The sequence below is a fragment of the Silurus aristotelis genome (assembly GCF_946808225.1).
Source record: "Silurus aristotelis genome assembly, chromosome: 26".
Lineage (NCBI taxonomy): Eukaryota > Metazoa > Chordata > Actinopteri > Siluriformes > Siluridae > Silurus > Silurus aristotelis.
In genome coordinates, this window is record NC_139599.1 from 12,423,860 (window position 1) to 12,712,217 (window position 288,358).

The 288,358-nt window shown below is 38.6% G+C and overlaps 1 protein-coding gene across 2 annotated transcripts; it reads left to right on the top strand.

Moving 5' to 3' along the window:
* The first annotated feature begins 45,864 nt into the window (after nucleotides 1-45,864).
* On the top strand, nucleotides 45,865-210,619 carry fibcd1b (fibrinogen C domain containing 1b). Of its 2 annotated transcripts, XM_083531929.1 has the most exons (8): nucleotides 45,865-46,799; nucleotides 106,457-106,540; nucleotides 118,057-118,536; nucleotides 125,450-125,609; nucleotides 130,410-130,546; nucleotides 149,998-150,094; nucleotides 200,085-200,264; nucleotides 207,087-210,619. In XM_083531929.1, exons 1-8 carry the CDS (start codon nucleotides 46,719-46,721, stop codon nucleotides 207,353-207,355), a joined length of 1,488 nt encoding a protein of 495 aa, XP_083388055.1. In that variant the 5' UTR covers nucleotides 45,865-46,718; the 3' UTR covers nucleotides 207,356-210,619. The 2 variants fall into 2 exon arrangements, with proteins under 2 accessions (XP_083388055.1, XP_083388056.1); XM_083531930.1 differs by lacking the exon at nucleotides 106,457-106,540.
* Nucleotides 210,620-288,358: the final 77,739 nt, after the last annotated feature.

Sequence of the window (288,358 nt, forward strand, 5' to 3'; positions counted from 1 at the left end):
TTTGACGTTACTTTTAATGATTGCACAAATGATCAGAAATGTAAAAAATGGAGTTCTGCTTAATTTCAACAGAAATTTTTAAAGACAGTTGCAATTTAAAAGACATTGTAAAGAATAGATGTGGTCCAGTTGCTTCTAAAGACCTGTTTCTTTGCAGTTTTATATAAAGGATCTTGAAAATAAAATAAAATGTTGTTCACCTTACATATTTAATGTTTGTAAATGTAATGTAACATTGTTAAGTAAGATGTTCATATAACTAATTTTAATAGTGACAAATCCTAATGTTTTGTATTTACTCAAAGAATTTGTATTTGTTAGTTTACACAACTAAATCATAAGAAATTACTTAACATACTTGCATGGAACCAATTGACACTTCTTTTTTATGTAAGTCTAACAAATAATTTGAGAGTGTTTTGAAAATGTAAGAAGTAGAAAGTACAGATATTTGTGTAAAAAATGTAATGGGTGAAAGTAAAAAGTTAAGTGAAAGAAATAGTGAAGTAAAGTTCTGATACTCGAAAATCTATGTTAAAAAGTACTGTAACATAGTATTTGTACTTTATTACTTCTCACCTCTGCTTAATTGTCAAATTGAATGTTAAACACATGGTCCACTGCAGGCAAAAATTATTCACTTATAATATCCATTGTTCAAAGCAAAACTAGATTGATCCATCATTCTGGCAAGATTAAATTGATCTGAATTAAAATTAACAGTTAACACCCATTACCATACTGTATAACTGTCAGGGATCCACCTGCCACGCCCCCCTCGGTAGCTGTCACGCTGCCTCGTTCTGCCACTCCCGGCATTAACGAGATACAGATGACTGCTAGTGATCTCCTGGATTCCCGACTGCCAGCATTCATGGTTCATGCTGTTCCGCTCCTGTGGAATATATTCACGTTATGGATCACCTGCCTTGAGAAACATACTCGCCTACTGGATTATACCCGCTCCAGGACTTGTGTTTAAATGCCTAATGCCTATTAAACATGATAGAGTTACTTCTGCTTCCATTGCGTGGTCACTACCCTGACAGAAGGTCCGACCGAAACCAAAACGGAAGGAGTCATCCTATTCCCGGCTTGCTGTTGCTGTCACGCCTCAAGGTTCCCCACAGGGCGTCGTCATGCTTCAAGGTCCCACCAAGGGTGCGCTTCCAAGTTTTCCTGAGAGCGACGTCGTGGTTCCAAGCTCCTCCGAAAATGTTGTCCCACCTCAATATTCCTCCAAAGGCACCGAAGCACTCCAAGGTTCCTTCTGTGGGCGTCGCACTGCCTTTGAATCCTGCCATGGGCATCGCTTGGCCTCTAGACGTCGCCGTGGGCTGTCGCTTGGCCCCGATTTCTGCCGAGAACGTCACCCCACCCCTGTTCTTCGCCGAGGGCGTCGCTCGGCCTCTGATCTCCGCCCTTGGTGGTGCTTTCCAGGCCTCCTCCTTTGACCCTGGACGGTTGGCGGGGCCTTCCTTGGAGTGCCCTGGCCCGCCTGGTGTGGGTGGTTTTGGGGCGTCAGGTGCCGCCCCTGGAGGCGGTCGCTGTCACGCTCTCTTACGGCTTTACCTATGTAAGCCTCCGTTCCAACATCACTGGTGTCGGATCTACTTGATGATTGCTAGTGATCTCCTGGATTCCCGACTGCCAGCATTCCCCACTGGTTTATGCTGTTCCAGCCTCGAGATGTCGTTTTTGCCCACATAACGGAATTGGGGTAAATACTAAACGCAAAGAAGAGCTTTCTCCCGTACAGAGAACCACCTTCTTGGGCGTAGTGTGGGACTGGACAATTTTGCAGGCACAATTGTCTCCTGCCCAAATCGAAGATCCTCACTGCAGTCAAGAGAGTAAAAGTAGGCCAGTCCAGGCAGTTCCAAAAGTAGGCCATTTGAGGCAGTTCCAGAGGCTGCTCGGTCTCATGGCAGCAGCGGTTATTGTAATCCAACTTGGCCTCCTCCATTTGAGATCCAGTGGTGGCTTACAAGCAGAGGGTTCTCCCTAAAGGGCAATCCGTTCCGTACTATTAAGGTCTAGTGGCGAGCCCTGCGGGCTTTAGAAGTATATAGAAAACCTACCTTGCTGTCACCCGTCCTGGGAGCTCCTTGACATTGAGTGATGCTAACGACCGATGCATCCCTCACGGGGTGGGGAGTGGTCATGAGTGGCCACTTCACCCAAGGTCAGTGGGACAAGTCACATCTTTCATGGCACATAAACTGACTGGAGATGATGGCCATGTTCTTGGCACTGGAACACATCCACCGAGACCTGAGAGGTCGCCACATTTTGGTCCGTATAGCCAGCATGTCGTGGTCTCATACATCGACCACCAGGGTGGTCTCCGTTCTCGCCCATTGTACAGGCTGGCATGGCAGATCCTCCTATAGTCCCAGGGTAAACTCCTTTCATTAAGAGCAGTTTACATCCCGGGCCGGTTGAACTGGAGAGCAGACTCCCTTTTAGAGGCAAGGGCCAAGGCCCGGGGAATGGAGGTTTCACCCCGAGGTGGTAGAGCAGATATGGCAGAGCTATTACAGAGCCCAGGTGGATCTGTTTGTGACTCGGGAGTGTTAGGACAGTTTGCACACTGTCCCCTCTGGTTCTCGCTCTCTCACCCAGCCCCATTGGGGCTGGACGCCATGGTGCAGATGTGGCCGAGGCTACGTCTGTACGCCTTTCCCCCATCACGCTTGCTTGATCCTAAGTCCTATTTAGCACAAGAAAATATTTAAGAATTTCTATATAATAATAATTTAATAGTTACACTTCATTAAAAAAACAACATTTTATTAAGAGACTGTAAACTAAAAATTAAGATTATCATAATCTGTGTACTTCCTTAACTTACTGGCGATTTCTATTTATTTCTTGTAGAGCTTTTAGTTGCATCTCTCAAAAATGTCATCAATAAACACCCAAAATAATCATGCAATTTGATTTATTAATATGGTCTATGCAAGATTTATTTAAATTTTTTCAGGCTTGATGCCTTTAATCTACCCTGGATTTATATGCTCAAAGTAAAACCCCTGTTGGCAGCCTCCATCTGTGGCTTTTCTAGAATTAATTATTTACTGCATTATTTACTAATCACATCAGCTGAACCTTTTACCATCACAAGAGTAAAAAGTATTGACTATTGCAAGTACCATAGTGCTCAATGACCAAACAGTTTTGATGGAATCACTGAATTGAAGACACCAACAGATTATCCTGACATATAATGTCCATGTAAAAGTCCATCACCTGCTTCAGTGTGCTGTAGTCAGGTTGTATTAGTCTGGCATGTCTGTGGTCTAGATGTCTTATTAATAACAGAGGTCAAAGGAGAAATGCCAGACTGGTTTGAGCTGACAGGAAGGATTTTACAGTAACTATAATGACCAGCTTTTACAACAATAGGGAGAAGAAAAGCATCTCATAACACAGAAAATGTCAAACTTTTAGGCAAGTGAAACATAAATAAGTCAAAAAACAGGAAGGTGGGGATACAACAGGCAAGGATTCACCAACATTTAACAGCTGTATGAAAAATGTTGCCTTATTTAAAATGTTTGCTGTCACATGCAGATGTGTGTTTCAACAATAAAGGCTGGTGATGGTCATGTAATTCTTGGGCCCCATAACTAACCATATTTTTAATTACCTACTGCATTTCTGAGTATTATAGCTCAAGACAGGCCTCCCATTATGATAAAAAATGTATCCATGGTATAAATATCTACCTCCAGAAGGATCAAGCTCCATATCACAAAATTGATCACAATCTGGTTTTACAAACCTGACAGTGAGCTCAGTGTGAATCTGTGGCCTCCACCTGTTGCCAAATCAGAATTCAACAAAGAACCTTTGAGAGGTGGTAGACTGGAAGATCCAGAAAATAAGTGCACAACTGACAAATTTGCAGTAGCTATGCTGTGGTCCATAATATCAATTTAACTTTTTTTTGTGGAATCTATAACATAGTGTGAATTAGTGTGGTGTTCCTAATATAGTGTCTAAATGTAAATAAAAAAAAAAAAGGCTGATTTTTCCAGGACTTCATATGAAAATGTATAACTAAGAACTTTGCCTCTAATAGCCATTATTTGTAAATCATGTTGGTATTTTAGTCCCCGATACAGGTCTGATTGGCAGAGAGTCAAACCTCAAAGAAACTAATATTGTCAAAGATATAACATAAAAAACATTCCACCCCCAGATTTTACCCAGAATAATAGTGTTCTTAGTGTTTGTAGTAAGTGTCTATCTTTTGATACAAGCTTCTATTAATTCTCAGCATATGACTGTGAAATTTAATGTGAGGGTTCTCAATGTGTGACACCTGCCAATTTGTTGTTCTTGTATATAATTTCATGCGTCTCATTGCTTTCATTTATATCTAACTGCTTACCATAAACAACTTCCTGGTTGTGAGTTATTTCCACAGCATCTAAGGCTTTAAAGTTTTTATTCTATCAAGTACATTGACATTGAGCTCATTATTATAAGCTTAACATTAAAATCAAAAGAAATGCATTAAAAGACATCAAAATAATTAATCTTGTGACATTCTAATACAGGGGTCTACATGTCATGTGACCCTGCCTGCACCTGTGTTGGTTTCTCATATCCATAAATACTGCAAGTAAACTCCCATTGAACTGCTGTCCAAACATTTCACCTCACAGTGGATTTGAATGCTCTACTTAAAAATGAAGAATCAGGAGCAAAATACTGTGTCACAGCTACTTACAATGGCAAATTTATATGCATGGATGGGTGAGCATGTCCTCTGGGTCTTGTGAAGAATAAGAATTTGTGCACCAATAAAGAGATAATTTTCACTCGCAGTGCCTATTGTGTTGATATTGTGTGATTTCTATGATTTATTTGTGTGTGTGTGTATATATATATATATATATATATATATATATATATATATATATATATATATAAATAAATCATAAAAATCATAAATGCCTTTGTATTTTCTTGGGCACATGTTCTTGAATAAATGTGCACAAAAAGCTTTATTTAGAGCAAGACTTGTGTGTGTGTGTGTATATATATATATATATACACATATTTTGGTGCATTCACTGTGTGTGTGTGTGTGTGTGTGTGTGTGTGTGTGTGTGTGTGTGTGTGTGTGTGTGTGTGTGTGTGTGTGTGTGTGTGTGTGTGTGTGTGTGTTCTGTGTGTGTGTGTGTGTGTGTGTGTGCTCACACAACAATGCAACACATGCCAACTGAACGTCATCCAGTGTGATCAAGGAGGAAGTCCCTAGTGATGTGGGATTTTTGCCGGCTTAACCACTAGATTAACACTCTCTGATCTTCTCCCCAGTGCATTCTGGGCATTGGAAATGTGATATGTGGTTCAGGCTGATAGTATGGACTGCACAGAGAAGAACTTGAAGATGCTTTGTGTGAGCATGTGCATGGGAGAAATTTCTTTCACTTTTGTTGTTCTTTTTAAACTGCGGGAAGAGAAAAGCATTTCCTATTTTTCAGTTGGTACAAACAGCATATACATATATATATATTGCAGCAATTTGTCTCTCAAAATGTCTCTCAAAAATGTTTTTATTTATTTTGTCTTTTTTTTTTTTTTGTTAGAAATTATATTGCTAATTGCAAATTTAGGGTGAAGTAAAAGTCAAGCTCAATGTGCAAGAAAACAATGCATTTATACGCCCAAAACATAGCTCACATTAATTTTTTAATTAATCTATTTGTTTAAATATTAATTAATTAATCTACATATTGTGTTTTAAGTTGTGTTTTAAAAATGCATTTATACTAACAAATGAACATATGCAACTAATTATACTTAATATATATTAAATATGCATAAAAAACATAATCTGTATTCATTTGAAAATCCACCTTTTATCTTGTTTTCCTTTCGAATTCGTTTTAAATCCATTTATTTTTTATTCCTAAACCCTTGCATTCTTTTGGCCTACTTCAACCTAGCATATCCCTCTCTTCTCTCTTCCATCTTTGATCTTGCTCATGCCCTCTCTCTATCTCTCTTCAGCATGTAGTCTTGGCTGGTAATACCATTAGCAGCATCTGTTATTTTCTGTAATCCTTCCAGATTTGGAGCCTAGTTAAGCATCTGTTGCAGAGAATAAGGGAATTGTAGACAAGGGAGAAAAATGCGGAAAGAGGGAAACCAAATTAGAGATTGATAGAAAGAATGACACGACATGAATTAGTAGAGAAACGGCCAAATGTTGCTTATAGAAGCAGAGTTCTCCCTTTTGGCTCAAAATAGAAGCTAAGATGCCATCAGTGAGATATTTTAACATGTTCATATGATCTTTAGGTTGTATGGTCATTTGGATAAAGAGTGTCCCTGAAGTAAAATCAGATGTTTTCTTTTTTGTGAGGTAATCAATCACAGAGACATAACTAATTACTAATCACTAATTAACAAACATCAACATTGTATCACCTACTCCTCTCTTCTGAGGTCTAAAAACTTTCTGGCCCCTACAAAGCACTTTGTATTTGAATAAGATGATTATATTTGGGTATTTGCATGGTCAGCATAAGGGCTTAAACAAGGGTTTACTGCCTGAGAGGTGGGAGCTCTAGCAGTTTGCCAAAGAATGTGTGTATGAACCCAACTGCAGTTTAGAAAATCCCCAGTCTTTATTTCAAAGTCCAAAAAATTCTAAATTGAAAATAAAAAAAATCAGAGCAAAATTAACTCACAGGTACTGTAAATAGCCAAATTCTAAATCCTGACACTGTTATTGTTATTCAATGTACAACACACAAATTTAACACAGGATATACAATGCTTCATGTATTATTAAATGGTGACCATGTTATTTTCCCAGCTTATAGCTAGATTTAATGTCATAACCATTAGGGAAATTTAGTTCCTGTTAACACATTTTTTAGCAGTACTGAACCATTATTAATTTATCTTCTTCTGTTTTCTCTTTCTTTCCCTCTGTCTGATGTAAACTTCTTTGTCTTGAATATTTTTATACTTAAGATATTAGTAGCAATAAATCTCTAACTAAAAAGCTACACCAAATAAATGAATCCCTGATTAATCAAACCATTCATTTGTGCTTTTTTATTAAAACTAAGATATAACATGATTTGAAGCTGTTTATTAGACTTTTATTATTGTTATGTAAGTATCCTTGTGTAGGTAATGTGTAGCAACTAGCTATGTGGGGCTGAACACAGATACACAAATTCAGTGGTTTTGGTCTCACATTTGCTTTATTCAGTATTTTTCCATGTTTGTTGAAGGGAAAAAGGGGTGAGGGTAAGGGAAAAAGAACGGTGAGAAGACGTAAGTAAGTGCAGGTGATTTAAGCTAGTGTGTTGAGGAAAAGAGCTGGATCTCTCTGTGCTCTCAGACAGTGTTGGCTGTTTTCGGTCCTGTGAGGTCAGAGAGGTCTGCTGAGGGACAGATCATGCTGTTGAGCCAGTTCATAATGAGGTAAGGGTTGAGTCTGGGATTGGCTTCATCGCTGCTGCTGCTGCTGCTGCTGCTGCTACTACTACTACTACTACTACTACTTCTACTATTGCTACTGGCTGATGAGAGAAACAACCACATCATGAAAATATCCTGATGCTTTCTGAGCTGTCTCAACAGTCCTCCTTTTATACTCTGCAATCTTTTCAGAGATGTTGAGAAGCTGCTTTGCTCATTATTAGCTGCCAGCCATGTCTTGTTTCTCTGGCTAGTTTCCAGAAAAAAAATATCATGCATATTCCCTAGGATGGTGCAGTCATGAGGGTAAAGGATTTTTCTAAATGTGTGAGGGGATAATACAAAGCTTTCACTTTTTTAAGTAGTTGATAGTGGATATTGATATGGAGGAAGTATTCGGTCAATATCTTGTTGCAGAAGTTAAGAAACTAATCTTTGGTTTCTTGACTGACTACATTTGCTTCCATTATTGCTGATATCTATTAGAATTGATTTTCTCAACTACTTGTGCAATGTTTTCACTAGCTGCCTCAAAACCAATGACATTCAGAAGCTGTTCCTTATCTCTCTAAACATGGCTTATGTTTAGAGGGATCTTTGTTAGATTTGTTAGAATTGATGGATAAGGTTTTTGTTCTGCTGATTCTTCCATACAGATCATATTACATTACATAGTAACCCATATCTAGGGTGACACTGTTTTACTGTTGCATTAATGTGCAAGTTTATCCAAAGTATACCCAAAGCATGATAAACTAGGGCTGATAAATTGCATTTACATGTGAACATATACAAATTTTGAACGCATAATAAAACAACAAATCTGGTTAGTGTGCTAGCATATTTGAGCAATTTGCTAAAGATTTCAACATTAATCCCATTATCCTTGTGAGGTCCTCCTATTATAAGAATAATTTATCAATGCAGTTAATTAGATAAATGTAATAAAATTAAAGAGGTTTGTGGTATTTGGACACACACACACACACAAGGCAATTTCATACTGATTTAAGGCTATGCCTTAACTTTAATGAGCAGTACAAATGGTCCAATTCACAAACCTGACAGGGCCTCTCCCTTTTCTTTATCAGAATATTTATCCATCCCACCAGTACATGAATTGCACTTTATTCTTCTTATCTTGTCTCTGGATGTAAACCCTGCTAGATGTTATTGTGTTAGGGATGGCTGCATGCTGAGTCATACCATCTTGCTCTGTGTTGCACTCGAGCTTTGATAAATATGTAAATTGGGCATTTCAGTGAGTAATGTAGAAGCAAGTTAAAATCCCATTCGAAACGGCCACCACAGACTACCAATTTAATTCTTTATGTATCTCCTCTACACTTAATCCTTGGGAGTAAACTTTAAAAAACATTGATTATAGCTTTTTTTTACTCCCTAAAGTGTTCCTAGTTGGACACTGCGGTAAAAGTTAGTTACTATTTCAAGAAGTGATATTATATATTATAGCACAGTCTAGCTACATGATATAGACAAAGGTTTGTGGATTTCAATAATCTAATTTAAAAAGCAACCAAACAATTGCTAAATAAATAAATATGAATGTATTTTTAAAAAGAGGACATCTTTGGGGCTACCACCTCTGCACAGTGGTACAGATGCCGTAGTAGCCCTCTTCATAGCTCCCCATTTAATTCTGGCTAGGGTTACTGTAGGCATCGCCGCGTGACCTTGATCGTATGGAGGGGGTTGCCCTTCCGTGAGAACCCATGGGTACTGAGCCACCACTCAAGGGGTCTCATGTACAGAAGGCCAAGTGAAATAACACTGAACGCAACTGCCATGAGCCCTAGCAGTTTCTGGAACTGCTTGACAGTAAGAGGCTTTCCTTCTCTGACCTTCCTGATGGCCGTAAGGATCGACACAATGCGGGCAGAGGAAAGCTGTGCGCACATAGTGGTTGAATCCCATATGATGCAGAGATCGGTGATTCTCTGTAATGGAGAAAGCACACTCTTCCCGGCATTTAAAGCCTTCAGGTGAGCGAGAACGACATCTCGATGCCGGACCACTAACATCCTTTGATCGAGCTAATATCAATCAGCTGTCAATATCGTTGAGGATGCAGATGCCCTTAAGTTTCAGGGAAACCAGAGCCGCATTGACACACTTTGTGAAAGTGCGGGTTAAGAGGGCAAGGCCAAAAGTAAGAACCGGATACTGGTAAGCTTCAGCCCCAAAAGTGGACCTCAGGAACTTCCTGCGAAAAGGACCCACCGAGACACGTCTGGCAGATGTTCCCAGGCCACCCCCAGAATGTCCTGTCAGGACCTTTTGGTCGAAGTACTCTTATTGAAGAAAAGAGGCAGTGCTAAATGCTCTCGTCGCAAGGGGAAGAAACCTCTGATAGACGTACTTCCGCGCCTGTGAGCAAGTGCTGGACCGAGCAGGTGAGGTTGGAGAAAGGGACAAGCCCGTTTTAAAACCCACTGCAATGTCCATTTGTGAGCCCCAGGAACTCAGCTAAAAGTGCTGCTTTTTCAGAGAATACTTTTAAATTGCAATCTATTGTTTTAGTCAACAGAAATAGTAAAAAGGATTTGGTTGTTATTTAATTTATTGAGATCTTTTTTTATTATTATTCTAACACCCTTAAATTGTCATTTGTTATATCATGTTTCTTTTCATTTCAATTTTCATATAGATCTTCACAAAAAAAGGTTCAAGGAAGAAATGCTTGAAACTTATTGTTACATAGTCTAGATAGATGAATCTCAATTTTTGAGTATTTTCTGTGTCAGCAGTCCAGGCTGATGGAGGTGAAATAATGATGTAGGGAGTTTTTTGGCACACTTGGACCTATTAATACTAATCATTGTTTAAATGCCACTGCCTATTTTTATTTTGTTGCTGAACTTGTGATCCCTTATTGGCCACATTTTACCATCTTCTAATGACTTCATCAAACAAGTGCACAAAGCAAAAGTCATCTCAAACTGGTTTCAATATTACTAAGCAGTTGTGTTTAATGAAAGAGCATTTCATTAGCAGGATGATGGATAAGACAGGAGGTATCATGTGAAGCATATCCAGCCAAATGCCAGGAACCAACACATGGGATGTGCCAGTCCACAAACTGGCTTATTCTAAACTCCTTTTTTTAGATTTTAGTTGATACTGGCTGTACTATTAGTTAAAGCCTATAGCTATCTTACAGTGAAAAATGTCTGAAAGAACATATGAAGAACACATCTATTTTTTTTTATTGCTGCATGGAAAAATCTTCTCAATTTTTATTTTCTTCTAAAATGTTTGTTCTTTATCCTAAGATAGTGTGGGACCAGCTGTTGAAAATGCAATGTAGTTGATGAGGCATGAAGTTTCTTGGATCTATTTGGTCACATGATCAATGTTGTAGTGAAAAGAAAAGCATGAACACATTTTCTCCATTCCATCAAATGTTATTTTATAAGCTGCTAAAGACTGATGGTAAAAGCTTTTTTTATGTTTTTTTTAATGTTTTTTTTTATCTGTTACACCATAATGCAGGTGACAACACAATCTGATTCATGAGTCTACGTTAACCTCTTTTCAGGCTTTAAGGCATGTGCTCATAATTATAATGATCTGAATGGGACTCCACAGACATTAATATATCTTTTAAACTTAATTGGCCAACATTTAATCCAGCCCAATGCAACTATCCCTGTCATTCATTTGGTTAGGTTTAGTTGGTGTTTGCAATCAAACCTATATATATATTCAAAATATATATATATCATTAAATATATATATGTCATCAATAGAGTCACAAGACTCACAAAAGATAAGAACAAAACCAGGAAATGATGTCTAAGACAAAAATCTACCACATTTGCTCTTTATTGTGACTGAACTCTGAGACATCATCAAGCACAAGTAGTTTGTTTTAAAACACTTTACTTGTAGATACGTTATTGTGTAATGTGGTTGGAATAAAAAGTATGTCACATTATTATATATATATATATATATATATATATATATATATATATATATATATATATATATATATATATATATATATATATATATTTCAAATTTAAATCCCTTTCTCAGTAACAACAACTTTCAAAATAATATTGTTTATTGTATTCTAGCACAAAATATTAGCAAAAACCTTTCTGTGGCACGAAAGATAATGGAAAAAAGGCACAGCTGGGGGAATTTGTGGGTCTGACAAAAGGGACAATAGGGTGTGCAAATTGTAAGCAGTATAAATGAAAAGTGGTTACTCCTGCCACTCTTCTCCACCCACTCCACCCTGCTTGCACTCTTCTCTTCACTTCTCTAACACAATCTCTGTTACTTTGCACTGTTGACCCCAGGTACCTAATCTTCTCTACCTTCACCACCTCTTCTTCTTGCAACCGCACCACTCCACTGCCCTCCCTTTCATTCACACACGTTCTCTGTCTTACTCCTACTGACTTTCATTCCTTTTCTCTCCAGCACGTTCTCTCTAGCACCTTCACCTCTTCAGGCTCTTCTCAACCTGCTCCTTACTCTTACCACAAATCACAATATCATCCGCAAACATATTAGTCCACGGAGACTCCTGTCTGACCTCATCGGTCAACCTGTCCATCACCACTGCAAACAGGAAAGGGCTTAGAGCCGATTCTTGGTTTAATAATTCATAGGTTAACAAGGATAAATATATAAAACGTGTTACGCTATATTAACATTTTATTATCATTTTGCTTATTTTAGACTGATCTGAGGACAGTGATGAATTTTACCTTGTCATTCAATTCAATTTTTTTTTTTTAAGTTTTACATATACAGTAGCACCAATAGACATTGTCACAAGGCAACTTTATAATAAGAAATTGATCCAAAATATAATTTTGAGATTAATAAATGTATAGTTTTGAGCAAACCAAGGTGACCAAATGCATAAAAAAGAAACCTTGTGCCATAACAGACTCAAAGTAAAAACTATTCTCATATTTGTAACACTGGCTCAAGCAATTATAAATAATTCACTTTGTTGCTGTTATCAACTGTTCATGATTGAGATTAATACAAGTAGCTTGCTAAAACTTGGGTAGGATAAATCAGGATCAGAGATGGCAAAAGTACACACATCCTTCACTCAAGTAAAAGTACAGATACTCATGTTTTCAAAGACTCTGTTAAAAAAAAGTTAAATACTGACTACACTTTTTCACTCAAGTTAAAGTAAAGACGTTTGGGCTCTGACTTCTACTTAAGTAAAGAGCAGCCATTACTAGTACCTGTTTTAGTGTCACACTGGTAACTAAAACTTATTTAATATTTTGTTACCTAATGAATGTATCCCGGCTGAACAACCACTATATAGAACACAATCATAGAAAAGATGATGATGATGATCAGGTGATCAGGAATGTCTCTGTTCTCAGTCATTGTTTAGATTAGCGGCTCCCTCTGTCTCATCCACATTAGCCATACTTCTTGTTCTGCCATGCTTGTCATTAGCTTCATAGGCTAGCCTTCATCTGTTCGTGATAGCCAGGAAATGATTCACACATATACATTTACATTTGCGGCATTTAGTAGACGCCCTAGTCCAGAGCAACATACAAAGTGCTTTTAGTCTCTATTAATGAATAAATCTACACTGGCATGCTAGATTACAAAAAATTATATCAGCCTACAGCTCTGTTGAGAGAGTTTTTTTTTTTAACAAAGCAAACTTGGAAAGTGTTACTTTAAGTGTTTCACCCGTCACTTGAAGATAGCCAGGGATCTAGGGGAATTTCATTCCTCCACCTTGGTGACAGAGCAGAGAAATGCATTGAAGTATACTTACCTCTTACGCTGAGTTAAGGTGGTACCACTCAAGTAGTGCTGCAGGATCTCAGGTGCATGTTGCAGTGCGAAGAGTGATGAAGTCTCTGAGGTAAGTTTGTAGGCAAGCATCATTTTTTTAAATCTGATACGTGCAGCTATCGGAAGCCGGTGGAGGCAGCGCAGCAGTGGGGAGAGTGGGAGAACTTGGACAGGTTGAACACAAGTCAACCAGGTGCATTTTGGATCATTTGCAGTGGACGAATAGTCTTCAGAGGTAGACCTGCCAGCAGAGAGTTGGAGTAGTTCGGTCTCGAAATGACAAGAGACTGAACAAGCACCTGTGCAGCCTGTGTGGACAAAAATGGTGTGAATCCTTCAGATGGTGTATAGAAAGAATCGACAAGAATTAGCCACATAAGCAACATGTGAGTAGAAGGACAGTTGATTGTCCATAGTTACCCCAAACTTGCAAGCAGTGTCTGTAGGGGATAGCAAAAAGTTATGAAGAGTTAATCTGAGATCCTGAACGGGAGATAAATCACCTGGAATGACCAGCAGTTCGGTTCTGCTGGGGTTGAGTTTCAGTTGATGTGCACTCATCTATGAAGATACGTCCGGCAAGTGTGCCGAGGTTCGATTGGAAGCTGTGGTATCTGAGGAAGGAAAAAAGAAGATGAGTTGACTGTCAACAGCAGAGTAGTGGTAAGAAAACCCATGCGAGGATATGACTTTTCCAAGAGAGTGGGTATAGAGGAAGAAAGGGGGGGACCAAGTATTGAGCCTTGTGGGACACCAGTGGAGAGTCTGCGTGGGGCAGATGTGGACCCCCTTCATGTTATCTGGTATAAGCAAACTTCCAGGTAGAAAGCAAGCCATGCCCAAGCTGCTCTGTGGATAACAAGGCTCCTAAAAGTAGCAAAAAAAAACTATATAACTTGTGGCTGACTGTGTTGAATGCTGCTAAAGGTCTAGGAGGATAGGTACAAATGACAGTTTCGCTGATCGAGCTGCATGTAGTTTCTGAAATGTACTGCTTTTAAGTCAGACTGGTTTGGCTCATGGAGGTTGTTCTGTGAGAGATAGACAGACAGTTTTCCAAAGCAGGTTTCTTCAAGATGGGAACAACCCTCACTTGCTTGAAGGTAGTCAAATGGTCAGATGCTAAGGACCCATTGATGATCATAAGGATGAATGGCAGGAGGTCTTATGAGATGGTCTGAAGCATAGTTGAAGGGATTGGATCCCAAGGGCAGATGGTGGGATTGCAAGATTGGATGACTTGCAGTATCTCTTCTTCTGCTATGGTTGAGAAGTTTGAAAATGAAGGAGTAGGGGATTCCTGGCTGTGTAGTGTAGGCATTGTTAGGGGGAGTGAAGGTCTGTACACCTTGAAAAAGCCATGCAATGACAAGCAATAAGTTGATGGGTTGATAACAGTGCCAACGAGAAGAAAACATATTGATTATGTCACCAAATATATTAAAACTAAAGTAACAAACCTGATTTGAAAATGTAAGAAGAAAAAAGTACAGATATTTGTGTGAAAGATTTCATGAGTGAAAGTAAAGACAAGTTTTCATGCATGACTGTCATTTTCACTACCATACTACTTGTCTAATGTTGTACCTCATGCTCAATAATCAAAGAACTTGAAATGGATTCACAATTGCAGATTCTAAAACCATCAAATACTATGATGAAGCAGGCTCTTATAAGGAAAAGTCCAAGAGCTACTTCTGCTGCAGAGGATAAGTTTATTAAAATTACCAGCCTCAGAAAACATTTATATACAACACCACAGATAAAATCAATGCTTCGAATGGCAGTTTAAATGACAGATATATTTTCAACATTCACTGTACAGGGGTGACTGCATGAGTCAGGCCTTCATGTTCGAATTGCAGCAAAGAATACATTTACTTCAGAAGAACAACACACAGAAAAGACTTGACTAGGCCAAGAAACAGAAGGAATGGTTATTAGGGTACATAGGCCATTGTTTAGTGTGGTAATCATAGTCTGGTGTGGTGGGAAGCAGAATGTGACACAAATGGAGAGACAATTTTTGGGAGGAAAATTTTATCACTTCAACTTTTAAGCTTATAAAAAGTTTTTTGGTTAAACATTGGATGCAGTGCAATCATTATTAAAGTGACCATCACAGCCATTGTAAACAGAAGAAAGGTAAACGACAATCAAATTCCAGTGTGTATGCTTGTAAACAGTGGATGGTATCAAAGTTCAAATATTGCCCAATATGTTAAAACTTGATAAATGATTGTTATCTGTCTGTTGTTGTTTTTTCTGGTTTTTGTTCTGGTTAGGTCCTGGAGCCTTTATTACTATGGTAATTGGTAAGTGGTAATCACAAATCTTCCTTACAGAAAGGGACTTGCTGTTTCAATAGAAAATGTATGTCCACTTTACCAGCTGTCAGGGATTCCCCTGCCAGGCCTCCCTCGGCCGCTGTCAGAGATTTCCCTGCCACGCCTCCCTCGGCCGCTGTCAGAGATTCACCCTGCCACGCCCCCCCTCAGTAGCTGTCATGGTTCCTCGTTATACTTTGCCTGCCAGGATCACCGACAGCTGTGGCTCGTTAAGGACTAGACTATATAAACTCACGTTCTCGAGTCACAGGCTGTCGGTTCTTGAATTGTCATGCTGGTCATCTCCTGTTCCTGCGACCGCCAGCCTGCCCGCTGGTTCTGTTTCCAGACTCTGTGCCCATGTGCGGATTACTCTTTGCCGTTGCAGTTTACTTTCGTTTTGGATTATTCGTCTCGAGCGGATATTCTTTGTTTGTTTTCTCGCCACGGCGACTGTGAGTGTTTCTTTGTTGAACTGACTGAATAAACCATGATTGAGTTATTTCCGCTTCCGCGTCCTGTCCATCAGCCTGACACCAGCATAAAGCCTGATTTTTTATGTTATATTTAGCTGAATTTTTACTTACTTTTATTGACATACAAATAAAGTTTGGTTGTAGCAAACTTCCTTATAGTCCTCCAACATTTTCATCAAGACATGTCTTTTAATGGGTTTTTGTTTGATCCTGCAAATGACACTCAGAATACATAAAAACTCATAACTGGTTTTGTATAAGGTGAATAAAGGTAATTGTTGTGTAAAAGCAAAAATGGTACCAGGCCGTGCCAAACAATTTGCCTGGGTCCTTGTAATTCTTATTCTATTACAGTATTTTGTCAGGATCTTCCGGGCAAGCGGTGCACACTTCCGGTTTTGCAACACACACGTCTGGGTCGGAGGCCATCTTGCCCTTTTTCCCGTGCCTCCCAGTATTTCAGGACACCCAAGATTTTAACTTGGGGCCCAATTATTTTACTAGCTCCCTAGCCCCTGAGATTATTCTAGCCACCCTGCCTGCTCTGGATTCTGTTCCTGACCCCTGCTCTGCCTCCCTAGTACCCGGGTTGGACTTTGGTTTTGTTTTCCGTTTTTTGATTCGGCTCTGCCCTTCATTGTTCTGTTTGCCGGCACTTAGATTTTTGGACTGTTTGTTTGGATTTTGATTTTAGTTTCCCTGCATTGCTCTGTCTCCTGGCCCTTGGACTCTGTACTGTTTATTGGACTGTGTTTTTGCTTTGCCCCATTGTTCTGCTTGCTACTTTTTATATTAAAGCCTGTTTTTTCCATACCCCTGTGGCATCCTGCATTTGGGTCCTCCTATCTAGTCTCCAGTCACACCCCTGTGATCTCTGACGTATTAAAAAAATTCAATCAGAAAAGAAATGCACGTTTTAAAGTAAAAAAAAAAAAAAAAAAAAAAAAAGTTTTATATAACCTGCAGGCATTTTTGTGTTATTTCAATATTTATTAAGAACATCCCAATCCCAAGAAACTGTTGCAGAGCCTCCCACTCACATCCTGTTTTTACTAAAACCTTGACTGGGCGTTAATATTAATTAACCAGACCTCTGGTGTTTATTAATATTCATTATCTTGCAAATAACGTTTTTAACACTATCGTAACAGTTACATAATGATACACACAGGTGTCTTCTTTGAAAAGAGTCTCAAACCTAAACAGAAATGTCTTTATTTAATGATTAATATTATATGACCATGAGGCAAATCAGCTGTGAGCAGGTAACTTTGAATATGGACATTTCGCAAATACTTTTATTTTATCTTGTTTGTACAATGGTGCAATTGAGAGTTAAGTTTAGCTCATTGGACCAGCAGTAGTAGGTTGGTTGGTGCAGGAATTTGAACAACCTTGCAATGAGACAACACAGTCTCATGGCATTTCATGATTATATTTACAAACTTTAATCTATTGATTCGTGTACATGGACACGAATTTCCTTTTTTTTTTTCGTCACTCAGCATTACCGTCTCCGTCTCGCTCCGTCTCCATAGCAACGGAGGCAAAGGATTAAAAGTAATGCTGACAGAAATGCCAAAGGTAACCTTTTTTGGCCATTTTTATCAGAGAATAAGGCAAAGAAAAAAATAGGATTAGAGTAAGGGTTAGGGCTATACTGTAATAAATGTGTATCTCTCTAATTAACTCAGTCTCCTTAAATAACCAGAAGAATATATTTACTGTATTTTGACTGAAAGAAACCACTGACGATGGTTTTTAAATAGCGAGTAGCTTACAGAATATAAAGCAACAAAAACAAAGATAAAACCTCCTGCTTAAATGTTGATTAATAGTGCTTGAAGATAAACAAAATCAATAACAAAGAAGAAATAAGAATACTGTGTCTGTGTTATATGGCAGAAAGAAAACTTTGGCTGAGGCATCAAACATACTTCCTACTAAAATACATTAAATAGAAAGTCCTCCTCAGTGACACAAGGAAAGAGGGAAATTCGTGTCTATGAACACAAATCAATAGATTACATTTCATGAGCTACAAAATCTTACAAAAAAAGAAATCCTTCAGAATGCCCCCAGTAATACATATTAGGCAAAAATCAATGAGTTTATATCTTATAATGTAGATAGTTAACTTAGCTGTATGTGACTAAATGTGTTCCTGCATTTGTAACCACTTTATCATCATCATACTGAGCATGAGGTGAGAATACACCCAGAATGGGAAGCATCTTCACATCTACAATATTATTAGACTTACCTATCCAGTTGCTGAAATGTTTTGGGAAATTGAAGGAAACCAGAAAACCCAAAGCAAACCCACGTGCATTTTTTTCTGAGTCTTATCTAAAACATAGTGATAAAATAAAAAATAAAATAAATTTAAGTTACATTCTACATTAGAATATAAACAAACAATGATCGCTAATGACAAAGAAAAAAACTCTTCTGCATTCTGTCACTTTGTCTGTAAAGCTCTAAAGCCTTTGCCCTTTTTGTAGTTTAAGGTAGAAATGATTGTATGCATTGTATGCAGTTTTTTATGGAATTATTTTATCTGTTTTAATTATTTGAATATTTGCCAGTGCAAACCTCTGGTTTGTCAGAGAAATGCAGCCGAGGTACTATGGAAAATCAGATTTCTGACATAAGCTGTTCACTGGGAAAAGTTAGTTTGCATGACAGTTTCCACTCCCACTCATTCATCATGTCACATTTATTATATAATGTACAGTGAATGAAATATTCAGTCCCCATCATGCTTTTCACATTAGGTTAGGTTGCAAAAAAATACATACATCTACAGTCTATACCTTGCAATGAAAAAAACATTCCTAAGTTTTTATATCTCATTCACTTTCAGTTAATGGGATATGATTTAGAAAGGCACATACCCCTCTAGATAAGGTCTATTGACTAAAAATGCATGTTTATCATGTATTTTACTAAGACATTATAAAATATATAACCCTTTAATCTGAATATGATCAATTGCATGATCTGTTAGCAATAGTTGAAACATGTTTTGTCCCTTGGTGCGATCTTCTTTCTTCCTCCACATACTCTCTGTTTTAATCACCCTCATTTGTCTAGCTCACAAAATTAGATGTGCGCTCCTCCCTGGAGTGCACTGTTATTCACATGAATGCTCCTGTCAGAACTCTGAGGAAAAAAAAGCTGAACAGGTGTAGTCAATGCATAATTAGCTTTGCCATTTGTACAGAAATTAAAATATATGTTAGGTATTAGTCACTGCTATCTACTTCTATCTTCTTGCTTTCAGTGCGCATTATTTAAAGATGTGAGAATAATTTGATTCTATCAATGCAATGTCATTCATAGATAATTATTTTGATCTGTATTACTACAAACACTACGGTCTGGATACATGGTAGCTTGGAATGCGTCAAGTTTTGATCAGAAGGCAGGAGATTTAAGCATACATTTTTTTCTTTGTGTGATTCAGTAGGTGTAAATTGCTGTGAAATCACTTAAGCAGAGATGACACAGGAAAGTAAGTGCTAAGGTGTGAGGTCACGAATCTTCCTGTGGGTCACAGTTGATCCTACAATTCACTGTTTGGCTTTTATGGAGCAGATGTAGGCCTACCTATTTTACAAATTATATGTAGAATTATTAAAATAATTCACAAGTTATAACTATCGAATTATTTCTTTTGGTTATTTAGAGTGAACTCATTATAGGCATTCACATGTAATAAATTATGAATTATCTCTACCTTTGTCCTTAATGACTAGTACTGGACAGGAGAAACGTTTGAGGACATCTGACCTTAAGATGCATATTTTCCTTTGTTATATTAAGTCCCCATTTGCTCTTCCACTACATTTTGGAGTGTGGTTGTGATAATATGTGCTTATTCAGCCACATGAGCGTTGATAAATTCTGGTGCTAATGTAGGTTGAGGAGGCCTGGGATTCAGTCAGTGTTCCAATTCATAATGGTGGTGTTGAACAGAGTTAAATAAATCTTTCACTCCAACCATTGTAAGCTATTTCTTCATGGAGCTCACTTTGTGTACAGAGTATTGTCATGCAGAAGCAAGTTTTAGACTCCTGGTTCAAAATTTAATGCTACGACATCCAAAGACATCCTACACTTGTGTGCCTCAAACATTGTGGTAACAGTTTTTGTAAGAATCACATATGGCTGGATTTTTGTGTGTTCTTTTCATTTATATTTTTATTTATACAGTGTACTTTAACTGTAAGTAGTTTCCCTGGTGGTCTAGTGGTAGTCTAGCTCTCACCGCTGCGGCCCGGGTTCGATCCCCGGTCAGGGAACCGACACCAGCTATTAGGGTTGCACAAGCCAGTGCACTCTTAGTGCCGGTCCCAAGCCTGGATAAATCAGGAGGGTTACGTTAGGAAGGGCATCCAGCGTAAAAAGATGTGCCAAATTGAACATGCGGATGATCCGCTGTGGCGACCCCTAGGAGAAGCCGAAAGAAAGTTTTACTTTAACTATAAGTGAAAAATTCAATGTTCAGGCATAGCATTATGAAGTGAATCACACTGATTATCTCTTCATCAAGGCACCTGTTTGTGGCTGCGATATATTAGGCAGCAAGTAAACATTTTGTTAGAAGCAGGAAAAATGGGCGAGGATTTAAGTTAATTTGACAAGGACCAAATTGTGAAAGGCTAGATGACCAGGTCAAAACATCTTCAAAAATTTCAGCTTTGTGGAGTGTTCTCTGTCTGCAGTGGTCAGTATCTTTCAAAAGTGCTCTAACAGTGGTGAACTAGCGACAGGATCCTGGGGGTCCACGACTCACTGATGTATGTGGGGAGTAAAGGCCTTTGTGGTCCGATCCAACAAAGTTATTGCTCACTGGGTCAGGAGTGTTTTGGCAGTAAAGGGGGACCAACACAATATCAGACAGGTGGTCAAAATATTATGTCTGATTAGTGGCCATGAAGTTATGCCTAATTAGTTGTATTCTGAGAAAGAAACTGAATTTAGTCAAAGAAAAATCAGAATCCTGACTTATGGATTCTACAGGTGCATGTACTATAATTTAATAATCTCCTGGATCATAATGGTTCAGTTTTAACAAGTTTGACAGGTAACATTTTATTTGAAGGCCATTTCTTTGGTAAAAGTAGGAAATTACAACCTACTTCAACAAAAAGGGGACATTTGATTGACAAGGACAATGAGCACCAACCACCAACTTTTAGACACAATCTTAAGAAGATGTTAGTCTTTGATTATATGTTGTCAATAAAGTTTGAAAAATACATTTATTGAAGAAGAATAAAAAGTGTGTATTGATGGGTATGTTTTCACAGCTATGTTCTCAACTCTATACTACACATCACTAAATGTCCAAACAGTACTCTATACCATTTACTATTCAGTGTATAATTATTGATGGGGTATCTATAGTTACATATGATTAAAGCAAACTATTCAGTGAAGTTTTGGTAGCCCATATTGTAAAAAGCATATTGAGCGGAAAATGGAAAACAAAATGCAAGAATAATATTTATTACACCATTTTGTCTTGTAAAAAATACCTGGATGCACCATGCCTTATGACCCAGCAGATTTGGAAGAGTACATTCCTTTTGCTTGTTGTCAGTTTAAAAAAATATATAAAAAACTTGCAAATGAATCTTGCTTACCTCCACTGTTGCTCTGGATTTGTTTTTTAATGTATATTTTAAATGTGTATACTCAGAGAAAATACATAGAAAAGCTAACTCATATAACATATAAAAAGCATTTAACATATAAAAAGCTTTTTCATATAAAAAGCTAACTTATACAACAACTCTTACAACAGTGTAAATTGAACCAAAACAAATCTCAACTCCTCAGAGTTATCAGCAACACTGATTTAATTGCATCTTTGTTCCCAAACACTAAAGTGTCATCTGAAGAATCTATGTGCCAATATTATCTTTTGCTGCTGGCAGTATATCTCTAAGGCTCAGGAGTAATGTGCCACTATATTGGAAATGTACAGTCTCTTCTGCATTTGGTGTTTTGCATACCAGGAAACTGTATGCAGTGAGACTTTATTTTACTGGCCAATTAATGAGGTACTTGGTCCCTCTCTACCAGAGACATTCATCCCAAGCTTAGGGTCTCTGTCACAGCTCCATTGTACTCTTGAATGCACATAAGAGCTCATTAATGGAATCAGGACATTGTGAACAAACCGAGGCACTCACTTGTGTAAAAGGTAGTGCAAAATGTATTAAGATAATTATTAATGATAGATAGATAGATAGATAGATAGATAGATAGATAGATAGATAGATAGATAGATAGATAGATAGATAGATAGATAGATAGATAGATAGATAGATAGATAGATAGATGTACAGTATGTAAGGTATATATAGATACAGTATACAGTATGTAAATTATGTAAGGTATATATAGATACATACAGTACATATAAATAAATAAGTCAAAATGAATGTAAGGAAACAATATGCATAGAGAATGAAGATGTATGTACAACTGTACAGAAGTTTTACACAGGGTTATACAGTGTTCTAATGGTGTAGTGTAGAGTTCAGTAGTGTGAAGGTAGATGGAAAAAGCTGGCCCTGAACCTGCTGGTTCTGGTGCGTATGTTCCTGTAACTCCTTTTTGATAAAGGAAGGTTAAAGAGTTTGTGACTGGGATGTAAAGAGTCCTTGATGATGTTGTGAGCTCTGCACAGACATTTACTGTGGTGAAGGTGCTCAATGGCAGGTAGTTGGGTTCCAGTGATGCGTGAGGCTGTTTTGACTACCCTTTGCAGGGCTTTACCTTTACAAACAGTGAAGCCTACATACCATAAAGTGGTCAGGATGTTCTCGATGATGCAGTAGTAAAAATGTCTCTAGGGTACTTATGCAACCCTAGTTCCCTGAGGGAACGAGACGCTGCATCAAACACTTTGGAAATGCGCCCGATTGTTCACGCTCTGAATAAATGTGTGTAATCAGTCAAAAATTGGACACCGGCTGTCACCGGCGGGGTAATGTCACAACCAGGAAATATAAAACGCAGATGGAGTGAGGTAAGAGCCATCCTCTGTAAGGGAGAAGAAAGCGCTGCAGTGTGGCTTACGTGACTGCGGCCCAAATCTGGAGCCGCCATTGCCCGGGTCTTAACCCCTGCCTAGACAGCTTCCCCTAGGCCCATAAGAGAGTCTGGTGCGCCAGCCTGTACAGGGTGAGCGAGGGCAGACCTCATTGATGGTTGATGTAAGAAACCACAAAGGTGTTGTCTATATGGCTCAGCACATGGTGATCTCTGAGGTCCGGGAGAAAATGCTTTAACACTAGAAGCACATCCAGCATCTCTAGGCAATTTATGTGCCAAAGTAGATGGGGCCCTTCCGATAGACCTTGCACAGAGTGACCACTCATGGCCACTCCCCACCCAGTGAGGGACGCATTCGTTGTTAGCATTATGCGACGGATCTCTTCAAACATCTAAGGCACGTAGGTGTTGCCGTGTGACCTTGATCTTACGGAGGGCATTTCCCTTCCATGAGAACCCATTGGTCCTGAGCTACCCCTGAAAGGGACTGAAGGTACAGAAGGCCAAGCGGGATAACACTGTGTGCAGCTGCTATGAGTGCTAGCAGTTTCTGGAACTGCTTGACAGTGAGAGGCTGTCCCTCTCTAACCTTTTTGATGGCCGTAAGGATGCCCAAAATGCATGCGCACGCAGAGTATTAGAATCCAATATGACACTGAGATAGGTGGTTCTCTGTAATGGAGAAAGCACACTCTTCAGCTGAAACCCCAAAACCTTCACCAGCAAAAACGACATCTGGATGCCGGACCGCTAACTGTTCTGATCGAGCTAATATCAACCAATGGCAGATATAGTTAAGGATGCAATGCCCTGAAGTCTCAGGGAGACCAGAGCCGCATCGACACATTTTGTGAAGGTGCGGGGTGAGAGGGCAAGGTCAAATGGAAGAACCTGATACTGGTAAGCCCCGAAAGCGAACCTCAGGAACTTCCTGTGAGAAGAAAGTATGGATACATGAAAGTACATATCCTTTAGCTCTATCGTGAAAAACCAGTCCTTGGATCTGATTTGAGACACGACCTGCTTGAGAGTTGCATCCTGAACCAAAGTTTCACGAGGTTCAGCTGACGTAAAATTAAATTTAATTTGAAGCAGATATACAATGTTGCGGGGTACAGTGATGATGATCAGAACCGAAGTGTATTCCTGAGTCAGTGTAGCAGACTGTTGACATTAACTACAGTCAAATCAATCCTTAAAGCACCCGTTCTTACTCCGGAATTTCATGGAACCACCCAAGGCGTTCATGAGGTAAAATCAAAAACAGGACGCAACCCAACCTTCCTTACTGGGAACTATGAAGTACTGGCTGTAGAACCCGGACTTTTGTTCTGATGGAGGGCCAACCTCAATGGCTAATGGGGGGTGGTGGGTTGGGGTTGCGCCCGCCGAGCAGTCCCATGAGAGAGGAATTGGAACCTGGTGGACCGCCGCCATCTGTTTCTTATTTCTGAAGGAGTGAGTGGGGCATCCAGCAGCATGGTCCTATCCCTGTCGGACATTTACGATAGAGTAAACTAGAAGTGCCATGGACCAGCCAATGGCCCTAGCGATCTCTTTTGTGGCTCTGAGGGCCAAGTTTACCGCCTGGCGGAGCTGGTAAACTGGCTGCCTGGGGCATTTCTCACATCCAGTTAATGCAGCAGTTCAACCTGATACGGCTGTAGGACTGCCATGGTGTGCAGGGACACAGCAATTTGAGCCTAAGCTTTACCCACAAGTGCTGTCGTATCACACAGGCTTTTTGTGGGTAATGTCAGGGTCTTGAGGGAGGAGGCGATCCCGGGAGAAAAATAGCTCGCAAGCGTCTCCTCAACATGCTGTGCTTTCTGCCCCATGACGTGTGAATACAGCGTTTAAAAGGGGCTGAAGGGGCTTCGCCCATGACCACGACAACTCAGTGTGCAGGTCTGGAAAGAATGGGAGACCCCCATAAAAGAGAAGCGGAGCTAAGGCTCTCGTCGTAGGGAGAAGAAACCGCGGAAAGGTGTGCTTCGAGCCTGTGAGCGAGTGTTGGACCAAGCAGGTGAGGTTGGAGAAAGGGACAAGCCCGTCTCGATACCCTCTGCAAGATCCATTTGCAAGCCACAGGAATTGCAGCGCCTCTCCGCCTCAGTGAGCTCTCTCCTCAGAGAGTGCCGCTCTGGAGCAGAGCGATGGCATTTACATGCAGCCGGCTCTTTCAAGAATTTTTAATTTTTTTGTTTTCTTTTTTTTGACAAACAATTGACATACAATCCAACACATACACACAGAGCGGTTTCTGCCAGCGTCCAATTTTTGACTGATTACACACATTATTTCAGAGCATGAACATTCGGGCGTGTTCCCAAAGCGTTTCGATGCAGCTCGAGTTCCAGAAAGGGAACTGGAGGATCCAGCTTTGTTTTGAAAAGGCATACAACCAGTCTATAGCATATTCAGTTTCACAGTTCAATATTCAATTTTTCAGATTATTCTGTTGATGTGTGAATGAGAGCTCTTGAATTTGACCTTTGCCCACCCCTAGCTTCTACTTGTTCTTGCTCTTACATAACTGATGCCTTCTTCCTGTTTTTTTTTTCTGTCACTACATAGAGCAAAGGTGCTGTGATGTGCAAAAGTTGCTAATGGAATCATGCTACAGTCTGGCCAGGGCTTTGAAAATAGAAATACAAGCATAGGATTGGGGGACTATATCTCAATCTACTTTGCCTACTTTTTAACAAGATGAGAATGGGTAGGGTCCTTTTTTTTACAGCCTGTTTAGTTGTAGAAATGATGTGTTGCTTTGCTAATGGTAGTGGGCAAGGAGACATGTAGTGAGACATGTAGGAGAATGATGTAGAACAGTTTTATTTGTGTTAGTATTTCTTTATATAGTTCACTCTGCACAATGTATTGATATGTAGTGAACTATGTGAACAAACAAATAATATACTGACTCACTGATGTTGGTTTGGTAAAAAAAATGCATGTGATTTATACAGGTTACTATTTTTTTCAACAAAATAAAAAGGTGAAAGCACAGTTGTTAAAATGTTGGACTTCTAATAGAATGACAATAAGTTCAGATCGCAATGTACAACACCAAGCTGCCACTGTTGGACAAAGCCCTTAACTCTTAATAGCTCTGGATAAGGGAGTATGGCAAATACTGTAAATGAAAATCTTCACAGAATAAAGAAAAGGGCATTCTAAAAGTTTGTAGCACTATGACAAGCTTTGTGTGTTGTTGGCTACTGAACGAATTTGACCTAATTATTTTGAATCAAAATTATCCAGACCCTGAGATGAATTAAAATTACCACAGCTAGTTACAAAAATCCACAGTATAAATACGTGTTACTAAGCATACAAAAAACATTCTGGTAAGAATTACAGTCTGTCTCAACCCAGATTCCACCCCAAGCTATAGCAAACTAAGCTCATCCGCAAAAGGCTTACATTTAATAAAAGTTGTTATGTAGTTGACATAGAAATTCAGTTGTATCAATCTTAATCATAGTCTTAATTCAATCAGTCTGGGAGAGGCAGCAAGCCATCAAGGACCATCTCTAACCAATAGGTGTCTAAGACCACGGTTATCATTTAAACAATACCCTAACCCGACCCGCCGGGTGGGGGGGGCAAAGGTTAAATTACCAGTGGGGTTTCAGACTCTGATGAACCCAAAGTGCTTCATGTATTTTGTCACTGCAACGCTGTTATAAACATCTTCATTACGATTATCGTTTTCCTCATAATTTTTTCTTACATTCTTTACAATAACATATTTTCACCACATCTTCAGACTATATCCTAAAGGACACTCAACTCAAAGGATAGTGATTAAGCAATTTATAATAAGCAGAGACAAAGACACTGCATGAATGGACATGGTGCCGCTGTTTGGTAGCTTTGTTCCGAAATATTTTGTTTATCTGTCAGCATATTTTACAGCTCGATTTATTGCGATTAGAATCTCACAGTCCTATTTTATCACGACAAATGGTGGGATTTATCGCAAAAGATTTAAATTTATAGTGAATTTTTTTTTTTCTATATTTTTGTTTTCTGTGTGGGTTTAAAGAGTGTGGGAGGATGATTGATGGCTTAAACAATAAAAAAAGCATTTATCGTGGAAACAGGGGATGACTGTACTCTATTTTATATATTATAATTGTGTAATTAAATTTGAGAATCTATCTTACCTTTACATTCAATGACCATTACTTTTCATGAATTAATTTGTTTTTTGCTTTCCACAAATTCTCCTGCTCATTTACATTTCTGGCATGTTTTCATCTTGTTGTGGTTTTACTGTTATACATTTGCCTTCATTAATACTGTCTGCCTGCATCTTGACCCACACTGGTTTTGATTCCTGGAAAAGCTCTGAGAAGATGTTGTGCTCAGCACTTAGATCTGGCCACTTCCAGCTTAACTTACACCTCCACATAAATGCATGAGTCATTCAAGTCTGCTGCATTTGGTGCAAAGCCTGAACACAGGCAATAACATTTCATGAAAATAAAGCTGTCCTGGGGTGGGTCTCACAAACGCTAAGTACCTCTTTGTCTGAAACAACAACAACAAAAAAAAAAAAACCATTAATTAACAACCATTTTTTTAAACCCCTTTGAGTTAACATAAGACATAAATTAACAATCAATTCGTCCCATTTCTTAGTCACCAAATATTTCATAATTTGTAACAGGCATGCAGTTTACCTAAAAAAAAAAAAAAAAAAAAAAAAAAACAACAGACAAAAAAACCCCATAGAAAAACAGTGAGATCCATTACCAATGTGTTATTTTAAATAATTAAATGGCAGTGGCCAGCATGGCTGCTTTATAATGCTAATGTCAAATTAGGTTTACAATCTTTAATTTAGTGAGGCAGTTGTCAATGTGTTTGATTACACACCATTTATATTAATCAGATTAGTTGTACAAAAACAAAAGTAGCAAACTGCATTTAAACTCGAAATCAATTTAAAAGGAAATGGAGTAACAGAGTACTACTTGACAGAGATTTTTTAAATTATAAATTTGGTGACAAATGATGATTTGTCACCATGTTTGGAGGCTGTGGTGACTGCTGGGAATTTAAGTCAATGTAGACTTAATATCTGACCCAAGAATACTTAACAAGTTATATGTAAGAGATACATTTATATGAAAATAACAATTTCATTGTGTGTAACCAATGTACACATTCAGAATGGGTCTATCATTCACTATTTATATTCTTAGCCATTGATTTGTCTATTACATTTACCATCTGGACTTAAAATCAATTGCTCCAAAATGGACTTGTGTGGCTTTCAGGAAACACTAATGTGTAATGTATGTCCACATATCATTTTAAAATCCTTGTCTTTTCATGTGTATAATTGTCAGTAGCATACTGTGGAGGTTGATGAATAGCAAATCAAGGTCTTTTTTCCTGGCCTTTTTTTCCAGCATTAATAATAATAATAATAATAATAATAATAATAATAATAATAATAATAATAATAATAATAATAATAATGGAATACTAATTGTATCACATTATATTTTTATTCACTTTATTATATATTACATTTTTAATATAACAATAATAAAATATAAATAATAATAACAATAATAATAATAATAATAATAATAATAATAATAATAATAATAATAATAATAATAATAATATACAGAATGCATGGAAAGAGCTTTCTTTCTTTTTGCTGGATTGCCTTTGAAAATCAAACCTGCTTTACAATATTGCCCACTCTTTCAAGCAATATACTCTATCTGGTGAGATGATGATAGACCTGGATAAAATCATTATTTTATCTTGATTATTTACCATCATGCTGCATTTGCAGCCACAGCTTAGAGTATAGTATATAATTTGTATATGCCGTATCAAAATCTTAAGCATTGTGCGTGTCAATTTGAACATGACCTCTTTACACACCTCATTACACGCTCTGACTGTCATTGCTTATTTACTGCCTTTATTACATTCTTTGGTGAATTGAAGAAATGTCTCTACATCCTTTCTAAAAAAGATCTGGCTGAAAAGAAGCTATTTCACTTGTGCTAAGGACACTGATTTGGTTCTAGTCAAATAGTGTGGCTGTGTGATTGCATCAGGTGTCTTTTATGTCACTTGAGTTCGAATTATACTCAATTGGATGTCTTTTATTGTACCTGACATGAAAATTGCTTGTTGCTCTCTTTTTTTTTTTTTTTTTATGTATGTTTATCACGAATGGGAATGCTTTGCTCTTATCTGAGCACACCGACTCAGACGCACACCGACTCAGTTTATTAGTAATAATCATACAAATGTGAATCTTATTACAAAAAAGTATTTTTTTTTACCAAATATCTGTTCACTGATTAAAGATATGTGTTGGATATTGGTTAACAGGTTTGTTAGGACTCCAAGAACTCCTATTCTAGAGACCAACAGTTTCCTGTGTATTGTTAGTGTCGTTGTGTTATTATAAATGATATGCTTTCTGAAATGTAAATGCTACTTCATATGTGAGTTACATTTTTTATAATTCTATTTTAATTGTAATGAAACCATACGAAATTGCAAATCCTACAAAACCTTCAAATTCCACAGAATTAGTTACATGTTTATGTCCTCTATAATAAAGTGAACCAGAACAGAAACCTAGGAGTATCAATATGCCTGAAAACCATGGACTATTCCTGCTGCAGGGGAAACACAATGAAATGTATAAAAATTTTAATTGCTAATAATTAAAAGGGTTTTGTTTTTAAATGAAGCTGTAATGATTCCTGAGGGTCTCACTTGGGAACCTATTGCCTTTCATTAAGGGTATTTTTATATCTAGAGGAAACCATTAAGGAACATTAGAACACCTTTTTACAATGTGTAGATGACATGTTGGTGTCTATTTGACTCTGATGGCATCTGGCATATAGCAGATGAACTTCATACAACTGAGCAGTTGATGGTTAAGTGGCAGTTTGGTGATGCTGGGAATTTGAACTTACAACTATCTGAGTGGAAGGTCAACATCTTATCCACTAATCTACTATTTCCCAATAAGGACTTTAGGACAATAATAAACATCCAGACCCCAGGAAGGTTCTGCAATGATTTTGTTGGTTTGATAATAATGATTTTATGATGCAAACAAACACACTATGCAATATAGTTTGGAAATCACTTGGTAATGAATTTAATGGTGAACAACTGATTATGCTATTTATATTTAATTGAATTACCGTGATTTTCTTTCAGCAGAGAGATCAAGAAAAATAATAATATAAAATAATAGCTTTATCTATTATTAGCACTTAGATTCATGATAATGGAAGATTAGTTTAGTTGAATAAATGTAACCGGTAAAAGTAACTCTTACAAGTAGTACCTCCCACATACTTTATAACTTCTGTAAAAACTACCACTGTAAATTTGCAGCAATAGTTTGTGCTTTAAAACAGTTTGACATGTAACATGGCATTAGATTTATATTTCTTCTTACAATTGTGTGCTGCATATACTGCTAATATAACTATATTTTCTATTATTTGAAATTCTAAACAAAATTGCTAGATTTCTCAATAAAATAAAATAACTCCATGAAGATATGGTTTACATGGTTTAATTCTAATTAATAACATTGGGACTGCACCTCAGGCCTTCTTACCGAAAATCCGTACCTGACTTTACTAACACCCTTGTAGCTAAATAAACACCAATCTCCACAATCACATTCGAAATCTAGTGGAACATCATCCCAGAAGAGTGGAGGTTATTAATAAAGCAAATGAGTACTAAATGTGGAATGGGATGTTATATATGTTGTATGTATTATGTGGATGTATTATACAGAACATTATGGGGTTTTTTTTATATATTACATTTTAATTAAATGCAATATGCAATAAATACCATTATCTTAGACTATTATTGAAATTCATTAAATTTACAGTATGATGTAGATATGGAGTTCTTAATCACTCTGTTGTCATTCCTGCTGTTTGCTGTTTTAAATAAACTTGAGGGACTTGATTTAGCATTATCCCGAGATGACAAGCCACCTTTACATTTGAAATCTAATATATTTGTGGACCATCAACAATGGTCACACATTAAATCATAGATTACAAGTTTTTGCTGTGAAATGTAAGCTAATCACTTTTGCATTCGCAGGAACAGCATTTTGCAGCACAAGCATCATCTTCGTTGAGCTTACACTTTAAAATGTCAGTCACAGAAATTTGACATACAGGAGCCTTATCTCTTTATTCCACCCTTCTTATATAATATTAGCATTCAAGTCATATATGCTGTTTTTTTAAGCCATATCTCCTGAATTAAAAAAAAAATCATCTAAAATTAGCACGTGAGGAAAAACATATCGTTTTAAAAAGCTGACAAAGTGACATCTGATGCACTTGGTTAGGAACTATGACTAAAGTGTCATATTTGCAAACATTACAGCAAAGCCAAAAGTGATAATAATTAAAAGCAACACACTTCATTTGTTGCAGTGTGAATATGCAATATGAATTCAGAGTCGAGTGTGGAAAGTTTTTGCCTTTGTAGTTTGAAAAACCTTTACACATTTATGAAACTGAAAGAGTTTATTTTAATTACATTTTTTAGCTATTTTTATTCTATGCTTTCATGTGACATGCAAAGAGTATTATGCTGAGTACTTTGTGTGGAGGTGCATGTCTAGAAAATGTAAATGTCTTCAGGTTGCACATTCCTGTATGTGATCAAGTAATGAGCCAATAATTGGAATTCCTGTTTCTGAATATTTTTTCTATTGTCAGCTTTGTGGACACCGGAGCATAATATCCTTAAATACTATTTGAACATCTTATCCCCCTTGAGGAACTTGAGCTATGTCAACAACATTTTGGGAACGCCTCTGCATGACCACGCTCTGAACCACGCATGTAATCAGTCCAACAGAAAATCGCTATAAAAAAAAGCTATTAAAAGCACATGTCGCTAGCTTCTGTTTGTTCAGGAAGTGCTCTGTGTGTGTCTGTTTTTGCCGCAGGTAGGTATCGGTAAGTCGGTCAAAAAGGGAAAAAAATCAAGAAAATGAAAAAAGCTAATTAAAGGCAAGCGATATTTCAGGCTAGCTTGTGAAGCTTGTCACGCAGAGCGCTCTTCGAGGGGGGCACTCTTGGTGGAGGGAATGGAGATGGGATTGTCCCGTTCTCCTTCCTCAAATACCTGTGATACAGAAAGAGTGCATGTATGGAATGATTCCCTGGGTTGACAAGACACTTGCTGGCTGACACCTGTTAACCCTGCCACCTCCGGTGTTTTAGGGCACAGCGATCTCCAGCGAGTGCCTCTCTCAACTTCCACCTGGAAACTTAGCAGATTTGGGGGGCTTGCTGCCTGGAGGCAGGGCACTGCTCAAGCTGCTAATCACACCAGAGGTCAGTCTTGAAACATTGTTTCTCTTAAGAGACTATCTGGCAGCCTGGAAACTCCTGCCAAACGTGTCTCCTAGGGTCCTGCGCACTGTAGAATGAGACTACACGATTCAGTTCGAGTCTCATCCACCGCAATTCAATGGGGTGTGCCCCAACCTGGTGAGGCCCAAGCAGGCTCTGGTTATGGAACAAGAAGTAGAAACTCTCTTGAGGAAGCAGGCCATTCAGGTGCTCCCTCCCCCCGACATAGAGTCTGGGTTCTATAGCTGGTATTTCTTAGTTCCCAATAAGGATTGAGGCTGTGTTCTATTTTGGATATGCATTAGCTGAACCACTCACTAATAAGGCTCAGCTTCAAGATGCTCATGTTAAACAAGTCGTGTCTCAAATCAGTTTCTGAGGACTGGTATGTCACAATAGATCTGAAGGACGCGCATTTCCATGTAAGATCCTGAGGTTTGCTTTCGGGGCCAAAGCTTACCAAAATTGGGTCCTTCCGTTTGGCCTTGCACTCTCACCCCGCACCTTCATGAAGTGTGTGGATGCAGCTCTGGCTCCTCTGAGACTCTGGGGCGTCTGCATACTGAACTATACTGACAATTAGTTAATATTGGTTTAATCAGAGCACTTGGCGACCCGGCATTGAGCTAGCATTCTCACCCACATAAAGGAATTGGGGTGAAAACTAAACACCAAGAAAAGTGTACTTTCTCCTGTACAGATTACCACCTATCTAGGCGTGGTATAGGATTCTACCAAAATGCGGGTGCAGTTGTCTCCTCTTTAAGTCGAATCTATCCTCATGGCCACCATGAGAGTGAGAGTAGGCCAGTCATTCACTTTAAAGCAGTTCCAAAGACTGCTGGGTCTAATGGCAGCTGCATCCAATGTGGGGCCACTTGGCCTCCTACACATGAAGTGGTGGCTCAGGACCAAAGGATTCTACCGGAAGGACAAACCACTCCACACAATCAAGGTAACACGGCAAGCCTTACAGGCCTTAGAAATGTGGAGGGAACCCGGGTTCCTGTTACAGGGCCCCGTGTTGAGGGCTCGTTGTCATCACCAAACATTAACGATAGTTACCTTCCTCACAGTTTGGGGGCATTCATGAGTGGCTGCGCCACACCAAAGGTCTATCAACTGCCTGGAGATGCTTCTTGCATGAAAGCTTTTCACTCTGATCTAAGGGAACATCATGTGCTGATTTGTACGGACAACACATCTGTGGTCTCTTACATTAACAAAGTGCAAAGATTAAGCCCACTAAGTCTCTTGCTCAAAATAGGTTTTAGGAATGCAGTACGGTTTTTGTAGTGAGAAAATTACGCTGTTCAATGAACAGTCCATCATAACCCCTTGGTAGACTATACACTGCTGAGCTCTCTGACAAGCACTTTTGGAAGAGTGTGCTTAAATAGTCTGATTGACTGGCAAGGATTGAGCAAAAAACGGCTTCCAGGTAAGTGCTGTACAAGTTGTGTTAACACACCACACTGTATCAGAGGATAATGTGGTTGTTGAAATTGTGTGAAATCCCCTTATCCACAATAAGCAAGGTATATAGAAAAGCCAACTCTATCATCTGAATTTGGCTCTATGTCAAATATGTAGCTGCCACTACAACTCAGTATGGGTGGCAAGCAAGAGAAGACTAAGGAGCTTGTCCAAGACTCCAATTAGTTGGTGCTAATGGAATTCACGGACACGGCAGAGGGGTGTGTGTGTGTGTATGTGTATATATATATATATATATATATATATATATATATATATATATATATATATATATATATATATATATATATATATATATATATATATATATATATATATATATATATATATATATATAATCAAACAAAGCTTATTCATTGAGTTATTTGTTATGAACATCATATATAAAATATGTGTGTGTATATATTCATGTGTATAAATCATTAGCGGAGTAAAGAAAAAAAGAAAAAGAAAAAAAGCTCTTGAGTACAGAAAGGGTCTGTACTACAGTATGTCCAGCAGAAAAAAGGATCTGGTAGTGTCTGAGGTTATGATAATTGAGGACGAATGCAATAAGATTAAAGCTGCCACACAATGTTGACAAGGAGACTGGACAGTGCGGGAAGGTTTTTTTGGTGAAAACATCAGCATGGATTATTTCTTAAAGATTACATAGGCACGGTCTATTTATTTTTTTAATTATGGCAACATACAACACAAAATGCTGCTCCCTGTGCAGCTCTCTCTGAACATTCTTTTGGGTTGTAAGATATTTGTGTCAACAAAATCAAGTCCAGCGCTGATTGTCCTAGGTGCAGTAGGGGTGAAGAGTACAGGCTATCCTCCCCTACAGTGTCACTTCCAATTCGTCAGAGAAGGTGAGGTAGCACAAGCGCAATGCAAAGACTTCCTTCAGGGAGTGGTCCTTTCACCCATGACTGGTGTAAGTAAAAGTAAATCTTGGCAGAAAATGTCAGTTCCCTAATGAATACACCAACACAATCCTCCACCCTGATATAATAACATGATCCAGAGATTCCAAGACCATGCTACTCATTAAAATATCTATGTCATAGTAGGAAGGAGTAGAAGATGCCTTTAAGAAAAAGAGATTGCAGGAGCTTGGATGGACATGCATCAGCTAGCGGGTAGTAGCAGGATATCGTGGTTTTGTTGGAACATCATTTGTTTTGCCTCCTGAGAGATGAGGGAGTAACCGGAGCAAACCACAAGAATGCCCTGAAAGCCCTGGCTGAAGAGGCAGAGTTTAGCTTCTTTTGGTATTTAATGAGAAGAAGTGTTAGGATAATACATGTTACTAGTTGTAGAGGCTGCCAGGGCCTGCCACTGCTCCACTATCAGGAGATGTTTTACAGTCAAATAACTGAAACGTTTTAAAATTTTGGTAACCACCTGAGCAAGTGTGATAGGTGGTAATGACTTAGCATGCCAACATCTATTGTGGCAAGCCCATGTAGAACCAGTGGCATTGGACCCTTCATTAATGTGCCAGTAAGTTTTGTCCAGTAAGTAACTACATCTGAGTAGTGTGGAAGTACATGAGCAAACCTTATGGAACCTGCAACAATGAGCATGCATTAATGGTGTTAGTGACTAAATGCTTAGTCACTGTGGAGGACTAAATGATTTAACTGTGTTATGCATGTTGGCAAGGCTTAAGGATACATTCATAATTACAAAATATTTTAATGACTTTCCACTGCCTGACTTTTACTTTTGTATTTTTATTATTATTATTATTATTATTATTATTATTATTATTATTATTACAATTATGTAATATCCGATGCTGATCAGACATTATTAGCTATCTTGGATCACCACTGAATAAAGTTGATTTATCTGCTTCCTAATGATTATGATCTGCTCATTTTAGAGATAATAGTCTTCATTCCTTTGTCGCTCTATCTTTCATTGTTGTATTTTTTTAATAACAATTCTCAGGGTCATTATCACTTACCCAGCCATCATTATCAGTATCAGTATCCTGATGTGAGCTGCCAAACACTAATTATTTCATCAGTGAATGTCACCTTTCTGCTCAGCAAGCAGTCGCACATGTGGGTGTGTGTAATGGTTTTTATGTCATAATATGTGGAAAATGAAGGGAAAAGGATGCTAAATTGTGCAGCCAGGGAAAAATAGAAAACATGTACATTGGGATCCAAAGTCTGATGTCACATTGATATCACTATTTAATATAAAAGATTTCACAATGTCTAGGTCAATATTTAAACTTTTGCCAATGTGTAATATTGATCATGTTAAGAGTTTAGTGTAAAATGTCAAAGTTTAGTTACTTTCACTGAAACATTTAGGGCAATCAGGTCCAGGTGAATTCTGTTTTCATTGAATTCTTTTTTTTTTTTTCATTGTATCTGTTATTCAAAGATTTACATTTGTCTTAATAACTGAGCAAATAAATGTTCTGTCAGTGGAAGAGTATTTAAATCAGATTCTAATCAGAAAGCCAATGTCTTAACCATTAAGCAACCAATTTGTTTTCTAATAAACCACTAAACCAAAATGAACCATCAGTTTACAGTGAACCAGCCATATTTTGGCTTGAGGACATTGAATAGTGTGTTTCGGTTTTCCTCTCTGTCTTGGTTTCTAGTTTTGTCACATTTTGTCAAATGTTTCATTCCAAAGTGTCCAAACCATCAAATTTGACATATTAGCTGTCATTTACTACCTTTTATCAAGAAACAGTAGTAAGAATAAATGCCTTCACTCTTTGGGGTGAGTCACAGCATCTTAGCAACATCATATTACAGAGTATTAATATGTAAACTGACTCACTAATTATGTTCTTGTTATTCATTTTTTAGCAATAATGAAATAAATTAGCTAATTCAAATAATAGAAGCTACATTTTAGTTAAATGATACATCAGTTTATATATTTGATCTGTCTAAATACGTTTGACTTCTTATCTGCTGCAATGAGAGATTGTTGTTGAAACTGAAATGAATTTTCAGAATTGGATAATGAATGGATAATATGGACCAAATGGAAACAAATATGAATGTAAATAGACTTACTACCCTCACATTTGTCAGATTTATATATTTTTTGGTTTATTTAGAAAGCTTGATGTTTGAATGTTTTACATGGCAAGTAGAGGTGTACTGTACATCAGCACTGGCATCCTGCAAGACACAACAGAAAAAAAGCACATGATACATGTTTCTATTTTGATACATTGCATTAGATCAGCCAAGACCATTACATCATCGTGCATTTTCAGCATCCTCATTAAATGCCTGGTCAGACTTGAGGTTAAAAATTAGATTATTTAGATTTTGGTAAACTAACAAAACTTCTGAGAAAACCTTGCACTTGATTTTTTTTAGCCATACTTGGGTCTTTCCCAAACTGTTACCACAAAGTAAAAAAGTTGTATAGGATGTCTTCAAATACAGTAGCATTAAATTTTACCTTTACTTGAAGGAGGAGACACAAACCCGTTACAGCATGATAATGTCCCTGTGCACAAAGTGAGCTCAATGAAGATATGGGTTACATGGTTTGGAGTGGAAGATCTATTAAATACTTAAATACTTAATTGGAACACTGACTGCATCCCAGGCCTCCTTAGCCTACATCAGTACTTGACTTTACTAATGCCCTTGTGGTTGAATGAGCACAAATCTCCACAAGCACAATCTAAAATCTAGTGGAACATCTTCTCAGAAAAGTGGAGGTTATTACAATAGCAAATGGAGACTAATTGTGGAATGGGATATTCAAAAGTACATACAAATCTTGTGGTCGTGTGTGCAAAAACCTTTGTCCAGATAGTGTAGAGAGCCCTTGAGCTGACTATACTCTATACTCTGGATATTACATAATTGGTTGTTCTAAAATAGAGGAAAACACTTACTTGTTTTTATGGGATTTTTTCCTTAGTTGGCATCAGTGACTAAAGTAAAAAGGTAAAATCTTAATACGAATTCAGGTTTGCAGATTGAACTTGCTCTGTACAAATCATTCAAGCAACACCTGCAAATGTTCAGCCAATTCTCACATTAAGGCCAGAGCAATATCTTTTCTCACAAAAGCAGTTTATTGTTCTTTTTACACTCGTAGCCTTGTTGCATTATTATGATGAATACTTAATTGGGTCAAAAGCAGTGAACATAATTTTAATTATAACTATAACAAAAAGGTTATAAAATTGACACGTGCTTTAAAGTATTTTTTTCTTTGGTTTGCTGATGATGAACTGCCTTCGCTTTATTACATTTGCCTTTAAATTTAAAAGCTTTTATGCCTTCACATGTTTATGCTGCTGCAATTTTCAGATTTGATTTCTTCTCACTTTATCATGTCTCCCTTCTCGGGGATGTTTGCTTTTCCTATATTGAAATAGCTCAGCCAAAAACTCAAAGGGAGCGAGTAAAGCGGCAATTAAACTATGAAAACCATCATCCTTTGCAAAATGCTAAATCGTTTGCTTACACTTAAATGTAGTCTGCATCAATATTCCTGGTAATTTGATTCTGATTCATATGTATCTTATAACATTCATTCATTCATTCATTTTCTCCCGCTTATCCGTAATTCGGGTCGCGGGGGCAGCAGTCTAAGCAGGCCCCCGCCTTCGACTGCTGCCCAATCCTCACAGCACCGTCCCTTACGGTCCCTCCTGCAGGTGGTGAGCCCACGGGAAGGCGGCCCCACGTCACTCCGACGTCACGGACCTTGATATTTCCCTCGTAAGGGAATCTTATAATATATTCAATAAATTGTTTTTAAGAGGTTCTAAATGTAAACTGGTATTCAGCATTACATTGTAGTCATTTCATCAATCAACATAAAATGTGAATACAGTGGAAAAATCATAAAAAAATTGTCACTGCCCAATTATTTACAGATTCCACCGGCATGTGAAAACCTAGACTTTCTCACTTGTGACTCAGATTTGAAGAGCAGTGAGTCAAGTGCCAAGCATTTTCAGCAAGGTGATGACTACAGCGCTGGCGCTGAATAACGATGCAATGAATTTGGTTCTGGTTGCCAAAAATAGATGAAATGTATTAAAAATACTGCCATTCCACTTACACAAACTCTAAGCCCGACATCACAGGTATTGCTTGCTGTCTGTAGAAAGCTGTGATGTTTCTTAAGTGACTTTTTTTTCATTATGCAGCTGTTTCCTGGCAGCTCTGACAAACTGATGTCTCGGCATCAACAATTCTGTCTTCAGTTGCTTATAACCTGTACTATTAATCCAACTATTTATTCCCAACCATGTGTCTGTGTTTAATTATCATGATCTCTCTCTTTTTATCTCCTAGTTGTTTTCCAAATACCATTTGAGAAGGTTCATCAAACTTCTGTAAGAGTGCTTAAGCATGTGTGAAACTCACAACATGGCTGTTTCACAGACACATACTCTTATAACACAGAAGGTAGCACACAAATTTTTCAAAAGTAGCATACGCTGAAAGGTGTGCTGGAGGCATATTATATATTGTATATTATATCGTATTTTCCTGAAGGTTAGTCTCTCTCTATCTCACTCTTTCTCTCTCTCTCTCTCTCTCTCTCTCTCTCTCTCTCTCTCTCTCTCTCTCTTGCTCTCTCTTCATCTCTTTTTCAAAAACATACACAATAGATTCCCCTCTTTTTGCCCCTAGTGCCAGTAGTAACAAGGGTGGCTATGTAACGACTATGTAATCATTCAAACCACTTCCATAGATCCTGCTATTTCACTGTTTCTCTACAACTTTAAAGAACTGATAAGCACGAAGAAATCTTGACAACGCACTGTTTAAGTAGTATTCAATTTGGGCAAGTAACATTTCTAACTCCCACCTCCGATAATGATAAAAAGAATTAAAAAAAAAAAGAAATAAAAAAGATTTATTGTTAATCCTTCAACTACCAAAAAATATAAGTGCATTCTAAAATGAACCCAAGTGTTTTTTTACGTCCTCGACTTTAATGAGCTGCATGAACACCAGTAATTATAGCATTTGATCGTTTTATACTAATTATGATGGCGGGCTGCATCTGTAAGTGGAAGCTAAACTGTTTTGTTCTTAAGGGTTTTTGAATAGTGGAGCTGACAGTCAATGGACTTTGCTCCTCAAACAAACAAAGTGATATTATCTGCGTAAATCAGGAGAGTTGAATTGGTTTTGTTGATGCACCCACAATTTGTTGTTATATAACCATTAACAACATTAGAAGCTAGATGTTACTGACTATTAAGAGAGTTAACATTAAAAGCTTATTTTGCCATTGAACAGTAGCAATGGGAGGTTTGATTCCATTTACTAAACGGGTAAAGCCAATCCATATGGATGCATGTTTTTTGGTAGATAAGAGGGAAAACCGTTGACAGAAGTATTAATAGTTTAGAATTCATCCCGGATATTCTTTTAAACTATATTAAAAAATGTATTCAATGTCAGTTGAGAGCACATTATTGCTGGGTTTCACACCTGTATGACAATTCTATTGAAATATATATTATATATTTGTTTTCCTCTTTTTTCTCTGGACATTTGATTGACTAATGAAAGTGGATGTCTTACAAATAATCTAACACCTGAATAAGGATTCTCAATCCATAAGTAATATTGTGGTCATTTCTAGCTTATTGTATATCATTGAAGCAGATTATAGTTATATTTGTATTGGATTAGTTTATCAGCGTGACATCTGCAATACATTTTGTGCATTTTACCTCAGTGATTAAACGCTGGAACTTGACAGCAATAGGAGTTTAAGAGTTTTTAATGAGTAATAGGCATTTCTAGTGGGTTGAATGCTGTGGTGATGTGATCATTCATTACAGGGTATCCAAGCAGTCCAAAATGTTCTAAAGTCCAACAGAGCTGGCTCTTATATACTCAGTTTGGTGAGAACCAAGGTTTTGCAATTCAGGATTTTATATTTAAGGGAGAGTCACTGATATGTCTTTGCTGTTCTCTCTCTCTCTCTCTCTCTCTCTCTCTCTCTCTCTCTCTCTCTCTCTCTCTCTCTCTCTCTCTCTCTCTCTCTCTCTCTCTCGCACTGTCGAGTTACTGTAAACATGCTCCTGAGGCACCTGTGACCAGATACCAGTCCTGCCCCTTTTGTTATTTTCGGTTCCGCCTGATTCATCTCAACACCCTATCTCTGGGTAGAGTTCTCTTCAATTAGGGATCACTCTGTGCAGCTAATGGTTATTCCACATGAACAGCCAAAAGATACATGGAGTTACTGAGCAGCTCAAAAACTGTGAGAATTGATTTGGACAGTAATTCATATAAACAGTCTACTACAATGGCTTAGGACAGCAGTTTGCATTTAAGCACCCATCACTGAACAGTACACCTCAACCAGAGGTGACAAAAGTATACATATCCTTTAATTAAGTAGTAGTACAGATACTCATGTTTTAAATGACTCCAGTAAAAGTTGAAGTACTGACTACACTTTTTTACTCAAGTAAGGAAGTTTGGGCTCTGACAGGTACTTAAGTCAAATGTAGCTGTTACTACAACCTGTTTTAGTGTCAAGCTGGTAACTAGACCTCACATTATATCAATTGTAGCGTCTAGGTAGGATCATTTATACTTCATGTCCCAGGCATTCCTTTTAACCTTTAACATTTACAGTTTAATCACAGGATGAGCACCACGGTTTTCACTTATATTAAGGGGGGTTTTAATACCACAGTTCATACTTCCACCCCAGAAGACATAAAGCAAGATAGTCCCTTGGCCTCTCTAGCTGATTTCAAAGGGACCTTCAAGCCATTTAACAATCAGCTCTCGAAATTTGGCTCCAGTACGTCTGCGTGGAACACACACACACACACACACACACACACACACACACACACACACACACACACACACACACACACACACACACACACACACAAAATGGGGCATTTTCGTTAGTTAAATAACTTAAATGCTAAATCTTCTCTTTTAAGGCTTGATATTTATTTTCCAAACAAGGGTGCATTTTATATGCAAAAATATAACTCTGTATTAACACAAGTTATACCTTAAAGGCTTATGTCCCTGTATTTTAATGTATCTCTGCTTATATGCTGTATTTTTTTTCATGCTTAATATCAAAATGATCTGCTCTCTATTTCTCAAATAATGGTGCATGTTAGATGATCATGAAAAGTACTGTACTAAAACACTTTGGATAAAACTTTATAAGTTCTCCAAACAAACCATAAACATTTAGTCTCCACAAAAACAAAAAGGTGGACCTTTAAATGTCCTGAACCCCCACCAATCTTCACTCAATTTAGTTACTTACTAGTTACTTACAAATTACTTATAAATATGTCCCTTTTTGTGAGCTAAATTTACTAGACAATGTATTAATAAATAAACTAAATGTATCCAGGCTGCACAACCACCATATAGAATACAAGCAGAGAAAAGACTTAGATGACATAAAAAAAAAATATATATATATATATATATATATATATACAGTGAGGAAAATAAGTATTTGAACACCCTGCTATTTTGCAAGTTCTCCCACTTAGAAATCATGGAGGGGTCTGAAATTGTTATCGTAGGTGCATGTCCACTGTGAGAGACATAATCTAAAAAAAAAAAATCCAGAAATCACAATATATGATTTTTAAACTATTTATTTGTATGATACAGCTGCAAATAAGTATTTGAACACCTGTCTATCAGCTAAAATTCTGACCCTCAAAGACCTGTTAGTCTGCCTTTAAAATGTCCACCTCCACTACATTTATTATCCTAAATTAGATGCACCTGTTTGAGGTCGTTAGCTGCATAAAGACACCTGTCCACCCCATACAATCAGTAAGAATCCAACTACTAACATGGCCAAGACCAAAGAGCTGTCCAAAGACACTAGAGACAAAATTGTACACCTCCACAAGGCTGGAAAGGGCTACGGGGAAATTGCCAAGCAGCTTGGTGAAAAAAGGTCCACTGTTGTAGCAATCATTAGAAAATATAAGAAGCTAAACATGACTGTCAATCTCCCTCGGACTGGGGCTCCATGCAAGATCTCACCTCGTGGGGTCTCAATGATCCTAAGGAAGGTGAGAAATCAGCCCAGAACTACACGGGAGGAGCTGGTCAATGACCTGAAAAGAACTGGGACCACCATTTCCAAGGTTACTGTTGGTAATACACTAAGACGTCATGGTTTGAAATGAAGGCACGTCTTAAGTTTGCCAATGACCATTTGGATGATCCAGAGAAGTCATGGAAGAAAGTCATGTGGTCAGATGAGACCAAAATAGAACTTTTGGGTCATAATTCCACTAAACGTGTTTGGAGGAAGAAGAATGATGAGTACCATCCCAAGAACACCATCCCTACTGTGAAGCATGGGGGTGGTAGCATCATGCTTTGGGGGTGTTTTTCTGCACATGGGACAGGGCGACTGCACTGTATTAAGGAGAGGATGACCGGGGCCATGTATTGCGAGATTTTGGGGAACAACCTCCTTCCCTCAGTTAGAGCATTGAAGATGGGTCGAGGCTGGGTCTTCCAACATGACAATGACCCGAAGCACACAGCCAGGATAACCAAGGAGTGGCTCTGTAAGAAGCATATCAAGGTTATGGCGTGGCCTAGCCAGTCTCCAGACCTAAACCCAATAGAGAATCTTTGAAGGGAGCTCAAACTCCGTGTTTCTCAGCGACAGGCCAGAAACCTGACTGATCGAGAGAAGATCTGTGTGGAGGAGTGGGCCAAAATCCCTCCTGCAGTGTGTGCAAACCTGGTGAAAAACTACAGGAAATGTTTGACCTCTGTAAATGCAAACAAAGGCTCCTGTACCAAATATTAACATTGACTTTCTCAGGTGTTCAAATACTTATTTGCAGCTGTATCATACAAATAAATAGTTTAAAAATCATACATTGTGATTTTTTTTTTTTTTTAGATTATGTCTCTCACAGTGGACATGCACCTACGATGACAATTTCAGACCCCTTCATGATTTCTAAGTGGGAGAACTTGCAAAATAGCAGGATGTTCAAATACTTATTTTCCTCACTGTATATATTTGTGTATATGTATATATCATTTATTTATTTATTTATTTTTGCCATCACCAGGCCATATCTCAGATTATAGGGTTATTCCAGCTGTCCTTGAAAACAACTCAAATTTATTATCATGTTTTACGAATGACACATTTAAGGTGAGTTATTCTGTGCTATAAGTCCTATAAATTTAAACAGGAAGTTTATCATTTATACTTCACCTGTATAGCAGTTCTACATAATATAGAAACTATCTTACTAAACCTCAACTTCAAATGACAGCTACATACTACAGAAATTAAGAACATTAAGCACATCCTTATTTAAAAAATAGCAACATGTGGCAGCATCCCTTATTAAAAAGACAAACAAAGATTAGATTACCTGTATGTGCTTTCTCAAATTTAAAGGTGAATTTTTGAAAGCCAGCACTTTTTGACAATGATAATTTCGAACATCTCCCTTATATATGGCAATGGGTGTTGAGGAATGTCTTTGTTTTTCTTTGTTGCCTAGCCAGGAAATAATACACCAGTGATATGGTGAAAAAGCCATGGAATTATAGGTTAATAGGCTGGAAACAGCGCTCAATGAGAAGAAATAATACTAAAGGTAACGAGTAACGAATGTTTTGAAAATGTAAGAAGTAGAAAGTATAGATATTTGTGTAAAAAATAAATAGTGGAGTAAAGTACTGATACCAGAAAAATCTACTTAAGTACAGTAACAAAGTATTTGTACTTTGTTACTTCCTACCTCTGACCTCAACAATGATGGAACTATAATGAATGGAAATTCTGTGCCACCCAGATGAGGATGGGTTGTTTCCATTGTCCCACTGTCTCCCTTATTAGAAATTAGACTTATTAGATAAAGTTATAGACAGTAAATTTATAGTTTCTAACACATACATTCCTGTTTTATAAGCTATTTATCTATGTAAAACTGTTTTGGGGCAATATTAAAATCACTAAATTAAATTAGATCGTTTCGTATCTAGATGATACTAAAATTATCAAACGAGAACTGGGTTTATCGATAAACAGTGGGTAATTCAGTATAATTTTCTGATTTGATAAAAGTCATAAAAATAAACAAAGAACAAACAAGTGGGAGGATTTGCTTGCTCTAAAATTAAAGGTGGGTCGAAACAGTAATTCCCAGAGGAAAGCCTTACAGACCCCGATTCAGGGTTGAACCAGTGACATTTTCTCCCTTTTTAATTTTCCTTTATGGTGCTCCTTATTGCCTGATAGCACATAGAGGAGGGGGAGAGAGAGAAGAGCAGGAAAAAAAGGAGAGAAAGAATGAACAAACAAGCATGGATGAAAGACCCAAAAGGGGCAGTATCAGGGAAACCAGGCAAAATCAAAAGTTGATATTATTATATAATATTATATATATATATATATATATATATATATATATATATATATATATATATATATATATATATATATATATATATATATATATAGCATATGAAGGATCGGTTAGTAAAGATGATCCAGATGTGCAACCAATGATACAGCTGTGTTTTCTCATTGGTTACACATCATGTATACTGAGCACCCTAGGACGGCCCATGGAGTGAAGCTTATTCAACTAAACCACGGGTGCGAAGGAGTCATAAATATACATATGTACACAAAAAACAGACAGACAGACAGACAGACAGACAGACAGATAGATAGATAGATAGATAGATAGATAGATAGATAGATAGATAGATAGATAGATAGATAGATAGATAGATAGATAGATAGATAGACAGACAGACAGACAGACAGACAGACAGACAGACAGACGGTGCGCTGGGAGCGGCGGTGGGGCGGAGCTGTTGCGCGCGCTCACTCCGCGAGCTGCGTTTCCAAAACGAAGCGCGATTTATTTTTTCCTGACAGTCTGCCTGTCTCGCGCCGCTAACAGAAGAGGACGCGCGCTGCAATACGAGAGCGCTGGCCAGCACCGGTCCCACACGAGATGCCGTGAGCGCTGCGTTTCACTCCGGACAGATGCAATCAGTGGAAAGAAAGAACAAAAAAAGGATTATGGTGTTAATTTTTTTTTATCGTAAATAGACTAACTTCTAACAAACTAACGTTTCCAGGTGAATTCTGAGCGTCAAAACGCAATGCGCGCGGTTGCTCGCTCGAGCGCAGTGGATCTGGTGGATTACTCACTTGCGCGCGACCGTTGTGTGTGCGCGTGTGTTTTTTATTATTTATTTTTTATTTGCTAATTAACAAAATCTCATCTCAAGAGGACGCTATTGCATTTTGAGAATAAGGGAAAAACCCTACAAAAGGGAAAAAATCCTGGAGTTTCTCTCTCTCTCTCTCTCTCTCTCTCTCTCTCTCTCTCTCTCTCTCTCTCTCTCTCTCTCTCTTCTCTTTTTTGTTTTCTAACTACAGGATGCTATTGTGGTGTGTATTGGTGTATGTATGCAGCTGATATCTCCGCACTAGCATTATAGCGGTCCAGGCACATTTCAGCGGATTCTTGTCTTTTTTTTTCTCTCTCTCCCTACATCTATCTGTCTTTTTTTGTGTGTGGAATAACTGAGTTGGAAAATCTCCGATCACTGCTGAGAAAAGACAGACTACAGACTGTCCACTGTCTCCACTGGGTCTTTTTTCTGTCCCGGAGAATGGTGAGTGATCAATGGGGAGTCAACATGAATAGCTCATCGGAAGTCGAAGATGCACACGGACAGCAGGCGAAATCGCAGGTGCGTACGTGTGTGTGTGTGTGTGTGTGTGTGTGGCTTGGCCCATGCTCTTACACTCCAGGATAAGTTTTATTCTGTATAACTCCATAAGTCCATAGATACATACACGCATATATACAGTACATATATACACATACGCACTTATATAAGATATACATACACAAATAGAAACATACATACAAACCTGCACTTGTATAAACATACATACACACATGTAATTATACATATACGTACACACATGCATGCATGTATATACTGTACATACACATGTGCATATCCATATACACTCACATCAGTCACCAAAAGAATGGCAACATTATAACAAACACACACACACACACACACACACACACACACACACACACACACACACACACACACACACACACAGCATATCACTTTAAAAACCCCTTTGACTTCACATGCTCCTGTACTGTGTGTCTTTTAGTGGATATGTACTATCAATTTTAAAGCACGTGTAAGTATGCATTTGTAACTGTATGTGTTGGTTGGGTATAATGATTGAAAGAGAGTGTGTGTGTGTGTGTGTGTGTGTGTGTGTGTGTGTGTGTGTGTGTGTGTGTGAGAGAGAGAGAGAGAGAGAGAGAGAGAGAGAGAGAGAGAGAGAGTAATTTGCGCATTTATTAATAAAAAAATAACAGATCACCTAGCTCAGCTTTTAAGCACTTGTATTGCAGGTTTTACATTTGTGTGTGTGTGTGTGTGTGTGTGTGTGTGTTATCTCACTCTTTGTAGGGGAATCACACTTTAGGGTCGAGTGCACCCTGTTTCTGTCACTCTGTGTAAGCTTTGTCGTAGATCAGTAGGAGCCTAAATTGGCCCCTTTGTTCGGTGTTGATGCTGAAGTTCCAGAAGATGCAGCGTGGTTTATATAAAACATGACCGCCGGGTTTATATGAAGCACACTCTATAGGCCTGCGAAGTGGTTGGCTGTGGTGTCGGTTTTGTTCTTCAATGCACTTGGATGCAAGCATGTAGACGTGAATGTTGACGAAACATCAGTAAAAGCACATATTAACAATGAGCCATCTCGGATTTGTAAGCTAAATTGCATTACTTTTTTGTTAATGAACAAAGGAAGTGTTATTTGCAATCTCTTTTTCTCTCCTGCAATTTTTTTCTTTACCGATACACCACTTGAAATGCACTTTGTTTTGTCACTTGAATAATGTAATGTTTATTCGATACTGGCCCAGTAATAATTAAAACTGCCACACATCTTAAGTACTTTGTAGCCACTCCAGCCAAGAGTGCACACCCACATCTTAACACAACCAAACACTTTTTATGATGTCCAGGCAGCCATTCCTTTACTTTTTCCCACCTTCATTTCTCTTTCAGGTATTGGCTATTGCCCCCTACCTTATTATCATCCATGTGTGAAGATCCCACAGCGGTGTGTATTGTTGCACATTCAGTAGACTTGGGTGATATTGATTTTTTTTTTTTACTGCCCTGTGATTTACCATAAAAAATCACAATAAATGGTTTAATCACCTGGAACTGATAGCCTAATAAAAGACAGAAAAACAAGCATTTCCACCATTTCAGAGGACAATCAGGAACTACAATCGAAACTCGTGTTCATGTCTTGTTCTTGTCTAATGTCTACACGGCCAACATTTCTTCCTGGTAATTTATATTTGAATACATTTGAGTTTAGATTGGAAAAAGGGAATCTATTTCTAATTATCATCATCATAACATTATGTCTAAACTGTAGGCATGTTTAATTTTGGTGCCATCCCTATACATGAATATATTGATATACATAAATAAATATATATATATATATATATATATATATATATATATATATATATATATATATATATATATATATATATATATATATATATATATATAAATATATATATCCCTATACATAAATATATATTGCCTGCTTGCTAATTTAAACATAGATCAATAGATTTTTATTTTTACATGAACAAACTCAAAATATTGATCATTTCCTGCATCCGAAAGAGAGGGGACTTCCAGGCATGTGCTAGTTCAAAAAACATCTGTGCTAATCATTAATACAACATTATATCGCTTTCAGTAATTGTGATTTTGTTGCTCGGATGAGAGGGCCAAATTCCCAAGGTCTGCAATACAGAATGGAGATAAGATGCTGTATACCTGAGGACAGAATCAGTAACACTTCTGTAACAACATCAGCATGTATAGATACACGCTCAGGCTTAGATCAATCTTGAAGTGCCTTGATTAATGTGGTCCAATGCAAATCAAGAATTGAGAAATTAAATGTGAAAGGATTTAGTCAAGGGGGTCAGAAGTTCAGGGTATTGATATTCAGAACCTACATTTTACATTCAGAAATGTAAAATATACATATTTATTTGCATAGTACATTGGACATTGTTTCAAAGCATCTTCACAGAGAAAAAGCGGTTGTTCAAGAACGTAAAAGTTTGTTCCCTATAATTGTAAGTTTGTTCCTAATGAGCAATCCAGTGGCGAAGGTGGCAAAGACAAGCTTACTGAGATGGCATGAAGAAGAAACCTTGAGAGGAACCAGACACAAAATAGAACCCATCCTCATTTGGGTGGCACTGAATGTCAATTTATTACAGTTTAATTAAATGCAACCTGTGGTCCTGAGCCAATCAGTGTCACTGCAGCTGCTGGTTATGTCAAAAGTGACTACTGCTTGTCCAGACTCATCCCTCTGCACATCTTCTATAAACAGTACTTCTATATACTTCTATATACTGTACTTCTTTCTACTTCTCCAGGTAGTTCCCATAGTTATTTTTGCTTAACAAAAATGAGTTTGCAGGGGTTGTTAGTACAGCATGCAGCTTTCATTAGAAGAGACAGAATATCACGTTATCGATGGCTATCAAATGTAGAGAGGCATTTATTAAAAATACTAATGGTTAAGATGCAGCGCTCTCACCGCTGCGGCCCGGGTTTGATCCCCGGTCAGGGAACCATCCCCAGCCACTCTTAGTGCTGGTCCCAAGCCCGGGTAAATGGGGAGGGTTGCGTTAGGAAGGGCATCCAGCGTAAAACATGTGCCAAATCAAACGTGCGGAGGATCCTCTGTGGCGACCCCTAACGGGAGAAGCCGAAAGAAAGTTTTACAAATACATGTCACTTTTGAAATCAGCAGAAGTGTATCTTGGATTTAAGAGCAAGTCTGCTGTTACCAGTGTATATATTCTATGAACCATCAGCATACTCAAATTATGGACCAGTTTATTATACAGAATATTTGTAGACACCTGACCATATTTATTTACCTGAAAAACCTTGGTGTAAATATAAAACTGGTCCCAGCATTAGTTCTATAACAGCCTCCACTGTTCTGGAAAAAAAAAGGCTTTCCACTAGATTTTGGAGCGTGGCTGTGGGGATTTGTGCTCATTCAGTCACAATAGTATTAGTAAGGTCAGGCACTAATGTCGAGCGAGAAAGCTTGGTGTGCAGGCTGTGTTTCACTTCATCCCAAAGTTGTTGAATGGGATTGAGGTCAAGGCTCTGCGCACTCTTTCATTCCACCGTTGGTAAACCATGTCTGTATGGACCTTGACTTATGCCCAGGGGAACTGTCACGCTGAAGCAGGTTGGGGCCTGTTAGTTGCAGTGAAGAGAAATCGTATTCCTGCAGCATACAAAGTGCATCCAACTTGTGCTTTTAACTTTGTGACAACAGTCTGGAGAAGAACCACAGTACGTGTGATAGTGGGGTGTCTACATATTTTTGGCCACATAGCGTACAGGAAGCAGAGATGTCAAATCTACAGTAAATAAACTAAAGTGTCAGTATAGAAACCTGAATAAATAACAAGAGACCAATGAAAACCAAACCATTAAGCTTAATAATAGTAACAGTCCTCGCAATGCGCAATACGCAATCACAACTGAAAGTCTGTTTTTTTTGTGTGTGTGTGTGTGTGTGTGTGTGTGTGTGTGTGTGTGTGTGTGTGTGTGTGTGTGAGACATATATTACTATTTTTTATTTATTCAATATTTAAAATTGGAAATATTTAAAACTTTCAGGATAGCTAGCATGATTTATTTTCAATATGGCACAAATTTATCCTAACTGTACTTTATAATTTGCATCAGATGTGATAATAAATATTTAAAAACATTTATTATAAGTTTGGTAAACAGCTTTAAACATTGAGTGAATGCATCGACATGCACCCAAGTGCACTGAAATTTGCTTCATTTCTTCAAATCTGAGAGAACAGTTGCACAATCACGCCCCTCAGTCATTAATTTAATGGATTTTGTATGGTATTTGGTTTTTCCCTTTAAACTTTTAGTTGTATATATACAGTGTGAAACATTGGAAAATATGATATTCTCTTCCATGCCGATGGATGGAATTTTTCATTACAGAGGACAAGATGTAAAAATCCAAATGCTTTAAAAAAAAAACATTATCGTTTTTTACACTTGCCATGTGCATCATAATGTGGGGTCAGCCAATTTATAGTGTCCAAATACTTTCACTGATGATTTTTTTGGATAGTACCCAGAGTAAATTGGGCACACTAGACTACCACAATGAGATAGCAAATCATGATGATGCATTTCTGGAAAACTTGCATGTAAATGTTTTCTTAATTTGGTCCAAGGTTTACACTTACTGTTGCTGTACACAAATTTGAACTGAGAAATAAGTTCATTTTCATCCTTATGATTAATTTTAAGCATTACAACATATATATAATTTTTTTTTGTATATTTAACTCTATTTCATTTTAAATAGTTTAATTATTTATTTCTGGTGAAGTTGTTTGCACTATAGATAAAATGAAAATACTTGTTTGAGTAGTAAAATGAGGTACTGTCACTGTGTGTGTGTGTGTGTGTGTGTGTGTGTGTGTGTGTGTGTGTGTGTGTGTGTGTGTGTGTGTGTGTGTGTGTAACTGCATCAAATATTAAAATATAGTGCTTGGATCAGTACAATATAGATTTTAATTTTACCATTTTTTTAAGCATGAGCATTGTTACAGTTAATCCATAAATAAATTGTTTGGAAGTTCCTGAATGTATGACATAATACTTTGGACAATTTCAAATATCACTTGCCAAGTTGCACCACTGATGCTACCATTATGTAATATTTTCCCCCTACTTTTAAGATATGGCTGCAAGGAAATCCACATACATTGGTGCAAAAATAACTGGACTCATCAATGGCATTTGCAGTATGCACACACATATGCACACACGTGCGCACAGCCAAACCCCTTAGTTGTAGGTGGAGGTTGGTTCTCGGTTCCTTGGTTCAATGATTTCCTAAAGCAATGCTTGCCTGCTGTGATTTTCAAATTTCCAATTTTTATTTTTATTTTTTGCCTACACTCATGCACGCCTGCACCGACACACATACACACACATGACATACCATTGTTTATGATTTGACTTCAACTGACTTCAAATACACACATAGACATAAATATCAGACCCATGAGCCAAACATGTGACATATGGAGCACAGTTATGAAGCTAACAAAACAATAATTCATTTCATCAGTATTTTTTTCAGTATCAGTATAAACATCACTTTACTTGATAATTTTTTTTTACAAATTTTTATCAACCACAGTGAACAACAGAATAAATCTAAAATAAAAATGTTACTTCTCACACACAAACCGCACTTTTTCAAATTGTCTGTGACATAAAATAGAATTTACACAACCCAACTACTTGTATACAAGTAAAAAAAAAAAATAAAACAGATTAAAAGATTAAGTAATGCATATATTGTAAAGGACAGGTAGCACCAACAGAATGATATATTTGGAATAAAGTGCAGATATGTGCTGGTTTTGCAAGATCAGGCTGATTCAGATTTTATGAAATTATCAACATATATAATAGGTATCATTATGAGGTAACATGGGTACAATCACAGGAACCTAGAGGGTGTTGGTGTTGTGCAAACTAGTCCAAGCTACTGGTTGAGGGCCTGAATGGCCTTTTGGAAGAAGGTCCTCCGCATTCTGGCTTTCCTGGAGCAAAAGTATGTCCCTGATTCCAACAGAGAGAAATGTCTATAGTTCAGATGGCTGTGGTCCAGTTCAGTTAATTTTCCAGGCACTGTTTATTGTCGATATACTGCAGGTCAAGGCACTTGGTGCAAATGGTATGCTCAGCTGACTGTAGAGTCCATTTGTCCTGTTTGTTCCCCATTCATGGTCTAATGGACCTTCTTAACCAGCTGCATGATGTGAACAGTAAGGTACCAGAAATTGTCCACCATCTCCACTAGGGCTTTGTTGATAGCTCCAATATCAGCTTGGCTTAGACAAGGGTTGCTCTCCTAGCTCTTAATCTCCTCCAAGTTGGTCTCCTCATCATTATCATTATCAGAGATCAGGCACACCACAACAGTGTCATCAGCAAACTTGACAACTGTGATAGTTGGAGTTGGCTACACACACAAAAGTGGGTAATGAGTGCAGCAGGGGCCTCAGGGCACGACCCATGTCTACCCACACATACCGCTTATTGTCTGGCTCTCTGGAAACTAAAGATCCACTGACACCAAACCAGGTTCTTTAGCTTAGAATGGGTTTAGAGAGAATTAAACTGTTAAATGCTAATCTGTAGGCAACAAACTGCATTTTAACATAATTTCCTTGCCTGATGACCAGCTGGCTTAGGGCTGTGTGTAGGAGGTGTGTGATGTGTCATCTGTAGAACGATTAGGGCGGTATGCAAATTGCAATAGTGTCCAGGGTGACAGGTAATGCAAAGGTTTTGAAGCCTCTGACCAGCCTTTCAAAGCTTTTAGAAAATCTGAGGTCAGGGCTTCTGTGCGATTGAGTCATTGTAGGTAGGCAGGCTTGGGTTTCTTTGAGACAGGAACAATAATAGACTGTTTAAAGTATAATAATAAAAGAATATTAGTCTTTTAACATTACAATCACTACAGAAATTCATGTTTTGTATACAATATAACAGAGATGGCAAAAGTACACACATCCTTCACTCAAGTAGAAGTACAAATACTCATGTTTTAAATGACTCTTGTGAAAGTTGACTTCACTCAAGTTAAAGTAAAGAAGTTTGTGCTCTGACATGTACTTAAGTAAAAGGTAGCCATTACTACTAGCTGTTTTAGTGTCACGCCAGTAACTGTATGTGTCATCATATTCATATTTTAATACAAAATAATTTTACATTTTGTTGTATGCAGGCTGAACATCCACCATATAAAACACAAGCATTGCAAAGACGATGATCAAGTGATCAGTAATGTCTCTGTTCTCAGTCGTGTTTACATCGCTGACATTAAATAAATGACAAAAAATAGGATGATAGGCTAAAAATTCTATTCAATTTATTTTTATTTGTATAGAGCTTTTAACTATGAACATTGTCTCAAAGAAGCTTTACACAGATAATGCGGTGATAAGATGTTTTTTTATGTGTATGTTTTGTCCCTGAAAATAGCAACAACGAGAAGAAAAATACCAAATTGTTACCAAATAGATTCAACCTAAAGCCTGGTTTGAAAATGTAAAAAGTAGAAAATACAGATATTTGTGTACGAAATAAAATAAGTAAAAGTAAAAACTTGTAACAAAAATAAATAGTAAAGTAAAATAATGACACCAGAAAAATTTACTTAAGTACAGTAACAGTATTTGTGCTTCATTACTTCCCATCTCTGCAATATACGCCATGCTAATTTGCAATCAATTGCAGACATCAAATCTGTTGAAATTAGACAAAAGGGAGTAGTATTTAACTAGATTTTTTTCTGGTCTAATTAGTCCAGTATATAACTTAAAATATCAAAGAAATTTGAGGCCAATGAAATTTGAGATTTATTAATTGTGAAAAGACCCTCTTTTTTAGGTGAACTCCCTCTTATGCACTATTTAACATGCTTTCACCTTATCATCTAGCATTCTGACATTCTGAATAAATTATACATTTGCATGCTGGAAATAAATGATATTTTGACAAACCTGATGACACATGTCATCAATAGAGTCACAAGACTCACTAAAGATAAGAACAAAACCAGGAAATTATGTCTAAGACAAAAATCTACCACATTTGCTCTTTATTGTGACTGAACTCTGAGACATCATCAAGCACAAGTAGTTTGTTTTGAAACACTTTACTTGTTGATACGTTATTGTGTAATGTGGTTGGAATAAAAAGTATGTCAGATTATATATATATATATATATATATATATATATATATATATATATATATATATATATATATGAATTTTTATTTATATATCTGAGTTTGGTTACTAAGTTATAAAACTGTAAAGTACGTGCAAAAAGATGTACCTGTACCTTCAGGTTTTCAAGGATAAAACTATTGAATACTTTGTAGGTTATTTGTGGCAGTGATATAAACAATACAACATTTTACTGTGGCAATGAGGTGTGGATAAAATAGAGGGTTAATATGGCCAAACAGCATTTTATTTCTTAGGGTAGTAATGTGGAGATAAAAAGGAAAGGCTTTCCTAGTAATATTACCTACACTTACTCTGAACAAAGGAGTCAAGAACAACAATAAGATGTTGCAATTCTGTGTATGATGCAAATAAAATACCAGAATATCATAATTAGATCACAAGCTTATGTCTAGCTGCCTGGGGCCATTGTAGATATATCTCTGTGTTTTAATGGAAATAAAGTTTCTCAGCATTCCAGGTCAAATGTCCTTTGAGACATTCCTCAAGTTTCTTTTAATGGTATCTGTAATCTGGCTTTGCTGAAACAGAGGGTTATTAGCACGGCTACCTTGATTATAAATGAAATGTGAAATGTTTGCTCTCTGTTTGTTTCCTTGTCAATTACACTGATAACTTTGACTTATCTCAGGTATCAGGTATCAAAAAGTTTTGAAGCTAGCACACCACAGATCCGTCTGCTTTCACCAAATGTCCTCCCTCAGATGCCTTAAAACCTTGCAGTAGAACTTGCTATTGACGGCCTGTCCCCTGGCGATGAATTCTCGTTGCACAATGCTGCGAATGTCGAAAAATATGATGAGCAAGCACTTGGTTGAGTTGCCGACCTGCCTCTGACCCTTTTTTTTTTTTTACCTGACCATTTTTCGGTCGTAGAGAGTTTTCACTGTAAAGACTGTTGTTTGGCTCAGGGTCATATCTGTACACCCAAGTTTAATTATCAGTAATGATCCTTGGCATGATGTATGGGTTTTTAGCAGACTTTGCAGTGTTGTTCCTTCTCCTGGGTCAGTAGCCTGGGTAAGAACTTGGCACAATGGCAGTGTTGTGGATTGTTATCCCACAATCACAAGTTGCCAAATGATTTCGAAAAATTTCAAACTGTGTCATTTGCAATGAGCTGGTCTCTACCCACTACCTCATATCTCCACTTTTTATAAACATCTTTGTATGCATTGCATATATAGGAAGATATATACTGTAGCTATTTGCACATTTTGTTTAGACACTAACTGCATTAGCTCTGTACTTGTATTTTTTGCAAGGATTTTTTTAAATCAGTGGTTTGATAATGGCTGTTTGAAAGATTTAAGTACAAAGCCAATGCTAATGGAGGAGATTACTACATTTCACATTGATTGATTGCCTCTGTTAGTATTTGTTTAAGAAAATTTGTAGGTATCGGATTTGATAAGCACCTAGTTGATGACTTTGAGGTAAAAAATTGGTTTAAATGTATTCTGTTCGACAGGAATAACGATTTCGATCACAGTGATGATGGTTATACTTGTCTCCACCAGTGGTTTATATAGTGCACTATTTCTGTACTTGCATAAAAAAATGTGCACCCTGTGTACATATCTTTTCAGTAAAAATACACCCTTAACATTTCTAATAAAGTAAAAATCCCCAATTACTTGCATTTGGGTGTATCAAAAGCAAAAGTACTGCTTTATGAGAAGTATATTTGAATTATTTGTCAGTTTTCCATTCTCATGCATTTTTAAAAAAGAGGTGTATACTGGTGCCCTTTGTCTATGCAAAACTTTGCATTACTATGGGGATGCATATGTGGTTTCACGACAGGTTAACATGATTTGTGTTTACACTTCAACGTGGTGAGAAATCTTGAAATGTAGTGGAGTATCAGGTAAGAAATTGCATTAGAATGTAGTAAAGTATATGTTTATCAGAATGATAAAGTATAGCTACTAGATAAAGTATAGCTACTAGAAAGAAAATATTACTTAGGGGAAGGGGGGCCTAATGCTATTTCCTCCATTTTAAATTATTTACACTGTGAAAGAGTTTTATTCTCATGATAAACCTGGGCAAGTTAAAAAAAGACGTATTTTAGTTTTTTCATTCTTACCAGGGTTCGTATAAATTTCAGAAAGTTTTTTTAGAGTATGGCCCGTCAAGAGCTTGTGCAGACAGAAACCAGAGTGGGAGCAAGAGCACGCTAATCAACATGCTTTATTTGGTTACGGAAGTCTTCTGCAGCTCTGCACAGGACTTTCCCAAAAAGAATGTCTCTAAAGTGTGTTTTTGGATTTGAGGGAAGGAGAACCTTGTTAAGTTTCCCCAAAAAAAACAGGAATCCACACAACAGTGGATGCAGTTTGTTTTTCCAGGGCAGCAACAAGGTTTCTCATGTGTTTGATTGTTCCATTCATTTCTTTAACTCCAACTTCAGCTACAGGAGCTTGGCATTTTTTAAAGCTGTATGTCTTTTATAAATCTAATAAAACTAAAGACTCTATGGAGATATGAAGCATGCCATACTACTCTATAGGTTCTCAAGATTAACACGGGATTGGCCGAAACTGTGTGTTATGTCCCCTATAATGTTGAAAAAATATACAGTTTCAGGATTTTTTTCAATGAGGACAAATCCATAAAACTACTACTTGCTACTTGCTACTACCTGTACAATGTATATTGTTGATGGTTGCACTCCAATGGCTGTTGTATTTCTTTTCTGCTAAACAGAATATGAATCAATTATTTGTCATTGGTATACATTACGCTGAAGAGATTTGAAGATCTGGCAGCAATATAAGACATTTATTTAGCTAAGACGGTTTTCCTGCAATTTAGAAGACTACTATTTGAATTTTATCACATTTATGCATAAATCTTGAGCAGCCTGTGTATTTTTAAGTGTGTGTGTGTGTGTGTGTGTGTGTGTGTGTGTGTGTGTGTGTGTGTGTGTGTGTGTGTGTGTGTGTGTGTGTGTGTGATCATTAAACCAAGGTGCTAGCTTTTTCAGCAGCCAGCCAGATGCCAGATTTTAATACTTTTAATACAGTTCACATATGTCTGTCATATTTTAAGTAGCGGCCTAAATTTGCTGTGATGTTTACTATATCCTACGATATTAAAGCAAGGGTTTGTTTGCCTTAATTTAACCTTGTTCAACCCCTCTTAATCTCAACATTTACTGCTTTTTCAACTAGATTTGAGATTACATATTTAAACCAAAATGACATGTGAACCTAAATATTATTAAGAATGAATAGAAATGGTCAAGATCTTTCTTGTACTCATAAAATGCAAAAAAAAAAAAAAAAGTATTAACTTATCCAGATTTGGGCCTAATGTATCATTATGATAGAAGATGAGCAAGTAGATGGAACAAGAAGATGAGCAAGCTTTATGAAACTCTTTGTTTATTGCTACTTACCCGTTTGGTTTCCCTTTAATCAAAGTTTCAAACTTAACATTAATACTTCTATCAAAGTTTCATCTACAATGCTGTAAGCGATTTAGATGTAAAATATCCAGATTTAGCAGTCCTGGTTTTCTAAGATCTAAAATGCAGGCTGTGCATTCTGATCTAATTTCATGTTAATTAGATTACTAGAACAAACTTTGAGATATGATGCATTTTTTATGTTTAGCTGAGGGAACAGACAATGTTTAAATATAGAGAACTCTAAAGGCAGTTGGAATACAGCCAGTTTAGCCTTTTTGTCTGCTGCCTGGCCATGGCCCTGGATTGTCACCAATTAACTAGGCCTGTCATAACACTATGAGCTATTTTACAAGAAATGAGAGCAACACCTTCTGATGTGGGATGGGTACCACTTCATCCTGCAAAAGCCTGCTAATTTTACCAGAAACTCTATTTGACCCACATTATTAGCAAATATAAATTCTGAGGTTCTCAATACCAAAATATTACTTGCATCCTGGATCTTGGTATAGATCAAACTCCAACTGATGGCACCTCAAAAAGATCTAGCTTATTTTATGTTGTGAAACACAGGCAGGCTTCTCAGCGGGTGAGTTTCTAAGTGGGGCAAATGTGTCAGACAGGCGAGCTGGAGAGGAGTGGTGCTCCTGTGGGCAAGCCTTAGTATTAGTCTTGGCTTTGTGACTATACTGTAGTACCAACATGTCACAAATTCTCTGTGCTGACAACATCTAGATGCACATCTCTATTAAAATTACACACAGATTAGGGCAGTTTTAATACAATCAAAAACAAATTACCAGAAATGATTAACCGTGTGCTAAAAACAATATAGTGTGTTTTTTTATATTGTGTAATAATATTTGAAGGTATTTAGAAAATAAGCAATTATGTGAAATGCCTCTATAATGGAAGCCTGGTCAGGTTTTGAGTATTGCTGAAGCAATATCCTTTCTAAAAGGCAAGCCAGCACATTAAGCATGCAGTGACAGGTTTATCCCCCAGTGTTTATCCTATTTTTAAAAATTGACAATTTACAATTTCAATAACACAATACACTTTTAACTGTGTATAACTACAGTTTAGCATGTAGTGTTTTCAAATTCAACATTTTTAAAGATTCTGTCACCTCTAATATTGGCATTTGGTAAATATGAGCAAAGGAGGCTTTTGATTTGCTCTCTGATTGATTTGTAAGATGATTTGTAAGATATTAATACTCTGCTATAATTCATCTGATGAATATCAAGCAATTACAAACAAAATTGAAAAAGTATGTGTGTGTGTGTGTGTGTGTGTGTGTGTGTGTGTGTGTGTGTGTGTGTGTGTATATATATATATATATATATAACAAATAACTCAATTAATAAGCTTTATTTGATTATTATATTATTATATAATATTTTATATTTATTACATATATGGTTCCATCTATTTAAATGCAACAAATCATTTGCTTTATGCATAGCCTACAGGCATGTGTGATTGTGCCTAAGAATGTGTCTCAGCATGGTTGCTGCATGATGCTTATCCCTAATACATTTGAAGAATGTGACCTTAAAAGCCCACATATATTATGCAAGTATAACAGAAGTGGCACCATTATGTTACACACACTATAGTTTCTGCATTTGGTGTCAAATTGGCTTTAAAGTAAGCGTAACAGCATGTGCTCTTATGGCCGCAGGTCTAGAATTGGATTTATCTTATGAATACTGGGAAACGTACAAACTGTTATCCGTAGTAGCTATGAAAAACACAAAGAAAATCTTTGCTGTGCATGATAGGCATGTGTGATTTTTGTGTGTGTGATTCTGCTTTGTAATGGGTTGGCACCCTGTCCACAGTGCCCCCACCTATTCCTTAAGTTCCCAGGTATAGCTTACAGGCTCTCTTGTAACCTTCTGTATGATAAACAGTATAAAAAAATTATTGTAGTGATGTAAGTACATTGTTTACATCTGTATAGTTTGTTAATAAAATTAAATAAAATATATTTGACTTGGTAACAGATTAGACAACAACTCCTGCTTTGAAATTATAGTGTGATGACATAATTATTCAACCCCATAGAGAGCCATGAGACTATCAATACCCCCAACTCTGACTCAGTGCCCCAAAATGAAAGAACAATTACAGAACCAACTCCTGTTGTGATTCAGTGCTCCCAAAGCTGATATCAGCGATTTGTTCAGTTTAGGTAAAAATGCGTGCTGGAGAAGCTTTGGTGCTGGATATGTATTTGTTTATTTATATATTGACTTACATTTAAATAAATTTTATTGTATTTTATTTATTTAGATTTTTTGGCATGTGTTTACCCGATATACTAATAAAGAACTGTCATGCTGTCATACTGTCATCTGTCGAAATAAAACAATTTACACGTTACACAATTACGAAACTAACAGAGACTGAATCTCAAATAGCTCCCCGTTGAGCATATATGCCCTCGATTTCTAATGAGTTGTGTGTATAAAAACACATGGAAACTTGATAACCTGATGGCACTCACGAAAACCACACGAGCTGAAACATTAACAGGGTCTAGGGAATATTTCTTCTTTTAGATTGGCAATAACATGCGTTGTATGTCTGTGCATTTTACTTAATGAGTATGTGGTTTCAGCCTTCACAAACTGCAATTGTGTCTGAATTAACATTGCTATTTTATTTACCAAGGTTTTACTAATGTGAATCACTTCTTAGTGTCTTGAAAAGGTTTTTTAAAAACTTAACGGTACCACATGTGGTTAAATTTAGCATCAATTTAATCAAAATCGTAAGCAGGTTATAAAAATTGGAAGATTTTGTACAAAAATCCATGTAAAATCCTGTAGTTTTTATTTGAACGATTAGATCATGTTTGTAAACATCTAGCTGGCTCCAAAACGAAATGAATAAAAGGTACTGTATACAATTTTGGAAGCGTTTTCTGAAATGTTTTCTTCTTTTTTTTTCCCCTCCTTATTTTTTCACTCTCTCTTCATTTTTATCTGCATCCCTGTTTTCTCTTCCAAGTGTTCAAGCGCTGACAGTTGTCAATACTGGCCTAGAGATGTTTTTATTTAATTTTTTCTACATTTCCGTTCCATCTGTTTCTTCTGTGATGCCCAGTTTTCTTGATTACGTCTTCACGTTAGTTCTTTGGGAGGTTTATCACACACATTCACGCGTGCACACAGGCACACACAGACAATTACACTGTTTTAAAAATTGCATTTTTTTCTTCTTTTTTTTTTTGTGACGATAAAATAATTGTGCATTGTCTGTTACTTTTTTAAATGAATAAATTTTGGCTGAAGTGTAGCCTACAGTCTTACCTGTTTATAGCAGCAATGCATTGTAGGATTGGTGGATTAGAACCACTGTAAACACAAAGAAGACGCACTGTGGGCGTGTTTCCATTTATTCAAGTATGTGCGGCAGTAATGGCAAATCGACGCGAGAGCAAGACGAGTTTCTCATAGTTAAAATATGCTCATTATTTCACTTTAGTTGCGCATAAAGACGAAAACATTTTAGTCAAATGTAAGCTGTGTCTTTCTGGTTTGAAGGTCGTATCTACTGTGATAGCAGCAACTCCAATCTGTCGAAGCTCCTCCAGGAACTCCATGCTAGAAGCTAGAAGCTAACCTGGTGTTCTGTTGTACATTTTTGATAGTTTTCATACTTAAGCTGTGACAGGAACATTTTTAAGAGCTCAACACAACAGCTTTTATGATGCAGAAGCCACTTTAGTTTTTAATTCTGAATATATTATTCAGCTTGTTTTGTTATTTTATTTCAGAAATCCTTGTGATATATTCAGTTACTTTTTGAATGAAGTAACTAGTAACTGTAACTAGTTACTATTTCTCAGTAACTAGCACAACACTGTATATATATATATATATATATATATATATATATATATATATATATATATATATATATATATATATATATATATATATATGTGTCAGGGATCCCCCTGCCACGCCCCCTTGGTAGCTGTCAGGGATCCCCCTGCCACGCCCCCCTCGGTAGCTGTCAGGGATCCCCCTGCCATGCCCCCCTCGGTAGCTGTCAGGGATTCACCCTGCCACGCCCCCCTCAAGAGCAGTCACGCTGCTCACCTTGAATACCGACAGCTGTGGCTCATTATGGATTAGACTACTTAAACTCACGTTCTTGAGTCACAGGCAGTCGGTCGTTGCATTGTCATGCTGGAGAATCGCGTGGCTGCTCGAACGCCGGCATTCACAGCTGGCGTTATCTCCGAACTCCGTTTCCGTTTTGGATTTTGCTTTGGACATTCGCGCTCATAGTGGGTAACTCGTTAAGAGCGGATGTCTTGGTTTGTTTTTGTTCACCTTTTGTCTGGACTGTGTGAACAGTTGAATCAAATATTATCATGTTTACTCATGTTTGGGAGGCAGCAGGTGGACTTATGTCTCTACGTTTTAACTACTGTGTTATTAAACAGTATCCCACAGTGAGAATGGTATAGTGTTTTGTTCCTCTAATAGCACTGAAAAAATCTTTTGACATTAGTTGTAGTGCTTGTTTGGATTTGCTGAAGGCTACAGGTTGTCCGTTGAGAACAATCTCAATTTCACACATGTTATTAATCTGAATCAGTTCCTTCAGTGATTGTGCATTGATTTGTGGTTAATGTGATGCATGCACAAGTACTAAAACTCTTTTTAAACATTGTCTATCTTCATTTGGTCTACAAATAGTAGGTTTTAATTATTCATTGTCATTAATTAATCAGTCAATCAGGTTGGAGAACACAGCATTGTGGTTCATAGCAGAAAATGGCACCTTTGCAAGTGGAAATGTCTTGAATATAAAACCAAATGTATGGAGCATTTTTTATTATATGATTACAATAAACTAAATATAGGATAATTAATCTGATTTCAGCTCAAAATAGTATTTTTCTACTGGCAGACAATTTTGCTAATTTTAAGATGAATATTTTCTATAAAGAATAATATGTAATAGAAACTATATGCTTGAAATAAATAACAATGTCCAGAAATAGGTTTATAATCTTGTGTTTGGGTTTAATGTAATCTTCAGTAAGAGATATTTTCTTTCTATTTTTTAGATAGTCACTTGACAAGATCTTTTTTTTTTTGCAGTGTATTGTCACAGATTCCTCCCCTAGGCATGCTGTGTCTCCCAGCTCTGCTTCTGTGTTTTACATTTTGTTTACGCTTAGACAATTGTGTCTGAGCATGTGATTTGTTTTGATTTTGCATCGTGTCTCTGCCCCTGTCCTGTGACTGTTATGCTACTTGATTGTTTGCACCTGTTTTTATGTTCAGGTTCAGTGTTTGTTGTGTATTTCAGTCTCGGTGTGACGTCTAATCTGGCCTCTTGTACTGTCCAGGCCGGGGTCCAAGCCACAGTTTTAGTGCTCCTGCATGCTTCAAATGCTTCGTTTATTTCTGCCAGTCTTTGTTATGACCCACCTGCTACGGATTTTGACTATGATTTTTGGCTTGACCACAATAAAGAGTTTACACCTTTGCGTTTTGCCTCATTTCACCGCCTGTTCCAGGTATAATTTAATATTTTAATTTACTTAATATCTTAACTACAACTATGGTTTAAAATGCAACATTTAGTGCAAAATACTGGAAAGTTGAGTCCATAACATGCATTTTTAATGAAGCTACTCAGCACGTCATATGGTAAGAAAGAAGAATCAATAATAAAGTACTCACACGCACATTTTACCCTGAATTCAATTCTATTTTTAATGGCAGTGGGCTTACTCATAGTCGCCACTTTGTTTTATGTTTATTATCTTGACATTTTGTTTCCATGTAATCGACCAGTATAAATGCAAAAGCTCATGCTGATTCTTAAATGTCTTTTTGATGAGCTGAACAAAGTAATGGAACATCCTCCCTAACAATCTTTGCTGATCATGGCTGTTGATTAACAGAATAAGCTTTTAATCATTGTAACAATATTCATGGACATTTTTAAGAGTCGTTTGAAGAGAAATGGCAGATAAAAGCTCAGTGTACGTAGCTCATTAATGAAATAAATCTGCCAATCTGCCAGAAAGAAGAAAAGAGCAGGGCAAATCGCTGTCATGGAGATTAAAGTGACAGTAAAAAAAAATTACTATGAAGGAGGATAAAGAGAATTGAAATGGGTGATAGTGAGAAAGGCTGGTGGCATGATACAAATCAACTGACAAAGTACACACAGTCAGCTTCTTGGCAAGTTGGCACAGCATAATGTTTCATAACGTGTTGTAAAAGACATTAGGGGTTACGGATTGGAGTCCTGCTCACATTTTTATCAGGTAGACACAAAAAAAACAGCCTCAAGTAGCTGGAGAGTTCTTACATATTATAAAGTATTATACAGTCAGTATTATACATTTGCAAGCAGAAAAGAAACAAAAATGCAAGGGCAAAGATCTGCTATGATTCTCTGAATCAGAAGAAAAATTCTGGAAACTTGGTCAGACACTTGGCCAAGTTATTTGTGTTGGTTGTTTTATCAAAACATATTTTAATTTTCATGTGCTATATCTATCTTTATTAACAAGGTAAGCAACTATTCCTATAGATAAGTTCTGTGGCTTTACTTCCATTTATTTTTGGTTTTACATAGTTTACTATGTTTATGTTTGCACTGTCATGGTAAATCAAGTTTATCAGCATTGTTTTTAGAACCCCAGTGTACTAAATAAAAATGATGCAATTACACTGTATCCATTTATTTCTTATATATTATATATGTTTGTGGCTCTTGTTTTGTTTATTTTTTAATATTAAATTACTTATAGTATCTATCTATCTATCTATCTATCTATCTATCTATCTATCTATCTATCTATCTATCTATCTATCTATCTATCTATCTATCTATCTATCTATCTATCTATCTATCTATTTAAAAAGTTATTTATTTCCAAAATCAGTAGTTATCATGACATGCAATTTTTTCAAAACTGGGTACATTTTGTAAAACATCAGAAATTTGTAGATTCCATTTTTGTAAATGAATTTAGCAAATAAGATGAGTAATTATGGATCTGCTGCACCTAATGTGAACTTGTGAAAAGAGTCATTGAAGGAATTAGTGAGTGGCTTAAAAAAAAAGAATTGTTGAACTGAATAAAAATAATTGAATCACTGGGATGAATCGAAATTACGACTGCCACTTCCAAAACCTTGTGATACTCTGCTTGCTGGGGAGACATTGCTTAATCGTAACCACTCACAATTGGGACTTAAGAAGCCTTAAATGTTGTAGAAGCAACTAGGAAATCAGGGTTAAAGTTTGTTTGTGAACCAATCGAGTACAGACACTTGACAAAATAAAGATAAAAAACATGGACTGAGTAACGTGTCTTTTAAAGAATGAAGCTGATGCACATTTAGCTGAGTTGGATCATTTACTTTAACCAAAACAGTTGCACAGTAGTTCAGCTTTAAGTGTCCATAAAACTAAAAAAACCATGAAGGGCACCATTTAATACAAGTTTGACTGCTTAACCTTGTGACATTATACAGTAGCATTTTTATGCATATTTATCATCATTCCAATTTTTATTTAACACCACAGATGCAAGAATTAAGAATTTTATCCTGATACTGATTCACTAGGTCATGGATTAAGTATACCATCAGTCTAAAAACCCTGTTGGGAAGGAAATATAGCTAGAGGAACACACACAATCTATACATAAACGTATATGTGTATATAAGTGCTAATTAAGTACTTCTTGATGAGGTACATCATGTCATCTGAGGCTGGCTAGTGAGTTCATTCCACCCGCTAAGAACTGTGGAAGGATCTTGATGAATGCATTTTTTGTGCCTTGAGAGATGGTGGAACCAGTCAAGTGCAGTTTGGGGTGTGATATGCACATCTGATTTTGGCTTTTGTAGGAAAGCATCAGTGTTTTAAATTGAATGGGGGCAGATACTGGAAGCCAGTGGAGGGAACAAAGCAATGAGATGGTGTGGTAGAATTCAGAAAAGATGGAAGCAAGTCATGCAGCTGCATTTTGGATCAGTTGTACAGGTCAAAGGCAGAGCTGGCAGAATTGAGTTGCAATAGTCCAGTCTTGAAATGAAAAAGGACTGAACAAGCACCCGGGTGGCCTGTTGGACCAAAATGCACTTAATACTTTTGATGCTGTAAAGGACAAATCAACATGAGCATGTCAGATCAGCAGTGTGAAAGGGAAAGGACAGTTGATTGTCTATAGTTACACCAGTGTTGCAGGCAGTGAGCGAAGGTCATTGTCTTCTAGACACTCACAAATGATAGTTATCTGCTTGCACTCAATTCCGAGGCTATTTTGGAAATAAATGTTGTAAATTTGATCTTATTTAATTAGATTTTTATAGCATCTTAGATACAATTTACTACAATTATGTATAATCAACACTAGATTTGTCATATGAACATCTTCAGTCTAACAGTACTTTCAAACAACTTTTGAATACTCCAAAAGGTTTGCACCTATTGGTCCAATGAATCAGAAAACATAGCTGGGAAACAGGAACTGAGGCTGTAACTCAGCAAAGAGTAATATCTTTCTTTCTCTGTGATTGCTTAGGCAACAGTTTGTAGCTCATCTAAGTATGTGTGGCTCATCGAATCTGGTGCTTGGCTGCCACAATTGCTGCTTGCAGATTTAATTATTACTTTTTTTTATTAAACTTTGGTAGAATTAGATGTAAAGTTTTCTAGCAAAAAAAACCCTAATCTATGTTAGTTGATTATACAGTAGATAGAGGGAAAACACAAAGTAATACTACATCCTCTTTTGTAGCTGTATAGCGAATGAATGGATTAACAGTTTTAGAAAATAAATAAATAAATCTAAATTTTCACTCTAGCACTCTTGGAGCCAATGCAGCTACTACATTTCTTCCTAATCTATTGCACTGCTCCCACTCAACATCCCACTGACTAACACCTGTTCCTGATTATGTCCATTAAGTCTCTGCCGCAGTGCTCAGACTTTGCATGATTTTCCCAATGCAGCATTTTACAGTTTTGGTTGGTTTCCATATAGCCCTGTTTTCCTGCCTGTTGACTATCACCTGTCTGTCTTTTGCCTGCCAATCCTCATCATAATGCTTTTTATCTATCTGCATATATCGTTAATATTTATTTATAATTTCTCATTAATATTCAAATGTTTATGCTCATATAAATAAAAAATAAATAAAGAATCTATCTCTTGGCAGCTGTTCAGCACAAGCTAATTGTAAGACATCTTCCTAGCAAATGCTTTTGCAACTTCATCTGGCATGGAATATCAATTCGTTTTGACAGCCTGATTGGGACCATGCTAAAATCTATTAATAATTCATCAAACACTTGCACATTGAAGTGCAAGTCAAACATTTACACCGACAGCAAAGGAGGCATATTGCAATATTGCCTTGTTTTTTACACCATGCAACTGCAGCTTGTTTTTCCAATGACTACTGCCATCATTACTTGTGCAGGGTTGTGTTATTAGGTTCAGTGGAGAGATTCTGACTTCTTTAAATCATGATACACTTGTCAGAGTTAAGAGGTGCAGCCAGAACAAAAACAATAGAACAAGACACAGTTGATACATTAATCATTAACGTTGAGAATTTAAGGCATTAATAGTTTCCCATTGAGCTTGCTCTTGGATGCTTAACAGGGTTAAGAAAAAAATAAAGAAACACATGCGTATAAACTTAATTGTAGTCTATAAGCAAATGAGTAGCTTTAATGTTTTGATACAAGCTGAGGAATTGGCAAATCAGTGACATTAATTTGTGCCAAGGCTTAGTCCAGGAAGTTATCAACTATGATTTCAATCACAGTGTTTGTTTATATCGGCATAGTTCATGTTGGATAGGGATTTTTCAGGGAAAACTATCACAATACAAAATGTTTAGAGCAGATTATTAAATAAACTGAATGTTTGGGTACAAAGTTCCAATAAACTGAAAACAATTATAAGGCAAGTGGTAGCTCAATGGTCAAGGTTTCAGTTTACAGATTGAAAGGTCGGGGCGAAGTAATATAGCTTATAGAGGTAAATGGTAGCATAGGGAAGTGGTAGATTGTTGCTTAATGCTTTGAGTTACTGATCAGAAGGTGGGGAGTGTTGGACCCTTTTGCAAGGCCCTTAGCCCTCTCTGCTCCAACCGTGCTGTATCATGACTGACCCTGCTCTCTGACCCCAGCTTCTTAACAAGCTGGGATATGCAAAGAATTATTTACATTGTTTACTATGTGAAATGTATTGCTGAGTAAAAGCTTCTTCTTACATAAATCAAAGTCAAAATATCTGTTTAGTCATATAGTGTACTGTACAAAATGTATTATGTAAGGGCTAATATGATTAAGGCTGTTATGACTACTAGCTAAATATTATATGTTTTGTTAAACACAGAGACTGAGTTAAAACAATAAGAAAATAAGTACTATATTAGGATAACAGGAAATCTGTTAGCATGTTAAGCTTTCAATAGGTCTAACTAAATCATTGGTTAGGAAATTGGCAAACTGTATATCTATCTTCTCTATTGATCCTTATTTAATTTCTGAACTTATATTAAGTTTAATAGGCTGTATCAGTTGTAGCACATAACCAAATAATAGCTAATCCTAAAAAAAAAAAAAAAAAAAAAAAAAAAAAAGTTTTTTTGGGAAAAATGTGTACACCCGGACAAAGGGTTTTGGGTTTCTTTTGTGTGTTAATTTTACATTTAATGTTTTATTTCCGATTATGATTTTACCTTTGTATACAAGAACATTATGAAAGTGAATTCTGCTGTTTTGAGTTTTTCCAGCAAACAGTTCACTGAAGCAAAAGTAAATGAGAAGATTCTGGCAATAGGTTTCAGGAATGCATTTGTTAATTCTGTAAGACAATTAAAAACCATTTTGGGTTTGGCACATTTTTTTTTGGCCAGGTGTATAGTATAAGTGTATCCCAGACCTTTCCCTTCCAGATACCAGAGGGTTGCCTCTCATTAATATTAAGTCAGTTTGCCAGACAACTTTTGTACCTTTGTAACTTTTGAGCTGTGTTTTCGTGGATAGAGTACTTATGTTTGACTTTTCCTTGCATTGCCTTGCTTTTGTCTTTAGAATTAAATTTCTGTTTTAATGCTATTTTGAAATGTTCGTGTTTTTACACTGCCTGGCATAACAACTTAGATATTTAATGCTTGTTTTTCAGGGATTTAAACATGTCCCTGGTAATTTTTGCTGGTAACTTCCATGCCTGCTTTAAATTATCTTTAAGCTTAATTGATCCCCACCAATATCACAGACTCTGATAAACTGATGAAGGCTGATAACAAATTTAACAGTAGAATCAGCATTACCCTTGTCCAGTTAGTTGTACATTTAACATGATCTTTTTGTGTAAAGATTTCAAATTATTCATGTGCAACAGTGAGGTATAGCTGCTTTTAAAGCCAGCATAAAGTCATCCGTCTCCATACTACTCAGTCCTCTACATCTGCCTCCAAACCAACTACCTGCATGTCTTCCATCACCACATTCATAAACCTCCTCTTTGGTCTTCCTCTTTTCCTTCTACCTGGTGGCTCCATCCTCAGCATTCTTCTACCGATATTCCCCATGTCCAAACCATCTCAATCGGGCCTCTCTCACTTTGTTCCCACAACGTCCTACATGCGCTGTCCCTCTAATAAACTTGTTTCTAATCTTGTGTATCCTTGCCACTCTTATAAATCTTCATCTTTAACTCGGCTCCTCCAGCTCCACCTCCTGCCTTTCAGCCAATGCCACTGTTTTTAAACCATTCAACATCGCACTAAATAGCATAAAAATAGCATAAACTTTCCCTTTCCCTCTTTCAGATACCCTTTTATCACAAATAACTCCTGCCACTCTTCTCCACCCACTCCAACCTGCCTGCACTCTTTTCTTAACTTCTCTAACACACTTCTCATTATTTGAACTGTTGACCCCTGGTACTTAAACTCATCCACCTTCTCCACCTCCTCTCCCTGCAGCCACACCACTCCACTGACCTCCCTCTTATTCACACACATGTACTCTGTCTTACTCCTACTTTCATTCCCCTTCTCTCCAGCGCATACCTCCACCTATCCAGGCTCTTCTTAACCTGCCCCCCACTCTCACCACAAATCACAATATCATCCACAAACATCATAGTCCATAGAGACTCCTGTCTGACCTTGTCCGTCAATTTGTCCATCACCACTGCAAACAGGAAAGGGCTCAGAACCGATTCTTGATGCAATTAAACCTTCACCTTAAACCAGTCTGTCGTTCCTACTGCACACTTCACTGCTGTCACACTGTCCTCATACATGCCCTGCACCACCCTCACATACTTCTTTGCCACTCCTGACTTCCTCATACAATACCACAACTCCTCTATTGGCACTTTATCGTACACTTTCTCTAAATACACAATGCAACTTCTTCTGACCTTCTCTATACTTCTCTATCAACATTCTCAAGGCAAATAATGTGTCTGTAGTGCTCTTTCTTGGCATGAAACCATACTTTTGCTCACAGTTGGCCACCTCTTTCCTCAGCCTGGCTTCCACTACTCTTTTCCATAAATTCATGGTGTGACTGATCAACTTTATTCCCCTGTAGTTACTGCAGGTCTGCACATCTCCATTATTCTTACAAAATGGTTCCAGCACACTCCTTCTCCATTCCTCAGGCATTCCCTCACCTTCCAAAATTTTGTTGGATCTGGATAAAAACTCCACTGCCATCTCTCCTAAACATCTCCATGCTTCTACTGGTATGTCATCTGGTTCAACCGACTTTCCACTTTTCTTCCTCTTAAAAGCTGCTGTCACTTCCTTCTTACTAATCCTATCCACTTCCTGTTATCTTTTTCTCTCTCGTTTTCCTCATTTATCAGCTGCTCAAAATTCTCCACCTTCTCAACACACTCTCCTCACTAGTCAACACATTTTAATCTACATCCTTTATTGCTCTAACTTGCAACACATCCTTCCCAGCTCGGTCAATCTGCCTAGCCAATCAGTACAAATCCTATTCTCCTCATACAGCTCCTCATATGCCCTTTCCTTAGCTTTTGCCACATTCCTTTTCATCTGTTCCCTGGTTTAAGCGGCCAAATATATATGCTGCCTTCAAGCAGTTCAGCTTCCCCTGGGCCCACAAAAGGAACTTGCATGTCAGCTTGTACAGAAGGCGAGAGCGCAGACTCTCCTGGTGCTTGTTTATAGGAAACCACTGAGGTGTTGTCCGTACAGACCAAAACATGGTGACGTCTGAGGAAATGGCTCAGAGCTTGAAGCACTGCCAGCATCTCAAGGCAATTTATGTGCCACGTTAGATGGGACCTCACCCAGAGTCCTACAGCAGAATGGCCACTCATGACCGCTCCCCTTTTTGTGAGGAATGCATCTGTCGTAAGCATTTTGCCTTGCCCAGCACAGGGCCCTAAGTCAAAACCTGTGGTCCCTCCACATACCTAAGGCACGTAGGGCTCGCCGGCATGACCGTGATGGTACCCCCAGGTCTTGAGCCACCATTGAAGATGTGCAAAGGGCCAAGTGGAACCACATTGGACATGGCTGGCATAAGACACAGCACTCTCTGAAACTGCTTTACAATACGTGACTGGCCTTCCCTCACTCTCTTGACGGCTGCAAGAATGGACTCAACACAAGGTTAAGGGTTGAATCCGATGTTACACTAAAGTAAGTGGTTCTCTGTGATGGAGAGAGCACACTCTTTTTGATGTTCAGCCTTAACCCTAGTTCCATTAAGTGGGCAAGAATGACATCTTCATGCCGGACTGAGAGTTGAACTGATTGAGCCAATATCAATCAATTGTCGATATAAATTTGAATGTGGATGCCCCCAAACCTTAGTGGGACCAGCGCCGCATCCACACACTTTGTGAAGGTGGAAGGTTTGAGGGCAAGACCAAACGGAAAGACCCTAAACTAGTAAGCTTCGGCCCTAAAAGCAAACCTCAGGAACTTTTTGGGAGCTGGAAGGATGGATACATGAAAGTTTGCATCCTTCAAGTCTATGGTCACAAACTAGTACTTGGACCTGATTTCGGACATGACCTGCTTTAGGGTCAGTATCTTGAACTTGAGTCTCAAAGGTCTAGCTGATGCAGCTCTAGGGGCCTCCTGAAAGGCCCTGAAGCACTGAGAGTGGCAGGGTTAAAAATTCAGCTTCACTATGGGGCCGGGGCGGGCACGAGGCGTCACTCAGAGAGACATAGTCAGCAAGCTCTCCTCGATCCAGGGCATCGCCCCACTCCTTCAGTCCTACTGTATTGGAATAGAGTGACACTTTGGAACCGAAAAAGCGGGACAGCACAGGTCCCTACTTCTGGGAACTCCCCAAACAGGACCGCCTGAGCGGTCATCTCAGGGGATTCGGAGACCTACCCCTCTCCTCAGAGGAAGAGAGGAGGAGCTGAGCACTCTCTTTGCAAAGGGAAGAAACCGCTGAAAGGCGTGCTGGTTTCACTTCATGTGCTTTTAAGCTTCCTGGTCAATATATGTATATTGTGTGTGTGTGTGTGTGTGTGTGTGTGTGTGTGTGTGTGTGTGTGTGTGTATATATATATATATATATATATATATATATATATATATATATATATATATATATATATATATATATATATATATATATATACACTATACTAGGGTTAGTACCCATATATGCACATATATGTATTTGTATATACAGTGAGGAAAATAAGTATTTGAACACCCTGCTCTTTTGCAAGTTCTCCCACTTAGAAATCATGGAGGGGTCTGAAATTTTCATCGTAGGTGCATTTCCACTGTGAGAGACATAATCTAAAAAAAAAAATCCAGAAATCACAATGTATGATTTTTAAACTATTTATTTGTATGATACAGCTGCAAATAAGTATTTGAACACCTGAGAAAGTCAATGTTAATATTTGGTACAGTAGCCTTTGTTTGCAATTACAGAGGTCAAACGTTTCCTGTAGTTTTTCACCAGGTTTGCACACACTGCAGAAGGGATTTTGGCCCACTACTCCACACAGATCTTCTCTAGATTAGTCAGGTTTCTGGCCTGTCGCTGAGAAACACGGAGTTTGAGCTCCCTCCAAAGATTCTCTATTGGGTTTAGGTCTGGAGACTGGCTAGGCCACGCCAGAACCTTGATATGCTTCTTACAGAGCCACTCCTTGGTTATCCTAGCTGTGTGCTTTGGGTCATTGTCATGTTGGAAGACCCAGCCTCGACCCATCTTCACTGCTCTAACTGAGGAAAGAAGGTTGTTCCCCAAAATCTCTGAATACATGGCCCCGGTCATCCTCTCCTTAATACAGTGCAGTCGCCCTGTCCCATGTGCAGAAAAACACACCCAACGCATGATGCTACCACCCCCATGCTTCACAGTAGGGATGGTGTTCTTGGGATGGTACTCATCATTCTTCTTCCTCCAAACACGTTTAGTGGAATTATGACCCAAAAGTTCTATTTTGGTCTCATCTGACCACATGACTTTCTCCCATGACTCCTCTGGATCATCCAAATGGTCATTGGCAAACTTAAGACATGCCTGGACATGTGCTGGGAACCTTCCATGCCATGCATGATTTCAAACCATAACGTCTTAGTGTATTACCAACATTAACCTTAGAAACGGTGGTCCCAGCTCTTTTCAGGTCATTGACCAGCTCCTCCCGTGTAGTTCTGGGCTGAATCTCGCCTTCCTTAGGATCATTGAGACCCCACGAGGTGAGATCTTGCATGGAGCCCCAGTCCGAGGGAGATTGACAGTCATGTTTAGCTTCTTCCATTTTCTAATGATTGCTCCAACAGTGGACCTTTTTTCACCAAGCTGCTTGGCAATTTCCCCGTAGCCCTTTCCAGCCTTGTGGAGGTGTACAATTTTGTCTAGTGTCTTTGGACAGCTCTTTGGTCTTGGCCATGTTAGTAGTTGGATTCTTACTGATTGTATGGGTTGGACAGGTGTCTTTATGCAGCTAACAACCTCAAACAGGTGCATCTAATTTAGGATAATAAATGTAGTGGAGGTGGACATTTTAAAGGCAGACTAACAGGTCTTTAAGGGTCAGAATTCTAACTGATAGACAGGTGTTCATATACTTATTTGCAGTTGTATCATACAAATAAATAGTTTAAAAATCATACATTGTGATTTCTGGATTTTTTTTTTTTAGATTATGTCTCTCACAGTGGACATGCACCTACAATGACAATTTCAGACCCCTCCATCAATTCTAAGTGGGAGAACTTGCAAAATAGCAGGGTGTTCAAATACTTATTTTTCTCACTGTATATATATATATATATATATCTTTTCACTGTGTTTGGCACAGTGTCCAAGGCAAAAAGAAAAGTCTGAGGGTGAACAGTGAGCATCATCAACATTTATGACTATCAGAATAGATGAAAACAAAACCGAAGACTGTTCACAGATATTACAACTAAACAAAGCACCTGTTCCATGTTCCGCAGATGTTTCCTTTGTCGATTCCAAAATTTGTACATATTGAGGATGATGTCTATTATCAATCATTTTTATGAGAAATACTTGAAGGATTGACTGGTAACAGTGATGAATTATACAAGGGATCACTTGAAAAAAAAAAAAAACATCTACCATGATATTACAGGAGCAACACTTACCAGTGATCTCTGGCCAACAGGAGGTTCCTTCTTGCTGGAAGTAGTTTAGACTTTTAGATGATTACCAAGCAGCTTTTCATTTTTTTTTTAACAATTAACAAACCGAAAAAGCATGTGAAACAATAATCAAGTAAACAGCAATAAACATTCCACAGAAGCAAAGTTGAGAACAAGATGACAAAACAATATAAACAGTCAGAAATACAGCAAGGGATGTGAGTGTGACAGGAATTTGAAATATATTGATGAATAAGAATGAAGAATGTGTCGGGTTACTTAAGTGTCACAATGTTCCCTAAAAAAGCAGGAACGAGATGCTGCGTTTTATAACACAACTGGTTATAAAGCATGTGTGTCTAACCCCCCAAGCATTTGGCTTAAATAACCTCGGCAGGTAAATCGTCATCTAAATGCATGCACCTGCAAGGCTATAAATAGACGTGACACTGACACACCTTCAGGGTATGTCTTTGTCTGAAGAGACGTCCGGACAGGGTATGTCTTTGTCTAAAGAGGTGTCTGAAGTGGACAACCAGGAGGTGCTTGCCTACAGAGACCCCATTAATCAGAGCATGCCAAAAGGCGGCTACATAAACCCTGAAAGTAGCAAGTACTGTACCTGCAAATAATTATTTTTTGGCAGTGAACTGGGCCTTCATGGTGTGTCATACACCAACCTTCAAAGCACGCGATCTAAGGGCATAGCTTCTTCTAGTGTAGGGAGCGCTAGCACTTAGAAAAGTATTTCAAGGTTTTAACCTGTGACAACACGTGCCTGGAGTGGGACCCAAAGTCAGAAACTGGCGTCTGAACCACATAGGAAGTGCATGAAGGTTCTGCCTCTGGGGATTGGCCCTCGAATAAAATCTCTGAGCCACAACTAAAATGATCTCATGTATAGGAGGCCCAATGGTATTACCATGGATGCAGACTTGAATGTAAAGGACAAGATCTTCCTGGCCTAGATTGATATTCTTTGGGGCATTTCGACTGGGTTCGACCCATGTAGGTAGCAGTTTCCCAGCATCATGAACAAATCCCCTAAAGCCTTGAAATACATCATGATCTGGGTAGGAGAGATGACACCTTTCTTGGTGTTGAGTCTCAACCCAAGAGATTTGAGGTGAGCTAGGATGACATTTTCTTCTCATCTCAGCTCTTGTGACTAGACCGATGTGGGTGCCCTGGGATCGCAGAGGAGCCAGTACTACATCCATACATTCTGTGCATTTGTGCGGAGTGACAAGGCTGGGTCAAAAGGAAGAACCTGATACTGTTAAGTTTTGCCCCCGAAAGTAAACCTTAGGGACTTCCTGAGTTGTGGCAAAGTTTTTTATATGGCAGTATACATCCTCAAGGCCAATGATCACAACCCAATCCCTGGATTGGAACTGAAATGCAGTACTTTTGACTATCAGGTAATGGCTTAAACCACAAAGATCTAAAATTGGATGCAACCCCCACATCTTTATTGGGAACTAGAAAATACTGGCAGTAGTAGCAAACACACTTGTTCTGGTTTCACGGTAGTGGGTACCATGTCTTTGAAGTGTGGAGGATGATGCGTAAACTATCATGCAGCCCTTTTCTATGGTCTTTTCAACACATGAAGATATGTTTGGCAGTAGTTTTCATGCTGCCACTTTCTCTGAAAGGGCCACTAGTTTTGACACTATGCTTTACTGGGGGAGGTTAGGTGTTTGGTGTCCTGAAACATGGCAGGAGGCAACCAAAAATTTAACATTTTGCTAGAAACAGCTGCCCCTCTGGAACACCAGTGTTGGCAAGGATAGTACAGCTGTCCCCTGAGGGTGCCAGGAAGGAGCCCTGATTTTCTGTGAGAATTTTTCATGCTCCTCCCCATGGTCCTGGGTACACCACCCTCAGGATTTGTTCTTGGACGAACGTCTTTAGGCCTGAAATCTTAGTGGGGTTCTGAAAGCGTTAAGCTGCCTCCCCACCAGCTCGACACATGAGCCTCATGATCTTTACAAGGACACAGAAACTCACACTTTGGGAAAATGGTGAGCAGAGAGCGGGGCACTCTAATAGGTAATAACTCACGTGCACAAGGGCATGAACTGCGTGCTCTTACCCAAACACTCTAAGCAGAAATCATGTGGGTCATCACCCGAAATTAGCTGCACACATCATGACACACAGCTCTTGGGAGACTCGCTAGACATTATATATATATATATATATATATATATATATATATATATATATATATATATATATATATATATATATATATATATATATATATATATATTTTTTTTTTTTATATATGTATATTCTTTTTTTTATTAACAGTGCACACTGAACACACAGCACACACACAAGGCTATTAAAGTCAAATTCTTGGCGTGTTTAACACAGATGCTTCACAACCGGTCAAACAAAAAAGGTAATAGCATTATGAAACACAGCAAGTGTAGCTTTTGATAGAGAACATTCATGTGAACCAGAATGCATACAGTTGCTTTGTTGAGCCAGCTCTGACATCCCATTCGGTAAACCTCTTTTTTGTTACACCAACTGGTGGGCTCTGTGATGTAATCACTGGTGAGGCAACAATGGAAAAATTATAGTTTACTCTTCGATAGTTTCTTCTTAAATGTCTGTTTCCCAACACATGACAGACAGAAAAAGCATCCCTCTTTCTTTCCTCCACAAGTATTCAACCACTTTAACCCTAGTGGGCTGAAGCTGTTTGGGTGCTTGACAAACAATAACAGCAAATCTTCAGCTATTTCAATGATGGTTATGTGTCACAAGACATGGTGCATCACACCCTGTTGTGTTTGTAGCTGCATGGCCACACACCAGTCAGAGTGCCCATGTTAATGACAAAGAGTTCAAGAGTGTGGCCCTGGCTTACAAATTTCCCCAGCTCTCAATCTTTTAGAGAATGTGTCTCATGCATGTTTTAACTTATAGGACTTACATATTTACATTGTAAACAAAGTTTTGCCTCATTTGATCTTAACTAAGGACCTATTTTTTCTACATGTTTTTACATGTCACTGGAAATTATATTGAAGGCATAATATGGTGTATTCCATAAAATATAATTAACATTATGAATATGACATGATGAGTAAGACTAAGTCCACAAATACCTTTCAGTGTAAGATAGTCCAGTCCAAATGTGGCTAGCCATTGTCTTTATTGACTCATTAGCATCTTTTAATTTACTTTAACTATTTGAATGCAGAGGCACTGCTGAATATTAAAGTCTGTGCCTATTTTTTTTTTTAAATTGAAGAAATAAGAAAATGGAATAAAATAAGAATAAATAAGAAATTCACTAGTGAAGGAACTTGTTTAAAGTTTAAGATTATGATTTTTGTAAAAAAACTTTTATCAAACAGGTGAATAGGACTATAAAAGGAAACAAATCAATTAAAGGTTTATATCAAGTTAATGATTAAAAATGTATTTAAAATATAAATATAGCTGACTTACAGGTAACACTTCAGGTCAAGAGAAATAGAAGCAAGGTGAAGAAATTGTTTTTAGGGAGCATCAGTTGAAGATTGTTGGCACAGATATTGCTGATTATTAGGCATCATGAGAGTGAGTAATAAACTTTTATTATAAAAGCCGAGAAGTTCAAAAGTGAAAATATCTTTGTAGAGAACCACAAACCTGTGAACAGAGTAATACAAATTGCAATGCTTAGTAAAAACTCTTAGCTAATAAAGCTAAATAGGGCAACAAAGTGGTTCAACTTAAGTGAGACTGGACTTAAATTTTTTAATTTAAATTTTAATACTAGAAATCATAGAATAATTAATATTTTCAAACTTCTTTTTATTTAGCATTCTTCATTAATGTATTGAATGCATGAATGAATATATTCTTTAGGGCCTGTGCTCACATTTTAGCTAATAATTGCTTCTGAGTTTGTTAACATTTATAATAACACACCATAACTGTAATTAATTATATTGTAGATGTAATTTTTTTGTATAAGGAAAGCATAAAAGCTCAAAGCATACAAGCAATCATACAAAAAAAACAAAAACATTCAGAATATTTTTATAGCATTTTCTTTTTCATAGCATTGTGATAGATGACTTTGATAGAAACATGTTTGCCTTCAGCATTTATATTTTCACTTGCACATTTGTTACCACTGTTTCAATCACATCCAACACATACAAGTGCAGACAGCAATTACAGTGATATGTGTCCTGTCTATATAATTAGCTGCTATTGCTTCTGGTCTCTTGGTGACTATTTTACAGCTCAGTGCTTCAAATAAATTCTGCCTCACCTGTATGTCATGTTGGCTACAAGAAATGCAAATAAATTCATGAGAAACATTAGTTGTAACCGGTAGTGCTAGGAAAGTCAAGGCACCTCATGATTTTAGTGTTTTTTTTAATTTTTTATTATTCGTTGTGAAAGTATTATATGAATAATTATTAGTTACTTTTTCATGCATATCAGACTTTTTATCCTATCTACAGCTAACAAGCATTTTTCACTTGATGCTGTTGATGTACAATATTATAATTTTTATTTCTTGTGAATACTAATTTATTTGTCTTTAAGCAGTCAGAAATATAGCAAATAATGTTTATATTTTGTATTATTTTAAATAAAATGTGAAATCATAAATAAGCTAAAATATGTACTGTAGTTCATTATGTTTGTACTCTATGTTGTGAACTTGGTGAACTGTGGTGAACATGCATTTTTTTTTGTGAGACAGACAATATTTGTCCTGCATCATTAATAAACAAGCTTCAGTTAGTTCAGAATGCCGCAGCAAGAGTTCTTACTAGGTCAAGAAAATACGATCATATAACCCCAATCTTATCGTCCCTACATTGGCTTCCTATTAAGTTTCGAATAGACTACAAACTACTGCTACTCACTTATAAAGCACTAAATGGTTTGGCTCCCATGTATCTATCCAGTCTCTTAACACGCTACAATCCGTCACGCTCCCTGAGATCTCAAAACTCTGGGCTTCTAGTAGTTCCTAGAATAGCAAAGTCCACTAAAGGCGGTAGAGCATTTTCACATTTAGCTCCTAAACTCTGGAATAGTCTTCCTGACAGTGTTCGGGGTTCAGATACACTCTCCCAGTTTAAGTGTAGATTAAAAACATATCTTTTTAGCAAAGCCTACACATAACACACATCACGCACATCACATCACAACCTTGTGCTCCAGAACATCTGATCACATGCACATTATCAACTTGTGCTGTTAATATCATGAACAGCAGCTACGCTAATTCCTCTCCACTGCTTCTCTTTCTCTCCCCATCCCGAGGCTTCCTGAGGTTTGGCCAGCTCCAGTCACGTCCCACCTCGTGAAGATTATGGACCTATGGATGATCATGGAGAAGTAGATGCCGAGTGTTTAAAGGCCCTGGCATGGAGAAGCTGATGCTGGATCTATGATGATCACAAATTGTTCTGTATTGTTGAAAGATTTATGACCAAACTTTTGATGTCACCCATATGAGGATGGGTTCCCCTTTGAGTCTGGTTCCTCTCAAGGTTTCTTCCTCATATCATCTAAGGGAGTTTTTCCTTGCCACTGTCGCCACGGCTGCTCATCAGGGACAAACGCACACCATTCACCTTCACTGTTGTTTTCTGTAAAGCTGCTTTGAGACAATGTCTGTTGTGAAAAGCGCTATACAAATAAACTTGACTTGACTTGACTTGACTTGTATACTGATAAATGTATGTCTTTACTATTACTCCAAATACAGGAGGTGAACTCCTGACTATCACACTGAGTGTTGTGTTCCTACAGGATGCAAGGGCCTTCCATCTCACCTAGTGTGTTTAGACATTCAGCAACACTACCATAATTAAATGTAGGTGTGCACACAATCTTACCTGTTCTCAAACCAAAGTAGATAGTTTAAGCAAAAGGTTCTTGCCTTCTGATTGGCCAGTTGCTGATGGACAGGCAGGTAAAGTAGATTTAAAAAGCAATGCAAAAAATGCAGAACACATTACAGAGCAAGCACACTAATATGTAACACCGTCACTAGGTTACGTATGTAACTCCAGGAACGAGAGGCTGAGTCGAAACGATTTGAGAACGCCTTGCGTTGTCCATGCTCCGAATCACGTGTGAAATCCGGCCAATAGGCATGTCGTGACATTATTGGCGGGCGACATCGTGTAAATCAGAAAGCTACAAAATGGGTGAGCGATGGTAGCGACATTAGCTTCTGTAAAAGAAGAAGATAAGTGCCACAGGGATGCAGGGAGTATGGCCTGTTTAGGCAGCGTCTTGTTCCCTCAGGAAACTAGTTACATACATAACTTAGTGATGTTCCCTTTCGGGAACTCGAGCTGCGTCTAAATGCTTTAGGATTTAATATCCAATCACACCATACTGACCAGTCCCTGCTTAGTGTGTCTGAGCACAACCAGCATGCAGGACAGAGGAGCTGGGAGTGGCTCTGATGTCGAGGTCATAGAACCTGACAAAGGTCAAAGGGGTGGACCAGCCTGCAGTGTTGCAAATGTACTGGAGAGAAACTACAGCGAACCAGGCCATAGAGGCCGCCATACCCCAGGTGGAATAAGCCTTGACTCCGAAGGTAATGGGAAGACCAGAGGACTCTTGACACAAAGAAATCCATCTGCTGAGTGTCTGCTTAATGGCTGGAAAACCTATCCTATGAGGGCCATAGCAGACAAACATCTGCTCCGACTTTCTTTATGTACTTGTCCTGTGGATATATGTGTCCAGTGCTTCCTGAGCAGGGACGGGTACCCTCTATCCCCAGTGGGGATGTAAGGAGTGTGGAGAAAGACTGCGCTCTGAGGCACATCTTGTGGGAGAGCTAACTGTCTGGCCTCCTGGTGGTGTCGAGGAGGTACGGGTATCGTGTAATGGGGTGCACCACTGCCCGTTTGTTCGAGGAGAGGACCACCCTTTGTTGGCCAACCACTTAAAGCGTTGTTTTTGGGCTTTTGCGATGCCCAGCCATGCAGGGCTAGGGCTGCACCCGCCCTGCAGCCCCATGAGAGCGGCAGGAAAGTACCACTGCTTTAAGACAATGTCTGTTGTGAAACAAGCTATAAAAATAAACTTGATCACTGATTACCGTGGTCTCCTGATCTTGTCGGCGACCGCCCTTACCTACAGTGTCGCCTGAACAGGCCAGAAGAAGCCACCGGGGCTTTCAGAAGGAAAGCTCTGTCCCTGTCGAGGATTGCCTTTCTGTGGCTACTAGACCCGTACTCTGGTGGCCCTGATTGTTAGGTCGCAGCGCTATATCATCAGCCCCAGAGCTAAATCCCTTGTCCATCTCTCGTAGCAGGTCAGCCTGGTATGCCTGCAACACACTCATTGCCTGACTTGTCGCCGTGTAAACTCTACCTACTAGAGCCGAAGTGGCTTTCAGCGGCTTAGTAGGCAATACCGGAGCCTTCAGCAATGCAGCACCTGGGGTGAGATAGCCAGCTAGCGTTTCTTCAGCCCTGGGCATCTCCCCATAGCCGCACTCCTTAAACCCTACTATATTTGCATATAGCGAGAGCGGGAAAAAGCACATATGGGGTCTTCCAGGACCTGGACATCTCGGTGTGCAGGTCAGGGAAAAAACGGTAGGCCCCAGGGCGGAGGCTGTGCTGCTTACTTGGAATGCGTTGCTTCCATTCTCCTCCAGCCAAGCCATCTCTAGCTTGGACACGGCCCGCGTCACTACCTCCAGGAGCTCCTCCAACAGTGCAGGCTGTAAGGAGTCCGTGGGCTCGCTGGCATCCGAAAATTCTTCCGCTTTGTACGCATCATAAGAAGAAACCGCCAAAGCGTGTGCTTCCCCTGGGGAACAGGAGCTCGGCCCGGCAGGGGAGGCTGAAGGGGACTCATCCTTCTCCATGCCTTCTGCTAGGTTGGCCTGCGAGCCCCATGACCTTTGGCGCCGCTTCGCCTCGGCGAGAGTTAGATGTGAGCCGCATCGCTCACCCATTTTGTAGCTTTTTGGTTTACGCGACATTGCCCACAGATGACGTCATGACTTGCCTATTGGCCAGATTTCACACGTGATTCAGAGCGTGGACAACGCGCGGCGTTCCCAATGCGTTTCGATGCAGCTCGAGTTCCCGAAAGGGAACTGTATATTGCCATCTCCAAACTTTTGCCACAATTTTAAAAGACATTTTCTATATTATTATTATTATTATTATTATTATTATTATTATTATTATTATTATTATTATCTTTCTTTCTTTCTTTCTTTCTTTCTTTCTTTCTTTCTTTCTTTCATTTGTATTGCATTTAAGAAAAATCTTCTGTTCGCTAGAATTGAGTGGGCCAGTGAAACTCATTCTACCTAACAAGGCCTGTGCACAAAGCAGGATCCATGCAGCCATGGTTTGCCAAAGGTTGGTTTGGAATAACTTATATAATAATAAAGAGCCACTTAACTGGCCCAGCGAACACCTTAGGAATAAATTGGAGTGCACACCGCAAACCAAGCCTTCTCACTTGCCATCAATGTGCAACCTCACTAACACTATTTTGTCTGAATGAGCACAACTCCCCACAGTCAGTGAAAAGCCTTTCCAAAATTGTATACAATTTACCTTGTATATTGAGAACATTTGAAACTTGGTGGACTCCATCCAACATATAACGTGCCTTTTGATATAAGCTGGTTGCATTAAAACAAATTTCTCCCTGCACTTTAATATTAGAGGTTATTGTGTGGTCAAGAAGTGGGGGTTGAGGGAAGACTTCCGGTATGCCTCGTGGTGATTAGACGTAGGTGGAAGTCGCTCCGTGAACATTAGTCTTTTTTTTTTATATTTTTAAATATTTTTCTTAATTATTTTCTGCAACATACTCATAATCAAGTCTATCTGTAACATATCTTCAAGAAAAATGCCAAAAGTGGGAAAGCAAGTGCGGAATACAGCAGAAAAGTCGACCGAATCGGGAAACGAGCAAGCAGCTAATGCTACGGCTATGGCTGAACCGGAGGCTGAGCTCACACCTGCTTCTTTGAGGCAGTTAATATCATTCACCATTTGTTCGGAAATTTCAACACTGCGATCTGAATTTCTGTCTGAGATTCGTTCTGCCATGTCCACACTACAAGCAACCCTTTCATCGCAAGCTCAGAAGATTGGGGACATTGAAACGGCACTTAATAACTCAGACGGCCGATTGACAGTGGTGGAGACCATGTGCGACGCGTTGAAAGCAGAGAACGACAGCTTAAAACTCAAGCTGGACGACTTGGAGAATCGCTCACGGAGGCAAAACCTAAGGATAATTGGAATATCCGAAGGATTGGAAGGCCACAGCCCGGTCGCTTTCATGACTTCGTTTTTTTCTGACTTGTTCGGGAGTAGCACCTTCACGAGGCCTTTAGAAATTGATCGCGTGCACCGCGTTGGTCAGAAACCACAACCAAACGCGTATCCTAGGCATATGCTTGTCCGACTCCACCATTATCAAACTAAAGAACTTATATTGAAGCTTAGTCGTGAACGGGGCTCTCTAGAATTCAAGGGGACGGTGATTCGTATTTTCCCGGACATGTCGGCTGAGGTGGTGAGGCGCCGTGCTGAGTTTAAGGACGTGAAAGCTTCTCTTCGCAGCATGGGCGTCACCTACGGAATGCTACATCCCGCTAAACTCCGTGTCGACTTTCAGGGACAGCGACATGTTTTCCACACTCCGCGAGCAGCGATGGATTTTTTCACTGCTTCCATCAAGACTACAGCGAACAGGGCCTGACGAGCAGAATTTACCCGAAGCTTATAAAGTAAAGTAAAAGTAGAAGAAAAAATAAGGAGAGTAAAATTTACTATTCTATCTGTATTTGTTACATAAGGCCACGTTAATTTAGTCATATGTAACACACTGCTGATAATAACTTGTTGCACTGCTGAAAGGGCAGCCAATAGTTGTAGGAACCTGTTAGTTGTTTTCTTTTGTATCTGACTGTTTCCAGTTAGGTTTGTAGTAGCTATGGGTGTTGGACCCTATGTCCACTCTGGATGTTTGGAGGGGATAGGGCTTGTTTATGCTTTTATTTTTGTTTGTTTGTTTTGTGCACCTTCGATCATCTTGTTTTTGATTGTTCTTCTCTTTAATGCTCTCTCTTTAAAACCCCCTGACCAATTTATTAAACCCTTGTTGACTAGAAATGCCTGATATGCACCAAGCTACTGGGGGCAGGGTTAAAATGATTAGTTGGAATGTCAAAGGCTTAAATAATAAGGTAAAGAGTGTAAAAGTATTTTCTCATTTAAACAACCTAAAAGCCAACATATGTTTTTTTTACAGGAAACTCATTTAAAGATCTCTCGCCACAAAAGCTTGCTCAGGTCCTGGGTGGGACAGGTCTTCCATTCGGGATATAATTGTAAAGCTAGAGGTACCGCCATCCTAATCAATAAGAATACCCCGTTTAGCCCCTCAAATGTTATTTCACATCCCAATGGTAGGTATGTGATTGTTTCAGGCTCCCTTTAAAATTGCCAAGTTACTTTGGCAAGCATTTATGCGCCTAACTGGGATAATCCAGACTTTTTTTATTAAGCTTTTCTCTAAACTTCCAGACTTAAATCTTTATCAACTAATTATGGGAGGTGACTTTAACTCTGTTCTTAACACTGTTTTGAACAGGTCATCTCCAAAATCAGCTCTCCCATCCCTTCTTCTTCTTCTTCTTTCGGCTGCTCCCATTAGGGGTCGCCACAGCGGATCATCTGTCTCCATACCACCCTGTCCTCTATATCTGCCTCTTTTACACCAACTACCTGCATGTCTTCCCTCACCACATCCATGAACCTCCTCCTTGGCCTTCCTCTTTTCCTCCTACCTGGTGGCTCCATCTTCAGCATTTTTCTACCAATATAATTCATGTCCCTTCTCTGCACATGTCCAAACCATCTCAATCTCGCCTCCCTCACCTTGTCACCAAAACATCCTACATGTGCTGTCCCTCTAATAAACTCATTTCTAATCTTGTCCATCTTCGTCACTCCCAACGAAAACCTCAACATCTTCAGCTCTGCTACCTCCAGCTCCACCTCCTGTCTTTTACTCAATGCCACTGTCTCTAATCCATACAACATCGCAGGTCTCACCACAGTCCTATAAACTTTCCCTTTCATTCTTGCAGATACTCTTCTATCACAAATCACTCCTGTCACTCTTCTCCACCCACTCCACCCTGCCTGCACTCTTTTCTTTACTTCCCTAACACACTCTCCATTACTTTGCACTGTTGAACCCAGGTACCTGAACTCCTCCACCTTCTCCACCTCTTCTCCCTGCAACCGCATCACTCCACTGCCCTCCCTCTCATTCACACACATGTACTCTGTCTTACTCCTACTGACTTTCATTCCCCTTCTCTCCAGCGCATATCTCCACCTCTCCAGGCTCTTCTCAACCTGCTCTCTACTCTCACCACAAATCACAATATCATCTGCAAACATCATAGTCCAGGGAGACTCCTGTCTGACCTCGTCCGTCAACCTGTCCATCACCACTGCAAACAGGAAAGGGCTCAGGGCCGATCCTTGATGCAGTCCAACCTTCACCCTGAACCAGTCTGTCGTACCTACTGCACACTTTACTGCCGTCACACTGTCCTCATACATGTCCTGCACCACCCTCACATACTTCTCTGACACACCTGACTTACTCATACAATACCACAACTCCTCTCTCGGCACCCTGTCGTACGCTTTCTCTAAATCCACAAATACACAATGCAGCTCCTTCTGTCCTTCTCTATACTTCTCCATCAACATCCTCAAAGCAAATAAGGCATCTGTGGTGCTCTTCCTCGGCATGAAACCATACTGTTGCTCACAGATGGTCACCTCTTCTCTCAGCCTGGCTTCCACTACTCTTTCCCATAACTTCATGGTGTGACTGATCAACTTAATTCCCCTGTAGTTACTGCAGGTCTGCACATCTCCCTTATGCTTAAAGATCGGTACCAGCACACTCCTTCTCCATTCCTCAGGCATCCTCTCCCCTTCCAGAATCCTGTTAAACAATCTGGTTAAAAACTCCACTGCCATCTCTCCTAAACATCTCCACGCTTCTACCGGTATGTCATCTGGTCCAACCGACTTTCCATTCTTCATCCTCTTAATCGCTGCTCTCACTTCCTCCTTACTAATCCTATCTACATCCTGCTTCACCAACTCCACATCCTCCAACCTTCTCTCTCTCTGATTTTCCTCATTCATCAGCTGCTCAAAATACTCCCTCCATCTTCTCAACACACTCTCCTCACTAGTCAACACATTTTCCTCTCCATCCTTTATTGCTCTAACTTGCAGTACATCCTTCCCAGCTCGGTCCCTCTGCTTGGCCAATCGGTATAAATCCTTTTCTCCTTCCTTAGTGTCCAACCTCTTATACAGTTCCTCATATGCCTTTTCCTTGGCTTTCGCCACATCCCTTTTAACCTGCTGCTGCATCTCCTTGTACTCCTGCCTACTTTTCTCATCACTCTGTCGATCCCACTTCTGTTTTGCCAATCTCTTTCCCCTAATGCTTTCCTGCACTTCCTCATTCCACCACCACGTCTCCTTGTCTTGCTTTCTATTTCCAGATGTCACACCAAGTACTTTTCTAGCTGCCTCCCTCATCACTCCTGCAGTAGTTGCCCAAACATCCGGCACCTCTTCACCACCACCAAGCCCCTGTCTGACCTCTTCCCTGAACCTCACACTACACTCTTCCTCCTTCAGTTTCCACCATCTTATTCTTCTTTCAAACCTTACTTTCCTCCTCTTCTTCTTCGCCTCCAAAACCATCCTACAGACCACCATCCGATGCTGTCTAGCTACACTGTCCCCCGCCAACACCTTACAGTCTCCAATCTCCTTCAGGTTGCATCTCCTACACAGAAGATAATCCACCTGTGTGCACCTTCCTCCACTCTTATACGTCACCCTATGATCCTCCTTCTTCTTAAAATACGTGTTCACCACTGCCATTTCCATCCTTTTAGCAAAATCTACCACCATCTGCCCTTCCACATTCCTCTCCTTAAAACCATACCTACCCATCACCTCCTCATCACCTCTGTTCCCTTCACCTACATGCCCATTAAAGTCTGCCCCAATCACCAATCGTTCTTTCCTAGGTACACCATCTACCACTTCATCTAATTCACTCCAGAATCTTTCTTTCTCCTCCATCTCACAGCCAACTTGTGGAGCATAGGCACTGATGACATTTATCATCATCCCTTCAACTTCCACTTTCACGATCATCACCCTATCAGAAACTCTCTTCACCTCCACTACACTCTTACTGTACGCTTCCTTCAGAATCACCCCTACACCATTTCTCTTCCCATCCACACCATGATAAAACAGTTTAAACCCACCTCCAATGTTCCTGGCCTTACTCCCTTTCCACTTGGTCTCCTGAACACACAACACATCTACCTTTCTCCTCTCCATCATATCAGCTATCTCTCTCCCTTTACCCGTCATAGTACCAACATTTAAAGTACCAACCCGAACCTCTACTCTCCTACACTGCTCCTTTTCCTGCCGTCTCTGTAGACGCCTTCCTCCTCTCCTTCTCCTCCTTCGGCCAACAGTAGCCCAATTTCCACCGGTACCCTGTCGGCTAACGATACCTGTGGCGGTCGTTGTTAACCCGGGCCTCGACCGATCCGGTATGAAATTCTCATTTGTGATCCGCATATTTGATTTGGCACATGTTTTACGCTGGATGCCCTTCCTAACGCAACCCTCCCCATTTACCCGGGCTTGGGACCGGCACTAAGAGTACACTGGCTTGTGCCCCCCTAATGGCTGGGTTATCAGCTCTCCCATCCCGATCTTCGAAAATAATTAACTCCCTCTTACAGTTGTACGGAGTAACGGAAGTGTGGCGTCTTCTGAACCCCCTTTCTAGAGTCTTTTCCTTTTTCTCTCCAGCTCACCACACGTATACACGTATTGATTATTTTTTTATTGACAGTAAATTCATCCCTTCAGTAAAGTCTTCCTCTTATGAAAGTATAATTATCTCCGATCACGCTCCAGTAACTCTCGAATTGGTTCTCCCTGGCTGCTATAGGTCCTTGTATGCTTGGAAAATGAATGTATTACTTTTGTCGGATAACCACTTTGTTCAGTTTCTCTCAGAAAAGATCTCTACATTTCTTGAAATTAATTCAACGGAGGAAATCTCTACATCTTTACTTTGGGAAACACTTAAAGCTTATTTACGTGGAGAAATTATCTCTCACTCTGCTCATATTAAGAAACTCCGTAATAAGAGGCTTCTCGAACTCTCTGAGCAAATTGGCATGTTAGATCAGGATTATGCGAGCCACCCAACTCCTTCGTTATATATTAAAAGGGTCTTTTTGCAATCTGAATTTAACCTTCTTTTCACCGCTCAAGCTGAACAGCTTTTGCTTAAATCGCGACATCATTTCTACTAGTTTGGCGATAAACCAGGTAAAGCACTGGCATTAAAACTTAGATTTAAAACTGCAAAAAAAATGATTACCCAAATCCAAGAAGGTAGTATTTTAACAGATCCTCAAGAAATTAATAACAAATTCAAATCTTTTTATTCCTCATTATATCAGTCAGAATCTTTTAAGGATCCTAACGCTATCAGTAGTTTTTTTGATAATCTTGACATCCCCCAAATTAATAGCGAATCAAAAGCCAAATTGGACGAACCTATTAGCTTAACAGAAATGATGCAATCTATATCACAAATATCACAAAAATACATCATTCACCCAGACCAGACCGGCTTTATTAAAAATAGGCAGGGTTTTTTTAATGTCAGACGGTTGATGAATATAATGTACACATCTGACTCTTCTATGCCGGAGGCCTTGGTTTCTCTCGATGCAGAGAAGGCATTCGATTGAGTTGAGTGGGACTATTTATTTTTTAAATTAGAAATATTTGGATTTGTGAGAACGAACGGTGTTAGCTCAGGTTATTTTACTCTTTACCGTGGCACCAGACAGGGTTGCCCACTATCCCCTCTTCTGTTTGCTCTAGCTATAGAACCTCTCACGATCTCTCTTCGTAATAACCACAATATCACTGGTATTATTAGAACAGGAAATAAACAAAAGATTTCTCTTTATGCGGATGACGTAGTGGTGTATGTTTCAGATCCAGAATCGTCTCTTCCCTACGTCTTAGATATTTTGAATCAGTTTAGTGGTGTCTCTGGCTATAAATTAAACTTACACAAGAGTGAGCTTTTCCCAATTAATTTTTCTGCAAGATCAATTCCAGTATCAACATTACCATTTAAATTGGCCTCGGACAACTTCAGATACTTGGGAGTAACAATAACATGGATGTATGGTGACCTATTTAAGCATAATTTTATTGCATTGTTGGAGAAAACCAAGCAAGATCTTGCCAAATGGATGACTCTTCCGCTTTCTCTGGCAGAATCAATAGTATAAAAATGAATATTCTTCCCAAATTTCTTTTCCTGTTTCAAAGTATTCCACTTTTTCTACCAAAAATTTTTTTTTAAGATCTTAGATCAAGCAGTATCTAATTATGTTTGGAACGGAGGCCCAATAAGGATCCAAAAATCGTTTCTTCAACAGCCCAAAAACTAGGTGGGTTTGCGCTCCCTTATTTTTTTATATATTACTGGGCAGCAAATATCCATAGTATTCTCTACTGGAGCCAGTCACATTATGGCCTGTGCCAATGGGTTCCGGCATGGGTTGGGATAGAATGCAGTTCCTGTACTCATGTGCCTCTGCATGCTTTATTATGCTCTTCATTATCGTTGAAGACATCCATTTACTCCTCTAATCCTTTAGTTCTACAAAGCCTTAAAATCTGGAAACAATTTCGGTTTCCAGGCAGCATCAGGTCTGTCTCCTATATACAAAAACCCCTCCTTTCTACCCTCTATTTCGGACGGATCTTTTGCGCTGTGGTTTAAAAGGGGCATTGTAAACATTAATGATCTTTTTCAGGAGAATACATTTGTCACATTTTCCTACCTGTCAGAAAAATTCAACCTCCCTAAAACTCATTTTTTCCGATATCTCCAAATTCGTGATTTTGTAAGGAACACATCCTCTTATTTCCCGCACCCACCTCCTAAACAAGAGATTGATCAAGTTTTAGAAACGAAACTTTGTAAGGGTACTGTCTCTAATATTTATAAAACAATTTTTTCATTCGTTGTTCAATCGGGCTCTTCATCGCTTTCTAAAATAAAGAGTAACTGGGAATCGGACCTCAATTATAATTTCACGGATGAGGAATGGTCCAAGGCCCTTGGTCATGTACATACCTCCTCTATATGCGCCCGTCATTCCTTAATACAGTTTAAATTGTTGCATAGAGTGTATTGGACAAAGACCAAACTATCTAAGATTAACCCTGGTTTGGATCCAACTTGTGACCGGTGTCGGCAGGCTCCGGCTACTCTTTATCATACTTTTTGCCTTTGCCCAGCCTTGACTTCTTTCTGGACATCAATATTTAAATCAATTTCTGAATACTTCATTTTAGATATTAAACCGTGTCCCCTGATAGCATTATTTGGACTCAAGCCCACAAATCCCTCCTTGTCATCCTTACAATCAAACATGCTTGCCTTTTGTTTTATAGTAGCAAAGAGACTTATATTACTGAATTGGAAGAATCCTCACCCACCCAGTTATTCTCATTGGGTACATGACCTGTCGCAATTTATTCAGATAGAAAAGATTAGATTTACATTATTTGGTACTACAGAAAACTTTTACACCAGCTGGCAACCATTCTTATTGTATTTAAGAGAAAGAGAAACGGGAAACAAAATAAAATCCTGTTCTCTTTGTTTAGCCTTTTTGAGCTTTTCTCCTTGCCCCTGACTTCTTGGCAGATGTAGAAAGGACAAAGGAGAAGGAATTTCGTTGAGAGTGTTAAAGTACTTAGGTGCAAATCTTTTATTTTTATTATTTTTTTTTTATTATTTTTTTTTTATTATTTTATTTTGCTTAATTTTTTCTTTCTTTCTCCTGTTCATGATGCTCACATTCACGATTGTAATTGTATGTATAACTTAGAAGGTGAGAGACCAATTTTTTATTGTTGGACTAGATTAACCACTGTTCCATTGTCTCTCTCGCCTAAGTGTCTTTCTGTTTGAAATGCATCAATAAAAAATATTTGGACTAAGAAGTGGGGGTTGAATAATAATGATCATGTTGTGCAATGTTATTAGCTACAGTCTTTCTTTGGATCTGGCAATTTCAGTGCAAGTTTACAATTAAATCACACAGAGCTACTTCTTTTTAATAAGATCATCTGTGTAAATCTGTATCTGGGCACCAGAGATGAGCCAATATTGTGTACAGGATAAACGGTTGTAGATGAGTAAACAGTGAGTGGTAATAGCATCATTAAGGCAAGCTGATGTGATCAGGAGTGGCAAGGTTAATCACCGAACTAATTACAGGCAGGGGCGAGGGATTAAATACAGCCTGCTGTGTTCTTGACACACACATACTTAAGCGAAGTCTAGACAGAAAACAGAGGAAAATATTAAGGAGAATGTATTTTGACTGTTACAGCTTCTGACTAATCAAAGGATTATAAGTACACACACACAAACACAAATACACACACAAAAATAGGCAGTCTTACAAATTTTTATTATAGCCATATCGTGTTTTGATTAAAAGTCTGCCTTTAGTCTGTTTGTCATTCTGTTATTTAATATTTGAGCTCTTTTTTTAATTTAATCTAATCTTCATTATAGACTAGTTTTGTCTCTTTACCACATCATTTAGATGTCTTTATAGTTATTGTACCTTTTTGTCAGTCATTATTTTTCAAAGTGCCAAACCATGATATACACCTTCAACCCCTTCTTAGACCACACAACTAATTGGAAAAACACAATCATGAATTAAATCTTTATATTCTGCCTTCTCTTTGGGTGTTTCACTTTCAACTTTGCCTACAGCAACTGAAATGCCATACTTCGGAAGCATCTTAATACTTTATTAAGATTTGCCCTGCTTCCAAAGTATGCTTCAAGTCATGATCCATCTATTCTGTTAATGATTTTTAAAGTACTTGGGCAATCTGAGCATTAAATAATGACCTTAACACTTCTAAAATCATTCCATTAGTTAATCTATAAAATCACTTTTATTGGCAGCGACAGGTAAATATACCTATGCCATTAGATAAAGGATAAGGATGTTCAGAATTGTACAGGTCTTTGTGTATTTCCTTAACAGGTCTTTCTGCCTTTAAAGCTTGAAAGTGGTTTGCATGTAGTGTACCCTCTGCATTTTCTCACATGCTCTGGAGACCTATTCTCTTGATTGTTGACTTTGTCACATACAGTTCAATTCTATTTTAATTTTATAGTGCCTGGGGTGACAAGGAAAAAGTCCCTTAGAATGTCAGGAATTTGGGTGACACTAAGAGTGTGGAGTGTGTAATTATGAGTAATGTACTTTATACAGTCAGTTGGAGTTGTGTAACCAGGAGCTCCAGACCAACTCATAAATTAGCTTAACATCTAAACTCATTATAGATTAAACACTAACTCCTCCTTGCCATAGCCTTTTAATGTTCAATGATAAAGAAACATCATATGTAGAATGTTATTTTAAGTAATGATTAAGAGGTGGTTTATCCTCAAATTCCAATGTCTAAAATCTTCATAAAGTGGGATCTAAATGGCGCTGGTACATCTCTAGAGGCCTCGGTATTCTCGTAGAGTTGGCATCTTATTTTTGAATGTCTGAAATCCTCATGAGGTATCACACAACTGGAGCTGGCCCTAGCTCTGGATTCCTTGGGTGGGAAAAAAAAGAAAAGCAGTGGAGTGGAATTAGCATGCACACTTACCCCTCTCAACAAAGTGCTTTGTGACAAATGTGGTGAAGGTGTTTTTCCTTTTAGGGATAAAGAGTATTGTGATCCCCCACATCTGTTTTCTGTGGTCATTAAAATATTTTGGTGTTCACGAATCACTAGTTCATATATTTCTTTGATGCATTTGTTTTCTCTTTGGACTTCATATTAAGATTTAACAGCAGCAGATTGCAAATGTGCATTGTGCACTCATATCCACTATCAAGACCTTTCACCATGGCAATGAAACAGTTGAGCAGTAAATTGTCTTCTGGTGAACTTGCTTACTTACAGTATTTACCGACTGAATGACTTTTGTGTCTCAAGAACATACAAAAAGTTTAGCAGTTTCTATACCAGTGATTTGATTTGGTGTGTTTTTGATGTGTTGTGGTGGGCAGCTAAAATACTGTGCCACTAGCTTTGCAATATCCAAAAAATTGCAGATTTGATTATATATCCTGCCATAGTCATGAGTGACTTCTGTAATTTGGATTATTCTGATGTTGAATTTATTATTTAAATGTATGTATTTTTAATTTTTGCTTTTAAATTACAAATAGCTCATGCATTCTGCTTCCTCTCTCAAAACTGAAACCAGCAAGTCTCCCATGTTTTAATCCTTCATCTATTGTGTGTGTCCACAGAGTGAGAAGAGTAAGTCATTGCTGCTCTCTGACCCAAAGAGCCATAACACAGACAAAACATATTAAATAATTTACATTAAATCTAAAGCCCATTTAACTAACATAGAGCAATTTCTTTGTGCACAGAAGATGGAGTCTGGAAAAGCAGAGAACCTAAAAAAAGGTTACAGATTAAAAATATTAAACAGTTAAATAATTCCTTATTCAAGTGATAAATGATTCAAAATGTCACATCAGTCAAAGGGGTCTGAAGAGACATCAGGTTTGGCAAGTTTTAAGGTGGCTTTGTGAAAAGGAAAGCAGAAGTGCAAGAACTGAGGACTTCAGGATAAAATAAATAAAATACTCTTTTAAAATGAGCTAACAAATGTTAATACATATGTTGTTGGTGTACATAAAGATACATACATATACTAAAAATACTGTCTGATTGTGTGCACAATATACTAAAGATCACAAAAGACTCCAAAGTGTAGCATTTGTCTAAAGTTAAATTTAAAATGACCTATTTAATAAGATTTAGGAATTGTCTTGAGTATACTATGCACATTATTTGGTTTTCATGCTCAACTAGTGTAAGAAATGTTACTGCCATTCTCCTTGAAATGCAATTACATACACAAATACATGGCAGTTTTTCATTTTATTATGGACTTTAAAATAGGTTATTGCTGGTTAGTCCTTATACTGTGAGTTTTACATGCATGAGTGATTTACATTATGTTATAATAAATAGGTGGTTAATTATCACTGTCATCAGACTGCAAGATTTGCTGTCTAAACGAAAACCATCCCAATGCTTGTTCTCTATAAAACATCACACCATGGGATGTTTACTTGGCTGTAAATTGCATGGATAAATCACACAAGTATTTCCTGCAGAGTGTGTACTCGAACAATACAAAAAATGTGTCACAGTTCATTTTAATTAATAGCCGTAATCGCTGGGTCCTAATAAACACATTTATCATAAATGCACAGTCCAACTTTTTCTGGAATAAAGCAACAGTAAAGAAATCAGCAATAGCTCACAGGTGGACGGTGTTTCTGTTTTGATACGACTTCACATGAGTTAGGAAAACACACATGCTCAAAAGCAGATAAAACATGTCTACTCTGTAGTACACAAAATATTTGCAGAGAGCACCCCATCTTAATGAGAGGTAAAGTTTTTTTGTCACAACAAAAATTTATCACAAGCTAATCTCGCATCTTGTGAATGGTACTGAATGGCGTCTTGTGAATAGTGAAAAACTGGTTTTGTATGTACTATGCTTAGTGGTAGCTCAGTGGTTAAAGAATTTAACACAGGTCATAGGTTACCAAGCTGCCATTGCTGGGCCCTAAGCAAGGCCCTTAACCAGCAAGTGCTCAGTTGTAAGTTGCTCTGGATAAGAGTGTCTGGCAAAATGCCATAAATGCATTAATAATGCATGCAGGGATTTTTAAACTTATAACTAGCATTTTTCTTCTTTTTCTTCTTTCAGCTCCTCCCATTAGGGGTTGCCACAGCAGATCATCCTTCTCCATATCCCCTTTCCTCTACATCAGCCTTTTTTAAACCAACTACCTTTATGTCTTTTCTTCCCACATCCATTAACCTCCTCTTTGGTCTTCCTCTTTTGGATGTTTTTGTCCAATCAGATTTCAGCTTCTATCTGCTGCCATGTCAATGTAATCTGGTCAGGTCCTGCAAAGTCTCTACTGCTGGCCTTTTTTTTTACCATAGTCTCCTTAAGAAATAGCTCTGTTTCTTTAACCCATTACATTTTATATTCACCTCACATGGCCAGCTAGCTGTCCCAGAATAGCATCAGCATTTTTCCATCCTCTGATTGGTTGGTCAGAGGGAAACAGCCAAATTCAACTGGCAAAACACATCTTTAGCACGCTGCACAGTTTGATACAGTTTGATACAGACTTTTTATGCCTACAGAGGAAGAGAAATTTAGGACAAATTTAAAAATCCATTTTCAAGAAAAGCTAGACATTGTGAGGAGGTCGGCCAACCCCGAAGCTAGCTAGGTTGTCTCAGCATGGAAAAGGGTATTTTCGCTGCTTCCAGACCAGTGAATACGAGTGGTACCACTGGCTTACAGCCTTTGAGGAGTGGTGCAAATTATGACTATTCATCTCTGGTGAGTAGGTTGTATTTTATTTAAATTTTAAAGTTTTTGTCATGTTATTAGACAAATATTGATTATGAACTGCTCCAGATGATGTAGGTGCACAGTTGCGGTTGTAGTGTAGAGGTTTGGAGTTGTCTTAACTGGGTTTCTTGCGTTAGTAAAATAGTATTCACCCTCCATATGCAAAATGCCTCTCTCTCTTTAACGCTACGCATTGTTATAATGCGTTTTCATATTGTATTGATGGTTTCTATAATTGCGACATTATAGTGGTGGTATTAAGAGGTGGATTAAGTCGGGTAAGTCCCCACTGAAGGCCCAGGTACCAATGGATGGCCCGCCACTGCAAAAACCTACTACTATGATTTTACAAATGAAACCAGGAAGTGTATGCTCAACATATGTTTAAGTCTATAAGTTCAGATCATGTATTTAAGCTGGTATATGTGAACTAAGAATTGCAATGTTCTGTTGTGTGTATGTGACAATTAAAAGCCCTTTTATTTAACATTGAATAAATATCTACAAATAAATAAATATATTTTTTAAACTGAACATTATCACAATCTCAACCAGATAAAATTGACAGTACAAGCATACAAATTGGGTGCCCTATTTAAATGTGCTTTCTTATCATTAGATTTCCCTTAAAAACTAAAATTGACATTTGATTCCAGTCAACATTATTTATATGCGTATAAGAATGGTTGATTGTTTAAGACTAATATAAAAGTTAATTACCAACAAAAGACAGAACTTTTCAGCTTGAGTGAGTCGCTCAAGTTGTTCATCCATAATCCCATGATGCTGCAGTAGTGCTCTAAGCTGTAGTTTAAACATGTTATGTCTAGTGCATATGACAATTAAGCTATGATTACAAAAAATAAGGAAAAAATATTAATAATAACAATATATGGCCTTGTATGGCTTCTCAAACATCTTCATATTACGTTCCCTGAATATAAAAACTTTAATTACAGTTTCTGTGCTTGTGGTTTCAAATCCCAGGAGTGTCAGGGACATGCTGTGAGGCCCTTAAGCAAAGTCATCTCAAGTGTTGTTCAGGACTCAGGGTGCTATTTTTCTTGCAGAGGACAGGCAGAGAAAATGTGGTTTATTATCTGCAAAAAATATATAAAAATAATAAAAAAATAGCCCACACTGGAAAAAAAATGGATATATGACCACGGAATGAATGCTTATGACTGCAGAATCCAGAAGCCTGATAAATCTAAAGAGATTCTGTATTGAGGACTGGTCTTAGATTCCTTCGGCTCTTTTTTCTCCAGTTTACAGGAGCACTGTTATTTTATGAGGGTTGTAGAATGTACTGAATTATGTACAAATGATTGCAAAGTAAAATAATAATTTTATCTATCTATCTATCTATCTATCTATCTATCTATCTATCTATCTATCTATCTATCTATCTATCTATCTATCTATCTATCTATCTATCTATCTATCTATCTATCTATCTATCTATCTATCTATCTATATATATATATATATATATATATATATCTCCCCAGAAGAGTGGAGCTTGACAGAACCCAGATTGACAGAAAAATGAAAACAGAAGCACAACTAGTACTTTATTTATCATTAGTGACCTGTTCCTAAAAAATTTATAAATAAACCCTTAGTTACAGAATGTATTACTTAGTTAGAGTTGTATTTCTTGCTATAATTACAGTATAGCTATTGGATAGTCAAAATGGACCTTGTGCTCAGACTTTTAAGCATGTGGAGAAAAACAGGGACTAAAAAAAATAACAATATATGGTTTTGTTTGCACTAAGCAAATTATAAAGTGAAAGGGTTGTTTACTTTTGCCTACATGCTCCTAAAGAGGCCAACTAGATCAGATGGATTAATTATAAAAATAAAAATAGATTAATTCTATTCTATTCTATTCTGTTGCGTACTGTAAATAGGCAACAGATGAACATTTCTCAGAAAACTGAATATTGTAGAGAAGGCGTGTTTAATGACAAGCTGTCAGAATGCAATAATAAGGGGAATAAATAAAGTCGAGCGGTAATGTGATCATTAACTACGCCAACTAATTTGTAAGTTTTTAGTTTTTTTTGCCAGGATCTCATTATAGGGAAAATTGCCCCATCAATATTTCTGTCAAGTCACCCTTTTTACCATCATGAGAACAGTTGAGATTAATAGTAGCTAACCTCTGGAGAACTGAGCTGGGTGAATTTATTTGTGTGGATGAGCAAAATATTCGCTTTCATTGAACATGTCTGTCATCATTTCAAACTTACAGAAAACTTTTAAATAAAATTAGAACAATTGTCTAAAATGGCATATAAAAATCTATAAAATTATTGCTCAAAAATGAATATAATTGTAACCCTGAAGTATGTGCTTTTTAAACATTATAATAAGCATGAGATTCAACATTTAGTCCTTATTTGTTGTGTAACTTCCATGTCTATTATAATGACCTTCATTTTTCTGGAAAGATGTTCCACTACATTATTGTGACGGTACAGACCACGAGGCGGAAGTGGGAGTAGCTCTAACATGATTCTAGAGAGAGTCACGAATCGTCGTGCGGGTTAGGTCCGTAATGCGGGTATGATCTGTCACGGACGGATGATCCCTGGAGGGAGTAGAGCGGAGATAATCCAAGCATAGACCAGCGGGGAATGCTGGCAGTCAAGGATCACCGAGATCAGGAGCATGACGTTCAAGAACGGACAGCCTGTGATTCTGGAACAGGAGTTTATATAGTTGCATAGTTAACGAGTGCCAGGTGTTTGTGATCAAAGTCGTGAGCGGCAGAGATAGCGAAAGCATGACCGCCGCCGAGGGGGGGCGTGGCAGGTGGATCCCTGACAATTATAAAGTGTGAAAAGATTTGTGCTCATTTAGCCACATTAGCATTAGTAAAGTCAGGTACTGGTGTAGGTGAGGTGAGGAGGACTGGGGTGCAGTCAGTATTTTAGTTCATCTCAAAGGTGTTCAGTAAGGTTGAGGTTAAATCTCTATAAGAGGCTATACTCGAGATCCTCCATTTTAACCCATGTATAGTAAAGCATATTTTTATAAAGCTTACTTTGTGCACTTGGCCTTGCCATGCTAGATTGCATATCGTCCAAACCGTTCCATAGACAATGCCATCGCCACGACCATCTATCTGGCCCTCACCCACATGAACGATAAGGACACATACATACAAATGCTGTTGATAGACCTCAGTTTAGCATTCGACACTATCATCCATTAGCACCTGATTAGGAGGCTGAGCCTACTGGGCCTGAACATCTCCATCTGCAACTAGATCCTGGGCTTTCTATTAGGAGACCTCAGTCAGTCCGGATCAGGAACAGCATCTCCAGCACCATCACACCGAGCACTGGGGCCTCTTAGGGCTGTGTGCTCAGCTCACTGCTGTTCACTCAAACCGACGCTCGGCAACGCCCCTGCTGTCACAGCTATACTTACTGTACTTACTTTATCTATTTGTTTTATTCTAGGAAATTTCCTGTCATTAGTCTTGTTTTAACCAGTAAAAGCTTAATATTTTGCCATTTTGAATTTAGCCTTTTTTTTTGCACAGGAAACTTTATGTATTTCTTGGCCTAGTAGTGTTTATAAGTATGAAAAAAGGCTGCCCTAGTGATGTTACTTACAGTAATGTATTCTTTCGATGAGAGACTAACATTAATAATCACACCAAGGCCTTTGGCTGCTGATGGAACAGAAAGGCCTTCAAAACTATATTATCAGAAAGCTTGCATATAGTTGCCTGCAGTGCTAGTAGAAGCGCTTATGTCTCATCAAAATGAAAAAGAGGAAATTTACCCAGCATCCACTGTCTAATCTTCTCATCTTTATTAATTTGATATCTCTCATACCATCTGCATAGCAGTGAAAGCTAAGAACATCCTATGAATAATGGTACCAAAGTATGTAACTATATGGTCCATTTCATTTAGGCTTGTAAGGATTAATTATAAGTCCACACAGAATAATTTTATTAGGCTGTTTATTTTAAACAGGTAATAGGGCATACATATATTGTATGGCTGCACTACAAGTATACAGGACATGTGTAAGCTAAAAACTTTGCTTGTAAGCACAAGTATGACCAAGCAAGTGTTCAGTTTCATTTACAGTGCATTATACTGGTGAGAGGTTTCCTTCTGGCCACTCTCCTATTAGGCCAGATCAGTGGAGTGTTACAATGACCTTCTGCAAATTTCTCCTCTTTTCACTTATGATCTATAGAACTCAATCAGACTCATCATGTGGTTTTTGCTTACCACTAATGCTTTTAATTTTACCCTTATTGCTCAGTTTGGACAGGCAGAGTCCAAGTTGTTCCAAACTTAATCTGTTCAGGAATTATGGAGGCCATTGTGCTTTAAGGAACCTTCAGTACAGAATAATGTTTTTTTTGTAGCCTTCTCCAAATCTGTGCTTCGACACAATCCTGTCTCTGAGCTCTGCAGCAAATCCTTAGACCTAATGTCTTGCTTTTTTTTTTATCCACATGTTCAGGTGCTAGACATGCAGATAGATGTGTGCCTTTTCAAATCACAGCTCATCAATTGAATTTGCTTCAATGAAAGTGTAGAAACATATTGAAGATGATTCAGAAAAATTGATTGCATCTGAGTGTCATAGCAGTGGGAGTCACAAAAAATAATTTTTTTTGCTTTGTCATTTTTGGGTATGGAGTGTTGGTTGATGTGAATTTAATAAACTGGATACTTCTGAATACTTTCTAATTGAGCTTTCAATCTCTGGGTATAAAATATGGCAGAGCTTCTATTTAACCTCATGGCACATAACACGTGCCTTTTTTCAGTTGCCAATTTCAATCAACCATATTATGTCTATCATACAGCTTCTAACTAGGAGAGCCAAATCAAGCCTAATGTCTTGTTTTCTTAAAAACATAACTAAAGCTAGCCAGCTATGATCACAGAGTAGTTTAACATGCTATTTTACTCTTTTGCACAAGTGTCCTTGTAAATCATACTAGCTGTGATTGGCAGAGGAGAGAGTATTTCACCCCTCCCACCCAGTTATAATGGTCAATTTTGCATAGTCAGGATAAAAACTTGAGATTCTTCTTTGTAAGATGTTTTAAAATAATTGTTTAGATACAAAAATACTTTGACAATGTTACATGATCCTCTGGTATTTTTTGTTTCTTTGACCAATTTCTACAAAAAAAAATTTTCTTTTGGTCTGAATTACAATGCAATAATCATAATATGTGCCTAATGTTCTCGAAAAGAAGCCTCTTGTATTTTAATGTGCTTCCTCTGTGAGGATTATTGTAGGCAGCTGAATGCAAGGACACTAATGCTAATTGTAAATCAGAGGTTTTTTTTCTCCTAGTGCTGAGTTGTTACCTGCTGAAAGTTATGTGTATTATTTAACAATAGTGTAAATTAGTTACATTTATTCATATAGAGTTTAATTTATAATTTGACTGTCTGTTTATTGGCTAAATGTTTATAATCCTGGTGGTGAGACCCACTATATTGTATGGTTTAGAGACAGTGGCACTGACAAAAAGACATGCGGCAGAGCTGAAGGTTGGGAGGTTTACTAGGGGTCGCACAGGAAGGATGTTTTGGAGACAAGGTAAGAAAGGCGATATTGAGATGGTTTGGTAATGTGCAAAGGAGCAACATGGGATGCAGGGAATGCAGAGAATGGAGCCACCAGGCAGAAGGACAAGAGGAAGGCCATGAAGAAGGTTTATAAATGTGGTGAGGGACGACATGCAGGTTGTTGGTTTGGAAAGGGCAGATGTAGAGGACAGAGTGGTATAAAGACGAATAATCCACTTTGGTGACCCCTAACAGGAGCAGCCTAGAGAAAAATAAGTTCCCTTTTAGGAACTCGAGCTGCGTCGCAAGGCTTTGGGAACGCTTCCGCGTTGTTCACGCATTGATTCACGTGTGTAATCCAGCCAACTGCAAGACGTGACGTCACCAGCGGGGTGACGTCACGACCAGGAAACTACAAAATGAGCATTCAGTGGAGCCGATGCTAGCTTCTGTTTGTTCAGGTAAGCGGTTTGTGTGTAAATCGGTGCAGGCATGAGCTTTAAAAGCAAACAAAACTTCCGCCTGTGTGTTGTTTGCTTGGAAGAGGAGCATGCTCAGCTCTACTGCATGAGCATTTTGTAGCTTCTTGGTCATGACGCCACCCTGCTGGTGAAGTCACGTCTTGGCGTTTGGCTGGATTACACAAGTGATTTAGAGCGGCAACAATGCGGAAGCGTTCCCGAAGCGTTGCGACGCAGCGTCTTGTTGCATCATGGAACTAAGGTTATATACGTAACCTAGATACGTTTATTGGTTATTATCCTTTTTTTAATTCTGAATATATTGTGGCTTTTAATTTTTACTAATAACATCAAAATACCAACAGGCAGGATGAATTGTTGGTCCTGTGGAAAGGATATGATTAGTAAATAATAATGTGCCAATTTGACCAAACTAAAAACTGTATATTTGTAAAAGCAAACTATCCTTATGCATATATTAAATATTTCAGACATAAATTGAAGTATAATAGCACTCTATTTTGCAACTCAAAATACTGTGACTATGCACACATACTGCTCATTTATATTTAAATGATCTGCAATTTTTTTCTCCCATTTATGGAAATTATATTTCACTTATAACTTATTTCCACAGCTAAATGTGATCTGCAGTGTGCAGTGCAGCTTTAATATTATTGCATAATTGTAAAGTCTGTCTCAAAAAAATAACAAATAAATGTGAGCCCAAGGCACAAAGTGTCACCTTTATTTTCAAGGTTATTGTTTCGTGTAATAATAAAGATACATTATATATGCGCTTACATCAAGGCCCTGTAATTGCACCGATCGAAGAACAAAAAGAGATTCCTTATTGCTGCGCTACACTAGTGTAAATTGTTTTTGACACTAATATTGTGTGGTGTGTCACATCACTTATGATCTTATTTGTCCTTAACCATTGAGGTTTATCCCAGTAATTCTTACATAAATGTGTAGATTGTTGGGTTTCCACTACTGGGATTAAGGGATAGTGCTTTGTATTGTCAGAGCTAGTTAATGATTGTGAAGCTGAAGCTGCTTAAGTCTTATGCATGCAATTTTGCAGACATTTTCAATGTTTCAAAGAACAACAACACCATTTATTACTTTTAAATGTGAATTAAATTGCAGGACATACAAGGAGAGTGTTTAGACTAGGGTTAGTTATAGATATATCAAAAGCCAAAATCTCAGTTTTTTTAAGGATTTTTGTTTGTTTGTCATGCTTGCAGTTCAGAAGAGACCCAGCATGAAAGATAACAACCACAAATTATGTGGTTGCCTATTTATTTTATCTCTTTGTGTGTGAATAAGTGTTCATCTTCCTGTGTGCCAGTTTAATAGATTTTTGCGTATAATAATACCCCATACTAAAAGCCTCAACCATTATGGTTTTATAATCATATGTGAGTTATTGATAGTGGGGTTTTTTGTGGGGGGTTTTTTGTGCTCCCATTTAATATCGAGACCAGCCATCAGTGTAAACATTGCAAGTTTGCTTCCAAAATAAATCCTCACACATACACTCAAAAACCACTTTATATAGAACAATTATTTATGCATTTATCTAATCTGCCAATAATGCATACAACAAACATCACAATGGGGTGGGGTAGGGATTGCACTGTGATCTGATTCTGGATTTTTGGTTATTAAGAGTGTGACCTGATTAGGTCTTCTGCTTCTATAGTCTATCAATCTCAAGTATATTTTTGACCAGCTGGATTGTTATTTATTTAGGGCTGAGTCCATATTCTATGTACAGTGATTTTGTGTGTATATTATTCTTGCATGAATCTGATACGTGCAGCTACTGGAAGCCAGTGAAAGGAGCGCAGCAGTGGGGTGGTGTGGGAGAACTTGGGCAAATTGAACACAATTTGTGCAGCTGCGTTTTAGATCATTTGCAGTGGACGAATAGCGTTTAGAGGAAGACCTGCCAGCAGAGAGTAGCAGTAGTCCAGTCTCAAAATGACAAGAGACTGAACAAGCACCTGGGCAGCCTGTGTGGACAGAAATGGTCAGATCAACATGGTCAATCAAGATCAATGGTCAACATGTAAGGAGAAGTCCATCGTTACCCCAAGGTTACGAGCAGTGGCTAAAGGGGAGAACAGAGAGTCATGAAGAGTTATTCTGATTCTTGACCTGTAGATGAATAACCTGGGATGAGCAGCAGTTCTGTCTGATTGGTCTTACCTCTATTCACCAAATTACAAATGTTCATTTGTGTATTGACAATCTGCTCAAAGAAATAAAAATCTTCCATGCTCCAGTCCAAAATGCGCACCCTGGTCTACCCTAGATTTTGATGTATTATCCAATTTTGAGATACATTTCTGCAGTTGCAACGACTGGTTGAGTGGTTTAAGTTACCACAGTATTCTTGTCAGCTTGATCCAGTCGGGAAGTTCTCTTACCAAACAAGCAATAAACTGTCACTCGCAGGATGTTTTATTTTTGTTTAATTTCATTTAGCAAAAACTCATGACACTGTTGTGGGTGAAAATCCCAGGAGATCAGCAGTTTCTAAAACACTTAAGCCAGCCCATCTGGTACCAGCAACCATGCTATGGTCAAAGTCTTAAATCTTGATAGATTGTCCTCATTCTGATGTGAATGAAGTGGTCAGTGTTTGTAGCTAGGTCATATAGAGCAGCATGAATAAGTTGCTTTAAAAATATCCTATTGGCAAAGACATGGAAGTAAGGAATACTACTTGCTGTGCAAACTATGGGTGATATTAACCTGTCATGAACTAAAAACCCGTTACAGAACCAGTTATGTCATGCATGAGTTCATGTGCGTAAAATTGGATCATTGCAAGTGCACAGGGCCGTGTCCACGGTGTGGGCGTTTGGGATAAAATGCTGTTTATCCTGGATCTTTCTATTTTGCACCTCTCAGGGGAGGGTATGTGTCAAAAGCCTCTTTTCTCTGATTAACCAGCTTACACACACACACACACACACACACACACACACACACACACACACACACACACACACACACACACACATGCACATTTAGCAAAGACACACATGGTGGTGTTTCTCTATGTCATCTTTTTCTACACACAGGGCTTTCTACACACAAGCAACACACAAGGACAAATTCTCTACCATGAAATACCCAGTGTCTGTCTTTCTCTCTGTCTCTCTCTCTCTCGCTCTCTCTTTCTCTTCACACTGTGCCTCTTCCTCGAAGACACAAACACATTCGCACACTTCCTCAGACATGCGGCTTAATGTTTCTTTGATCCGATTCTCGTGCCATTAAGCTTTAATGCTAATGGAATAGTTTCAGTCTTTATTGGCTGGAACACGAAAAGGCAAATCTGATCGGATGTGCTTAGGGAAGCAGTGTAAGCTGACCGCCTGTGTGGGGGTGTGTGTAGGATAAAGGGCATGCACATCGCTTAAAGAGAGGCGTTTGAAGCTACGGGAAAGGTCACAGGGCAAAAGTCTAGGCGTACCACATACACACTTCTTTCACTGTTGATCGAAAACGTGCTTCTCAACATTTAGATTTTTTTAGAGAATCATATTTGTAACTTCAAAATTATCTATAATTTGCTATAAATTTGTACACGGTTTTATTTGTTCGGTTTTATAGGCCTTCTGCGAGTGTGTACCCAGCTCGTCACAGCTCAAACACCGCTGGTCTGATTCAGATACAGTCAGGCAAACAGCTCCAAAGGTAAGAGCAAACACACACACATACATATACATATATATATATATATTATGTATAATATCGTCTGCTTACAATTTCTGTTATGATCATGACAGACAACCATGATATTTTGTATCCCAGTTTATTATTATATATATATATATATATATATATATATATATATATATATATATATATATATATATCTGTCTGTCATGATCATAACAGAAATGGTAAGCAGACGATATTCTATAATCACATGATACTGTAACTACAATATGTACCTTATTTTTCGGACTATAAGCCGCTACTTTTTTCCCACGTTTTGAACCCCACGGCTTAAACAACGAAGCAGCTGATTTATGGATTTTTCCTGGGTTTTTCCCGGGTTTCACAAACTTCAAGCCAAAAAACTGAGCAACATAACATTAGACCAATGAAATTTCAGAACGGAAACAAATAAACGCACCTCACCTGTGTTCTGAGCTGCATGACATCGGAAGAAAAACTTTCACCGGTGTTAATTTTTAAACCCACGACCAGTGTTGGGCAGTAATGCGTTACCGGTACTTTTTACAGTAACTAATACTGTAACGCGTTACTTTTAAAAAGAAAGTAACTTCGTTACCGTTACCGTATGGTGCGTTACCCGTTACTTTTATAAATGAATGAATTTGGGCTGAAGTGTAGACTACAGCTCATTAATTCACTTTATTTGAGTATAAAGACAAAAACTTTTAAGTCAAATGTAAGCTGTGTCTTTCTGGTTCGAAGCTCGTATCTACTGCGATAAACAGCAACTCCCATCTGTTGAAGCTCCTTCAGAAACTCCATGCCTGAGGAGCTAGAAGCTAGAAGCTAACCCGGTGTTCTGTTCTACATTGTTGATAGTTTTCATACTTTAGCTGTAAAAGGAGAATTTTTAAGAGCTCAACACAACAGCAGAAGCCACTTTAGTTTTTGATTCTGAATATATTATTTAGCTTGTTTTGTTATTTATTTCAGTAATTCTTGTGATATATTCAGTTTGTGCTGCTCTGACTTAAATAAAATAGTGTTTAAAAATTACTTTGTGTTTAAGTCAGTTTTGTATTTTTATAGAACATAACGCATAAAAGGGCATTAATGGGAACATTGAAAAAGGTTCTTTAAAAAAGTAACTAAAAAGTTACTTTTAACAGTAACGCATTACTTTTTGGTGTAAGTAATCAACAAAGTAACGGAGTTACTTTTTAAATGAAGTAACGAGTAACTGTAACTAGCTACTATTTTTTAGTAACGAGCACAACACTGCCCACAACGATGCCAAAAGATAAACTCCCCAGAGAAATACAGTGGTACCTTGACCTACGAGTTTAATTTGTTCTGTGGACGTGGAGTTTTCCATATTGAAAATACTTAAAATGGCAATAATCCGTTCGAAATCTCAAAATGACACCCCGTTTTTATGTTTCATGTTATTAAATTGGAAAATAAATTTCTAAATAACAAATCTTGTATAAAAACATAATAGAAAGAGAATGTAAAGATATAATAAGGTTTTATTCAGTGAATGTTCCTTGGAGATGAGACGACTTGAGCTAACGAAAAAGCTGGTGGTGTGTGTGTGTGTGTGTGTGTGTGTGTGTAGAGGAGGGGTAGAGGCGATAAGCGGAGGCGGAGGGAAAATTAGTTTTTTACTATCACTCCTGTACACTACGTATCCCTAAATTTTTTAATTTTTACTTTTTCTTCTTTGCTTATCTTAATTTTCGTCACAATCTTGCTTTCTGGCTTCGCTTCGCCATCTAGCAGCGGCGTCTCGAGCTCGTACCTCAATTTTTTGCTCGCGTAACAAAGCAAAAAAATAGACAGAGTGACCGCTCGTACCTCGGAAAACTCATACACTAATGCACTCGTAGGTCAATGTACGACTGTAGTTGTGAAAGGAAGGAGGAAAACAGTGAACAATGACTTACTTGGTCGGCTACTGTTTAGATACAAGCCATTGTAACGCGTTGAGTCTGGGTCATGGGAGAGCTCGCTAACTCCAGTTACAACAGAAATCATAGAAGCACAGACAGGTTTCCAAAACTCATGCTTTTTTATTTTTCTTGGCATCAGCGTTATGGGTTAGTCAAAAAAACTTAGAAATGAGGATCAGAAAATAATAAGGACATAATCCTCAGTCTTGCACACGCAGTAATAGCGGAAGAATGCAGTGACATGCTATTCCCAAAATGCCGCTCTGCTCTTAAAGGAGCCACAACATATTTCACCCATTACACCATGTAACAGACACTCTCTTTCGGTAAAGCCTGTGTAAAGTTTATTAGTTTTAGTGTAGACAGCTTATACAGCTTATACACAGGTGCGGCTTATTTATGTTAAAAATAAAAATATTTGTAAAATTCAGTGGGTGCGGCTTATATAAGGGTGCACTTTATAGTCTGGAAATTACGGTACACTTTGAATCTGTCACCTGTAATATGTACTATACATTTAATGTACATTATTTAAGTTTAAAATGTACACCTAAAATCGAAGCCTTGACCTTCTATCTATCTATCTATCTATCTATCTATCTATCTATCTATCTATCTATCTATCTATCTATCTATCTATCTATCTATCTATCTATCTATCTATCTATCTATCTATCTATCTATCTATCTAGCTGGCTGGCTGGCTGGCTGGCTGGCTGGCTATTTCACACTTATATAGACACTGTGCTGAATTAAATTACACTTTTTTTTCACACTAAAATATAAAGCAGCGGTATTGCATTCATAATTTCGTTAAGAGATAGCTCTCTCTGTCTTCCTCTGTCTTTTACACACACACAATCCAGAGTCAAAGGGTTTGTTTGGTTTACTTTTGATTTTCTCTTTTTTCTGATTTCTCTCTCTCTCTCTTGCAAGTCCAATGCTATCACATGACCTTTAGAGTTACACATTGAATTTTGTCAAATCATAATAACAAAAGCTACATTAATGCCATGTGCCAGTCAAAAAGTAGTATTATTTTAAAGTAGACAATGGCACTCTCTTTACAACATTTTCTAACAAAAAGATCACAAGACTATAGACTATTTAGCCGTTCAAATTAATTAAATTTAGTTTCTGACAGACGTGTCCAACAGTGCATCAGAGTGTATATAGGAGTTCATATTCATATCCTCAGTGTAGAATGAAACAACGTAATTGGTGCATCTTGCTAACAATACTTGTTATTACAGGAGCTCTGGTTGCCTAATGGACTAGGTGTGTTAGATTAGTACACCTTAATGTAAAATTTGTTCAAAAAATTAGCTATGATTTGACCCTGTTGATAATTGCTTATTGCTCCAAAAACATTAGTTATAATAACAGGATTTATAATCACAGTGTACACAGCAACCACTTGTTTAGATTCTAGATATAGTAAATAGGTACTAAATATGGAATGGGAAAATCACAAATAAATCAGGTGTCCACAAACATTTGTTAATTTAGTGTACTGTATATAAGCAATAAAAATAAGCCTTTTTTTGGCATTATTTCTAGAATTTCTGATATGAAGGATGGCAGCTAAGACAGTGTTTTTCAAAAGTCTGACAGTTTCTTTTTTGTTGAACTGTTTTCTAATATACTTCAGAGAAACACCAAGCTTTTTATCAACCAAGAACAAAATAAAAGTCCATCTAGGTATACTGCAGATGAGTCACTAATGGGTTTGAGAAGTTGCAGGGTCTGCCCAACCCGTTTTATTCAGCCCTGTGATTTTTAAAATGTGTATTGAAGATGAATGAATGCAACCTGTATGTTTCCAACACTGCCTTTTACTGTCCTGTAAACATTTATGGGATTAAAGATTTTGCCAACTTTCAAGACTTTCTGTCCCAATGCACGCTGAGTAAGGCTGGGTGATATGATGCTTGGCTGCTGTGAACATTTTGCTATCAAAGTTGCTGTTTTAAAAGCAGAAAAAATGGCCAAGCCTGAGGATTTGAGTGAGAAAAAAAAAAAAAATTTACATTGGTGAACTGGTGACAGGGTCATGGGTGGCCAAGGCTCATTGATGCACATAATTCCTTAATCCATGGATGTTCTATCATAGTTTGGATGTTTTCACTATTATTGTACAATATTGGAAAAAAAAAAATGTTTAAGTCTAGGAAGAGCATGGACTTTCTGTTCTTTCTTGTACAAGATTAGCAAATTATTTTGCCGCTGTTGTTGTGCACTGATATAAATGAAGCAGCTGCTTAAAAACAAGGTGCCCTAAGGGCAGAAAAGATCATTCATGTTTCAGAATGATAACAATAAGCTTTTCTAACATAATACATTCTTGTTAATTATATCAAATGTTTAGTGGAGTGCTTGTGCTGTGCTTTTTCCCGCTGACATGATGGATTCATGTTGATTTATGAAGCAAAATGCAAGCAATAGCTCTTTCTCCTTTCTTTGTCCTTTGCGTATAACATTTAGACCTGAGATAACTGAACAGAGTAGGGAGTTCATACAGACATTGTGCTCACCGGAATACAGATATAAGACGTATCTACAGACGTATGTGCCACGTGAACATTTTTACATGTCTCGGTTATGCAATCATCTGACATTGAACATAAGTAGGTCCAGCTGCAATATAGGAGCAGTAAGAGCATTATGTCCAGTGGCATTGTCTGGCAGTGTAATGTAACAATACGCAATAAATTAGCCTGTCATTTTCAGAGACAGTAAAGTTACTGAAATATTGAAATCATAGAAGGGAAAGCAAATATATACGGTAGCTATGACATTAATAATAAAGCATTCCTATTAAAGGATAATTTATTTAACATGTGACTGCCTGGTCAGCTTATTCTTAAAACTGACAGAACATACATCTCACATATATATTTTTAGGCAAAAGTACATATTATCTCTTCCTTTCTCAATCACAAAATAAAATAAGGAATGGCTTTCCAGAATTTTCTGTATCTTCTGTTCATACAATTGACCAAATAAAAAGGTCATTTCTGACATGAAAATGTAATCTCTCCTGTATCTAGGTCACATCCTGGTAACATGACCAAATTAATGTTATCACTGGCTCTGAAAAATCAGAAAAAAAGAACTGCAGAGGCATGAACAGGTTATTTTATTATTCTTATAAAATAAAGTTCAGAACCCTCATCCTGTGTTTCTTAAATCCAAGAAACTTTCCTTTTTAAATCTGGCATTTAGGTGTATGTTAAACAGGTAAAAAAAAATTCTAGTAGAGGAATTATAAAATATAAATAATCATGCAGGTTCTTAATTATCCATTTACTTTTCAAAATTCTGTTCATGTGAACTAAGGAACGATCACTGACAGTATAACGTCTCCAAGTTACGATGTAACCATGGTTCCCAGAGGGAACAAGACGCTGCATCAACAACACTTTGGGAACGCTTCCGCATTGTCAATTCTCTGAATCACGTGTGTAATCCACCCAGTGGAAAGCAGCGGGGTCACCAGTGGGGTAACATCACCAGCGGGGTGATCCACAATCCATCTGCTAAACGTCTGCTTGTTCACTGGGAGACCTCTCCTCGGAGGGCCATAACAGATAAACAGCTGCTCCGATTTCCTCCACAGACTTGTTCTGTGGAGGTATGTGTCCAGTGCTTCAGACAATCGATTAAGCTTTTCCTGGTCTGGGGCCTGGAAAGAAGGGGGGAAGAATGCTGGGAGCATAACAGGTCATGGGACGACAGAGGGTACCTTGGGAACATACCAGGATCTAGAGCAAAGAAAGGCACTGGACATGCCTGGAGTAAACTCCAGGAATGAGAGGGCCACAATGGGCCTCTCAACCATGGTTTGCCCAGCCACAATGGGGCCACCAGAAGTAGATGGACTCCATACCATGGCATTTAGCCCTAGAGAACCAGACATCTTGAGCTCTGTAAAATTATATATATAATTGCATGGGAAGAACAGCTGGAACTGCAACTACTGATACTTGGCCCCATGAAACCTGTTGACGACCGTAATCATAGAGTCGCCGAACAGGCCAGTTAGCTCTAGAGGGGCATCCAGCAGAACGGCCCTATCTCTGTTGATAAGATCCGACAGGGTCAGCCATAAATGCCTTTCGGCAGAAACAAGGGCGGCCATTTAGTGGTCCTTAGAGCCAGGTAGACCTTCTGACCGCCTAAAAGGCCCCTCACTTTCAGCTCTTGCAGCACTGGGAGCGGAGTGTTCGCATGGACATGTGAGCGCAATCTGCGCAGTCGGCTCCCTCGAGAACCGATTTAGCATGCTCCGCTCCCATGCAAACAATACACAGGCTGTGGGTATCCCCCCAAAATATAGTGGGGGCAAGGAGGGACACATGGCCTGAAAGAGTGTTTTCTCTTGCTGCTTGCTTTAATTTTTCGTTTTTTCCCGGACATTTACCACTTACCATATAGACAAACACATATAGAGTGCTTCCTGAACAAACAGAAAAGCTTGCGCCGGCTTCACTTCATGTGCTTTTTTTGGCTTCCTGGTCGTGATGCCTCGCTTTCCATTGAAGTGATTACACACATGATTCAGAGTGTGGACAATGCGGAAGCTTTTTCAAAGCGTTGAGTTCCTAGAGGGGAACTATATATTTTTAATGGCTTTACATGAAGTGTTCTTTTTTTTTTTTCAGTGACAGACATTAAAGGCCAATCAAATTGCAGGCAGTAATGCATTGTCCATTAGCATAGACCAACTGGTCTCATAGATATTTGTTGGTAAGAACTTTTCTTTTATTAAGCTTTTATTGAGTGAATTGTGCTTCATGTACAGCCAAATACGTAAAAACTTTTACTCAGTGCTGTGAAATTAGGATCATGTTTGAAGACAAGGAAAAAAATACAGTGGCATTTAAAGACACACATATACACTGATATGAAAAGTGATGACAGAGTTGTTTTAGGTTGCTGCTAATTAACTGAAACATGTAACAGAAGAGTAGGTTAAGTGTGTGTGTAGCATTTAGTGGTAGGAGCAGATTTTCTAATGATATCCCCCCCCATGTCATAATGCCTCGGTCACATGTCCACTACCTTCTTAAAAGGGCTGCTCCGGCCGCTAACACATAATACATTACCGCTAAATTTGAACCCCCAAGCTAGAAAAATGAACAAAAAACCCACAGTGGATTCACGTTTATTATTATATTTAGAATAATAATATTTTATGCCGGTTGTATCATTTTATTTTGTTGTATTTATCCGCCACACTTTAAAGGCCGGTCCGTGAAAATATTGTCCAACATCAATCTGGTCAATGGCGCAAAAAAGGTTGGGGACCGCTGATTTAATGAATGAATGTATCCAGGCTGAACAAACAACATATAGAACAAAAGCAGAGCAGGAAGTAAAAAGTACAGATATATGTGTTAAAATATAATAAGTAAAAGTAAAAAGTTAAAAATAAATAGTAAAGTACTGATACCAAAAAAATCTACTTAAGTATTTGCACTTTACTACTTCCCATCTCTGATGTAAGCATACAACAGATTACAAAGCCCAGATCTGTGCTTAGATACAGATTCTGTCTTGGTGGTCTACAGATATTTCCCTGGACTTCATGGTTTGGTTTGTGCCCTGACATGCACTGGGACCATATATATATATATATATATACATGTGTGTGCCTTCTCAAATCATGTCCAATCAACTGAATTTACCATAAGTCGGCTCCAATTAAGTTGTAGAAACATCGCAAGGATGATCAGCTGAAACAAGGTGCACCTGAGCTCAATTTTAAGTGTCATGGCAAAGGCTGTGAATATTTAGGTACATTTGATTTATTTATTCATTTATTTATAAATTTGCAAAGATTTCAAGCGGACTTCTTTCACATTGTCATTATGGGGTATTGTTTATAGAATTTTGAGTAAAACTATTAATTTAATCCATTTTGGAATAAGGTTATAACATAATATCTGGAAAAAATAAAGCTCTGTGAATACCTTCCAAATACACTGTATATACATTGTGTGTGTGTGTGTGTGTGTGTGTGTGTGTGTGTGTGTGTGTGTGTGTGTGTGTGTGTGTGTGTGTAAGTGCAATATATCAGGTGGAATTGATTGATTTACATCATTTACATATTGCTTTTTGTCACCTTTTACTACTCACAGTTGACTCTTTCTTTCTTACTTTCCTTGTTTTATATCCATTGCATTGCATTGTTTCAAGGCAGCTACAGTATTCATTGATACCCTCTCTAAATTATGACTCACCTCAAGCAGAAATGTCATGACATACTGACATACACTGCCAGTCACTGAACTCTAAAGGCTAATTAGACTAGGGATTTAGAGACCGATATATTAATTATGATGTATATTCACTGTACTATTGTCAGAGGATTAGGTACATTTGGGAAAAATCGAGAACTGTCTCCACAGCTATTTCTTGGACAAAATAAAATAGTTACAGTTAACCTATTTTTCCACAACCTGTTCCCTTTTCCAGAAGTGTCCCATCACCATTTTGTCTTAGTTAAAATGGTGCACACAGTCTGACACATGGGATTGTGGCATGTAGGACAAAGAACAGTGCATGTATGCTGCTTTTAAACAATTAGCCAAATGTAGGTATCTCAGCTTTTGTGTCCAAGAGGAGTCTGCACTTACTTGGCAAGTTAGTTGCTTATTCAGTGTTCCAAAAAGACGAGTCTATAAATACATGACAAGACATTCATTAAATGGTTACATCAAATTTAATGAATAGTATTTCAGTTGTAGTTTAACTTTTAAAAAGATTTAGCACAGCTACAGTATTTGCAGTTCAAAGAATAGTATAGATAAGTAATATTTTGTCCGAAATTCAAATGACATTTTGACGTAAGACTTGAATTATTTAATTGCTTGTCAGCAGAAAATGTTGCTTGCAAAAGTATTTAAACCCTTTCTTGGAATCAATTTTTGCTGCACTTGCAGATTTAAGTGTGTTTGGGTAAGTTCCTAGCAGCTCGGCAGTCAGTTGCGGAATGATTTTCATCAAATTGTTTCTAACAGGTATCCTCCAGGTTCTCCAAGTTGGTTGGATAATATTTAGTGAATGCAATGTCCAAGAGCTTTAACATATTTACACTGGGAATTTGATCGGGACGTTGACTTTTTTTTTTTTTAAACTACTCCTGTATTGATTTAGCTTTATTTTTTTAGAGCAGACTAAAGTGAGTTATATTATAACCTCCACCTGTAATTTGCTCCATTATTACCCCTTTATTTTTGACAAGATGTCACGCTCAAGTGGCTTGTTTCTTTTTTGACCATCCAGTTCTCAATTGCTCTTGAAATTGTTATATTTTCTGTAACTATACTCTTTAACCTTTTCACACATACTGTTGCCTTCACAACCACTTCCTTCACCTCCACCAGTCTTATTTTTGACAAAGGGCCTGGCTTAAATCAAGTTTTAGTGGAGTGATGCTTTCCTCATAACTTATACTGCAGTATTTACTGGCATGTCCAAACTGTAAGAATAAAAATGTCTTAGAATGCTCCTAATAATAAGTTGGAGCTGTTTAATATTTATATTTAGTGAAAAAAAATCTATAATATCTTTCATCCAGAACCTGTTGGGTTGAATTCAAGCAGCATTTTTTGTTGTAATTCTTGTTTTTTTTTTTTTTTTTTTAAATACTTGCTGACAAATCACTTATGTAATTGGAACACCTGCACAACTGCTTGTTCATGCAGTTATTCCATTAAAAATTGACAGTTTAAATTTTTTAATATTTTGCAGGTGATGTTTGTTTTTCCAGACTTTAACAATCCCATTTTTTGAGGTCCTGTACCCACTGTAGTCTCTGATTCCTTTTCTCAGATGATAGAACTGTAACCTGATGAATTTTCTGCTGTGGTGTTCTGTGCTTTGTGCCCTCTGCATTCTGAGACAATTTCACACTCACAAAAAAAAAAAAAAGCTATATGAGCTACCATAGCCTTGTTGTCTTTGTACCAATGTGGTCATTCTCCTCTGAGATCTCTCATAAAAATATATTTGTGCCTATTTGTTTTTTTTGTTGTTTTTTTTTACTTTTCTTTTTTTCTGTGCCTAATAATTTCATAAAAAATAGCAGTTTAACAGTTTTGGAAATACTGAACATTCTGAGGTTTGATGTGAACTTTAACTGCCCTGTATCTGAAACATGAATCACGATTACATGCACTGTGCTGCTGCCATGTGATTGGCCAATTTGATAATTGCATGAATGTACAGGTGTTCTTATTAAACTGGCCAGTCATTTTATAATATAAAAAGAATAATTAATAATGTTTACCATTATTGTATGTGTTATATAAAGACACAGCAGCTGGCCATATAGAAGAAGAAGTGGAAAAGATTATGGATTGCTGCTTGATGCATCTATATATCTCTATTTCTCTTTCTTCTTTGTTTTCTCATTCTAATTCTCTCATTTCTCATATTCTACACATAATGACTAGCAACTTAAACTCCGTCCTGAGTTTTCTTAACTCTTTTACTTTTCTTTATCATTGTTTCTATCACTATCTCTATATCTGCCTCACTTAGTTTACAAAAACATTAGCACACGTGCGGAAAGTACCCGTGCGTCGCTACGGAAGGCAGAACGCTAAGCAATATGGCAATAAGCAGTAAGCGCTGAGCAGGACTGGATGATCAGAGATCAGAACGTAACGTCAACAACTAACGTACTGCCCCTTTGTAGTACCGATACAGGGCAAACTACTTTGATAGTAATTGTTATCGTGCATCTAACATCTAATAAGAAACAATGTAGTAAGTTTCATTAGGATCCGTAATGTTATTTCGAAGAATTTACAATGCGTGAGAAATCGCGTTTTTCACGAGTTAGCCGCGATCCAGGGCGAATTTTTTAAAACCCTTTCTTAGTGAGCACCTAAGACCCAAGAGGAAGGTATGTTCCAAATTTCATTGCAATCCGTTCAGTGGTTTTTGAGATTTCGTGATGAGAGAGTGAGTCAGTCAGTGGTATTTGAACTTTATATATATAGATTACAACCGGTTGACTTACTTACAATAAACACCATGTTGTCTTTTCTAGACACCCTGGGAGATTAGATCATTTATTTGGCATATAACAATATTGAACTAATATGGCATAAAGTTCAAGGCAAGGCTTGTAATTGAAGTCATTCACTAGATTACATAATAAAATTATTTATTTATAATCTATTTATTATAAGATAAGAACATTGAGAGTGGATAAAAAAAAAAAAATGTTCCTAAAAAAATATAGAAATTGCGATAAAAAAACATGAATGATTCTTTAAGCTTCTTGTGTATAAAAGCATTTTAATATAGCTTTTGTTTTGTTATATGACGCCTGAGTCTGAATTAATCAGATCAGATTAATCCAATTATTAACATGAAATGATTTTGTTGTATGTATCCTAATTAGACACCATCTTATGGTGTTTAATCCAATTTTATAGTGTGAGTATTGATACTTAAGTATTTATGTGTGGGCTGCACTCTGTACTGTGCTACTGTTTGCATGTAGGTTGGCCAGGTATTTCTAATACACTTTTTTCCACCCTCTCTTCCTTTCTGCAGAGGATGAGCTGCAGTTATTTACTCTGCACTATCCTTCTTTTCGTGGCCGTCCTGTTAGCCATTACAGTAACAGGCACCATTCTGTTCCTGAACCACTCCCAGTCTCCGCCTATTTTGGATGGCCCGCCACATATCACTACCAATCAGGATGAGGCCAATGCTTTGGTCACAGTTGAGCGAGGTGATGGCTCACGCATCAACATTTTTATTGACCCAAACTGCCCTGACTACAACAGCAATTTCCTGCGACTGGAAGGAGTGCAGACCTCCCTACTTCACTCGCTTACGGATCACGACTCAGACCTCAAGTCAGTCAAAGGCCAGGACCGGGCACTGCTGGTCAATCTTGCTGAAGAGGTTGCAAAGCTCTCTGCACATGCCGGCCAGTTAAAGATGGACTATGAGTCTCTACGGAGGGGCCAAAGCAACTTAGGACAGGACCTTAACACTCTGCAAACTGAACAAGGAAAGCTTATACAGGTACATTTCTCTAACTGTGTTCAGATACCGTCAGTGTTACTCAGTATTACTGGCTGCAAAAATGACACAAAATGTTGTTGTGGTTAATTAACAAATCTGATTATACTGAATATACACATCTAATTTCATATTTGAGACAAAATAATTAATTTAGCTTGTCAAGGGGCCAAGTTTTTTGTCTTTGAGACACATTTTGTGTGGAATTAGAGGTATACTATATGGACCAAAATTTGAAAACACCTAAGTATAAGATTTGTATATGCTTTTAAACATGTAATCCCCATTTTCTCTCATAATAACCTTAACTATTCTTAAAAGGTGTCCAACTCTCCAACTTTGTACTTTGTGGTAACATTTTTGTAGAACCACATATGGCTGTAACATATGAGATTTTAATATAAAAACTTCTGGTAATTTATAAAGCTCATGTATCCCAACGGAGCTCTCATGACCCATGTATTTCCTAGGATAGAGCTACTTGACATAAAGGCTGATACAAGCCATCTGTCAAAATACAAAAGTCTCAGCAGAAATGTTACAATTAGTCAATATGGCAATATCTAAAATACAACCTTTCTAAACTTGTAACCATAGAGAATGCTAGATCTGGGGTGACTACATGTCAATGAAATATCAGAACCTACTTGTTACATCTTTCTCTATGAATATATGCCATGCTACATCCTGTAGTAGTTTTATACTTTTTTTGGCTAAACATAAATCGGAATTGCATGTGTGGTGCTACCAAATGTTAAGTGAATTATCAACACTCAAAAGTATCATTTTGGATTAACACCCCCTGCATCTTATGCCAGTTTCTGGCAAACTGGGATTGATTTACCCTGCTGCACTCACATAACCCGGTGCCAAAAAGAGATTAGAGAGCTGTTAATCACTATACAGCATCTGTGCAACAGAGGGCGATATACAATATTACAACCTAAATTACTTTTTTAGATTTGTAAACAAAGTTAATGGCCTGTGTGTTAATGTTCAGGTTTATCTCTCTGGAATGCACTTTTTCTAAACAGTTTGTATAGGCCTTTGTTGCAAGGATGGGGGATCCTTCATACCACAAATATGAGAACAAGAATTTATGCTGCTTGAAATCTTTTTTTTTTTTTATCTTATACATATTAATTAAATCTTATACATATTAAAAGTATAAAGTTCTTGTATGTGACCTCTTACATTCCAGGTTGCATTGATTTAGCTATACTATAATTCAGCTATATTTGGCTATACAAGGCATACCGTTTTATTAAATTGCCTTATTTGGCAAAAAAACTAAACAAACAAAAAAAAAAAAGATTTTTATGTTCACATTTATCATTGCAATTTGAAGTGCATAGCAATAATACTAAGTATGTTCTATACAAGATTTATAAAATGTTTAAACTTACTGAAAGGCATTTTAGATCAACAAATAAATAGTTTAGACATAAATTTTTACCCTCAGAAAGTTTTTAATGGCTGTGTCTAATGCCATAATACAATAATTTGAGCCAAGTCTCATTCTGGTTCTCGGTGACAGATTTTGCTCTAGAATAAGATCAAAGAGTCTGTCACTCTTCACTATTTAATCAATTTGTTTATCCACCTTGTGAAACTACTGATTGAAATGATAAAAAAAAATAAAAATGCCTTTGCTCTAATCTCATTGCAATCTGGTGGAAAGTAAAGCTTCAGACTCAAACAGGCAACACTAAATGCACAACTTTAGATTGACACAAATTTCTACACTGGAGACAATTCATCCAGGCACTTTGAGCACCACTGTGGGAGACTCCTTACTGCTAAAAATGCCCAATTTTTCCCCTGGTTTTATGATCACATTTATTTAAACAAATACCTTTTAAGTCCTATGAACACAATACTAGCTTAGAAATGTATCTGCCTAATGTACCAACATATTGGCACAGATTTTGTACGAGAGGTTTGAGGGTGTATTCAATGCTCCAAATGATTTCAAAGTCTTCTTAGTGGAGTTGAGATCAGGAATCTGGCCTGAAAACATGAGTTCTTTCTCTCTTAGTTTGTCAGATAATGTTTTTAAAGACTTTGTTTTGTGTAGGAGGCATTCTCATGCTGGAACTTGTTTGTGACTATGTGACTGTGAACGCAAACCTACAAAAATATCCTTCACAATTGTTTGCTTCTCATTTATGCTAAATTCTTCTGAGTAAGAGCTAACAAAGAAAGAAAAATGTCAATGCAGAACAAGTTGTCCTCTTTTTTGGTCTATTTTTCTGTCCTATTTCTAGGCTTAGGCCTTGTTAGCCGTGATATTCAGTATGCTTTTTATGATCATATTGTTCCCGACCCCTTTAGCTACTGGGCTACTGTAAAGGTCAAGGTGACATGATTCAGTGAGGCACATTATAAGAGGCATGACAGTGACAATGATCCTACAGTACCTACCTCTAGGTTATAAGATTGCTATGACACACAGGAATACTGCAAAAGATGTTCTATAAAACAAATGCACCTGGCAAACTGTGTGTATTTATAATAGAAAATACAGAATACAGACTGTGTTGAAGTTATGAATATGTACATACTATATATATATATATATATATATATATATATATATATATATATATATAAAAATATGGTTTTCCTAGGGAATTTAAATTAAGGCAGATTTAGTGTTTTGTTTGCAAATTATATGGGCAAAAAATCTTAAAATTATAAATGGTTCATGAAAAAGCTTAACAACTTTTTTTGAACTGTTTTAAGCTTTCCTCACAATGTCCAGCTTTTCTTGAAGTCTGTCTTGTAAATGTTCTTGTAAGTGTATCTGCGACCAAATCAATTTCTCCACCTCTGTCAGCCATTCTGGAATGAAGAAACAGCTATTAAATCCACAAAAATCTATTTGAGCTTTGCAGCAGATGCAGTTTGCGAGTCTGACAATCAGATGCTCTGACTATCCAATCAAAAGATGTGAAAATTCCGGTGTGTTCTGGCACCTGTGAGAGAGCCTTGGAGTGGCCAAATTGCAGTCCGATTGGTTAAAGTAACAGCTTCACTCAACATGCAGTTTATACTAAAATACCCTGCAGTGCTCACAATGCTGGCCTTATGGCAATACATGATGTGATAGCTGAAATTTGATTGGATAGAAACTCCAATGTAATTGGAGTTTCACTCTGTAGTGCAGCAGCAGCAGCATACCTGACAGAAATGCTATAAAATGTAGAGAAATAACTTTTGGGAGAAATTATATACATATATAAATATGTATATTACAAGAACATTTACAAGACAGACTTCAAAAAAAATCTGGATATTGTGAGGAAAGTTTAAAACAGTTCCAAAAAAGTTGTTAAGATTTTTCATGAACCATTTATAATTTTAAGATTTCTTTCCCATATAATTTGAAAACAAAACCTTAATTTAATATATAATATGTACATATTTGTGTCCTTATAACACAATAAGGTGTATGTCTGTATTCTGTATTTTCTATTATAAATACACACAGTTTGCCAGGTGCATTTGTTTTATAGAACATCTTTTGCAGTATTCTTGTGTGTCATATCAATCTTATAACTTAGAGGTAGGTACTGTAGAATATATATATATATATATATAAAAATTTTTTTTACATTTATTTATTTTTTTTTATTGACAATGAATTAACGACATTGTTACATGAGGTGCACTTAATTAGCTCTAGTTTTGTCTATGCAATTATTAGACACGGTTTCAATACATATACAGTATATATATTATGAGGATAGGTGTGCATTCTATTTTCCCAGTTACATTTAGAAACTCTCAGATGGCACGACAATTCATCACTTTTTCTGGCTTTTTGGAAATGTAATGCATTACAATGTGACTGATATGAATGAAGGTAAAGCATGTCATTATTCAACTCTTCGTTGGTTGAGATATGCCGAAACTTCTCCAGTTTTTTAAACGAATCTGTAGCTAAAAAATGCCCTAAAACAGTGAATAAATAATACTGCACAGGGGATATTGGGTAACTGATAATCCATTCCTTTCTCTTAGCATAGAGTTTCCAGTGGTTTCCCTCCCCAAAAATGTAGGCAAGCAATATTTGAATCTGCCTTATTTTGATTTTACTTTACATTCCATCTGTATCATATTGTACGCACAATATACATACAAATATTTTCTCAATTATGCTATGATTGACAATACATGAGACAGAAGCTCTGCAAAATACATGGTTATTTTGCATAGTCAGGAGTGTGCAGAAATATATTCATGCCTTTACCTTTATTAAAAAAGTTATGTATGCATTTGAATGGATATAAACTGCATACAAAGTTCATAAATAGGGCCACTGTGTTAAAGCTTGTTAAAGGCAAGGTATGTTTTCCAAACTTTATATATCCAGTTTTATAAGACCAATAGTCTCACTTAGATTCCTTTTAGATTTATATACATGCTTGTTTTTGGCTGATATAACTTAAACCAGTGTGTTCTTGTGCTGTTGTAGCCCATGCGCCTCAAGGTTTTAACATGTACATTATGAAATGCTTTTATTCTTACTATGAATTGAGGAGGTACCATAGACTTCCTGTCAGCTTGATTGTGTCTGGCCACATACCTGCTCGTTAACAATGCTAACACATTGGTTGTGTTTTTCTATGGCATTCTGTATTACAGTCTATAGATTGTAAGGTGTAGAAATCTCAGATCAGCATTGGAGCCACATGGTTAGGGCCATTTATAGTGACTGATTGACTGTGCGTTAATTTGTTCATTCATTCTCATTTCTAGAATTAGCACTGTATTTTGTGTGTGTGTGTGTGTGTGTGTGTGTGTGTGTGTGTGTGTGTGTGCAGAGAGACCCTGCATCATCATCTCCTCTCCGTTGTAAAAAGATACTGCAGTTTTAGTCAAGTAGAGGCAGATTATTTATCATATAAAATAAGACACACCCAGCATAACTGGACACACGCCCACACAAGTATATTTTCCATTTAAAATGGGTCAAAATCTATTTTTACGTGTGTGTGTGTGTGTGTGTGTGTGTGTGTGTGTAGTAATTGCGTACCTACAGCAGAAGACTGCTCTGTATAAATATGCAGCTTTTGCCTGTGTTTTTTTTATAATCTCGTGCACCTTTTGTGCTCAGCTTATAACTTAGTCACTCTCTTACTCTTTTCCGCACGTTTAGCAGGTTGAAGTCTCTGCAGGATCTGATAAATGCACATACCGTATAAAACATACAGTTTAGGGATCCAGGGTAGATTTATTGCTGCTGACATTTCCATGCAACAACAGCTGGGCTTTTTTTTTTCATAGATTTTGGAAACATTTACACAGATGACATGCTACTTCTCCAAAGAGTTGGATGCTTTGCCTTTGCTGGAAATATGTATGTGTTTTCCTCAATATACTTATTCACAATGGGTTTATTGTACCTACAGTATAGTATTTTAAACCTTTATTATTTTCGGAGATAAAACTTAACTAGAAATATTTTATTCTATTAGAAAAAACTTAATTTAAACAATCTAGTGACACATGAAATGGTCAAGTGCAACTGTGAACACATTGAACAAAAAAATTTACATTTATATATTATATGCATTTAAATATACCATTATATTATTATTATTATTATTATTATTATTATTATAATTATTATTATTATTATTATTATTATGTGTTTTTTATTAGTAGTAATTCCTTTTTAATAGAAAAATTCTCACTTATTTTTATTAGTTGAATGTATGATGTCTAGCTTAATGGACATTCCCACAGGTCAACTGTAAAGTCTTCATGTTTGCATGCTTCTTATTTTATGCTAGATTGCTCATAAATGATACTTACAGTAAACTTGTGATATCTGTGACTTCAGAGTGACCAGTCACTGCTTTTCCTGCCATTATAAGGATAGAACAACAACAAGTAACAAGATGATTGTGTTGGAGCTCCAAACATTTGTACTAAAGGGGTTAGATTGATAAAAAAGGAAAAGAAAAGGACAGTGAGTGTTAAGCCGCTCTATTGGGTGGTTGAGCCATCATATTTTTAAGAGCTAAAAAGAGCTTAAAGCTAGTGCACTGGCAAGCCTGGGTGAAAGAATGACACTCTCACTGGGGTTTGAGATTCACAGCAGTAGGGCTGCTGTAGTCAGCAAAATAGGTTTTTCATGATAAATCATAGACATAGAAGGCTAATTAGGGTGCCAAGCACTGATAGTGTGTAGGTGCCATATTGTTATTCTACCTCATTCTTTTTCTTCTTCTGGGTAGAGTGTACAGTATATGGCAACCCATACTGTAGAACCATCAGGTAAAATGTTGTGGTACATTCTGATTAAATTTGGCCCAAGTGCTTCCAATGCTCTAGTGCCACCATGGGAAGAGATTTGGGCCTCATTTAGAAGAATTTTCAAATGTACAATTTGTGAACCATGTGATCAGTATGTAAATGTGGTAAATGTGTTAAGTTCAACACATCATATGACATCAATAACTTGATACGTAATTACATTTCCCAACATCATCCCAACATCGAATATTTAAAATTGCAGGTTTGGCTGTAATAGGATTTAAAAGCATCAAAGTTATGATGGTACCCTATATTTATTAAACCTTTTCTTTTTCTATTTCTTCTTTTAGATATGTATGTTTTCATGTGCTCTTTTGACTTGAAATGTTTTTTGATTATGGCTATTCTTTGCATCATTTCCTGATTCTGCCAAACAGTTTTTCTCCTTTGCTATTGACTACAACTAGGATTTAGTATGTACCTGATAGAGCACATGCTGAGCTTTCACACAGTCCTACATTCACTAATCCCACATTAAAGGTATAAACAATAAGATCAATTAAATTATGTTAACAAAACCTATAGAGAGCTGATCTTTTCACAGGCTCACATTGTCATGTGTGTGTGTTTTTCTGTGTGTATTTTCCAGCTGCTTTCAGAGAGCCAGGTTAACATGGTAAAGGTGGTGAACTCGGTCAGTGATGCCTTGAACTCAATGCAGAAGGAGAATGGAGGCTTAAAGGCTCGTGTGAAAGCTGACTTGCAGAGAGCTCCAGTCAGAGGATCTCGTTTCAAAGGCTGCTCTAATGGTAAAAGCTTTTTGTTTTGGCTATATTTTTGTCCATTAAAGCCATTACACTCATCTTTTATCATCTTTTGATTTGTTTGATTGTTGTTTTCTCTCTCTCTCTCTCTCTCTCTCTCTCTCTCTCTCTCTCTCTCTCTCTCTCTCTCTCTCTATATATATATATATATATATATATATATATATATATATATATATATATATATATATATATATATATAGGTATATATATATATATATATATATATATATATATATATATATATACATGCACACACACACACAGTGCAACCTCGATACTCGTGGAGTTACATTGTATGACCCCTCGCGAGTAACAAAAAATCGCGAGGTTTTGACTCTGCTTTTGATAATTAAATTTTTTAAGAGGAATTGTACAGTTCGTGTTTTCCAAACATTTTTATGAAATTTATTAGTACAAACTCTGTTTTGAAATATTACTCCGAACTTTCAAGCCATTCGCGGCTTCTCGCGAACTATCAGATTTACTCTTAAGAGTTACTCTTAGTCCGGTTCCAGATGAAAAGTTGTGAACTATTGAGGTCACGAGTGTCAAGGTTCCACTGTATATATAGAAATATATATTATATATTTCTGAAAAAATGTTATTTCTGAAAAATGTACCCATAATAATAAATGCAATAATAATAATAAGAAAATTATACACTTAATTATTTCATACAACAAAAGAAAAACACTACATTTATCCAAGATGGCTATATGAAATAATATGCAATATTTATATTTTCTAATTAAATATCAGATTATTAAAGGTTTTGTGTAATCTGTTATTTAAAAAATTTTTTTTTTCATTAAACGGCTTTATTCTAACCCAGCCATTAGGGGGGCACAAGCCAGTGCACTCTTAGTGCCGGTCCCAAGCCCGGGTAAATGGGGAGGGTTGCGTTAGGAAGGGCATCCAGCGTAAAACATGTGCCAAATCAAATATGCGGATCACAAATAAGAATTTCATACCGGATCGGTCGAGGCCCGGGTTAACAACGACCGCCACAGGTATCGTTAGCCGACAGGGTACCGGTGGAAATTGGGCTACTGTTGGCCGAAGGAGGAGAAGGAGAGGAGGAAGACGTCTACAGAGACGGCAGGAAAAGGAGCAGTGTAGGAGAGTAGAGGTTCGGGTTGGTACTTTAAATGTTGGTACTATGACGGGTAAAGGGAGAGAGATAGCTGATATGATGGAGAGGAGAAAGGTAGATATGTTGTGTGTTCAGGAGACCAAGTGGAAAGGGAGTAAGGCCAGGAACATTGGAGGTGGATTTAAACTGTTTTATCATGGTGTGGATGGAAAGAGAAATGGTGTAGGGGTGATTCTGAAGGAAGAGTACAGTAAGAGTGTAGTGGAGGTGAAGAGAGTTTCTGATAGGGTGATGATCGTGAAGGTGGAGGTTGAAGGGATGATGATAAATGTCATCAGTGCCTATGCTCCACAAGTTGGCTGTGAGATGGAGGAGAAGGAAAGATTCTGGAGTGAATTAGATGAAGTGGTAGATGGTGTACCTAGGAAAGAACGATTGGCGATTGGGGCAGACTTTAATGGGCATGTAGGTGAAGGGAACAGAGGTGATGAGGAGGTGATGGGTAGGTATGGTTTTAAGGAGAGGAATGTGGAAGGGCAGATGGTGGTAGATTTTGCAAAAAGGATGGAAATGGCAGTGGTGAACACGTATTTTAAGAAGAAGGAGGATCATAGGGTGACGTATAAGAGTGGAGGAAGGTGCACACAGGTGGATTATGTTCTGTGTAGGAGATGCAACCTGAAGGAGATTGGAGACTGTAAGGTGTTGGCGGGGGACAGTGTAGCTAGACAGCATCGGATGGTGGTCTGTAGGATGGTTTTGGAGGCGAAGAAGAAGAGGAGGAAAGTTAGGTTTGAAAGAAGAATAAGATGGTGGAAACTGAAGGAGGAAGAGTGTAGTGTGAGGTTCAGGGAAGAGGTCAGACAGGGGCTTGGTGGTGGTGAAGAGGTGCCGGATGATTGGGCAACTACTGCAGGAGTGATGAGGAAGGCAGCTAGAAAAGTACTTGGTGTGACATCTGGAAATAGAAAGCAAGACAAGGAGACGTGGTGGTGGAATGAGGAAGTGCAGGAGAGCATTAAGGGAAAGAGGTTGGCAAAACAGAAGTGGGATCGACAGAGTGATGAGAAAAGTAGGCAGGAGTACAAGGAGATGCGGCAGCAGGTGAAGAGGGATGTGGCGAAAGCCAAGGAAAAGGCATATGAGGAGCTGTATAAGAGGTTGGACACTAAGGAAGGAGAAAAGGATTTATACCGATTGGCCAGGCAGAGGGACCGAGCTGGGAAGGATGTACTGCAAGTTAGAGCAATAAAGGATGGAGAGGGAAATGTGTTGACTAGTGAGGAGAGTGTGTTGAGAAGATGGAGGGAGTATTTTGAGCAGCTGATGAATGAGGAAAATCAGAGAGAGAGAAGATTGGAGGATGTGGAGTTGGTGAAGCAGGATGTAGATAGGATTAGTAAGGAGGAAGTGAGAGCAGCGATTAAGAGGATGAAGAATGGAAAGTCGGTTGGACCAGATGACATACCGGTAGAAGCGTGGAGATGTTTAGGAGAGATGGCAGTGGAGTTTTTAACCAGATTGTTTAACAGAATTCTGGAAGGGGAGAGGATGCCTGAGGAATGGAGAAGGAGTGTGCTGGTACCGATCTTTAAGCATAAGGGAGATGTGCAGACCTGCAGTAACTACAGGGGAATTAAGTTGATCAGTCACACCATGAAGTTATGGGAAAGAGTAGTGGAAGCCAGGCTGAGAGAAGAGGTGACCATCTGTGAGCAACAGTATGGTTTCATGCCGAGGAAGAGCACCACAGATGCCTTATTTGCTTTGAGGATGTTGATGGAGAAGTATAGAGAAGGACAGAAGGAGCTGCATTGTGTATTTGTGGATTTAGAGAAAGCGTACAACAGGGTACAGAGAGAGGAGTTGTGGTATTGTATGAGGAAGTCAGGTGTGCCAGAGAAGTATGTGAGGGTGGTGCAGGACATGTATGAGGACAGTGTGACGGCAGTGAAGTGTGCAGTAGGTACGACAGACTGGTTCAGGGTGAAGGTTGGACTGCATCAAGGATCGGCCCTGAGCCCTTTCCTGTTTGCAGTGGTGATGGACAGGTTGACGGACGAGGTCAGACAGGAGTCTTCCTGGACTATGATGTTTGCAGATGATATTGTGATTTGTGGTGAGAGTAGAGAGCAGGTTGAGAAGAGCCTGGAGAGGTGGAGATATGCGCTTGAGAGAAGGGGAATGAAAGTCAGTAGGAGTAAGACAGAGTACATGTGTGTGAATGAGCGGGAGGGCAGTGGAGTGATGCGGTTGCAGGGAGAAGAGGTGGAGAAGGTGGAGGAGTTCAGGTACCTGGGGTCAACAGTGCAAAGTAATGGAGAGTGTGTTAGAGAAGTAAAGAAAAGAGTGCAGGCAGGGTGGAGTGGGTGGAGAAGAGTGACAGGAGTGATTTGTGATAGTAGGGTATCTGCAAGAATGAAAGGGAAAGTTTATAGGACTGTGGTGAGACCTGCGATGTTGTATGGATTAGAGACAGTGGCATTGAGTAAAAGACAGGAGGTGGAGCTGGAGGTAGCAGAGCTGAAAATGTTAAGGTTTTCGTTGGGAGTGACGAGGATGGACAAGATTAGAAATGAGTTTATTAGAGGGACAGCACATGTAGGATGTTTTGGTGACAAGGTGAGGGAGGCGAGATTGAGATGGTTTGGACATGTGCAGAGAAGGGACATGAATTATATTGGTAGAAAAATGCTGAAGATGGAGCCACCAGGTAGGAGGAAAAGAGGAAGGCCAAGGAGGAGGTTCATGGATGTGGTGAGGGAAGACATGCAGGTAGTTGGTGTGAAAGAGGCAGATGTAGAGGACAGGGTGGTATGGAGACGGATGATCCGCTGTGGCGACCCCTAATGGGAGCAGCCGAAAGAAGAAGAAGAAGATTAAACGGCTTTATTCTGGTCAGGGTTGCTGTGAATCACCGGCCAGTGACTGGAAGGCAGAACTACAGTAGTGGCAATTTATTTTGGAGCCAAACCACCCACCAGATTTTGGGTGGTGGGAGGAAACTGGAGAAGACAGAGAAACCCCTCTTGAGAAAAACACAGATCAGGCAGACTGCAGCTGTGACATGAGAATAGCCAAGTCTATAAAAAACATTCATTTTACAACTACAGTACTCTAACCATAAGAGTAAAGCAGCTAGTGTCATACATGCATCAAATTAGTATTATTTTTGTTTCATTCTCTTACCTGTGGTATAAGACTCCACATATCCCCACAATGCACCACAGGCAATTTATGCCACGTTGTAATATCACAAGCTGCACATTACGATCTCTACAACCGAGTAAATGCCTTTTACTCATCTGATTATGAACGCAGTAACAATCTGGGAAGCAGAAAATGTGAAACTCAATTTCATGGAAAACTGATTCTAAAGTGATGAACTACACTATCTTGGTTTTTTTTTTTTTACTGTTGTATTATCTGAGCTACCATTAACTTGATAACTATAAGGTTGTTTTTATTTACTATGCAAGAGGGAAGAGATCTTTTTAATATAACTATGAATTGAAGCAGGCTTGATGATGGGTGCCCTCTCCAGTAGTGTAAACAGAGTTTTTATGATAAATATATTGTACAATTGACAGACATAACATAATTTGAACTGACCGCAAGTTAGACATTCAAAGTATATTCAAATATTCCAAATTGTTCTCTCTTTCTCTCGCGCTTTTTCTCTCTCACAGGCTCACGTCCGCGTGACTGTAGTGATATCCTTGCGAGTGGTCAGCGGGAAGACGGCGTATATTCAGTTTTTCCCACTCATTACCCTGCGGGGTTTCAGGTCTACTGCGACATGAGCACAGACGGAGGAGGCTGGACTGTGAGTCCTACTCTTACACATTACACCCACTTATACACTGTACATGACCCTTCATCTACTGTACCATAATTAATTTTCACAGACTATTTGGCATGGCTTTACTGCCTGAATGCATGTATTCCCCCACCACACACGCACGCGCACACACACATACCAAAGTGAATCACTTGCCCACCCAAAAAGCTACTCAGCAATCAATCAGGGATTATGAGCAATCAGAAACTGTTATTCAGGGCCTGTGATTACACAAGCATGGGTTCTGAAGTAAAAGCATGCAAGTGAGTGAGAAAGAGAGAGCGTGTCTAAGGAATGCATTAACACCAAACACAAAGAGAGTATTAAATGTGAATAATTTTCACCTATTCAGATTTAGCCTTAAGAAAAATTCTTATAAAACAGTTGAATGTGCATCCCAGAAAACAAGGATTAGACTTAACAAGGAAGAAATATAATAAGACATTAAGAGCAGGATTTAAATAGAGAGAGTATGTCTAAGCTCAAAACATGTACACACATTAGGTAACAGACTAATGATTGGAAAGGGGAGGAGATGAGATTAGAAGCTAAGGAAGCTATGTGTATTATACAGATTATAATGAATCACATCACATTACACTATGTGCTAGGGGAAATGGAAGTAAAAAGATGCTTTAATAAGTACGGATCAGTGAAACCGAATGTGGGTCCGGTTGGATTTTTTTTTACAGCAAAGAAACAAGTTAAAAGACTCCAACATTCACAAGTCATACAGAAAACAGAAAAACATAATTCTAAACTCTACTGGGTGTATCCAATAGAACAGTTGTCATTTCGTAAAATATGGAAATCATATCAGATATGCTTGTTGGTTAATACTGTTCTTTTAGTATTTGAATATGCTTTAAGTACATATTCTTCAAAAGGCTTTCCAAATGAGCCAAATAATTTTCCTGGCTATAAAATACCTTCTGTTTAAATCTACAGTAGACAGAATTTAAATTAAAGTTATAATTGAATGTATTATTAGGATATTGGTGTACTGTTTATTATTTTCAATGCTGCAAACCTAAAATGTAAATTTACTTGCTGGATATTGATCTTAAAATCCTAAAACAGCTGGATAGCAGCAACATCAAGATGGCACCTTCACATGATGAGTGATTTTTTTTTTCTAGTATTCATAATATGTTGTGTATGTCAGACACAGGAAGCTACTGTTAATAAGACTAAACGTTATTTAGCTTTTAATTTGCAATCTAATACTAGTGAGCTTTAGTTTTAAGTGTATTAGAGTTCCTAAGAAATAAAATCTAACAGATTAAAGTAAAGATTGAGGGACAACATGTTTTCTGTTGACAGGGAATGATGAAGTTAACAATGTGAGCAAATGTGTTAAAATTGAGCTTTCCTTGGCTAATGTTCTGTCCCAATAGACTTAGAGGTAAATTTTTATTTATTTATTTATTTTTTTTTTTAGAATTTTTTGTCCATGTCTGTTGGTATTTTTTTTGTGTCTCCCACTACTACACTACCATGTTATAAAGTCCCTGCTAAAAAGTCTCTTTTATTTTCAGTGATTAGGAACGCATAATGGAATTTCACATTTGTAATTAATTAGCTCATAGAAAGAAGCGGATTCTAAACCACATTTTTCATGTTTTCCAAACAGAACAAGTCAGTAAAGCAGACATCACAGGCTCAGTGGGAGATCTTCTCAGCATGCTGGCCGAAGGACTTTAGTTTTGAATTTAGTTATATATATATATATATATATATATATATATATAAATGCAATTAATGAAATGATTCAGATCATCAAGTTAATTGTAATATTACACAAAGAAACCGATTAAATATAAAATGCAGTTTTTATATAAAGATATAATTTATTAAGGGAAGAAATGTTGTCCAAACCTAATTAGCCTAATGTGAAAAAGCTATTGACCCTAAACCTAATAACTACTTGTGCCACCCTGCACCCTGTTTGGAATAACTGCCAATGGGCCTTTCACGTAGCTGCGACCTTCACTTGGGACTTACCCGACTTAATTCACCTCTTAAAACCACCACTATCATGTCGCAATTATTGAAACCATCAATACAATACAAAAATGCAATATAACAACGCGTGTCATTACAGAGACAGAGACATTTTGAATATGGAGGGTGAATACAATTTTACTAAAGCAAGCTACAAACCTCTACATTACAACTGCAACTGTGTCACCCACATCATCTGGAGCAGTTCAGAATCAATATTTGTCTAATAACATAACAAAAACATAAAAGAAATAAATAAAATACAACCTATTTACCAGACATGCATAGTCCTAATTTGCACCTCTCCTCAGAGGCTGTAAGCTAGTGGCACCACTCGTATTCACTGGTCTGGAAGTGGCGAACAAACCCTCTCCAGGGGTTTGCTAGCTTCGGGGTTGGCCGACCTTTCCTCTTGATGTCTAGCTTTTCTTAAAAAATTTATTTTGAAGTATGTCTGAAACCAAATCAACTTATCTTCCTTTGTAGGCATAAAAAGGTCTAACTCAGATATATTAATTTGTGCAAAGTGCTACAGACGTGTTTTGACAGTAAAACTTGTATGTAACAGTTTCCCTCTGACCAACCAATCAGAAGATGGAAATAAACTGATGTTATTCTGGGCCAAAGAAATCATCCACATACACATACTGGAAGCAGTGCAGCCAAGAGAAAATAATAAACTGTTGGGAATAAATTAATTCAATTTCATAGAACAAATATTTTTAATACAGGTTGTAAATGTAGGTCAGTGCTTCTGATAGTGTTTAGGCCAGCAGAAAAGGCTTTGCTGGCCCTGACCGCCCATTACTGATATATATATACACACTATATTGCCAAAAGTATTCGCATGCAAATGAACTCGAGTTGTATCCGATTCTTAATCCATAGAGTTTAATATGATGTTGGCCCACCCTTTGCAGCTATAACAGCTTCAACTCTTCTGGAAAGGCTTTCCACAAGGTTTAGGAGTGTGTTAATGGGAATTTTTGACTATTCTTCCAGAAGCGCATTTGTGAGGTCAGACACTGATGTTGGACAACATTTACATTTACATTTGCGGCATTTAGCAGACACCCTTATCCAGAGGGCAAGAAGGTCTGGATCACAGTCTCTGCTCTAATTCATCCCATAGGTGTTCTTTAGGGATTCATTACTCCAGGAAACACGTCTACTCTGCTCTAGAGTCCAGTGGCGGTGTAATTTACACCATAGCATCTGATGCTTTGCATTGCACTTAGTGATGTAAGGCTTGGAAGCAGCTGCTCGACCATGGAAACCCATACCATAAAGCTCTCTATGCACTGTTTTTGAGCTAATCTGAAGGCATATAAAGTTTGGAGATCTGTATCTATTAACTGCAGGAGGTTGGCGACCCCTGTGCATTATGTCTGTCAGCATCCGCTGACCCACTCTGTGATTTTATGTGGTCTACCACTTCAAAGCTAAGTTGCTGTTGTTCTCAATCGCTTGTACTTTGTTATAAGACCATTAACAGTTGACTGTGGAATATTTAGTAGCGAGGAAACTTATTGATGGCACACAGTGTGTTTATATATATATATATATATATATATATATATATATATATATATATATATATATATATATATATATATATATATATAAAATAAAAAAAAAAAAAAAAATATATACAGTGAGGAAAATAAGTATTTGAACACCCAGCTATTTTGCAATTTCTCCCACTTAGAAATCATGGAGGGGTCTGAAATTGTCATTGTAGGTGCATGTCCACTGTGAGAGACATAATCTAAAAAAAAAAATCCAGAAATCACAATATATGATTTTTAAACTATTTATTTGTATGATACAGCTGCAAATAAGTATTTGAACACCTGTCTATCAGCTAGAATTCTGACCCTCAAAGACCTGATAGTCTGCCTTTAAAATGTCCACCTCCACTACATTTATTATCCTAAATTAGATGCACCTGTTTGAGGTCGTTAGCTGCATAAAGACACCTGTCCACCCCATACAATCAGTAAGAACCCAACTACTAACATGGCCAAGACCAAAGAGCTGTCCAAAGACACTAGAGACAAAATTGTACACCTCCACAAGGCTGGAAAGGGCTACGGGGAAATTGCCAAGCAGCTTGGTGAAAAAAGGTCCACTGTTGGAGCAATCATTAGAAAATGGAAGAAGCTAAACATGACTGTCAATCTCCCTCGGACTGGGGCTCCATGCAAGATCTCACCTCGTGGGGTCTCAAAGATCCTAAGGAAGGTGAGAAATCAGCCCAGAACTACACGGGAGGAGCTGGTCAATGACCTGAAAAGAGCTGGGACCACCGTTTCCAAGGTTACTGTTGGTAATACACTCAGACGTCATGGTTTGAAATCATGCATGGCACGGAAGGTTCCCCTGCTTAAACCAGCACATGTCCAGGCACGTCTTAAGTTTACCAATGACCATTTGGATGATCCAGAGGAGTCATGGGAGAAAGTCATGTGGTCAGATGAAACCAAAATAGAACTTTTGGGTCATAATTCCACTCAACGTGTTTGGAGGAAGAAGAATGATGAGTACCATCCCAAGAACACCATCCCTACTGTGAAGCATGGGGGTGGTAGCATTATGCTTTGGGGGTGTTTTTCTGCACATGGGACAGGGCGACTGCACTGTATTAAGGAGATGATGACCGCGGCCATGTATTGCGAGATTTTGGGTAACAACCTCCTTCCCTCAGTTAGAGCATTGAAGATGGGTCAAGGCTGGGTCTTCCAACATGACAATGACCTGAAGCACACAGCCAGGATAACCAAGGAGTGGCTCTGTAAGAAGCATATCAAGGTTCTGGCATGGCCTAGCCAGTCTCCAGACCTAAACCCAAAAGAGAATCTTTAGAGGGAGCTCAAACTCCGTGTTTCTCAGCGACAGGCCAGAAACCTGACTGATCTAGAGAAGATCTGTGTGGAGGAGTGGGCCAAAATCCCTCCTGCAGTGTGTGCAAACCTGGTGAAAAACTACAGGAAATGTTTGACCTCTGTAATTTCAAACAAAGGCTACTGTATCAAATATTAACATTGACTTTCTCAGGTGTTCAAATACTTATTTGCAGCTGTATCATACAAATAAATAGTTAAAAAATCATATATTGTTATTTCTGGATTTTTTTTTTTTAGATTATGTCTCTCACAGTGGACATGCACCTACGATGACAATTTCAGACCCCTCCATGATTTCTAAGTGGGAGAACTTGCAAAATAGCAGGGTGTTCAAATACTTATTTTCCTCACTGTATATATATATATATATATATATATATATATATATATATATATATATATATATATATATATATATATATATTCACTGTACATATACACAAAATGGTATCAAAAAGTCTTGAAACTAATGGTGCTATTCTGACTATGTGCTTTTCCACGTCATCAATATTATGATGAAATCACAAACGTGGAAAAGCACGTGGTAATCACAAACGTGCTTTTCCACGTTTGTGATTTCATCATGGACAGCAAGTTAGAACAAAGAGAACAAAGTTTAAATTCTCCATCAAATCTTCCACAGGGATATTTGACACACAATGATAAGTCCTCCAAGGTGTTTTGAGTGTCATGCGTGCCTACAAGAGCAGAAGAACATCACTGGAAGATGATGATAATCACTGGACATCACTGGAGATAACTCAACTCTCCAGATTCGACTCCTTAAACTTCATCCTCTTCCTGAAGATGAAGATCCGGCTCAAAGATCACCGTTTTGACAACATTTTCGAAGCATGTCAAGCACCTTCTGCAATTCGAGTAGGATCTCCGCAATGGGACATATTCCAGAGTGGCAGGAACACTGTGAGCACTGTATTGCTTTGCAAGGGGACTATTTTTATAGTGTGTAAGCGTAGATTAATAAAGTGTGTGGATGAATGGCTTCTAGCACACATTTTACTTGGTATAAAACTATGTTGCAAATAAAAAAGTGACAGTCAAGATTTAATTTCCAAAAAAGTCTGTACATTATACATTATATATAGGTTGTTCATGAAATATTTCATATAGTGTAGAATTGTAGTTTTGTTTAATATATGTAATCTAATATCTAAAAGTTAAGATGAACTTTTAACATGTCTAGCAACATGTCTACATTATATTCAACTATTTTCTGCCTATGATAAATGGTAATGTATTAAATGTATTAAATCTCAGTAAATAAATAGGCCAATTCCTATTAGTAATGCCAACATATTGAGCATTCTTACTGTGCATACTTGTTAGATCTAGCAAAATGTTTAAATGAGTGACATTGCTTCATTGTAGGCATATACAATTTGTATGTAAAATGCCAGTTATAAAAATATTCAGCTTCCACTGCACCAAAAAATATCCAACAATAGGAGTAAAACATTATGTAGGGCTAAAAATCAGTGCTGAACAGTAGCAAATTTCATATTAACAAGCCATTCCTCACACTTTTTAAGTGAATATATAAGCTGTGTGATAAGAGAACCTGTTGGGAGACCACATCCATAACTCCTATGGTAAGAGTTCTCTCACTGTGTTTGTAACCATAGGAAACTTTTTCTTTAAAAAGGTACGCAAGAAAAAGGAAAATTTATTATGGGGAAAAAAGATTCCCAAAGATTACTGCTTTTATTTTTCATACTGGGGTACATTCATAAGCAAATACTTTTGTCTTTTTATTCTAGTTCAAACACATAATACTTTACTGTGGTAATATGTAAGCAGTGTATTTATACTTTTGCTAAAGAGATACAGATAGAAAATAAAGGTGATTCACTTCACTGAGCTTCATATTCAGGAAACAGGATAATTAAACAAATGTTATACAGTAGTCATATGTTATAAATTCCTAAAGAAATTCAAACACAGAGGTTTTGGCAAACTGTCAACCACATAAATATGAACAGAAGAAATGTAAACTGAAATGAAATCTATGCCTATGCTCAAATTTTCTTGAAGTTAAAAGTAATGTACGCTCGTATTGCACTATAGGTCAACACGAACACACCCACTCGTAGCATCTCGTCCACCTTATAACACTTTCTCAGACTAGCTAGTGCTGTAACGTACTTTTACATTGCAAAGCAATCAAAAAATTTCTTTTACACACATATGGACTGACTAGAAGGGCTCAACTCTTCATTGTTGACTGGTGCCTGGTGGACTCCTCCTTCAGCTAACTGTAAACAGAGGCTTTGACAGAAGAGATTTTTAAGCATCGTTGGGCTTCTATCAATATCAATCATGTGTGTGGGAGGCAGGGAAAACTAGCATCATTATGACTCAATGAGTGAATGCGATCCGTGTGGCACTGAGTAGCAGCAGCAAGTGACATGCTCAAAAATAAGTTACTCATAACAGTCCCGCTCAGAAGTTTTCTCAAGACCAGGGACATACTAAGGATGTGCATTTTTTTCACTTGAGTGAAACCTTGTGCTGAGATCAGTATAGAAAGCAATAGACTTTTCATTTATTTATTTATTTATTTATTTATTTATTTATTTATTTATTTATTTATTTGTAATAGAAAATAAAGGTTTTTGCTACATGAAACAACGTACTTTAAAACACAAAATGATGCAAAAATAACTATAACACTTTAAAAAGTGCACATGAGCATTATTAATTTGTCCTTGGAAATAAAACACATTACCCTAAAATCTAAAAACAAATTTTACACAAATAGAAGATTTCTAGAATGAACAGAAATACAAATATCACATTTGAGGCATGTTAGTGCATCAACTAACTGGAAAGGTTAGCTCAACTTGCTATGCTTATAATTTAGAAATGTATGATAACTGATATTGAGATAAAAATGTATCAATACTTATGGAGTATTTCACTTTTAGGATTGACCTTATTTACTCACTCATATGCAACACCTCATACGCATGTGTGATTTACATTTATAGCAAATTGGCAAATGCTTTTATCCAGAGCAACTTTAATAAACTTAAAAAATTTAAGTTAAGTCCAAACCATTGTCTTAACCACTAAACTACAGTACCATTTCTGTAAGGGTGCTGAGGGAAGGTTGGGTGATTAAGTCAGACAGCAGCTCCTATACCACCATCTCCTCATACAGATGTGTAATGCCTTAAAAAAAAAAAAAAAATGAATGCCTTAAAAAAAATTATATATATATATATAAAATATACACATACAGTGGTGTGAAAAAGTGATTTCTCATCCTGATCCAGATTTTTTTGCATGTTTGTCACACTTTAATGTTTCAGATCATCAAACTAATTTAAATATTAGTAAAATATAACACAAAATCCAAAACTACATGGCCTTTGTGAAGAAGTGTTTGCCACCTGAACCTAATAACTGGTTGGGCCACCCTTAGCGGCGAGAACTGCAATTAAGCGTTTGCGATAACTTGCAACGAGTCTGTTACAGCACTGTGGTGGACTTTTGGTCCACTCATCTATGCAGAATTGTTGTAATTTAGCCACACTGGAGGGTTTTCCAACATGAACCGCCTTTTTAAAGTCATGTCACAGCATCTCAATAGGATTCAGGTCAGGACTTTGACTAGGCCACTGCAAAGTCTTTATTTTGTTTTTCTTTAGCTATTCAGAGGTGGACTTGCTGGTGAGTTTTGGATCATTGTCCTGCTGCAAAACCCATATTCGCTTCAGCTTGAGGTCACGAACAGATGGCTGGACATTCTCCTTCAGGATTTTTTGGTAAACAGCAGAATTCATGGTTCCAATTATCACAGCAAATCTTCCAGGTCCTGAAGCAGCAAAACAGCCCCAGACCATCACACTACCACCACCATATTTTACTGTTGGTATGATGTTCTTTTTCTGAAATGCGGTGTTACTTTTACACCAGACGTAATAGGACTCAACTTCCGAAAAGTTCAACTTTGTTTTATCAGTCCACAGAGTATTTTTCCAAAAGTCTTGGGATCATCAAGATGTTTTCTGGCAAAACTGAGACAAGCCTTTATGTTCTTTTTCTCAGAAGTGGTTTTCATCTTGGATCTCTGCCATGCAGACTATATTTGCCCAGTCTCTTTCTTATGGTGGAGTCATGAACACTGACCTTAACTGAGGCAAATGAGGCCTGCTGTTCTTTGGATAAGTCGTCACTGTGCTCTTGAGGTAATTTTGGTCGGCCAGCCACTTCTTGGAAGGGTCTCCATTGTTCCATGTTTTTGCCGTTTGTGAATAATGGCTCTCACTGTGGTTCGCTGACGTCCCAAAGCTTTAAAAATGGCTTTATAACCTTTTCCAGACTGATAGATCTTAATTACTTTTTTTTCTCATTTGTTTCTGAATTTCTTTGGATCTCGGCATGATATCTAGCTTTTGCTAGAGAAATTGCTTTAGAGCTGCGTCAACAACGCTTTGGGAACGAGAGTACAATACCGCCAGACTGACCAGTCCCTGCCTTGTGTGGATGGACAAACTAGCCCGAAGGACAGAAAAGCCAGGAGTGGCCCTAAAGTCAAGGTTAAAGGACCTGACGAAGGTCAGCGGCGTGAAACAGCCCTCCGCATTGACCAGGCCTTAGAGGCCGCCACACTTCCTCATGGTTTTGGCCCGGTCGTTTTAGGTTGTGGGGTTCGCAAATGGATCTGACAGAGAGAATGGAGACGGGCACATTCCTTTCTTCTTCCTTACCTGCCACATCCAGTACCTTCTCTCAGGGTTTGGCAGCCTGCTTTTTGTTGTTTTTTTCCCCCACAGAGAGGGTGTGGCGCTCCACCTCTCTTTCTCTGGGTACGGGGATGAGGGGGGTGCGGTAATGGACGAACCTGTGGACTTATCTCTGCAGCCAGTTTAGGGAACTTTTTGGAGGTAGTTACTCAAGCAGTTTTGAAGCCAAACCTCGCTTGGCCAGCTGAGAAGCAAGAAGTGTGTCCTCAAAATATACAAGATGATCGCTTCCTGCGATCTAGGTCACTGCAATCCTGCAGGGGCCTGCCTTTTTTTCCTGATCTGCACACCAAGGTGTCCATCATGAAATTGTTTGCCCCCCCACCCCCCTTTCAGCCCCAAATGTTACCTTCTATTTGAACGTAGTGGGACTGAAGGAGTGCAGTTAAGGGACGATCCCCCTGGGTCAAAGAGATGCTTGCAAACTTTCTCTCTATCTATCTCTGATTTCCCAAGCAGTCTAATTCATTTCTTCTGGCTATTTACTCCTTGAAAAGGGTCAAGGACCTTCAGGCCCTTTCTGTGGTCCTGTCTCTTCTAGAGTTTATCCCAGGCATGGCCAGTGCAAATCAGGGTATGTTCCTAAGGTGCCCTCTGTTGCCCCATGACCATTCTTGCCCCAGGCAGTCTATACTCCTCCCTTTTGAAGTCAGACCAGCTGTTTGTCTGCTTCGGGCCGTATAAGAAGGGTCTTCCTGTAGATAGGTAGTCTTTCAGCAGGTAAAATTTGCATGTCCTCTAGTCTCCCCGCTCCTTTTGGGGTCGGAGCTTACTTGACCCGGAGTGTGGTGGCCTCTAAGGCTTTTTTCTCTGTGTTTTCTTTCCAAGACATTGGCAATGCTGTGGGCTGGTCCACCCTTCTGACCTTCATCAGGTCTTACAGTCTTGACCTTAGCACCACTCCTGGCCAGTGCTCAAATTGAGTCAAGTCTTATGGGGAGTCCCCAGTTGGTGTGCAATTCATCATTTTTTACTAAAATAATCTTGGGGACCCTCTAAGTCTATTTTTTAGTTGCCATAGGGTGTCCCCAATGCCTTATGGGGGGATCCCAAATCCCCCCAGCCCCCCTCAATTCAAGCACTGCTCCTGGCCCATCAGTCCTCAACTGTGCCCATCCACACTAGGCAGGGATTTGTTAGTCTGGCGGTGTTGTTCTGTCGTTCCCAAAGCGTTGTTGATGCATGTTGTGTGTGCGTGTATTATCTGTAATATTGACTATTTCGATAGTAAAATAGCTATTATGGTTATGGTGATGTCAATGTAGAATAGCATTAGAATTATGTCGGTTAAAGGTTCTCAAAAAAAAAAAACAAGACAGTTTGTGTCTGTGTATATGGGGGGTAGTGGCATAGAAGTTTGATACCGTTTTGCACAGGGTTGTAAATAAATAAATAAATAGTGAAAGTAAATTGTAGGTTTTTTTAGGGCACTTCACAATTTAAGCACTCCTGGTGGAAATAATGAATATTCAGCTTTGCTGTCTGCCAAAATGTACATTTTCTTTCCACTTGAGTAAAGTGAAATGATATTAACATAAAAATGAGCTTTGAGCTATAAAGATAATAGCTATATTTCTGTGGTCACTTTTTCATGTACTTTTGTAATTTACAGTCAGAAGTATTTGTTTCATGATGATTGTTACTGATGTTTAGGTTCTGTGTTTTTTTCTAACATTGTATCAACAAGATATACACTGTGCTGAAAGCTGCGTGTGTGCTGTATTTCAGTGTGCCATTAATCAAAAAAGTAATGTTCATGCATTTATTCAGAAGGAAGGTTAAAAAATGAAGGAAGTTGAAGAAGATGGAGTCTGCAAGGAATGAAGGAATGAGTTTTGAAAGTTTGTTCAGAAAGAAAATTGTGAAAAATGTTAATTCAACATTTATTCTGTGACTTACAAAAGTGCTTGTTCAGTACCAAATTCGATACGCCGGTCCAAACAGCTGCATGTTTTCTCACCTGCCAGAACCCCCTCTTGATGTAGATGTGATGCTAAAACAGAGTGTGAAAACACCACTTATATCTCTCTGCTTCAACATATATAGGAAGTGTGTAATGCAATCTGAGAGTGCAATGTAATTTGTATCTATTAAATGCTATTATATATTAAATAATTGCTCCGATCTATAATTGAGGGCAGCTTATGGTTAGTTTGTTTCTTTTAAAAAATGCACTGACCAAGCATAGCATTATGACTGGTAAGTGAAAACACTGTTTATCTCTTTATCATGGCACCCGTTAGTGGGTGGGATGTATTAGGCAGCAAGTGAACATTTTGTTTTCAAAGTTGATGAGTTGATGTGGGGTGTTCCCAGTCTGCATTGGTAAGTATCTATCAAAAGTGGTCCAAGGAAAGAACAGTGGTGAACTGGTGACAGGGTCATTGGCAGCCAAAGCTCAATGATGCACTTGCAGAGTGAAAGCTGGCCCGTGTGGTTCGATCCAAGAGAGGAGCTACTGTAGGTGAAATTGATAAAGAAGTTAATGCTGTCAATTGCCAATGGTCAGGACTGTTTTGGCAGCAAAAGGGGGACCAACATAATATTAGGCAGGTGGTCATAATGTTATGCCTGATCTGTGGCCATAAATTTATGTCTGGTCATTGTATAGAAAGTGTATGTGGTTGTGGACACCAGTACAACACAGCATATTATGTTTTTTCTTTTTTTTTAATCTGAGCAGAATATGGGCTTTTGCACACTTCGTAGTGGAATGTTAAGGACAAGAGGATGAATAGCTAAGCAATAGCCATAGCCAGGCCCACCTGCAAGTAAAGGTTTGAATTTAAATAAGAACAAAAATGGAGATATAAAGATAGAACAAAAGAAGAAAGTTGTAAAATAGATAGAAAGATAGGAAGAACAAGGAGTACTAACCTACTCTAGTAGGTTAGAGTACCTACAAACGAATCCTTCAACCTTCATCTCTATTCATTACCTATCTAATTACTCATGTACCTTCCTACCTACTCACCTACATTCCTACCCACCTACTTGACCAACCAACCTACCCTCACATTCAAGTACGTTTCTACTTACGTCCCTATTTATCTACCTTACTTTATAATAAGCTCACCTACTGTATACTTATACTTACCTACTATACACCCTTAGTTACATACTTACCTACATACCTGTCTACTTTTCTAACTTTCTATTTACCTTTCTTTATACCCGCCTACCTACATTCCACCAACTGTACCTAATTTTCTACCTACCTGCTTACCTCCCTACTTGATTACATACTCAGCGACTTACAGTATCTACTTCCCCAACTACCTATATTCTCTATAATATATTCTAATATATACTAATGCCAGTAATCATCATGCAGTTCAGCACTACTCTCTACATTCTGTCACTGTCACTTTGAATCACCTCTACATAATTTTAACTGTATGTAATTGTAAAATACAAGATATCTTCTATTGGATATCTATATATAATCTGTATTTACACTGTGTATACATTTTTCATATTCCATATTCTTTACATATATTGTGCCATCTACAGTGTATATCTATTTGGGATATCTGTCTGTCTATCTACTGACCTACTCAAATACTTACTGTAATTTCCGGACTATTAAGTGCACCCAAATATTAGCCGCACCCACTGAATTTGACAAAGAACACTGAAACGAATGAACTTTACACAGGCTTCAACGAAAGACAGTGTTTGTTACAAGGCTTGTATCTAAACAGTAGCCTACCAAGAAAGTCATTGTTCACTGTCTTCCTCCTTCCTTTCACAACAATTTCTCTCGGGAGTTTATTTTTTGGCATCGACGTGCGTTTAAAAATCACCATCGGTGAAGCTTTTCTACCGATGCCGTGCAGCTCAGAACACAGGTGAAGTGCATTTTTTTCATGCCTGTTTGTTTTCAGCATGACGAATGATTCACATTTCCTGTTGACAGTCCGAGTGAGCGGCAGGTCAAACGTCAGAGGAACATCATCCATATTTATGATGTGGTGTGGCCCGATTCAGTGGGTGCGCGATTTAATACAAAGAGTTTCATATCCATAAATCAGCCGCTTTATTGTTTAAGCCGTGGGGCTCAAAGCGTGGGAAAAAAGTAGCGGCTTATAGTCCGGAAAATACGGCACTTTTTTAATCTTTTTTATCTCTGCCAGCTGTGGATAGAAAATTGTGAATTCCATTAGCAATAATCAATAGCAACAAACAAATAAATACAAACACAAATACATACATACATATCTACAAACTCTACATATACAAACAAACATGTATGTATATGTACAAGTAGGTTTTTATACTTACTGTAGTCATTAAAGTTTACTGTACATTGTTCTGGGTACAGTTGTGTATACAACAAGTCAATCTCCATTACATACAGTGTGTAGTATAGAAATCATTCAAATGTAAAACAAAAAAAAATGAGCAAATAATATAAAACTGGGATATAGAAAAACAGAGGTAATTGTACAGTGCAAAGAAACCATGACAAGAAATAAAAGAGAACCCAGGGACAAAAAAAATTTTCAAATAAGAATATATATTGTTAGATTTATAACTATAGTAAAAAAAAAATTTTTACCTTAAACCTTGATGGAGACATGCTAGGTCAGAAAATTATTAAACACTTTTTGTGTCATTTTTGTTCACCTCCCTCTCTTTTGCGATTTGGCCTCCCCTTTTTACTGTCTTTCATTGCTTTTTCTACCCCTTCTTCATACTGAATGAGCCATAAGTGGCAATAAGCAGTGCCAGTTGTAGCTTGTGCCAGATCCCTGTGCCATTTTTAAAAGGCCAGCTTTCTCTCTGCCAGTAATGGATCAGATACCGATCACTAATTGCTGCATGCTGTGAAGAGCTGCTCAATTTTTATGAAGTCAGATATGGAAGTCACACTTCAAGCTGCTTTTGCATGTTTGGGGTTTTGTAACGTGTGTGTGTAACGTGTGTCCCTCTCTGAATAAAGGCTAATAGGTGCATTGTCAACACTAAAATGCCCTAGATCTGACTGAATTTGATCAAATAAATGTCTTTTTAATTAATTAATTAATAATACAGTACTTACTCGCCTACCCATTCTGTAAAACTTTCTCCGAACTGCAGCTCTAGTACATGCTGTAATCTTTACACCCTTACACTAGATTCTTGAAGTTTTTATTCTTGTACCTAGGTACCTTTCTTTCTTTTATATTTTCACCATTTAATGTGCACCCTGATGTGATTAATGCACAAGGTTCCCTACCTACAAACATTTATTGTCCAGGGCCATTTTTATTTCCTGTGGTCAAGTGGCTTTGGAATAACACCTAAAGACCCCAGATACCTCCATCCATTTGTCCTCTCTACAGCATATCCTACACACGGTTGTGGGCCAATGCATGTCTTTGAACTGGGGAGGAAACCCTAAAGGATGGGGAATACATGCTACTGGATTCAAACTCCCAAGCCTGGAGGTTCAAGGCAAATGTGCTAACAACTAAGCCAGCTGAAATGAAATACAGAGATCTATATCCCTAATGTAAGCAACTCTTTAATTAAATTGCTCATGAGTATAATTTTACTTGGTTGATAAAGCCAGCTCTGATTTTGAACTATAGAAATGTTTCCTGTTCCTGAACTAATTAGGCTTTTATAAAGTCCACAGTCTGCTTGAATTCACTCTGACATGGGTTTATGTCATTAGCACTGCTGGGTATTTGTAAACCTGATGTGTGTCTGAATTTGTAGTCCCTGTGTCTTTTTGAGTCATTCTCATTTTAAATTATGTGTGAATTCACCTATAGATGCACACTGTTTATGCCAAACCCTATGCACTAGAAAGCAAGCAAATGCAAACAGCGAAAATCAACCTTTTTTCTTATTTTGTGTCACCTGATCTTTATCACTTTGACAACTTCAACATCTAAATCTTTCTGGTTTTTGAGTACTAGTGTTTTTTCACACAAATTCTTACTAATCCCCATTGCATTTAGAAAGGAAATTCAGCTGTGTGTTCGTGATCCAATATCCACCCATTGATGTTTCATAAGCAGCACACTCCCACAGTGCCACAGTGCCACACTTTGCCACAGTGATGAGAGAATAGATATGTGAAGAAAGTTGCCTGATATTTCACTGGGGCATGAAATTAGGGGCAAAATATGAAGCTGTGAATTTCCAATAAGCAATTATAATTAGTTTTGAATGAATTACTCCATCTCTGCTAACAGTTAACATCAGCTAAACAGTATCCATTCCAAAGTATTGTTTATGCTGTACATTTAATTCTCTTTTCAAAGAAGAATAAAGCTGAAGACTGGTTTAAATAAAGTGAGGAATCTATATTAAACATACACTATAAGGACAAAAGTTTGTGGACACCTGACTACAGTATAAGCTTTGTCAGACTTTATTAACATCATGTTCAGTTGAACCTCCACTCTTCTGGAAAGAGGTTTCACTTTATTTTGGAGTGTATTTGTGGAGATTTATGTTTATTTAGTCACAAGGGCATTAGTAAAGTCAGGCACTTATGTAGGGTGAGGAGGCCTGACATGCAGTCAACATTCCATTTCATCCCAAAGGTGTTTAATAAGATTGAGGTCAGAGCTCTATAGCAGGCCATTTAAGATCTTCCACACCAAACTATGTAAACCATATTTTTAATGGAGATCACTTTGTACACATTGATATTGTCATGCTGTAACAAGTTTGGGTCTTCTAGTTCAAGTAAAAATTTTAAAATACAGATATAGAAAAAGACTCAACTTTATAGTCAAGAGAAAAAAAAAGTGATAATATAAGAAATAAGGAAAATGAAAACGATGGGAACATTTTTGTCATTAATTATAGTAACAATAGAGTGCATGCTGAGCTTGTTATTAGATGAGAAACAGAGCCTCAGGCTAAACGTAAGCTCATTAAGAAATGGAGGAAAGGCATTTTTTACACAGGGTTTGCAATTAAAAATAAATAATGTTCATAATTTATATGTATTATAAATGTTTAACATCTATGATGTGCTATAGTTCTTCAAAATGCTTTGTAATAACATAGAGGCATTTTTTTTATCCAAGACACACACCCACACACAAATGGTTATCTGCATTGAAATATCCACTTTATTTCTAGTGAACTTTTTAAGCTCTCACATGTACTGTTCAGTTGTCAGGGAACCACTGGCCAAGCCTTCCCTCAGCACCCAGCACGCTCGCAGCGACTCACCCACTTACTAATCACCGTCACCTGTTTCCCATCATCTCTCCCTCTACTTAAGGCCCTCACTCTCATTCACTCATCATCCATGCTACAGTGCATTCTGCAGATCATTCATGGACTACCCATTCTATGGACTTTACCCGTTTCCTGGTTCTATTACGGACTACAACCGTTTTCCTGTACGGCTACTTCCTGGCTGTGTGTATTCTGATTAAAGACTATTAAACCTTATTAGTTACTTTGGTTTCATCTGCTTGATACCAGCCTGACATCAGTGAAGAGTTTTTCTTGATTATTTTTACATTCTTATGATCAGGTACACTGACTAGGCATAACATAGTGACATTAATGTTATGCCTGGTCATTAACAGCTCAAACCAAATTCCTTGTGTGTTAACACACTTGGCCAATAAACCTGATCCTGATTATAACATTATGTCTGGTGGGTGAATAAAACTGCTTATCTCTTCATCATGGCACCTTATAGTGGGTGAAATATAGTAGGCAGCAAGTGAAAAATATTTCTCAAAGTTGCCATGTTAGAAGCAGGAAATAGGCAAGTATAAGGATTCGAGTTTGACAAGGGCCAGATTGTGATCGCTAGATGACTGGGTCAAAGCATCTCCAAAACTGCAGCTCTTGTGGGGTGTTCCCAGTTTGCAGTAGTCAGTATATAGCAAAATGGGCCCAAGGAAGGAACAGTGGTGAACTTGGGGCAGGGTCATGGTGCGGCCAAGACTTATTGATGCACATGGTGAGTCAAGGCAGCAAAAAGGGGACCAACACAATATTAGGCAGGTGGTCATGTTATGCCTGATTGGTGTATAGTGTCTACTGTATACCTAACAAGCATAGTACCTACTTCGTTATTCCCTTACCTTATTCCCTGTCTAGATATTTTGCAAGGTTGCTAGTTACGTATTGAGCAGGAAGTTATGTTGAGATCATTATTAATGTTATTACTATTAGTAGTAGTGGTAGTGGTAGTAGTAGTATAAGATTTGACCTGGCATTCAGATTCCATTTAGAGTTAGCATTTTTATATTAATGTGAGCTTCATATCTTCCAATTTTAACATAGAAAAGCACTGGATTTGTCCTTATTGATTTCCCCTTTATGTTTACCACAATTTTTGCTGTATCTACATTGCAGAACTGTCTGCTGACATTCTCGGCATAAAGTATACCATCATTTTGACTTGATCCTTTTGAGCCTCCAAGTGGTCATTTAACAAACTTCGCTGGAGCCATAAGGGATTTTTTTGTTAAATGGAAAATCATATTATATTCCTGTATGTTCCTATACGTGAGCCTTTATATAAAAAAAGGCTCACATATTTTTTTTTTTTTTTATTATTATTATTTATTTATTTATTTAAATCAGTAAACTTAATAAGGAACTATTCACTCCTATTGTGTCATTTAAGAGCACAACCCACACATAATAGATTTACTTGAGAAAAGTTCACTGGCGGCCTGATCAGTTGACATTATCCAACCCCAATAATCATTTAGTGAAATGGGAGCTGGCTAATAAACAAACCAGCAGTGTTTATTTATTGACACATTAAAAATATTAAGCTTTTAAAGGTTTTAACAATGAATTATTGGTCAGAAATTGACAAAGAATTTAAAAAATGCACTCATGAGAGCTCCTGTTCTGTTTATTCATTTACTACAGTGATTATTTATTTATTTATTTATTTATTTTTGGGGGGTGGAGGGGGGGGACAGGGAAATTCACTATATAGTACTTTTTAAACATATAGATAAACACTTGATAATGATTTAAATGTTTGGTGTGAAATTCGGCACATGACTGGGTTTAAGAATATTATACAGTGTTATTAAAGATGTAAAAAAAAATTCAACATTGGATTTTATATTTGACCAAAAAAAATTATTATACCATCTTTTTAATGCTAATAACCTCAAAAGACTATTGCACTTCAGTAGCTCCTTTACTTTACTGCTTTGGGACTCTTATGAGCTAAGCAATAAAGTGCATCTTCTTCTTTCAAGGATATTAGCATAGTTTTTGGCCTGCTCTCATTTTGAGAGCTAGTTTTAATTGGTCTCTTGTCGCATTCTAATATGGTGCATAAAGTATATTTGTGCAATTTAACTGTACTAGGAGATGCCTCTTGTTCTGGGAAGAATTTACTGGGGACGGTGGACTTCATAGCAATTTCAAAGAAATATTTTTTAGGCCCTTAATATGGATGAAGTTGCAACATCTTATGCAAGATGGAAAGGCAGAAGTAAAGTGAACATACACCAACATACACATGTCCGGTGACGTAAATAACACTGATTATCTCTTTATTGATTTTTTTTATGTTTTTTAGATAGGAACATTTTCAGTGCACTGAAAAGATTTTGGGATTGAAACAGCACTTGAAATGGCCCCCACGCTAATCAGTGAACCGACTATTGAACTACATTAGGAAGCTGATTGAGATGCACCTAGAGTTTTTTCTGACAAATGAATAATAAAAAAAAAAAATCCTAACAATTTGGTACTTTCACTTGTGAGACTGTGCTGGCAACATATGCTAATTTGTAACTCTTTATTTCCCCAGGTGATACAGCGCAGAGAAGATGGATCTGTGAATTTTTTTAGGGACTGGGACTCTTACAGAGAGGGATTTGGCAAGATCACAGGAGAACACTGGCTTGGTAAGTGTGCATGTTTGTGTGTGCGTGTACAGTATGCTGTTGTGATGCTACATTTTCACATTGTAATTACATTTTCTTTTTGAGCGGATCTCTTATCTTTTTCCTTTCAAGTTACCGTTTGTGGGGAATGACTCACATATGAATTGGACGAAAAGGTTTATTACTTTGTTAGAGAGCAATTCATCAATGGCAACGGAAACCACAGAAAAAAAAAAAAAACTTGAGTGCTCTTTAACTTCATTTTCTCAATTTATCCCCTTCTCTCTACATATTAGACTTTACTACACTTTTTTGGGAGCCTGACCTGGAAATTTGCAGTTGAAGTGCTATAATCAATCTCTTAACATTGCTAAAAAGTTTCAACAAGATTCTTTGTACTCTGAGTATGTCTTTTGTGCATGTGGATACTTGTGTTGGTGCATGAGTAAAAATGGTAGACTCCTGGACTGTGTCAAGAAAAAGTCAGCAAAAAAATGGAGAAGCTTTAGCAGTATTTTGATGAAGAATGGGGAAAAGATTTCATAGTGAAACTTGAGGGAGCTGTGCGGACATATAGAATGTAATGGATTTGGTTGAAAATGATGCAGGATTGTTGTATTTTGTGGCTTTTCAGTAGGACTGTTTGAGTATCGCTTAGAACTGAAACTATTATTGTATTTTTAAGCAGCCTTTTTACTGTGGCAATTTGCCATACAATAATTCAATCTGTACAGCTCTAAGCTATAACATTACATGTTAATGTATAGAAAAAGGGTCATCTCTCTCCATGTATTTATTACCAGAGCAGGAACACTTACTGCCAATCCTGTAAAATCATGCAGATATAGTTCAAGAGATATAGTTAATGTTTAATATGACCTCTGTAATTTTAACCATAGCATTGTTGCTGATTCCAAATTAGTTTTATGGATTAAACTGCTTATATTCACACATAGGGCCTGTCCAGTTGACAATGAATGGTTTTCACAAAAACTAGATTCATCAATACAGCCACAACCAGTGTAATTCCTGATCAATCTAGGAACAAGAATTGTAGGTTTGGTGTGCTTAGAAATGTACAGTTAAACCAAGCAAAATATGAATCAGAGAAGATTAAAAAAAATAATGTGTGGAAACCACCTTGGAACAGTAGTACATCATGTATACAGTATTTATTTGTAATAGTGTTTTTGTTGGAAGTGTTGGCTCTGATGCCAAATGGAATTTTAAGTAGTGACACTTTCCAGAATGTTTTCTTGAATCACACCTTCATTTTTTTTTCTCTATTTTACTTATACAACAAGTGAGGAACTGGGGTTAGAATTATTATTCTAATTCTTTGTGGTTTGCGTTTGGTTAACCCATATCATTGCTTGCCTGTGTTACTCTTTACCCCTGTAATAATTATATTAATATTAATATATGGATATATGGATTTTATATTTGGTTTGTATGAAAATGTAATTTTCTTGTAGAACACCAGGTTCTAAAAAACTATTAATTAATCCTTGTTAGAGAAGATTACATTCTATTTTGAGTCCAGCAAAGATGTCCAAACTTTGACATTGTGGGTGATGTATTTTTATTGCACCTCAACTATAAGCACTCAAATGGGCCATGTTCAGGTTGCAGTTTATAAATGACTGGCCTGGGGTGCCTTTTCAACTCAGTTAGCCTAATTTTTTTTTTTGCCATCCCACATATGTTAAAATCCCTGAAATGGGAGAAAAATGAAAGCCAACATCAAACAAAACCTTTATAATATAAAAGGGGGAAAAATACTGTGTAGTAATACCTAATATTGTGTTGATCCCTGTGTACCACTAAACAGCTTTGATCTCTCAAAGCATAGATTTCACAAGGTCTCTAAAGGTGTGCTGTAAGATCTGTTGTCAATACTTTAGCAGATGCTTTACATCATGCTAAAGTTGCCTCGATTGACTTCACTTGTTTGTCCAGACTGGGAATTTGGAGGCCAATATTTGTCATGTTCCTTAAACCATGTTAGTACAGTTTTTGCAATCTGTCAGAGTACATTATTCTGCAGTGTCCTCCAATTTTATTGCCATGGATGGGTGTGTTTGTTTTATTGCAATGTTTTGGTAGTTTAGGTGTGTCAAAGTAGCGTCCACCTGAATGCCAGGACCCAAGGTTTCCCACTTTCCCACCTCATTTATTAGACCTGGTAACCTACTTCCATTTCTCTATGCTCTATGTCTGATGTATTTATTGATAGAGACTTTGAAGCACTTTTGTAAGTTGCTTTAGGTCATCTGCCAAATGTCATAAATCTAAGTGTAAATGATACTCAAATATCCATCGTAGGTGCTTACAGCAGGGGGCTATTTTTTCCTGCTTTCCACACACCAAGGTAATGCACTTACTCTTTACTTGCTGCCAACTATATCAAACACCTTGACAAGTGCCAATGCAATAAGATAATCAGAGTTTCTTACCTTACCTAAAGGGTAATGATTGCTATGACATGTAAACATGTTTCAGAGTGATTCTTACAATTCCCACATTTTTGTAAATAGGTTTTGTTTTTTCACAAGCCCTCATGTCAAGCTAAAGCTAAACTATTCTATAAGACACTGACCAGTTTTCACTTTTTAATAGAAACATGTGCCTCAGGAAATTGTATTTAGGGCTTAGAGTGCAATGATAGCTTGGCCAAACTCCATCTTCTTGCCTTTTCCACAATTAATTAAAACGAGACTTTGACCTGAAAGTATATAATATGCATACTAACTAACCATGGTAAACTGGAATATTTGAAGTCTGAGAATGTAAGCCCCTTGCTAGGCTTGCTCACAACTTTCCTTCACGCTTTCTAGTTTCACAATCCCCTTACAGATACAGTTTAATGACTACAAAGGCTGAGGTCAGCACTATAATGTTCCTTTTTAATTGGAAATTGAATTATTTTTAAAACATAACATCCACATGAACTCTTTCAAAGGCAGATTTCCTCTGCAGAGGTTTTTTTCCATTTTTAAAAAAAAATTGCCATTTACTGACATATCCTTCAGCATCCATACACATTTAAATTAATAGTATTAAAAATATAAAGCATTTTTATAAAACCATTTCAACTTCAGGCAATTAATTTATCCCTGCAATTAGAATTTTGCTATGTTTCTAACTACCATTTTCAGAAATTCCTGTCTACAAACTGTGTTCTTTGAAATCCATGAGAAAAGAATATTATACTGTGATTATCTTCAAGGTTATAGTGTATGCCTTACTGTATACTGCCTTACTAGAAGGAGGTACCGCTTGATTTATGGTAAACTATGCCTGCACAATCATTTTCTTTACCTAATTCGCTAAAATAACTTTAGACAAAGTCCAACATGGTGCTTACAAAATAACACACCCTATCAGTCAACCAATAGCTGGTGGTCAGTTGCTGCCTGCATTCTAGAGTGTTGAAGATACTCTAGTTTCAAGCAGTCTAGCAGTGCTCAAGTTAATCCTCTAATTCCATTAGGGCTTGATCAGTAACCCTTGATAAATAATGTTTAAAGGTTGCAAAAATTTTCATTTTACATGTACAAATATAAATGCCATAATTTTAATTTTAATAACTTTGCATTTGCAGTTTCACAGATCTTCATGCCAAAACAAACCACAGACCACATCTACTCTCAGAGTCAGGGGCAAGTATCAATAAATCAATACTAAAAGTGCAAGTCAGTGCACTCTTCTTGATGGTGCAGATTTTACTATAACAGCTGGATCTATTACTAGCATTTCTGACCATGACTTAGTATCCTGAATTCTTTTACCCGTGTAATTCCAATAAAAAAGTGTATCAGTGTGGCATAGTGGGGGCTTTTTGGGAGGTCATATCCATGGTCACAAGGCTAATAAATGAGCAGAAAACTCCAGTAGTTAAACGAAAGGTGCTTTAATAACTATTGCAGATAAAAAAAAAAAATCTAATATTCAATCAATTATTCCACATTACAACATATTACATATCAAGAGAAACCATGATGTTGGTTTATATATGTCACAACAGTGAGCACGCAAAGGAAACAGGATAAACTTAGTCATTCTTTATTGACATGTAGAAACAAAACCAGAGTTCATAAGTGTTACGAACCGTAACGCGGGGTAAATCCGATAAGGGGGTATATTCCACAAGGCAGGTAATCCGTAAAGAAAGTATAATCCGTAACGAAAGTATAATCCAGAATCGTGAGTGTAATCCTTAGAGCCAGAGCCAGGAGCAGGATCCAGCGGGGAATGCTGGTGGTCAGGAGTCCAGTAGATCACTGGAGTAACCATGTAGATCCGACAGCGAGTGTGTTTGGAACGGGAACTTATAAAGGGGACCAGGTAATGCGGAAAAGGTGTCGGCGATTAGCGCCGGGAGCGGCTGAGAGGGGGTGTGGCAGGAGGATCCCTGACAATATACAATTTTATATAGGAATCTTACCATGGTTGTATTTCATACCATAGTAATTACATAAACTGTACAAATGCATTTAGTATTCATTGCTACTTTCTAACACTTCTTCCCATTGCTAACTCTCTCTCTCTCTCTCTCTCTCTCTCTCCCTCTCTCTCTCTCTCTCTCTCTCTCTCTCTCTCTCTCTCTCTGGCTCTCTCACTCTCTTTGTGTAATTAGCTGTTCGTTAAATTAGAAAGAAAACACCACAATGTTCTTTCATCATACATTCTCCGCTTTGATACTTTTTGTTATGGTCTTTGACCTTCTTTTTCCCTGCGAATTCAATCTAATATAGGTTAATATGTATTTTCGGCAGAATCATTATACAAATGATGTCCTGTGGCCTCGTTTAAAATTTAAAGTAGATTTAATACTAGATTTATAGAACCGGCCAAACATAATGGCCCGATTACATTGCTTTTATACTTCTCATATAATAAAATTGTGTTCAATAAATAAACGTTTTACACTACTTCAGTCTCAACTGGAGATATCCTTTTAGAAATAGGTCTTATTTTCATCCTTGTTATGAGTTACATAGACATTGGATTTCTTCATGTAAAAAAGCATCTCTGTGATTATAATCAGTCCCTACAGTACATACTACGGCTGTTTACCAGTACACCCGATAATTATTTTTTTAAGTTAATTTATAAATAAACATATTTTGAAATTAAATAAATTATCATTGAGGTTTTTGGTAATTTTTTATTTTAACGAAAGTTTGCGTTCAACTAACAGCTTTAATTCTAATGTTACCAACAGCGCAGCCTTGAGAACATTTTGTACTGACAAAATGAAGAGTGCAGCAGGAATGGAGGCACTCAGTAATGTATAGCACAAGAGTGATCATCAGGGTTTCATGTCATAGCTGGGAGACCTGAAGAGATTTGAAAAGACTTGAAAACTGATTCTGACTTGCTGTGCAGCTTGAGAGCTAATTATTTTGCTTGGCAGGTTCCAGCTATAAATTGTTCCCCTATGAAAAAAAAAAGTATTCCCTTAAACTGTAATATTATAATAAATGTTATTAGCTTAGCATAAAACTAATTGTCTGACAGTTTTTAGCTGTTTCCTTTATTTGCTTTAATCCGACTGCACACTTCCTAATCCTACATTCAGAATAAGATAGCTTCTTGATCTAGCTGCATTGAACCTTGAACTACCTGCATTAAAAAATACACCTAATTTATTCCTAATGAGCAGGCCAAAGGCAACGATGGCAAGTCAAAAACTTAGACCATACGAGGAAGAAATTAAGAGGACTGAGACTCAAAAGGGAATGCCTTATTCTGGGTAACACCTATAGAGATTGATTTTAAATAATTTTTAAACTGTCCATGTTTGTCCCTCTTTTGCAGTGGCAAGTGGTTTTCAAGTTATGAGAACGACTATGAGAACGACTTTCAGACTTAGGGGTGGATCAAGCAGGTTCGGATCACTGGTATTTTAGGATAGAATGGTTTAAAATTATTGTTAACTTTTGCTACACCATTGTAGCCAAATAACATTTTCGAACATTTATTTTTAGCTAAATAATATTTTTCAAGTTAAGCTTACTGGTTAAGGTGGTGGGCAATTGGGTGAAAGTCCAAGCATTGCTGAACTATATGTTGGCTTCTTTTTAAATCTTAGTTCTGTCTGAGTTCTAAGCACCAGCCAAAAGAGTACAATGTAAATGTATACCACTCAGTGGGATCAATATGAAGGCATAGATGAAAGTAATCTTTATGATTGTGTTAGTACAGTAAGTGCGATGTACTCATACATGATGCCACATGCCAGTATATGTGGTCATGGCCTGAATTTGTTAACTGTATTAATAAAGGAGTAATAAAAATAATTTATGACAGATGAACAGAAAATTAAATTGAGATGCTTTACACAAGTTAGCTGTTTCCATTATCCATGTTTTTTATCCTGTTTTTCACCATAGCATCCTGTAGCTGATAAAAAGTGATTACTAAGTCAGATACATGATCATTTGGCATTTGAGTTGGATAAATATAGAATCATAATGATGACTCTGTTCACCTCAGTTTGTGCTGACTGTTGCCTCGGATTCTTGTTATGGTTCTTGGTTGACTGGAGTAAAACTCATTATGGTTTTAATGTTGTAACCAATCCATCTCAAGGTTTGACGTGTTTGCATTCCGAGTTGTTTTTATGTTCACCGTAATTGTAAAAAGTTATTGTTTTTTAATCTAGTATATGCACCTAGATTTAGTTTTTTTTTTTTAGAGACACACAGGCTGTATAAATGACTGTTTAAACTGTTTTTTGTTGTTGTTGTGATCATATAGTAAACCACTTCATGGTGAACTCTCATAGAACTAGTCTTTTTTATATATACTGTAAAACATAATTCAGATTGATATATAAAATGCAAACAAAACATGATACATGTTGTTGAGATGTTTTTTACAGAAGTCTTCAACACTCACAGCTGGCTGTCTTTTCAACATCACCTCAGTGGTTCATGTTGCTCTGTCAAATAAGATATTGTACAGCATTTCAGAAAAGGTCTCTCTTTCTCTCTCTCTCTCTCTCTCTCTCTCTCTCTCTCTCTCTCTCTCTCTCTCTCTCTCTCTCTCTCTCTCTTCTGCCCAATATATATATATCTGTCTATTCAGCCAATCAATTTAAGAAATAAACAGGTCACTCTTAACCTCATTGCTTTCCATTTCTGCAATGGCAACTCATCTTTTCTTATATACAGTACCTAAGTTTACTCTAAACCAAATTGTGAAGTTGTGTTTTTAAAGAAGCAAACATTTTTTTAAAAGTACTAAAGTACTCAACAATGCTTTGGGAACGAGAGTCCAATACCACCAGAATGACCAGTCCCTGCCTAGTGTGTAAGAGCACAGCTAGGTCGAAGAACAGAGGGGCCAGGATTGACACTGAGTTAAAGGTTATAAAACCTGACAAAGGTTGGACCAGTCTGCAGCGTTGCAGATGTCATGGAGGAAAACTCCAGAGGACCAAGCCTAAGAGGCTGCCACACTCCAGGTTGAGTGCACTCTAACCCTGAAAGGAGCATGGTTGCCAGAGGACTTAAAGGAGGATGCAATCCCATCCACAATCCATCTGCTAAGCGTCTGCTTGTTCCCAGGCAGGCCTTTCCTCGGATGGCCATACTAGATGAATAGTGGTTCCGACTTCCTCCACAGATTTGTTCTGTAGAGTGTAGCAACTGGGGGATAAGAGGGACAAACTTATAATACAGATAAATTGAGTATATAGTTGGAAGCACAGTCTGCCCGCATCCTCCACCATTATATGTAGCGAATTTAGCTCGCAAAGAAAGGTAAATATTTATAAGTAATTATAACGGGTTATAGTTACTCCTAAATATTTAAATTAAGTTGAATTGATGGTAATGAAATTAACATTACACTTATTTGTCTGTTCGTCCGGCAAACAGACAGTATAATTTTATATTAATTCTATAAAAGAGGTATCTCCCTGGCCAAGAAAGACGTAACCCCCTTTTACTTTATACCATAAATTTAATTAAATTAAATTAAATAGAGCATGTAGTTCAGACCTGATGTTGCAGGAACTTCGCATTTATGGAACGTATTTAGAGACACTTATGTAAAATACGCCATTTAATGAATGAGACAAACACAACATAAGACTAACTACACAAACAAATAAACAAAAGAAATAAAGAAAATTAAAATTAAAATAAAATAAACGAAAGTTGAAATTAGGAAAGGAGGAAGAGAAAGGAAAAGGCAGCTTACTTCAAATTAATCACATCCTAACTGAGAAATCGTCACGGAAATTTAAATTCGCCATAATATTAAGGGGTTCAAGCTTAACAAGCATCTAAATTAGTTGGTAAACCGGTTACTTGCATTGACTTGTTGCACAAGAGTCCGGATGCGGTAGACGAAATAATTTTGGACGAGTCGGTTAGGATGGAGTCAGATGTTCTCCCAGCTTCTCCTGAAGATCAGAGCAGTTGGTGTTTTGAAGATAAAGCTTGCTGGAAGATCTCAAAAGAGATTTGAGATCTCGTCCCGAAGAGTCGCTGCTGAGCTGTTCGAAGCGTCCGACTCTCCAGGCCATCGGGCCCCCGGGCCGAGTGAGCGAGTTGCTTCCTTGACTGAACTCTGACTGGACCCGACTGAACTCCGACTGGACCCGACTGAACTCTGACTGGACAATGATTAGTTGGGTTCAAGATGTTTTAAAAGTCCTGAACCCCACCCATCCTTGGGGGAATGGCCAATGCTATGGCCTGAAATTTTGGAGGGAAAAACTTCCTTTGTTCATGCATATGTGGGCATGGTTTCCGGGCTATACTTGCTTTTGGAGGACTTTAAAGTTTTATTCAAAGTGAATTAAGACGGTATGGTACATTTCATGATCAAATAAAATGCACTATTGTTTAAAAAATAAAGAAACAGATAATTTTGCGGTCATTTGGATACTAAACATGAAAAGGAATGACAGAATAAGGCAGAGGTACATTAACTTACAGAGATCAGTAATTAACTGATGTTAATACAATGTTGTATTCTGATAAATAAAATGCACCCTTGTCAGGAAAGTAAAGAACTGATACTTCTAAGTCAATCAAGCCTTAAGAAGATAAGAGACAGCATTTAACACAGAGTTATATTGCTAAACATTTTAAGGTTTAAATATTATTGATGTAGAGTTAAACACTTGCTTTATTTATAGTAGAAGATACAAACAAGATGTATGTTTGTATCATGTGAAGTGGGACATTCTATTTATTATTTAATTAATAAAAGAATGCTCCCTTTTGGTGTGTGTGTGTGTGTGTGTGTGTGTGTGTGTGTGTGTGTGTGTGTGTGTGTGTGTGTGTGTGTGTGTGTGTGTGTGTGTCTGCATATGTGTGTGTGTCACAAACAGACGTACTGGGGCCGAGTTCCGAGAGTGAACTGTTTTATGGTCTGAGGGTCGCTGTAAATTTAACCAGAGAGACCAGGGGGGTTATCTGGCTTTCGGGGTGGTGTGTGTGACTGTGTGTGTGTGACTGTGTAATTGTGTGGTGTGTGTGTGTGTGTGTGTGTGTGTGTGTGTGTGTGTGTGAGGGTCAAACAGAATATCTGCAAAGGGGGTTATCTGTCTTGTGGTAAAATCCAAACGTTCTGGAGCCGGTTGTGTGTGTTTGTCACAAGCAGCCATGCTGGATCAAGTTTCAAGATTTGGATTGTTTCATGAGTTTTATGACTTTATTGTTTAATGGGTCCCGGTAAACTAAACAAGAGTTCAGGATTTAGTCCTGTTTAGTGTCTTCGGAGGGGGAGTGTGACACTTTACGGATATACCACCCCCAATAAATGTTTCACCTTTTGATTGAGATGTAGATGTCATAGGTTAAAAGGAATGCCTGGGACATGAAGTCTAAATGACCTGTGCCAGACGCTACAGGAGGTAAATGTCCAGTGCTTACACTGGACACAGCTGGTTCAGCTTTTCCTGGTCTGGGGCCTGAAAAGGAGGATGATAGAATGCCTGGAGCCTAACAGGTCATGGGACAACCAAGGGCACCTTTGGGATGTGCCCTGTTCTAGGGTACAAAAAGGCACTGGCCATACCTGGAGTGATCTCCAGAAAAGACGGTGCCATGACCTCAGTGCCAATCCTGGTCCCACTGTCCTTCGACCTAGCTGTGCTTTTACACACTAGGCAGGGACTGGTCATTCTGGTGGTATTGGACTATCGTTCCCAAAGCATTGTTGACACAGCTTGAGTTCCTGAAAGGGAACATCTAGAGGTTACATATGTAACCATGGTTCCCTGAGGAAACGAGACGCTGAGAGGGCCTGAAGATCCCTACTCTTTTAAAAGAGGAAATGGCAAGGAGAAACAGTTTTACCTGTGAGGAACCTGCAAGTTGCCCTGGCCAGCGGCTCAAAGGGGGCTCAGATAGAGCCTTCAACACAATGGCCAAGTCCTATAAAGGCCCTCTAGGTTGTACTGGAGGCCTTTGCGAAGAAAACGCTTTACCAGTGGGTCTGTGCCCAGTGATTGCCCCGCCAGAGGAGCATGATACGGCAAAATGGCGGACACGTAAACTTTAAGGGTGGACAGAGCCAACCCTTTGGTGAACTGTTCCTGAAGAAATTCCAGCAATAAAGCAACCTGGCAGTTAACTGGATTCAATTGGTGCTGATTGCACCATACACTGAACAGGCATCATCTAGCTGCATGCGACCTCTGCGTGGAGGGAACTCTGGATTGGAGAATGGTCTCTATTACATTGGTGGAGAGAACAGGAACTCAGAGCTGTGCCCCTTCAGGGGCTACAGACACAGTCTCCACAACTCTGGGCGGGGGTAAACTATTGTGCCCCCTGCCTGAGAGAGAAGATCCCTTCTGAGAGGGATCTCCCATAGAGGGTGTTCGAGAAAGTCTACCAGGTCCACAAACCATGGTCTGCTTGGCCACCGTGGGGCCACCAGGAGGAGCAGACTCTGTCTCGGAGAACTCTCCATACAGAATTGGCCGCACCTGTGCCATGGCATCCAGAGGGGGTGGAGGAGAAAGGAAGAACCAGAGGGGACAGTGAGTCACAAACAAGTCTACTTGAACTCTGCTGAATCTCTCCCAGATCTGCTCCACTACCTGATGGTGGAGTAGCCATTCCACGGGTCTCAGCCCTTGCCTTGAAATGAGGAGGAACTGGCATGCCAGCTTGTAAACCATGCCAGCTTGTACCCTGGTGGCTGATTTAAGAGACCACCAAGGTGTTGTCCTAGCGGACCAGCACATAGTGACCTGAGGTCCGACATGAAATGCTTTAAGGCTTAGAAGCCTCAATGCCGGACCGCTTAATAGTCTGATTATGCAAATTTAGTTTAAGAGGCAGATGCCCTGAAGTCTCAGAGAGACCAGAGCCACATCCACACACTTCGTGAAGGTGCAGGGTGAGAGGGCAAGACCTGATATTGGTAAGCTTTGGCCCCAGAAGCGACCCTCGGGAACTTCATGTGAGAAGGCAGGATGGATATCTGCTTGGGGGTTGGCATCTTGGACCTGAGCCAACACCCCCCACCCCCTCAGAGGAAAAGAGGTTGAGCTAATAGGCATGCTTGCGAACGAGCATGCATGGCTGCGCTGCTTCCAGTATGTGTATGTGTATGTTAGATTTTTTTGTCCAATTAGATTTCAGCCTCTTTGTGCTGCCATGTCAATTTAATCTGCCCAGGGCCTTCAAAGTCAATACTGCTGCCCCTTTTACCATAGAAAATATTATGAATGGGTCTGTTTCTTTAACCAATCAGGTCTCAAATTCGCCTCACAGGGCCAGCCAGCTGGCCCAGAATAGCGTCAGCATTTTTCCGTCCTCTAAATTGGTTGGTCAGCAGGAAAATCTTACAGCCAAGTTCGACTAGCAAAACACATGTTTTATGCCTATGGAGGAAGAGAAAATGAATTGATCTCGGACATAATTAAAAATACATTTTCTAGTAAAGCTAGATGTTGTGAGGAGAGGTCAGCCAAACCCGAAGCTAGCTAGCTTGTCTCAGCCTGGGAAAGCGTTTGTTCACCACTTACAGACCAGTAAATACAAGCGGTACCACTGGATTACACCCTCTGAGGAGCGGTGCAAATTATGAGTATGCATCTCTGGTAGTAGGTAGTGTTTTATTTAATTTTTATTGTTTAATGTTTTTGTCATGTTATTAGACAAATATTGTTTCTGAACTGATCCAGATGATGTAGGTGGCACAGTTATTGGTTGTAGTGTAGAGGTTTGGAGTTGTCTTAACTAGGTTCCTTGCTTTATTAAAATGGTTTCACCCTCCATATGTGAAATGCCTTTTTCTCTGTAATGCCATGCATTGTTATATTGCGTTTTTGTTTAGTATTGATGGTTTCTATAATTGCGACGTGATAGTGGTGGTATTAAGAGGTGGATTAAGTCGGGTAAGTCCCCACTGAAGGCTCAGGTACCAAATGCACGACCAGCTACTGCATACCTGTCAGGGAACAGCCTGCCACGCCTTCCCTCAACACTCTGCACGCTCGTAGTCTATCTCCATCATACTAAGTACTGGCACCTGGCGCTCATTACCAACTCGGCCCTATATAACCCCCTGCTATTCCCAGAATGTCATCGTCAGTTCTACTATTTCATTAAGGAGAACATACCAGGACTACTCGCGTGGATTCTTTCTTCTGAGTTTGTTAAGTGCCGTCATTAAAAACCCTTACTTTGGTTTTCGTTTCCGTCTCTCAGAACCGTGACAATACCACATGTAAACATACAGGTCAGCTCTTGGTGCTGCTTGCTTATTTCTCCTCCATTATTAACAGGGCAAACTGCAGTTCTAAATGTGTTAATTTTCTAGTCTAAATAAACGAATAATCTATCCATTTTCTGCTGCCTTGTGGCCTATCCGGCTACTGTACGTGATTCGTTCCTTCACCAGAGTTTCCTGTTAACATTAACATATTAATAATTTTATTCCAAACTTTTTAATGAGTTAATTAGGAAATGTGACCTTACATCATGCCAGCTTGATACTGCCCCCACTGTTCTGCTTAGAGAAGGTCTGTTTCTTCTATTTCTTATTTACAGTATTTATTTTATATCTTCTTCCCGTGGGCTCACCACCTGCAGGAGGGACCGTAAGGGACGGTGCTGTGAGGATTGGGCAGCAGTCGAAGGCGGGGGCCTGCTTGGACTGCTGCCCCCGCGACCCGAATTACGGATAAGCGGGAGAAAATGAATGAATGAATGAATTTTATATCTTGCCTCAGGACATGTCTAATTACATGTGAACAAGGTACCATTTAAGTTCTTAATACACCTGACAAAGATGCTAATGTCCTACCAGCTAATCTCTAATCTCCCCGTTTTTGCCAAACAAAGTGTTGAAGTCCCACCTATCAACAAAATAGCATGTTAGACTACTGCTCGGTTCTGTCCCACAGCATTAAGACAGATCCCTTGAGAGTCATTATTGATCTTATTGCTGCCTCTAACTCCAGGAACCTCTTTGATCTTAGCTCTTCCATTATATACTTACTGCCCACCATTTTGCAATTGGCATTTCTGGTAATGTCTGCTGGTAATGTCCTACCGTAAAGATAGACAAACCCCTATTGCTTTGCTCATTCAAGGTACAAAGCCCTCTTAAAATATTAGCAGCCCTGATATTATCAATCATGTGCTCATGTTTTCAATATTCCCTTCCACCCAAGATTCTATTGGTTCTTGATAGTAGCCTTTCTAAATTTATGTTAAATCAAGAAGCTTTTATTGTCATTTCAACTATATAACTGAGATGATAACTGATAACTGAAGTGAAATGAGACAAAAAAAAATCCTGAACCCTGGTGTTACATAAAACAACATAGCGCTACATCACACAACATACAGTATAGCTACATACAGAACACATTGCTAAGGACTAAAAAAAAAGTTGTCCTAGCTACATAAAGTGTAGGACAGATACACAAAACAGCAAATAACGCTGACAATGTGCAAAAAGAGAACTATAAACAAGAGTGTACGTTTAAACATATAAACAAAATGTTGTGTAAAACCCATATTATAACTATTTAAATGTATATTATAACTATATTATACATATAACTATATGTATATTGACAAGATGGCTTCAAGGTTAAACCTCCCTTAACCTGAACATCTTGGTATTATTTGTGGCTCATCACTCATTTTTGAGTGAGTGTGACATTATTTTCAAGACATGCTAAGTTGACTCCATATGAGGTTTAATGGAAATCCAAGCATGTTATCTCACAAATATATATATATACAGTTGAAAAATAAAGAGAGTAGTCAAAAACAGGAGCAAAAGTCGATACACATGGGGTCATAAACATAGACAATAGAATTGCTTGGTCCGTTCGAGAAAACACAATATTTTGCAAGGCCTATTAACATAAGCATAGCATGAAAAGGCTACAAAAAGAAAGAAACCCTTGACCCGGAGGTTCAGAATTTAAGTGATGGCTCCCTCTGGTAGAGCAGAGGGGGAACTGCAGTGAGGGCTGTGACAGAATCCCCCCTCCTATGGACACCTCTAGGAGAGCTGGTTGGTGGGGACACTCTCAGTGGAATTCTTCTATGAGGGAGGGGTCCAGAACATTCCTGCTTACCCAGCATTGTTCCTCTGGCTTTTGTTTATCCCAATCTAAAAGGTATTGTAATCTGCCACGCTTTGGTGTGATTTAAAAATGGCAGGTACTGTATATGCTGGGGCACCATTAATGTCCAAAAGAGGAAGTGGACTTGGTTCCAATTCACTGTTTGTCGGTGGAGTATAAGACGGCTTAAGAAGAGAAACATGGAAGGATGGTGAGATGCAGTACTTCAGTGAAAGCTATAAGTGGTAAGTGATTGGGTTGATCTGGCATATGATTTTGAATGGTCAGATGAATCTTGGCCTGAGCTTCTTACATGGCAGCGTGAGCTTTATATTTTGCATGGACAACCACACCATTTGGCCAGATTGATAGGGAGGTGAGGGCACCTTCATCGATTAGTTTGCAGTTCCTGTTGCCAAACAGCCCGCTAAAGATGGACCAGACATAGTCTCAGATAAACGTTTATAGGAATCTCATTTTTCATGATATCGTCATTAAGTTTAAAATATAAACTTATGAGACATGTGGCTCTTAACCTATTACTTTTCTCAATTGCTCTATGACTGATTTCATATATATAATAAAAAAAAATTATATTCATGGTACTCCATCATATATAACTTTTTATAACTTATCTTTTTGAGCAATATCCACTTTTAAAAGAAGACACATTGAGCTTTACTGTCCATTATTCAAAGATATTTAAATTGTGTATGTAGCCCACTTTTATCAGTACTTTTAACATTTAAATTTAGGTTGGCCATTTTCAGCTGTGGGTCCCAAAATTTGTGGAGTAATTCCTGGTTCCCAGCATCATAGTTACCTTCTGCCTGGGTTAACGTCCGTGAAAAATAGGCGCATGGGAATAGTTTACTTAGTAACCATGGCGTTAAGAGAGTATACCCCGATTCCACCACTGGAAGCATCCACCTCTACCACAATGTGGGCACTAGGATCTGTGCATCTACCGACTACTAAAGGTTTTCAGCTGCCACCATGTGGTAAATTTGATTGTAGAGTCGATAGAAGTTTGCAAAGCCAAAGAACCTTTGTAATTTCTTGATGGTTGTTGGTTCCATCCGGGCTGTCACTGCCTTCACCTTGCTTTTGTCCATCTTGACCCCCTGACAACTAATGACATACCACAGTGACGATTAAACTGATACTTCTCTGCCTTGAGCATGAGCTGATGGAGTAACAGGCATTCCAAGAAGGTGTGTATGTGTTGGACATGAAGGTTGATCTCCCGAGTTCAGTAGATCCTGAAATATATTGTTCATGAAAGCCTTTATTACCGACTGTGCATTCGTAGTGGTCCCTGGTAGTGTGGAAGGCAGTTTTCCACTCATTACCCTCCTGAATCAGCACTAGATTGTACGCGTTATGGAGGTCCAATCTTGTAAAAAAAAGCGTGCCTTCTGAAGCTGTTCTAAGGCTGAGGGCACCAGTGGGATCTGGTATGGGTACCACACCATGACTGGGTTTAGCCCACAATAATCAATCCTGCATTGCAATCCTGAACTGGAGCCCCCTATCCTTTTTCTCCACAAAGAAGAATCCAGCTGCAGCTGGGGGTGTAAAAGGGCAAATAAATCCTGCTGTGAGGGCTTCTTCAATATAATCCTCCATGGCCTTAATCTGTGGTGCTGATAAAGGGTAAATGTGGCACCAAGGAGAAGAAGTATTTGGGAGGAGTTTGATCCGGAAGTCCCACTGGCAGTGTAGTTGTAGTGACATGGCTTTTCCTTGTTAAAAAGCAGGCTATAGCTCTCAGTCATACAGTGTTGCAGATGCCTGGGAGACCACTGTGATAGTTCCGTTTTGTTTTCTTAAAATTACCGAGTTATGGACTTGGAGCCAGGGTAACTAAGGATAGTCTAAGATGGGGCCGGCTACATTTTCTCTTTTTTTTTTTGTATATTTTATACTTTTATTTACTTAGTTACTGTTCCATCTACACAAGATGGACATCATTAGATATGACAGAGACACTCTTGTATCTATTGGTGTACAATACACTCACCATTGACGTTTTTAAACCCGGATCCATGCTGGCTAAAACGAGATCCTGAGGGAGAACAAAGGACATGACCCGTCAGCGAGAGAAATGAGCCGGCGTCAGGAACAGGCTGAGGGCACGCGCACACCACGCTCCCTTACCTAGTGGTAACCCAGCAGTACCGGACCACGCCATCCAGCCGGCCCAGTTTTTCTTGGTTTACCGCATGGACAGAACACTGGAGTCGGGGAAGTCGAAAGGAGGTGGAGTGTGTCTGATGGTGAACAACCACTGGTGCGCGAGCATCATTCCCCTTACACGCTCCTGCACACCAAACCTGGAACTACTGACCATCAAATGTCGGCCCTTTTATCTACCTCGGGAATTCAGCACGGTCATAGTCAATGCAGTTTATATTCCACCTCAAGTGGACACGGACACTGCAGTATGGGATTTAGCTTTTACGCTCGTTTCGAGGCTGCAGCTAACCAAGCTAGTGGTGCTAGCAGCACAACCAGCATGCACGCCGAGAGAGCTGGAGAGGTAAACACGTTCACCATCTTGGAGCATGACGTAAGGAGGGCATTCAAGAGAGTGAATACCAAGAAAGCAGCAGGACCAGATGGCATCACAGGTCGGGTTCTGAAAGCCTGCGCTGACCAGCTAGCACCAGTGTTCCCTGACATATTCAACCTCACACTAGAACAGTCTGTTGTCCCCTCATGCTTCAAACAGTCCACCATTGTTCCTGTCTCAAAGAAACCCCAGCCCGCGTGCCTTAACGACTATTGCCCTGTAGCCTTGACCTCAGTAGTGATGAAGTGCTTTGAGAGACTGGTCAGAGACTTCATCACTGCCTCATTACCAGACACACTGGATCCTCTACAGTTCACGTACCGCCAGAACCGTTCTAGTGAGGACGCCATTGCTCATCTCCTACACACTACAATGAACCACCTGTACTACAGAAAAGGGAATTATACACAGATTCAGCATTTAACACCATAATTCCCTCCACACTGACCTCTGATTTGGAGGTCCTGAGACTCAGCCTGCCGCTGTGCCAATGGATCTTTAACTTCTTGACAGACAGCCCACAAGCCACATGGGTGGGAAAACACACCTAATCCACCCTTACCCTCAGCACTGGAGCTCCCCAGGGTTTTGTTCTGAGCCCCCCGCTGTCCTCACTGTACACATACGACTGTGTGGCCACTTCCAACTCCACCACCATCACCACCAACAATGACGAGACGGCCTACCTACAGGAGGTTAAAAACCTGGAGAGATGGTGCCAGGAGAACAACCTTCTCCTGAACGTCAGCAAGACTAAGGAGTTGATAGTGGACTTCAGCATGAAGCAGGAGCGGTCATACCAACCGATAAACATCAGATAAACATAAACATCAGCCCATCAGCAATAATCAAGTAGCCCTTTCCAGCCTTGTGTAGGTGTACAATTTTGTTTCTAGTGTCTTTGGACAGCTCTTTGGTCTTGGCCATGTTAGTAGTAGTATTCTTACTAATTGTATGGGGTGGACAGGTGTCTTTATGCAGCTAACGACCTCAAACAGGTGCATTTGTTGTAGTGGAGGTGGACATTTTAAAGGCAGACTAACAGGTCTTTGAGGGACAGAATTCTAGCTGATAGACAGGTGTTCAAATACTTATTTGCAGCTGTATCATACAAATAAATAGTAAAAAAATCATACATTGTGATTTCTGGATTTTTTTTTTAGATTATGTCTCTCACAGTGGACATGCAGCTACGATGACAATTTCAGACCCCTCCATGATTTTTAAGTGGGAGAACTTGCAAAATAGCAGGGTGTTCAAATACTTATTTTCCTCACTGTAGGTGTTCACATCACACAGGACCTGTCTTGGTCCTGTCACACCAACACCCTGGTGAAGAAGGCCCGGCAGCGTCTGTACTATCTGAGACGCTTGAGGGACTTTAACTTCCCCTCTCAGGTGCTAAAGACTTTTTACACTTGTACCATTGAGAGCGTTCTGACGGGTAGCATCACTTCCTTGTTTGGGAACAGCACCATGCATGACAGGCGAGCCCTCCAGAGGGTGGTGCGTTCATGAATGTACCATTCACACCGAGTTCCCTGACCTGCAGGACATCTACAGCATGCGGTGCCGGACCAGAGCCAGGAAAATTATGAAGGACCTCAGCCATCCCAACAATGGACTCTTTTCTTTGTTGTGTTCAGGGAAACGCTTCCGCTCCCTATAAGCAAACACAGAGAGAATGAGGAGGAGCTTCTTCCCGCAGGCCATTCAGAGTTTGAACCAGGAAACACCCAGGATCTAAAAGCTGGTCACTCTCTTCATTATCACACTTCTGCAAATATTTTTCTTTTCGCACTACATCACTTTAAACTTTGGACTGTCACTTTAAATGTGGACTTGCACTGTAGACTTGCACAGCACAGTGCACTTTATACCACACCACACCACACACGGTCACTTTAAGGACAATCACATCAACCACCTTATGTGATTACTCTTTACTGTACATAAGCATACCTTGTATCCATAAGCATACCTTGTATATACACTTTTTCATATACCCTTTTTCCTATATATATATATATATATATATATATATATATATATATATATATATATATATATATATATATATATATATATATTTAAATCTTTATATATTTGATATTTTACATAGTTTATTCTCTTTATTTATCTGCCTTTTTTTTCCTTTGTTTTATTTTTCTCTCCATCCTATTCCTCCAACCTATGCCGGACAGTCGTATAAAGCATTTTACTGCATGCCGTACTCTGTATGTATGTGACAAATAAAATTTGATTTGATTTGATTTGATTTGATTTGAACCAGTCCAGGTCACAGGCATGAAGGTTCGATACACAACACAGGCAACCATCAAAGAACAAAAAGAGTAGTAAAGAAACAGGAGCAAAAGTTGATACACACTAGGTCAGCTTAGTACATGCGGAGGGAGGTGGTAGCTCAGTGGTTAAGGCATTGGGCTTTGTCTCAGAAGATCACAGGTTCAAATCCTGCTGCCACTGCTGGGCCCTTGAGCAAAAGCCCTAAAACCCTCCCCTGTAAGTCGCTCTGGATAAGGGCGTCTGCCAAATGCCGCAAATGTAAATGCTAGGAAACACAATGCTTCACAAGGCCAGTGGGCATTAGCGTAGCATGATTTTTTATAGAAACAAGAAGTAACCCTTGACCCGGAGGTGATCCGAACTTGGGTGACGGCTCCCTCTGGTGGAGCAGAGGGGGAACTGTAGTGGGGGCTGTGACAGTGAGCCAACATTTTATTGTAGTGACTGTGGTAAGATAAAACCCCCTGAGATGGCATGAGGAAGAAAGCTTGAGAGGAACTTAAACTAATCAATTCAAATCAATTCAATTAATTTTTATTTGTATTGCATTTTTATGCAAGACTCGCTATGGCAGCATAACTAAAGGGGGAGACAGAAGGTAACACAGACTTGAGGGATCGCCGTGATAAGAGATGACCCACCACACCACCGTCAACAAACAGTGTAAGAGTAAGGCGACGACAGTATACAAATATCCCAGTTTATCGAACACTCTATATCCATGATCCCTCCAGATCTGCTCCTTTACCTAAGAAAAATTTACTGATAAAAGACTTGTCTACATAAATATGTTTTCAACCTCGACTTCAACACTGAGACTGTGTCTGAGTCCCGAACACTGATTGGAAGGCTGTTTCATAACTGTGAGGCTTTATAAGAGAAAGAACTGCCCCCTGCTGTAGTCTACATTATTTGAGGTACCAACAAATAACCTGCACCTTTTGATCTAAGTAGGCATGTGGGATCATACTGGTATAGAAGTTTATTTGGATACTGCAGTGTGAGACCGTTAAGTGCTTTATACGTCAGTAGTAGTATTTTATAATCAATGCAAGATTTAATTGGGGGCCTGTGTAGACTGTTTAAAACAGGGGTGATGTGGTCATATTTTTTGATCTAGTAAGGACTCTGGATGTTGCATCGTGAATTAACTGAAGCTTATTTATGGACTTACATGAACACCCAGACAGTAAAGCATAACAGTAATCTAGATGTAACAAAAGCATGAACTAACTTTTCTGCATCCTGTAACATCATATTTCTAATTTTAGCAATATTTTCGTGTCCACTGTCAAAATGTTGTTTACACGCTCCTCAACATGTTTAAGCTGATCTCTCTCATCTGGCTTTGCTGAAATATACAGCTATGTATCATTAGCATAGCAATGGAAGCGTATTCCATGTTTATGTATAATTTCATTTTGATACAATTCAAAAATGTTATTCCTAAGTAACTGCTGTGCTACAATCCTTTCTAAAATCTTGGAGATAAAGGGGATGTTTGATATTGGCCTATAGTTGGACAGCTGACAAGGGTCAAGTCCAGGTTTCTTAATTCGGGGGTTGATAACTGCTAGTTTGAAGGATTCAGATACACAACCAGTGCTGATGGAAGAGTTTATAAATTGTACAATAGGTTCAAATACTTCTGGAATTATCTGTTTGAAGAAACTTGTAGGCAAGTGATTGAAAAATGCAGGTTGATGATTTTGATGAGGAAATAAATAAAATTTAGTCATTCTCTTTAATAGGGGTAAAACTTTGTAATTGATTGTCTGTTATAATTACAGTGCTATCTACAGGGTTATTTATTAAAAAGTTTGCATTTATATTAATCGCCTGGATTTTTCAACTTTATTATTAAAAAAAGTTCATGAAATTACTACCTATTGATTGTGTGTATATTAGTGCAGTGCTTTTATTTCCTGTTAATTTTGCTACCATGCTAAATAAAAATCTAGAATTTGCTTGTTATTTTCTATGAGGGTGGAGAAATATGCTGATCTAGCAGCACTTAGGGCTTTTCTATAACTCAGGAGGCTCTCCTTCCATGCTATTTAAAAATCTGTCAATTTGGTTTGACACCATTTACGTTCTAATTTCTGAGTAGTCTGTTTTAAGGTTCACGTATGATTATTATACCATGGTGCAATTTTTTTTCCCAAATCATTTTGGTTAAGGGGAGCTACATCATTTAAAATGTAACGGAATGTTTATTCTAGACATTCAGTGGCCCAGTCAAGCTCTTCAGGGTTAGACAAAGATCTAATTAATGTCAACAACTCTGGAAGATTATTGATAAAACTCGCTGCTGTAGTTGACGTAAATTTATGCTTAACATGGTAATGTGGTGAGGTACTAATGCTATCACTGAGGCAGTTTTTAAAAGAGATGAGTTAATGATCAGAAATTGCTTTAGACAGTGAAATTATGACTATATTGTTTATTTTGAATCCAAATGTTAATACTAATTCAAGATTTTGTCCACCACTATGAGTGGGTCCTTTAACATTCTGATTAATTTCTACTGAATCTAGAATGAACACAACTGCTGCTCTTAATGAGTCTTCCTGATTTTCAAAATGAATATTAAAGTCACCAACAATAAATGCTTTGTGTAAAGAAGTAGCTAAATTTGTGATGAAATCTGCAAATTTTATGAGAAATCTATGAGAATATTAGGGCCTTGAGGGAACTATAAATAATAATAATTAATGGAATTGACTGACTAGACCTGCTTTCGGACACTAAATATTTTAGTTGGTGTAAAGGACTGTTACATTTGTGTTTAGTTTTTTTGTGTGACGGTTAGATTATTATTATAAATAGCTGCGACTCCGCCTCCTCTGCCATCTAGACGGGGTTGGGGTATGTAACTATACCCAGGAGGACTTCTTCATTTAATGCTACATATTCGTTGGTAATCATTAAGTTTATAATCTGCGCTTTTGACATGAGAGATCTGAATTTCAACAATCCTATCTTTAGATCAGAAGTGCTGGCTGTGCAATTATTCTGACATACATTCAACATACATTTAACATACAAACATACCTTTTGGTTTCACTCGGGTGGCAGACACAGTCTCAACATGGTGGATCCTGAGTGACGACTTAGTGCAGCTAGCAGACGGTCAGTTGAGCCTGTCTGTTTGCCTGAGCCTAAGGGCATTTTTGTTCTCCTCAAGTTTCAAGAATAAAGGAAACTGTTCAGTGTCACCAAGTGCTCACACAATGTGTTCAAACACATTTCACGTCATCAACACCCAACCAAAGAGGAGGAGAATTATACAGGGGTTTTCTCTCTCTTTGTCCGATTTTTGAGCAGCATGTGTTAAACAAGCACCTAATAAAAATACTCATTTAAAATGTTTACACACAAAGTGCTTTGTCGATCAACCTGTCCAAATGATTGGTTTGTAACGATTGATTTGTCACATGCATATTTTCACATAGACGTTTACCTGTCTCACATAAAATGTCTGAGATTTGCATTTTTGCATTGAGAGTTTTTTTGAGAAAGCAAAAAATCAGAGATGCAGAGAGTGTTTTTTCTGCAAGTCTGGGTTCAAAATAAACATGCAAATGAGCTGTTTGGAACACTCGCAATGCACAGAATATCTGGGGTTAAGTGTAGATTCCCTCTCCTATCGAGTCCCGCTGACAATAAGGAAAATCGACTCTTTTACACAATGTCTCTCCTGGTTTCAGATGGGGACAGTGGTCCCATTCAGAGTGTGCTTACGAATGCTAGGTTTAATGGCTTTAGTAATTTCTGTTGTACACTCGGGACACATGATGTGGGATTTTCTGTGATGGGTTGTGCATCTACAGCTGTGTTCCCAGCGATATCTCATTCAGAATAACGTATGCGTGCATCAACTTTGGAAAAGACCCACGACTCTCTGGACAAGGTTTCCCTTGGGGGCAGTGTCATCGAGAGCTACTATGATGACAGATGCCTCCTTAAAGGGCTGAGGAGCATCTCTAATGGGCAGAGCTGTGCATGTCGTTTGGCCTCCACAGCTGATCCAAAGGCATATAAACTACCTGAAGTTGTTGGCAGTGTTTTTAGCGCTAAAGCATTTCCGGACCTTCATAAAGGGGCCACCATGTTTTTGTTAAAATTAACAATTCCGCTTAAATCAACTGGCAGGGAGGCATACGCTCCCTTCAGTTGCACTAGTTGACAGAAAAGCTGATAACATGGTGTGACACGAGGCTTTTATCCATCAAAGCGACTCATGTTTATTCCCTTCACTGAGCTTAATTGTTCCCACTCTAATTAGAGTAAGGGATTTGAGCTTATCACTGGTTCCGATAGCTCCACGTTGGCCATCCAGGCACTGGGTCGCTGAGATAGTTCAGATCAGCTGTTGATCCTCCCTCCCCGGAGGGACCTCCTGTTTTAGGCAGGAGGGGAGATTATTTATCCACACCAAGACAGGATAGCTTTCTGGGCCTGGCCTGTGAAAGGTGGAGCTAGAGTGCAGCAGGTCTGCCCCCATTTGTTATACACAATATTCAGAACACCAGAGCCTCATTTACTTGAACACTTCATAGCAATAAAAGTCTTTGAAGAGTGACCAGAGTCACAGTGTCCCTTTCCAGTGTTCAGTGGGAGACATATTATGTTTTCTCCAGGATTTGCTGGATAACTGGAAAGGTTTTTTTCTACTTTGAAAGTATTTTTAGCATGTCGGGTTTGTTAATGAGCCTAAGAAACGGTAAGAAGTGGTAAGAAACACCTGCAGCTGATGAGACTAATCAGTGCACTCTGTTTCAGTCTGGTGAAACCAATAAAGAGGAGAGAGACAGCAACCTTCAGGAGAGAGAGCCACCAACAGAGAGATAAGCGGAAGGGTCGCCGAAAGGTGATTAACCGTGGGCGGGGACTTAGAGGCCCTTTCTCAACACCCTTTTGAGCCATAAAATAGGATATGGTTAAAGTTTCTCTCTCTTAAGACAGCGCTGCTTGTAGCTCTGGTGACAGCTAAGTGAGTAAGTGAGCTGCAAGCCCTGTCTGTCAGGCCATCTTGTTGCAGTTTGTCCCAGGGCTCAAAACATTCTTTTGCCCTAATCCGGCATTTGTACTTAAAGTAGAGGACTCTTCTTATAGATGTCCATTACAGAGCTTTCAGCTTTCCACACTCCTCTTTTCTCTTCTCTGGTGGACGAGAGGATGAATTCCTTATGTCCAGTGTGGGCTCTCCATACATTTGTCGAGAGAATGGCTTCAGGAAGACCAGCTGTTTGTGTCTTGGGCTACTCCCCACAATGGGAAGCCATTGTTAAGGCAGCGGTTGTTCTACTGGATTGTTGATGCTATATCTTTAGCATATAAATGCAGAGGTTCTCAGGATATTCTGTTCAGGATATTTTTGCGGTAGCTAGTTGGGCTACGCCACACACTTTTTTGCATTTTTTTATTGACTGAATGTGTCTGAGCCGTCCTTAGCATATGCAGTGCTAGGAGCCAGAAGGTCAGAACCTGTGTAATTAGGTATATGGCGGGAGTAGGTGCAATCTAGGAGTGGTCTATATCTCTCATTGTGAAACACTGAGCAAAGAATGATGGGTTACTTTGTGATCTCAGGTTATTTAATAACAGAGTAAGGTGTTTTACCAACACTTCCCTCCTTGCTCAGGAATGGGAAGAAATCTCGCTACAATGACATTGTAAGCAGTAAAGACAGATGTGGTGTCATAGGAGCCTCCGTAGCGATTCCTATTGTGAAACACCTCACTCTGTTATCAAAGAACCCAGGATTATGTTAAGTAACCCAACGTTTGTTATCCTTTATAAAGAGAGTATTTACAGTCTTTTAGGAATAGAGAACCTGGGATAACCTTTAGAGAGACAAGGAAAACATCTAGTATATTTCAAAGAGAGAGAGAAGGAGCGTTTTGTCTTTCAGATTTGAGGGTTACTACACCTCAGAGATTTGGAGGGAGAAAAAAAAAAACTTGCAGGAAAGACAGGAGTTGACTAGAGGACTCCTGTCTTTCATATAAGACAGTTGACTAGAGGAATTTCCTAAAACACACTGATGGCACAAGTGGCTAAATATTAAACTTCTTTTTCACATTTCTTCTAATCCCGCCGAAACTTTTACATCTGTCCTCTTCTGCCCAGTTCCTTTTTTTATTGTTGTCTTCTTTGCCTTCAGATGAATTATACCTTTGGCTTATGGCTCTAAACAATATCCATTATCTGTGTGGAGTAATGGAATTCACAGGCTTTCATTCTCTCTTTCTGTCTGTCATTCCCCCTTTACAACCACACAACCATACAGAGTGAGTGCATGTAATGCAGGGCACTAATTCACAAAAGTCGTCAACATTATTCCCATGAAATACGATCAGAACAAGAGAGACTGTAAGAAAGGGTTATAGTAATGTTTTATCTAGCTAGCTTTATTTCAGCTGAATAGATAAATATCAAGCTATCTATTGCATGGACTAGTGTGCTGTTTATAATGTTAAAAGTGTATATTCTTTATTATAAAATAGTTTAAAGAAACAAAATTTGGAATCTGATTATTTTTTAAAGATAATGCAACAATCATTTATGCAATTGTTAGATTATTATGTAATATTCACTAATACCACTGTAGAAATATAGTGGCAATGAAATGTTATTTGTGATATAAAACTGTACAATATAAAGTTGACAGTCCTTTCTGTAGTTTTTATTAATTAAAAAAAAAATTGTGAAACATTGAACTGATATAAATATATGTCCTGAACATTTATGACAGCAGATCATGGTAAAACATGCTATCTAGCTTTCTCTGTATGTCTCTTCCTGTCTGTATGTCTAACCAATTTAATAGCTTCCATTAGTGTAGGAATCCCATTTGTCATTTTCTATTGGTGGTATGCTCTCTCTCTCTCTCTCTCTCTCTCTCTCTCTCTCTCTCTCTCTCTCTCTCTCTCTCTCTCTCTCTCTCTCTCTCTCTCTCTCTCTCTCTCTCTCTCTCTCTCTCTCTCTCTGTGTGTGTGTCCACAAATCATTGTTGTAAACATGACCTTCGTGACATCATCAGTGTGAGTCTATACAATCTTGACCTTTTGTTTGCAATGTCCATACCATTACCTAGCACGTGCTTTCTTGAGACTACCCAGCTTTGATGTTAATGGTGCTATCTTATGGAATGGCTTACAGTATGTTAAACATCTGTGTATTTTAATAATGTATGTAGAATTTTTTTTCTACATTATGAAGCATTTATTATTGAATACTGAAACAGATGTGTGGTCTGCACAGTTTCTCAGCCTAGAATAAATTATGGCTGACTAATTCACCTGATGCTTTGATGATAGACTCTATATGACTCTTTCTCAGCAGTATAGTGTTGAAGAGTAACCATATTCACTGGCCATAAATTCCATGCAAAGATGTCACGGACTGAATATGTTAAACGTTTTTTTAACAATGGGAGAAAACAAAGTGATCATGCTACTCAAACCACTTTACTTCTTCATTTGTGTTTCTCAGCCTCATTCTTTTCCCCTGTGAAATAAAATTGCCTAGTGGTCAAAAGATTTTTAGTCTGATTGACTGGAGGTGTAATTGACATGCAACATACATTTTTTTTCTATTTACATATTACAAATTTTAGTAAACAGGGAAGGAAAAAATCTGAATAATGTGTCTAAATAATGTCTTTCTCTCTCTCGCGCTCTCTCTTTTGCTCCTACTCTCTCTGGATTTATATAGTAAACAAAAACATGCTAAATAACTCTAGAATGTTTTTATATTTTTAGTTCTTTAAAGTATCCACCTTCTGCTTGGATACCAACTTTGAGACCAACTTGTGGCATTCTCTCACTCGTTCTCATAAAGCAGTCAACTGGAGTGTTTACCAACAGTTTTAAAGAGTTCCCAGAGATTTTAAGTGCTTGTTCGCTGCTTAACTTTAACTTTCTGGTCCAGCTCATCCCAAAACATCTAAACTGTATTTAAATTGGATGATTGTGGATGCCAGGCCATCACTCTTCTTCTTCAACAAATAGCTCATCATTTGTTGTACTCCTGGAAAACAAATAATGGTCCTACTACATACAAACCAGATTAGATGGCATGTCACTGCAAAATGCTGTGGTAGACATGTTGGTTTTGTGTGCTCTCAATTTTCACCAACAGTGTCACCAGCAAAGCACCCCACACCATCACACCTCCTCCTCCATGCTTCACATTCAGGAACTATGCCTTCACTTTTTGTACGTCTAACCCAATCAACAGCATTTACAACTGAAACATTTACTCATTAGACCGCATATTTGATTTGGCACATGTTTTAAGCTGGATGCCCTTCCTAACACAACCCTCCCTATTTATCCGGGCTTGGGATCGGCATTAAGAGTGCACTGGCTTGTGCAACCCTAACGGCTCATTAGACCAAAGAAAGGTTTTTCACTGATCTTATGTCTTAAGAAAATCTCTAATGCTTGTTGTTCTTCTGAAGTAATGGTTTCTTTGCTGCAATTTATACACTGGAACTCTGAGAAGCATTTATATAAATTGTCGGTTTCTGAGCCTAGTAGTTCTAATAAATGTATCCTATGCAGAAGAGGTAGCTTTTTGTCTTCCTTTCCTTTAAACAGTTCTCTTGAAAGCCTGTTTAGTCATAGTGTATAGTAGTTTTAGAGACTACATTTAAAGTTTTTTTAATAAAGTGACCTTTATTTCTTAAAGTTATTATGGATTGCCTTTTTTATTTACTTAACTGAATGTTTTTTGCCATAATATTGATTATACAGTACAATAGTTTTAATAGCACTAATAGGCCTATTGGCTCTATATTCACTCTTTCCTCTGCACAAGACAACTGATCGTCTAATGCACATGAAGAATGCAGGTAATGTCACAAATTAACTCTTGATATGGCACATTTGTGAATTAAAAAGCATTGTAGGTATGTACTCTGCCTCATGAATCTGATGAGAGAATGCCATGGGTTTGTCAAGCTTTCATGAGAGCTGAATGTAGATACAATGGACAATATAAAATATAAAAGATATTCTGGGTTGTTTGCGACACAAGTCCATACATGTTTTTTCATAGTTTGAATGTTTTCAATATTAATATACAATGTAGAAAATAAGAAAAATTGAGAAAAAAAAGGTTTTCAAACTATGCCCTTTAATATTGGACTTCTGATTTTTGTTATTAGCAAGTGATATGTAAATGTTACCTATTTTTTTGTCATTGTAGGCTTAATTATTATCATATGGAAAAAAAATTATACCTTAACAGGTATACTTCAAGAGTCTAAAATCTAAAGATGTGAATGGATTTGGGAAGCTGGTTTATATGTCTCAAAAACCTGAAATTTCAATTGCAGTAATATTCAGAACATAGTTTGTGGGTGCATTTTAAACAATTGTTATCAAGATGCATAACACTAATAATTCTTGACATTTACCTTATGGACATATCCTGTTGGTGGTCCTGCAAGGGCTACAGCTGAAGATGTGTTTTTTATTATGCAGACTCGTAGAAAATATTATATTCGTTTTCGATAAACATGAGGGCAGGATGAATAAAACTCAGAAAGCTTTGTGTAAGGGATCAAGTCCTACATGTGTCTGAGGAAATAAATAGAATTAGAACTTCCAAACATGCATGCATGAGCTTGATCACTTACAGTATAGGCTACTATACTTACAGTATAGGCTACTCTTGTTTAGTTTAGTCGAACCTGAGCTTCACGCTCTTGTCTTAGTGGGAGGTTGAATAAAACTGTAATGAACTTTAAGACTACTTCAGCTAGAAGTTTGATAAGTTGCATTCTTCACTTGCTTAACGCACGCTCGCACACATGCTGCTTTCACATCTCTCGAGAAACGTGCATTCAAAGACATCCCTCTCCAATGTTTTCTCCATCCTGCCATCTCTCTCTTCTCCTCCATTTTCACCTGCTTTGTTCCTTACCAGCTCGCATAGGGAGCGCTATAAATATTTAATCTCACAAAAATATCACAAAGAGGACGCGGTAAAACAGTGCTACCTTTTCTCTACTGGGTATGTTCCGTCTGTTCCTGTTTCATTTAATGTCTTTCGGGTGGCTTGTAATGCCATATTCAAGATTCCTCAAGGCAGCTTCTAGGTATTTTATACATTACTTGTGCATCCACAAACACAACAGTCATTTTTTACAATCAAACCAAATAAAGCATTAAATATTTGAACCTTTTGGCATAGCGGTGTGCGAAACAAAGCCTCCTTCTGTGTAAATACATGAATTTTTAATTTCACAGACACTGATGTTAGGCTCATTAGACACACAGAGGGTAGGTTAAACAGAAAGTGATGATTTTGCTGCATTAATCGATGTCTTGAGCTTAGACTTTTGTCTTTGATTCATAAAGAAGATGGGGTTCAACATCATTACATCTTTTGATCAGATGTGTTCTGTTGCGCATTAGTGCCACTCAAGACATGACAGGGTTTTCTTTGTGTGTGTTTGTTGGACTTCTGCACCATGTTTTTCAGATTTCCCTGGGTGTCCTCAACTTACAATTTGTTGCAAAAATTTATTAGATATTTGTTTGTCCCAGACTTAATGTGTACATCACACATACATGCATTTCTTTCTTCTTTTTTTTTTAAAGACAGTAACTGTGAACAAACTTATAGACCAAGAAAAATCACAAAGGTGGATGACTAAGCCTGACCTGTCAGGGATCCCCCTGCCACGCCCCCCCTCGGTAGCTGTCAGGGATCCCCCTGCCACGCCCCCCTCGGTAGCTGTCAGGGATTCACCCTGCCACGCCCCCCTCGATAGCAGTCACGCTGCTTTCCTTGATTACCGACAGCTGTGGCTCATTAAAGATCAGACTACTTAAACTCACGTTCTGTCGGTCCTTATATTGTCATGCTGGTGAATCCTGTGGCTGCTCGAACGCCGGCATTCACCGCTGGCTCTTTCTCCGTACTCCGTTACCGTTTTGGATTACTCATTGCCGGTGACTTTACTTAAAGTTTGATTTTGCTTTGGACATTTGCGCTCATGGTGGATTACTCGTCTCGAGCGGATATCTTTGATTGTTATTCTCCTCGGCTTGAGTGTTTTGTTTTGTACGGTTTGATTAAAGACAATGATTGGACTATATCTGCTCCCGCGTCATCAGCCTGACATGACCAATGCCATGCAGATTCTCTTTAGCATATTTTAGTAACATTTAAGAATTGCAGTCACCAGATAACATTATAATTATTTAATAATTAAATCTGGCAGACAAATCTGAATAGTGGGGACAGGTTCAAACCATCACGGGACTGAGAGAATTCATAACGAGATCAAAACCAGGAAAAGCAAACATGACAAAAAACATACGGTATAATAAAAAGACAAAAAAGACATAATTAAATAATAGGCAAAACACACATTGTATTGTACACAAAACAAGAAAGTGCTCAGTGTGAGGGGAATATACGGTACACTAATCATGCACAGTCCTGCATGTAGAATCTGTATTTTTTATTTTCAAGTGCCACTAAAAATTCAAGACCTTTTTATTCTTTATTTCTTTTTTTTTCTATTATAAAGAGGTAACCCCTCTGCTGCAGATATTTGTTTGTTGTTTGTGAATGTTTATTGGATGTCAGTTGATGTGCTAAGGGACTGCTGATGAATTCTAAATGAACTCAAAGAAATTGTACACTGTTCAGACATTTTTATTTTGACATTATAACATTATGCCTGTGAGTAAATAACATATATTTTTATCAGGGCACCTGTTAGTGGGTGGGATATATTAGGCAGCAAATCAACATTTTTTTTTTAAATGGGCAAGCGTAAGGATTTAATGGGACCTTAATTTTTCTGGGAAGATGTTCCACTATATTATGGAGTGTGGTTGTGGAGATTTGTGGTCTTTCAGCCTAAACAGCATTTGTAAAGTCAGGTTGGGTGAGGAGGCCTGGGGTGCAGTTAGCATTCAATTTTATCCTAAATGTGTTCAACAGGGCTAAGGTCAGGGCTCCATAGAAGGCCACTCAAGATCTTCCACTCCAACCTATGTAAACTACATCTTCATAGAGCTGGCTTTGTGCACAGGAGTACTGTCAAGTGAAGGAAACATTTTATCTACACACATCCAAAAACAATTGTTAAGACATTTTATACAATTGTACAGCAAATTTTGCGGTTTTAAATTACATTCATTCATTCCCGCTTATCCGTAATTCGGGTCGTCACAATCCTCACAGCACCGTCCCTTACGGTCCCTCCTGCAGGTGGTGAGCCCACAGGAAGGCGGCCCCACGTCACTCCGACGTCACGGACCTTGATATTTCCCCTGTAAGGGACCCCCGGAGCATAGAGGGTTAAGGGCCTTGCTCAAGGGCCCAAGAGTGGCAGCCTGGCGATACCGGGGCTCGAACCCCAGACCTTCCGATCGGCAACCCAACGCCTTAACCGCTGGAGCCACCACTCCCCTGTTTTAAATTACATATACAAGTTAAATTGTATCAATTTATTGTAGTCAATTTATCACCAATTCTGAGCGGGACCAAATACACTCTGACCCAGTTTTAAATTTAACTTGTTTTAAATTACATATACAAGTCCCCTGGTGGTCTAGTGGTTAAGATGCAGCGCTCCCACTGCTGCGACCCGGGTTCGATTCCCGGTCAGGGAACCATCCCCAGCCACTCTTAGTGCCGGTCCCAAGCCCGGATAAATTGGGGAGGGTTGCGTTAGGAAGGGCATCCAGCGTAAAACATGTGCCAAATCAAACGTGCGGAGGATCTGCTGTGGCAACCCCTAACGGGAGAAGCCGAAAAGAAAGTTTTTTTTAAATTACATATACAAGTTAAATTTAAAACTGGGTCAGAATGTATTTGGTCCCGCTCAGAATTGGTGATAAATTGACTCTTGTCATGATGTTGAATTAACTCTATTTTGAGTAAATATTTAACACTGCTCAACACTGAATAGTGTTATTGCACTGCAACACTAAGGGAAATTAACTCTGTTATTTATATTTTACTAATGTAGAGTTTGTTTACATTTTTAATAGTGAAAATTATTTCTCACAGAACTTTTAGTGTTAATATTTAACTAATGTAGAGTTTATTTACATTTTAATAGTAAAATATTCTCAATCAATTACCTCTTATTAGTGTTAATATTTCACTAATGTAGAGTTTATTTACATTTTAATAGTAAAACATTCTCACTCAATTACCTCCTATTAGTGTTAATATTTCACTAATGTAGAGTTTATTTACATTTTGAATATGAAACATTTTCTCACTCAAGAGTAAAATTCTTAAAACCCGTTTGATGTTGCAACAGGTTAAGTGCCAGTATTTCTCTTTGTGGTGTAATTACAGTAAAACAATTACTATTGTACAATGTCAAATAAACTCTTAAAACAAGTTTTCAAAGCAAAGAAAACAACTTCAATGATGTCACATTTAAAATATTTATTAAGACGCAAGAGTCAGCCTCAGGAAACACTCATACATGAGCAAAAATACATTACTCGGCAGTATGGCACAATATGCAATGCAGAATCTGTTGTACCATATTTCATCTGAAGTTAAAATAGCTTAAAATAACTTATTAACATTCACAATCTTAAAAACTGTCTGAATGCAGTCGAACTGTAAAATCTTGGTAATGGTAATAAAAACATAACACAATAGCACATTTTCCTCTCAAAGAAATAGTATTGATTTTACAAAACATTGGCATCTCAAATGATACTTCAGTACAGATAATACATTCAGGGCAATTCTCTGTGCCATGGTGTCTGATCCATATAGACAACTTCTGACATTACCCCTCCTAGTTTGGAAGCAATCTTCTGGCCACTTCTACTAGTTTACTAAATTTTACCATCTTTCCTGGGCCAAGACAAGCTGTACTGCCTGAAAGACTCCCAGTACATCGCAATACAAAAAGCCTTTTCTGCTAAACTCAGGTGGCCAGTCATACTCTATTTATACAGTCTGCATATAAATGAATGGCTGAAAATTAAAGGCTATTGCTATACATTTTTTGGCTATTTATATTGATAGCCAGGTAGCCAGACAAGCTATTGTGTTACACTCATGGCCATTCATATTGATGTCCGGCCATTCCAATCCCAACAACACACACACACACACACACACACACACACACACACACACACACACACACACACACACACACTTTTTAAGCATTTCTCTTATAAAAACAATGCGCAATAAAAACCTATAACATCATATAAAACTGTAAAGGGAGCTATATTGTAACTTACAGATGTAAAATAGGCTCAGATTTTCCATCCCCATGCACATCTTCAAGTCTCTGTTGTTACTCCGCCTTTAAAAATATTTTCCTTATCGCTGCTTTGTGCAGCAGATATCTGGGATAAAACAGATATCTGTTTTATCCCAGATAAAACAACTTATTTTACTGTCTATTTTTATTTTTTTTGTTAACAATGCCCAGTTAACACCAGCTGGAAACAAGCTGTTTGTGCATAACCGAGACCTGCATGTACATCCTGGTTTGTGTGCATGTGCTGCTTTGACCACTAAAAGTTTGTAAAGAGTAATAAAACTAAGACTCGCCCACGTGGTGAATGAAACTCTCCTACATATATCGTTATAATCCTGCACTTATTGTCTTTTGTTTCCATAATGCTATTGGCTGGAAATAAAAGTTTTGAAATAATAGGAGGTGCAGAATAGACTCCTGCCTCGACTCAAGCTCGAAATTCCGCCTCTTTTACTGTTTTTTTTATATATTTTATTTTATTTTTGTGTGTGGTCTCATTTGTTTTGTAACACTATATTCTACCAGCCATATTAGTTTTTTTTTTACCATGAAGATGACATTTTTTATGCGAAAGTTATTCCAAAACATATACAAACAATACACCATCGAAGTACTGTGACGTAAACAAAAGAATAACCATCCAAAAAACAGCACTATCGTTTGGTTGGAGCAAAAATGCTTTATGGCATGTTGTTCAGTGGACCCTTATCTTTCCAAATAAACCGAGATTTGCAGCAGTGAATGCAGTTGTGACTCATTATTACAATAATTGTGTAAGTACTGCATTTTTTATGCATGTTGATTGTTTGTACTGCTTACACACATTCAGCAACTACATTCGTTATACGTTTTCCATTGAATAACAGTAATCTAAAATCGCTGCTTGAGGCTTAAACCTTTAGAATGATTTATAGTTAGTCATGGTTACTCTTCTCCCTTTTTATATAATCTATTGCTAAACATCAACACCTCCGAACAAAAGGATATCGGTGGCGCTGGCATGACGCTAAAAGCTAAGAGGGTAAATAGTAAAAAATAAAAAAACAAATGTATACTAAATACTAAATATTTCACTCATGTTTTTCAAAATATTAAACATAAATATTATTAAAATGATCAAAGTATTAAAGTATAAAGTATTAAAGTATTAAATTATCCTGACTGCATTTGGTCAAGAACGTCTCTAGGTTACGTATATAACCCTGGTTTCTAACAACAATTTGTGACAATGCTCTAAATCACGTATGTATTCTGTCCAACGGAATGGCACAAGGTCACAAGCAGGGTGACGTCATGACCAGGAAGCTATAAGGACACATGCGGTGAAGACGGCGCTAGCTTCAGGAGTGAAGGAAGCGCTCACTGGGATGCAGGGAGTGTGGCATGGAGACCAGCATCTCATTCCCTTGAGGAACCAGCGTTACATATGTAACCTAGAGACGTTCCCGTTCAAGACCTCGAGCTGCATCAACATCGCTTTGGGAACGAGTGTTTAATCACACCAGACCGACCAAACCCTGACTAGTGTGGATGGTCACAGCTAGGTCAAAGGACAGAGGGGCCAGCAGTGGCACTAATGTCAAGGCTGTAAGACCTGATGAAGTTCAGCGAGGTGGACTAACCTGCAGCGTTGCAAATGTTGCTGAGAGATACACTAGAGGACAAGGCTTTAGAGGCCGCCACACTCCCGGTGGAGTGTGCTCTGACCCTGAAAGGAGCGGAGAGACCAGAGGACGCATAAGAGAAGTGGATAGCATCCACAATCCATCCACTGATGGTCTGCTTATTGGCAAATTAATAAAAGAAAACCCCTTTTATACAGACTGTAGCAGACAAACAGCTGGTCCGACTTTCTCCACACGCAATTCTGTGGTGCTCACACCGGACACATTAGCAGTTAAGCTTCTCCTTTTTGTTGCCTAAAAGAAGGAGGATGGAATGCCTAGAGCATGACTGGTCAAGGGACGACCAAGGGCACCTTGGGAACATATCCTGGTCTGGGTTAGAGGAAAGCACTAGCCATGAGAGAGAAGGTCTTTCCTGGGAGGAATCTCCCAGAGAGGGTGGACGAGAAGCATGAGGCTACCAGGAGGAGATGGTCTCCATCCCAGATCTCCTGGGAGCAGCACTACAGGGGAAAAAGCATACTGGCAGAGCCTCGGCCATGCCTGCACCATGGCATCCAGCCCAAGAGGGACTGGGAGAGTAAGGGGAAAGCCAGAGAAGACATCTCTTAAGTCGCAAACAGGTCCATTTGTGCTCTGTAAAATCGTCTCCATATTTGCTCCACCATTGAGGAGCATCCATTCCCCTGGCCTCAACCCTTGCCTCTGAAGGTATAGTGCTCTTAGTGAGAGCAGCTTTCCTTGGGCCTACAGGAGGATCTGTCATGCCAGCTTGAAAAGAAAGCGAGAACGCAGTCCCCGCTGGTGGGTGATGTAGGAGACCAAGAACGACATCTTAATGCCGGGTTGCCAGGTGCTCTGATCCAGCTAATGTCAGGATCTCTTGACCAAATTGCTCTTATTAAAGAAAATGGTCCTTAGATCTGTAAATTAATGGGGGAGCCCAAATAGGGCCACTCTATCTCTGAATTCACGATGCGGGTTAGGGTTGTGGCTGTGCCAAACACCGCCATGAGAGAGGAACCACTGGAACGCCACTATCTGTGAATGCCTGATCTGTCGATATATTAGCCTTGCCCACCAAAGCTTCGGTAGTCCTCAGAGGCTTGGTGAGCAGGACCGGGACCTTAAGGATTATTCCAGGACCTGAAATTCCAGGATTAATTTATTTTACCGCACCTTACCTATTTCTGTAGAACAGTCACACACAGAGCACTTCCTGAGAAAACAGAAGCTAGCGTTGTCTCCACCACATGTGTCCTTATAGCTTCCTGGACCTGACGTCACCCTGCCGCTCCATTGAACAGATTAAACACATGAAGTCTTAGATCGGTTGTATTCATTAATTATACGCTCCTCACCAAGTTTCTGGACAACAACTGATTCCACTATCTAAATAATAATAATAATAATAATAATAATAATAATGATAATATAATAATAATAATAATAATAATAATAATAAAAACATAAATACGGTATGTTAAGAACAAAGCATTATCTCTAAACCTCTAAATTCTAAATTGTTGTCATTTAGAAAATGATATTTTGCACCAGATTATTCATGCAACTCTACAAAAGTACACGTTTTTTTCTTACCAGAAGACAAAATTTTCTTCAGGCTCAGCTCGGTTATTTTAACAAATTTTCACTAAATAAGTTTCACTAAGTTTTCCCCAAGTTAAATAGGTACAGAAATTCTGTTGCAACAGTTTGCATAGTCATCCCAATATGTTTTAGAATTGCAGTTTTGACCATCTAATAGATAATGGCAGCTAATGTTCTTGATGTTAGGTAGTTTGACATTAAAAACATAACAGTATACAAATAAATGGGATATAATAAAGCTAACTGCAACAGAAATACAAATGAAATAAGATTATTGACATTGTTCAAAATTTATCATTACCACAAAAATATTTTTCTACTATTTTGTTGGTTTAAGTTATATTCGGAGTTTGAACCAACCAGATTACACAAAGTTCATCAAACTACAACTTATGCTGTAATATGAGCAAATTTATTCACATAAAATATTACAATTATTATTATAATATGTTGCTTAAAAACGCTTAACTTTTGGTGTAAGGTAAAAGAAAAAGGTCAACAAGAAGAAACTTCTGTTCAGATCTTTGGGGTTAGATTAGGGGCGGAGTTTAACAGAGTAATGTTAACGAGGCAGAATTTAACTCTGATCATTTTCACTAACACTAGGGCATTTTTGTTGTTAGATTAACTCCTAAAGAGTAAATATACAATTTTACTGTGTATGTGACTTCAACTATGTTTTATGTCATTTTGCATTGCCACTAATGGACAATAAAAACAATACTGTTCACCAATATGCATAATAATACAATTTGGCACTTTTTTACTTCCATGGAGTTTTCTTGGACAAACATGATTATTTTGCACGCAGCATTTTCATTCATTTTTAGGGTAAAGCAAATTGGGAATCTACTAACATATAAGCAATATTCTTCTTTTTACCATTTCATTCTGAAATGAGCCAGGCCTTAACAATTAGATTTTTTATGGCATATATCCTTCCTTCCATTTAATCCTGTGCTTTTCTGACAGCTCGACCATTTCTCAATCAAGAGACCAAGAATCTCAAACTCCAGTGCATACCCTATTAAGAATGCCTTTTTAGGATGTGCACTCTGGTGCAAAATGGCATAATTTAGAAGTTTAATAAAAGAAAAAGTGTAGATAATTCTGCAGCTGAAATTTCTAAAATAAAGTTTTAAAATGTCTAAAACACATAGGTTCTTTGGGGGTGGGGTATTAATGGATCTTTTTTAAACAAACAAATAAAATAATTGAAAATTAACTATTGAATCTTCAAAGACAGCAACAATAGCATGCTAATTTATCCTCCATTGTGTTTCTCAGACCTCAAGCTCCCTTGGCATACTGTATTTTTCTTGGTCAGAGGTGATAGACAGTGTTCTCAGGGGGATACAGATCAGGGCAATAGATCTCAGACAGTTTTGCAAAATAAAAATATTTGTTCTACTTAGTCTGCTTGTCCTTCACAAGCTTTTCATCTCATCTCTACTAAAGACTGTACTGAATGTGAAATGCTCTGGGTTTTGGCCGTGACAAATTTTTAAACATAGACTCCTTGAAACCGCACAATTTTTTCCTCTATATTGTGTGTTTGTTGAATACTTTATAGGCTGAACAGAATCAAATATAACACAATATAATACAACACAATACAATACAATACAATACATTACAATACAATGCAATGCTAAACATTCATGCTTAATCAAGTCAAGTTTATTTCTATAGCGCTTTTCACAATAGACAAGGCAGCTTTCTATAGTGTCGAATGCAGCACTAAGATCTAGCAAAACTAACAGAGATGTAACCCCGGTCTGTAGCTAAAAACAGGTCATTAGTGATTTTAACAAAAGCAGTTTCTGGCCTAAAACCCGACTGAACCTCTTCAAAGATATTGTTCTCTTGTAAGTAGGAACATAACTGGGCAGACGCAATCTTTTCTAAAATCTTCGACATAAATTTAAGATTTGAAATAGGTCTGTAAATTGTTAGTGTGTTTGGATCCAAATTAGGATCTTCCTGTCCTATACGTGTAAAGCAGTGTAGTTGTGCAGTTTTAGGTACGTTTGGATAAGGATATGCTGTCAGAGGTTGGACCTCCACAATTGTTTTTTGAATATTTTGATTTTTTTTATTGAATTTTTTTATTCATTTTACAATTTTTTTCAGTGAAGAAAGTCATAAAGTCCTTACTACTAAAATGTGATGGAATACATTTTTTCAGATACCTGATTTGTTGTTAATTTAGCTACTCTACTGAAAAGGAACCAGGGATTGCTTTTGTTGTTTTCTATGAGTTTGCTCAGGTGCTCAGCTCTAACAGCATTTAGTGCCATTCTGTAGCTGAGCATAATGTTTTTATATGCAATTCTAAATACCTCCAATTTAGTTTTCCTCTATTTTCTTTCCAGATTACGGGCTGTTCTCTTGAGGGCGTGAGTAAGACTAATATACCATGGTGCAGGTCTTTTTTCTCTAAACTTTTTTAACTGGATGGGGGCAACGATGTCTAATGTGCTAGTGAGGATATTGTCTATGTTGTTAGTCATTTTATCACGATTGTTAGCATTTAGGGTTTTTTAGAGAATTGAGATAAATCAGGCATTATTTCTGAATCTGTCCTTAGTGGTTAAAACAATAGTCTTACCAAGTTGATAACGTGGTGAAACGTGGCTAATATGCTCTACCGGTAGTGTGTACAATATAAGGTAATAGTCTGTGATGTCATCACTCTAAGGTAAAATATCGATATCAGTGACGTCTGCTCCGTGGGATATTATTAAGTCTAGTGTGTGATTAAAATGATGAGTTAGTCTGGTGGTTTTGTTTAACCCCAAAAAAGTTTAATAAGTCCACAAATTATAGTTTTAGGCCATCATTTGCATCATCTACATGAATATTAAAATCTCCTACAAGCAGCATTATATCAAAATTGATCAAGAGGTATGAAAGAAAATGAAAAAACTCTTGAAGAAAATCAACGTAGGGCCCTGAGGGTGTGTACACAGTGACCAGAGCGAGAGATAGTATGGGTTTTCCATGTATGTCTGAAAGTACAACTTTAAAAACAAGCACTTTAAAGGATTTAAAATAATAAAGAGTAGTTTGTGTTTGACACCATGACTGAAGCCATTCATTTAGTGCAAAAATTCGACTAAACTTCTCAATTCCTGAAAGTGGTAAGAGGTCCTGACACTATGATCCTCATTCGATCCTCGATGTGCTGCATACCATCTCCACCAGGATCCTGAAATCCCACTTTAAGATCTCCATTTGCCTCAGCCTGGTGTCCTTCGTTCCGGCATGAAGTACAACAGTTAATAAGTTCTCGTTCAGAATCACAGGTACCTGCACAGCGACATTAAGAACACAAGCACCATAAAAAAACAGTGAGTGTGAACCTTACCTTTGGCTCCGCTAGCGCAGAGACCTTGAAGGCTGGTGGTGGTGGAGGGGGAGACGTCCTGGACCAAGGCTTGGCTCACATCTTCCGCATCCAGGGTCCATGGTGCCCCGGTGCCGAAGTGAACGATACCTGGGCGGGCTGCATTCTAGGTGCGCTGGGCTTGGGCAGGGAAACACGCGGAGATGAGGGGTTGGGAGCATTAGGTTCAACTTGAGAATTTACCTGGGAGGGGTTAGCATCCGCCCGGGATGTTTCCAGCGCCGCTTTCCGCTCTCACAGCTGGGCATGCTTTGCATGTACTGTAGGTCGGGGATCTGTTTCTCCACAGCCTTTTGCTCAAACTCCACAGTTTGTAACTCAAACGAGTCCTCACCTGTGCTCAAACGGTTAATGTTGACAATTGACGTAAGATGGAAAGGACTGGCATCAGCTTTTAAAGCAATTAATTTTGTGTGCGTTTATAGGGTTCACAAAGGCCACATTTTCGATTGGTCATAAGCAAGTTCAAAAAAAGTGTATATGTTATGTAAGGTTATATAACTATTCAATACATCTGATTTGAAGGGTTATTTAATTGAACTGATTTGATCAGTTGATAAAATACCTTTAGGCCCTTTCACAGCATTGATAGGAAATCATGTGTTATTCTGATTTATTACTGACATATAAAACAATTGGTAAGAGGTCAGTTGTGATTTTTATTAGACTAATTTATCCCATAGATTGCCTAGACATGGTGAGACATGTAATGCTGTTATATGACTGTACTGTTATATGACATTACTCTGATGAGGCAGCAGGTTTTCAGAAGGTTCACTTGCTAATTGTTCTTGGTCCTCGATTGTCAATATTCTCCAGTTCAGCAGATGCCACTTATTGAAGTGGTAGCTCGGTGGTTGAGATGTAAGATTGGAATGGTTGTGTGTTTAAGTGATGTGGTCACTCTGGACAAGGGCATCTGCCAAACATTGTTAATGTTAATGAGGTATAGGAACAGCATGCCTCATAATTGTCTAGGAAAAAAACTGGCTGTGTGCAAGCAGTGTAAGAGATAAAGGACATTATTTTTAAATTGCATCTTTCCATGAGAGATATCTTTGACATGGACATAGGTAATAACAGATGGAAATTCAGTGCATTGGTTTTAAATGGCATTTAAGAAAAAAAAGTTACCAAACTGTTTCCGAACATTTTTTGACATTCTTAAAATCACAGTGACAAGAAAATGTAGGCTGTATGTTTCCTGAACAATACAATAGCTTACATTTAAATGAATGCAATGAATTGGAGCAAGAATATAATGTATGTATTGCTACTGTTTGTAATTTATTACAGTCTTCTATTCATTATGGTGTAACATTGGACTTATTGGTATATCCACATTATAGTATTGTCAGTGTGTATGTACAATGCTCCCTCCGATCATCAATTACTGATGGTTACACCATCTTTGAGGGTACAACAAAGCTTCAAGTCTCTTCTCTCTTCTGGCAGCTAGGTGGTGAAAAAACTTTGATATCCGAAAAGCTCAGTCACTAGCAGTCTTCAAGTGACATCTAAAGACACATTTCTTCCAGCAGTAGTTCAATAAGCACTTCCAGTTTAAAGAACTAACAAGAAAAAAAAAGATGAAGAAGTTGCTTTTCTAACTATATTTCTTCCCAGCAAACTTTTAGACTGATATTCTTAGTGTGGGTCCTAATAAACAAGCATCAGAAAATATTTATTGATAGAGACTTTTAAGCTTGTGTAGGTTGGCCTGAATACAACACTGCCAAATGTTATAAATGTAACTGCAAATATAATTGGTTAACAGAATCATACGTTAGACTATGTCTGTTTGAAATCTGAGTTCCTACTTTGGAAAACAGTAAGAAAGCGTAGTCCTATTTGTATGAAGTCAAATCAAACAAATCACTTGAATGAATCTCAGAGTGGTATGAAAATAGTCCTGAGATTACTGTAATTGTGACCGCTTGAGAGTATTAACCTTATTTTTCTCAGCAGTAGTTACCAATAATCAAAAAGAAAAGAATCTTACAAAGCTCCCACACCTACACAAAAACACACTTTATATCTTCAAATACATGAGCGGTCAAGCGTGTTGAGTCAAACCACCATGCTGATTAAAACTCATTTGAAAAAAAACAAAAAACTAAAGATGTAATAATTGTCCTAGTGCTGCACAATAGAGCATTTAAATGTTAGAAATTCAAGGCACACAAATATGCACAGCACAAACACATATTTTGAAGTTTGCAAATCGACCCTTGGTGTTCTCCATCCTTGAAAGCAAAGGGGAGAAAAAAGATAGACAAAAACACACTCATTCTCTAAATCTAATTATTTGAAACAAGCCTGGAGGAGATTTAATTATATTCAGAATATGAAAATATTAAACATTTGGTCTCTCTCTCTCTCTCTCTCTCTCTCTCTCTCTCTCTCTCTCTCTCTAAAAATAAACATACTTGTCAGGTGCTAATGCCCATGTGTGCCATGCACTCGGATCACTTTTAAGAAAATACACATATTGGAATTTATAAAAAAAAAAAAAAACACACATTTGTGTGTCTATGCACCGATCTCTCTCCATTAATTCATTTCGTCTATCAATGTACGGTGCAAAATAATTATGGCATTTATTATTTATTTATGTGTGAGCTGAAATGTTAGTAAATGATAAGTCTACATATTCTGTAAGTGCTGGCATGTTTTCTTCTGAATCTATTTTACAACTTTTTTACATCAATTTTTTAACTAATCAAAATAGCTAGTCAATTTAAATATTTGAAGCAGGCCTGGAGGAGATGAACTGAATGAAATCAGAAAATGAGGGGCATGAAAAATTTGGTCTGACTACTGAAACCCCTTCTCTCTCTGAAAAAAATTGACAAATTTGAATGGAAATTTATTCACAGATTTATAAACACCACTTTTACAAATGTTAAAATTTGCATTACATTGATTCATACTCATTGTTTAAAGTTGTACAATTCTAATACAACAATTCAGTTCAATTTGGGCATTGCTTATTTATTTATGTGTAATTTATTTTATTTATTTATGTGTTAAAATGAAATGACAGTAAATTAGTCGTTGAGCTGTTCTAGAGAATTGGCGAGTTTTTATATAATTTACAAAAAAAATGGCATTTTTATCTTTTTTAATAAAACCAAAATAGTTCATTATTTATGGCATTTATCATTTCCCCCTTATTCAGAACAATTTACAATTATTTCAGTTATACAGTTAAGCAATTAAAAGCTAGGGGCCTCACTTAAGGGCCCATCTTGATCGGGCTGGGTTTTAAAGGCCTGACTTTCCAAGAAAATCCATCTTATACACTGAGCTACCTCTTCCCATTCACACAGTTCCCCAAAATCAAGTTCGATTTTTTTTTTAAAAAGAAAAGGAGGAGAAGGAGCCTAAATAATAGAATAGAAAATACTGAAATCTCTTCTCTCTTCTCTCTTCTCTCTTCTCTCTCTCTCTCTCTCTCTGAAAATATACAACACAAATGCCAGGTGTGTCATGCACTTGGAACCCTTTTAAACATACTTATGGGAATTTATTCATAAAAGTGACCAGTCCAGTTCCACAAATGCGCAATATGCATCATATTTATTCATGCTCATACTTTCCACTGGTTTCCATAGATACGGACCTAAATGTTTGTAGATACACTTCTAGGGATGAAAGGCATGGCACCACCACAAAATGCACCAAAACATACCAAACTATAAATGCTATTTTAATTACACAAAACACAATATCTTGTATCAAAATCAACACTATACTGCAAAGTTGTAAGTGTATGAACAAAAGACACTCGCTATTTTCATGCATACTTGCTGCGTAGTGTTAAAACCACCACTGAGAGTACCAGGTTGTGAGAGTTGTGAAAACCCACTGCTAATTTAGCATATCCATTAACAAATATATGCCTTTGTCTGTTTATGCATATGAATCAAGTTTAAATCTTAGTTAGAGGTTTAGTGAAATGTTTTGAATATTCCTATACATGTTTACATTATTATTTGTGTATATGTTTTTTTGTGTTATGGCCTTTACTATCGCAATATGTGTGTTTACACTTGCATTAATAAATTTTTAAGCTATAATAAATTCATTTAACTATGGAATAATTATGCCAACACAAGGATTGCACAGTATAATGAAACAGTTTAAAAGATTGATAAAGGCTAATTCTCTGGTGACAGATTTGCAAAGACAGTGAGCAGTTAGTTCTCATTGTGTTGAATGCAGGAAAATTGGCAACCATAAGCATCTTTAAATCTTGGCAAGGATTTATCTCCAAAACAGCAGGTCTTCTTGAGTGTTCCAGGTATGCAGTGGTTAGTACCTACGGAAAGTTGTCCAATGAAGTTCAACTAGTAAAATGATTAAAAGGTCATAAACTCCTATGTGGTCCCCAAAGCTCAGGAATGAAGGGTAGACTATCTGGTCTGATCCTTCTGATGAGCTATTCTTGCACAAAATGCCGAACACGTTAAGGCTGGCTAAGTTAGAACGTCATTAGGTTACGAATGTAACCTAGTTCACCGAAGAAATGAGACGCTGCGTCGTAACGCTTTGGAAACACCCCAAAGCATTATGAGGCAGCTCGAGTTCCTGAATGGGGAACATTGTTATACAATACACAGTGCATCATAACTTGCTGTATATGGGGCTTCATAGCCGCAGACTGGTCAAATTGCCAATGCTGAACCCTGTCAACCACCAAAAGTGCCCACAATAGGTATTAGATGTTCAGATCTGGACTATAGAGCAATGAAAAGGTTGTCAAGTCTGATTAATCCAATTTTTTCGCACCATGTTGCTGGTTGCGCTTATCTGCACAAGAGATGACACCATTATACACTGTTGGAAGGAGGCAGTGTGATGCTCTAGGCAAAGTTCTGCTAGGTTTTTTTGTCTCTTTGACACATACCATTTACCTAAACATTGTTGAAATACACACCTTGAAGTAAACATCAACAGTATAATCTAATGGCAGTGGCCCCTTTCAGCAACATAATGTTCCCTGCTATAGTGCAGAAATTGTTAGCAAAACAAGAGAGAGTGTACACGATGTTGACTTTAAAATTCTCAATATACTTTACAATATGATTGTTTAGTAACCTATTAACCATTAAAGGAAAAATCATAAGTGAACGCAGAACTTCTTTAAATCCAATCATACCTAATGCTGTTTATTAGTAAAATAACATGACAAAGAATGATTTATTCCTAATCTGCTTTCTTTTCTTTTCACAAATACATACATAATTATTTTTTTTTCTCAATGTGCCTAGCAGAGTTCATTTTTCCCACATGGTTCCTGCCTTAAATGTATACTCTCTTATGGTATCTACTATAGAAATAAATCTGTCTTGGTTTTCATTCTTTAGCTAAATGCATAATGGATTATTGGTTTCTAAAACCATGAAACCCACTTAAGCATATCCATGCATTCAGCAAAAAAATGTGTCTATGGGCATATATGGTATATTCTGTTTTTTGTTTTTTTTTAGTACTTCAGACAAAAAAAGAAATTAATAATGCACATCCTACCATCAATCTTTGTCAAACATGCATGCTGCCTCCTTTAAACAGTTTTGCCTATTTCCTAAAATAGACCAAGATCAGTGTTTGTCTTGTCTTTGCCCATCTGTAACATCCTGATTAGAAGATTTTGCAATAAATTAATTGCTTGTAAAATTGAGGCTGCTTAAATCTGTACTGGATCTTTGTGATTCGCAAAGAAACGCAGTGTATAATCATACTGTATAATAATGTATGGCTGAGGGGTTATTATCATGAGAAGCAACTACATGACACATTCCTTAATTTATATGCACTACACGGCGAATGTGTTCTTTTGACATGATGTGAAGCTGCATGTGTGTTACCTGTGTGTGTTGGTTTAAAGGGAAGGTCAACAGAAATGTGTCCAAAAAGCAGTATGCTATGTTTGTCCTTGGGTAGGCCTTGAATCCTATACACTTGAAAGCTTAGTATTCTGTGTGTGAATGCAAGACTAGAAACAAAAAATACAAAACACAGCATCCTGTGGGAGGACACATAATTTCCTGTCAGGTGGGTATAGAATGGAGTAAATATATCACAATCTAAATAGGAAAGGATATCTTCTATGTCCTTCCATAAAAGCGTAATACTCCAAAGTCAGCTTGAAGCATGCGTGTGCAGTAAATATTGTATAAGTATGTATAAGTCTTTTTGGTCAGTGCATGTTCTGGCTTCCCATTGGGTGAATACATATAAACACTTTATCTGTCCTTAGCTTTTAAACAACACTAATAGAGAACCATATTCCTTTTGCACATCATTAGAGACCCCTTAAACATAATTCCCTATGTGAAGTTGTCATGTAATGAAGGCAAAGGCAGATACAAGTTCAAAATTTGTTTATTAGGAGTAAAAACATACAAAACATGGAACATATAGAGAGGCATAAATCATGGAAGAAACTCCTGACTCTAACTTGCCACAACACCCTTGCCTTTATATGCTTAAGTTTTTTTTTTTTCTTTTTTTTCTTGTTTTTTTTGTAGTTAAAAAGGTTTTGGGCATAAGATAATTTTATTAGATATCAATCAGTGTTTGACTCACTAAAATCATTCTATTAATAGATTGGTATGCTAAGAGTAACATTAGAGTCTATTCACATAAACTGAGTTGATTAAGGAAATAGTCTCGTGACAAAATTAAAATAGGAACATTATAGCCATAGAAAATCATAGTATTTTGCATACAGTACATTTGAAGGCAAATATATTTGTACTTTTACTCAAGTGAAAGTTTAAAGGGAGCACTTTTTTATTTTACTGGAGTAATATTTCAACTAGTGTGTCTCTACTTTTACTGAATAACATGGTATATGTATTTTGTCCACCACTGGTAACTAGGTTAGGGAACAAAATAAGCATAAGAGCAACAATCAACACTGACCAAGCAAAACATGCACTAGACCATGAGTTTGCATACAAAAAACTTGGCACAGGTGCAACACATTCATGGGACATAATCCCGTAAGTCGCAGTGGTTGATGAAAAACAACAGTTCAGTGCTGATGCCAGCATAAACCATTGAGAAGTAATAGCTCAGTGGTAAAGGCTCTGAGTTACTGATCAGAAAGTCAGTGGGGTCAAGCAATGGTATTGCCATTTGGGGGCCTTAAACAAGGCCCTTAACCCTCTGTGCTACAGGGGTGCCGTGTAATTTTTGACCCCAGCTTTATAACATTGCAGTAATATAGAGACATTATAACATTCCTAACACAGCAGCAATATAGAACGCCACAATTCTAAACCTATTATGCTTTAATTAAGTCTATTCTTAATGTCTGTCAGTTAAATACTCAATAAGACTCAATTACAAAAAAAATCAACTTGACATTATTTATCAACTATTTATTAATATTGTTGTTAATTTACTATATACTGTATGTATCTTTACATGGAGGAGATGCCATTATGATTAGAAGCATTGCATATTTTAAGGACTTGATTTTTAAAGAGGAGTTGCAATTTGAGCTGAATCAAATTAGTGCTTGGTCAGCTTATCCTTCAAAATAAACTTTCTTTCGGCTTCTCCCGTTAGGGGTCGCCACAGCGGATCCTCCGCACGTTTGATTTGGCACATGTTTTTACGTTGGATGCCCTTCCTAACGCAACCCTCCCCAATTTATCCGGGCTTGGGACCAGCACTGAGAGTGGCTGGGGTTGGTTTTCTGAATCGGGGATCGAACCCGGGTCGCAGCGGTGAGAGCGCTGCATCTTAACCACTAGACCACCAGGGGATCCTTCAAAATATTTCTTTAAAAAAATTATAAATTATAATAAATAAAAAATTATAAATAAATAAATAAATAAATAATCGGCATAGTTCTTTGTGTGTGTACTAAAGTAAGTTATGTACACATTGTGATTTCAAAACATTCATGTAGCATTTGCGTAAAAAAATTTAATTGTTAAAGCAAAATAATAGCATGTGCTTAATCAAGTGGTATTTTAAATGTAGAAGGATATATTGTATCCTGTTCATCTTGTAGCAGTATACTATTAGATATTTTTTTATGCTTTAGAGGTGAATCATTATAGTTTTATATTTACAGTGAATGTCATATGAAAGCATATAGGTAGCAAAAATTCTATTTAAAATACAATATTGAAAATGGCAATGCAATATACAAGATGGAAATTTTCTTTATTTGAATCTACTATATGTGCAAAGTTTGGTGCAAAAGGAAAATAAAAATAAACGATGTAATTTACATTTACCAGTTCAAACAGTGGTTTTAATATTAAATTGCATACTAATTTTAATGCTTTATAAGTTGCAAAATGAAAATGTATTGCCCAAATTGATTTGATATGTCATACATGTCCAAGCAAATGGTAGCAAAATGATAATTTAAATGTTTTTTGTCCTAAATGCATTTACACTCATGGTTAGGACAATTACTATTGCATTTTTATCATAACACCATGATATATTTGTAGCAAAATTTTATGTGTATTTCAAAATGAATTCTGAGCCAAAAGGTATAGCAAAAAGGTAGTGAAATTGTCATTTAAATGTCTTTATATTGCATTTAATGCATTGAAAAATGCATTTTCATTGCATTGTGACTAATACATTCTGCACTCCACACTCAGATGCCATGTGTGTGGAAAGCTGATATTCTCAAGGGACAATCTTTTTAAGAAAATAAAGCGTAGGTTTAACATTTGTTTGGTCAAAGTAAATCATCATACTGTTAGATTGCCTAGTTTGATGCATATGAACAAAAGGAACACAAAAATGATAAAAGACTAGGTGTTTTCAAACTTTTGACAGTGACTGTAAATCTTGTTTTTAGATTATATTTAATGGCAATAAACACAAGGCCAGTGAAAAAAATGATAATTTTGGCTATTTCGCCTCATGAAGAATCAAGCAATCTTTCATGTGCATAATCTGAAATGGAGAGACCAGTAAATTTACTTCAAATGTGTATAAACTATTTCTGAAATTTTCAGCAAAATTCCTTCCATAAATATTGACATACCTTTCAGAATTTTCTGCCCAGAGAAAATAAACAGTGTGGGAAAGCAATTATTTGCACAATGGGGAAATTATCTTTGTGGTTATTTTGCCGCTCAGTTCAGTTAATTATCTAAAAGTTTTGATTGCAACTGTTTGAGTCTTGGGGGAAATGTTGTAAATAATACAAATATGTAAGCATTTAAATGTGGCATTATAAAAAAATAAATAAAAAAATGTTTATTGTAGGGTCAGAGTTTTGTTCAGACTTTCTTGACATTTAACAGTCATTTAGAAGTCTGTCAAATTATGGATGGAATTGTTCTGGTATTTGCTGCAGCTTCACTATAAAAGTGATTAGAGTGAAATCTGACTGAGCTGCACAGAGGCATCCCAAATACATTCAGGCTGTTCACATTTACCTTTGGAGCCGACCTGCTGCATCAGTAAAAGAAACATTATAGACACCAGCTCAGTGATGCAGCAAATCCAAATTATATGAAGTTCTTAAGAAGGACCGACACTATAGCATTTATTCATGATAGGAAGGTTTTTGGTTATGTATTGCTTATTTGATTCGTGGACGGAATTAATGTTTTTCTTTCTTTAACTTTTTTTCTTACAGGTTTAAGGCAGATCCATGCTTTATCTATCCAGGCAAACTATGAGTTAAGGATTGATTTAGAAGATTTCGAGAACAGTACAGCATTCGCCCAGTACGACATGTTTGGAGTTGGACTTTTCTCTGTGGACCCTGAGGATGATGGCTACCCACTGACTGTCGGCGACTATACTGGCACTGCAGGCAAGTATTAATGGTTTGATTTTGCCTAGTACAGGTATTCAGCAATGAAACCGAGTTTAGCATCTGCCAAAGTACAAATAGTAGCATTATGAAAATGAACAAAGTTGCAGTTAAATAATCTGTTTTCCAGTAAATAGAGCTATTAGCAGTGAACATTTGCTACTGAACATGCAGTCAGTGTTCTAATTTATAGGAATTTATTCTCAAGGTGTTCAGTAGGGTTGAGGTCAGAGCTCTATAGCATATAGCCATTCAAGATTTTCCACTCCAATCCATGTTAACCAAATCTTCATTAACTTGGGTTGTGTACAGGGGCATTGTCATGCCGGAACAGGTTTTAGTTTCCTAATTTAAAGGAAAGGAAAATGTTATGCTACCACAACCACAGACACAATTGTGCACCTTCAACTTTGGTAACAGTTTGGTAAAGAACCACAAATAGCTGCAAAAGTCAAATATATGTGCAGGTCTCTGTGAAATATACTGTATATGCCATATATTTGTACACTATTTTGCTTTTTTATTTTTTAATGTTAAAATTGTTGTTGTCAGTTGTTCAGGCATAATCAAACACATCCTGCTTCAGAACCCTAAAGCAAACAACTGCACTCAAAAGCCTTGCTGGACAGCAATCGTCTAAATCATAGGGTTGCTTAGATTGTCTGGTGTATCTAGACAGCTCATGGGGTCAACATGATCAGCTCTGCAGCAGTTTATGTGAAATATGGATCTATTTATTTAATATTACATCTTACACTTGCTCCGGTCAAGCAAATTTATGAAGTGCCTATCCGTCCTTTTATTATGTCTAGATGTGCAAGTTAAGAAAGCACTACACGACAGAAAATAAAGTTGTGTAGTGATTCTTCTCAAAGGGATTTCATTTTAAATTCAAACATGTCTATGACAACTATGTAAACATTCCTATGAAATGATCTATTCTCCAGCAAAATGTGTCCAGGCTATTTTTAGTTTATAAGATATAGCTTCAACAGAATATCTAACATGCATTATATGGACAAAGGTATGGAAACATCTGACTTTTCCAGTCAAAAACAGTTAAAACACAGTTGGAAGGCACCCAATTCTATAGGATGACATTAGATGTGGTAGCATTAACTTCACTTGAATTAGAAGACCCAAACCTCTTCCAAAGTGACAATACTCATAAACACAAAGTGAAGAGATGGCTTATTATATATTATATTATATTATATTATATTATATTATATTATATTATATTATATTATATTATATTATATTATATTATATTATATTATACAGTAAAACCCTGTTAGACGAGCATAATTTGTTCGTGAAAATTGCTCGTAGGTCCACTTGCTTGTACATTCAAACTTATTTTACCCATAAGAATTAATGTAAAAGCGATTAAATCCATTCCGAGACCCCATTTGATCGCTTATTTCTGCACTTAAAAAGTATTTGTAGCCTATTTTAACAAACAAATACACTGCAAATTACTGTATTGACAAAAAAAAAATACATTATTAATATTAAGATAATAAAATACTGTAATAAAAATAAAGATGAATTAATAAAAATACAGTACCGTATGGTACACATAATTTAACACTTACCCATGTGGTAGTGGTTGATTGTGAGTGCGAGATGGTGGTGGATGGTGAGAGAGGAAGGAAGTTGGTCAAGAGAAGGAGATTCTCCTTCCAAAAACTTTCACTTTATTCTTCACTATGGTGCTTATGGTAGAGGTAGACACCCCATACTGCTGACATAGGTCACGAGTACGCACACCAGGCTCGTACTTTTCCACTATTTCCTTCTTGGTTTCAATTGTAATTCTATTTACTTGCTTTTTCCCGGCACCATCACTGATTTTCTTTGGAGACATTTTTCAAGATTTCTATGGAAATAAAAATATAACACTAAAAAAAGTTTTTGCGGCACTGAACAATGAGAGCGACCGAGAGCTACCCTTGGTCAAAAGCGGGGAACCGGCAGCGTGGGTTTGCTCGTTCCTTTGAAATTTGCTCGCAAAATAGGGTACAATTTTGTGAGTAAGGTCGCTCGTATCTTCGTATTCTCGTACTATTAGTTCCTTGTACAATAGGGTTTTACTGTATTATATTATATTATATTATATTATAACTAAATAAACAAATAAATAAATAAAAAAATTACAATCGTGTTTTATTATCATTTAAATGTATATTATTACTGCTACTGCTTAGTGTTTAATGGAAATGAAAGCTGTCTGTTGTCTTCAAAAACATATTTTTCAAAATACTTTTAAAAATGACAAAAACTCTTGAAATGGATTCCCAAATTTTCTAAGTTCCTAATTTCTTTGTTTCTTGAATTTGTGCTTTAGATCAATGTATCTTACAGCTTATTTAGCTGTCTGACAGAGGGCTTCTAAAATAGATTGTGACCAGAAACATTTCAGATATTTCTCTACCTCTTGTAATGTTGCAGATAGTAGTACTGCATTAGGAGCAAAAAACTAAAAATATCATGAGAGGAACCACCTTTCTCACTCACAGAAAAAAAGTTAAAGAAGGATACAAAAAAAACAGTTTATGATCTTCGTGCAAAAACATTGGAGGTATACACCACAAACCCGCAACAGAATTGTAATGTTGGGTTTAAGAGCTTTGTTTCAAAACATTGTGATCAGGTTTAAATACTACATGCCTAGACAGACCATGCAGGCAGAATGAATTGGTTATTCTCAAAGTCATGAACAGCAAAATACAGCCTTAGGTATTCTAAACCTAAAATAATTTATTTTTAAATCACACTAAATTCAGAGGTCAAAGACGGTTCAGATGCGTAGGGAAATGCTTGCAGCTTCTATTTCAAGCTACACAAATTAGCCCTTATGGAAATCATCTCGGCTGTCGACAAGATAAAAATATCCAAAATTATATTTATAATTTGTGAATCCGCATCCGCATGTTTGATTTGGCACATGTTTTTACGCTGGATGCCCTTCCTAACGCAACCCTCCCCATTTATCCGGGCTTGGGACCATCACTGAGAGTGCACTAAGGCTTATGCAACCCTAATGGCTGGGGTCGGTTCCCTCACCGGAGATCGAACACGGGCCGCAGCGGTGAGAGCGCCGCATCCTAACCACTAGACCACCAGGGAACCAGATAAATATATAAATATAATTTTTTGTTTTTAAATGGTGGTTCTGTATTGCATCTACAGTGGATATACAAAAAAAGTCTACACATGCATTATAGAAATTGTAGGTTTTATGGAAGAAAGGAACAATAAATGATAAACTGTGATCATTTTCCCCCCTTTATAATGACACCAACAGAATTCAAAAAGCTACTACAATAACCAGCTTGCATAAGAGTGCATAGTTTTTTGTCATCTTTTGTTAAATCACCTTTCCCTTGCAATATATCCCTCATTTCTTTTGAGTAAGAACTTATCAAATTGGTGCATCTCGATTTGGCAATTTTATTCCAATTTCTCTTTGCAAAAATGCTACAAGATTGCGAGAGAATTTTTTTTTTGCTAAAGCGCTCTGTGGCTCAGGTTTTTGATAGGATTGCAATGGGGGCTCTGACTCTGACAGGGTCATTCCAAAACATCTTGAACATCTTCTTCCGAAGTGATTTCTTTTGCTGAAATAGATACATTAGGTGCTTTGAGTCATTGTTCATTCTCAGCTGTCTACCAAAAAAAGGATTGCTAGGCTTGCTAAAAAAAACAATTTGGTATTTGGAGCTATCAATCAATCTCTTTATTTTGACTAGATCCCTGGATCCAGGTGATGAAATGCAGGTCTATCGCATGGCTATTCCACCCACATGTTTCCTGCTATGCTCTCAAACATATTTTTTCGAATTAAACCCAGGACATTCTAACTTGGTCCCAGCAATCTGTACCACACTTCGCTACACTGTTTGTCAAATGGTTATGGAAGCATGTTGTCATGTAAAAGATGTAGCCAGGACTTGCCAGATATTCCTGCAGCCCTTTTGTGTTGCAGTAGGTCTCTTAGCAGCCTCAATGATCATTTTTTGCCTTGTCCTTTTAGTATTTTTGGAGGGATATCCTCTTATTTAATTATTATAGACCATTTTCTATTTTCCGTCTAAAATTTTATGCCACTATTGTGCTCAATAAACTTAATCATGAAATCCTGTTACATTTTTACAATCTCTGTGCAGACCATGGCTTTAGCTTTCAGATGAAACCCAAAGAATTTTATGAAAATACTACAAATGCAGATATTATCTTTTCTTTGGGTAATCATAAACACGTTTTTATTTTTTTGCACGTTTTTCACACTTCAAATGTTTCAGATCATCAAACTAATTTAAATATTAGTAAAAGATAACACAAGTGAACACAACATGCAGATTTCAAATGAAGGTTTTTATTATTGAGGGAAAACTAAATCCAAAACTACATGGCCCTGTGTGAAAAAGTGTTTGCCCCTAAACCCCTAAGAATTGCCCCCTTAAAATTGTTGTAATTCAGCTACATTGGAGGGTTTTCGAGCATGAACCGCTTATTTGAAGGTCATGCCACAGCATCTCAATAGGATTCAGGTCAGGACTCAGGATTCAGGCCACTCCAAAGTCTTCATTTTATTTTTCTTAAGCCATTCAGTGGTGGACTTGCTGGTGTGTTTTGGATCATTGTTCTGCTGCAGAACCCAAGTACACTGCAGCTTGAAGTCACGAACAAACGGCTCACACTACCACCACCATATTTTACTGTTGGTATGATGTTCTTTTTCTGAAATGCGGTGTTACTTTCATGCCAGACGTACGATGGCCGAGAAGTTAAAAACAAAATAACAAATACAAAAACAAAAACAAAATAACAAATACAAAAACAAATTAACAAATTTAAAAACAAATTAACGAATCCAAAAACAAATTAACAAATCAGAAAACACACTAACAAATCCGAAAACACAACGACAAGTCAGACAAACTGGAAAAGTTAGGTATCGGGTGTAAATGGAAACTTAACGATCATTGGACGAAACACCGGTCATTCAAGATATACAGGTAGTACAACAGTCTTTTTTTTTCTTATTTATTTATTTATTTATTTATTTATTTATTTATTTATTTATTTATTAAGCAATTACCCATATACAAACAATGTGGCAATAACAAGTACAATTTACATTACAATACACATAATAAATATGCAAAAAATGCAACAAAAAAAAAACGTGCCTCTTGCTGAGGGCTTTAATTTGAACCACTACTAATAGTGTATGTGCAGCCAATACACAGTATTCACATCCCATGTGAGAATAATTGGTGTAGAGTAAATTTTTTTTTAAATGGCACCGTTCATCTGTCAGAAGAGGTCCTGATCACACAGCAGTCATGGCTATAATAAATTCCAGGTCCCTGAGTGCCAGAAATTCTTCTGTGCTTATGACCCAGAAAGCCAAAATGACTGCAGCGGCCCCTGGGATACATGAAACAGAAGGGCTTCTACAAAAACCAGTGGAGGAAATTTGAGTGCATGCTGCAGTCGTCTTGAAGCAGGAGGGCCACAAGTACAGCAGCAAATGAAGAGAAAGTGGCACAAAGAAGAACTTAAGATTTAAGAAGTAAAGGAAGAATCGAAAATGGTTTTGTAGATATCTCTTTGAAATAGTAACAGGTCAGCTAGGACAAATTAGATTTTTACTTTTGTTATATGTAGGTTTTTATATCTTGAATCTATTCTCATTAAGCTTAATGCTCCAAAATGCTCTTTCTCCATCGTTTTTTGTTTTATTTTTTTTTTTTATTGAAGTTATTATGCTAGTTTAGGTACCATAGCCACTATCATGGCACTCCTGAAATAGTTCGTCGAATCCTTTCTTTATTAGATTCTACATACGTATTTCATACCTGTTAAGTTTAAAGTATTTATGGAATATTTATCAATAATTAGATCAGATAATTATTATTTATATTTTATTAGCTTTTATTTAAGTAAATTTATTCAAGCTCCTTATAAGTCTATTTAACACTAAACCACAACTCAATGCCACACTAAATATGCTGTCATGTTTCAAATCTGGTGAGGTGGGGTGCTGGTGCATTAAAATAACAAGGGTGATCTGATAAATCTGAAGTGTTGTTACTTTTTAATATTTAATTTATATATTTTATTATTCTTTTAACGAACTGCAAAAAAAATGCATTAAAAACCTCCATGCTTGTGGCTGCTATTTTAATTACATGCTGGGTAGTAATTAATAAAAAAAAAAACTAAATGATGTTCTGTATATTATTTGTCAGTGACTCACTTCTTTTCTCACTTTGTTTTTAGAGGAGTTTCTAATCATTTCCATGACACTGATGTTATGACATTGTGCTGATTTGTAAAGCTGCAGTCCGTATGACCCAAGCCTGGCTGCTGATCATTGTGTATACCTGTGTACGAACGAGAAAGCGAGAGGTGATTGTATGATGAGATAAGAAGGTCATTCCTGAGCTTTTTTGAAAATCCTCAACAAAGTGATCCATTCTTGTCTAAGCCTTAGAAGGACAAGGACTTTTTGCATCTCTGCCTCTGCATTTATGTTATTGACTTATGCAACCTTGATCACTTTTAAATGACGTAGGGTATTTGGTTTAATTGATAAGACAGGGGACATAGTGCATGTATTTCCATATGTGTGTGTTTGTGTGTTTGTGTAAGCATAAGAGAGATAGACATTCTCTCAGTTCAGTTTTATCACATGCCTAGTATTACCATCCTTTTTATTTCCTGTGTGTGTGTGTGTGTGTGTGTGTGTGTGTGTGTGTGTGTGTGTGTGTGTGTGTGTGTGTGTGTGTGTGTTTATATCCCACTTAGGCGACTCCTTGGTGAAACACAACGGCATGAAGTTTACAACCAAGGACCGTGACAACGATCATTCTGAAAACAACTGTGCATCGTTCTACCATGGCGCATGGTGGTACAACAGCTGTCATATGTCCAACTTGAATGGCCAGTACTTGCACGGCCAGCACACGTCCTACGCTGACGGAATAGAGTGGTCATCCTGGACTGGCTGGCAATATTCGCTAAAGTTTACCGAAATGAAGATACGACCAACACGTGAGGAACGGGAAAGGAAGTGATCTGATCAGAAACAATCATGGAAATTGGAAGGGAAATAGAAAGCAAATCATGCATTGAAAATAAATACCATTGCTGACTGTGAATGTGACATGAAAACATCCTTTTGGTCCCTTTTTTTTCTGAAGAGAAGTCCCAGTTGTAATTTTAATTGTTATCACCAGTGGACTGATTGGTCGAAGACACAGAGCATCTAAGTGAATCAGGAAATGGACAGTAAACCTTAAAAGAATTATTCTATAATACTAATATACATACATACATACAGTGAGAAGAAGGTATTTTGGTATTTCCTTATAAGAAAGCGAGTCCTTTTAGCAGTCTGAAAGCAGAAGGATGGCACAATTAATTAGGATAGTCATCACAAGTTGATAATTAATGGAATAATGTATGAAAAAGAAGACTGGGTGATTCGTTGACAGTATGTTGAAGCACATTGTACTTTTTTGGCAGACCATTATTGAACATGTTTGCTTATCAACATTACCTACTGATTATGAGCCAGCTTTCAACTTCTTCCACCACAGATGGTGTGTGTGAGTACGCGTGTGCATGTCGGATATAGGAGGGGAAGGTAAATAGCACAATTAACAAAGAAGGATCTCAAATAACAGGCAATATCAGCTTTATAATTATGGTTTTTGTTAAGCATAGAACATCAATCTGATATTGTTTCTAATACATAAATATTGATAAGTTTCCCAAATTGATTGCATGAGTAACTTGTATTGGAAGAGGAACAGACAGGAATAGACAGATTAATATTAATCTCTTAACTGACTACCTACTGTACCACCAAATATATGTTTGCTATATATAACTTGATAACCAAGTAAAAAGGGGGTTATCAGAATGCTGTTGCCTAAGTTAAATATGCAGCTGTATATGGTATAGTGGTGGTTGGGGAAAAAAATCTAATTGAAATAAAACTATGTATCATTTTATATGCATTCTCTTACACATACTGTGCATTACTGGGTAAAAGTCTTCAAAAGTTTTACTTATACAACCAAAATTAAATATTTCTGAAAATCTGTAAATGTTCGAATGTCAGTAAAACAAACAAAAAGTAGAACAATTAATAATAGAATAGAAATACATAGAAACATAGACAAAATAAATAAATGATTAGGGCTGTTAGTATGAAGGTGTCTGGTGAATTCTCCAAGCTGCTTAGAAAAACATAGCCGTTAATTTCCTTATAAAAATGCACTGAAATCTCCACTGATACATATTTAAAACATGATCAAAATATTCAATTTAATTGGTTTTGAAGGTGTATTTGCTTTGCAACACCGCCTCAGTCTTTTGCACAGTACTTTGTATGGTTTCCTGTCATTTTCTTCCGTTTTTTTTTTTTTGTACTGTTTTAAAACAAAAATTGCATCAGATTTTGATTCCTTTAGGGAATTCTGTACTTATGCTGACTCAATCCCCTGAGCTTTTTAGAGGTGCTTATCTAACATATTTCACTCAAGCTAATAAAGCACAGAGACATGCAAGGGATGGACGTGGGTGTCAGTGGGAGGAGACTGTATTTAAAAAATATATATAAATTTTATCGGCATCGCAGGACTATTTTAAATTGCTGTAATTCTTCACCCTCCACCAACCTCCACCCTGCTGCATCTCTATCTGTTTCTCTTTCTTTTTCTCAATGCCTTCTGCAGCATGTCTCATCAACAACCCTTGCCCATGTATATTAATTATTCACAGTATACAACATTCTTTCCTTTTTTTTTTATTAATTTTAAGATATACCTTTATTCATCCCACAGTGAGACATTTTTTTTTACTCACTATGAAGAAAAAAAAAAGTTTGTCTAGACAAAAACAAATAACGTTGGATATTAGAAAAACACCTTAGCATGTGTGCAACAAGACTGCAATTCGGTGACAATATTGACTGTCTTTGTTCCACAACATTTCCAAAATATAATTCAGCACATATGCTAAACACATTATGGTTATTTCTGTATGCCAATTGCTCAATGCTAAGCTCCAGGGAGAGCGCATTGTTGCAGTCTTTTACGAGGCTTTTACGAGTTTCTAACAAATGACTCTATTTAGATAATTAACTCCCTTCTACAATACCAGATAGTGGCCTTTCAAGGCCAAGGCAGGACATGGATAATATATTCTGCTTTTATAAACACTTCTTCGGGGGTAAATTTGCTAATTATAAAAACCTCAGAAATTATATTTCCCACTTGAGATTTTGTATTTTCTGTATTTGTATTTCTAAATACATATGACTGAGCCTAATATTCAAAGAACAATAAATGCTTTTGGATCACAACCAAGCACAAAGTATTTACATATATTAAAAACCTGTTTATATCACAATGAAATCTGATTGCAAGGTAAAAGTAAGACTAATTCAAAAGAGGGCAAAGTGGTTCAATTTCAGAACCATCTCAAAACATCCCTGAATGAAACCCAGTCTTTTCATAACAACTTAGATATGAAACGTTGTTCGAAACACAGAGATGGACAAAGTACATTTTACATTTATGGCATTTGGCAGATGTTTTTATCCAGAGTAACTTAAATGTATCTCAATCATACAGTGCAACTAAGCAGCTGTGGAGTTAAGGGCTAAGCCTTGCCCAGGAGCCCTGCTCAGGGGCCCAGGAGTGGCAGCTTGGTGTGGCTGGTATTTAAACTCACAACCTTTACATTGTAACCACTAAGCTACCACTTCTCCAGTACAAAAGTACATAATTCCTTTATATGAGTAAAAGAACGAAACCCTAGCTTGACTATTGCTGAAGTAAAATAACTCCTTTTACACATTGGCTTGAGTAAAAGATCAAAAAGTACTTGCTTTTGAAAAGTTTTAAAAGTAAAATTACTAACCTATGTTGTAATTATTGGTGCTGTTCAGTGTTACATTCTCCTGCACATCAGACCTATTTAAGGAGATGGTCTTTTATTTGTAAATTTACATTTATGGCATTTGTCAGAGGATCTTAGCCAATGCAACTTATAATGATCGTACTTAGCAGTTAAATGTTAAAGGGCCTTTTTCAAGGGCCAAGCCATGGCAATGTTTGTATTTGAACTCATGACCATTAGATTAAAAGTCTGATGTTTAACCATTGAGCTACCACACACTGGTACATAATCTCTCAAACTCGTGGGTTTTCATTTGAGGGTTCTCATTTAACACAATTTATGCATTCAACTTAAAATAGTGAGGACTGAATGATTTTCTAAAATGCATTGATTGTATTGAAGTCAAGGTTTCCCCTAATGAAACAAAAGAACTGATAATAAAAAGAGGTACAAATATAAATTTACATTGTCACTGTTCACCACTGGCATTACTATAGGAGAACATGTTTATGTGGCTTACAGAATATAGAACATATCAGTTTAGACACAGGCATGGACACCAATCCATATCCAGTATAAAGTGGAAATTATTATAATTTTTTTTTTCTGTAGCTTTATAAGATCGGTCAATCGTTGAAATCAATGTCTGGGATAGACAACTGGCAAAGTAGGGCTAAATCCTTATTATGGTGATTTAAAGTCAATTGTGAGTCCTGAATCAAGTCTCTTCTTTAATGTACTGTACAGAGAGCTTTATTGTGTAGATCTTCTGTACATAGGGGTTTCAGAATGTTTCCATGCATGTATGATTGTTTTTTTTTTGTTTGTTTGTTTTGTTTTTTTTGTACATACAAAAGCACAAAAAACACATCGATTTTGATGAACCTATATTACAAATTTATACTCCCATATTCTGTCAACTTCATGCGAAACCTGAGACTCAAGCTGCTTGTATTGTGATGGGATTGTACAGATTAAGACTCTTTGGGACCAAAGGAAGGAAATGAAGCATCATAGACATTGAGAAAAAAAAAACGACAACTATACGTCAACACTGGATTTATTCATTCTTCATTTTAAATGATTTAAAGTGACAAAAGAGCAGCATTCATGGGAGTTTATACCCACAGACTCAAAACTCTTCAAAGAAAAAAAAATATTTCTGTTCTATGCCTTTGTCTCCATGCTGCTGAGGCTGCAAGAGCTCCTCTGTTATTTATATTTGTTTCACTCTCTCTTTCTCTTTCTCTTTCTCTTCATCCCTGCCTCTCAGTAGGATTATGTCTTCATTGATTGTTTTTCTTTGTGGATTCACAGCCAACTCTCTTGTCCCCGATCATCTGTCAGTTAAGATTGTCAGACTCTGTGGTACGAAATAGTTTTATGATGTAATAACGGAGCAAAAGAGTTCTAAGTAAAAGAAATTGGGAATTTCCATGTGTGTGTGTGTGTGTGTGTGTGTGTGTGTGTGTGTGTGTGTGTGTGTGTGTATGTGTATGTGTATGTGTGTGTTTGGGTGAGAGAGTGACTGGATGAGAGACAAATATACGTGTAAAGGTAAGTTGTTGTTTCCTGTGAATGAGATTGGCTCTATATGATGTTTGCAGAATTTAATTAAATGGCAACTCAATAAATGGATTCTACTAATGGTGAAGACTGGAGTATATGGTTTATATTTCTATGAGAAACTGTTGAGAGATTTTAGATCATTCTCTGTTTGCTTGTAAGAAAACCTAATCAATAAAAGACATACTTTTATAATGAAGCAGCAAGAGGTTACTCGTTGCAATATGTTGTTACATTAGTCCAGAGGCAACTGGTTTGGTAGTGGAAATCATAATGATCTATGATATTTCAACTGTGTTTTGGTCCTTTGTCCTGCATTCTGAAACTTGAGATAATGTTCACATTTTGATTGAAAATAAACAGATTGTTTGTAATGTTTCTATAATAATATTTCTGCCATAGACAAATATCAAAAGACAAAATCAATTGTCCCCAGGGGATATTAGGCAAATCTCACTTTCATTCAATGGTTGTGTCAGCTTTCACTCAAACTAACTACGCATGAGAAAACTTTTTCTAACAACATACATTATATGTACATAAGGTTTGTAAGTGATTTCCCTCCACTCTTCTGGGAAGATGTTCCACTATATTTTTGAGGTTGCTTGTGAATATATGTGCTCATTCAGCCTTAAGTACTTCAGTAAATTAAGGTATTGTTGAAAGGTGAGGAGGCCTGGGGTTTAGTCAGTGTTACAATCTATTCAAAAGGTGTTAGATAGGGTCAAGAGGTATTGTAATGCTGGAACAGGTTAAGGTCTCCTAGTTCATTTACTGTAAAGTGACAATTTAATGCTAATGCTTCTGAAGACATCTTATACAATTAAATAAATATATATGTCCTGGAGAAAGTCTTCAAAACACTTCAAACGCTATTCTAGCACATCCTTGGGTAAATGACAGTGGTTATTGCATTTTTTTTATGGAGTAATGTTTCTCTTTGGTGCATTGTTTCATACATAGTATATCAATCTAAATAATAAAAAAAACTGGCCTATCTGTTTTTTATTGTTGTTGTTGTTGTTGTTTTTAATTTATACATAATAGACATAAAAATTGTTTTGGAAAATATGCACCTCATTTACCCACATATGTTTACATCTGATCACCATGGTTAGCATCATAGATTGTCTTCTATGCTAGCTAGTGCTTTTCTAATGAAATGATTTATAATAAATATGGCCTGGTTAAATAGTCTATGCCAATATTATAATGGGACCGGTTAGAATTTAAAAGAAAAACGTCTGGGTTTTTTTTGGTATACACAAAATGAGAAGGTTTTTACCCACAAGACATTACACACAAACTGTGATCTGTTTAATCATAGACTCAGCAACGCATAATGGAAGAGAGAGCAACACATTTAAACCGCCATTTTGTGTGTGTGTGTGTGTGTGTGTGTGTGTGTGTGTGTGTGTGTGTGTGTGTGTGTGTGAGAGAGAGAGAGAGAGAGAGAGAGAGAGAGAGAGAGGGAGAGAGAGAGAGAGAGAGAGAGAGAGATAGATAGATAGATAGATAGATAGATAGATAGATAGATAGATAGATAGATAGATAGATAGATAGATAGATAGATAGATAGATAGATAGATAGATAGATAGAGAGATTGTCCATGTTATTTAACAGATGTTTCACTGTTCTCTGCGCCTTTATCAACTGAATCCAGCACTATAAAGGTCTTAATGTATTTAAAATAATGGATGGTGCAATATCTGGTGTTAAACCAAGTTCAGAAAGATCTCTTTCTCTTTACTTTTCCTCATTTCATTGCCCCTGTAACAACAACTAGCAAATAAAAAAAGAAGAGATGTCTGACTTTATCAGACATTCCACAATTGTTTGCTATGGATTTTAATGCTGGAATAGGCTCAAATGCATTTTCACTTAATATTGTACTTGATATAATGCCAAAAGGTCTTCTTGTTTCCCATAATCAGAATATCAGCTCAGTTTATGAATCTGAACGGATGACAGTCCTGCCTCCAAAACCAGCAGGATCCCTAATGTTTTTATCCTGTCTGCAGAAAAAGAATTGAGGTTCCTTTAAAAAGGAAAAGCAGTTTCCAAATGATTCAGCAGGTCTTTGAGGGTTTTAAATCTAATTTGGGCCATAGTTTTATAAGAGAGATGATAAATGAGCACCAAAGAATTCGATATGTTCTAGTGGTGGATCATGGAGAGGTCAGTTTATTTGTTCCTCTCAGTAGTGCTTACATCGTTCATTATTAAAAGTAATAAGACATTTGCTCACTGCATTTTTTTGGGGGGGAAAAACATTCGTATTGCAAATCTATTTCTATAAATCAAGAATGTTTCTTTTAAAAGCATACATGAGATTTGTACATTGGCAAAACTGTTATTTATGCTTAAACAAAGCAGAAGCTGAAGACAGCTGCATTAAAGGGCTGAACAGAGCCTCATCAGAGAAGAAAGGAAATTTTAATGAGTTTTAGACTTCAGGCAGTCATTAACTGGAAATAAGTATTTTAAATGATAATGGTAGATAATCTTAGATTATGTATAGAATATATACTGTGTGTATATATATATATATATATATATATATATATATATATATATATATATATATATATGTGTCAGGGACCCTGCTTCTTCTCCTGTGCGCGCCCCGCCCGCCCGGAGCGCTTCGCCATCATACCGATTCCACACACCTGTTCCTCATCACCCTCACAACTATTTAAACGCCTCACCGACACAACACTCCGTTGTCCGTTATTGTTTGTGTTTGGACTCTGAGTGTGTTCTGTGTTTCCAGCGTTTGCTTTTGTTTAGTGTGCATTAAAGTCTGTTTGCTGTGCCTCGGCTTCCGCCTCGCTCACTCACGCCTGACAATATATATATATATATATATATATATATATATATATATATATATATATATATATATATATATATATATATATATACCATCCGAATGGCTGCATCATGACTCTTGTTTCATTTCAACTGTAACCATTATGTATTTTAGTCTCTTTGCATTTCGCTTTAAGTCCTGTAATTTTCTATTAGTTTTCAATATCATAAGTGACAATATCCTTGCCAACAAAATACTTTACATTTTCTAAAAGATATTTTGAAAATGAAATTTTAATTAATAATTGGTTGGTGGTGAAAATGCAACATGGCCCATGGCATAGGAAAAGCACTCACATGATCAAGGATTCAAGATGTAGTTTACCCTCACACCCTAAAATATCAATTAATTTGTAAAAAATATTAACTAGTTGTCAATGTGCAAATATTTATGGCCATGTCATAAATAATAAGATAATAAACAGAAATAAATAGAAGCCAGAGATTTTACACACAAAAACCCTTTATATTCAGCTATGCAAGCAAAGAACTTTCTAATTTGTTTGTTTATTTATACAGTGACTCATGCATGAATTTCCTGACAATAAGCTGGCATTTACCTTTAATATGATAGAGATTTCAGCAAAGGGCCATTCTGCTTTCGAAAGCTCATCTGTTTTCCGTTGAGTAAAAACATTGACATTTTGTGTTTTCCTGAATCGATTCTTGCATTTTGCTTTCATAGGCTGCTTTGGAAATCTTGGCACAAAGGAAAGAATGCCAAAAACTGTCTCAGCCATATTATGTAAAGCTGGCAGGCTGTTCAGAGGATCAGAGCGTTTCTGTCAGAAACAAATAACACATGTATTTCCTCCCATGTAGTTATTCTCATAATGGGTCCATGTCCATGTGAAAACCCTTGGCAATAATATAACCTGTCAGTGTAATTGCTACTAGTAGGTATTAGAGGAAAGTAATTATACAGTTGTTGATTTTTTTTTTTCTCCTTATGTTATATGATATACTTGTGTTTTTTATTTTTGCTTATGTTTTAATTTTTGTCTTGTAAGCTGTTTCTGTAATTTTGTGCCAACAAAATGCACTTGATACACATAAAAGAGGAGGACAAAATAATGGGCATCAACTACACTGATAGGAATAATAAGCCAGCTATAAAATAGACAAGAGAGTAAACACCATGCAATATTTTCCCAACTAATGATGTAATGATGAGACCTTACAAAGGTTGCATGGTGTGCAAGATTACAGTATAACATGCTAGGAAGATAAATAGGTATAATAATTTAAGACTAGATGTTTTTTTGTTGTCTAGCCTGTTTACATGCACATTAGATCAGTTCCTTGTCTAATTACCTTGTTTCTATATTAATCCGCTGCCTTAATGCACAAGGCCGAAAACAGCAACTATACACCAGATAGCATCACAATAATTGTAGGAGGTACTCTGTGGATTTCACTTGGATTATTATGGTTAATTTTGTGTTAAGGCTCTCAATTTAAAAACAGTGGTGAACAGTAACAAAGCAAATGTAATCCTTTACTGTGCTTAAGTAGCTTTTTAGAGTATCTGTACTTTATTGAAGTATTTCTATTTGTGGAGACTTTTATTTAAACTTTACTACATTTCAAAGTCAAATATTTTACTTGACTGAACTACATTTTGTGGAATCAGTCGTTCCATTTTTATTTATAGGTGGATAAAAACTATTTAGTCACACTGCAAGCCACAAATCAGGGTTTTAAACTTTTTTTGATTGCCGCTTTTGGTATCTACTTACGGTTTGATAAACATTCATTTTAACAGCAAGCAGAACATTTAAGAGTAATAAATGTTGAAAGAAACTCCTGAAATTAACTTGCCATTACACTTGTGGCCTTATTTGTGCATTTTTTTAAGGTGAGCTTTTGGGTTCATGAAATCAAACATCTCTAGGTTCCTTCATGTGAGGAAATACGACATCTCAATGCCGGACTGCTAACTGCTCTGATCAAGCTAATATCAACTAATCACAGATATAGTTGAGGATGACACATTTAACAGACAAGCGATACACCGTTTAAAGCCGCACTTTTCATTTGGACTGATTATACACGTGATTCAGAGCGTGGACAACTCGTAGGCGTTCCCAAAGCGTTCCTGACACAGCTCGAGTTCCTTTAGAGGAACCTATATCAAGAAAGCCAGCCAAAGGATTAGAGGGACCTTGTGATGTGCATACTAAAGGAAACTTTCTGCCATGGAAAATTATGAAGTCAAGTCAAGTCAAGTAAAGTTTATTTCTATAGCGCTTTTCACAAAGACATAGTTTTAAAGCAGCTTTACAGAAATCAACAGTCAAGGTAAATGGTGTGCATTTATCCCTAAAGAGCAAGCCATGGTGACTGTGTCAAGGAAAAACTCCCTTAGATGTCATGAGAAAGAAACCTTGAGAGGAACCAGACTCAAAAAAGGGAACCCATCCTAATTTGGGTGACATCAAGAGTGTGATTATAGTCTTTAAACAATACAGAATACTGGAGAGTGAGAACTAACATGAGCGCTGGAATGTAAGATTATAAGTAATGTTCTTTCTACAGTCTTATACAGTCATTGTGGTTATAAAACTAGGAGCTACTGAGCAACTCATAAAATGGCTCAACATTTGCGGTCATCACAGATTCAGCACCAGCTTCTCCATGCCAGAGCCTTTAAACACTCAAAGAGGTCTAATGTGAAAACTCCACACATAACGTGGGATCCAGTTGGCACTGGTACGTCTCTAGATGGTACGGGAAGTTCGCGAGTTCGGCATCTACTTCTTTAAAGGTCCATAATCTTCATGAGGTGGGATATGACTGGGGCTGGAGCAACCTCAGGATGCCTCGGGATGGGTAGAGAAAGAGAAGCAGTGGAGAGAAATTAGCTTAGCTGCTGTTCATGATATTAACAGCACAAGTTGATAATGTGCATTTGATCAGATGTTTTGGAGCAGAAGTTTATTATATGTGACGTATGTTATGTGTAGGCCTTGTTAAAAAGAGAAGTTTTTAATCTGCACCTAAACTGGGAGAGTGTGTCTGAGCTCCGAACACTGTCAGGAAGACTATTCCAAATTTTAGGAGCTAAATGTGAGAACGCTCTACCACCTTCCGTGGACTTTGCTATTTTAGGAACTATTCGAAGTCTGGAGTTTTAAGATTTCAAGGTGTGTGACGGATTGTAGCATGTTAGAAGACTGGATAGATACATGGGAGCTAAACCATTTAGTGTTTTGTAAGTAAGAAGCAGTATTTCTTCGTCGATTAGAAACTTAACAATAAGATTGGGGTTATATGATCATATTTCCTCGACCACGTAAGAACTCTGGCTGCCGCATTCTGGACTAACTATAGCTTGTTTATTAATGATGCAGGACATCTACCTAGTAATGCATTACAATGGTCTATTCTGGAGGTCATGAACGCATGGACGAGCTTCTCTGCATCAGATATAGATAACATGTTTCTTATCCTAGCAATATTTCTAAGGTGGAAAAAGGCTGTTTTTGTAACTTGGTTTATATGATTTATAAAAGACAAGTTGTTGTCTAAGATAACTCCCAGGTCTTTTACCATTGAACTAGTAGTTACAGAACATCTGTCTACATGCAAGTTGAAATGCTGAAGCTTCTGTGTACCAGTTTTTGGGCCGATGAGCAAAATCTCTGTCTTATCAGAATTTAATAGTAGAAAGTTATGGGTCATTCAGTTTTTTAAGTCATTAATACACTTAGTTATCCAAGCCAATTGAGCTGTATCGCCTGGTTTAGATGAGATTTATAGCTGGGTATCATCATCGTAACAGTGGAAGCTAATTCCATGCCTTCTAATAATATTTCCTAAGGTAAGCATTAATATTGTGAAAAGCAGGGGTCCTAGAACTGAAACTTGTCGCACGCCATAATTTACTAGTATTAACCTTCATAGCTCTCCATTTAAGTCTACAAAATGATAACGATCAGACAGGTAGGATTTAAAACATCTTAATGCCTGTCCCTGAATGCCGATGTAATGTTGTAAGCGATCTAGAAGGAGATCATGATCTATAGTGTTGAATGCACTGGTCTGAAATAAATATCTTCCCTTTGGGGATTACTTGAGATTATCTATAAGGTAGTTAACTGGCAATTGAAAAAAGGTGGGCACTTATAACCAGTACCCCACTCCTACAGTGCATTGATGCAGAAGGGAAGAAAATGATCTGATCTCTCAGCAAATTCTCAAGTAATGAAAGCAGCAACAGATGTAGATGCAGATTTTCCAATACAAATAGAAAAACAAGGTTAATATCCAAAAACAAGCAGAAGCCAGGTGATTAGCAAACTGACTAAACTAGAGCAGGCTTGATTTAAAACCAAGAACCAAAAACAGCAAGGGAAACACATGGTACTGAATGAGAGTAAACATGCTGCTGAGCATATATTTCTCAATGTGAACCAAACAAACAACATGACCAAATGAGCAGAGGGAAAAAAAAAAACATTCTACATCACTCTTCAGTAGAAATGCACAAAGCTCACAAACATCACAGTATTTTAATCTCTAGAAACCTGGAACTCTGTTCTTAAACTTGTGTTGTGTTTTAACTCATAACTCTGACTGATCCCTATTTATCTGCAAGATAAAGACACAAGAACTTTGTACTTTTTGTGAGATATCCTCTAAAGAATTTTGTACAGTGAGCCATATCCTCTTGTCCACAATTATTGGGCAAACTAATTTAACTGTAGCTGCCACAGCCAGATTTTCAGTATGGTCTTTACTCAACCTTATGAATCTTGGCTCTTCTCTATGACTGACAACACTAATATGATGCACAAATCAGGATCAACTAAACAAACATCACCAAATGTTGTCTGATGATACTTTTTAAATCCTATCATCTTTGAAACCACTAACTATGTAAATCAATGAAGTGATGTTTTTAAATGTATGTATTTTGATTATACACTTACATTTACCAATTAAAAAACAGCATGACTGGTATGGATTTTAGTGCTGCTTTGCATAAAAGCTCAACTTCACCTAACAGTGTTTGAGATTATTTTTCCCTCATGCCAAGTATGAATTGCCAGAAATTATTTCCGATTCCACTAAATGTTACGTGCTAGCTCGCTGCTAGCACTTTCATTCATTTTGATTCATGCCTGTCTTCTCATTTATAATTTTTCTCACATGTCCTTTTGTACTCAGCTATTTTTTATTTACCCTGTATTTAATTTGTGCATAAATACCTATGTATTTCCGTTGTCAGATCCCAAAGTAGCCATTGTTCATTGTTTGCCACTTGTTCATAGCAAAAAAAAAATCATTGTTTGCCAATCGCCCCACCTTTGTCTTTTTCGTGTTTAGGTTTATACCTCTCGATTTGGACATGTCTGCCTGTGTATTTAACAGAAAGTTTCATTAACAAAATTGCTGTGTGATTTGACCTGTAGTATCATCACTTGAGCCATTTGTTCTTATTTTTTTATAGATAACATAATTCACAGCATATTCAGTTTAGCATTTGAGAGCAGTTTCCGATTCCAAAGAGTAGTGACAGTAATAATGAAACCCCAAAAAACCTAGTTGTGAGAAATTAGGTCAGGATATTTCAGTTCTTATTCCAGTGTCTGCATTAAAGAGTAAAGCTGGAAAAATTCCACTTTATTGGCAGATTTTGAATGTCACACCTGCTTCTATGACACCCCAACTATTTCCATACACCACATCCACTTATGACCACAAGAATAGCAATATTATGGAAACTTAAAAACCACTGCCTTGCACCCAAGCAAAAACAGCAAGCACAGTGGCATTAACCAGCAAATGAAAAATATACAGCCCATGTGTGAACGAGTGACAGAATGACAGTGACTCGTCGAGGGGATTGTTTGATTCCCGAGGTGTATGTCAGAGTAAGGAAGAAGTTGCGTGTTTGTGTGGGGTTTTTTCTGTCAAGGTGTTTCTGTCAGGTTTTCCTACTATAAACTACCATAAGGTTGTTTGCAATCCAGTTTTTCATACTGTCACTCAGGAGAGACAAAGCGATATGTATATTATGGGTGGCTGTAAGTTCTCTTTTAAAGCCACCTGCTGAGCACAGATCTTCCAAAAAAAACTGCCACTGTTATCCTTTACTGCAACAATGTTCTGTTTGCGGTCTCTGTTGCATTTCGGTTTGGATTCTTGTGAAATAGCTATGTATATGATGTACTGTTTTTCAAACCAGCTTTTTAAGACACTGTTACAGTATGTGCACTTTCTTCTGCTTGCTCACTCTGCTCTTTTTAGCATTGTTTCTTTCTCTTCCCTTTATAGTTGTCCTTCTATAGGTGAAACCATCTGGCAATCAACATTACTTGTTGACATTGTCAATGGAAACACAAAGACCTTAGTGAAAGAAGGCAAAGCTATAGGTTTCAAAGTTTCACATTGCTACTGCTAGTTTTTTCTATTGCTAACATATCAGTATAGCTAGCACCAACAGCTTGTTTGTTTATTGTTGTTTATTAATTGACTCAACAGGGTGGCTTATACTGAAATTAGCAACATATTGTTTAAAATGTGTAGTAACAATCATCTCAATAACATTGATGAAGCTGCTTTGGATAAGGTGCCTACAGAAATGTATATAAACCTGAAGGTGACAAAAGCCTAAAATTGCTACATGTTCATCTGATAATCTTGTTTAATTAATATAGCTTGACTATAAATACCAAATAGGTGTCATTATAATTGCCAGTGTGATGTAATAAAAAGTGTTCAACTAGGGGTACATCTTAGCAAAATAAGGTCAGGTGGGACTTCAAACCTTTGGACATGCATCATGTGACTTCATCAATCACATAATTCTCTGAAAGTCTCGACTGAGGGTGGTCAATGTGATTTTTTTCTACATACAAGAAAAACATCTCAGAGCCTCTATATTAAATGCAAATGTTTTTGGTTAGGTTATGCACTTATTGTAGTTAGTTGGTTATATCTTTTCTGATTTTAAGAGTCAAGATAATTTGTTTTCCTTGACTTGCTTTTTCTTGCAATCAAGCTGCTACAGCTCCAATTTACTGTTTTTCACATTCTCTGCTACCACGACTACTACAATCCATCTAACCTGCCATCTTGATTTGTTACTGTTCTTGCATGCTTCCTAGACCTTTGCAAACATGCAAACTTAATCTTATCTCTTGTCTAGCCAAGTGTTACTTTATTTTATTTTAATAAAGAATGCATACATTAGTAATACTGGAACTTTCAGGCACTGCAAGCATAGTGATTTATTTTAAATAGAATAGCCTTTATTTGTCACATATAAATTGCAGCACAGTGCCATGATAAAGCACCACTGGAGCACAGCGGATTAAGGGCCTTGCTAAAGTGCCCAAAAGTAGTAGCTTGGCAATACAGGAGCTTGAACCCCCAACCTTCCGATCAGTAACCCAGCACCTTAACCAATGAGCTACCACTCCCCCTAGCGGGTTTGTGAAATACAAATTAAATACAGAATACCAGTGTGTGTCGGTTCCTCAGTCATCTTTCTTTAAATGACCTGGACTTTCATGCAAAATATTTTAGGGGATCAGACCATCATACTAAAAAAAGTACTAAAATCATAGATGTATCTGTGTATAAGTAAAAAAAAGTTATTTGCTATTTTCAAATAATTTGTCAAAACAGATACAGTGGATTTCTAGACAATTATGTGCTTTAAGTTCATTAACATAGGACCGGATGCTTCAAGTTCATGCTTATCCTCCAATGTCTCATCCTTAGTTTGACCAGAAGTCCAGAAAATGTATTTAAGATGCTAAAATTAAGCTTTCTAAATCTTGGTTTCTTGCCATATGCCTAGTTTCAAAGAAGTTGATGTAGTAATTGAAGTGTTTGATTTATCACTAATTTACCCACGTTTGACTTTTAATAATAAAGAGACAAAGCCTATTGCTTTTCACTACCGTAACTAATTTTACAATTCCATAATTTGTTGTACCTTTTCACAGTAGGGAGTAAAGCAAACAGCTGAATTGGAATGCACAGTGAATGAGTTGGCAGCACACCAAGTGCAAGAGCTGTTAGCAATAATGCAATGTTGTGAAGTACAAAACTCGCACATGAAAAAGCCTGAGTCTTGTAAAAACATTTTGCACTACCTTATACTAATATTTAGACCAGTTTAGGAAAATCCTGGATTACCATGATTGCCACAGGTATTGTTAGCCAACAGGGTACCGGTGGAAATTAGACTATGGTTGGCCGAAGGAGGAGAAGGTGAGGAGGAAGACATCTACAGGGACAGCAGGAAAGGGAGAATTGTAGGAGAGTGGAGGTTCGGGTTGGTACTTTAAATGTTGGTACTATGACTGCATGTCTTTCTTCACCACATCCATAAACCTCCTCTTTGGCCTTCCTCTTTTCCTTCTTCCTGGTGGCTCCATCCTCAGCATTCTCCTACCGATGTACCCCATGTCCCTCCTCTGCACATGTCCAAACCATCTCCATCGGGCCTCCCTCACTTTTTCCCAAAATGTCCCTCTAATAAGATAATTTCTAATCCTGTCTATCCTCGTCACTCCCAATGAAAATCTCAACATCTTTAACACTGCTACCTCCAGCTCCACCTCCAGTCTTTTATTTAATGCCACTGTCTCTAAACCATACAACATCACAGGTCTTAAAACAGTCCTATAAACTTTCCCTTTCACTCCGCAGACACCCTTCTATCACAAATCACTCCTGACAACCTCCTCCTCTTCATATGCCTTTTCCTTAGCTTTTGCCACATCCATCTTTACCTGCTTCCGCATCTCCTTGTACTCCTGCTTACTTTTCTTATCTCTCTACCGATCCCAATTCTGTTTTGCCAACCTCTTTCTCCTTGTGCTTTCCTGCACTTCCTCATTCCACCACATTTCTTTGTCTTTCTATTTTTCAATGTCACACCACGTACCTTTCTTTCCTTATCCCTTACACTACAGTCTTCCTCCTTCATTTTCCACCAACTTATTCTTTTTTTGTCAGTCCTCACTTTCCTCCTGTTCTTCCTCACCTTCAAAGCCATAGAATGAAAATCATCAGTTAAATCTCCTAAATTATCCATAACAACCCGTTCTTCATAAATATCTGCAATGTTGACCACCTTGATAGCCACCTTCCTCAAGAGAGTGTCTACTTCTTGTTCCATGACCAGAGCCTGCTCGGGTCCCACTAGGGTGGAACACACCCCGTCAACCCGGGGCGGAAGAGACCTGAACTGAATCTTGAAGCCTCTGTCTACAGTATTCAGGACCCACCGAGACACATCTAGCAGAGCTTCCCAGGCTGCCAAGTAGTCCCTTAATTGTATCAGTCTTTGAAGCACTGAGCGTGGCAGGGTTAATGGACAGTCCTAAGATCTGCCATCTCCCCGGACTTTGGCCCAGAGCATCACACAGGATACCTTACAGGGGGAGTGCGAGTAGCGATTCTCTGTTTCTGTACCTCCAGATGATGGGAGGTGCTTGGTTGTGGTTGGGGCTGCGCCAAACAATTTGACACAGAAAACACACAGAACAAACAGAAGCTAGCGTGTAGCAATTATTTTGCTTACCAAAGTACAATATTAATTGTTTTATCTCTCCCTTTATTTATGACTCTTTGTCACTTTCTCTCTTTGTGCTTTGCAATGGCATTGGGGGTAAAAAAGAACTGCGCTCTCTATTCTTTTTTTTTTTTTTAGTAGTAAGATTTGATCATTGATTGCCTAATATATATAAGTACAGGTATTTCTGGCATACATTTTTACAGGAAGGCTACTACATACACTTGGATGAAACATTTATTTAACACATCCGTTGTGATATTTCTATTCTACTGGTAGAATGATAGTGACAGTGAAAAGCAGCTTTTTAATTTTAATTAAAATTCTTTTTTATAAGAAAAAAAAAAGGAACTTTATAATGGATTCATATCCTACACAACAATTAAATAGGTCATTAAACATTATTATACATGCACTGTCACCTTATATAAATACTATACTTAAAAAAATTGTTTCATGTTCAGTTTTAAAAATGTTATATTTATTTGTTCAGTTATTCTGGACATGAATCTTAGAACTTCATTCATTCTTATTTGTGGTTTTTTTTTGCACTTAAAGTCCAGTAAACTGTTTAGTCTTACTCCTTCTTGTTGTTCTTGTGTTTTATGGCTGTTGTAAAACATAATTTGTTTGGTTGATTATGTACTTTATAATCTACTGCTATATGAGTGTAACATCCTCCCAGTACTGACTATGAATTCATGTAGTGGTTGGACATGACACTAATGTGACATGTCATGACAATGGTCTAATAGGCCTATAATTAAAAATACATTCGTTATAATTTGGGCTTAAGTAATGATCGTTTCAATGAGGCTACCATAGTAGTAACCTACTTCAAGGCCGTATTAAGAGAAAGTGTAATATACAGCTGGCTCCTGACCACAACATTTTCTCTACTTGCCTTTGGCCATATCTCTATGTTTTCTACATAATATTATCCTTGGGGCTATCATGCCTGTTCTGTCGCAGCATTAAGACATTGAAAACTAACCCTGGTTGCCACTTAAAAGTGTTTCAAATTCAATTGTTCCAAAAAGCACAGAACAAGAGGCACGGAAAGTCACTGAAAACAAACAGGTAAACTAAACAAGGATATGTTTTATATATATATATATATATATATATACTGTGTGCAGCAGTACGCTCTAATACCAAGAGTGAAACTAAGAAGTTTAAAAGAAGAAAAACTTCGTTGAGACAGCCTACCACAAGACCTATAAATAAATTAGATGCACTTTTGGAGCTCAACTAGCATTATTCACCTCACCTTGTATATTTTATGCAGTGTTAGAAACACTTCAGGCCTCTCTAGGAGCTGTGAAATTGTACAGCAAGTAACCAGCAGTTAAACATGCAAGTACTAATCAGCTTGTAAGGTAAATTCACATTAATTCAGTTTTAAGGCTTTCATCACTATTTGATTTTGGATAATGCCAAATGGCTACAAAAAATGGAAGGAAGGAATCTGAATACCTCATATATTATTTGCCCACAAAAACTTAAAGTTGCACTTATATCTTTTTTTAATATCTAAACCTAATGATTTAACTTAAGTTGTAGTATATAAAACCAAGATATTAAAGAATTGGTAGTAAAAAGAATATTCTAATGTGTGCTAATCATTGATTTCTAAATGTTTAATCTCCAGAATCCTAAATCATAGAATCATATGCTTTAACTAATTTCGTAAACTAATTTCAAAATTCTCCTTGGCCATAGGATCAAAGAGGTTCACTTCATTTTAAATTGAGGCACTAGCAGATATAATTAAAATAGTGTGATGCACAGCATTACATTTGTATGTCCCCTATGCTTTGAAGAAATTAATAGAATGGTACAAGCTATCACCAGTGTAGTACATACTTTAAAAAAAAAAGTGTGATATTGAAGTTAGACATACATACTAGATTTCCTTGACAGCTCATGACATTTCTAAAAGTATGTCCTGGAGTTATGAAAGTGTTCAAATTTCCAGCCATCTGTCTGCTTGCTTGGAGCATTGCAATTTCCCAACATCTAGTTGAAACTGACTCCAAAGTGATAAGTCTTTGAGAAATCAAATAAATCAGAATGTTCCTTGCATACTCTAGTCATTACATGTGAGATCATTAAATAAAAAAAATGATCAGCCCCTAAGAATGCTAATTGTTGGACCAAGCCACTGAATGATTAAACGACTGGAAAATAGATCAACAAAAAACCTGACAGATGATAGATGGGCATTTGATTTTCACAACCTTTCAAGAGCACTACTGATAAGCTGTCATGATCATCATAAAGGAGCTAACCTACAGTGAGGAAAATAAGTATTTGAACACCCTGCTATTTTGCAAGTTCTCCCACTTAGAAATCATGGAGGGGTCTGAAATTGTCATCATAGGTGCATGTCCACTGTGAGAGACATAATCTAAAAAAAAAATTCACAATATATGATTTTTTTTAACTATTTATTTGTATGATACAGCTGCAAATAAGTATTTGAACACCTGAGAAAGTCAATGTTAATATTTGGTACAGTAGCCTTTGTTTGCAATTACAGAGGTCAAACGTTTCCTGTAGTTTTTCACCAGGTTTGCACACACTGCAGAAGGGATTTTGGCCCAGGTTGTTCCCCAAAATCTCGCAATACGTGGCCACGGTCATCCTCTCCTTAATACAGTGCAGTCGCCCTGTTTCATGTGCAGAAAAACACCCCCAAAGCATGATGCTACCACCCCCATGATTCACAGTAGGGATGGTGTTCTTGGAATGGTACTCATCATTCTTCTTCCTTTAAACACGTTTAGTGGAATTATGACCCAAAAGTTGTATTTTGGTCTCATCTGACCACATGACTTTCTCCCATGACTCCTCTAGATCATCCAAATGGTCATTGGCAAACTTAAAACGTGCCTGGACATGTGCTGGTTTAAGCAGGGGAACCTTCCGTGCCATGCATGATTTCAAACCATGAAGTCTTAGTGTATTACCAACAGTAACCTTGGAAACGGTGGTCCCAGCTTTGATCAGGTCATTGACCAGCTCCTCCTGTGTAGTTCTGGGCTGATTTCTCACCTTCCTTAGGATCATTGAGACCCCACGAGGTGAGATCTTGCATGGAGCCCCAGTCCGAAGGAGATTGACAGTCAGTGGACCTTTTTTCACCAAGCTGCTTGGCAATTTCCCCGTAGCCCTTTCCAGCTTTGTGGAGGTGTACAAGTTTGTCTCTAGTGTCTTTGGACAGCTCTTTTTTGACCATGTTAGTAGTTGGATTCATACTGATTGTATGGGGTGGACAGGTGTCTTTATGCAGCTAACGACCTCAAACAGGTGCATCTAATTTAGGATAATAAATGTAGTGGAGGTGGACATTTTAAAGGCAGACTAACAGGTCTTTGAGGGTCAGAATTCTAGCTGATAGACAGGTGTTCAAATACTTATTTGCAGCTGTATCATACAAATAAATAGTTTAAAAATCATACATTGTGATTTCTGGATTATTTTTTTTTTTAGATTATGTCTCTCATAGTGGACATGCACCTACGATGACAATTTCAGACCCCGCCATGATTTCTAAGTGGGAGAACTTGCAAAATAGCAGGGTGTTCAAATACTTATTTTCCTTACTGTATGTGCTAAGTCTGGGATTTGCTGTCCAAGAAGATTTACATCCTTCATATAAAGTTGAATTATCATCACTTTCATGGAGTCATTTGTACATAATTACAGTCATTTGTCATTTGTCATTTGTACATAATTAATATCTCCTCAAAGCTCCCGTTCTTACTCCGGTATTTCATGGAACCACCCAAGGCGTTGATGAAAATCCGTCCCCAGCTGCACAGAGTGTTCTCCAAATGAAGAGAACACTATCCAGAGGCAGGCCTGGACGAAGTGGGAACATCCACAGAGGGAAGGGGGCAGGAACAGTGGTTACCGGAACCTCAGGACCATGTTTACCTCAACTGAGAGAGAGAGAGAGAGAGAGAGAGAGAGAGAGAGAGAGAGAGAGAGAGAGAGAGAGAGAGAGAGAGAGAGAGAGAGAGGAGGGGTAACAGGAAGAGAAGGATATGGATTATTATGTGTCCTTATTGTTGTATGAAATTTAATGTCACTGTGTAATTTGGACTCCGGCAAGACTTGCTATGGCAGCATAGCTAAAAGAGAGAACCAGAAGGTAACACCGACATGAGGGATCTCTGGGATATGAGACAACCCACCACACCACCCTTAACAAACCTGAGTGAACGTGTGAGAATTAGGGGACGACAGAATACAAATATCCCAGTTCACCAAACAATCCATGATCCCTCAAGATCTGCTCCTTTACCTAAGAAAAATCTACTGATAAAAGATTTGACTAAATAAATACGTTTTTAACCTTGACTTGAACACTTAGACTGTGTCTAAGTCCTGAAAACTGATTGGAAGGTTGTTCCATAACTGTGGGGCTTTATAGGAGAAAGATCTGCCCCCTGCTGTAGTCTTCATTATTTTAGGTACCAACAAATAGCCTGCACCTTTTGATCTAAGTAGGCATGGAGGATCATACTGGTACAGAAGTTCACTCAAATACTGTGGTGCAAGACTGTTAAGTGCTTTATACATCAGTAGTAGTATTTTATAATCAATGCAAGATTTCAATGGAACCCAGTGTATACTATAACCTATATGTAACAAACGCATGAATCAGAAAGTTTGCTTCTAGCTGCATGTGGTCCTAGAAAAAGTATTTCCATCTTATCTGAGTTGAGCAAAAGAAAGTTATCAAGCATCCACTGTCAAATGTCCTTTACACACTCCTCAACATTGTTAAGCTGATTTCTCGCATCTGGCTTTGCTGAAATATAGAGCTGAGTATCATCAGCATAGCAAAGAAAGCGAATACCATGTTTATGTATAATTTAACCCAGCGGCAGCATATATAAAGAGAAAAGCAGTGGGCCTAAGACAGATAGTTGCGGAACACCAAACTTAACCTCAGAGAGTGTGGAGAACTCACCATTTACATCAACAAACTGATAGTGATCAGTCAAATAAGACCTAAGCCAGGAGAGAGCTGTTCCCTTTATTCCATCAATGTTCTCAAGTCTAGCAAGCAGTATAGTATGATCAATGGTGTCAAAATCTGCACTAAGGTGAAGCAAAACAAGTAAAGAGACAAAACCCTGATCAGAGGCCAATAACAGGCCATTTGCCACCTTAACTAGTGCCGTCTCTGTGCTATGATGAGGCCTAAATCCTGACTGATACATTTCATAAATGTTATTCTGAAGTAGATGTGAGCATAACTACTGTGCTACAACCTTTTCCAAAATTTTGGATATAAAGAGGAGGTTTGATTTTGGCCTATAGTTGGACAGCTGACATGGGTCAAGTGGGCCTAATGGAAGAGTTTATTATTTTTAAAACAGGTTCAATTACCTCTGGAATTATCTGTTTAAGCAAACTAGTAGGCAAGGGATCGAGAATGCAGGCTGATGATTTTGATGAGGAAATAAATGAAATTAAGTCAATATCTTGAATAGGAGTAAAACTTTGTAATTGATTGTCTGTTATAATTAGACTGCTGTCTAAAGGGTTATTTGTAAAATAGATTGGATTTATAATAATCTTCTGGATTTCTTGTCTGTTTTCATCTTTATTATTAAAAAAGTTCATTAAATCATTACTAATTTTGGATGGTGTGGTGGTCTAGTGGTTAGGATGCGGCGCTCTCACTGCTGCGGCCCGGGTTCGATCCCCGATCAGGGAACCAACCCCAGCCATTAGGGTTGCACAAGCCAGTGCACTCTTAGTGCAAGTCCCAAGCCTGGATAAATGGGGAGGGTTGCGTTAAGAAGGGCATCCAGTGTAAAAACATGTGCCAAATCAAACATGCGGATAACGAATACGGATAATCTGCTGTGGGGACCCCCTAATGGGAGAAGCCGAAAGAAAGTTTTTAAGGTTCCCTGGTGGTCTAGTGGTTAGGATGCGGCACTCTCACCACTGTGGCCCGGGTTCGCTCCCCGGTCAGGAAACATAAAAACACATAAAAACATGTGCCAAATCAAACATGTGGATGATCTGCTGTGGCGACCCCTAATGGGACAAGCCGAAAGAAAGATGGTGTGCATGTTAGTGCAGTGCTTTTATTGTGAATTGCTTTTATGAGTCCTCTGGTCTCCCTGCTCCTTTTTGGGTCAGAGTACAAGCCACTCAAAGTGTGGCTGCCTCTAAGGCCTTGTCCTCTTTGCAACGCTGCAGGCTGGTCCACCCCACTGACCTTTGTCAGGTTCTATATAGGGATAGATCAGCCTAGCTTGATTGGACTTTCGTTCCCAAAGCGTTCCTGACACAGTTTGAGTTCCTGAAGAGGGGAACGACTCCAGGTTACGTATGTAACCGTGGTTCCCAGAGGGAACGAGACCCTGTGTCTCTATGCCACCCTGCCTGCATCCCTGCAGCACTTCCTTCTCTTTTCAGAAGCTGGTGCTGGTTTCACTTCATGTGCTTTTAAGCTTCTTTGTTGTGACATCACCCGTCGGTGACGCCACACTTTCCATTGGACTGATTATACACGTGATTCAGAGCGTGGACAATGCAGAGGCGTTCCCAAAAACGTTTCTAAAGCAGCATCTTATTCCCTTTGGTGAACCATGGTTACATACTTAACCTGGGAACGTTCTCTGCCCTGTTATTCCGGGGAAGACTTTGGATTACAACACTAGTGAGTTTAAGATATTTATTTTTGTCTCTATATGTGTGTGACCAATGTGTGTATTTAGCCTCTTATTAACCCACAATAGAACAATTAAAATTCAATGGGAAAAAAAGGTCAACTTGTCTACACTGCTTTGCTTTGATGCATTTCCAAGCAGAGTGATTTGTCCTTTTTGTTTGGTTTAATACACCTTGTGTTCAAACCCATATACACATATTCAAATATGCTGCCATGAAAGTATTAATTGTAATGCATTAATTGTGTGTACTTTGTGATGTGGGTAAGTAATATTTTTCAGTAAAACTTTCCAATAATAACAGAACAAATGTGAAGCCAAGTAAGGTTGACTGTAAGAAAGTGAGACACAAAATAGACATGATGATTAAATTCATTCATCAGGAATTAAATTGGACACCATCTGGTCTCCCTAGATTGGATACCAGATTATTGTACTTAAATGTAATTTTGTTTAAATTCTACATTCATATACTTTCATACCTACGTACAATTTTGCAAAACCAAAATCTGCAAACCTACAGAGAACCTGGGAAAAAAATAAGAAGAGAGAAATATTGTGTTGGTCCCTCTTTTGCTGCCAAAACAGTCCTGACCTGTTGAGCATTAAAGTGTCTGTTGGCTTGGAGGAAAATAATGTTACACAGTCTGACCATGAAAGCCCGGCTTGTTCAAATACCCGAATAGACACTGGCCCTGTTAATTGGCTTCCTCTGGACCAGCCACATGATGCATGGTTATGATTGAAGTGAACACCACTTAAGAATGTATGTCTGACAAAGCTTTAGCACCCGAAGAATCTGTTGTATCTTTGTAGTATATATGCATCTCCACATGCTATTCTGATTGGTTTGTGCAATTTACAATTTATATCCTGGCAGTGCAATTATTTTATTTGGTGATAAATCTTAATTTAAGATCCTTTAAAGCCAATAAATGTGGATATTAACGTTAATAAATGCATTATGGTCTACTGTGTAAGTAAGATATTCTCCATTTCTTTTTTTTTTAATCTGTATACTGATTCTTTTTATTTGTGCATGCATTCTGTACATACTGTACTGGCCTGATATGTCACACCATAATATAGGTGGGTATATTGTACATAATGGTGGATAAATAGTCCACATGATCCTGTGAAAGCCCTTTGAACCATCTCTGAACATGTTTTCACATAAACAACCAAAAAACATGGTATACAGTAGTTTGGTTAGCTGTTCACACATGTATTTGGACAAAAGAGAAAAATGTCATGTGACAAATCCAAAACAGAACTTAGACTAAATTTGTAAATTATAAAGAACCATTGGAAAAATGTCTGCAAATAAAATTAATCTTTTGTGAAGATCTTGTCTACAGCTTCCATACTTTGTATCTTACTGATGAATCATTCTGCTGTAAAAGACACCACTATTTATATAATATAGGTTTATATAATAAATGTGTATGCTGTTTCTATCTTTAGTGGAGCAATGTAACACAAACATAACAAAAGTCCAGCACATTTATTTTTAGCGATGCTATCTTAGAGTTTGATGTTATTTTTGTATTGTACAAATGGAATTACAATTGAGCATTGAGGTTTGCACTTAATTTCTTGTTTATGGTGACACAGTAACTCTAGACTTTGCCATTATCTAGTCACTTCCTTCACTTCCTTCACTTAAAGTTTCATTGTGGCTTCACAGTTGTATCATGGGTGGTCCTAGGTCATCTACTTGTGATGTATTCAGTTTTACCTAAAAAAAAAAAAGGGGGTCATACCATGCATTTCACAGTGGTGTCCTACTATACCTGAATCAGTCCATCAGTTAATATCTTTATCATTATTATACCATGGCTTTAAAAAAACATCTATATTATACAGACACCCAGTATAAAAGAGCAGTGCATTACAGACAGGCATCTTATACAGCAAGAGTGAATGCCATTGCTAGAAACCCAAGAAAGTCTCCTTTCAATGCAGCCACAACTATGCCACCTGCATACATCATCTCTAGCAGAAGAATCAATATTTTCTGTGCATTTTTGTGCATTGCAGTTTTTCTGGGAGTTAGAAAATTAAAACTTGTGTTTTTGTGCAAATTGTATGGGAAGGAAAATTCAAATGTATAAGTGATTAATGAAAAATGTTTTAACTGTTTGAACTCTCTTGGCTGACCTTTCATGTCCAGACTTTCATGAAAAAGTCTGTCTTGTAAATGTCCTTGTAAATGTATCTGTGACCAATTCAATTTCTTCTCCTCTGTCAGCCATTGTGAGATAAAAGAACAGCTATTAAATCCACACAACTATAGTACTGACTTCAGTATAGTAAATATAAATAAAATAAACAAAAAATTAAAAACCTGGCTTGCACCTGCACCCAATGTTCTAGTTAGTTTTATTTTTCAGATTTTTTTCTTGAACCTGTATCAGTATTACAGCAGCTTTTATCTTTATTTAGTAATTGTATTTATTTATCTTCACTAAATATAATAAATACAACAGAATAATTTTATTAAAGAGCTATGTTTGTGTTGAATAAGCCCATCCCTGCTGAATTTTTTTTTTTAAATGAATTTATATATAATATATTAATGTATATAGTATATATTATAATGTGAACGACTGTATATTGTGAACTGTGTTCAAACTGTCAAACTTTCTATAGTTCTGATTGGCTATTTTTGGTGCCATCATATGTAAAATGGATACTATTAAATTCCAATAGGACACCTTTGACAACTTGTAGATCACATGTTGGTTTCTACTGCACACCAATAGTAACCATCATTAGGACATCAGGACAGGCAATTTCCTCTCCAAATGTCCCCACTATTTTAGGACTAAAGACACAAACTTGGTTTCCATCAGCCAGTAAACACCACTGTACCAAGGGTTTACAGTAGTCTTTGTTTTTTGCCTGTGCATAATTGTTGATCTACAATGTTACACTTCATGATCATGTTATGGCTTGCTTTTTTATACAAATCTATATATTTTTTAATTAATTTCTTTTATTAATTATTATATTATTAATCCACTTATTACTTATTAATCCAAAACGTAAACTTGCATTCACTTCCTGCATCCTTGTTCCTTATATTACATGGCTTACTGTAACAAAATTTAAATTAATACATTAATGGTAGTAATTAATAATGGATTCACCTAAAGAATTAACATTGGCCCACAGTGTTGTAAAATTGTTACTTTGCTAACTTTGTATAACATAAATAAATAAAAATAAAGCAATAAACAAAGGATAATTCTAGGGATACACATAGGTCTTTAATAACAACACTTAATAAGCAACCAACCATTTTATACTGACTAAGCTTTTAGTCATCACTATGTACTAAATATGTACTAAGTATTTGCAGTGGAGTGTTGCTTGATATTTGGGCAATCAATTTGAGTAATACTGGAAATGAGACTATACAATTTACCCAAAAACTGAATAACTTTATTTTGAATGATAAATCTAGCAGAATAAATCTTGTTTAATGTTAGATTTTTTTTCCTGGAACCCATTTGGTTAGCTTGGTTACTATGTCTACCTCTAGTGTTCTACTACTTGTTTTGTGTTTTTCTCCAGGTTTTTTTTTCTGTACTCACTCACCTCTAACTCTAATATGCAGCAAAGTTACCACAGAGGTTATCGGATTTAGACTGGCAAAGGTGGTGGTAGTTTGGTCAAGAAAAACTATTTGTGTTGTCTATTTTCTTGCAGTTATTAATATCTTTGAGTCTACAAGGTGACAGTTATATTGCCACATCACATATGTGTAAAATAATAACATATTAATTGTTGCTTATTATGTTTATAGTTCTTATTTTTCTGTGAAACTTTAAAGGAAAAAATTATACAGACACTACCACTCTAAAGTTCTAAGGTATTTCTTTAACAGTCTAAAGGTATGATTTGGGTCATTATTCTGCTGTAGTATAAACCCCTGACAAACTAGGGATATACCAAAGGAGAAGTCACCAACTCTGAATCCAGCAAATGAGCCTCATGCTACCTTCTCTATGTTTGACAGTTGGTGTCACACATCACCTTGTCAAGAGATAATTTATTGCCTTCTTAATGTGCTGTATACCACCAGATGTCTTTTTAAAGAGAAAGGGTGAGTACAGAGTCAATAGCCCTCTTAGTTAAACTACTACTACTGTACAAATCCATATTGTGGCAAAAAACAGTTAAGTAAATAGAAAATAAATATTAGATCAGTAAATACAAAATATTTCAAGAATTGTATTCCATGTATTCCTAAATGCAATCACCAAAACTATCAAATGCGATGATGAAACAGGCTCTCATGAGGACAGGCCCAGAAAAGAAAGACCAGAGCTACCTCTGCTGCAAAAGAAAAGTTGATTAAATTTATTACTATAGTATATACAGTATATACAGTATATACAGTATATATATATATATATATATATATATATATATATATATATATATATATATATATATATATATATATATACTAATTTATACTAATTAACAACTAATTTTGCAAATGAAAACAACTGAGTGTCTGCTTTTTAAATTATATTGATTTTAATGCAATTATTCTATATGGGATAAACTTTTAAAAATGCAAAAAAAAAAGGCTAACATCTAATAACATGTATGTGCAACAATTTTTCCATTGACTGATTCACAGTTTTATATTCTTGTTTAATAAAATTTCACTGACTTTTTCTGTGCAGAATGTTTTCAGTTCTAAGATTATCTTGTGCCTTTTAAGAAATTTCCTACATAAATGTAATGTTTTAGTTCAGGGACTGTGAGGCTAATTCATACTTCAGATAGAATTTCTTGAGTTTATGGTAGATTTTAAGGCATAGTGTAAATAATTTCCCTGGTTTAAAAACCTTTTTAGCTTCAGTTTCTTCACATTAAGTGGTTTCTTCACAAATGATCACATTTGTTCTAAGAATGTTCTGACTTTAACTGAGATTCATTTTTCCATCTAACTGTGAAGCCTTTGTTTCCCAGGCCATTGGTTGCTTCATAATACCCAGGTATAAAAAAAGACTCACGTTTTAAAGAAAGCAAGGTGGCAACTTTTCAATGTCCTTTAACATTTAATTTTGACCAAAGAGTGCCATTTTTGCATTTTTGCTGATGACTAATCAATGCAGCTCATGTTTGTGCAAACAACACTGCAAAGTACATTGATGCACCATAGCCAATGTGTCAGCTAAGGCTACAGTATAGTACTTTGGTGTCATATAGGGACCTTGTCTCACCAGTCTGCTCTCTCACCAGTATGCATGCAGGTTTTTGATTTTTAAAAGTTGTAAATTTGACATTCACTATTCCTTTTTGAACCTGCATTTCTTAATTTTATTTTGACATTGACATTTTATTGCAGAATGCTACATCAATTAGCTTTTAAACTTAATTTTTAGATCTTCAGGCAGCCCATTGTTGCTGAGTGTAAGCAGAGTCAGGAAATGAATTATGCTTATTTGTAATAACAAATTTTTCACCTGCTAACCAGAGTCCCAATGAGTTTCAGTTAAGGACTCAAGAGTTGTGCAGTTTAAGAGCAGTGTGGTTAGGACTTTATTACTGGTAGGGTGTCTAAATGTTTGCACATGCCACAATTCAAATACAAGGTAAGCATTTTTAGAAAAAGAAAAATTACTACTTTGCTCTAGCTTTTACTCTTTTCACTTGAATTAATAAAATATGTACTTTGGGGCTATCAAATCTTTACCTGCTGGACTAGACTTAATTTCATCATGGCCAGAAATTATTAGACTACTTTGATGGAACAACACTGTAGAGCAGGTTATTTCCAAAAACAATTCAGTAAAATTCTATTACAATAAATTATATGACAATATGCTTAATGAGTGTAGATAAGAATGTGTTTTGTTTGTAACAGGGTGGGGAAATGCCTCCAATGCACCTCAGCATGACTAAAACTTTCTTTCAGCTTCTCATTAGGGGTCGCCACAGCGGATCACCCGCATGTTTGATTTGGCACACGTTTTTACGCTGGATGCCCTTCCTAATGCAACGATTCCCATTTATCCGGGCCTGGGACCGGCACTAAGAGTGGCTGGGGTTGGTTCCCTGACCGGGGCTCGAACCCTGGCCGCATCGGTGAGAGCGCCGCAGCCTAACCACTAGACCACCAGGGACCCCACCTCAGCATGACTAAAATACTATTTCTCATCTTACAGTATCTTTAGATGAAGTTCATAGTTTTTTCATCAAAGATGGTTGATTTTTCATTACATTTTTTTTTTTTTTTTTTTACTAAAGTATCTGATAAAAAGTATCTGTGTCTCAACTTGACTTTTGGAAAATCAATAGAAAATGTTTCTGTGAGGTGTGGAGAGACTGAGAATAAATTGGGCTCTTCAGGAGGTAGCTGGATGCTGGGAAAGAGCATGGACATGAGGACAAAAGCAGTAGCAACACAATGAAGCGGCCTATCTGTTACTGACTAACACTGAAATTCTGTCTCTCTGAATTGGCTGGCAGTAAAAAATGCCAAATTCCTTTGCAGTGGTGCCCCAGCTGGACCTTCTGTATCTGACCTGAATCTGCTATATAGAGAATGCTGTTCACTGTTTCTGAAAGTTCAGAAAGTTGTCAGAAATGTCTCATTTTCTCCTTTCTCTCTCTCTCTCTCTCTCTCTCTCTCTCTCTCTCTCTCTCTCTCTCTCTCTCTCTCTCTCTCTTCAGCTGTCTACTGTCTTTAGGTGTTTCTACAGGGATATAAACAAGGTGCAGTCAAGAGATTCAAGTGGATGCAATGGTGGAAAAAGAAAAGACATAACAATAACATAACAACATGCAAATAATTGTTAAATAATCTAAATGACTTTGTGTGACATCAGGTGTTGTCTAGAGGGAGACAATACATCTGTCACATACAGAACAGCTACTGGTCTAGCTAAAATTTCATTTAAATAAATTCTAACACATCTCATTCTAACACATTCTCATTGGTTATTAGAATAAGCATATTTCCATTAACTTATTATAAAATTTTGTTTATACAGTCTGATTTGAGAATTATGAAAATTTTTCTTAGTATCAGTTTCTGATTCCATTCTTCTGTTTAACTCAACACAAATTACTTTTCCTCTGTTTGTTTCATTGACTATGTATTTTATTTATTAGCTTTCATAAAAATGAAATTTATCACACTGGCATCTTTTGAAATTGGATTTCTCATTGGCGATTCTTTTTGTATTCTTTTTTATTTTTTAATATAAGAATTTTACAGTGGACTGCTTATGGAAATAGTTTAGCAAACTATAAAACTACATTTGTTTGTAGTTGAAAATCAATTAGTTCATCAAAAAAAATTGTGTTTGATGAATCTTGGGCCATAGTTTTAATTAATTATTATTAATTTATTGGTATTATTATTATTATTATTATTATTATTATTATTATTATTATTATTATTATTATTATTATTATGTAGCTGTAGTAGTAGTAGTAGTAGTAGTAGTAGTAGTAGTAGTAGTAGTAGTCGTAGTGGCTGTAGTAGTATTAATATTCAAGATTTTAACATAACAAAATAGTACAGTAGTTGCATTTTTCATGGTGTTTTCAATTTTCATCATAACAAAAAAAAAGTTTGTACAGTAATATGTGTACATATGTGTATATTATGTGTATCTGTAGGGATTTTATTTATTTATTTTTGTTTGTTTGTTTTTACAATTAAAATGGTCACTGACTGTCTAGAATTTAATGCAAAGGTAAAGTCCACCTTTTCAGTGAACATTTATTACATTTTCAATTGCCGATAGCAATGATGGCAACTTTTATGTGACACCAGTGCTATTTACAAGGATCACATTCACACTTGTGATCAAATTACGCTCTAAAAAAAAAATACTTTTTGTTATGTCAAGATCACAAGAATATTTTTAATTCAGATCATTCTAATTAAATTTTATTAGTATAGTGCTTTTAACAATGGACATTTTTGTGAAGCAGTTTTACAGTTACATGAGTTCAATGGATCACAAATATAAAGTTTAGCATCAGAAATTAGTTCCAGTATGTTTATTGAGTTGTGATCATTAGAGGAAAAAAACAGAATAAGCAAGTAATTAAATAACCAAATAAATAATAAATAAATAAATAAATAAATATATAAATAAAATCAGTTACTTTTGTTCCACATTTCTTTTATTAGACAAATTAGTAATAGCATATACATGCAAATTTATGGTTAAGTATACAAAGAGATATACACTGATCAGGCATAAGATTATGGAATTATAACATCATGGCACCTTTATGTTGATGTGTTCGTAGCAGGAAAAATGGGCAAGTGTAAGAATATGAGTTATTTTGAAAGGGCCAAATTGTGATGGCTAGACAACTGGGTCGGAGCATCTCCAAAACTGCAGCTCTTGTGGGATGTTCCCGGTCTGCAGTGGTCAGTATCTATCAAAAGTGGTCCAAGGAAGGAACAGTGGTTAATCGGCAACAGGGTCATAAGCAGCCATGGATCACTGATGCACCTTTTTAGATACAAAAGGCGAACCAACATAATATTAGGCAGGTGGTATGTTATGCCTGATCTTGACAGAATATGTACTAAAAACAATTCCACATTGTACTGTAAAAGTAAAACTCTTGGTAAAATATATGTATATTTATTACAAATTTCCATGCAGGAGGATAACCTAACTGTACAATGTTGGATAAAAAAAGATAGTGTTAGAGAAGTAACCCATTTCAACTGAAATTTTGCCTAAGCCTGGTCTGTTTTATGGTTTATATAATTTTATTGTAAAAACGCAAAAACATTTTTTAACACAAAACGGTATCATTAGAGAAACATATGCTAACCCTTTTTGACACGAAAAACCCACAACATACTTTTCCAATCTCATTTCTTGGCCTTGCTTTCTCTTTAAATGTTACAGCTAGTTCAGGAAGCAGCAGTCTGTGTCTTTATGTGAAAAAGAAATTCAGAGAATGTTATACCAGTCCTATTAAAACTACTTTATGCATATTCGACTGCACTGCAGAACACTTTAAGTGGTTTAGCTTTAGTATAATTTACTAAATTACAGTTAACAGTAGTTGTATAACATCATTTCAGCACAAAGATAAAAAATAGGTGATTGTATCTATAATTTCTGCAATAATATTTCAAAGATGTTTGAAAGCATTATATTACTAAGTGTCAGTGTTATGCTTAACCTATTAATATTTACCAAAGTTCAATTTGCAGGATTCTTTATTGGTTCTTTAATGTTTATTTAATATGATACATTTATTTATCTGTATCTTCTATTTACTTTTGACAACTATATTCGTGATTTTGGTCCAGAAATGATTTTACTATTTACAATGGTAAGGTTACTTACATTCAGAAAGTGATTTTTTTTCCCCTTGTCTCTTTATTCAGATTTGCATAATTTTCATGTCTCCTAGGCAGAGGTGTCCAGAGCAAGGTTTTTATTTTAATAGTGTCTAGGTTATCATATTTAAACACAAGCACTTGAGTTTAAGTCATTTACGAAATATCAGGGAATAGACTGGATAAATATGGACTGGAGAATCTTTTTAGACTGTAGCATAAAGTTTGAAATAAAAGACTAACACAATTGTACATGAAGAATTTAAATGAACGTTTAATATAAGTAACAATTGTTGTACAAATAGTTTTAGTTGTATTACATTTGGGTGATATCAAGGGTGTGATTATAAATCTTAATATAATAACACTGAAGAGTGAGAACTACCATTAATACCAGAGTGTGTGATTATGAGTAATTTCATTTCTACAGTCTTATACAGACAGTTGACATTGTGGAACCAGGAACTACTAAGCAACTCATAAAATAGCTCAACATTTGGGATCATCATAGATCCAACGCCAACTCCTCTATGCCAGAACCTTTAAAGATTTGAAGATGTCCAATGCCAAACTTTACATGAAGTTTGGGATGTTTGCGGGGTTGCCATCTACTTCTTTGAAGGTCCATAAGGTCTTCATGAGGTGGGACACAACTGGAGCTGGCACAACCTCAGGATGCCTCAGAATCGGTACGGGAATTAGCGTAGCTGCTGTTCATAATATTAACAAGTAGTGAGTAGTTTCTCAAAGAGTTTTTTTCAGACCCTATCCATTGCACCTTCATGTTCAAGTCTCTAATGCATATAGTGAGGAAAAGAAAGGATGTGAAATTCATTCCATAGTGTGCTGTGACTCCTTGACACACTAAAAGGCTTCAAACATGTTCACCCCCTCGTAAGATACCCCTGTTAAGGGTTTTTATTTTATCATGTAAGCTGTTAGTGTGGGCTCATTTTCCAGCACTACAGATGCAATCCATAGTGTCATAGTTAACACATCGCTTTATTTCAGAACAACGTTTAACCATTGCTCTGCTTTTCAACTGTTTTTAGTTTTAGAAGAGCATGACATCTAGATAAAATAATGCATGTTTTAAATATATTTAATGTATTTCATGTGTTTTTTTTTTTTTTTTTAGCTTGCTTTCTAATAGTTGGCATTTTAAACTGCAAATTTGCTATGAAATTTAATAAAGATGACCTAGGTCAATGAGATATCAGAAACAGAAACGGTGGGGATGGTGGGATTTTCAGTGCCACTCTAAAACCTAATGAGAGCATGACTGCACGGTGCCTGGCATGTGCCCAATCTGAGTAAAGATAAGAGGACACCAGGTCTCACCTTCACTTTAATCACTCTAGTATGCTCATTGATCCACACTGCATGTGTCAGTTAGTTCAGAATGCCGCAGCAAGAGTTCTTACTAGGTCAAGAAAATACGATCATATAACCCCAATCTTATCGTCCCTACATTGGCTTCCTATTAAGTTTCGAATAGACTACAAACTACTGCTACTCACTTATAAAGCACTAAATGGTTTGGCTCCCATGTATCTATCCAGTCTCTTAACACGCTACAATCCGTCACGCTCCCTGAGATCTCAAAACTCTGGGCTTCTAGTAGTTCCTAGAATAGCAAAGTCCACTAAAGGCGGTAGAGCATTTTCACATTTAGCTCCTAAACTCTGGAATAGTCTTCCTGACAGTGTTCGGGGTTCAGATACACTCTCCCAGTTTAAGTGCAGATTAAAAACATATCTTTTTAGCAAAGCCTACACATAACACACATCACACACATCACATCACAACCTTGTGCTCCAGAACATCTGATCACATGCACATTATCAACTTGTGCTGTTAATATCATGAACAGCAGCCACGCTAATTCCTCTCCACTGCTTCTCTTTCTCTCCCCATCCCGAGGCTTCCTGAGGTTTGGCCAGCTCCAGTCACGTCCCACCTCGTGAAGATTATGGACCTATGGATGATCATGGAGAAGTAGATGCCGAGTGTTTAAAGGCCCTGGCATGGAGAAGCTGATGCTGGATCTATGATGATCACAAATTGTTCTGTATTGTTGAAAGATTTATGACCAAACTTTTGATGTCACCCATATGAGGATGGGTTCCCCTTTGAGTCTGGTTCCTCTCAAGGTTTCTTCCTCATATCATCTAAGGGAGTTTTTCCTTGCCACTGTCGCCACGGCTGCTCATCAGGGACAAACGCACACCATTCACCTTCACTGTTGTTTTCTGTAAAGCTGCTTTGAGACAATGTCTGTTGTGAAAAGCGCTATACAAATAAACTTGACTTGACTTGACTTGACTGCACTCTTTCACCTGCAAACTGCTTTTGGATGTCCTGCATGGATGCTGTTTATCCCACATTTGTTTTTTAGCACTTATGCCAATTTCTAGAACCACACATAAAAAATAGACACATTTACACCAAATGCGTTATATGAGGCTTCAGCACTGCTTATATGTGAACAGTAGGGTTTGTAAGTAAGACTCTATATTGGCATATATTGCAGTTCTTTATATGGACACATTTGCATGTATATGTTCAACAAGACTAAACTAACAGCAAAAGCAGTGTTACTGTAATCGAATAACCATCAATGAGTATAAAAATATTTGGAATTAAAATCTTTGGCTATCAAGTACAGATTTAACAGCCAAAACTTACCTACATCTGTTCCAACCTGCTGCAGTGAAAGTGCCAATTCAGTCATTCTATTTTTCATTGTATTTATAAAGAATTGATACTGATGGGTAGATACCCAACTTTGCTTGCCTGTTTTGGGTCCAATTGTACTTTTAATGGAAAGGTTGAAGGGTCAAAATCGTCAACCATATTCAGAGAAGATGCAATCTTTGGTCTTTTGTATTGTCTTGCATTTTATGTACAAATATCAGTCTAGACATAAAAAACAAGAGCACAATTTTTTTTAAATACATGTCCATGCTGCTGGATATAAAAAGCAAATAAAGCGAGAATATTGGTTATAATATTGCTCTGTATTATTGTTTTAAACCTCTGAAAAATGTATAATACCAATAGTCTTTCACTTGTCTGTCTAGCTGATTGTGTTTTTAGCCTCTTCAATAAATTAGCACTGTCAGTAGTGACAAAGGCTGCAGTCAATTATAAATGAGAGAAAGAAACAGACACATTTACAATTTCACAGTCAAAGAGTAGATCAGTGTTCTCTTTATTAAGCAGAGATCCTGTTTAATTTTATGTTAGAAACATGGTTGGCAGACACCAGATTTGTTATTCATATCAGGACAACTATCCCCAAACTTTTAGAGAAAAACATTTTCAGGTTACATATATGTAACCATGGTTCCCCTAGGGAATGAGATGCTGTCAACAATGCTTTGGAGACACTTCCTCATTGTCCACGCTCTGAATAACGTGTTTAATTAGTCCAAAAGAAAGAGTGGCGTCACCGGCGGGGTGGAAGCTATAAAAGCACATGGAGTGAAACTGCCGCTAGATTTTGAAAGGGAAGGCAGCGCTGCAGGATTTCAATTATTTTATTTGTATAGCGCTTTTAACAATGAATATTGTCTCAAAGCAGCTTTACACAGAAATTGTGGTGATGTGGCTTGGAAACCATGGTTACATACGTAACATGGAGACGTTCTCCTTCAAGAACTCAAGCTGATTCAACAACGCTTTGGGAACAAATATCCAATACCGCCATGCCGACTAGTCCCTGCTCGCAATAAATTTTTAGCCGTGCAGCTATGCGCTTCTGGAGAACGCAGGCCGGCCTAGAAAAGGGCATGGAGATGGTGAGTCCTCTCCTGCTGGGCCGAGCTACCGTTCCCTTGGGAAAAGCTTTCTTCTCTGCCGCGTGTATTGCGGTGCTCCGGATTTTTTTTCCCTGAGGAGGGAGAATTGGGAAGCGAAAGAAACAACACGTTCCTGGCCAGCTGAATGAGAGTTTCCTGCATTCTGCGGAGAAACCCCATATGTACCTTCCCCCACAGTTGCTATACGCGAATATAGTAGGGTTCGGGAGTGCGTCTATGGGGAGATGCCCAGGGTTAAAGAGACACTGGCAATGGCTGTCTCACCCCAGGTGATGCATCGCGGGACGCTCCGGTATTGCCTACAAAAACCCCTTCGGCTCTATTAGGTAGGGCTTACAAATGGGGCTACTCGGCAGGCGCAAAGCCCAGTAACAGATCGTTGCCAACCGGACCCCGCGAAGGAGTCAGCCAACCTGAGGGTGGTCCTCTCCTCGTACAACCGGGCGGTGTTGAAACGCCGACGGATCGCTGCTGATGGCGGGGACCCGCTGCCTCTCCGGAGGCTCCAACGGCTGCAGGGCACCGCCCCAGCCATTCTGAGTGTTATTAACCAGCCTTAAGAGGTTGGTTTCCCAATCAGGTGTCTTGGCTCGGGAGACCAGGTTGTTAGCTCCGCCACAGGATGTGTCTTGGAGCGCAGCCTCCCTCCAGTGGATGTCTTCCTCCATCACTCCCATTGCCGCCCAATGCTTCAGCTGCTCTGGAGGGTCAGAGGCCAACCACGAGAGGTTGGTCCCCCTGAGAGATTTCCTGGCAACCTGGGAAGAGCTGCTGGATGTATCTCCATGGGTCCTGCGTACAATAGAGGTGGGCTATGCGATTGAACGGGATGTGGCCCACCGTGGTGGGACGCAGGCAGGCTCTAGTCCTGAAACAGGAGGTGCACACCCTCCTAAGGGAAGGGGCCATCGAGGTGGTTCCCCCCCTTGGTCGCAGAGTCAGACTAATACGGCCGGTACTTCATTGTTCTGAAGAAGGACGGCGGATTGAGGCCGATCCTAGATCTACACTCCTTGAACCGCTCACTCATGAGGCTCTGGTTCAGGATGATTACTCTTGAGAGGTTGTGTCACAGATCATGTCCGAGGACTGGTTTGTTATGATAGATCTAAGGAATGCCTATTTCCACATAGCCATCCTTCCTGCTCACAGAAGGTTTCTGAGGTTTGCTTTTGGGGGCAAAGCTTACCAATACGGTCCTCCCCTTTGGCCTTGCACTCTCTCCCCATACCTTCACAAGCTTGATAAGAGCTTTAGGTGGTCCAGCATTGAGATATCGTCTCGCCTGCATGAAGGAGCTCAGGTTAAGACTGAACGCAGCGAAGAGTGTGCTTCTTCATTGCAGAGAACCACCTTCTTGGGCGTGGGTGGGACTCGACCGTGTTGCGGGTCCCATCTGGATTGCACCCATTCTCACAGCAGTTGGGAGAGTGAGAGAAGGCCAACCACTCACTGTTAGGCCTTTTTAGAGGCTGCTGGGTCTCATGGTGGTAGTGTCCAACGTGCTCTCACTTGGCCTCGTCCATATGAGCCCCCTCAGAGGCAGACGTCCTTTCGAGGCAAGGGCCGAGGCACGGGGAATGGAGGCTATATATATAAAGAGCACTAAAAAAAGTCCCACTGTCCTATTAAAGGACATTTTCTATTTATAAATTCAATCCACCAAATCCCTATTCTAGACTACAGGGAGGGCTATGAGCTGCTCGGGACTGAAGCATTTGATCAATTGATCTCTCGGGACTGAAGCATTTTATATTCAAGTTCCTTATTTGTGTTTTTTCCTGATTTCTTAAGCCCTCCAGTCTTCCCAGCAAATCTTCCAGCCCAGTAATTAACAATCATTCGCACAGTAATTAAATGTACACTTCTAAGGTTTGATTAAAGTTTCATGTTTCACAATTACTTCTCAGCACCGTTTTTTATGGTGCAAGGCCCTTAACCCTCTATGCTCCGGGGGTCCCTTACGAGGGAAATATCAAGGTCCGTGACGTCGGAGTGACGTGGGGCCGCCTTCCCGTGGGCTCACCACCTGCAGGAGGGACCGTAAGGGACGGTGCTGTGAGGATTGGGCAGCAGTCGAAGGCGGGGGCCTGCTTAGACTGCTGCCCCCGCGACCCGAATTACGGATAAGCGGGAGAAAATGAATGAATATATATATATATATATATATATATATATATATATATATATATATATATATATATATATATAATGATGGCTTTTTATGTAAGATTAAGCACAATTAATGTAAAAGCACCAAGAAGGAAGGAGGCAAAGGAAAGAAATGGGATTTAAAAACTACATGACTTATTACCAAACATTGTAAAGTATTTTAAGAAATGCAAGACTGGCTAAGACCTATGTTTTACAGTAAGGAACTATGGAATTTGAATATGGACGGAAAAAAGGTTTTAAAGAGATTAAGTGCATAAAGTCTGAATAAAAAACTTTTGAATCCTTTGATATATTGTATAATATTTAGAAATAAGATTATAATTAGCAAGTACATCCCCTTGACCTTCGCTTAAGATACAAAGCACAGCAGAATGTTTTTAATTTGCTCATACTGTGTTTTGTTGTTCAGGGTCAGTAAATACATGTGAACTGCCTTACAGGTTAATGGATTTGGCCTTTATTTAGAGTTGTTGTTCTTCTACCTTTAAAATTTGCCATTTTTATATTGTTTCTAGACTTTTCATAATTATAAACTTGTGTCATTTAATGGAATTTTATTTTCTGATAACATTTGAGAATAATTGCTAACATGATTTAGTACTTTAGTCTGTTACACAATATTTTTTAATTTACTTCTTACAAATCATCTATATACCTCATTTGAATCAATATTGTTTTCACATTAAATGATTAATGTATTAATTTAAAAATATTAAAATACTTAATATATATAAATGGTGCTTGATCACATATTTATACATTCAAAGTCAAGTTTCTCTGAGAATATCTAAAGGTCAAAATGAAACCAAAGTATACTGACACAAGCAATTGGATTGTTTGAAGGTATTATAGGCATTGCTGACCTTGAGGTGTAATAAAGTTCTGATGAATAAAGGCAGTTTATGGAGAATGACTTTATAAATAACAAGTTTGAGTGGATCTGTCTTTCTAAACTGAGGAAAGGTCATCCTAGTTTTGTATATAAAACACAATGATTAGTATATTTATTGCAGTTTATAAACCACATAGCAGTACGCAAGCAGAACTGTGGCTTATGGTCCTCTCTGAAAGCATTGAAAGCATGTACTTTTGTTTTTTACTAAACAGTACAGCAATATGGGTTTAAAAGCAAATAAAAAAATTAATGGATACATTAATAAGAACATGGCATCTTTGGTGTCAGACCACTGAATGTTTAGGTGAGCAAGTGTATAGGAAATTAATAACAATTCAAATTGAGATGAATATCCCTTTTTCAAGTACAGCTTCTTTCATTGCTGTTGGTATTAATGGGTTAATTATTTTCTTTCTTCACTCTCTGTATTTGGAGGTAAAATTCTGTTTATTTGGATTAAGGTCTGGTGACTGAACCTTGTACATTTTTAATGATACACTCCTTTGTATGTTCAGATTACTGTCTTCTATAGCTGCACAATGAAGTTCCTTACAATTAGATCGGTTTCTTTCAATGAGATTTATATTCTTTGGCTCATGAGATCACTTTCTTCTCTGCTTTCTGTCTTTTTTATGTCAATCTTGGATATGGAAACTTTGGCAGCCTAAGTAATACATAATAGATATCTCTGTATATTATCAACTGCACTTGATGAGAGTAGTTAGTATTTAAACAAAGTGTTTTACCAAGTTTGAGTTTAGTACACATTTAAGTCTTGTGCATTGTAAGCAAGACAAAAGATGAAAATTTAAGACCTAGTTCAGTCCCTGTATTAATATGTGTAAATATGATTACATTATAGCTGAAGAGATGCGACTGGTATTTTTATGTCTCTCTAGTGAGCACTTATGATCAGATTTCCTAACTAGGCCTAAAAATACTTGACGTGGTCCTTTGTTGCAGTCATGGCCAGGTGTAGATTGAGGTCATGTCCTCTTATGATTTTTTCATACCACTGTTATACTGATGACACAAGATTCATCCTCTCTTTTCCTCCCTTCAGACACATATGTTTCTGCACAGAACTCAACTTGTCTGGCAGACATCAGCTGTAATGAAATCCCTGGAGATGCATCCCATATCAAGATCCTGTGATGCCTCAAGGTGCAAGGAAGTCATGCTTCAAAACACTTCTACTTCTGTCTTGGAACCCAGGAGGTGAATTGAACTTCCACTGGCTTTACAAAGAGCTGACTCACTTACTTCTTCTTCACTAATCACTTAAATTAGCACTTAATGCATTTATATCAAATCTCATGCCATATCATTGCAAAACTAATTCAAACAAATGTTTAGTTCAATCATATTCTTGACCTATAGAGCTTTTCATGGCATGAGGATATAAAGAGTATGAAGCACTTTTAAGCCACTATCCCACTATGCTATACAGATACATTTTGTGTCAATACATACAAAAAGCAACAAGAGGAAATAGTACTTGTAACTGTGTTAATTAGAATTCCTGTTGCTTTTACTCATTTAAAATAAAAATTGTAAAAAAATATATCTTCATTGTTATAAGCTTTGGCATTATCAGTGGCATTCAGCTAAATAAATAGTAAATTTTTCAGGACCTAGAGTACCATATATTATATCCTATTTAGTGCATTTAAAGCTATTTCGGCTTTGGCCTAAATGTTCTGTTAATGCATTCATACAGCCTACATGATTAGAATTTGAATATGATGGATTACTAGGGATAAAAATACAATTACAATAAAAATGGCACGTGGCTATAAGCATCCCTGAACATGTCCCAAAAGGCTTTAAGGTGCATGTTACACAATGACTGTAGCAAGTGTGAAGTGGCACTCACTGTCACAGCACATCTACATACACTATTTATCAATACACATGGTGCATCTGTGGACACTGCAGCAGATAAATGCATGAAGCATTCTAAATAGATTAAAATGGTTATTCACATTCCTGTACATAACGGTTACCTAGACTATGAATAATTTGAATTATGAATTTACATACTGTGGATTTAAGAATGCACAAATATATATATATATATATATATATATATATATATATATATATATATATATATATATATATATATATATATATATATATATGGCCATTCTTAAATCCACAGTAGCAAGAAAATATATATAGCTGAAATGATCTTATTTATGAAACTGAGAAACAGTATTTGTTGGCAAATGTTGGAATTAATGATCACAATGTTGGTATGGATATAGTATGGATAGGAAATTCAATATATACTTAATACTACACATTAACACACACTATTTTAGGGATAAAAATAAAATTACAATAAAAATGGCATATGGCTATAAGCATCCCTGAACATGTCCCAAAGGGCTATAAGCTGGGAAGGATGTGCTGCAAGTTAGGGCAGTAAGGGATGCAGATGAAAGTGTGTTGACTAGTGAGGAGAGTGTGTTGAGAAGGTGCAGGGAATATTTTGAGCAGCTAATGAACGAGGAAAATTAGAGAGAGAAGGTTGGATGATGTGGAGATAATGAAGCAGGAACTGGATAGGATTAGTAAGAAGGAAGTGAGAGCTGCTATTAAGAGGCTGAAAAGTGGAAAGTCGTTTGGGATATCATACCAGTAGAAGCATGGAGATGTTTAGAAGAGATGACAGTGGAGTTTTTAACAAAATTAATTTACACGATGCTGGAAGGTGAGAGAATGCCTGAGAAATGAGGAATGTGTTAGAGAAGTGAAGAAAAGAGTGCAGGTAGGGTGGAGTGGGTGGCGAAGAGTGGCAGGAATGATTTGTAATAGATGGGTTTCTGCAAGAGTGAAAGAGAAAGTTTATAGGACTTGCTTTGTTGTATGGTTTAGACACAGTGGCACTGAATAAAAGACAGGAGGTGGAGCTATTGGTAGCAGAGATGAAGATGCTGAGATTTTCACTGGGAGTGACGAGAATGGACAGGAATAGAAACAAGTTTATAATAGAGACCACGCATGTAGGACGTTTTTGTTACAAACGTCATGTGAAAATGTATTATCAATAAGGCCCAGAGGGCACCAATCCAGAAAGGTTCTGGATGTCTTTAAGAAAAAAAGAAAGCAAGAAAGAGAGAGAAAGAGAGCATGTCATTATTTCATGTTTTACGACTTATACATCAGATCCCATCTCTATAGCAATAAAACTCATATTGTCACCAAGAGGCTGCCCAATAACTCATTCTCTTCCCTGTGGCCATGAGAAGGATGCGCAGTGTGTGTGTGTGTGTGTGTGTGTGTGTGTGTGTGTGTGTGTGTGTGTGTGTGTGTGTGTGTGTGTGTGTGTGTGTGTGTGTGTGTCTGTGGTTGGGGGGAGAAAGACTGAAACTGTTTATAGAATTGATCATCATTTAATACATGGAATATTGTTCAACATTATTGTTTTTGTAAATCCAAAATGTGTCAATTATACAAGAAGGGAAAACAAATACAGTCAACGAGCAAAATACATTTTAAGACAAATTGCAGATGATTGATGCTATTCTGTTGTATATTAAGATCATTTTAAAACAAATGATTGTTTTTTTTTATACTTTTCATTTCGGTTAAATTAATAAAGCTCAACTAATCTATCACTCTCTATCTCCACTGTTATTTTGTGCAGTAGCTTTGAAATACAGTATCAGTTTTTTTTGAAGACCTTTGAGCCTTTAAGCACTGTTTGATGACGTGACAGTAAAACTTGAATGCTCCCTAGGCTGTTTTTTTTTTCTGTTCAACCTACACACACCATTCTGTAGTTCAAAAATCATACAGATGTATTGCTATAGCATCCTTGTTACCCCTCAACTAAGGCCAGGGGTATTTGTTGGCAGACTGTGTTACAGACAAGCAACAAATAACAGACAAATAACAAGTACAGGACCAGCATGCACAGTATTTATATTTATATATGGCACACATATATTGTTTATAAAATAGACAAAATTATAACTACAAAATAATAAAACAAAACTATAGGGGTCAGAAACATTTATCTGGTATTCTTTTATTTTTGCATTGTCTGCATATTTCTGCTCAGTTTTTATGTTTTTCTTACTTTAGCCCTTGTTTAATTTACAGAAGGTGACCATTTTATCAATATTTTTTCACAAATAACAGAATATCTATTGTGATTGTTTATTTAAACAATTAAAATTATTTTGGACAAAAAATGTGCCTATATTGTTTCAATATGCATTGTGTATGAGATCATTAGTTACACAAAAGCATTATTAGCTGATTTAACTTTAGTCAGTAAACCTGATATTTTGGAAGCAGGTCAGTAATGTTCTTTCTAGGCGCCGCCCAAGTGGCAGCCTGGTGCAGCAGCTCCCGTTAAGTTTGTGCTTTTTTTATTTATTTTATAGTCTTCCGGCACTTTGTGTTTTTTATTTTCAATTGTATGCGTGTAAACTTGGAAGCCGCACAATGGACATAAACAAAGCCACCGAGTTTGCTCTATTTTTTCAGCTTTTTGGACTTTGTTCACAGTCGCATCTGGAAACTCTGTTCACAGCCACGGTCCTATTGTTTACACCAGGGATCAGCTGTTAGCATTCCGCAACACGCCGGTGCTACTAGAAGAAAAAACGGATATTCCCCGCGAACTAAGAAGGAGAAAACGGGGGAACCGTGCTGGAGCTATGTGTCGGAATAAAAAGAGATGCTACAGACCAACTCTCCCGTCCATCGTTATGGGAAATGTAAGATCTTTACCCAACAAGATGGACGAGCTAGCGGCTCTTACCCGGCATCAGAGGGAATTCCGGGAGTGTAGCATCATGCTGTTTAAGGAGTCATGGCTAACCAAGCTAACACCGGACACGACCGTGGCTCTGGATGGATTTGAGTTACTGCGCACAGACAACGATGGAGAGCGGTAAGAGAAATGGAGGAGGACTGGCAGTGTTTGTGAATAATAGATGGTGTAAAACTGGACACATCACTATTATAGAGCAGATCTGCTGTAAGGACATTGAGCTGTTAGCCGCTAGCATGAGGCCATACTATCTGCAGAGGGAATTCTCGCATGTTATCGCAAGAGCTGCGTATATTGCCCCCTCTGCTGACGGTGAATCGGCATGCAATGTCATGCATTCTGTTGTTAACAGACTGTAGGAAGAGTCCAAATGAGTCCAAATGCCCTTCTTATTATCTCTGGAGATTTTAATCATGCCCCTCCATCCTCCACTATGCCCACATTCACTCAGTATGTTTCACGCCACACCAGAGACAATAAAACACTGGATTTATTTTATGCAAACTCAAAGGAGGCCTATACATCAGCACCCCTCCCCCCCTTGGGAAGATCAGATCACAACCTGGTTCATATCCTACCTGTGTACAAACCCCTTGTATGCAGGCAACCAGCTACCTTCCACACAGTGACGACATGGTCTGATGAGACCGATGAGGCTCTGAAAGACTGTTTTGAAACAACTATGTGGGAGGAATTGTGCAATCCACATGGGGAGGATATTGATAGTTTAACAGACTGTATTACGGACTACATTAATTTCTGTGTGGAGAATACTGGGACTGTACAGTGTTTTCCCAACAACAAACCGTGGATTAACCCTGATATAAAGACTCTCCTTAAAGAGAAGAAGAGGGTTTTTAAATCGGGAAACAAGGAAGAGCTAAAAACTGTCCAGAGAGAACTTAGAAAGAAGATCAGGGAAGAAAAAGCATGCTACAGGAGGAAGATGGAGGATCAGCTGCAGCAGAACAACGTCAGCGGTGTGTGGAAGGGGCTCAAAACCATCACTGGTCATAAAGAGTCCAGCTCTCAGGCTGAGGGTGACCAGCAGTGGGTGAATGATCTTAATCTATACTTTAACAGATTTGATCAGCTACCCTCCCCTGCCCCCATCCAGTCCCCCCTGCTGCAATCCCCCTTCTCTGCTTTCACAGCAAGCAGCTCCAGCCCCACCTCTCTCTGCACAGCTATCAGCTCACAGTCATTTCACAACACACCTAACTCTTCCCCCCCCTGCCGATTCCCTCCAGCCAACACTCCATCCAATACACACTGCCCCTTACAGAAGCCCATGTGAGAATGGAGCTCAGGAAGATCAAAGCGAGGAGGGCTATGGGCCCAGACGGCATCAGTTCCAGGCTACTAAAGACTTGTGCAGACCAGCTGTGTGGCATATTGCTGTACATGTTTGACCTGAGCCTGAAGCTGGAGAAGGTCCCACAGCTATGGAACACATCCTGCGTGGTGCCTGTTCCAAAGACGTCGCGCCCAAAAGACTTTGGGGACTACCGACCAGTAGCACTGACCTCCCATCTGATGTAGACATTGGAGAGGTTGGTGCTCACTCATCTCCGACCTCTGGTTATCCCAACAATGGATCCACTTCAGTTTGCCTACCAACCTGGCATTGGAGTGGAAGACGCAGTCATCTTCCTCCTAAATCGGGCTACTTCACACCTGGAAAAGGCTGGGAGCACTGTGAGAGTCATGTTTTTTGACTTCTCTAGTGCTTTTAACTCCATCCAACCTGTGCTCCTGAGGGATAAGATGGTGTACATGGGAGTGGACCATCATCTGTCAGCCTGGATACTGGACTACCTCACAGACCGACCACAGTGACAGTGACACAGTGAGGACTCGTGACTGTGAGCCTGACATGATTGTCTGCAACACTGGAGCCCCGCAGGGAACGGTTCTTGCCCCATTTCTCTTCACCATCTACACTGCAGACTTTATGTTTAGCTCAGCAACCTGTCACCTACAGAAGTTCTCTGATGACTCCGCCATCATCGGTCTGATCACGAATGATGATGACAGAGAGTACAGAGGACTTATACAGAACTTTGTGGACTGGTGCCAACGGAGCTGCCCCCAGATAAACGTGGGGAAAACCAAAGAACTGGTGGTGGATTTCCGTAGGCACAAACACACTTCATCACTTCCATTGGTAAACATTCAGGGAAAGGACATTGTGAGAGTGGACTCTTACAAATACCTGGGTGTTCACCTAAACAACAAACTGGACTGGACTGGACAGAAACCACTTAGGCAATCTACAAGAAAGGGCAGAGCAGACTCTTTCTGCTGAGGAGACTAAGGTCTTTTGGAGTGCAGGGAGAGCTACTGAAGACCTTTTTTGACTCTGTTGTGGCATCAGCCATATTCTATGGTGTGGTCTGCTGGGGTAGCAGCATCTCTACTGCAGACAGGAAGAGACTAGACAAGCTGATCAGGAAGGCCAGCTCAGTCCTGGGGATTCCCCTGGACACTGTACAGGAGGTGGGAGAAAGGAGGATGGTAGCAAAACTATCATCATTACTGCAGAACGCCTCCCACCCCCTGTATGAAACTGTTACCTCATTGAGCAGCTCCTTCAGTGACAGACTGTTACATCCTAAGTGTCTGAAGGAGCGATACAGAAGGTCTTTTCTCCCTGCTGCTATTAGACTGTACAATAAAAACTGCTCCCAGTGAACCTGTGATGTCACTGGTTTCATGTATGTGTAGAGTGTTTAGCACCACCTGTTGATTGTGTGGAGAAAGCAGACAGCTCACTTAATTCTTCCTGTTTTCCTATTGGTTGGGGTTGGTCACATGGCTAGTCTTAGGTGAGACCAGCCATTTTAAAAGTATGTTTGGCATGGCAAGAGGCTTCAGTTGGGCCTCTGGTGAATCTGCAGCATCTGCCTGAGTTGAGCCTTGAAGAAGCTATGTTTGTAAGTAGACCTGACATATTTAATGTATTGTGAATGGTTAGGGCTGTATATTTTGTCATGATTTATTGTATGATAAGATATATAACTGCCGTCTGCTTTCACATGCAATATTTACCTTATGGTATTGAGTGTTTGTGACCGATATAACTGTAAACTAAAAGAAAGTTTTCTTGTGTTTTTAGTATTACAAAGTAAGTGGAAAAGCACTGAATTAAAAGAATTGAACTTTACTTCCACGTCCTTGTCATCTTTAATCTTTGAGTGCCCAGTACACCTGTTTAGCTGTCTGTCACGTTGTGGAGAGTACGCACACAGTGGACAGAACAGTAATAAAACAGCATCACGGCGGGCTCAGCACAGCTATTCTTGCAAAGAAAGACTTTACATCATTGCTCTGCTCCATCTTAATTGCGTCTTAACACTAAAAAAGAACGTGTGAAGCTTTTACAAGATGGATAGCAAGGCAAATGAAGAAGAGCAGCAGAGAGCTAAACCTCAGAATTCATCTGCAAAGTCATTCGGGACCAGATCCGTTGCTAGTTCTTCCAGCAGATCTTCTTTAAGCAGGTCTAGCAAGTCATCAGCAAGCTTATTGGCAGTTAAATCTCGTGCCAAAGCTGAAGCAGTTCTTGCTCGTTCTACATTTGTGAAAAAAGAAACAGAGCTCATGATGGAAAAGGCTCAGCTAAAAGTAGAAGAGGCACGCATGGAGGCTGCTCTAGCCACATTAAAACAAGAAAAAGAAGTTGCAGCTGCGCTAGCTGAAGCAGAGATTCTGGAGTCAGCTGCAGCAGAAGTGGAATCGTCGACGGGATTCGATCTTCATCCTGATGTTACCTGTGCGGCGACACACCAAGACACCAATCAGCAATCCATTCATACAGGTGGAGATGGAGCAGCCAGCTCCAACATGCATCCTATGAATCAGCCAGCTACACAATGTCGTCCTAGCATCCATCCACACAGTTTTTTAACTATGAAGGTACCTCCGCCTCTTACTCCTTCACCTTGGATGCGACAGGCAACACAATCATCTACTCATGATCATGCAACTGTCAGTGAATTTGCTATTTATATGGCTCGCCGTGAGCTTGTGTCCTCTGGGATGATTAAATTTGATGACCTTCCAGAAAATTATTGGAGTTGGAAGTCAACCTTTATGAACGTCATACAAGGATTAAAACTCACCTGCACTGAAGAGCTTGACCTTTTAATCAAGTGGCTTGGCCCTCAGTCATCGGAGCATGTCAAGAGAATTAGATCTGTTAATGTGAATGACCCCGTAGCTGGGCTCAACATGGCATGGATACGTTTGGAAGAGTGCTATGGGTCACCTGAAAGAATTGAGAGGGCTCTTCTGGAGAAACTCGAAAAATTTCCCAGGATCAGCAACAAAGACCCCCTAAAGCTGAGACAGCTTGGTGATTTATTGAGGGAGCTGGAGGCAGCTAAACTTGAAGGTTATTTGTCTGGACTCGCAATCCTGGATACTTCTCGAGGTGTTAACCCCATTGTGGAGAAGCTGCCATATGGGCTTCAAGAGAAATGGATGACACAAGGTACTTTGTATAAGTTGGAATACAACGTTCAGTTTCCACCATTTTCATTCTTTGTTGATTTTGTTTGCAAAGAAGCCCATATCCGTAATGATCCAAGTTTCATCTACTGGGTTGTCAACAATGAAATCAGACAACTTGGCAAAAACATACACAAACTTAAAAGGCCATGTTTCAGCCCACAAAACAGATATTACAACAACACTAAACACCAGTAAGTTGGATGTTGACAGGTTGTGTCCTATCCACAAAAAGCCACATCCCCTTAAACGATGCAGAGGTTTCCGAGCCAAAACACTTGAAGAACGCAAAGCATTTCTAAAGGAGAGTGGGATTTGCTTCAAATGCTGCTCATCAACTGATCATAGAGCTCAAGACTGTAAAATAGTGATTCACTGTAAGGAGTGTGACAGTAACAGACATGTTACAGCTTTACATCCAGGACCAGCTCCATGGGCTACACAAGAGCCAGATATAGAGCATGGCGGGGAGAGAAGGGAAGAGGCCTCTCCGAGTATAACTTCCAAATGCACTGCGGTTTGTGGTGAGGCCAACAGCTCTCGTTCCTGTTCTAAGATCTGTCTTATAAAAGTGTATCCTGTGGGTCAACCAGATCGATTAATAAAAACCTATGCAGTTCTTGATGATCAGAGTAATAGGTCTCTTGCTCGGTCTGAGTTTTTCGACTTGTTCAATCATGAGGGTGTAGAGTCTCCCTATACTCTACGCACATGTGCTGGAGTTACAGAGATGTTAGGAAGAAGAGGGACTGGCTTCATCGCTCAATCACTGGATGGAAGTATTAGTGTTCCTCTTCCCACACTCATAGTGTAACTATATGCCAGAAGATAAGATGGAAATACCTACACCTGAGGCTGCTAGACACCATCCTCACCTTTAGTCTATGGCTCATCTCATCCCTGAATTTGACAATGATGCACAGATTTTCCTTCTTCTCGGCCGTGATATCCTACAGGTCCATAAGGTGAGAGATCAGCGTAATGGACCAAATAATGCTCCTTATGCGCAAAGATTGGATCTTGGCTGGGTGATCATTGGAGATGTCTGTTTGGGTGCAGCACACAAGCCGATAGAACTTCGTGCTTACCGGACCAATATCCTGGAAAATGGCCGGCATTCCTATCTAAGTCCATGTCCGAACCATCTCATTTTAAAAGAGAGATTTCCTGTTGGGACGAAAACAAAGCCACTTAGTTGGTCAAGTCAAAAAAGCTCTGACTTTGCTGACAGCCTACACCAGCATACTGATTATGATTCCTTAGGGGCGAAAATATTTGAAAGGACAGAGGATGACCACAAAATTTCTCTATCCATTGAGGACAAGCAGTTCATTGGATTGATGGAAAAGGAGATGTTCATAAATGATGGAAACAGTTGGGTGGCCCCCCTTCCTTTTCGTGTGCCAAGGCCTCGCCTACCTAACAATAGAGAACTTGCATTAATCCGCTTTACCAATCTCTGTTGAACTCTGGATAGAACACCTGAAATGAAGTCACTTTTTGGCGTTCATGCAAAAGAACTTTGAGCAAGATCATGCTGAATTGGCACCTCCTCTGCAAGATGGAGAAGAATGCTGGTACCTTCCCAGTTTTGGAGTGTACCATCTACGTAAGCCTGGTCAGATACGGGTTGTGTTTGATTCCAGTGCCCCACACCTTGGTGTTTCCTTGAATGATATGCTGTTGACTGGCCCAGACTTGCACAACAGCCTGCTAGGAGTATTAATGCGGTTTAGGTCTGAGGCAGTAGCCTTAACAGCAGATATTGAACAGATGTTCCATAGCTTTGTCGTCAGGGAGGACCATCGGAACTTTCTCAGATTCTTATGGTTCAAAGACAATGACCCAACTAAAGGGGTCTTGGAATACAGGATGAAAGTCCATGTATTCGGCAATCGGCCTTCTCCAGCAGTTGCAATTTATGGTCTACGCCAAGCAGCCACATATGGAGAAGATGAATTTGGAGAAGATGCGAGGCGATTTATACACATAAACTTCTATGTTGATGATGGACTTAAATCACTGTCATCTGCAAATGCGGCCATCAATCTCTTAAAAGCTGCTCAAGGTATGCTTGCAATTTCAAACCTCAGGCTCCATAAAATTGCATCTAGCTGTCCAGTTGTCATGCATGCCTTTCCACCAACTGACCATGCAAAGGAACTAAAAGATCTGGAACTTGACATTGACTCACCCCCAATACAACGCAGTCTTGGATTAAGCTGGAACCTAGTATATGACACATTCACATTTTGTGTGGCTGACAATGACAAACCGTATACAAGAAGAGGAGTCCTCTCAACCATTAATAGCCTTTTTGATCCACTTGGGTTTGTCGCTCCTATTACCATTCAAGGGAAGTTGTTGCTGAGGCAGCTCACCAGTCATGTTGCTATTGATTGGGATGTTCCGCTCCCAGCTGAAAATGAGGCAGAGTGGTCAACTTGGAGAGATTCTCTACAAGAGCTGACACAGTTTGAAACTCCTCGAGCCTACACTGCATTCTCTGTTTCCACCGCTCATTATACTGAGGTTCAGGTCTTTTCAGATGCTTCTGTGAAAGCCATAGCAGCCGTAGCTTATCTAAAGGTTGTAGACAAAGATCAAAAATGCCATGTAGGTTTCATTATGGGGAAAGCTAAGTTAGCCCCCTTATCAGTCCATACTATTCCCCGGCTTGAACTTGGTGCCGCTGTCTTGGCAGTAGAACCTGCCGAATTGGTTATGAGTGAGTTGGATATTAAACCTAACAGTCTGCAGTTCTACACTGACAGTAAAGTAGTTCTTGGTTACATCTGCAACGAAACCAGGAGATTTTATGTCTACGTGAGCAACAGGGTGGAAAGGATTAGGAAATCATCACATCCTGAACAGTGGCATTATGTCCGAACTGAACAAAATCCTGCGGATGTTGCTACCAGATTGGTGACTCCAGCTCAACTCGCAGGCACCATCTGGCTTACAGGTCCAGATTTCCTCATGTCTTGGGGAGACAGACACAACAGGGGAGTATAACCTCATTGATCCAGAATCTGACAAAGAGGTCCGATGTCACAACACTGCAATTATTGATCTCAAAAAAGGCCTTGGTTCACATCGCTTTGAAAGATTCTCTCGATGGCAATCCCTTATTAGAGGTATTGCCTCCTTGATTCATATTGTTCAGTCCTTTAAATCTGAGCGAGAGAGCAACACTCAAGGATGCAAGCATGCATATCATCTTGAGCCGCATATGCCCGTTTTACTGGCTCGAGCAAAAGCAGTTGTAATTGGATGCATTCAAATGGAAATATATCAGGTTGAGATTTCCTGTCTGGAGAGAGGAAGTCCTATACCAAAAAACAGTTCACTGAGGAAGCTTGATCCCACACTTGACAGCGATGGACTGCTGAGAATAGGTGGCAGACTTCATCATGCTCCAATTGAGATGGAAAAAAAACATCCTCTCATCGTTCCGGGTCACAGCCATGTTGCTACTCTACTCATTAATCACTACCACGAGAGAGTTTAACATCAAGGCAGAATCTTCAGAGGGCGCGGTGCGTACAGATGGCTTCTGGATCATGGGATCAAAGAAATGCATTTCCAGCATTCTGTATAAGTGTGTCATCTGCAGGAAACTCCGTGGTAGGATGGCAGAACAAAAGATGGCGAATCTCCCACCTGATCGATTTTGTACAGAACCCCCTTTTACCAATGTTGGTCTGGATGTATTCGACCCCTGGAACATCTCCACTCGCCGTACACGAGGAGGTGCAGCAAATAGTAAAAGATGGGCAGTACTTTTTACATGCCTAAGTGTACGTGCGGTGCATATTGAGGTGATAGAATCATTGGATACATCAAGTTTCATCAATGCGTTACGCCGCTTCTTTGCAGTGCGTGGTCCTACAAAGATGATCCGCTCTGACTGCGGTACAAACTTTAAAGGAGCCTGCAAGAAGTTGTTCTTCCTTCAAGACGATACAAACATTTCCAGGTATCTAAGTGAGGAGGGATGTATTTGGTTATTCAACTCACCCTACTCCTCACATATGGGAGGAGTGTGGAAAAGAATGATTGGGATTTCAAGACGGATTCTTGACTCCATGCTTTTACAGCTCAACCCCTCCCATCTCACTCATGAAGTACTGTCAACCTTAATGGCCGAGGTGTCCGCAATAATAAATGCAAGACCTCTTACACCGATGTCGAGTGATGCTCCTTTCCCTCTCACACCAGCAATGATATTGACGCAAAAGATCTGTACCCCTCTTCCTCCGCCAGGATCTTTTGAACATGCAGATCTGCATCGCCAACAATGGAGATGTGTCCAACACCTGGCGAATGTTTTTTCGGAGAGATGGAAGAAAGAATACCTCTCCGTTCTTCAAAGTCGCAGCAAGTGGCAAGACACATATCCAAACATCAAGGAAGGAGACGTGGTGTTGCTTAAAGACACTCTGGTTACACGAAATGACTGGCCTATGGCTCGCGTCATTAAAGCATATCTTGACGGTGATGGAAAAGTCAGGAAGCTTGAGTTAAGTCACTAAGGGTGGGACTGTTAGGACTTTTCTTAGGCCTATAACAGAAGTAGTGGTACTTATGTCTGTGTAAGTGTTTATCATGGACAGTGAATTTTCATGTTTTCTGATGTCAGGTTTCATTTAATACCTAATACTGCTATTGTATGCAATACCAGACGGGGAGTGTGATGTCACTGGTTTCATGTTTGTGTAGAGTGTTTAGCACCACCTGTTGATTGTGTGGAGAAAGCAGACAGCTAACTTAATTCTTCCTGTTTTCCTATTGGTTGGGGTTGGTCACATGGCTAGTCTTAGGTGAGACCAGCCATTTTAGAAGTATGTTTGGCATGGCAAGAGGCTTCAGTTGGGCCTCTGGTGAATCTGCAGCATCTGCCTGAGTTGAGCCTTGAAGAAGCTATGTTTGTAAGTAGACCTGACATATTTTATGTATTGTGAATGGTTAGGGCTGTATATTTTGTCATGATTTATTGTATGATAAGATATATAACTGCCGTCTGCTTTCACATGCAATATTTACCTTATGGTATTAAGTGTTTGTGACCGATATAACTGTAAACTGAAAAAGTTTTCTTGTGTTTTTAGTATTACAAAGTAAGTGGAAAAGCACTGTAAAAACAAGTGATGAAGACAAACAAGTAAAAGAATTGAACTTTACTTCCACGTCCTTGTCATCTTTAATCTTGGAGTGCCCAGTACACCTGTTTAGCTGTCTGTCACTTTGTGGAGAGTACGCACACAGTGGACAGAACAGAACCATTAACCAAAATACACACTGCTATAACTGTTCAATGGTGTAATAGTTACTTTTCTTTTTACTGTTTTACTATTTAATAATACTACCAGTGTGCAATATTAACTGCAATACGTGCAATATTAACTGCAATACGTGCAATATTAACTGCAATATGTGCAAAATCACCTGAAATACGTGCAATATTACCTGCAATACGTGCAATACCACCTGTGTGCAATACAACCTGCAATGCGTACTTTCCCTCATCTGTATTTATACATTGTGTTGTGTATATACTTGTAATATTATAGTATGTCTTATTGTCTATTCTTTTATATATTTGCATTTATTTATTTTTTCATGCTGCTGTAACAGAGATTTCCCCACTGTGGGACGAATAAAAGTTTCTTATCTTATCTTAATATAACAAGGCATGCACTTCTGTGTCTATTACACAAATGTAATTTATAAGTTTGTGGGGAAAGCTAACTGAAATAAAACATGTGCTGGTTGGGTGTAATATTCTGGCCATTGGAAAACTTATACATATGTAGGTAAAGACATTTTCACTACATTGTGTACAGCACCATCTACAGAGTTTAATAGCATACACTTCAGAATTAGACCTGCTGATTCTATTAGCATTCATATCATACAAATAAAAGGGAACCATGAGACATTTCAGATGTAGAGGCATAAGCAGTTCCTTCCCTTCTCTTTAAACTTCTTTTCCTATAATTCTGGTAGAGGTTGTGGTTTGTCTCATCTGTACTAAATATGTTGTCCTGGAACTGTACAGGCTTCGGTACCTGTTTTTTGAAACATACCAGTGCTTTTTATATTGTGGTAAACTATCTGTGTTTACTGTGTTAGTCTTCTCTTGATTGTTGGCTTTAACGCAGAATATGCTTAACACCTGGAGGATGCTTTTGTTCTGGCGAACTGATATTCAGGATTATTTTTCACCAGGAATAGAATTGTTCCACATCATCCACTATAATTCAACAGTTTGTTCCTGTTATGCTGAAATGATGTAAGCAATTTAATTATGTTTATTGGGTTTCTTGCTTAAGTAATAGCATTTATTCTCACCTGTCTGTGATTCTTCTCTGTGTCTAGTGTCTCTAAACCATACAACATCGCAGGTCTCACCACAGTCCTATAAACTTTCCCTTTTACTCTTGCAGATACTCTTTTATGCCACTCTTCTCAACCCACTCCACCCTGCCTGCACTCTTTTCTTCACATCCCTAACACACTCTCCATTACTTTGCACTGTTAACCCAAGGTACCTGAACTCCTCCACCTTCTTCCATATTCTACAAGTCACATTATCATCCGCAAACATCAAAGTCCAAGGAGACTCCTGTCTGACCTCGTCTGTCAACCTGTCCATCACCACTGCAAACAAAAAAGGGCTCAGAGCTGATCCTTGATGCAGTCCAACCTTCACCTTAAACCAGTCTGTCGTTCCTAGTGCACACTTCACTGCTGTCACACTGTCCTCATACATGTCCTGCACCACCCTTACATACGTCTCTGACACACCTGACTCCTTCATACAGTACATACAGAACTGTCAGAAAGCATGGGTGCAGCGGTAGGTTAAGAATGACTGGATGGGAGGACCCAAATGCAGGATGCACACAAGGTTATGAAAAAACTGGATTTAATATATAAAGTATAGCAGAGGGCAAAGGCAAAAACAAAGTCCATAAACAGTCCAGTGTCGAAAACACAGGCAAGCAGGGCGATGCAGGGAAGACAAAAACAAATGGGCAGAGCAGAATCACAAACCAATAAAAGTCCAGAGTTCAAACCAGGGCAGAGGCAGTGCAGAACAGGGTACAGAGATCAGGCACAGGCACGGTGGCAAGAAGAATCTCAGGGGCTAGGAAACCGGTAAGATAATCTGGCCAGGAGCTAAACTCTTGATTGTCCTTATATACCGGGAGGCGCGGGAAAAACTGCAAGATGGCCGCCGACCCGGAAGTGCTCACCGCGGAACCGGAAGTGCACACCGCGAAACCGGAAGTGTGCACAGTGTGCCCGGGAGATCCTGACAGAACACCTCTGTCGGTGTGTTGTTTGCCTGGAAGTGGAGCATGCACAGTCGACTCTTGAGGCAGTCGATTGCTCGCATTGTAGCTGCATGGCTATGCGCACGCTTCGCTCCCGGAGAGCGCTCTTTGAGAAGAGCTCTCTCTCGCGCGGCTCCGGTCCCGCTCTCGCCGAGGCAAAGCGGCGCCGGGGCTCGCAGGCTGATTTAGCGGCGGGGTTGGAGTCGGATGAGTCCGCTTCAGCTTCGGCTGCTGAATTGAGCTTCGGCTCTATCGGAGAAGCAGGCCCGATGGCTGCTTCTTCTCCCGGTACAAGCAGCGCAGCATTACATGTCTCTCTCTCCGAGGAGGGTGAGCTGATGGATGCTAGCGAGCCCATCGAGTCCTCTCAGCCTGTGCTGTATGAGGAACTCCTCGAGGTCGTGACACGAGCCGTTGCTAAGCTGGATCTAGCTTGGCCGGTGGAGCAGCAGAAACAGCGCTCACCCAGTAAGCTGCGTCCTGTGTCACTTCCTTGGCGCCGGGGCCTGCCCTTTTTCCCCGATCTGCATGCTGAGGTGTTCAGTTCCTGGGAAACCCCGTACTCAGCGTGTCTCACCACTCCTCACTCTACACGAACGTGGTTGGGGCTAAGACGTGCGGCTATGGGGCGATGCCGCATGTTGAAGAGACGCTAGCCAGCTATCTCTCTCCTAGCGTGGCATCGTCGATGAAGGCTCCGGTGTGGGGCTTTAGTGGGGAAGGCTTACGCGGCAGCAGGTCAAGCTGCGGGTTGTCTCCACACCATGGGTGTGTTACAGGTGTAATTTGGATGAGGGACTTAGCTCCGGGGCTGCTGACATTATGCCGACTTAACCCTTCGGGCCATGAAACACACGGCGCAGGCCATTGGTCGGTCCACCTCCCTCACCGATCTCATGGGGCTGATCGGCGGCAGCCCCAGCCTGGTCCGTCCGGGCACCGCGAAGCCCAGAAACAGAGGCCCAAAAAGGAGCAGGCTGACCTGAGGGTCACCCTCGCCTCCAGCAAACGGCCTGTGGTGCGGGTTAAAACACTTTCCCTCGGACCTGAGAGATCGCCATGTGTTGGTCCGCACGGACAATACAGCGGTGGTCTCTTACATCAACTGCCAGGGGGGTCTCCGATCTCGCCCCTTGTACAAGCTAGCGCGAGCGGTCCTCTTGTGGTCTCAGCACAGGTTCCTGTCCTTGAGGGCCATTTACATCCCGGGTCGGTTGAATGTCAGAGCAGACGCCCTGTCGAGGCAGGGGCCGAGAATGGCGTCTCCACCCCGAGGTGGTGGAGTTCGTGTGGCGGAGGTTTTACAGAGCCCAAGTGGATCTATTTGCGACCCAGAAGACCTCACACTGTCCCCTCTGGTTCTCTCACTCTCACCCAGCCCCGTTAGGGCTGGATGCCAAGGTTGCAGTCGTGGCCGAGGCTACGCCTGTACGCCTTTCCCCCGATCGCTCTGCTCCCTGGAGTTCTGGAGAGAGTTCCCCGGGATGAAGTCCGTCTCCTTCTGGTAGCCCCTCGATGGCCAGGCAAACCGTGGTTTGCGGATCTGGTGTCCCCACTTGAGGGCCCTCCATGGGAAATTCCTCCCAGGAGGGATCTTCTCTCGCAGGCGGGTGGAACCCTGGTTCACCCCTGCCCAGGGTTGTGAAAGCTGTGGCTGTGGCCCCTGAAGGGGCACAGTTCATAGCAGCCGGTCTCTCCACCGAGGTGGTGGAGACCCTCCTCCACTCCAGAGCTCCATTCATGAGGAGGTCATACGCCGCACGATGGCGACTGTTCACGTCTTGTCGTGAGCACCATGGCCTGGATCCTGTCAACTGCCCGGTTGGTTCAGTTTTGGAGTTCCTACAGGAACAGTTTCCCGCAGGGTTGTCCCCTTCGACCCTGAAGGTTTACGTGTCCGCCATCGTGGCATATGGCTCCCCGCCTGCGGGGCAGTCGTTGGGTAGTCACCCACCAGTGACACGTTTCCTCCGCGGCACCCGGAGGCTGAGGCCCAGGATGTGACCCAGAGTGCCTGTCTGGGATCTGGCGGTTGTGTTGGCGGCTCTATCTGAGCCCCCCCTTCGAGCCTTTAGCCAATGTGGCCCTTAGGTTTCTGTCGATTAAGACCACCTTCCTTTTGGCGATTTCCTCCCTGAAGAGGATCGGGGATCTGCAGGCTCTTGTCAGTGGCCCTGTCTCGCCTGGAGCCAGAGTGTTTCTCTATCCAAAACCTGGGGACGTGCCTAAGGTGTTTTCGGCTCTCTCACTTCCTGTTGTGTTGCAGGCATTCTGCCCTCCTCCGTTTACAGCCCCCGACCAGGAGCGACAGCACCACTGCGAGCACTGGATACTTACCTCCGCAGGACGAGTCCATGGAGAAAGTTGGAGCAGCTGCTGGTCTGCTATGGCCCTAACAGGAAAGGTTTCCCGGCCAATAAACTTTGAGCAGATGGGTTGTGGATGCAATTGTGTCGGCTCATGAGTCCTCTGGCCTCCCCGCACCGCTCGGGGTTCGAGCTCACTCCACCCGGAGTGTGGCGGCCTCTACGGCCTGGTCCGCTGGAGTCCCACTCCATGACATCTGTGACACGGCGGGTTTGGTCCACTCCACACTCCGGGTGGAGCGAGCTCGAACCCCGAGCGGTGCGGGGAGGCCAGAGGACTCGTGAGCCGACACAATTGCATCCACAACCCATCTGCTCAAAGTTTATTGGCCGGGAAACCTTTCCTGTTAGGGCCATAGCAGACCAGCAGCTGCTCCTTTGTCAGGTTGTATGACCTTGACCTCAGAGCCACCCCGGGCTCCTCTGTCCTGTGTGCTGGTGCCGAGGCCCTCACTCTCTAGGCAGGATATGGTCAGTGTGGCGTGATTGGACACTCGTTCCCATAGCGTTTCGACGCAGCTCGAGTTCCTGAAGGGGAACGTCTCCAGGTTACGACCCTAACCCTAGTTCCCAGAGGGAACAAGACGCTGCGTCTCCGTGCCACACTCCCTAAATCCCTGCGGCGCTTACCTTCTCTCGCATGAGCTAGCATCTCGTCCATCTCGCATTTGTAGCTTCCTGTTTACGCGACGTCGCCCGCTGATGACGTCACGTTCCAAACGCCTATTGGTCAGATTACACACGTGGCTCAGAGCGCGGTCACGCAGGGGTGTTCCCATAGCGTTTCGACGCAGCGTCTCGTTCCCTCGGGGAACTAGGGTTACGGTGGTAACCTAGAGACGGTCCTTTAGTATTGTCGTTTTCTCCCTGGCATTACATCCCTCTGGTCTAATCTGCCACAGCTGTGCATGGGTGCTATTGGATTCCTGGCCCCCTGATTGTAGTCAACTTTTGCTATCTATCTATCTGCTCCTTGGAAGTGGCTTTCTCTAATTACCTCTGTTCATTAAGTCATTGGTCTATCTTACTCAGCCCAGCTTTCACTTTCCTTTCAAAAGTTGATTTTGTGTAGAATGACAGACCTATTACTTCTTATTTTAGTCTGAACTAAAGTTTAAATTTAACATCATGCAGCCTGACTCAGATATTCAGTTCAGAGATTTGAAAAAATAAGAATATTTGGTTTAAAACTTCTGGAACAGATTTTGTTCATTTATTCTTTTGAGCCTGGATCCATTATTTCATCATAATTGTTTTTCCTTTTTTTTTTGACAAAGATGAAGTGGAAATGGATCTTGAATCAAACTTGAAACAGCCTATTACATGCTGCATGGGTCACGGATTCAGATGCTGAACTTAAAATAGACTTACCGACAAAAAGGTTTTGTCTGGCACATTTCAAGGTATATGTTGGGAAAGAATAATTCTTAGAATGTAAATCAGGATACAATTCACATGCAAGGCAATAGTGGTGCATTAGCAGCTGTGAGGTTTTGTATATGTGTAACCTGAAATGCCTACCTGAGAGCTGCAGCTGGAATGAGTCATGTGAAACGTGTGAAACTCTGTAATTAAACTCATTTTGGTCATTCTCATTTCTGGTGCGTTAAATATGCAGTGATTCCACAGTCAAAAGGAAGTGCTAGTCATCTTTGCAGCCTTTGTCGCTATGGTGCTGTAAAGATTTACCTGTTCGTGGAATTTTACAACTAACAAATGATACCATCAAAAGAAGAGATGGTTTGTAAATTGTATGTGTCTATAAGAAAAATAAATTTGCCTGAGATCCTTTAGATCTCTTAACATTTTACTAATGTTAAGGATTCGGCAGCATCCACAATTTTTTTCTTGTACATCCAAGATCCTCAGCCACAAAAAAGCCTGTGTGACCGTGTATAAACTGCCTTTCATTACTTAATGACCTAATTCGGATCAGTCATTATTAATTTATGCAGTAAGCACATGAAATAATGAATTAGCAATGAAATAGAGGCTATAAAATGAATTAGTTATAAATAGATGAAAAAAAATCCACTCCTAAATGGGTATGAATTAATTAAATACTGGTGTGTGTGTGTGTGTGTGTGTGTGTGTGTGTGTGTGTGTGTGTGTGTGTGTGTGTGTGTGTGAAAGAGAGAAAGAGAGAGCAAATTAGCTAATTAATAAATAATTAAATATTTGCTATTAAATGAATGAATGATAAAATATACTAATTAGCCATGTTTTACCCATGGTGCATGTGTGTGTGTGTGTGTTTGTGTGTGTGTGGCTGTAAAATATCGAGAAAGAAAAAAACCTTCCCATTAGGAGAACATAAATCTGCTGTATATTATGAGTATTAGAAACAATGTGACTCGGCCTGCCAAAAAACGAGGGACATGAAGTATCTGCCTTGCTCTTGTGATTTGTCTGATTGCTCTGAATTATTACTACAGTCTTCACTTTTTTTTACGCACCATTTATTATGCAACATAAATCATTCTTTTTTTTTTTCCCACCTTTATATTGTCCCTGGTTGTAATAATTATGTCGGAATCAGCACAATCACTTCATTCCCCATCATCCCCCTGCATGTCACCTGGCCTGTCACACAACACTCAGTGCTCACACCTGTTTCTGTTTTATCACTAATTAGCACCTCTGGATATGTTCTGTATATTTGTATGCTTGAGTCTTTGTTTTGTGTTTGTGTCTTTTTGTGTTCTACAGCCTTGCATAGAGTTTACCTGTTTTTTACACTGTTTACAGACATATTTGTTGCTTCCTGTTTTTCCTTGTATGTCTGTATTGTTGTATGCCATTTTCTGAAATACCTGACAGAAAGCTTAACCTAAAGCAGGATGCAGCAGAAAAAAAAACTTTGCAGAGCAACAAGCTCTATTGGGGAGTAATCAGAGGAAGCTTCATGGGAAGGAAAGAATGGTTAAAGCCACCTAAGGACTGGCTCATAGTTTTTTTTGCAGAGTGGCTGGCAGACTTTGTAACCATTTGTAACTCTCCCTCCCCTGTAGAGAACGCTACTCTGCCTTTCTACATTCTCCCTTGCTAAGGGCATTGCTATGCCTTTCTGCCCTGCTGAGGATGCTGCTCTGACTTTTGGTTTGGCCAAATATGTTGCTCTGCTTCCCAATCCATCTAAGGATTTAACCATTCCTCCTGCTGAGAACGTTGCTCTTCCTCCATGTCTGGCTGAGAACTTCACTCTGACTCCATGCCCAGCTGAGGACCCTCTCTTTCTCCTTGCTATGCAGAGGACACTTATCTTCCCCATCTGGCCTTGCAAAGAATTTACTTATTACCCCTATTAATCTTTATGTTGGCTGTCACTCAAAGGGACCCAGATTTGAGGCAGACATCGTTTTGGTCTGCCCAGGATCACCTCTCTGAAACAATGCATTAGAAGAGAGGTTCTGTCATGATTATGCTGAAATGACTAAATTACACATCAGCCAGTCCACATCACATGGCCTGTCACACATTCCTGAGCACTTACACCTGTTTTTTGTTATCATAAATGATAGTAATTGATCATTATATTGGATCTAGAGAAAGTGTATGACAGGGTGCCAAGAGAGGAGTTGTGGTATATATGTCAGGGTGGTGCAGGACATGTATGAGGACAGAGTGACAGCAGTGAAGTGTGCAGTTGGAATGACAGACTGGTAAAAGTATAGGTGGGATTGCATCAAGAATTGGCTCTGAGCCCTTTCCTATTTGCAGTGCTGATGGACAGGTTAACAGACAAGGTCAGACATGAGTCTATATGGATTATGATGTTTGCGGATGTTATTTTGATTTATGGTGAGAGTAGGGAGCAGGTTGAGAAGAGCCTGGAGAGCTGGAGGTATGTGCTGGAGAGAAGGAGAATGAAAGTCAGTAGGAGTAAGACAGAGTAGGAGGAGTTCAGATACCTGGGGTCAACAGTTCAAAGAGTGTGTTAGAGAAGTAAAGAAAAGTGTGCAGGCAGGGTGGAGTGGGTGGAGAAGAGTGGTGAGAAAAGGAGTGCTTTCTTCATAATTGCTTTGGCAATGTCATGTAAATAAAGTACACTAAAACAGAGAGAGAGAGAGAAAGCGAGAGAGAGAGAGAGAGAGAGAGAGAGAGAGAGAGAGAGAGAGAAAGAGAGAGAGAGAGAGAGAGAGAGAGAGAGGCATAAGGTATTACTATATATACAATATATTATTACCTACTGCACACTTCTGTACATTAATCACCCTCATCCCTGTATATATTGACCTCATACCTTATTTATATACTGTTATTTAGTGTCAATTAGCAACTATGCATTACTGGTTAGATGCTAATGTCTCTAGGTCAGGTATGTAATCCTAGATCCCAGAGGGAACGAGACGCTGTTTCGCAATGCTTTGGGAACGCCTCGTGTTATCCACACTCTGAACCACGTGTGAAAGCTGGCCAATAGGCAAGTCATGATGTCATTGTTGGCTGATGTCACGAACAAACCAGGAGCTACAAAATGGCTGCGTGGGCGTAGCGACATTAGCTTCTGCAAAAGAGAGAAGGTAAGCGGTGCAGGGATGCAGGGAGTGTGGCCCAGGGACGCAACGTCTTGTCTTCTCTGGGAACTAGGGTTACATATGTAACCTAGAGACGTTTTCCATTCAGGAACTCTGCGTTGCAGCAATTTGGGAACGAGTGTCCAAACACGCCTCACTGACCAGTCCCTGCCTAGTGTGTAAGAGCCTCACAACCAGCACGTAGGACAAAGGAGCCCAGAGTGGCTCATTAAATGATAATGAGATAGCATACACTACCCACCTGCTGAGAGTCTGCTTATTGGCAAGGAATCCCTTCCTGTTGGGGCCATAGCAGACAAAAAGCTGCTCCGACTTCCTCCACGGACTCGTCCAGCCGGTTCTGCTTCTCATAGTCGGAGGCTAGGAACGTAGGAGGGCAGAATGCCTGCAGCACGACAGGGGGTGAGGGAGCCGTAGGCTCCTTAGGTACGTACCCAGGTTTTGAGTGGAGGAATGCACTGTCCATGCCGGGGGTAAACTCCGGGCAAGAAGGGTCCATGGACAGAACGTGTAGATCCCCGACCCTCTTCAGGGAGGAAATCGCTATGAGGAAAGCGGTCTGCACAGACAGGTACCTAAGGGCTGCTTCGGCACACCAACCAATTGCTGTGTGCTTGGTGGCCCTAAGGGTTAGGTCAGCAGCGCGATGCAACTCCTTACCGTCCTCAGCTCCAGAACTAAGTCTCTCGTCCAACTCCCGCAGCAAGTCAGCCTGGTATGCCTGCAACACAACCATAGTGTGGAGGCAACCAACAGCCTGACACGCTGGCACGTAAGCCTTCCCCATGCATTCATGACCTCCAGAATAGACTATTGTAATGCATTACTAGGTGGATGTCCTGCATCATAAATAAACAAGCTTCACTTAGTTCAGAATGCGGCAGCAAGAGTTCTTACAAGGTCAAGAAAATATGATCATATAATCCCAGTCTTATCATCCTTGCACTGGCTTTCTGTTAATTTTCGAATAGACTACAAACTACTACTTCTTACTTATAAAGCCCTAAATGGTTTGGCTCCCATGTATCTATCCAGTCTTTTAACACGCAACAATCCGTCATGCTCCCTGAGATCTCAAAACTCTGGACTTCTAGTAGTACCTAGAATAGCAAAGTCCACTTAAGGCGGGAGATCATTCTCACATTTAGCTCCTAAGCTTTGGCTCAGACACACTCTCCCAGTTTAAGTGTAGATTAAAAATGTATCTTTTTAGCAAAGCCTACACATAACATACGTCTCACATCATAACCTTGTGCTCCAGAACATATGATCACATGCACATTATCAACTTGTGCTGTTAATATCATAAACAGCAGCTACGCTAATTTCTCTCCACTGCTTCTCTTTCCCTCCCCATCCCGAAGCATCCTGAGGTTTCCTCGCATCCAGTACCACCTAGGGACGTTCCAGTGCCAATTGGATCCCACTACATGTGTGGAGATTTGACATTGGACCTCCTGGAGTGTTTAAAGGCTCTGGCATGGAGAAGCTGGTGCTGGATCTGTGATGATCACAAATGCTGAGCTCAGTAGCTCCTAGTTTTATAACCATAAAGACTGTAGAAGACTGTAGAAAGAACATTACTTATAATCTTATACTCCAGTACTCATCCTAGTTCTCACTCTCCAGTGTTCTGTATTGTTGAAAGATTTATGATCAAACTCTTGATGTCACCCAAATGAGGATGGGTTCCCCTTTTGAGTCTGGTTCCTCTCAAGGTTTCTTCCTCATAACATCTAACGGAGTTTTTCCTTGCCACAGTCAGGGATTGCTTATCAGGGATAAATGCACACCATTCACCTTGACTGTTGATTTCTGTAAAGCTGCTTTGAGACAATGTCTGTTGTGAAAAGCACTATTGAAATAAACTTGACTTGACTAGCTGCACACCTTAGCCCCAACTACATTCGTGTTTAGCGAGGTTTGTTGGGAAAAAGTATGCGCTGCATACGGGGTCTCCCAGGAACTGGACACCTCGGTGTGCAGGTCGGGCAAGAACGGTAGGCCCCGGCGCTGAGGCAGTGACATGGCTTACTGGCAGCGCAGCTTCCGCTTTTCAACCGGCCAAGCTAGTTCGAGCTCGGACACGGCCCGCATCACAACCTCAAGGATCCCCTCGTACAGCACAGGCTCGCTAGCCTCCATCATCTCATCCTCCTCGGAGGGAGAGATGTGGAGCACCACGCTGCTCGCATCGGGAGAGGAAGCAGTCGCCTGGCAGAGGACTCATCCGACTCCGTCCCTTCTGCCAGATCGGCCTGTGAGCCCCACAACCGGCGAGACCGCTTTGCCTCTGCAAGAGCAGGACCGGAGCCGCGAGGAAAAGCACACACAGCCGATATTTTTACTTCACTAGCCATGCTCAAACATAATATCACACACAAAGCGCTTACCTGAACAAGCAGAAGCTAATGTCCAGCCATTTTGTAGCTCCTGGTAGTTGCAACGTCGCCCGCCGATGACGTCACGACTTGCCTATTGGCCAGATTTCACACGTGGTTCAAAGCGTGGACAACGCGAGGTGTTCCCAAAGCTTTGCGAAGCAGCTCGAGTTCCCAAATGGGTAACTGTATTTCATTGGCTCTGTACATGTACCTTGCACAATGACAATGAAGTTGAATCTAATCTAATCTAATCTAATCTAAAAAAAAAAAATTAAGTGAATAAAGCAGAAGGGTCTCATTAATTGTGATTTGTTCTGTCTCCACAGGTTTCACATTTTTAGCTTTTGTGGTGTCACTGTGCTGATACGTACAGTGTGTGTGTGTGTGTGTGTGTGTGTGTGTGTGTGTGTGTGTGTGTGTGTGTGTGTGTGTGTGTATGGTGTGCGCGCGTGTGTGTGTTTAAGAGTGAGAGAGAGAAAGAGGGGGAGAGATCAAGAGAGATAGTCTGCCTGTTCCCCAGATGGAGGCTAAATTCAGAGATTCAGCCACAGCAGTCATCCTGAGCACATCTTCACAGCTGGAAAGCTGAATAGCTGCAGTGTGGCAGTTTAGCATAGAATCAACATACTACTCTCTCTGTGCAATACTGCTGCTACTACTAGCACTACTATTACTGCTACTACTTCTACTTCTTCTACTTCTATTTTTATTAATATTAATATTATTATTATTATCATTATCATTATAATGATAATAATGATAATAATATTGATAATAATAATAATAATAATACATTTATGAGTGAATAAAATGGATCTCACAAATGCTATAAAAATCCTACAGCAATTATATTTTGGCCCCCAAGTGAACAGTAGTGAACAGACGAGCTCCTGTAGCTTAAACGCTTGTAGCTCAAACTGCTGAAGACGTTAATGTTGTTAATACTCAATGGCTTTGTTTTGGCAGAAAAAAGGGGACCAACACAATATTAGGCGGGTGTTCATAATGTTATGCCTGATCAGTGTGTACAAGCATAAAGTAACTTAATTTGGACAGTGAAAGTCATGTGATGAAGTCGAAAGGGGAAGCAAGTGCAGAAAATGGGGGAAAAAAATGTGCAGATTGAAGTAAATGTAGGACACAAAACACAAAATGACATGGAAGCAAGAAACATAGCCTGAAGTGTTGGCAATGAGAAGAACGACCATGAACAACAAACACGAGACAAGTGTGATGTGCAAGGTGAGAATTAAATACATGTGCTAATCAAGGGTTACAGTTATGAGTGATAAATGCTGGGGGCTGATAATGTAATCCTGTGTCTCTAGGGATTATCATGAGAGGGAACATTAAGCATCCCATTGGGATGAATAAAGTATCTATCTATTATTAGTTCAGTGGTGGACATTACATTAAGGATCAGGTGTCATCCTGGACATTGATGTGAATTAATGTTCATACACAGTATAACTTTACATGAGTACCATAAATCATAATGTAATATGCATATTGTATTGAATTTTTTATTACCAATTATTACCAGTTAAGAGTTTTTGGATTGTTTTCCCTCTCTGATATTTATTTCTGTTCACATAAGTACATTTATTGCGACCAGTATTATGTCTATTTTGCTTTATTACATGCACACTATCGGTTGCTGAAGATCATCCTGTGCCCTCAGTGTTTACAGTGCTCTATCAGAGTGCCTGACTGTTCATCACTCGGCTGGATCTGTAATCCTTCCTCTCTCGCATGCAGGTGTCATCCTTATAATAATTTAGCTGGTAAGCAGCAGGCTCCTTACGAAAAGAATATTCATCATGTGTCCATAAGCAGGCGTCAGAAAGAGGAATTATGACAAGCTCCTGTACACAGAAACATGGCAGCAACCAGGTGATCTTAAGCACACAGAACACAATAATCCTATCTGGCATTAGTCATAGCTATGATTATGCTGCTAAACCTTCTGGCCTAAATATGGTTTCTGTCACTGGCTTGCAAATTTGATTAAAATAAAAGATTTAAAGTCCAATAGTAATATAATATGAAGCTTTGGGTAAACATTTATAATATAGTGAATATACCTTTTTGAAAATGTAAAATGTTTAAGATTTTATTAAATGAAACCTAAACCATAAAACTTTGGGACGCAGGTATGTGTTGCTTAACAAAAAACCTTCCAAATAAGCAGTTTCTAAGATATGTAATGCCAAAAGTATGGCATATTTTATGTGAACAAAAGTAAAAGAAAAAATAGTCTGTTACTGTTACTAATCTTTTTGCTAAACATGTCAAAAGTTCAAAAATATTTTTTTATTGCCAAGTATCATGGGTTGCATTTACAAGGAATTACATACTACATATATATAAAACAAAAAAAAAAAATTAAAATTAAATAAAGTAATAAATAAAGTCCCTTACGAGGGAAATATCAAGGTCCGTGACGTCGGAGTGACGTGGGGCCGCCTTCCCGTGGGCTCACCACCTGCAGGAGGGACCGTAAAGGACGGTGCTGTGAGGATTGGGCAGCAGTCGAAGGCGGGGGCCTGCTTAGACTGCTGCCCCCGCGACCCGAATTACAGATAAGCGGGAGAAAATGAATGAATGAATGAATAAATAAAGACAAAGGCATTAACTATAATATATTAATATATATTAACTATTTGTGCAGTTTATGTTTAAGGAGGGAGTGCTGGTGGTCTAGTGGTTAAGATGCAGCGCTCTCACCGCTGCGACCCGGGTTCGATCCCCGGTCAGGGAACCATCCCCAGCCACTCTTAGTGGGGTTCTGTTACCACTTATTCACTTCACTGCGTAACCACTACCACCACTTCAACCTGCATATTTCTGCACTGCTTTTAATTCAAATATTGATTAAACTAAAGTTTATCCCCACATACTAAACACTTTTTATATCAGTATGATACAAAACTATCAGAATAGTTGTAAGGATCCTTTGAGCTGAGCAGAGCAACATCACTATTCAATCAGCAGTATCATCAGAAATCTCAAATTCATGATACAACACAGTGTGCCACATTTCATTTTTGGATGACCTCTAAAAGAAGCATAATCCTGAGGAAAGGAAACGAGTAAGAACCCAACCCGCCTTACAGACATTTTTGATTGCATGGGGAAACATGGCATTTCATCATCCTCATGCAGTCACACGTTTATTTGTAGCCTATCCAAAGATATTTTTGCTCTCAGTTTATGCTCCAATCCCTAACCACACAGAAGAGAAGATATTATATTAACATAATCCACATTATCAGATGCCTGACATACAGTACCTCCAATGTTTTTCCATGGTTATGGTAACAGAAGCACTGCATGCATAATTTCATATGAACTAGGCAAGGTTCCATTAAATGGCCCAGAACTATAATTATAACAGAACATTTGTGTTCTTGTACCAATTTGCATGATTTCATATGGTCACATGCTGTATCTGAGATCTGTTGTTTTTAAAGTTTTTTTTGTAGTTATAAAAGCTACAGTTTACACTCACATGATCTATTGTATATTGCTAACTGTCAAACTTTACTGTCTGTATGGAGTCTGGGCAAAGTCTGCCTGTGTCCATGTAGGTTTCCTCAAGGATCTCCAAAGGTGTAATTCTGATTGACATCGACTGATCTTGGGCTCAATCTCCATCGTGACCATAACCAACGAATAAGACATAATTGAAAGAGTTTAATGCATTGCAACCCTATAGAAGTAATGGAATCTTACCATGAAACTGTGTACTTTTTCTTTTTTTACACTTTTTCTTTTTTCTTTTTCCTTACACATAACTTTTCTCAACAGTGAATTTGCATATCCACTGCAGAAAAAAAAACAGATATATTGCTTGTTTTTAAATTCCACCTGCATCCAAAAGTATGTGTTATTTACAAGGTCTGCCTTGACCTACCGCTGCCTCGGTTTCCTTTGTCTTGAATGATATTGACATGCTGTGGACAAGCTGGATGCACTACCTACTACTACTGGGATCTGTGTTTCCATGGTGTTCTCGGATCTGACATCTGCCAGGTGGACAGGTCCATCTGGAGTTTCTGTTATCATGATGAGTGCTTCACAGCAGATATCACCTCATGCTGTCTGCTCAGGACATAGCTGACTTTACACCTGTGGCATTTCCGATCTACCGTGATCAGGCTGAAGGGTAGAGGTTATAGGGATGTCGAGAGTGCGGATGTTTTCTGTTTACAGTCGTCTGCTTCTGTTTCCAATTTTAGTAAGGTCAATAATGTGTGCATGTGTTCAGTTGGTATGTATGCTCCATATTATAATACAGTCAAACCCACTTATCTCAAGTTAACTCGCCAACCCTATTAAGTGTTTTGAAGTGGAACCGCCAAATTCTCGCTTTGTCTTAGCATTTTCTCATCGGTTATGTCGATTCTTTTATGTCGCCAAACCCTAATATCTCGAGCACAATGAGGGGCAAATTTGCCACTTATTGTCGGTTATCTTGATCGGCGCTGTGCAGCCGCAGAAAAACTTGCGGAAGTGGTGGAAAAATCTATAGAAAAAGCTCAGCCGGTGAGAGAGTGCGGAGTCCGAGTGGGAAGGCACGTACCGGGATACGCATGAGCGATAACAACGACCGCCCTTGAACCAACATATACCAACAATAACGGACCGTGAGAGTGTGGAAGTGAGGGGTTTAAATAGGAGCTGGTGATGAGTGCTAAACGAGTCGGAAGCTTCAGAGAAGGTGAAGGTTTGACAGCTGCCGAAGGGGACATGGCAGGTGGTTTCCTGACAGTTACCAAACATGTATGTACATTTTTATAGCATGCCTTCATCAAACAAATCGCGGCAACGCTGTTGTGTAAAAAAAACTAAAAAACACGTGCATGTACATTCTCATTTATTAACGCACATCATGTACATAAAGAAATTTCAAGCACGTTATTATATTGCCGCCATATTGGTTTTCGTTTATCTCGATCATCGGTTATCTCGATGCTTTTTGCCGTCCCCAAGGCCCTCGACATAACCAGGTTCCACTGTACTAACCATCTAAGAATTATAATATTATAACAAGCTAATTTGTTGCATAGCATTCCAGGGACTAAGCAAAATGAATCTTGGTGTGTTGCGCAGGTGTATAAATAATGCAGTGGAGGGCCGTGCATTTGGAACCTGGGCCTTCACTGGGGACTTTCCCCCAACTTAATCCACCTCTTAATACCACCACTATCACATCGCAATTATAGAAACCATCAATACAATACAATGCAATATAACAACGTGTGGCATTACAAAGAGAGAGGCATTTCACATATAATGGTGAATACCATTTTACTTAAGCAAGAAACCCAGTTAAGACAATTCCAAACCTCTAAACTACAACTGCAACTGTGCACCTACATCATCTGGAGCAGTTCAGAATCAATATTTGTCTAATAAGATGACAAAAACATTACAAATGTAAATAAAATACAACCTACTCACCAGAGATGCATACTTATAATTTGCACCGCTCCTCAGAGGCTGTAAGCCAGTGGTACCGCTCGTATTCACTGGTCTGAAAGTGGCGAACAAACCCTTTCCCGGGTTGAGACTAGCTTCAGGGTTGGCCGACCTCCTCACAATGTCTAGCTTTTCTGGAAAATTACTCGAATATATTACTGATATATTCAAGTGCAGCGTGCTACACACATGTTTGCTAGTCGAACTTGGCTCCAACAGTTTCCCTCTGAACAATCAATCAGAGGACGAAAAAAAGTTGACGCTGTTATGGGCCAACTAACTGGCCCTGTGATGCGAACATAAAATCTGATTGGATTATAACAGAGCTAATTCTTAAGGAGACAATGGTAAAAAGGGCCAGCAGAACAGACTTTGCAGGCCCTAGGCAGATAACATTGACATGTCAGCACATAGTGGCTGAATCTCTGATTGAACAAAAGAAATCTAACATCTTTACAGATACTGGAAGCAGTGAAGCCAAGAGAAATGCTACTAAATGAAAAGAATAAACTGTTATTATTATTTTATTAGAATAAACAAAATGTTGGTCAGTGCTTCTGATTGTGTTTAGGCCAGCAGAGAAGTTTTTGCCTCCCTGACCGCCTGCCACAAAAAAAATTTCTTAAATTGTCTGGTAATTTTATAAGTACCAGTGATGGATGGTAACCAATAACCATAATAGTTTATAACATATTTGAATGATAATTTCACAGCATTATATTCATAATTTCTTCCTCAAAACAATCACCGACAATATTTTGTAAGAACATATTTATAGCATGTTTAGTAGCAACATATAATTAAGACCAATTATTGAAACTAGTACACCAGTCATAGGAAAACAAAGGTTTAAAAACAGAAACAAAGACAAGTAAAGATATGAAAAATTACAAGCATGTTTTGGTTTCATGTGTTGCAAGTACAGATAGATTAAAGGAAAAACAGGTGGTTTTTATGCTGTGAGGGACACGTTTCTGGCATTGGGTCCACTTCCTTAGAGAAAAGGGTCAATGCAAAGTTATTCTGACTGACCACCTTTATCTACCCAGTGAAGAAACATTGCTGTCCTGATGGGAACTGTCACTTACAGAATGATAATGCCCTTATAAACACTAATGGCTGGGGTCACTGAAGGGTTATAGACAGCACTCTGCACCACTACCACTTCCCAAACATCAACTGAAAGAATATCTTTTAAAATAGTGGAAATCATTTCCCAGTACATTTTCAGAAGTTCATTGAACTATAGTTTGCCAACTTAAAGCACTTAAGCTATTGTTTTGGCCCAGGACCTTACTAAGGCACCCTATTACTTAAATAAAATATATATTCTTTGTAATCTGTCAATAACTTATCCATTTACATTACCTAATTTAGCAGATGCCTTTACTTAGAGTCACTTACAATGCTTTGTAATGTCCATCAACAACATATCCCCATGCCTAATAAATATGTTTAATGAATTACCATTAAGATGAAACCTTATTAGAAACATGAACAGAAAGGAAACAAGCAAGGGAATTTGTTTTAATATAAATTATATTTTACTGCTCTTCTAAGTAAGTAGAAATGTAGGTTTTTAGTCTTTGTTTGAAATCATTCAGGGCTAGATATTCTAATTAATACATTTTTAACCAGGTCTTTCCTGTTCCTTAAGTTATAGTTTGTCAACTTAAGGCACGACAGAGGCTTGATCTGAATGCACCGCAGAGTCAGGTTTGATAAGTTTTGGAATTTGTATGGAAACTTCAAGTCCCATAAAGCCTTAGCAAGCTAGTGGAGAAAAGCTAGTGGAGAAAACCACTAGTGGAGGGGTGATGTAGTGTAACTTGTGGAGACAAAAAAAAGCTACTGGAGCACTTGCAATGTTTTAGTGATACTCAAGGGAAAACCTGTTATCAAACACAATCTCAACATAGCACGGTCTTAGACAATTTTTTTGTTACATATTACATTACATATGAGGAGAAAATGATAATTGGTTGTATAGCCTTCCATGATGTTTTGTTAGACATATTAAGATCGTAGAAGCATGAGTGTCTCTGGGAGGACAGAAAATAACAAATTGAGCATCATTAGGATAGCAGTGGTATTAAAATATGTGAGGATATTACTGGACCTTGTTGAAAGAGCAAATATGGAGGGAAATAGAAAAGGACCAAGCACTGGGCCTTGTGGGATGTCAAAGAGGATGGTCCCACCAGGCAGGAAGCAAGCCTCTGCAATACTGTGCCACTAATTGCAAGGATTTTGAGAAAGGACATGGAGTCTTGTGACCTGCCATATTAAAGGCCGCTGGGAAGTAAAAGAATATTTTTATTGATGATAGTCAGTATGGCCATTTCTATGGATAGTGCACCGTTTTTGGAAACCGTTTAAGGTCTTGGAGGTGGTGAGGGGGGAGGAGGTCTTGCAAGTGTCAGGGATCACCCTGCTTCTTCTCCGGTGCGCGCCCCGCCCGCCCGGAGCGCTTCGCCATCATACTGATTCCACACACCTGTTCCTCATCACCCTCACAGCTATATAAACGCCTCACTCACACCACTCCGTTGTCCGTTATTGTTTGTGTTTGGACTCTGAGGGTGTTCTATGTGTTCTACGTTTGCTTTTGTTTAGTGTGCATTAAAGTCTGTTTGCTGTGCCCCGGCTTCCGCCTCGCTCACTTACGCCTGACAGAATAACGGACCGAAGGAAAGAAAGAGAGAAAAGGAAGGAGAACCTCGAGATCTTTGCCCCGCGCTTACCTCGCGATGGAGGATCAGGCAGTCGCCAAATCTTCGCCGATACAAGATCTCATCGCCGCGCTCCAAGCCGCCTTCCCATCCGCGGCGGCTCAGCCAAACCCCCCCGCACTCACCAGCAGCCCCATGGCGCTTCCGGCTGCGTTTTCCGGAAAGGCATCAGAATGCCGCGGCTTCCTGTTACAGGTGAATCTCTACATCAAGATGCAACCACAGCTTTTTCCTACGGAGCGGTCAAAGGTGGCGTTTTTCATCTCCCTCCTCTCCGGGAGAGCGCTGGCATGGGCACAATCGCTGTGGGAAGCAGCCGGCCCGGTGACGCACTCATACGCCCGGTTCACCGAACACTTCCTGGAAGTCTTCTGCGCCGCCTCCGGGACTTTCACCACAGCCGACCAGCTGCTCAGGTTACGTCAGGGAAACGAAAGCATCACCGATTACAGCCTCCGTTTTCGCACCCTAGCGGCATCTAGTGGCTGGAACGAGTCAGCGCTACTGGGAGTGTATCGGAAGGGTTTAAAACCGGAGATACGGCAGGCAATGGCCATTCATGAGGATTCGGTGGGGTTGGAGAGCTTCATCCAGAAATTGATCGGGCTCTCTCAGCGCCTCGCGGTGGAGGATCTCACTCCACACCCACCGAGCTCTCCACAAGGTACATCTGCTGCCCCGGAGGGCGAGCCGATGCAGCTAGGATCACAAAGGCTGTCCAGAAGGGAGAGGAATCGCCGGCTCGCAGCCGGAGGATGCTTGTACTGCGGAACCTCGGGGCATTCCATCTCGCAGTGCCCCACACGCCCTGCTCGTGCCGCGGTGAGTACTGTCGAGTTACCAACCGACATCTCCTCTCTCCCTAAACTCGCAGTGTCTCTCATAACCCCCACTCTCTCCAACTCTGTGCATGCCCTAGTCGATTCGGCTCAGCGGGGAACTTCATCTCCCAGGCCTGCCTCGACCGACTACGCCTCCGCAGAGAACGGGGCTCCCAGGATCTAGCCATCCAAACCATTCAGGGAAGGCCGCTGGGTGAGGGGTGGGTGAAGTACTGCACGCCGGAGGTGACTCTACAAGTGGGGCTATTCCATCGAGAGGCGATCCGGTTCCTGGTCTTGGAAAGATCCACAGTCAGTGTGATCCTGGGGAGGCCCTGGCTGCAGAAACAGCGGCCTAGATGCTCTTGGGACCCCTGTGACATCCTGGAGTGGAGTCCCCGCTGTAAGGCACACTGCCTCTCACATCTCCCCACGCGAACCCCTGGAGCCGTGATCGGAGCCACTCGTGTGGAGGAAGCCACAACCGCAACCCCTGTGGAGATCCCGAGAGAGTATAGGTCGTATGTTGATGTGTTCAGCGCGCAGGCCACCACCCGTCTCTCTCCTCACCGACCTTGGGACTGCTGTATCGACCTGCTGCCCGGGGCAAAGCTACCCAAGGGTCGTGTGTATCCCCTGTCCGTTCCTGAGCGCCAAGCCATGGAGGAGTACGTGCAACAGGCACTTCGTCAGGGGTTCATCACGCACTCTTCCTCCCCCACTGCATCGAGCTTTTTCTTCGTGGGAAAGAAGGATAGAGGTCTGCGGCCCTGCATTGACTACCGCCAGCTAAACTCGCAGATCGCACCTCTTCCTTACCCCCTCCCACTCGTGCCCGCAGCTCTGGAGGACTTAAGGGAGGCACGGGTGTTCTCCAAGCTCGACCTCCGGAGCGCCTACAACCTGGTGCGCATCAGGAAGGGGGATGAGTGGAAAACAGCTTTCATCACCCCCTCGGGCCACTATGAGTACCGGGTCATGCCATACGGCCTCTCCATCTCTCCCGCCGTCTTCCAGGGGTTCATGAACGAAGTATTCCGGCCTTTCCTCCAGAGATTCGTCATGGTCTACATCGACGATATACTGATCTATTCCCGGGATCTGGAGGAACACCGGCGGCATGTGCGAGCGGTGCTTAAAGTACTTCGTTCCCAGCATCTCTACCTGAACCTCTCGAAGTGCGAGTTTCACCGCCCTACCATCCACTTCTTGGGCTACATCATCAGTGCGGAGGGTATCCAGATGGAGAGTCGAAAGGTAAGGGCGGTGAAGGAGTGGCCGGTTCCGGAATCTATCAGGGAGCTCCAGCGCTTTCTAGGGTTCGCCAACTTCTATCGCCGGTTCATCCAGGGCTACAGCAGGATCACTGCCCCACTCACCTCGCTCCTCAGGGGAAAGGCCCGCACCTTGAGGTGGAACCACGAGGCTCAGGAGGCCTTCGACGAGCTTCGCCGCCGTTTCTGTTGCGCCCCAGTCCTGCGTCACCCCGATCCCCGGAAGCCTTTCGTGGTCGAAGTGGATGCCTCCTCGACCGGGGTGGGGGCCACCCTGTCGCAAAGGTCCGGATCTCCCCCCCAGCTCCACCCGTGCGCGTTCTTTTCGCACAAGCTATCCACCACCGAGCAGAACTACGATATCGGGAACCGCGAGCTCCTGGGCATCAAGCTGGCCCTAGAGGAATGGAGACACTGGCTTGAGGGGGCCGAACACCCGTTCACGGTGGTTACCGACCACAAAAACCTCCAATACCTACGGGAGGCTCGGAGGCTAAACCCCCGACAGGCACGCTGGGCATTGTTCTTCACACGGTTCCGCTTCCAGATCACCTATCGAGCCGGGACCCTGAACGGCAAGGCCGACGCCCTTTCCCGGATATACGGGCCGGACGAGCCTGGCGAGCCTGAGCCCATCCTCCCCCCCGCACTCATCCTGGGGCCAATCGTTTGGGAGGTCGACCAAGAGATCGCCTCCGCTGCTCGCCGGGCGGCGGTTCCGGCCGGGTGCCCAGCTGGACGCACCTTCGTTCCTGCCTCGTTCCGGCACCGTCTCTTTAGATCTGTTCACGAGGGACCAGGCACCGGCCATCCAGGGGAGAAGCGGACCATCCAGATCCTCCAGACTAAGTACTGGTGGCCCGGCCTGACCCGAGAAGTAAGGCGCCTCGTGGAGGAATGTCCGACCTGCGCAATGTCCAAGGTCCCACGCCACCTGCCGGTGGGGAAGCTGATGCCGCTCCCCGTCCCTCAGCGTCCCTGGTCGCACCTGGGGATTGACTTCGTGACGGATCTCCCCCGGTCAGAGGGCCACACCTGCATTCTGGTGGTGGTAGATCGCTTCTCTAAGGCCTGCCGATTCATCCCCATGAAGGGGCTCCCCACTGCACTCGAGACGGCGGAGGCTTTGTTCCATCACGTCTTCCGGAACTTCGGTCTCCCGGAGGAGGTCGTGTCGGACCGGGGCCCACAGTTCGCGTCTCGGGTCTGGAGGGCTTTCTCCCGACTCCTGGGCGTCTCGGTAAACCTCACTTCAGGATACCACCCCCAATCCAACGGCCTGGCGGAACGAAAGATCCAGGAGTTGAGACGCTACCTGAGAACCTATTGCGGCCAGGATCAAGAGGACTGGAGTAGGTTCCTGCCCTGGGCCGAATACGCCCAGATTTCGCTACATCAGGACTCCACGGGGCTCACCCCGTTCCAGTGCGTGCTGGGGTTTCAGCCACCCCTGTTCCCTTGGTCGGACGAGCCCAGCAGCGTACCCTCCGTCGACTACTGGTTCCGGGAGAGCAGTCGAATCTGGGAGTCAGCACACACACAGCTGCGTCGAGCCATCCGCAACACCCGCCGACACGCTGACGTACGGCGGCTGGACGCCCCCCGCTACCGTCCTGGGGACCTGGTGTGGCTGTCCACCAGGGACCTGAAACTCAAGCTGCCCTGTCGCAAACTGAGCCCCCGGTTCATAGGGCCCTTCCGGATCACCGACCAGATCAGCGCAGTGTCCTACCGGCTCGCACTGCCGCCGAGGTATCGTATCCATCCCACATTCCACGTGTCCCTGTTGAAACCGTGTGCCTCTTCTGTCTCTCGCCCTCCAGGTGGCCCCGTAGCGCCCGACCAGCCGGAAATCGTGGACCAGCCCGGGGTCTACGTGGTCAGAGAGATCCTGGAGTCCAGACGGCGCCGGGGTCGCCTCGAGTATCTGGTGGACTGGGAGGGGTTTGGCCCGGAGGAACGGTCTTGGGTGGCCCGGCAGGACATTCTGGACCCGGCGTTGCTGGCGGAGTTCCACGCGGCTCATCCTCGCTGCCCGGCGCCTCGGTCGAGGGGCAGGCCGCGCCGCCGGTTCAGGGCGTCTGGTGCCGCCCCTGGGGGAGGGGGTGGTGTCAGGGATCACCCTGCTTCTTCTCCGGTGCGCGCCCCGCCCGCCCGGAGCGCTTCGCCATCATACTGATTCCACACACCTGTTCCTCATCACCCTCACAGCTATATAAACGCCTCACTCACACCACTCCGTTGTCCGTTATTGTTTGTGTTTGGACTCTGAGGGTGTTCTGTGTTCTACGTTTGCTTTTGTTTAGTGTGCATTAAAGTCTGTTTGCTGTGCCCCGGCTTCCGCCTCACTCACTTACGCCTGACAGCAAGATGTTCTGTGTAAAAGTTCTAGATTCAAGATCTATTTTGTAGAAATAAGAAGAAAATGTGCAAGGGAGAGAGGAGGGTATTGTGCAATATAATATGCATATAGTAGGTTGGAGAAAAGATTGGCAGATTTTGTAAAAAAAAAAAAAAAAAAAATTTGGACTCAGGAAAGTGAAAAAGAAGAGAGTGCTAAAAAAAAAAAAATTTTTATATAGAAATATTGCATAAGATGCTGTTTTTTTCTGTTCTTTGCAGAAGTCACTTAAGAAATAAAATGTCCAAAATTGTAGACTGGTATGAGAAGAGATTATTCACAAGTTTTGATTTCCTTTAGCTTCTCTCCACTGCCCATTGCTGACAGTCAAGGAGCAGGAAGAGAAAACTTTGTTGGTCTGGAAAATAAAGCACAGATGTGATCACTGAATAAAGTAAAGAAAGAAAATTTGTGTTGGTTGATCTAACTAGAAAAAAAAATAGCAAAATGAGTCGAGTTGTGGTGATGTTAAGATGAAATCATTCGGATTTTGATTTTATTCATTTTCTTTCTTTGTGTTCTTGTGTTTCTTACTCAGCAGGTGATTGTCACTAAAAATATTTGTACGTACATATTGAATGACTTTGGGTTTTTGTGTGCCCTCATTTCCTACCGAAAACTGCATGGTCAGCTGTATGTAAAGTAGCAATGACTAAGCCTGTTTGACAAATTAAACTCAGCATAAGTGGGCATGCTGGTAAGGTTTAGGTATAAAAGAATAATCCAACTAACATTATAGCAACATTAAAACTCTTCAAAAAGATCTGACACTGATGCTCATCACCAGGGATGATTTGTGGACACCCGGTGACCATATGAGTCTCCCAAATTTTTGCCACAAGTATGTAGAACACATAATGGTATACATTCTCATTTTATACTGTTGTATTACAGTTTCCTTTTCCTGCAAAAAAGCATGTTCCAGCCATGACCTCAACTTCGCTAAGCACCTTTGATATGAATAGTAATGCTGACTGCCCAGTTTAACTAATGTTTATTTTCACTTGCTTTCCATATTTTAAAATACACTGTTAGGTATACATAGTCTATTTTATGAATGGGTTATTCATCCTTTCTAAGCAGAGAGTACTTACAATTAAAACATTTATGAAAAAGCTGGTACAGTTGTAGATTTGAAGTCTTATTACTCTTAAGTGTTCACAGCTTTGAGAAGCATGACCATTTGACCCTTTCGGTCAATGAAATACATCTATCTATCTATCTATCTGTCTGTCTGTCTGTCTGTCTGTCTGTCTGTCTGTCTGTCTGACAGACTGACAGATTTGTCTGTCTGGACAAAAATTTGTGGCCATCTGACCATATGATTTGTATCTGCTTTTTGAACATTCTGTTCCACGTTTAGTCCCCATTTTGCTGTTAAATAATAAATAACTATATCCATTCTTCAGGGAAGATGTTACACTACATTCTGGAGTGTGGTTGTGGAGATTTGTGCTCAGGTAGCTATTGAAGTAGACAATCGGGATATTAGTAAATTTAGGCATTGATGTATGGTGAAGATTCTTGGGGATCAGTCAGCATTCCAGTTCATCCATAAGATGTTTAATAGGGCTGAGGGCAAAGCTCTATAGCAGGCCACCCAAAATCTTTCTTTCTAACTATCTATCTATCTATCTATCTATCTATCTATCTATCTATCTATCTATCTATCTATCTATCTATCTGTCTATGTGTCTATCTATCTATCTATCTATCTATCTATCTATCTATCTATCTATCTATCTATCTATCTATCTATCTATCTATCTATCTATCTATCTGTCTATGTGTCTTTCTATCTATCTGTCTATGTGTCTATGTGCAATTTTAAAATTAGTGTCAATTTGAAAAGGTGACCCTCAAATCTGCAATTACACTGTCATTAATAGTATAGTGATGCTGTACCGATGTTCAGTTTTGTACCTCAACCAACATGTGATAACTGTAGAGATGTACCAGCCCCTCAAATTAATTGTTAATGACACTGACCACCATCTCAGGATCACTAATTTGTAAAATGTCTAATAGAGTATTTAGATTATTTGGAATAAATGACTGATTTAATTTTTTTTATCTGCAGTGGAAAAAGCAGGATTTAAAAAAGATAACATTCCACATAGTGTCTATAGCTCAAACCAGAATCCTTAAACTATAAGGCAGCTACTTTTGACATCATCAGAAAAGGACGGTTTTTAATCTTGAGACCACACGAAAATATTCTAGACTACTTAGACTTTTGTATAGTTGAGAGAATAATAAGTATAAAGTTCCTATTGAAGAAAAATAAACAATGAATGTTAATGAAACTCTTTGTTAAGCTCTTACTTACAGTATGCGTCACAGAATCATTAAGTTATATTCTCCTGTTACTTTGTCTTCATGCCTGTTTCTAAATTGTATTCTTATAGCAGTGACCTGGATTAACTGTTTTAAACTTGCTTGGTATGTCTATTCTGCAACTAAATGTGTTCCCAATTGCATATTGTTTCTGGCACCACTTTCTTACACCCCCACAGTCAAATGCAAAAATGAACATGGACTTGAAGTCTTAATATGCATTTTGAACATCTTTGTGATGAAGGAACATAAGTAAT

Excerpts from the sequence above, each read along its gene's own strand:
- fibcd1b (XM_083531929.1), top strand. The coding sequence starts at position 46,719 with ATGGTGAGTGATCAATGGGGAGTCAACATGAATAGCTCATCGGAAGTC. Across the intron at positions 46,800-106,456 it reads GACAGCAGGCGAAATCGCAG|GCCTTCTGCGAGTGTGTACC; the intron begins GTGCGTACGTGT and ends TCGGTTTTATAG. Across the intron at positions 130,547-149,997 it reads CAGACGGAGGAGGCTGGACT|GTGATACAGCGCAGAGAAGA; the intron begins GTGAGTCCTACT and ends TTATTTCCCCAG.